General features: G+C 41.6%; 2 protein-coding genes and 1 non-coding gene across 21 annotated transcripts; 2 read left to right on the forward strand and 1 right to left on the reverse strand.

Moving 5' to 3' along the window:
- The first annotated feature begins 631 nt into the window (after window positions 1–631).
- On the forward strand, window positions 632–19,778 carry NQO1 (NAD(P)H quinone dehydrogenase 1). Its single transcript, XM_003917109.4, has 6 exons — window positions 632–1,151; window positions 10,650–10,814; window positions 10,928–11,058; window positions 14,051–14,164; window positions 16,014–16,115; window positions 17,914–19,778. Exons 1-6 carry the CDS (start codon window positions 1,145–1,147, stop codon window positions 18,217–18,219), a joined length of 825 nt encoding a protein of 274 aa, XP_003917158.1. The 5' UTR covers window positions 632–1,144; the 3' UTR covers window positions 18,220–19,778.
- A 738-nt stretch (window positions 19,779–20,516) lies between these two features.
- LOC116271383 lies at window positions 20,517–20,623 on the forward strand. Its single transcript, XR_004179941.1, has one exon. It is a non-coding gene; the product is annotated as a small nucleolar RNA U13 (small nucleolar RNA).
- Window positions 20,624–29,026: 8,403 nt separating this feature from the next.
- NFAT5 (nuclear factor of activated T cells 5) lies at window positions 29,027–165,465 on the reverse strand. 19 transcript variants are annotated; one of them, XM_031658135.1, is made up of 16 exons: window positions 165,050–165,465; window positions 162,954–163,007; window positions 101,880–102,005; window positions 83,604–83,663; window positions 80,865–81,423; window positions 74,634–74,826; window positions 72,284–72,474; window positions 68,493–68,665; window positions 60,082–60,216; window positions 59,905–59,957; window positions 52,181–52,313; window positions 44,564–44,644; window positions 38,722–38,870; window positions 35,241–37,728; window positions 33,874–34,117; window positions 29,027–33,053 (listed from the first exon to the last, which is right to left on the reverse strand). In XM_031658135.1, the coding sequence occupies exons 1-15, from the start codon at window positions 165,120–165,122 to the stop codon at window positions 33,882–33,884; spliced, it is 4,704 nt and encodes a 1,567-aa protein (XP_031513995.1). In that variant the 5' UTR covers window positions 165,123–165,465; the 3' UTR covers window positions 29,027–33,053; window positions 33,874–33,881. The 19 variants fall into 19 exon arrangements, with proteins under 19 accessions (XP_031513995.1, XP_031513994.1, XP_009195028.1 ...); XM_031658134.1 differs by having other exon boundaries at window positions 44,564–44,647; XM_009196764.3 differs by lacking the exon at window positions 83,604–83,663 and adding an exon at window positions 81,873–81,934 and having other exon boundaries at window positions 44,564–44,647; window positions 165,050–165,349.
- Between the last annotated feature and the right edge of the window lie 98,519 nt (window positions 165,466–263,984).

Genomic DNA, 263,984 nt, shown 5'->3' on the forward strand with positions numbered 1-263,984 from the left:
ATAGAGATTTTTTTTTTTGGAGACGGAGTCTCGCTTTGTCACCCAGGTGGGAGTGCAGTGGCTCAATCTCGATCCACTGCAACCTCCGCCTCCTGGGTTCAAGCGATTCTCCCGCCTCTGCCTCCGGAGTAGCTGGGACTACAGGCACCCGCCATCATGCCCGGATAATTTTTGTATTTTTAGTACAGACAGGGTTTCCCCAGGTTGGCCAGGCTGGTCTCGAACTCCTGACCTCAGGTGATCCGCCCACCTCAGCCTCCCAAAGTGCTGGGATTACAGGCATGAGCCACCGCGCCTGGCCCCGTTTTGGCTATTCTTTAATATGCCTCCCTATAACTGCTATCTCCACACCAGCCTTGCTTTAGCTCATGGGAAACAAAACCAATTAGTTCCCCCGTTACCTGCCTTGAGGAGCAGGGGTGGTACCGCGGCATGCACCCAGGGAAGTGTGTTGTATGGGCCCCCAAGTGCAGAATCTGAATCTTGCAAAGGAAGAAACAAATTCATCTCCACGGAGCATGTCTCCCCAGTGCTCTCAGCCTTCCAAATCCACAGTCACAGTGACTCAGCAGAATCTGAGCCTGGGGCACCACAGTAATCTGCATCCGGCTTTTTTTCTGCTCCACTTCGTGCCAAGGCTCAAAGGGCAGGCCCACTCGATCCCTGGACTCTCTTGGGAACAACTTCCACCCTGCATCCCCTTGCACCTCAGGGCACAGTGCACAGATGGGCTTACCTTAGCCCCTCCAGCCAGATTTCTGAGGCCTCTGTCACACACCCCCACGAACCCCTCCTCCAGCCCCCAGAGACTTTTCTTGACTTCCACCAGTTGCTCAGGCGGGGCGGGTGGGAGTGGAGGGGCCCCTCCTTCACCCCCCAGGCTCCCTCCCTTCCTGGAGCTGCAGCCTTGGCATCCTCTAGCCCAGCACCCCAGGATCCAGGCGTTGGGTCCCGCCCTTGTTGACGTCCAACTCAAATGAGCCGCGCAGGATATATGAGAGAGACTGCACCGCGCACCACACACACGACTCCTGCAAGGTTGCCGCTGGAGTCGCCCAGCCCAGTGAGAGCCTAGTCCCGGCCAGGGTCGCCCCGGCAAGCACAGACAGTCCAGCCAATCAGCGCCCTGGACTGCACCAGCGCCATGGTCGGTGAGTGCTGGAAAGGGCGAGGCGCTTGGTCTCCGGAGTCCTGGTGCCTGTGGAGGAGGTTGTATGGGTTTGGCCCTGAGTTTTGTTCCTTGAGTCAAAACCCACAAAGGGAAGAGATTAGGGTCCTGGGATGAGCCTTGATCGGACTCCGGGAGAGGGAGAGCTTCTGTTTGTATCCGGAGTCGTGGATCCTTCCTCACTCCACCCCCACGAACTCCAGTGGGCATTTAGGAGAAACTTGACCTTGGACGCAGAAATTCCCTCCAAAACTGGGGTCAGAAACTGGCCGTTGAAGGCCAAATCAGGCTTACGGTCACAGCCCATACCTCTTTTGGGCTATAGTATTTAAACCAATTTGAATTAAGTTGCAATCATTAAAATGGGTGATTTCACTTAAAAATGTGGATTCCGAGCTTCTGAAGAAAATGAGAGTATCTGGTGATTGGTGGACAGGAGTGGAGGAAACTGATACCTTTTGTTTGAGAGAGACCAGAACCGGCTCCAAGCTGCCAGGCTCAGGTTTTGTTGTTTTGTTTTGTATTGTTTTGTTTTGTTTGAGACTGAGTTTTGCTCTTGTCGCCCAGGCTGGAGTGCAATGGTGCTATCTCAGCTCACCACAACTTCCGCCTCCCGGGTTCAAGCGATTCTCCCATCTCAGCCTCCCGAGTAGCTGGGATTACAGGAGTGCGCCACCATGCATAGCTAATTTTAATATTTTTAGTAGAGACGGGGTTTCGCCATGTTGGCCAGCGTGGTCTCAAACTCCCGACCTCAGGTGATCCGCCCACCTCGTCCTCCCCAAGTGCTGGGATTACTGACGTGAGCAGCCGTGCCTGGCCTTGGGAGGTATTTTCCATTGAGGCCCTTGGATTAGGCAAACCTGATCAGGTCGTACTGGATCCGTTTCTAGTATTGGGTCCATTTCAGTGATAGAGCCTCCCCACTCGGCCATCAACCCTAGGGGAACTTAGAGGTCACCCCAGCTCCACCCAAGGCATAAATAACCAGCTGAGACAACTGCAGGGACTGAGAGCTGTTTCCCAAATAATCTCACTCTGAGACTGGACAGCGCTAAGATTTAGAAAGCTGTTGCCTCATCTGGGGCACAGTCCTGCGTTTTGTAATTTCTTTCCCTGTGAACCTGGTCCTGCCTCTAAAAATGCACCTGCACACACAGAAGCCCATCTTGGTCAAAGTGAGTGGAGGAAGAGATTGCCCTTGCAATTGACCAACTGAAATTATCAGAATCTCTGAGAAAGGGACTAAGCAGGGAATTGGTAGCCCAGAATGAGTTGCTGGCAGAGACAGCAGGGAATAGATTCTTACAGCTGAGAGGCTTGCCGCATACACGGTGGTTGCTATTTCCTTTGTATTTCTTTCTTAAGCTCCCCGAGGCACAGGCACCCTCTCCTCCAATACTAGGGCAGGAACTGTTTCCTGACTTTCCAGTCTTACAGAATGTTCTGTATTTATGCGTAAACACAAAAAAGAGAGCTGGTAATGAGGGAAAAAAGGAAGACTTGGATCTTGTATAATTAGTTTTAGCTGTACCCGGCTAACCAAATCTTGAGGTTCACTAAAGCATCCAGGTTTTTTGTTTGCAACTAATAGATGTGTCTGATTCGCACTCATGTTCCCTGGAGCACTCAAGTGAAAAGAGAAGGCAGAAGGAGAATGCATGAAACTGATACAAAGTCTTACCTTTAACATACTTCTTTTTTTCTTTTTGAGACAGGGTCTTGCTCTGCTGCCCAGGCTGGAGTGCAGTGGCATAATCAGGGCTCCCTTCAGCCTTTACCTCCTGGGCTCAAGTGATAGTCCCATCTTTGCCCCCTGAGTAGCTGGGACTACAGGTGTGTGCCACCACACTCAGCTAATTTTTTTGGTCAAAGCAGAACTCGAAACCTGGCTGAAAAATATTTTTTTTGGCTGGGTGTGGTGGCTCATACCTGTAACCCCAGCACTTTTGGGAGGCTGAGGCAGGAGGACTGCTTGAGGCCAGGAGTTCAAGACCAAGATTCAGCTCAAATGGCAAGCTCCTCTGAGGGCCTTTCCTAACGGGCCAGCCCCGAAGTCTTGAAGTTTTCCTCTGTGGAAGTTTTTTTTGAGACAGAGTCTCACTCTGTTGTCCAGACTGTAGTGCAGTGGTGTGCACTTCCCAGGTTCAAGCGATTCTTGTGCTGCAGCCTCCCCAGTAGCTAGGATTACAGGTGCACGCCACCACGCCCAGCTAATTTTTGTATATTTAGTAGAGACGGGGGTTTCACCATGTTGGCCAGGCTGGTCTCTAGCTCCTGACCTCAAGTGATCCACTCGCCTCGGCCTCCCAAAGTGCTGCGGTTACAGGCATGAGCCACCGCGCCCAGCCCTCTGTTGAACTTTGTCCCTTACCTCTCCTAACACACTAATGCCACTCTACCCTGAAGAGGTTATCTGTGTGTGCATCTTGTGGCCTCTCCCAGGGGAAACTCTAGTAGTGTAACTCCTCCCAGGTCATGTTGCTCAGCTAGTTAAGTGGCAGGAAGGGAAAATGAACCCTCCAGGCCCAGAAAACTTCTTTTCTGTTAATTGCCTATTCACAACCATCTGTCTATTTGTTTGTTTGAGACAGAGGCTTGCTCTGCTGTCCAGGCTGGAGTGCAGTGGTGAAATCTCAGCTCATTGCAACCTTCGCCTCTTGGGTTCAAGCGATTCTCCTGCCTCAGCCTCCCCAGTAGCTGGGATTACAGGCGCCCGTCACCATGCCTGGCTAATTTTTTTTTTTTGCATTTTTAGTAGAAGACAGGGTTTCACCATGTTGACCAGGCTGGTCTTGAACTCCTGACATGAGGTGATCTGCCCGCCTTGGCCTCCCAAAGTGCTGAGATTATAGGTGTGAACCACCGTGCCCCACCCACAACCTTCTTTTGACCATTTTTCTTTTGAGTTGTTTTGGGGATCTACGTATTCCAGGTACTGCACTTTGGTGGTTATATTTATTACAAATATATTATTCCTGTTTGTGTGTTGCCTTACATGAAAAATTGTAAAGTCACAGGCATGCTTATAGCTATTAGAGTCTGAGCTCCTTGAAAGATCAAGAGATGGATATTCTGACTTGTTCATTTTCCGAGAAGTACCTTGACTGTCTTACTACTTAGAAAATGCTTGTTCACGTTGATGAGAAGTCAATAAAATAAAAACTGTCAGAGCGGTGTTCAGTAAACACTGATAAGACTAACGGCGAGGTAAATTACAAAGAAAATGCCTGTTAGAGCTTGATATGCTCACCTGCCTCCCAGTCGTGTTAAATCCATGGGTTAAGAGGTAGGAATTTGTTGAGGTAGCCTCAGAGCTGCCTTTCCCTTTTCCCAGGCTATCCAAAGCAAGTCAGTCATTTCCAGCGCATGTAAATCACCATCAAACACCTACTGCACTGAATCTTAGTTTCAAGAGTCCAAAACCTCAGGACCAAGTTTGGAAATCCCCTGGTTTGGCATACTGGGCCCTGAAAGTTACACTTGGCTGAATTTAGCCCAAGAGGCACCTCCCTTGCTAGGTGTGGTCAATAATAAAAGCAGGAAGAGAGCTTAAGGCTTAAATGCGCCTTTCTAGTTATTTTAGTCATTTCTAGTTATTCATTCATGGTGCAAAAACGTTGCAGATGCCAGCTGGGCGCAGTGGCTCACGCCTGTAATCCCAGCACTTTGGGAGGCCAAGGCAGGTGGATCATGAGGTTAGGAGATTGAGACTATCCTGGCTAACATGATGAAACCCTGTCTCTACTAAAAAAAAAAAAAAAAAAAAAAAAAAAAAAAATTAGCTGGGCATGGTGGCACACGCCTGTAGTCCCAGCTAGTTCGGAGGCTGAGAAAGGAGAATTGCTTGAACCCGGGAGTCAGAAGTTGATGTGAACCGTGATCGTGCCACTGCACTCCAGCCTAGGCCACAGAGCAAGACTCCATCCCCCCTCCGCCCCCACAAAAAGTTGCAGGCATTTTCTTCTCCCAGCTGCACCCACTGTTCATGGTAGGGTGTGAAGTAGCAGAGCACGCTATCAGGAGCAACTGTGGGAGTAAGCGTCCTTTCTCTGGCACTTCGCTCTATGCCCTTGCACGCTGTTGTTTGTAAGTCTCACTGTTGCCCAGGCTGGAGTACAGTGGTGTGATCTTGGCCCATTGCAACCTCCACCTCCCTGGCTCAAGCGATCTTCCCACTTCAGCCTCCTGAGTAGCTGGAACTACAGGTGCACACCACCATGCCCACCTAATTTTTTTTTTTTTTTGGTAGAAACGGGGTTTCTCCATGTTGGCCAGGCTGGTCTCAAACTCCCAGGCTCAAGCAAGCTGCATGCCTCGACCTCCCAAAGTGCTGGGATTGCAGGTGTGAGCCACTATGCCCAGCCACTCTCTACATTTTTAAATTATTCCAGTTTCACCACTTAATGACTACACACTTGGGTAACTTGCTTCTCTCCTGTGCCTCAGTTTTCTCATCTATAATATGGGGCTACTCATGGTATTGACCTCATAGGGTGTGTCTCAGTCTATTTTGTGCCTCCCTACATAATACTTGGGACTAGGTAGTTAATAAAAAAGAGAAATTGATTTCTCACCGTTCTGGAAGCTGGGAAGTCCGAGATCAAGATGCTGGCAGGTTTGGTTGTCTGGTGAGAGCTGCATTTGGAGGAATGCTGCGTCCTTACACGGATGGTGGGAAGTAGAAGGTGGAAGGGCAGGTGAGCCCCGTGCTGGGCAAAGTCTCTTTTATGAGGGCCTTGATCCCGCTCACGAGGAAGGAGACCCCCTCACCTAATCACCTCTCACAGGTCCCATCTGTTAATACTCTCACATTGGCAGCACCTGAATTTTGGAGGCGACGTATTTAAAACATATCAGGTTGCCCTGACAAAGGAAGAAAGTGCAGGCCAGGCGTGGTGGCTCACACCTAAAATCCCAACATTGTGGGAGGCTGAGGCAGGCAAAATTGCTCGAGTCCAGGAGTTTGAGACCAGCCTGGGCAACGTGGCAAAACCCTGTCTCTACAAAACAAAAATTAGGTGTGGTGGCACACACCTGTAGTCCCAGCTACTCAGGAGGCTGAGGTGGGAGGATCACTTGAGCCTGAGAGGTCAAGGCTGCAATGACCTGAGATCATGCCACTGCATTCCAGCCTGGGCAACAGATCGAGACCCTGTCTCAGAAAAAGAAAAAAAGGAATGCAAAGCACTGAGGGCAGTGCCGAGCACATCATAAGGATCCACTAAATACTGTGCTTGCAGATTGAAGCATGCTGCCTCTGACAACCTTGTTAATATAAAAGAGGCCCATTTCCCTTCTACCTGTACCCTTTGCCATTTCTTACTTATAAAGGAAGCTGAGCTGTTAATAGTTTAATGTGATCTGCTGGGCGCGGTGGCTCATACCTGTAATCCCAGCTACTGGGGATGCTGAGGCAGGAGAATCGCTTGAACCCAAGAGGCGGAGGTTGCACTGAGCTGAGATCATGCCACTGCACTCCAGCCTGGGCAACAGAGTGAGACTGTGTCTCAAAAAAAAAGAAAAAAGTTTAATGTGATTGTTCCACATTTCTCCCCCTCATACCAACGTGCTGCAAATCTACATACAAATATGTGTCATTTCTTTTTTCTTTTTCTTTTTTTTTGTATTTTCTTTTTCTTCCTTCCCTTCCCTCTCTCTCTCCCTTCCTCTCACTTCTTTCGTTTTAAATAAAAATGGATTCATATTCACTTGCCTTTTTATCAGTTAATAATATATCATGGATATCTTTTTGAGTCACTACATATAGTAAATTCATTTTAATTTTTTTAATTTTTAAAATTTGTTTATTCGAGACAGGGTCTCCCTCTGTCGCCCAGGCTGGAGTACAGTGCGGCGATCACAGATCACTGCAGCCTCGACCTCCTGGGTTCCAGTGATCCTCCCATCTCTCAGCCTCCTGAGTAGTTGGGACTACAGGCATGCGCTGCCATGCCTGGCTAATTTTTGTACTTTTTGTAGAGAAGGGGTTTCGCTTTTGTCATGTTGCCCAGGCTGGTCTTGAACTCCTGGGCTCAAGCAATCTTCTCACCTTGGCCTCCTGAGCAACCGTACCTGGTTAACAGTCTCTAAAAAAATTTTTTTTAGTGACAAGGTGTCACTATGCTGCCCAGTCTAGTCTCCAACTCCTGGCCTCAAGGGATCTGCCCACCTTGGCCTTCCAAGTAGCTGGGATTACAGGCATGTGCCACCACGCCCAGCCAGTTTAACTCATTCTTTTTAAAGTATTTTTTTACTTGTATTTATTTATTTTTCTGAGACAGGGTCTTACTCTGTTGCCCAGGCTGGAGTGCAGGGGCACGATCTCGGCTCACTGCAACCTCTGCTTCCCAAATTCAAGCGATTCTCCTGCCTCAGCCTCCCAAATAGCTGGGATTACAGGTGCCCACTACCACGTCCAGCTAATTTTTGTAGTTTTGTAGAGACAGGGTTTCACCATGTTGGCCAGGATGGTCTGGATCTCTTGACCGTATGACCTGCCCACCTCAGCCTCCCAAAGTGCTGGGATTACAGGCTCAAGCAACCGTGCCTGGCCAACTCATTCTTGTTAACAGCAAAATATCCTGTAGTGTGGATGTGCCCATAATTTATTAAAGTGTTCCCCATAGACAATCAGGTTATAGCTAATTTTTGCCAATGAAAAGCATGATGTAATACACATCCTTGGCTCTTTTTTTTTTTTTTTTTTTTTTTGAGACGGAGTCTCGCTCTGTCACCCAGGCTGGAGTGCAGTGGCGCGATCTCAGCTCACTGCAAGCTCCGCCTCCCAGGTTTACGCCATTCTCCTGCCTCAGCCTCCCGAGTAGCTGGGACTACAGGCGCCCACTACCTCGCCCGGCTAGTTTTTTGTATTTTTTAGTAGAGACGGGGTTTCACCGTATTAGCCAGGATGGTCTCGATCTCCTGACCTCATGATCCGCCCGTCTCGGCCTCCCAAAGTGCTGGGATTACAGGCTTGAGCCACCGCGCCCGGCCAATCCTTGGCTCTTATAGCCTGATGCTTTCACTCTGTAGAACAGATTCCTCCAAATTGGAGAGCGAGATAAAAGATTTATGTGTCTTTAAAGTTTTAAGAGATTCTGCCTGATTGCTCTCCCTAAAGGTTGAGGCGATTCATATTCCCACCAGTAACGCGCCAGTTTTTCTGTTGGTACAATCTTAACCCTGGGTGTTATTTGTAACATTTTGTGGGTAAATGTAAACTCATGGTAAATGTAAACATGGTACCCATGTCAACTCATGGGTAAATGTCTTGTTTTCATTTTGATTTTCCTGACAGGCCACGCAGAGCATCTTTCCATTTGTTTGTTGCCATTTGCCTTTCCTGCTCTGTGAACAGTGTGTTCGGATCCTTGACCCACTTTTCCATTGCACTGTCTTTTCTAATCATTTGTGGGCACTCCTTGGGAGTTTAACTCTGTGATGAGAAGTGCGAATTTCTTCTCCCAGTGGGTATCTTTTGACTTTGTTTATGGCTCTTTTTGCTAAACTTTTTTTTTTTTTTTTGAGACAAAGTCTCACTCTTGTTGCCCAGGCTGGAGTGCAATGGTGTAATCTTGGCTCACTGCAACCTCTACCTCCCGGGTTCAAGTGATTCTCCTGCCTCAGCCTCCCAAGTAGCTGGGATTACAGGTGGCCACCACCACGCCCGGCTAATTTTTGTAGTTTTAGTAGATACGGGGTTTCACCATGTTGGCCAGGCTGGTGTCGAACTCCTGACCTCAGGTGATCCACCTGCCTCGACCTCCCAAAGTGCTGGGATTACAAGCGTGAGCCACTGCGCCACACCCAGAATTTTTTTTTTTTAAATAAAGGATTCTCTACCCTGAGGTTATACAAATTCTACCATTCTTCCTTTAGTATTTAAATAGTTTCATTTAAAAATTTTGGATCTTTAATCTACTAGAAATTATGGTTGTATGTGATATATTAGTGGGGTAATTAAAGCCAAAAATTTTTTTGGTGACTACAATAGACACATTAAAAAATGCACCAGTTCATTTTTTAGAGACAGGGTCTCACTCTGGCATTCAGTGGTTCAATCATAGTTCACTGCAGCCTCGAACTCCCAGGCTTAAGCAATCCTCCCACCTCAGCCTCCCAAATAGCTAGGATTACAGATGTGAGTCACCATGCCCAGCTAGTTTTTTATTTTATTATTTTTTTGAGATGTCGTCTCACTCTGTTGCCCAGGCTGGAGTGTAGTGGTGCGATCTTGGCTCACTGCAACCTCTCCCTCCCGGGTTCAAGCAGTTCTCTGCCTTAGTCTCCCGAGTAGTTGGGATTACAGGTGGCGCCACCATGCCTGGCTACTTTTTGTATTTTTTAGTAGAGATGAGGTTTCACCATTTTGGCCAGGTTGGTCTTGAACTCCTGACCTGAATCCCAAAGTGCTGAGCCACCATGCCTGGCCCTAGTTTTTTGTATTATGCATTTTTTGTAGAGACAGGGTTTCGCCATGTTGCCCAGGCTGGTCACGAACTCCTGGGCTCAAGCAGTCCTCCTACCTTGGCCTCCCAAAGCTCTGGGACTACAGGCATAAGTCACCGCACCCAGCCCTCACAAGTTCTAAGTGGATTTTCACAAACTGAAAAATTATGTATTCAGCACCCCAACGTCCCTTTTGTGTCCTTTGAGCCACTACCCTCAGACAAGGGAAACCACTTAACTGAGTTGTAACACCTATGCAGGTTGAGTATCTCTTATCTGAAATACGTGGGACCAGAAATGTTTTGAATTTCGGATTTTTTTGGATTTTGGAATATTTGTATTATATTTACTGGTTGAGGATCCCAAATTCAAAATCCTCCAATGAGCATTTCCTTTGTTATGTCAGCACTCAAAAATGTTGGATTTTCCCATTTGGGATGGTCAACTTGTAATAGTTTTCTAGGGGAATCATCTTATTTTCATGCAGATAACTCATTAGATTTGCCAACACTTTTTTTTTTTTTTTTTTTGAGACGGAGTCTTGCTTTGTCACCCAGACTGTAGTGCACTGGTACAATCTTGGCTCACTGCAACCTCCACCTCCCAGGTTCAAGCGATTCTCCTGCCTCAGCCTCCCGAGTAGCTGGGATTACAGGTGCCCGCCACCACACCCAGCTAGTTTTTGTGTTTTTAGTAGAGACAGGGTTTCAACATGTTGGCCAGGCTGGTCTCGAACTCCTGACCTCAGGTGATCCGCCCGCCTCGGCCTCCCAAAGTGCTGGGATTACAGGCGTGAGTCACAGAGCCCGGCTGTCAACACTATTTATTAAATCAGCCACTGATTTAAATCCTTCCTTTAATCTTCAGTACTTTTAAGGGGAAAATACATTTCTGGCTGCAGGGGATGGAATGGAATAACCTAATGTCTAACAAAGCCGCCCCCTCCTTTACAGACTGCAACTCCCCTGTAGCTGAAGGCTTGCTGGTTGGTAATGGGTTTTCCCCGGGTGCTTTGTGTGTGTCTCTGTAGGCAAAAGAGCACTGATCGTACTGGCTCACTCAGAAAGGACATCCTTCAACTATGCCATGAAGGAGGCTGCTGTAGCAGCTTTGAAGAAGAAAGGGTGGGAGGTGGCGGAGTCGGACCTCTATGCCATGAACTTCAATCCCATCATTTCCAGAAAGGACATCACAGGTAGGAGTTCCTCCTCCCCTTTTTAATTAGTTCTTTGCGGATCTCCTTGCCTGTGGGTCCTCTGGCCCGGCTTTGGCTCCTCCGGCCCCAGCCTCTCTTTTTCTTCTCTGCAGGTAAACTGAAGGACCCTGCGAACTTTCAGTATGCTGACGAATCTATTCTGGCTTATAAAGAGGGCCGTCTGAGCCCAGATATTGTGGCTGAACAAAAGAAGCTGGAAGCTGCAGACCTTGTGATATTCCAGGTATGGGGGGACATTGGAAGTGGTGTCAGGGGCATTTGCATGCTTATTGTCCTAGACATGTCACCTAATTAGGTATGGGATCTTAAACAGTCACCCACTTTACTGCATTCTCTGCAAATAAGGGTGATTACTTTAAAGGTGCAGTATTACATGGATCTCACAGATATTGGGAATCTGGCTGTATTACTGTTGCATATGTAAATGCAACTGCAAGGCCAGGCATGGTGGCTCACGCCTATAATCCCAGCACTTTAGGAGGCTGAGGCCGGCGGATCACTTGAAGTCAGGAGTTCGAGACTATCCTGGCCAACATGGTAAAACCTGGTCTCTACTAAAACTACAAAAATTAGCTGGGCATGGTGGCATGTGCCTGTAGTCCCAGTTACTCTGGAGGCTGAGGCAGGAGAATTGCTTGAACCTGGCAGGTGGAGGTTGAAGTGAGCCAAGATTGTGCCACTGTACCCCATCCTGGCAACATGGCGACAGAGCGAGACTCCGTCTCAAAAAAAAAAAAAAAAAGAGAGAGAGAAAGAAATGCAACTGCATAGATGATGTACAACCCTTGAGCTTGCTTTCTTCTATGTACTTAGTCTCCCCTTCAGTTAGCGATTCCTTCAGTTAGCGATTCCTGTTGGACTCTCAAAATTTGCAGTTCTCCTCCTTTCTCCATAAAAATCCCAAATACTTTGTAGAATAATCCATGACACATTGACTTCTTTGCCATTGTAGCCTGCCAGCTGAAGGGGGCTTTGAAACCCTGCTGAATGTGTTCCTGCAGCAAACCACAGCCTTTCTTCTTCGGGAAGCGGCCTTACCATTTAGCAGACAATACTGGGATTGTGCGTGAATCTCGTCAGTGATCTTTCCTATAAATGTGACTGTACTCAATGACTTTGCTTTTACCAATTCCAGCCAGTCTTTTGATATTGAACATAGAATGTATATGATCCTGGAAACCATGAACAGGGTGGTATAGGCTGTGGCTTTTTTTTTTTTTTTTTTTTTTTTAGTTATTCAATCAGCTACAAAACATCCAATCCTTGAAGTCCTTTATTTTACCCACAGGCTTGTTGCTAGGAATCAAAGCCACATGCCACTAGCCAGTACCCCAAAGGATGCCTTTAAAAAAAAAATTAAATTGGAGACAAGGTCTCACGGTCGCCCAGGATGGAGGGCAGTGGCATGATCTCCGCTCACTGCTGCCTCAACCTCCTCGGCTCAAGTGATCCTCCCACCTCAGTCTCCTGAATAGCTGGGACTATCGGTGCATGCCACCATGCCATGCTAATTTTTAAATTTTTTTTGTACGGATAGGGTCTCACCACGTTGTCCAGGCTGGTCTCAAACTCTTGGGCTCAAGTGATCTGCCTGCCTCGGCCTCCCAAAGGGCTGGGATTATAGGCGTGCACCTGTCATATCTTTAAATCATGAATCAAGGATGAGAAAACCTCCTGGTATAGTCCGTACTCTGCTTTTATTAGGATAAGAGGTCAGACAAGACTTTCTCATGGGAAGTCCCTGATGAACCTTAGTTACACTAATTATTATTTATTATTTTTATTTTTTAACATTTTATTCATTTATTTATTTATTTGTTTGTTTTTGAGATGGAGTCTTGCTCTGTTGCCCAGGCTAGAGTGCAATGGCGTGATCTCGGCTCACTGCAACCTCCGCCTCCCGGGTTCAAGCCAGTCTCCCAAGTAGCTGGGACTATAGGCATGTGCCACCATGCTCGACTAATTTTTGTATTTTTAGTAGAGACAGGGTTTCACTACGTTGGCCAGGCTGGTCTCAAACTCCTGACCTCAAGTGATCCACCCACCTTGGCCTCCAAAAGTGCTTGAATTAAAGGCGTGAGCAACCGCGCCTAGCCACATTGATGACGATGATTATTATTATTTAGAGGTGGAGTCTTGCTCTGTCACCCAGGCTGGGATACAGTGGTGATCACAGCTCCCTGTAGCCTCCAACTCCTGGGCTCAAGCAATCATCCTGCCTCAGCCTCTCACATAGCTAGGACTAGAGATGTGCACCACCACAACAGGCTAATTTTTAAATTTTTTTGTAGAGACAGAGTCTCACTTTGTTGCCCAGGCTGGTCTCAAACTCTTGGGCTCAAGTGGTCCTCCCACCTTGGCCTCCCAAAATACTGGGATTATAGGCATGAGCAACTGCACTCGGCCATCACACTGATTATTAGTTTGCATTTTTGAGTGATTGTGTTTATTCTAAGTGATACGATTTTTCATCCATGATAACAAGGGACAGTCATAAAAGGAGGAAGACCTATCTTCATTTTTTTCCACGATGGGGTCTCACTCTGTCACCCAGGCTGGAGTGCAGTGGCACAATCTCGGCTCACTGTAACCTCCACCTCCCAGGTTCAAGTGATTCTCCTGCCTCAACAGCCTGAGTAGCTGGGACTACAGGCATCCACCACCACACCCGGTTGATTTTGGTATTTTTAGTAGAGATGGGGTTTCACCATGTTGGCCAGGCTGATCTCAAACTCCTGCCCTCAAGTGATCCACCTGCCTCAGCCTCCCAAAGGGCTGGGATTATAGGCGTGTGCCACTGCGCCTGGCCAACAGTCATATTGTTGATACCACACCTACTAAAGCAAACTCTTGGGAAAATACTGATTGAGGCGACACCCTGAAGCAAACCTTGTTTGCAATCCTTGCTATTTAGACTTTGCTGACAAATGTGATTTCATACAAACAAGTTTCATATCAATAAGTCTTCTGTGTATGTAGCTTTCTTGGACCCACTCAATATTTGCATTTTCAGGGAAAAAGAAGACTGTCCAATTGGCTGACCAAGGACAATAATGATCTCTTTCCTTAAAGTGCTAACTCCCCAGGAGGAATGGGAAAGGCGTGAAGAGGGGCTCCCCCACAGAGCCATAATGGGGAGCAGCTCAGCACCCCGAGTCGCCTTCTGGGCTTGGGGAGCCTCTGGTCTGAACTTGATGATGTCTTCTGTCCTGCAGTTCCCCCTGCAGTGGTTTGGAGTCCCTGCCATTCTGAAAGGCTGGTTTGAGCGAGTGTTTGTAGGAGAGTTTGCTTACAGGCTCGCTGCCATGTATGACAAAGGACCCTTCCAGGTAGGTAGACGGTTCTGAATGCTCTGACAGCCGGCTTCTGGGTGGTCTGTCCTGATGCAGGTTTTGTTTGTTTGTTTGTTGTTTGTTGTTTTTTGTTTTTGAGATGGAGTTTCCCTCTTGTCGCCCAGGCTGGAGTGCAATGGTGCATTCTCGGCTCACTGTAACCTCTGCCTCCTGGGTTCAAGCAATTCTCTTGCCTCAGCCTCCTGAATAGCTGGGATTACAGGCATGGGCCACCACACCTGGCTAATTTTGTATTTTTAGTAGAGACAGGGTTTCTCCACATTGGTTAGGCTGGTCTTGAACTCCTGACCTCAGGTGATCCAGCCCCCTCAGCCTCCCAATGTGCTGGGATTACAGGTGTGAGCCGCCGCACCCGGCTCTGATGCAGGGTTTTGAGCACAATTAGATCCTAAGCCTAGGCTCCGGGTCCTTTGGGAGAGATGCATGATCAAGTTTTTACAGATGGAATGACATGATATTTGGGATTTGTTTTAAAATGCTCCAGAGGCTGAGCATGGCGGCTCACACCTGTAATTTCAGCACTTTGGGAGGCCGAGACAGGCAGATCACCTGAGGTCAGGAGTTTCAGACCAGTCTGGCCAACATGGCAAAACCCCATCTCTACTAAAAATACAAAAATTAGCTGGGTGTGGTGGTGGGCCCCTATAATCCCAGCTACTTGGGAGGCTGAGGCAGGAGAATTGCTTGAAACCCAGGAGGTGGAGGTTACAGTGAGCCAAGATCGCACCACTGCACTCCAGCCTGGGCAACAAAGCAAGACTCCGTCTTAAAAAAATAAAATAAAAGGCCAGGCGTGGTGGCTCACACCTGTAATCCCAGCACTTTGGGAGGCCAAGGTGGGCAGATCATGAGTTCAGGAGATCGAAACCATCCGGTGAAACCTCGTCTCTACTAAAAATACAAAAAATTAGCCAGGCGTGGTGGGCACCTGTAGTCCCAGCTACTTGGGAGGCTGAGGCAAGATAATTGCTTGAACCAGGAAGGCAGAGGTTGCAGTGAGCCGAGATCGCACCACTGCACTCCAGCCTGAGTGAGAGAGCGAGACTCCATATCAAAAACAAAAACAAAAACAAAAACAAAAATTAGCCAGATGTGGTGGTGAGCGCCTGTAATCCCAACTACTTGGGAGGCTAAGGCTGGAGAATCACTTGAACCCGGGAGACAGTTTGCAGTTAGTCGAGAGGGTGCCACTGCACCCCAGCCTGGGTGACAGAGCCAGACTCTGTCTCAGAGAAAAAAAAAGAATGAAAAAATAAAATAAAATAAAATGCTCCAGAGAAAAAGGGGGTCATGGGTCGAGCTAAAACTAGAATGGCAAAATACTGAGAGATGAAGATGAGTGATAGATGCAGTACTATTTTCTCATTTACGTGTGTTAAAAATTTCCATAATAAAAACAAAAGAAGGCCTGTCTTCATTTTTTGGAGGCCCAAATCCTGCACAGGGAACCCTTCAAGACCTTCCAGATGAAAGAGCTTGTCCTACGCCATGCCTAGCCTGTGGGAGGATGGATGAGAACGCCCAGTAACTCCACCTAGGCAGCCAGCAGCCAGCACTGATTTTGGATGTGGTGACAGCCTCGCCCTGAGCCACACGTGGGGGTTTGGAATCCTTGGTTTGCCCCAGGCCGCTGGTCTGTAGACCGTCTAGGCTGGCACTCCTGCAGAGTCATACTGTGTAGCTCAGGGGAGCCAAAGTATGAAGTAACATAAACAGCAAATAGGACAGACTTGTGTGTTCTTGTCCCTGGAGCTGTTTCATTAACTTCTTGTCACAAGGGGATGTGGAGGGGAATGAAGTTTGTTATTGTTTTTTTCTTTTGCAGAGTAAGAAGGCAGTGCTTTCTATCACCACTGGTGGCAGCGGCTCCATGTACTCTCTGCAAGGGATCCATGGGGACATGAATGTCATTCTCTGGCCAATTCAGGTACCTCATTTTCTTTTCTTTTCTTTTTTTTTTCTTTGAGACGGAGTCTCGCTCTGTCACCTAGGCTGGACAGCAGTGGCACCATCTCGGCTTACTGCAACCTCTACCCACTGGGTTCAAGCGATTCTCCTGCTTCAGCCTACTGAGTAGCTGGGATTACAGGCGCCCGCCACCACACTCAGCTAATTTTTGTATTTTTAGTAGAGACGGGGTCTTGCCATGTTAGCCAGGCTGGTTTCAAACTCTTGACCTCAAATGATCCTCCTGCCTCAGCCTCCCAAAGTACTGGGATTACAGGCATGAGCCACTGCACCCGGCCAGGTACCTCATTTTCAACGAACCTTCAGGGGAATTCATTAATTGAGCCTTCTATGGGGTTCAAAACCTCAAGATAGCATCTGAAAATAGATCTTGAGTTGTGAAGATGAAAGCGTGGTCATGATTCAGAATGACGGGAGCTTCCTTTAGGAACTTGCCTGCCTTCCTGGGTGCCTGTGTGTGTGAAACACACCTGCACGTGCGTGTGTTCAAACAGCATTCTCTCCCAGCCAAGGACTAGTGTGAATCACTACCCTTGATTTGTTTAGCCGTGGGCCCTGGTCTCACCAGATGACTGACATCTCTCTCCAGCCTTCCTGTCCTTCTCCAGGTTGCTGATACAGTCTCACAGACTATTAGAGCCCAAGACAATTTAAGAAATGATTTACTGAGAGGCTGAGGCAGAAGGATCGCTTGAGCCCAGGACTTTGAGACCAGCCTGGGCAACATAGTGAGAACTCATCTCTACAAAAAAAAAAAAAAAAAAAATTAGCATACACCTGTGGTCCCAGCTATTTGGGAGTCTAAGGCGACAGACCCAGGAGTTCGAGGCTGCAGTATGATCAGCCTCGAACTATGATCGCACCACTGCATGCCAGCCTGGGATACAGGGCAAGACCCTGTTTCAAACAAAAAAGAAATAATTTGTCTAGCCAGTTTATACATGGATAAAACTGGATAAAACTGAAGCCTGGGGTGGGCTTATTGGTGTTATCAGACCCTCAGGATAATTTCTATAAAGAGGGAGGTTGGAGAGAAGAGCCAATGAGAGGCCACTTATGAAAATCATTTATCAAGACTCATCTGGGCCTGTAATCCCAGCACTTTGGGAGACCAGCACTTTGGTGGATCACTTGAGGTCAGGAGTTCGAGACCAGCCTGGTAAACATGGTTAAACCCTGTCTCTACTAAAGATACAAAAATTAGCTGAGCATGATGGTACATGCCTATAGTCACAGCTACTCAGGAGGCTGAGGCAGGAGGAGAATTGCTTGAACCCAGGAGGCAGAGGTTGCAGCAAGCCGAGATTGCGCCACTGCATTCCAGCCTGGGCGACTGGGCGAGACTCTGCCTCAAAAAAAAAAAAAAAAAAAAAGAAAAAGAAAGGAAAAAAAAAAAAGACCCATCTGGTTATATGGAGAGGTGGAGAAATGCACCCACCGCAGGTCTTGGTGAGTCACCTGCCAAGAAACTGAGACTCCCTAAAGTAAGAAAACTTCTAGCCTTCTTGGCAAAGGATTCAGGTTGTCACAGTTTCAAGGGTTTATGCATTTAAAGAAGAGCACACCTGAGAAGGCTAAAATTGGTAACAGCTAGGTATAGGGTAGGAGAGAGACGCCAGCTCTGAACTGATTCTCTAGGGTGCCTGAGGCCTCCTCATCAGAGTGTCTTACTGGGAAGCCCAGACCAACTTCTGTTGTTTCTAGTACAACTGCACGGAATTGGTTGACTTACCTCTCTGTGCTTTTTGTATCCTCAGAGTGGCATTCTGCATTTCTGTGGCTTCCAAGTCTTAGAACCTCAACTGACATATAGCATTGGGCACACTCCAGCAGACGCCCGAATTCAGATCCTGGAAGGATGGAAGAAACGCCTGGAGAATATTTGGGATGAGACACCACTGTATTTTGCTCCAAGCAGCCTCTTTGACCTAAACTTCCAGGCAGGATTCTTAATGAAAAAAGAGGTACAGGATGAGGAGAAAAACAAGAAATTTGGCCTTTCTGTGGGCCATCACTTGGGCAAGTCCATCCCAACTGACAACCAGATCAAAGCCAGAAAATGAGATTCCTAAGACTGGATTTCCTTCTAACATGTTATCAAATCTGGGTGTCTTTCCAGGCTTCCCTGATTTACTTTAGTTTTTAAGATTTGGGTTTTTCTTTTTCCACAAGGAATAAATAGGAGAGGGAATCGACTGTATTCATGCATTTTGGGATCATTTTATTATTCAATGTAACTGATTCTTATGATTACTATCATGGCATATAACCAAAATCCAACTGGGCTCAAGAGGCCACTTAGGGAAGATGTAGAAAGATGCTAGAAAATGTTCTTTAAAGGCATCTACACAATTTAATTCCTCTTTTTAGGGCTAAAGTTTTAGGGTGAAGTCTAGCTAGGTATCATTCAATTCTCCGATGTTCTATTAATCACCTCTCTGTAGTTTATGGCAGAAAGGAATTGCTCTGAGAAAGACTGAATCTACCTGCCCTAAGGGACTTAACTTGTTAGTAATCTAACACTTGCTTATGATATTTCTTGCTTTCAATTACAATGCGGTGACTAATATGCCTAGCACGAGTATCACTGTTCTTCAACTTTCATTGTTTCTATACAGTACACAGATACCTTGAAAGGAAGAGCTAATGAACCTCTTCTTTACTGCAGTCATCTACTTTATTTTTAATTAAAAAAAAAATTTTTTTTTGAAACAGTCTTGCTGTGTTGCCTAGGCTGGAGTGCAGTGGCATGATCTCAGCTCACTGCAACCTCTGCCTCCCGGGTTCCAGCGATTCTCCTGCCTCAGCCTCCCTAGTAGCTGGGATGACAGGCGCCTGCCATCATGACTGGCTAATTTTTGTATTTTTGGTAGAGACGGGGTTTCACCATGTTGGCCAGGCTGGTGTCGAACTCCTGACCTCAGGTGATCCGCCTGCCTCGGCCTCCCAAAGTGCTGGGATTACAGGCGTGAGCCACCGCACCTGGCCCTTGCAATCTTCTACTTTAAGGTTTGCAGAGATAAACCAGTAAATTCACACCGCACATCTGCAATGTGAATTCAAGAAAGAAAATAGTACCTTCAATACTTAAAAACAGCCTTCCACAAAAAATACTTTGTTTCTGATCTAAGGTTATCTTCTTTATCATTGCTAAACTGATGACTTACCACGAGATGGGGTCCAGTCCCATGACTTTGGGGTACAATTGTAAACTTAAGAGTTTTATCAACTTTGGTGAACAGTTTTGGCATAATAGTCAATTTCTACTTCTGGAAGTCATCTCGTCCCACTGTTGGTATTATATAATTCAAGGAGAATATGATAAAACACTGCCCTCTTGTGGTGCATTGAAAGAAGAGCTGAGAAATAATGAAAAGGTTGCCTGAAAAATGGGAGACAGCCTCTTACTTGCCAAGAAAAACGAAGGGATTGGACCGAGCTGGAGAACCTCCTTTACCAGATGCTGATTGGCACTGGTGGTTTTTGCTCTCGACAGTATCCACAATAGCTGATGGCTGGGTGTTTCAGTTTGAGAATATTTTCTGTTGCCTTCAACTTCACTGCAGTTTTGTGTAAATTTCTGAAAGATCCGAATAAATAAAATTCATTTCTACAAAACAGACCCACACTCATTGGTAACAGTGAAGCTAACGATAGTGGAATCTAGTGGGAGACAGATCAGAGGATTCAATCGTAAACTGCAGCTGGAAGCCCCCTGGTGACGTGGCTTGACAACTCACCCAGCAGGGCTGCTTCCTACTAAATGGTAACAGAACAACCTATTCAGTCCTCTCAGGGAATTTAAAAGAGAGCCAGGAAAGATAGTGGTATAGAAATGAAGAAAAACAGGCCGGGTGCAATGGTTCAGGCCTGTAATCCCAGCACTTTGGGAGGCTGAGGCGGGTGGATCACCAGACGTCAGGAAACCCCATCTCTACTAAAAATTTAAAAAATTAGCTGGGTGTGGTGGCTCGTTGTCTGTAATCCCAGCTACTCAGGAGGCTGAGGCAGGAGAACTGCTTGAACCTGGGAGGTGGAGGTTTCAGTGAGCTGAGATCGTGCCACTGCACTCCAGCCTAGGTGATAAGAGTGAGACTCTGTCTCCAAAAAATAAGAGACGTCTATTAAGACAGCCAGGTGAGGCTGACAAGTAGGCAGTTGGATAGGAGGAACCTGGAGTTAAGGCAGAAGTTATGGCTGGAGATGCACATTTGGGAATCTTCAACATATAGATGGTGTTGAAAGCAATGAGATTGGCTGGGATCAATCTCATTGAGTTTTGAGAGAAGAGATTTGATGATTTACCTCTGGGGCTCGACAATGTTAGGAGGTGAAGATGAGAGTGAAAAGCAGTGGTCAGATCCTTTTGTAGTTCCTAAGTGTGAGATGTTTTGGTGTTCACGTGCATGTGTGAGATGTGCCACCCTTGAACCTTGTTATGATGTCAGTACATTTTCCCATCTGACATGAAAAAAACAAACAAACAAAAAACCAGTGCTCAGGGATGCAGGAGAGCTGAGTGTGGTGTCCTGAAAGCCAAGCGAAGAAAGTGTTTGAAGATGCCAGGGGCAGTGGCTCACGCCTGTAATCCCAGCATTTTGGGAGGCTGAGGAGGGTGGATCACCTGAGGTCTGGAGTTCGAGACCAGCCTGGCTAACATGGTGAAACCCCATTTCTACTAAAAATAGAAAAAATTAGCCGGACGTGGTGGTGTGTGCCTGTAATCCCAGCCACTAGGGAGGCTGAAGCAAGAGGATCGCTTGAACCAGGAGGTGGAGGTTGCAGTGAGCTGAGATCACGCCATTGCACTCCAGCTTGGGCAACAAGAGTGAAACTCCATCTCCAAGAAAAAAAAAAAAAAAAAGAAAGTGTTTGAAAGAGAGAATGATCAGGTCTGTCAAATACTGCTGACAAGTCAAGCAAGACAAGGCCTGGGAAGTGACCACTGGACTTGGCCGTGTGGAACCCATTCATTGATGACATTGACAAAGCACCATTTCAGTAGAGTGGCGTGATGAAAGCCTGATTTGAATGGGTTTAAGAGAGAATGGAAGGAGAGGAATAGAAATAGTGTGGAGGAGGCTGTGTGATCAAAGAACAAATTTTTAAAAAGAGATCAGAGACATTACAACAAATTTATATGTCAATAGAAATGACTCAGAGAGAGGAAAAGTTTTGATGCTGACGACAAAGGGATATCTTTGAAAAAGTCAAAATGCTATGTTTGTATATTTATCCCTCCAAAACTCAAGTTGAAATTTAATCCCCAGTGTGGCAGAATTGAGAGGTGGGGCCTTTTAAGAGGTGACTGAGGGCCAGCATGGTGGCTCACACCTGTAATCCTACCTAGCACTTTGGGAGGTAAGGCAGACAGATCACTGGAGCCCTGGACTTTAAGACCAGCCTGGGCAACATGGTGAAACTCTATCTCTACAAAAAACGCATAACTTAGCCAGGTGTAGTGGGGTATACCTGTAGTCCCAGCTACTCGGGGTAGGGACTGAGGTGGGAGGATTGCTTGAGTCCGGAAGAGGCTGCAGTGAGCCGTGATTGTGCCACTGCCCTCCAACCTGGGTAACAGAGTGAAACCGTTTCAAAAAAAAAAAAAAAAAAATCATGAGGGAGGGCTCTGTCCTCATGAATAGATTAACCCGCTACTCATGGATTAATGAGTTATCATAAGTGGGCAACTGGTGACTTTAAAATAGGAAGAGAGACCTGAGTCCTTTGCATGCTCAGCCGGTTGCCCACTTATGATAACTCATTAATCCATGAGTAGTGGGTTAATCTATTCATGAGGACAGAGCCCTCTTCATGATTTTTTTTTTTGAGATGGTTTCACTGTTACCCAGGTTGGAGTGCGTGCTCAGCCCTCTAGCCATGAGAGCTTACAACACCTTGGGATTCTTGGGCGTCCTCACCAGCAAGAAGGCTCTCACTAGATGCAGCCCCACCACCTGGACTTCTTGGCCTCCATAGCTGTAAGAAATTCTTTTTCTTTATAATTTGCCCAGCTTCAGGTATTCTGTTAAAAACAACAGAAAACAGACTAATACACAGAAGGATGTGAGAAGTAGTGCACAAGAGCTAGAAGAGCATAGTAGTATCAAGACTAGTAATACTAATACAAGGAAACACTTAGGAGGCACTAACTGTGCCAGGAACTAGGTAATTTTACATGGACTAACTTGCTTAACCCTTTCAACAACTCTACAAGGAAGGTTCTGTTACTGTTTTCACTTTATAGCAAAGGAAATTGAGGAATGGAGGTTATATTGTGGGCAAACTCAAGAGCCTATGCTTTTAAACACTGTTATATTGCTTCAGTAGAAGCAGAGATGGCACCATGAAATAGAGCATGAGAGTCGCAACCAACACCTCTTTTTCTGAGAATAAGACCATTAGTGTTGCTGTTGAGAAACTATAGCTATCTTTTGATTTCTAGAGTCCCTACCCTGTTCTCAGCAAGGATAAATGATATTTTGGTTCTCTTCTAGGCTTAGATGGCTGCAGAGAATTTGTTTCTTGTAAGTTAATAGAGTAAGGCTCTTACCAGCTTGGAGTAGTGGAGGACAATTCCTTTCTTATTCTGGACACTGTACTTAAATTATGTAACTGAGATTGCATCAGATTTTCTGGCAGCCCCATACTATTGTAGTCCCATCTTCAGACCAGTATTTTGCCCACATAAGCTGTTTTTTTGAACCAAAATATATAATTTGATATTTATACTTATTACATTTCATTTGGTTATTGCTCATTTCCAGTGCTGTTGAAGTCAATAAACACCAAAAGACAATTTTTATTATTTTTTTCCTTTTCTTTTTTTTCAGACGGGGTCTCTGTTATCCAGGCTGGAGTGCAGTGGCATGATGACAGCTCACTGCAGCCTCAAACTCCTGGACTTAAGTGATCCTCTCACCTTAGCCTCCTGAGCAGCTGGCACTATGGGTGCGTGCCACCATGCCTGGCTAATCATTTTATGTTTTGTATATACGAAGTCTCATTTTGTTGCCCAGGCTGGTCTTGAACTCCCAGGCTGGCTCAAGTAGTCCTCCTGCCTCGACCTCCCAAAATGTTGGGATTACAAGCATGAGCCACCATGCTTGGCAAAGAATACTGTATTTAGAACAGCAGCATTGTTAAAAAACAAAACAAAACAAAACATATATATAATCATAACAACTCATTTAGATATATATATATTTAAATGTATTAAAAATTGTCACTCCTTCATAGAATCAACAGATACTATCTATATTTGATAAGAACGTATAAGTATACTGTCTAAAGCAATGTCTTTTAAGATTCAGTTAGACACAATTTTCATGATACCCATGTATCTGTATTAGCATTTATTATTTTTCTTTTTAAGTATTTTTCTTCCTTTTTCCTTTCATTTAAACATTAAAAAAAAAAAAATAGGCCGGGCGCGGTGGCTCAAGCCTGTAATCCCAGCACTTTGGGAGGCCGAGACGGGCGGATCACGAGGTCAGGAGATCAAGACCATCCTGGCTAACACGGTGAAACCCCGTCTCTACTAAAAAATACAAAAAACTAGCCGGGCGAGGTGGCTGGTGCCTGTAGTCCCAGCTACTCGGGAGGCTGAGGCAGGAGAATGGCGGGAACCTGGGAGGCAGAGCTTGCAGTGAGCCGAGATCCGGCCACTGTACTCCAACCTTGGCGACAGAGCGAGACTCCGTCTCAAAAAAAAAAAAAAAAAAAAATAGAGACAGGATCTTGCTATGTTGCTCAGATTGGTCTCCAACTCCTGACCTCAAGTGATCCTCCTGCCTTAGCCTCCTGAGTAGCTGGGATTACAGAGGTATGAGCCACCGAGCCCAGTGATTTAATATTTTTCTTTAATTTGACTCACTTTTTCCTTCACTCTGGTAGGTAGACACATTATTATTTTTTATTTTTTAGATGGAGTCTCGCCCTGTTGCCCAGTGTGGAGTGCAATGGTGCGATCTCCGCTCACTGCAACCTCCACCTCCTGGGTTCAAACGATTCTCCTACCTCAGTCTCCCAAGTAGCTGGGATTACAGGCACACGCCACTGTGCCCAGCTATTTTTTGTATTTTTAGTAGAAATGGGGTTTCACCATGTTGGCCAGGCTGGTCTCGAACTCCTGACCTCAGGTGATCTGCCTGCCTCGGCCTCTCAAAGTGCTGGGATTACAGGCGTGAGCAACTGCGCCCAGCCTACATTCTTTTCTATTACACATCAAAACACTTATACATGTAAGTTTAAAAATAGTGTTTATCCATGTACTGCAGTTAGTTGTGTACCACACTCTGATATGCACTAATTTAGAGATGTAGAAATACCACCAAAAGAATAAACAGAGATTGTCTCTGGGCATGAGACTGAGGGATGGGGAGACTTGGTTTTCATCAAAAGCACCTCCATGTACATGTATTGCTTTACTAAACATGAAACATTTAAATTAAGTAAAACAAAAATTCTGTCACACTGAGTCACTTATACTCTGCCTGACAAAATGGTAGGCACAAAATAACTACTTAGAAATATGTCGATATTTCACACCTCCTCCCTAATGATTTTATAATTTCAGCCACATACTCATACTGCTCAAAACTGTCATTCATGCACACAATTCCATTCACAAAGTTTGAGGAAAAAAAGACAGCTATCCACTGCAAAATGAAAACTTTCAGTGTTTTATTTTTGACTGCAGCTGTTTACAGAAATATAGTTGCGAGTATACAAATGTTCCAATAGAAGCAAAATATCTTTTTAATATTTAACAAGTTATCACAGATAGCTAAAAACATAGATGCAAATGAAATTCCCCCAGAGAACAAACTGAAAATATCTGGTATCAGTGCTCTGAAATCCCAACTATGAAAGCCATATACACAAAAATGTAACCCTTATATCATTGCAGGACAATGGAAGAAGGCAGTTCAGTGGTTGATCAGTGTGCTCAAGCAAATAAAATTAAATAAAAAATAAAAATGGCAGAATGGTAGCTAAACCGCTTGAGAACAGGTTAATGAAATTATTGATAGTATATTTAAAACACTAAGTAAAAGAAGTGAATGAAACTCAGTTAAAGTTGTCAAAAAATTAGCAACTACTTGGAGCTTATCAATTAAAAGGAAACAATGTGAGTAGATACATTCATTAGATCAAAAGAAATTAGATCAAGTTCACTGGAATCAGTCTGTAACTACTTAAGTCACAATGACTTCTGTGCAGGAAAGGTTTTTACTGGACACAGAAATCTGATTCCAAGCCCACTCTTCAAACAGCTTTTGTGTGTGTGTATGTATGTGTGTAAGTGTGTGTATATGTTGTCCTGAGGTTCATCAGCTAAAATAATAATAATAAGCAATCCCTGCAAAATATTTCAAACCAGGCAGATGACTTCTGGAAGAGAGAGAAAGGAAGGGCAGAGGGAGGGAGAATATGAGTAAGCAAGCAGGGTCATATGGTTAAACACAGAATTTTTTAAAGGAGGTATCACAAGTGGGAGTCAAACAGAACTGTGGTAGAATGTTTTGGGTACAGGAATATATTATGTAATAAAGTGGGGAAGAGAAAAAGGGAATAAGAAGGGAGGAATGTAGCTAGAGCAGCTCCCAACAGTTTGCCTATGTATTTGCCAGCACCAGAATTTGTAGAGTAAGCCACTTACATTTCCACTGCTAGTATTAAGGAAAGACAGCAGTGATTTTTATAAAGTGAGTATACATTTATTTTTATTCTGAAATGTGAATTTTTCTTTCATGAGTTAACTAACTGGTAATTTGTAAACAGTGGGAAGAAGATTAGAACAATTATGGAGGTACTGAATTACACAAGGAGATTAAAATGAAATGAATCAATCTACCTATCTTGTGGTTAGTTTATATTGATGCATACACTTGAGAAAGGAGAAATGCCCAAATTGTATAATGCATTATCTTGTTTATTATTTATTTTAGTAAATAATTCTTGTCTGAAACATAAGCTCCAAGGATAGCTAAATCTCTACTGATAGCTTAGTTCTTATACAAAGCAAGTTACTTTTGAAGAAGTTTTACCTATTAAAAAAATAAGGTGCCATGTTGACCTGGTCAGCCATCTCGTTTACTATCTCAGATACAAATATAAATACAAGGAATGATGATTTTGTTCTGAGGGTTGGTCTAGCCAGAGCAAAACTGTGGTCTGCTGGTAAAGTACTAGGCAATGAAAAGAAAGCTTGTATTACACTGCCCATAATGTACTCATTTTATGGATAAACAGGAGACTTTAGCACCGGTCAATTATATTAGCTACTTAAATGTCATAACAATTAAACATAGAACACTGCACCTATATATTTAAATCAGTCATTTAATGTAAACTTTTTAGTAAGTGGTAGGAAAATGCCAAACTAAATTAACTGAATTATCAAGAATTAGACTAATTGTGTATGTACATAAAATACACTATCTCTCTATAGGCAGTACTGAGAATAAATTATCTTTGCCAATAAAAGATTATAGATAACCAGGTTAAGCTGAATTTACATAAAGAACAATGTATAACTGTATCAGTCTCAGTGGAAGAAAAACTCTCTACATCTCAATAGAGTCTTAGACCAGTGGTTCCTAAACTTTAAAGTGTGCATCAGAATCACCTGGAGGGCTTGTGAAAACAGATTGCTGGGCCCTATTCCAGAGTTTCTGACTCAGTAGGTCTGGGATGGGGCCCAAGAATTTACATTTCTAACTAGTTCCCAGGTGATACTGATACTAGCTGGTGGGCTGAGAACCATACTCTGAGAACCACTGGTTTGCACGTACTACATATGTAGAAAAAGATATATTGTAATGTTCTTATACACATGGCACAAAATATATAGAAAGACAACTGGTTTTAATGAATTCCCAAACATGTAGGTTAGCAAGCTGAATGTTTCTAAAATAATCTGCTAAAGCGTAATCATTTCCCCTTATAGTAAATTACATTTCAAAGTCTTAAGTCCTACACAGTCATTTTAGAAAAATCCATATAACATTTATACCAAGTTGGCTATCCAAAAGAAAAGGGACATAATATTCTAAAGAGTTAAGATGAATTTGTTAGGAAGGAATCATTACTATACAGCATTCTTGGCTTCTTTGGAATGATTAAAGTGCATAATATCAATAGGGTATTAAGAATATTGCATAAAAGTTTGCAGTCCTCAGTGCCACTAACAGTCACAGAAATACTAGCATGGGGAAAGCAGCCCTATCTCAAAGGTACAACTATCCTGACCTGTTGCTGATGGCTCTTTCTTCAAGCACCACCACCATGGTAAGGAGCTGGAATACAGGCAAAATTAACAAAAACCAAGGCACTCCATCCAACTTTATCTGATCAAAAGGAATTATCTTAGGTCTGGAGGGACTCAAATATAACTTTTTTCTCATTTCCTTTGACACTTTTTTTTCTAGGTAAATTAACTGAGGACAGACGAGAAGTACACTGACATAAACAACTTTGCCCAGTCTAGTTAAAAAAAAAAGGTGACATAAGCAAGCTTTACCTAAACTATGTTTTAATGATTTATTTCCATCTAATTAACATCAGAGAAAATGCTTTAAACACTTTCTTCCTGAAATTTACACACATCTATGTGCATGGAGTTTCACAGATGCTAAAATTCTCATCAGTATTCAGATAAGACCTACCATTAGCTGGTTGAGATGAAGACAAACTTAATTTATATAAAGCTTGAACACTCTAATTCTGTACTCTTTTACCCTCTCCCCCCAAAGAAACAATTCTAGTAATGTACCTTTTCTTCCATTCTTAAGCCAAAGGAAAGAAATGGAGAAAAGAAGGGTTAAATGGAAAAAGTGAAAGCTGGGACCTATTGAAACTATTTGTTTATGTGTTTTTGGAAATAGTGAAGAATAAAATTATAAATGATAAAAAGGCACTTTTCCATAGCATTTGATCTAGATATAAAATACTCATTTAAAAAATTTCCTGAAAGAGAAAGTAAAAACATAATTTTATTAATAAATGAGGCTAGAATGGCATAAAAATAAATGGGGATTGAAGAAGTAATTAGGCCAGATGTGGTGGCTCATGCCTGTAATCCTAGCACTTTAGGAGGCCGAGGCAGGTGGATCACTGTGTTAGGAGTTCGAAACCCGCGTGGCCAACATGGCAAAATCCCGTCTCTACTAAAAAAATACAAAAAAATTAGCTGGGCCTAGTGGAGGGTGCCTGTAATCCTGGCTACTCGGGAGGCTGAGGCAGGTGAATCGCTTGAACCCGGGAGGCAGAGGTTGCAGTGAGCAGAGATGGCACACTGCACTCTAGCCTGAGAGACACAGCAAGGCTCCGTCTCCAAAAAAAAAAAAAAAAAAAAAGAAGTAAAGTAACTAGAGCACTGGGACCATCCACAAATGATACTGTAGATATTATTCTGATATTTATTATATCATGAGCATTATCTCTACAATTTTGCTCTAGTGACACTAACAAGCAGAGAAGAAAACCTCTTTTTAATACATGTTATGAGATTCATAGGCAGTTATTTTTCTAACCTATGGTCTTTCTTCATGGAGTCCCTCCACACAGTCTAAGGCATGCAGATATAAGACAGCTGTCTTGGTTAGGGATAAAACCTATGGTCATAAAGCAGAAGAAAGCTAATTAATTTTAAAAATCAATTAGGAAACATATTGGAAGAGAAATCTTCATCAGAAAAATGAAAAATTATAAGATTACTATGTATGGTGAAAATGTATAACCATGGTGACTTTGAGTCTTTAATTATTAAATCATTTTATCCTGGTCATTATTTGTTGATGCATCTAACAGATTCACTTTCCTAAAACAAGCATTTATAAAGGCTTAAATGGTCAAAAAGAATTATCTTAGTTCTAGAGGGACTCAGATACAACTTCCTCATTTCCTTTGATACTATTTTTCCTCGGTAGATTAGCTGAGGTTCTGATGGGCAAGAAATGCACTAGAATAAACTTCCAAACTACAGCACATGTGATATTACAAAAAATGAAAATAAAAGGCAAGGAAGGATGGATGGAAGGAAGGAAGGGAGAAAGGAGGGAGGGAGGAATAAGGGAAGGAGAAACGAAGAAGGCAGGGAGGAAGGGAAGAAAGAAGGAAGGAAGGGAGGCAGGGAGGGGAGGAAAGGGAGGGAGGAAGGAAAGTCCTTCATTAATACTTCTTCTATAATAAAGCCCTTAAAAACTTGTTCTTTTTTTAAAACAATTTGTTTTAAAACAGATTTGCACTGGCTAAATAACACGATACTTTAATCATAAAGTTAACATGATCAAGCTTAGAGGCAAAATATGACTTCGAATGATCTTCACCCATGTTGGTGTTGGTGTGGATATATAATGGAATGACAATAAGGAATCACACACATACACACACACACACACAGAGAGAGAGAGAAAGAGAGAGAGAGAGAGAAGCTCCAAGCGTTAATGTGAGTTGCTGAAAGCTAGAACAATTAAATGTAACAATATAAAGAAGAAAAGGTGGCTCACAGTTTATTTAGGTCCTTCTGCCATAAATACGTTTAATAAATTGTTGTTTCTATGGCCTTTGCTGGCTCACTGAGTCTCTCCCATATGTAGCTATAACTTGTAACAGTAATCAGGAAATTGCATTATTAGCACAAATATCAACCACTGAGCTTCAAAGAAGATGAATACTCTTTGTAGCCAAATTGTATTTTCAGAACGTTGTACTTAACATTGACCTTTAGGGGTAAGGAACATTTAACAATGTAAAAAAAACCAACAACAAACCTATTATTATTGAACAAGAATATGGTAGCATAGCACAGCCCTTGTATAAATAACCACAAAATTTATGAGAATAAAAATCGGGTTTTCTGCCTCCATCCAATCAAACCACTACAGTTCAGGTATATATTCTGTTCTAAACTTAGATATTATAAAACAGAAAATTGGTCCCAGTGACTTGGCATTGCCAATCAGCATTTGATAACAATAAACCCCTTGCTAAACCACAGAAGTCAGCACACAAGCCAGTTGCCACTTCATCCACAGTTCTGTATTAACAATCATCCTAATTAGAACTTGGTGAACAGATAGATTTCTTTAGTCTCCTATGTAATCTCTTAGAAAAAAGTTCAGAAAATTCAAAAATAACTTACAGATTTTTATTTCTACTACTTCTTTTTATACCTGCTGGGTTTGCTTTGTCTGAAATTTCAATCAACCCTACTTTAGGGTTAGAGTTTTACATTTTCAAACTGAAGCACTGGATTGTGTGGCTGATCCTCCTCATAACCTGAACTATACTGGGTAATTTTTCCCAATAGGGGCTGGGGGAGAAGAGATACACTGAGGAAAATACTTTTGGTTCAGAGAATTTATAAAGTAGCTCTGGATATTACAAGATGGGAAAAATGTTATTAAAATTACAAACATGGGTTTTCTTAGTGTCTTTATAAATAAAAGGCATAGAATACAGAAAGCCAATTAATAATAACAATAACAACAATAATAAAATATTAAATATATAGTGAGCAAAGACTGAATGGCTCATTCTTGTGAAACACCATTTGACGCAATTGCCTCAATGGGTTTCCTGACTCTTAACACTTGGCTGAGTGAAAGCTCCAGCAAACACACAGTAAGCTGCCTTTAGCCCACTACTAACATCAAGGAACTGCCTGATGGAATGGCCACAGATGAACAGGTCATTTGTTTCAAAAGATACTTAAATACTCAATAAAGACATAACAAACCCCACCCCCCCTCACTGTTATCAGACGCCACGTTGTGGTAGAACATCAGACAAACTCACAAATTTACCACAAAAATGTGTGGCAAAAAAGAATAGTTTATATATATGTATATATATAAATTTCTATATTTATGCCAATGTACTCACTCAGTACAAATAGCAAAATAGTATACCATTTCCTAAATACAAAATATAGCTTTCCAAAAAAATGAAACACACATTAGATATAAACCATCCAAAACTTGAACGATTGAAAACTGTATTCAAAATTAAATGACCCAGAGTAGGTCTCTTTCTGAAAAGTTCCCTTCATATCGGCAAGAAGCCTGTACTACTGAAAACGTAATTCAATGCCTCTCAATCAGAGAGAGAAAGAAAGAAAGGGGCAGAGGTGGAGGGAAGAAAACGTGAGAAAAAAGAGAAAAAGACAAAAGAGCACATTCAACAAAGGAAGATCATCACCAAAAAAAAAAAAAAAAGAAGGAAAAATCTGGCTGTATAAACAAAACCAACACCACAATTCCACACAGTTCAACTAAATGTACAGGATAGAAAAAAAAAAAAAAAGAACAGAAAGTTAGCCTTCAACAATTAACAGGTTATTTTTTGTACACTTAAAAAATAAATGAAACGGACAAGGATACCAAAACATTATATCAACACATAGAAGCCACACACACGTTGGCCTTACACTGCATTGACAGCTTTCCACATGCCAAAAGGAAAATGAGACATAAGCATGTGTCCAGACACAGGTGGTAGTGAGAAGCAGGCATCCCACGGGTGGCAACAACGCCCAAAACTGTATAACTAATGCTACAACTGCCAAGTTCTGGAGTGTGTTATTTTGCTCTTTATAGATGTAACACAAGTTAATTCTTCATTTTAAGTCAATGATATGACCCTGTAAAGCCTAAGGCTTGTGGGAACCATCAGGTAAGTGACCACTTCAAACTGTAAAGCACTGAGGTGACAAGTGAATTTATACTCACTGCAGATCAGGGAGAAGTGATGTTTCAAGAAATTTTAGTTTGCCTTTTTTTTAAATTAAAATTTATACTGTTTCCTATTAGAGGGAAAAATTTGAAGACTTCAGAACAGCACCGTTCATGGGGAAAAATGTGTTGTTTCTCAGGAATTAACTCCCAATAATTCCTAAGACAGTACTTTCTGCCCTGTGCTGCAGGACTGCTAGGTCACCCTAGATTAAAGTGGCCAAAGATGCTACAGGGTCATAAAGCCAGTAGTATATCAATAGTTCTCTAAAGTAAAGTGAAAAAGAGGTGAAAAGTAATATAGATGTATATAAAAAGGGAACACCAGCCTAAGACTGGGTTAAGAATAAAACACTCAAATTTTTCTGTCAATTTAAACTACTGTAGGAGGATATCAGAACATAATTTATCATATATTATCCCCTTCATTTTTTACAGATAAAGATAATTATTTTTCTATGCACAGTTATGGCTAAACCCCTTAGTAGAACCCCAGACAACTAACAACTCTCTGAAAAAATAAAATCAATGGCATTCCAGCTGTTCCCAGTTTTCTAAGTGTATCATCTGCCTTTGTGTTAAATCAAGAGTTCTTTTATCTGCATATACAGTTTACTTGTTAGAATGTTACCCCTTCAGTTTCTCCAATAAAACTGAAAAAAGATTCCTTCACTTTGGCCAACAGCTGTGCCTTTTATATTGAAAAAAATCACCGCCTTAGTTACTATTGAACTTTACTTTTTCAAAAGCCATTACTTGACTAAAACAATGTAGGAAAGAAAATAATGAAGAACGAAAGTAAACATGATATATTATTTTCTAATAGCAATAATAACTGAGTGGTCCAGCCTTTAATTTAAACTGTACGTTTAAGGAAATTGCGCCTAGGAAAATAATAACAATTAATTCTGCCAGCTGGAAACTCCAATAGATTCTCAGTCATCACTGTTATTAGGAATATAAAATATGAAGATGTTAACATTTGTGGTTAGTCACTGCAACAAGCAGCATAGGTGTGCTCTTTTGCAGTCAGAATAAAATCTATCAATTTACTCAAATACAGTTTTTCATATTTTGTTTTGTTTTTAAAATAATAATTCTCATGGAACCACAAGATCTCAGGACATCTTGGAATCAGGATTTTCTTCATGGAATTTCTAAAAAAGAGAAAAAGTTTAATGTAACTTACGAGGGAGGGAAGTATTTATAAAGTGTCTGACACCCTGAATGATCCTAAAGTATATTATGGTACTATAAGTAAAACTTTTTCATATTTGATCTTCCACAGACTTTTCTGACTCAATATTTATTTCTGGAGGAAGGGATGATTATATCCAATATATAGTACAGAGGAAACACACTGTGCATACTCATCAGATGTTTTGTTATTCCAAGGCAAAGAAGCTCAGAAGCAGAAGGAATTTCCAATATAGGTTGCATATCCCTTATCTAAAATGCTTGGGATCAGAAGTATTTCTGATTTCTTTTTTGGATTTTGGAATATGTACATACACACAATGAGATATCTTGGGAATAAGACACAAGTCCAAACATGTAATTCACTTCTGTTTCATATACACCTAAAAAGATCTATCACAGCTGAAGGGAGCTGGGAAAATCTTTTTTTCCCTCAGGGACACCAAATCAACTGCATGTTGTGAGCCTGCATTTTGACTATGACCCTATCATATGAGGTCAGGTGTGGAATTTTCCACTTGAGATGTCATGTCAGCACTCAAAAAGATTCGGATTTCAGAGCATTTTGGATTTTGGATTTTTGGACTAGGGATGTTTGGTCTGTATTAACTATATGACCATAAGCTATCATTCAGAATAATTTTATTCAGAGTAAAAAAGTATCATCTTGTGAGGAAGTCACATTTTAAAAGTTTAGAACTAAACTACTATTACTTAACCTAAATCTGTTAAGAATAAAATTTGATGCTTTCCAATAAGAAGCCAAAATGCAATACTTACATATCCAGTTAAAAGGAGCCAGTCAAGCTGTTCCCTTGGTTTTGCAACGAAACAAGCAAATCAATCTTTTCGATGTTCTGGTTGGTGTTTATAGAGGATGCCAGTGGAGAATTCTCTGGCATTTGCTGAGAAAGAAGTGTTGTCACAGGTGGCTGGCCCTCATTTTGTGGTTGGCCTGGCTGACTTATGGCCATCAACTGATCAGGCAATGTAGCTGGTCCAGAGGTTAAAAGCTGACTACAGTCTGCAGAGACATTGAAAATAGAAGGTATCTGGTTAGTGAAGATTCATGAAAAGATATTAGTTGTTGGGGCAAATTCATTACTGCATTCTCTTTGTACATTACTAAAAGTTAGGCACCTGACAGTCTAAGAAAAAAGTTTTCACAGATTGGCACTGGAATTCATCTTAGGTTTCCTTTAAGCAGTCTAAAAATACAACTTTGCTTAAATATCAAAAGTCCTATATAAATTCCTTGGTATATTAACATTAAAGATGGGTTTCTTTTTTTTTTGAGACGGAGTCTTGCTCTGTTGCCCAGGCTGGAGTGCAGTGGCCGGATCTCAGCTCACTGCAAGCTCCGCCTCCCGGGTTTACGCCATTCTCCTGCCTCAGCCTCCCGAGTAGCTGGGAATACAGGTACCTGCCACCTCGCCCAGCTAGGTTTTTTTTTGTATTTTTTAGTAGAGATGGGGTTTCACCGTGTTAGCCAGGATGGTCTTGATCTCCTGACCTCATGATCCGCTGGTCTCGGCCTCCCAAAGTGCTGGGATTACAGGCTTGAGCCACTGCGCCCGGCCTAAAGATGGGTTTCTACCTCCTTAGAAACTACTGACTTCAATTGGCTAAGATATTGTCTGTCATTCTTACTTCGTTTTCCTTTTAAGTTTATAGCTTAAAATGGCAAACACACATTTTTATACATAGGCGCCCGGCCTATTATCACCATTTTAAATGAGAGAATTGAGACCTATAAAAGCCAAATAACTTGTACAAGATCTTATAGTCTATAGGTGATAGAGTTCTAACTACAATCTACACTCTTAAAACAACTGTACAGGACAGGTGCGGTGGCTCACGCCTGTAATCCCAGCACTTTGGGAGGCCGAGGCCAGCAGATCACTTGAGGTCAAAAATTCGACACCAGCCTGGTCAACATGGTGAAACCCCGTCTCTAACAAAAATACAAAAATTAGCTGGGTGTGTTGTGCAAACCTGTAATCCCAGCTGCTCAGGAGGCTGAGGCAGGAGAATCACCTGAACCTGGGAGGCAGAGGGTGCAATCAGTCAAGATTGCACCACTGCACTCTGCTTCCTTCTAATAATAATGATGACCAATTAAGTAATGAAAAATTAGAGTTTCTTACTATTTTGAATGCCAAATAAGAACATTCCTGATGTCTGCTGAGATGAGCCAGGAGAATTCTGTAGTTGGTTCATTGTGCCTCCTGCTGTGTTGTGAAATAAAGTAGCCTGTGGTTGAGGCGAAGATGAGGCTCCTTGAATTCCAGGCATGTTGTTCTGAGGGGAATAAAGAGGAGACTGTTGCATATCTTGTTGATTTATACTGGTCTGCAAGGCAGACATGGATGCTGGAGATAAGAAGAGTGTTACTTGCTGCTCTTGAGAACTAGGTGACCCTTGTACCAACTGAATCTGAGGAGAGCTATGGAACAAGGGGGTCTGTGATGATTCCGACTGGGTAGGACCTGGGTTCTGAAGTGAGGAAACTGTGGACTGACTCTGAAATTGCATGGGCTGTTGCTCTTGATTCATTGGGGCCATATTACTTTGTTGGTGAAAAATTGACTGGTTCTGTTGCTCCTGATTAGCCATTGGATTTTGATTTGGATTGAATATCATGTTTGGTGGTGGTTGCTTTGGAGACGCCATTGTAGCCATGGTATTCTGATTACTGAATAAAATGCCCTGTTGTTGTTGCTGCTGCTGTTGCTGCTGCTGTTGCTGCTGTTGCTGCTGCTCCTGGGATGGAGAGTTACTCTGCATGGCAACTATTGAGTGCTGTGACTGGAACATGGTTCCTTGTTGGCTTTGAGGCATTGGATTAGGTGGAAGGGAGCCCAGGGACACCTGAGGCTGAAATAAACCCTGCTGGGGGGGTTGTGCCTGTTCTTGAGAAAGCATAGGGGTCTGGATGTGTGATATTGGAGCTTGCTGTTGGAAAGCAGCTTGTTGTTCAGTGTTTGATGTTGACTGAAGTGGAGAAATTGAGTTCGGTGCTGCAAAAAATGCTTCTTGGGCTACTGTGTTAGTCTGAAGATTATTCATGGGACTCTGGGAAAGAAATATGTTGGTTGACTGCTGGTCTTGAGGAACTGAAGAGCCCTGTAACACAGCAATGGTACTTTGGGAGTGAAACATTGGAGGCTGCATTTGTTCAGAGGAGGTTGTAGAAGTCTGACTGTGGACAATAGGATTTGGACTATGAAAGAGAGAACCTTGAGTTTCCTGGGAAAGATTCTGAGCATCGGCAATAGGATTCTGAGGATGAAAAAGTTGGGCCTGTGAATGAGAAGACTGCTGCAAAAAATTTCCAGATTGAAGTGACATCATCTCATTCCCTTGCTGGAATAAACCATTACCTTGTTGCTGGGTACCACTATTCTGAACACTCATCATACTTTTTGTGGATGAAAAAAGGTTAACTTGAGGTTGATTGTCCCCACTATGTTGCATTTGGACCATGGTCTGAAAGACACTGTTCTGAATCTGTTTTGCTTGTGTTCCAGTTTCTTCTCCATCTCCTGAACTTGATGTCTGAAACATGGTAGTGCCAGGGGTTGCAACCTGCTGTGTGGTGGTTGTAGAAGTTTCATTTCCAGAAACTGCAGGAGGAGAAGAAAACAATTCACACTGCATTTGCATATCCTCATTGGTAGACAATGCACTCATCATGTGAGAAGTCTGCTGGTAAACTGGCGATTGCTGAAGGTTTCCATTTGCTGAAGCAGTTGAAGGGAATAATTCTGACTGAATCTGGGCAGCTGCCTGGCAGATACTCTGTTGCATCTCCATCACCATTGCGGCTGAAGATTCCATCACTTGCTGTTGTTGCTGCTGCTGCTGTTGATTAGATAACGTGTTTTCAGACTGTGGATGAACACTTTCAGCTCTTCCAGGTAATAAATTATCTGGTCTGGTATGGACTGTTGGCTCTGTTGAAGAAAACATTCCAGGGCTTACACCACTCTGAATTTGACTGACTTGTTGAAAAATATCTGCACTAAGCTGCTCTTGAACATTCTCATTACCATCTGGAGCAGAAAATAAAACTGAAGATAACTGTTGCTGTGCCTCTAAAACTTGCTGGACCAAGTCAACACTTCCACTGCTGCCACTAGCAGTACTGCCTGTAAAACTCCCTGCTTGCAGCTGCTGAATAGTATTCTGAAGCTGACTCACACTATTTGGTGATGGAAAAATATTTGATGAAATCTGCTGCTGTAAAGTCTGTGCTTGTTCTTGTAGTGGTGACTGCTGCTGTTGTTGTGACGCCTCAGTCAGTTGTGACAAATTAACCACTGTGCCATCTGACTGTAATACCTCTCTGGACTGAGTTTCTCTTGTCTGAAACTGTGTAGCCTGTTGCAATAATGCATCACTGTTGGGCAGCTGACTAGAAGCAGAAACTGCTGGAAAAGTACCAGGCTGTGAGATGTCCTGGGTTTGAATAGTTGTCAGGGTCTCTGGGTTGTATGCCTTGGGCTGAATCTGCTGCTGTTTTTCATTTTCAGAAGGTAGGTGGGAAGATGATGGTGATGAAAAAGAGCCATTTCCTGCTATGTTTGAGATGTTTTCTAATGCTTGCTGAGTTGATCCGACTGTCTTTGTAGTCTAAAACATAAAAATCCCCAAATAATATGAATATATAAACATTAAATAAGTTTGTAACATACATCAAAAATCACTATTATTTGGCCATGCGCGGTGGCTCAAGCCTGTAATCCCAGCACTTTGGGAGGCCAAGGCGGGCAGATCACGAGGTCAGAAGATCGAGACCATCCTGGCTAACAACGTCAAAACCCGTCTCTACTTTTGAAAAGACAAAAAATTAGCTGGGCGAGGTGGTGGGTGCCTGTAGTCCCAGTCACTCGGGAGGCTAAGGCAGGAAAATGGCGTGAACCTGGTAGGCGGAGCTTGCAGTGAGCTGAGATCATGCCACTGCACTCCAGCCTGGGCGACAGAGAGAGACTCCATTCGTCTCAAGGGGGGAAAAAAAATCACTATTGTTCTAAAAATATATGCAGGACCAGTTTTCCACTCTATATTATTATCATTTAGAAAACAGGTATGGGACTACAATTCTCCATTACATGATGCCTCATTTTCCTTGGGATATATTTTTAAAAAGTACTATAAGCAAAGATAGTCAAACAAAGAAGTAGAATAATCAGCTATTGATATACTTAGGTGAATTAAGGGTAATCAGAACACATTAATTTTATGGTTCATGAAGAGCAGGTATCAAAATATCTCAATTTTGCGGCTCCTCAGTAACATTACAGGGGAGAAGACAAGTAAAAAAAAAGAAATAGAAAGTTATGGGAAAAGACTGGGAAAAAAATAAAAACACCTCTTAATTCTGAAAATGCTAAAATTAGTACTTTCATTAATATTTCATATAACATATTAATTCCTCCCTTGTCAAAATGTATATTGGAAGTCACTTTGTGGGCAATTTTGCTGAAGTATAAAGCATTCCCTCTTTACAGCAAAATTCATTAAGTACATCCAAAGTAAAAGCAATGTGAAAAAAATAGGAAAAGTAAAAGACAGCAATTTTTGTATAGGAGGTTAGAAGTTGGAGCAGTAGTCAATATAGCTTACCTTAAAAATAGTGGAAGATCTTTTTTCTGCTGTTACTTCCATTGGAGTAACATCTTCACTCTTAATCATACTGCTTGGTATGAGTGGAGTGATCAGGGCGTTAGGAATAATATTTACCTTATCTAAATTACATCCAGTAGTTTTCATTGCTGCATACACACACAAAAAAAGAAAAGTTTAAAATCACAAAAATTACCAACTATTTTATTCTAAAATTTATTATTAGCAATGATTTAAATGTCTATTTTTTGATGCTATAATGGTAGCATGAGATACAAAACTGGTATATTAAGATGTATCTTCCCTTTTATGAATTGCATTGGCTGGGGGACCTCTGGAATGGGCCTGGAACTATAGCTTAAATATTAATAATAAGCTTAAGCAGTTCGATTACCAGGCTATATTCCCCAAGACCGTTCCAAGTGCCTTGAATCATACTACCCAACCTGACCAGAGTATATTATAGGATACAGCTTAAAAATCTCCAGGAGGATAAAGCTACTCAATTACAACCACTGCACTCTTCTCTTAGGATTTAGCTGTCTGACAATATAAAGTCTCAGAACTTCTTAAGGGCTATGAGATTGTCAGAGCACTTCTTTCTTAAACTAAGTTCAAGCTTCTCATTAGAAAATACCACCCAGTGATCAATAAATTTTGCTTTTCTAAATTAAAAGAAAACTAATTAGAAAATTTGAATATGACAAGTTGGCACATGGACACAATTCTCTTTTAGACTGGACTTTAAACATCTTTTTTTTCCCCCCAGAAATAAGGGCTATTTTAGGTTTACAAACCAAATTTCCCAAGCAAAATGAAAAATTATTTCCCACCTCCTACCACCTCCATTTTGAGTAGTTAGTTCTAGATTTGTACCTAGAGGCAACATATAGCAAGATTCTACCACTCCACTATATCTACTTTTCCCCCTTGATTGCTTTTCTTTCTTCTTTTTTGTCTACCTGAGTCTGCACTGGCACTCAGTGGTAGCTACTGCTACTGCTAATGACAATCTTCTGAGTTGAGCACATAGCCAAATCCTGATTTAAAAGTTTACTACCACTTGGAGGCTCTATGGAAAGAGTCTTCAGAAAGCATAGCTGTTAAATTTCTTAATTTGATACCGAGAAGAAATCCTGGCTATAAAGCTTTTAAAAAGGCACATGGTATATAAGTTGGATAGCTCCCTTCATAAATTTTTTTTGTTGTTATTGTTAGTCAATATGCTGCTGAAAGGCCAAGTGTGGTGGCTCATGCCTGTAATCTCAGCACTTTGGAAGGTTCAGGCGGGCGGATTACTTGAGGCCAGGAGTTCGAGACCAGCCAGGCCGACATGGTGAAACTCTGTCTCTACTAAAAATACAAAAATTAGCAAGGCATGGTGGCACATGCCTGTAAATCCTAGCTACTTGGGAGGCTGAGGCACAAGAATCGCTTGAATCCGGGAGAAGGAGGTTGCAGTGAGCTGAGATTGCTCTACCGTACTGCAGGCTAGGCAACAGAGCAAGACTCTGTCTCAAAAAAAAAAAACAAACTGAAAGTAAATATTTTCATCTAAAAATATATTTGCAATTTTCTTGTCTTCAACTTGCCTCACAGCCATTTGGCTAAAAACCTAATTCCTATGAAAACTGATTATTTTGATAGAGGGGAAAGTGCTCATTTAACTTTTGACATTCCATGTTTTATTATTCTACCTGTTTGAGAAATGAATCATTTACTCATGAGTTCTTTGGACCTATTTCCACCTAAATTCTAATACCAATACAATTCCCCTAACCACCAGATTTTTATTTTATTTTATTTTATTTTATTTATTTTATTTGAGACAGGGTCTCTCTCTGTTGGTGGGTGTGCAGTGGTACAATCAGGCCTCACTGCAACCTCCACCTCCTGGGCTCAGGCAATCCTCCCACCTCAGCCCCACAAGTAGCTGGGACTACAGGCACACACCACCATGCCTGACTAATTTTTAAAATTCTTTTGTAGAGACAAGAGTCTCATTATGTTGCCTAGGCTGGTCTTGAACTCCTGAGCTCAAGCGATCCTCCCTGCTAGGCCTCCCAAAGTGCTGGGATTATAGGCATGAGCCACCACACTCAGCCTACAACCTAATTTTGACTGAGACAAAACTTCAGATCATGTACAGGGCAGGCATTTAAAAGTAATCTAAGAATATCCCATAGAACATTTTTAAAACCATTGGTGTTATCTTAAGTTGATCCTGTAATAGTCAACTACTATTCTTGCTTTTGAATTTCATTAGATCATGAGCTCCATGAAGGCAGATGTTATCGCCTGTTGCACAGTAGGTAATCAACAAATGTTTGCTGAGTGAATGAAGAAAAGAATTAATCTTACTTTAGCTTTATCACTGTCAATTTAGTTTGTTGTGGATTATTTGGTTAATCCTACAAAAATAAAAATATGGGCCAGGTGCAGTGACTCATACCTGTAATCCCAGTAATATGGGAGGCGGAGGCAGGTGGACCACGAGGTCAGGAGTTCGAGACCAGCCTGACCAACATGGTGAAACCCTGTCTCTACTAAAAATACAAAAAATAAAATTAAATTAAAAAAAAAATAGCCAAGCGTGGTACAGGGCACCTGTAAATCTCAGCTACTGGAGAGACTGAGCCAGGAGAATCACTTGAACCCAGGAGGCAGAGGTTGGAGGTTGCAGTAAGCTGAGACCATGCCACTGCACTCCAGCCTGGGCAACAAAGCAAGATTCCATCTCAAGTAATAATAATAATAAATAAAAATAAAAATATACAGTCTGTATTTTTCTTTTTAAAAATATTCATTCATTCATTCATTCACTCACTCATTTATTCAATTAGAGGCAGGGTCTCATTCTGTTACCCAGGCTGGAGTGTAGTACCTGCAGCCTCAAACTACGGGATTCAAGTGATCCTCCCACCTCAATCCCTTGAATAGTTGGGATTATAGGCACTAGCCACTGTTCCTGGCTTATATTTTTATTAACATTATTTTTGGTCTAAAAATTTCCATGTTTACAGACAAGATTATATTATAATTCAATTAGAAATTACATATAAATAAATATATCACCTATACAGTTACTGCTTAACAGATCTACAATTTTTCTTAAAATGTATTTAGATAGTAATGCTTATTATCTTCTCCCCCTTTCTGGAAAGTGAGACTAGGTAGAGTAAGTTGAGCAAGACTCTTTTATCTATCCTCAGCTGACCACTGACAAGTATGTCTACTGGTAAGACAAACAGTAAAAGGACATTTTAGTCTAATGCTCATGCAAAGATATAAGTCTTTCTACTGTCATATGCACAAAGGTCACAGAGGTTAATTTTATTTATGTTCCAATCCTTTTTTTTTTTTTTTCCAGAGTCTCACTCTGTTGCCCAAGCTGGAGTGCAGTGGCTCAATCTGGGCTCACTACAACCTTCGCCTCCTGGATTCAAGCGATTCTCCTGTCTCAGCCTCCCAACTAGCTGGGATTACAGGCACATGCCACCATGCCCGGCTAATTTTTTATTTTTAGTAGAGACAGGGTTTTGCCATGTTGGCCAGGCAGGTCTCAAACTCCTGACCTCAGCCACCAGCTTGGCCTCCCAAAGTGCTGGGATTACAGGCGTGAGCCACAGCATCTGGCCTTGTTCCAATTTCTAAGTCTAGTCCCACCAAAAACAGTCCAAAATGTCTCCAGGCCAGACATTAAGTTTGTCAGATATGTTCCATCTTGTTAATTTAATAATAATCTTCTAGTCAACTTCAATTTAGTAGTACATTATAAATGAAAATATCAGATTAATTTTTTTCTCCTCCTCATTAAGAATTAATTTGCTCTAAGAACATCAAGCTGGCGTCAATGCATTACAATCCAACACTTGCATTTTTTCTCAAGTAATCTCTATTTACCAAACTATTTCTCATATGTGATTTATATATATTTTTTGAGGTAGAGTTTTACTCTGTCGCCCAGGCTGGAGTGCAGTGGCATGATCGCGGCTCACTGCAATCCCTGCCTCCCGGGTTCGAGAAATTCTTCTGCCCAATCTCCCGAGCAGCTGGGATTACCGGCACGCACCACCACGCCCAGCTAAATTTTTTATTTTTAGTAGAGATGAGGTTTCACCATGTTGGCCAGGCTGGTCTCAGATTCCTGACCTCAGGTGATCCACCCACCTCAGCCCCTCAAAGTGCTGGGATTATAGGTGTGAGCCACCATGCCCAACCTGATTTAAATTTTTTATCAAAAAGGTACATAAACAAAACAAATTTCTGCTTTGTTTTGTTTTTGAGAGTCTTGTTCCTTTGCCCATGCTGGAGTGCAGTGGTATGATCACAGCTCAATCCAGCTTCAACCTCTTCAGGTTAAGCAATCCTCCTACCTCAGTATCATGAATAACTAGGATGATAGGTGCATGCCACCATGCCCGGTTAATGTTTATAATTTTTTTTTTTTTTTTTTTGAGACCGAGTCCTGCTCTGTTGCCCAGGCTGGAGAGAGCAGTGGTACAATCTCGGCTCACTGCAACCTCCACTTCCAGGGTTCAAGCGATTCTCTTGCCTCAGCCTCCAGAGTGGCTGGGATTACAGGCACATATCACCATGCCAGGCTAATACTTTTTGTATTTTTAGTAGAGATGGGGTTTCGCCATGTTGACCAGACTGGTCTTGAACTCCTGACCTCAGGTGATCTGCAAAGCTCAGCCTCCCAAAAGTATTGAGATTAAAGGCATGAGCCACCGCACCTGGCCTATTTTTTTTTTTTTTTTTTTTTTTTGAGATAGGAGTTTCGCTCTTGTTGCCCAGATTGAAGTGCAGTGGCACGATCTCGGCTCACTGCAATCTCTGCTTCCTGGATTCAAGCAATTCTCCTGTCTCAGCTTCTCGAGTAGCTGGGATAACAGGCATGTACCACCATGCCTGGCTAATTTTGTATTTTTAGTAGAGAATGGGTTTTTCCATGTTGGTCAGGCTGGTCTTGAATGCCTGACCTCAGGTGATCAGCCCGCCTCGGCCTCCCAAAGTGCTGGCATTATAGGCGTGAGCCACTGTGCCTGGCCTGTTTTAATTTTTTTTTGGTAGAGACAAGAAATCTTCTCACTGTGCTGCCCATATCTGTTCAGCAATAACTATAGATGATGCATTTAATTATTAGCCAATGGATATCTATCATCTCAAATTTCTGGACTCAAGTAATCTTCCTACCTTCATCTCCCAAAGTGCCGGGACTATAGGTGTGGCCCACTGTGCCTGGCCTAACTTTCCTTTTTTTTTTTTTTTGAGACAGGGTCTCGCTCTGTGACCCAGGCTGGAGTACAGTGGCATGATCTTGGCTCACTGCAACCTCTGCCTCCCAGATTAAAGAGATTCTCCTGACTCAGCCTCCCGAGCAGCTGGGACTACAGGCACCTGCCACCACCCCTGGCTAATTTTTGTATTTTTAGTAGAGACAGGGTTTCACCATGTTGGCCAGGAAGGTCTTGAACTCCTGACCTCAAATGATCTACCTGCCTCGGCCTCCCAAAAAGCTGGGATTACAGGCATGAACCACTGTGCCCGGCCTCATATACTTTTAATATTGGGGAATTAAAAAAACAAAAAACAAAAAAACAAAACTCCTCCATTCCAATGTACTTTAAAATATATATAAACATATTCAACAAGAAAAATATCAAATTGGAAAACAAGTCTCTACATTTAGTAAAGTTAAACACGTATTTATTTCACAATATGAAAGATACCCTGCAAAGTATTGTAAGTACTTAAGAGAAAATAAAACAATAAGGTGTGCTACAGAAAACATACAGGAGCACCTAATTACGATTTTTGAGAATAATCTACTTGGTACCTTTCATGGCCTCTTCAAAGGAGCAAGGTCTTGCTGGACTAGATATTTCCTTCTTCACATTTACATTCAAAGCACCAGCTGCTGCTATTAAAAAAAAAAGATTAATGTATTTATCTACATTTACTCATCCTAAAAACCTTGTATCTTAAATTCTTTAATTAGAATATCTTGTCACACAGTATCATTTAATTATTTGTTTAGCAGAAATTCTAGTTGAGGTAAATTTCTATCCTCTAAATTCTCCAATCTCCAAGTGGGCAGAGCATGCGATCACTTAGCAAAACAAAACCAGGCGGGGTGCAGTGGCTCACATCTGTAATCCCAGCACTTTGGGAAGCCAAGGTGGGTGATCACTTGCGGTCAGGAGTTCAAGACCAGCCTGACCAACATGGTGAAACCCCATCTTTTTTTTTGAGACAGAGTCTTGCTCTGTTGCTCAGGCTGCAATACAGTGGCGCGATCTCGGATCACTGCAACCTCTGCCTCCTGGGTTCAAGCAATTCTCTGCCTCAGCCTCCAGAGTAGCTGGGATTACAGGTGCCTGCCACCACTCCCGGCTAAATTTTTTTGTATTTTTAGTAGAGAAAGGGTTTCACTATCTTGGCCAGGCTGGTCTTGAACTCCTGACCTTGTGATCCACCCGCCTTGGCCTCCCAAAGTGCTGGGATTACAGGTGTGAGCCACCATGCCCAGCCTAATTATCTATTTATTTATTTATTTATTTTTGAGACAGAGTCTCGCTAGGTCACCCGGGAGTGCAGTGGTATGATCGTGGCTCACTGCAACATCCACCTCCCAGGTTCAAGCCATTCTCCTGCCTTAGCCTCTTGAGTAGCTGGGATTTCAAGTGCACGCCACCATGCTAGGCTAATTATTTATTTATTTTTTGAGATGGAGTTTCACTCTTGTTACCCAGGCTGGAGTGCAATGGTGCAGTCAAGGCTCACTGCAACCTCCACCTCCTGGGTTCAAGGGATTCTCCTGCCTCAGCCTCCCGAGTAGCTGGGACTACAGGCGCACACCACCACACCTGGCTAATTTTTGTATTTTCAGTACAGACAGGGTTTCACCATGTTGACCAGGCTGGTCTCAAACTCCTGACCTCATGTGATCTGCCCATCTTAGCTTCCCAAACTGCTGGGATTACAGGCGTGAGCCACCGCACTGGCTGCCAGGCTAATTTTTGTATTTTTAGTAGAGATGGGGTTTCACCGTGTTGGCCAAGCTGGTCTCAAACTTCTGATTTCAAGTGATCTGCCCACCTTGGCCTCCCAAAGTACTGGGATTACAGGCTTGAGCACCCAGCCTACTATAACAAATTTAAACTATAAATTTAATGGGCCTAAGAATATAAATCAGTTCTAAAAACTAAAGTTTAATAAATTACAAATAAATTGGTTCTTGCTTCAAATGATTACATATTTTATTTGAATACATTTTATTTTTTTTTCCTTTGAAACAGGGTCTGGGGCTCTGTCACCGAGGCTAGAGTGCAGTGGCATGATATTGGCTCACTGCAACTTCCACCTCCCAGGCTCAAGCCATCTACCCACCTCAGTCTCCCGAGTAGCTGGAACTACAGGCGCACGCCGCCACGACAGGCTAATTTTTATATTTTTGGTAGAGATGGTGTTTTGCCATGTTGCCCAGGTTGGTCTCAAACTGCTGAGCTCAAGCAATCTGCCCACCTCAGACTCCCAAATTGCTGGGATTACAGGCATGAACCACCATGCTTGGCCTTAATTTCTACTTTTCTTTTTTCTTTTTCTTTTCTTTTTTTTTTTTTTGAGACAGAGTTTCGTTCTTGTTGCCCAGGCTGGAGTGCAATGGCGTGATCTTGGCTCACTGCAACCTCCGCCTCCCGGGTTCAAGCAATTCTCCTGCCTTAGCCTCCTGAGCAGCTGTGATTACAGGCATGCCCCACCACACCCAGTTAATTTTGTATTTTTAGTAGAGACGGGGTTTCTCCATGTTGGTCAGGCTGGTCTCTAACTCCCGACCTCAGGTGATCTACCCGCCTTGGTCTCTGAAAGTGCTGGGATTCCATGTGTGAGCCACCACGCTCGGCCAATTTCTATTTTTCAATATATTTATTTTATATTTTCTAATATGTCAAATGATATAACGAAAATAAAGAGAGGAATTTGTACACATCTCCTGTGGATGAAGTTAAATAATTTATCTTAGTATGTTTCATAGTAGGTCCAACAAATGATTTATAGGCAATTGAATGGAAAAAAAAACACATAAAATATTTATGCATGACATTAATTCTAGTAACAATAGATTTAAAAACATAAACTAATCCTTGAAAAAAATTTAAATTTATATTTTAAAATCATGTTATTAGTAATTTTAAAATTCTTCTTATTCTTTTTTTGAGATAGGGTCTTGCTCTGTTGTCCAGGCTGGAGTACACTGGCCTGATCACAGCTTACCGCAGCCTCAACCTCTCAGGCTCAAGCGATCCTCTCACCTCAGCCTCCTGAGTAGCTGGGAATACAGGCACATGCCACCATGCCTAGCTTAGTATTATTTTTTCTTTGTAGGGATGGGGGGGTGTCACTATATCGCCCAGGCTGGTCTCGAACTCCTGGGCTCAAGTGATCCTCTTGCCTCGGCCTCCTGAAGTGTCAGGACTACAGATGTGAGCCACCTCACCCAACCGTAATTTCTTTTTAGAAAAAAAAGATGTTAAATATTACATCCCCATTTATTATAGAAATCACCACTGTGGAGTTACAGCAAATAATGTCTAGTGTGATTTCTGTGTCTGAATAGGCTGAAGTAAAAAAAAATTTAAGATGTTTTAATGGCTAAGCAAAGCTTCAGAGACTATCAATAAAACAAAGGTTTTATGACTCTGGAAAGTATCTAAGTGCCTGAGAGCACACACATTTTGATTTGGGGCAGTATGGCCCCATTGGGTGTTAGAAGGTCTGTACCTGGAAGAATGTGTGGAACTAGGATACGTTCACTTGAGCCTTTGCCTTGACCCTACCTTTAGACCATGTAACAGGCACCCAGGATCCCTAGATTTTCTTTTTTTTATTTTTTTTTGAGATGGAGTCTCACTCTGTCACCCAGGCTGGAGTACAGTGGCGCAATCTCGGCTCACCGCAAGCTCCGCCTCCTGGGTTCATGCCATTCTCCTGCCTTAGCCTCCCGAGTAGCTGGGACTACAGGTGCCCACCACCACGTCCGGCTAATTTTTTGTATTTTTTAGTAGAGACGGGTTTCACTGTGTTAGCCAGGATGGTCTCGATCTCCTGACCTCATGATCCACCCGCCTCGGCCTCCCAAAGTGCTGGGATTATAGGCATGAGCCACTGTGCCCGGCTGATCTCTAGATTTTCTGTACAACTATCCTAGATATTGTGCGCACTCTTAGGCATATTAGATGGAAGCACTGATTAAGGTATCAAAAGGCTTCCAAGTATAGGATGGAGCCAAAAAATGTCAAAAGAAGGGTGGCAGGTAGGGATGCTCTCTCCTCATGCTACCACAGCCCAGCTTAGAATTCAAAGCAGTTTGAAAATTCTAAATTCAAATTTAGCCTTTCAAGTTGTTATGAGGGTATTTTGGTCAAAATAGTATAGGAGGTATATTTCACTTAATGATTTGTTAGTTTTATTTATAACTTTTAAGTATTTCAATAAATAGTATTAACAGTCACCACTTCTACTCCAACCCATAAATATTAGGATGGACCTTGTTGTGGCTGCTATAATTATACACTAATGAGTAATCAAATATTTAACAATAGTCCCTAAATGAACCACAATAGCTATTAGTTTGCCATACTGAGATAGGCCAAATTTTCTGTGCCCAAGTTTTCCTGAAATCATATTCTCTCTCATGGACACTTGAAAAGACTATCCTATTTCATAAAATACAAAAAAGTAAAATTGTGGCTCATGCCTGTAATCCCAACGTTTTGAGAGGCTGAGGCGGGCAGATCACTTGAGGTCAGGAGTTAGAGACCAGCCTGGCCAACATGGTGAAACCCTGTGTCTACTAAAAATACAAAAATTAGCCAGGTGTGATGGTGGGCACCTGTAGTCCCAGCCACTTGGGAGGCTGTGGCAGGAGAATCGCCTGAATCTGGGAGGTGGAGGTTGCAGTGAGTCGAGATCACGCCATTGCACTCTAGCCTGGGTGACAGAGCAAAATTCCATCTCAAAAGAAAAAAAAAAAGGAAAACTGCGGGAAGGCTAATTAGCTGTATCACAGAGGCAGAAGCTAAGGCATTAGATTGTATTAGAAAGTTTGCATACCTTGTATTTCTTCAAACAAGGTTTTCTAAGAGTGATTGCTATCTGTAACATACAAAATATGTGGGGAAAAACTTGAAAGAGCAAACATATGGTAATGATTGCCTAAGAATGGCCAAAATTAGGCAATTAGTATAGCCTTTGAAGTAGAATAGTTAAAAGCTGTTTATTCAGCAATTTATCAAAGGGCAATTTTTAATAATTAGCATTTATCACTAAGAAATGAGGATTCTTAATGTTGATGCTAAGTACTTCAAAGTCCTGAAGTCTCTATAATTAATCAATAAAAACAAAGAAACAAGTGAAGACAAGAAAATCTCAGTGTTTTCAGGATAGCAAAACCTTTAAGGCTATTCCCTGACATAAACACCTTTCCCTTCCAACACAACTGATGCAGAAGCTCATCAGGAAAAAAATCCTATGTATTAATTATACCATCTCTCTTCTCATGTTTGTGCAAGCTCCTGCAAAACATTAAATGTCAATATTTAGTAACTAACAGTTACTAAAATGCTTTAACTATCATTAATTTTCTTTCCCCCCTTTTTCTTTTTGAGACAGAGTCTCACTCTGTCGCCCAGGCTGGAGTACAGTGGCGCGATCTCAGCTCACTGCAAACTCTGCCTCCCAGGTTCACACCATTCTCCTGCCTCAGCCTCCCGAGTAGTTGGGACTACAGGTGCCCACCACCAGGCCCGGCTAATTTTTTTGTATTGTTAGTAGAGACGGGGTTTCACCGTGTTAGCCAGGATGGTCTCAATTTCCTGACCTCGTGGTCCGCCTGCCTTGGCCTCCCAAAGTGCTGGGATTACAGGCGTGAGCCACTGTGCCCGGCCAACTATTAATTTTACATCAAATTTCCTTAGATGTTTGAAGCCTTCCTAGAAAGGAAACAATAAAATATTTGGTCTTTGAGAATAAGCCAATCTTCTTTCTCCTATTTTTGTTGAAGCCAGGATATTATTTCTAAACTTTGCCTTTTTGGTCCAAAGTTTTTACACATGATCTTTAATTCTGAGACAAATATCAAGGTTTTTTCATTTGTTTGTTCTGTTTTTTGACAAAATCTCACTCTGTTGCCCACGCTAGACTACAGTGGCGTGATCTTGGCTCACTGCAACCTCCACCTCCTGGGTTCAAGAGATTCTCCTATCTCAGCCTCCCACGTAGCTGGGTCAATAGGTGCCCACCATCATGCCTGGCTAATTTTTGTATTTTTAGTAGAAAGAGGGTTTCACCATTTTGGCCAGGCTGGTTTTGAATTCCTGGCCTTAAGTGATTCGCCTGCCTTGGCCTCCCAAAGTGCTAGAATTATAGGCGTGAGCCACCACTCCAGGCCTTCAAGAGGTATTTTAACAGTGCTGTACTGTGGCATACCTTTTGCAGCAAATTAGTAGAAAATAATGCTGCAAAATTCAGATATGATTAAAAATAAAATAGGCTGGGAGTGCTGGCTCATGCCTGTAATCCCAGCACTTTGAGAGGCTGAGGCGGGCAGATCACCTGAGGTCAAGAGTTTGAGACCAGCCTGGCCAACATGGCAAAACCCTGTCTCTACTAACAAAAATTAGCCATGCATGGTGGTGCATGCCTGTAGTGCCAGCTACTCATGAGAGGCTGAGGTAGGACAATCGCTTGAACCTGGGATGCGGAGGTTGCAGTGACCTGGGATCACGCCAATGCACTCCATCCTGGGCAACACAAGACTCCATCTCAAAAAGGAAAGAAAATAGGAAATAGAAAAATTAAGTGATAGAAAGCAATTAACTTAAACTAGTTGTAATTCTGTCCTAGCTACTGTTTTCTTCACTTTTTGATGCCAGGGCTTTCTTTCTCTGTCACCTTTCTTTACTTTCTACCTCACTGGATCTTGAACTATATGGAAATAACATACTAATAAACTACAGATAGAGAAGAACTGCTAATTCTGAAGTATGCCTGAGACTGGATTGAACTGAACCAATGGTAAACATGGCAGAAGCCAAGCCTAGGTCAATGGAGCATGCAAAGAGTTTCCATTTCCAAAATGTTCTCCCCATTTCTGCCAAAAGGAGGCTTTTTTCTTTTTTCAGGCATCTAAATGAATGCAGGCAAACTTGTGAGACACTTCATAAACAGATATCTTCTAAACTTTTAACATTTTAGGGTCGGACGTGGTGGCTCACGCCTGTAATCCCAACACTTTGGGAGGCCAAGGCAGGCAGATCACAAGGTTAGGAATTTGAAAGCAGCCTGGCTAACACGGTGAAACAAGGAGAAACCCGTCTCTACTGAAAAAACAAAAATTAGCTGGGCATGGTAGTACATGCCTGTAGTCCCAGCTACTCGGAGGCTGAGGCAGGAGAATAGCTTGAACCCAGGAGGCGGAGGTTGCAGTGAGCCAAGATCGTGCCACTGCACTCCAGCCTGGACGACAGAGCGAGACTCCGTCTCCTCCCCACCAAAAAAAAAAAAAAAAAAAATTAGCTCCTCTAATTTCTAAAATATCAGGTTTTTGTTTCGTTTTGTTTTCTGTTTTTGAGACAGTCTTGCTCTATCGCCCAGGCTGGAGTGCAATGGCACAATCTCAGCTCACTGCAACCTGTACCTCCCGGGTTCAAGCAATTCTCCTTCCTCAGCCTCCCCAGTAGCTGGGATTACAGGCGCCCGTCACCATACCCAGCTAATTTTTTTGTGTGTATTTTTAGTAGAGACAGGGTTTTACCACGTTGGCAGCCTCGTCTCAAACCCCTGACCTCAAGTGATCCACCGGCCTCGGCCTCCCAAAGTGCTGAGATTATAGGCGTGAGTCACCACACCCAGCCTAAAATACCATTTTAACACAACCACTTAAAGTTATATTTAAAATATTTATCAGGTATTATGGGGCAATATAGAAAGAAAAAAATATTTATTCACCATCAGTCTTTGATGAGATTTTTTATTTTATCACTTGTCACTCTAGTTTATCTCCTGTCTCAAAATGTACCCTATAAACCAGCCAAACTAAACTGTTAGCAATTTCCCAAAGTTGTCACTTTCATGTTTCTGCACATAAGTAGTAGTCAATGCATGGAAATTCTTACGGAGGAGTAACCTGTAAGATAGTTTCAGAGAATCTGACTTCAGAGCATTACTGGCTTTTATTATTATAATGTAAGGTAGAAATTATTCCTTAACATAAGAGTAAAAGCAGTATTTGGTGGCTGTCTTCTTAGAAAATAATGCCATTTCCAAAATAAACTAACATTAATTCATCTTAGTGAGCAACTTTCTTTTTGAGATGGCTAGTCTTCTTCATATTCTTTCAAAAAACTGGAAATTAACTATTCGTTTTAGTTCTGAATTTTTCATTTTGACATACCTGGGTCTGGAGTGTAAGTGAATGGTTGAACATCATGAGATCTTCCAGCGTTTGTCACTACATATATTCCCACTGACACAGGCAAAGTTATATGTTGGTCATGATAGGGGGGAACCTTCACAATAAGATGATTCTAATGTAAAGAAAAGTACAGAGTTGGAAAAGAAGCAACATTTACATTTAAAATTTTTTAATTAAGTATATTTCCTGTTAGCTGTAAAGTTTAAAAAGTGATTAAAATAAAATAATCTGTTTTAAAGCTCAGGTGCACAGGCATCAGGATATTAATCTTAACACTGCTTTAAAGGTAAAATCCAAGTGTTTTACAATGGCTTACAAGGTCAAGATCCCTGCCCTGTCAACTTCATCTCATTCCTCCTCTTCTAGTTCACTATACTGTAGCCACACTGACCTCAGTCCCTTCTTTTAACATGCTAAACTCAGTTTTACCTCAGATTCTCTATACTTGCTATTCTCTTCAACTGCAATATTCTTTCTTCACCTCCTCAAATGGTGAGTTCCTAACCCATTATCAGGTCAGATACAAATGTCACCTCAGAGAAGCCTTCCCTGATCATCCTATTTAAAGCAAAACCCTTCCCCAACCTTATAATATAATATTGTTTATCTCCATAACAGCACTTATCATCACCCCTGAAATTACCCTATTTGCTTGTTTTTTGGTCTCTCTCCAAACACAAGAATGTAAGCTCCATGAGGATCTAGGTTGTTTTGTTCTTCACTCTGTCTCACTTGTAAAGAATAGTATCTTACATAAGGTACATACTGAATAAAAGAATGAATACATTATTAGAAAAAAATATGCCCACCAAGGGCAAAGTCAGTTACCATATGTTCTGTATAACCTCAATGTGAGATGTATTTCACAATGCAGTTCGCTACTCCTAACAACATAATTCTCATTTTAAGTCAAACTGGATTCAGTTTATCCACATCTCAGTAAACCAAAGATGTTTTTAGTTGCAATAGTGGCGGAAGCATTCTTATAAGAGAAAGGTAGAGTTCTTAATGTTTCACCAGTACTTAACTCAAGGGGACTATATCTTCTTAGAGGGTAATATGAGCCATATTTGACTTTTTTTCTTCTTCCCTAGTACATTATTATAATGGTAGGGGATATCATAGGGCAGTGATTATGCTTTTTTACTAATGATCTGATTTGTAGGAGGCCGAAGCTGACAGCTGAGGGTGATGTGAGTTTGATGACATTTAAAATTTAGTTAGACTATATAGTTTGTTGACTCAGTTGAATAGAAAACATGGGACAAATTAGATCAAGGTCAAGGTTTCCATTTCTGAGAATTTAATTTGTTTCTGAGCCATCTTAAAACACTCTCTGAAATACAGTCACATTACAAATAAAGAACTAGGCCGGGCGCAGTGGCTCACGCCTGTAATCCCAATACTTTGGGAGGCCGAGGTGGGCAGATCACCTGAGGTCAGGAGTTCGAGACCAGCCTGGCCAACATGGCGAAACTCCATCTCTACTAAAAATACAAAAAATAAGCCAGCTGTGGTAGCACACACCTGTAATCCCAGCTACTCGGGAGGCTGAGGCAGAAGAATCGCTTGAACCCGGAGGGTGGAGGTTGCAGTGAGCCGAGATCGCACCATTGCACTCCAGCTTAGGCAACAAGAGCGAAACTCTGTCTCAAAATAAATAAATAATAAACAGAACTAGCTGGGAGGCTGAGGTGGGCGGACCACCTGAGGTCAGGAGTTTGAGACCAGCCTGACCAACATGGGGAAACCCCATCTCTACTAAAAATACAAAATTAGCCCGGCGTGGTGGCACAGGCCTGTAATCCCAGCTACTCGGGAGACTGAGGCAGGAGGTAGAGGTTGCGGTGAGACAAGAGCGCGTCATTGCACTCCAGCCTGGGCAACAAGAGCATAACTCTGTCTCTAAAAAAAAAAAAAAAAGAACTAGCTTCTAATTTACAGCATTAACAGAATGCCTCCTAAGTTAGCCATCTCAAAAAAACCACATTTTTTTCAACGAGGTGGAAAAACATGTACAAATATGCATACATCCACAGTTATGAAGCAGGAGCTAAATCTGAATACATACAAGGTCATAAAAAAATGCACTGGTATTGATCCAACTTCTAAGAAACAGAGTTACTGAATCTTGTCTACCCTCATTTTTACTCTGTTGTTTAAACACTACAACTATGTCACAGAAACAGTCTACCTAGAGTTAAGGAGATGGGTGAAGGAAGAGCCTGTGAGAGCTTCCACTCTTAAAATTATTTGGCAAACTCCATAATTCAAATTATTCTTTTGAATAAAAACTTGTTTCTTGGCAATTAGTAACAGAATTAGTGTCTACAAATCAGATGCATATTTTATCAAAATACTTTTACTCTACTTGCTTTGGAGAGCACATTTAAGTAAAACTAATTTTGAAAGCTTTAAAAAACCAAATGAACCTATTTTGCTGCTAATTCTTCAAACTTCCTCAATCTGAATCTAGAAATTCTACAACTGATCTCAATTAAAAATTCAGTAAACTGTGACTAGTGATCAAAAGTTATTTTTAATACCCTCTCATAAATTAGAATCAATTAAATATCACTGAGCTAGGAATACAATACATACAAAACATACAAAAGGTTGGGAGGCCTTGGGAGCAGGTATAATGCTCTTCGGGATAAAAAGAGGAAAATAATTGAATTTTAATTTCTTAGAAAAATCTGCTTAGATTCAAAATAGCTTTTTCCCTAGCAGATAATCTTTTTCAGAGTGTACCAGCAATGGTGCTAGATATCTTTGATTCTTCTATGAGATACTTTTTCTTTTGTCACATTAATTTTACAGTTGGGAATATATATAATTAGACTATCTACAATTAGACTTAACCAAAGACCCATTACAAAATTACTCTTAGAACCAATTTGAAAAACATAACCTCCAAGCTTTCACATCTTTGTTTAGTTGTTCCCACAGATTCTTCTGAGGATCTTTTTTTTGTACTTCTTTCAAGAATTTTCTTTCCACATTTATACCATCTTCCCTTGAGCTATCCTTTTATGTATATTTGTATATATAGATTGAATATCCCTTTATATACATATTTTAATAGGTAATCAATGTTATATATAACTCATCTAAAAAGGGAATAGATATAATGAACGACCATGTACCCATCACATTTGGTATACATGAGCACGAGGTATACTATGGACCACAAATATTGAACAAAGAATTGTTTTCGGCCGGGCACGGTGGCTCAAGCCTGTAATCCCAGCACTTTGGGAGGCCGAGACGGGCGGATCACAAGGTCAGGAGATCGAGACCATTCTGGCTAACACGGTGAAACCCCATCTCTACTAAAAAAATACAAAAAACTAGCCGGGTGTGGTGGCGGCGCCTGTAGTCCCAGCTACTCGGGAGGCTGAGGCAGGAGACTGGCGTGAACCCGGGAGGCAGAGCTTGCAGTGAGCTGAGATCCGGCCACTGCACTCCAGCCTGGGCGACAGAGCGAGACTCCGTCTCAAAAAAAAAAAAAAAAAGAATTGTTTTCCCAGATTTCATTAGTCTCAATATTTATAATATTTTATATATATATATTTTTTGAGATGGAGTTTCACTCCTGTAGCCCAGGCTGTAGTGCAATGGCGTGATCTCAGCTCACTGCAGCCTCCGCCTCCTGGGTTCAAGTGATTCTTTTGCCTCAGCCTCCTAAGTAGCTGAGATTACAGGCATATGCCACTACACCCAGCAAATTTTTGTATTTTTAGTAGAGACGGGGTTTCACCACATTGTCTAGGCTGGTCGCGAACTCCTGACCTCAGGTGATCCACCTGGCTCGGCCTCCCAAACTGCCGGGATTACAGGCATGAGCCATGTGCCTGGCAATATTTATAATATTTTTTTTTTTTTTTTTTTTTTTTTTTTTTTGAGGCGGAGTCTTGCTCTGTCGCCCAGGCTGGAGTGCAGTGGCGCGATCTCGGCTCACTGCAAGCTCCGCCTCCCGGGTTCCCGCCATTCTCCTGCCTCAGCCTCCCGAGTAGCTGGGACATATTATAACAGAAAAAGTGTAATACCTGACGAATTGATTTTGGGTTTGCAACTGAATGGCTATTACAATCTTTCATAATTGCAATTTGTGAAATTATCTTTCAAAGGTCTTTTCTACTATACCATCTGCTGGGTATTTTTAAATATTGTAGAGATTCCCTTTCAACCTTTTTTGTGTAGGTCTAATATTTCTTTACTGATCACATCCGAAGTGTCTTTTCTTTTTTCTGTTTGAGACAGGGTCTCACTGTCACCTAGGTGGAAGTGCAGTGGTGGAATCAGGGCTCACTGCAGCCTCAACTTCCTGGGCTCGAGTGATTCTCCGACCTCAAGTGATTCTCCGACCTCAGCCTCCCAAGTAGCTGGAACTATAGGCATGTGCCACCATGCCTGCTATGTTTTAAATTTTTTGTAGAGATGGGATCTCACTATGTTGCCCAGGCTGGTCTTAAACTCCCAGCTTCAAGCAATCCTCCTGCCTCTACCTCCCAAAGTGCTGGGATTATAGGTATGAGTCACCACGCCCAGCCTCAACACATTTTCTTCCCCCTAATGTTTACTTTGTGGGTTTTCTTCCTTTAATATAATCTCTAGAATCAATTCTCTAGGATCTCAGCTCTGATTCTACTCAAAGAAAAGGCTTCCAAGAAAACTCCTTTAGAAAAAAAAAAAACCCCTCTCTCTGAAAAAGATAAAAATGAACAAAACCACAGAATTAATGACAGATTATATTATGATTTAGTTTGTTTACATACTTGCTTGCAAAAACCCCAGGACCTCTAGATATAGTCACCAAATAAGGATATAATTCCTTTCCATTCCACCACATGTCTTATTTATTATTATTACTAGTCTTTAATCTACTGTAGCTGGCATAACTGCCCTGAAAAAAAGTGTTTTAAAAATATAACTACCCCATGCCTCAAAGGGAAAGAGAGAGAGAGAAAGCAAAACAGAGGTAGGGAGGGAGGATAACTTATGAATATAAAGTTCTATACAAAATAGCAAGTTAATACTATAATTTGTTGGGGCTATTTCATTGATATTTTGTATAATTTATAAGGCAAGTCTCTCAATCTCCAGAAATAGCCTCCTTATCTATAAATCTTTATCATAAGAATGACAATCATAATAGAGCATTACGAGCAAGGGAGTCTACATTAATCTAACCAATTTGTCAAGAAACAAAACATGTCCATAGCATACAAAAGTACTGCATGAATAAATTAAGTTTCAGTTAGGATTAAAACTCTAGATATTTAAAGACCTGGCTGAAATTAGGGTTTGAAGTATCGTCAGAAAGAACAAATGAACCTTACTTAGACCACACAGTCACCCATCTTTTTCTTCAAGGTGAATAAAATGAACTAACAAGTTTTTCTTGTGTATCTATTAAGTGTTTGGTATTACAAGGAACACAGAAGAATTATAATACATTGCCTCTAACCTCCAGGAGTACTCCAGAGGAAGCTATTGTTGGTTCATGGGAGTGGAGATGGTCTGATCAAATAATATAAGAAATAATAAAATGTTAGAGTCAGAGGAGTCTCAAATAATCTAATGAAAGCACTTATCTTACAGATCAGAAAACTGGGGCACAAAAGTGATTTGTCTTACTTAGGTAACACAGATTGCTAATGACAAAGCAGGTATTAGAACTTCAATTAAGACTAGTCTGACAGTAAACCCTAGGAGATATTGCCCAATGGTCTGTGTGACAAAGGAATGTTTGTTAAGTCCCACTATCTCTTTTCCACAACATGTAGTAACATAAGGCCAGAGGAAAACTTGCCACATAGCATTTGTCTAGGTATATAGGAATCTCCACACTATACGATATTGTGTAGGAAATAATTAACTTTACCCAGAGAGAGTTCTGGTCTTTACCTTTGGCTGCTAGGAGGTAATCTCTAGGTTCCTGCAATGTCTTGTGTGACAGTGGTATTTACTTGAGAGCTTTGGTCACTGGACAGTCTAACAATGTAATTTATAACAGGCTTTGGAACACACCATATCAATTCCAACCTCGTAGTGAAGACCAAAGGTCAGCTGCATGGGCAGTATATAATCAGGTGTGAAATAATAACTCGGGACACCAAAGGCTCGGGTGAGCTTCCTTGGCTGGTAATTCTCTAAGTATTGTTATTATCACACATTGCTATGCCAATACGGTAATGCCTTTCTGAGGATGACAGAAGGTTGGTGCCTGGGACACTCCTAGACCTTGTGTTATGCATCTTTCCCTTTAGCTGATTCTGATTTCTACCCTTTTGTTGTAAAACTATAGGCACTAGGCTGGGCGCAGTGGTTCATGCCTGTAATCCCAGCACTTTGGAGAGGCCGAGGCAGGCGGATCACAAGGTCAGGAGATGGAGACCATCCTGGCCAATATGGTGAAACCCCGTCTCTTCTAAAAATAAAATAATTAGCTGGACATGGTGGCACGTGCCTGTAGTCCCAGCTACTCAGGAGGCTGAGACAGGAGAATCGCTTGAACCAGGGAGTCGGAGGTTGCAATGAGCCGAAATCGTGCCACTGTACGCCAGCCTGGCGACACAGCAAGACTCTGTCTCAAAATAAAACAAACAAACAAACAAACAAAAAAAAACGATAGGCACTAAGTATAGCACTTTCCAGAGTTCTGTGAATTGTTCTAGGAAGTTATCAAATCCAAGGGGACGGTGGGAAAACCACTGTTTGAGCCACTTGTTCAAAAAAAGAGGGTGGCCTGGGGACCTTTGAACTTGTGTCTGGTATATGAAGTGGGAGCAGTCTTGGCTGTGCCCGGAGCCTTGAGTCTAGCAATATATTGGATATATGTTTTAAATTTTATTAGGTTTTTAAAAATACACAAAGGAATAAAAAGTAAATTTTAAAATGACAAGGAAATTATAAACTTTCTGGATAAAGTGGCTATAGATTGTCCAAGTTTTGCCTCTTCTATTTTTCTACCTTCCTTCATGTGTTCTTTTCTTTCCCCATCAGCTTCTTACACTAAATTTTAGGCTTTGGGTAATTGACACATTAGCTTGTTCCTGTTTCTCTCTTCTCTGTCTGTCTTCGGTCTATACCTGTACATACTACTACCTCTTCTGCATGTGCTCTTCTAACTTGCTTATAAATTTGGCCTTCTGTTAGTCTCAGTCTCAGTTTCTATGGGTTTGTTCCTGTCTACTCTAAATACTAATTCCTAAGTCAGGTCTTGATCCTTGTTTTCAAGTTTTCATTGTTATCTGGAAAACAATACATGGTAAGGTCCTACAAATACAGACTCTTTAATATTAGTGTGATGAGTGTTTCTAAACCCAAGAAGGTTTAACAATCATAAAGCACCTGAAACATAACAGATTCTCAAAATACTGGTTTCCCTTTTATTTAACTATATAGTAGATTAAGATTACGCAAATCCTCAGAGAAAATAAATATCAGGAAATAAATATTTTGTTTATTAACAACGGAAACATTTGCTAATGCTCAACTTTTTAAAATAGAGGTGGTCATTTTTAGCATTAGGAAAAAAATTCTAATTCAGTTAAAGAAACTCAAGAAAGAAACTTTAAATGATTCACATCAATCCCACAAGAAGAAGAAATTTAATCTACTGATTCAGGAAAATTTCAGAACAAAACTGAATTGCTCAGAGAGTGAACAACCAAATTATAAAAAAGCTTAAATTATACCTGATGAAATAATTCCATGTCAATTTCAGCTTCTGACTTCCAAGAGTTTTCATCTGATTGAAATAAAAATAGTGATTTATTAAATTTTTGAACTTTTTTTTACTCTGTAGCTATGACTATATCCATATAACAAAGTGAAAACATGCAAATATCTGTACCACAAATATGCATACTTACCAGAAACATTTTCTTGGAAAATAACTTTAGTTCCTTTCAGAAAGTTCTTGCCGATTAAAAACACTTCTTCTTCTCCTTTCACTGAACAGCTATGCAAGCTTTTCTTCAAGATTTCTGGCACTCCTGCTGGCTGAGCTGTGGAGATACATATGCATTCTATAACAAGAACCACCACAAGTTATTTCTTACTTAAAATCAACCTGCAGTCATCCAGTTCTATGAGTTGTCTTTTTTGAAAGAGGGGTAGTAAATATTTTTACAGTAACACAATTATCTGGAAAGGCTATAATTCTAGCTCCACTGACATCAGGCTTGGCCACGTGACTGGTTTGGATAATCAAATATGAACTGAAGTAATGTGCCAAGTCCAGGTAAAAGCTTTGAGAGCCATCACATGGTTTTACCAACTCGGTTATTGTAAGCCACACTGAGTTTTGTTCTGTTGTCTTTTTTTAAATTGTGTGTTATTGCAGTATCATTTAGCCCTCAGCTATTGATACAAACAAGTATCCCATCTTTGTTAAACACAAACTGAGCATCCCTAATCCAAAAATCTAAATTTTTTTTTTTTTTTTTTTTTTTTGAGACACCCAGGCTAGAGTGCAGAGGCATGCTCTCGACTCACTGCAACCTCCACCTCCTGGGCTCAAGCAATTCTCCTGCCTCAGCCTCCTGAGTAGCTAGGATTACAGGCGCACACCACCATGCCCGGCTAATTTTTGTATTTTTAGTAGAGACGGGATTTCACCATGTTGGTCAGGCTGGTCTCGAATTTTTAACCTTGTGATCCACCCACCTCGGCCTCCCGAAGTGCTGGGATTCAGGCATAAGCCACCATGCCCAGCCAAAAATCTAAAATCTTAAATGCTCTAAAATCCAAAACTTTTTGAGTGTCAGTACAATGCTCAAAAATTTATACACCTGGGCCAGGTGCAGTGGTTCATACCTGTAATCCCAGCACTTTGGGAGGCTAAGGATGGAGGATCACTTGAGCCCAGAAGTCCGAGACCAGCCTGGGCAATAGTGAGACCTTGTCTCTACAAAAAAAAAAAATCAAAAAAATTAGCTGGGCATGGTAGCATGCACATGTAATTCCCAGCTACTTAGGAGGCTGAAGTGGGAGGATCACTTAAACCCCGGAGGTCAAGGCTGCAGAGAGTCATGATTGCACCACTGTTAAGTACTTATGTGTGAAGAGGTATAAGAAAAGGATTGCTTATTGGTAGCATATAAATTCAGAGTCAGGTGAAACCCCGTTTCTACTAAAAATACAAAAAATTAGCTGGGTGTGACGGTAGGCACCTGTAATTCCAGCTACTTGGGAGGCTGAGGCAGGAGAATCTCTTGAACCCGGGAGGTGGAGGTTGCTGTGAACCAAGATCGTGCCACTGCACTCTTGGTGACAGAGCAAGACTCCATCTCAAAAAATATAAAAGCAAACAAATAAAAACAAATTCAGAGTCAGGAATGATGGTGATGCCAAACAGGTTATTTACAAAGATTGTTTACAAAGGTGGCTGGAACACTGTCACCTTTGCTTTTTGAAACTTTGATGCACAAAATTATTTAAAATATTATATAAAATTACTTTCAAGCTATGTGTATAGGTGCATATGAAACATAAATGAATTATGTGTTTACACTTGGGTCCCATTCCCATGAAACCTCATTATGTATATGCAAAGAAATTCAAAGTCCAAAGAAATTCAAAACCTGAAACACTTCGGGTCCTAAGCATTTCAGATAAGAGATACTTAACCTGTTTGTATATGCTAAATGACATTTTCAACAATGCTGGGGAGTTTAAAAGAAATTGTGAATGTATAAACAAATACACTGGCTGGGTGAGTTGGCTCACACCTGTAATCCCAATACTTTGGGAGGCCAAGCGGGGGCGGATCACCTGAGGTCAGGAGGTCGAGACCAGCCTGGCCAACATGGTGAAACCCCATGTCTACTAAAAATACAAAAAATTAGCTGGGTGTGCTGGCGCATGCTTGTAATACCAGCTACTCGGGAGGCCGAGGCAGGAGAATCGGTTGAACCCAAGAGGCAGAGGTTGCAGTGACCCGAGATTGCACCACTGCACCCCAGCCTGGGCAACAAAAGTGAAACCCTGTCTAAAAAAAGAAATAAACAAAAAATAAAAAAACAAAAAACAAGTATTTTCTAGAACCTACAAGGTTAATGTGTGAACAGAATGGAAAGGGTCATTGGTCATACACTGACAATTATATACCCTAATAAATGAAGAATTAACTAAATTAGTTTATTTAACGTAACTTTTTGGAGTAACAGGAAATAGATACTTGGTTTTTAAAAACATTCCAGAAACATATGGTATATATTGTTCTGATAAGAAAATAAAAGGTACAAAATTACATTAATATGTTGTATTACCACAATGAAATGTAAAGCGTATAACCTTTCCCTCCATTTTCAAATACTGTGTGGAAATTCCACTTCACTTATTACTGGTAAAACTTTTTCCCGTATCTCATTTTTTTCATTTATGTGTTAAAGGCATAAGATGGCCAAATGAGGCCCCAAAGGTTTAGAATATATTTGTCTTCTACATATTTGTATTTACATTACAGAAAGAACTAGTCTGTTACTTTCAAGATAATTTAGCTTTTGGCCTTTTAAAAGGTCCTTTCTTTAAAGTTTACGAGATGGGTCCCCGACAGATGCCATACTAAATTGAACTGAAGTCAAGATTATTTAAGCACTAACTTTTATTTTTAAGTTATTTACTTATTTATTTATTTATTTATTTGAGATGGAGTTTTGCTCTTGTTGCCCAGGCTGGAGTGCAATGGTGCAGTCTTGGCTCACCAGAACCTCCATCTCCCGGGTTCAAGCAATTCTCCTGCCTCATCCTCCCGAGTAGCTGGGATTACAGGCATGCACCACCACGCCCGGCGAACTGTATTTTTAGTAGAGATGGGTTTTCTCCATGTTGGTCAGGCTGGTCTCAATCTCCAGATCTCAGGTGATCTGCCCACCTCAGCCTCCCAAAGTGCTGGGATTACAGGCGTGAGCCACTGCGCCCTGTCAAGTTATTTATAAGCTGACTCTTGAAAGGGATAATGCTTAAAAATTAGAACACATAAAAAAGCAACCACCTTTTTGGTATTATAAAAACTGTGTACTTTTAGATGCTTTTCAACCAGCAGTCTTAAAAATAAAGTTGAGGCCGAACGCGGTGGCTCACTCCTGTAATCCCAGCACCCTGAGAGGCCGAGGCAGATGGATCATGAGGTCAGGAGATCGAGACCATCCTGGCTAACACGGTGGAACCCCGTCTCTATTAAAAATACAAAAAATTAGCCGGGCGTGGTGGTGCCTGTAGTCCCAGCTACTAGGGAGGCTGAGGCAGGAGAATGGTGTGAACCGGGAGGCAGAGGTTGCAGTAAGCCGGGACTGCCACTGCACTCCATCCAGCCTGGGCGACAGAACGAGACTCTGTCTCAAAATAAATAAATAATAAATAAATAAAGTTGAAAAAAATAACGAATATCTAAATACTGAAAAATAAGTAAGCAAATATTTCAACCCATCAAGAGAATAAATAAAGCTTTGTAATAATGTTTAGTAGAAGGACATATTTAATAGAAAATTTTAGAGTACAAAGCCTACATCTGTTTATGTATATTACTAATCCTGTCCAAAATTTTAAGAGAGGGATAGTTTACTTAACAACACCATCCTTTCCCCATAGCTGTGGGATAGGTAGAAATAGGGGAAGTAGAAAATTCTTAAATTCCGAGTCATATTTAATTTAGTAAGCATAAGATAAAATCTAATATATATTACATGTAAGAAAGCCATGATTAATTTTGTCCTATTAAAAACTACTATAGAAGGGTAGATATGAAAATTTTTTCTTTTTTCTTTTGTAGAGACAGGATCAACAAGACCTCACTCTGTTGCCCAGGCTGGAGTGCAGTGGTGCCACCATAGCTCACCGTATCCTTGAACTCTTGGGCTCAAATAATCCTCCCATCATAGCCTCTCAAGTAGCTGGGTCTACAGGCGCATGCCACCATGCCCAGCAAATTTAAAACATTTGTTTTTTGTGGAGATGGGCTCTTGCTATGTTGCCCTTGCTGGTTTCAAACTCCTGGCTTCAAGCAATCCTCCTACCTTGCCCTCCCAAAGTGCTGGGATTATAGGCGTGTACAACGGCACCTGGCCTTTTTTTTTTCTTTTTTTTTTTTTTTTAAAGACATGGGTTTGCCGGGCGCGGTGGCTCACGCCTGTAATCCCAGCACTTTGGGAGGCCGAGGCGGGCGGATCACGAGGTCAGGAGATCGAGACCATCCTGGCTAACACGGTGAAACCCTGTCTCTACTAAAAATACAAAAAATTAGCCGGGCGTGGTGGTGCGTGCCTATAGTCCCAGCTACTCGGAGGCTGAGGCAGGAGAATGGCGTGAACACAGGAGGCGGAGCTTGCAGTGAGCCGAGATGGTGCCACTGCACTCCAGCCTGGGCGACAAAGCGAGACTCCGTCTCAAAAAAAAAAAAAAAGACATGGGTTTGAATCCCAGGCTGGATTTAAACTCCTGGGCTCGAGTGATTCTCCTTCCTCAGCCTCCCAAGTAGCTGGGACTACAGCTGTGTGCCACTGCACCCGGCTGAAAATTGATATTCTTAATTTGATATAACATAACAAAATAATATAAACATACATACCAAAACAAAAAACATATACACCTATATTTTCTGGAGAACATGAAAGATGTTAAGAATGTAAAAAGGGATGATCTATCCCCTTAAAAACAAACAAAAAGACAAAGGATCCAATGGCCACTGTTAAAGCAATAATTAGAAGTAATTTTTTTAAAGCCACAAGGCACTGCATGAATCCTGATATTACAAATTCTTTCCACTGAGTGTCTACAGAAGGAAGATCAAGTATCTGTTTCCTTTTCTCCCTTCCAACTGTGTCACCTTTTGGCCCCTTTCCTTTTCTACCTCTGTCTCTTCCTGTTTCCTTCTATCTCCCATTCCAATCCCAACTCTTCGCACTAACCAATTTCCTTTTTACCTCTCATTTTACTGCAACTGCTTAAACCTGCCAAAAAGTTTATATTCATGGAAATAAACACAAGCCAGAAACTTATAATGGAACAAACATTTTAATTTTTTTAGATAAAAATATTTTTGGGGTTCTGTGTTTTACTGTGTATCATTTTTATGTTTATTCTTCTTTTCCTCCCATATCCAGCTCTCAAAGTCTAAGTTCAAGCATCAAGCTTCCTAAGTGGTCAGGATAAAATTCAAATTATTTTGCTGAACACACAAGTCACTTTATGAAAGAGGTGTTGCCTACCTCTGTAACCTCAAATCTTACCACTTCATCATGTATATCTTTTTGTTCCAATCACATCAAACTCTTTTTATTTCCCCCAAAAGGATCATACCCTTTCAGGGAGCATATTTATATACGAATCCTTCTGCCCAGAATGACTATAGAAGGGCAGATATGAAAATTTTTCAAGTAAATCCCATTTTACTTGTTTTACTTCTAATTGTGTTTTAAGACAAGACAGAACAAGTTCTACCATCTCTGAGCAGTCTGAATTAGATGCTCTTACTATATTTCCACTGTACTTTAGTCACACAGCTACTGTGCAGTATAGCATCTTTATATAACTATATAATATAATTGGAAGCTTATATAATTTTTATATACAATTAAAAAAAAAGAGAGACAGGGTCTTGCTTTGTTCCCCAAGCTAATCTCAAACTCCTGGGCTCAAGCGACCCTCCTGCCTTGGCCTCCCAAAGTGCTCTCATTACAGGTGTGAGCTACCATGCCTGGACTATATACAATTTTATATACACATATATGGAAGTTAATATAATTTTATAGTAAAATTAGGCATTTACTTGCCTGTTTTTTCCCCTAGCCTGCTAAACTGTAAGCTCCTCAAACTATCATCTTTAATTTCAGAGTTAAGCACACTGTAATTATCCATTGAATTAACTATGAAGCTTTCCAAAAACAAACCATCAATTGGCAAGTCTTTTTGTTTGTTGTAATGCACTACAGGTGACTCTAACCTACACCCAGGGCTGAGAACCACTGCATTTAATTTATGTTGACTAAATGAGTGACTGAATGAGCAATGAGGCATATTTTGTTATCAGAACACATTACCGTTTCCCTGAACTAAACTGTAGCCTCCAGTAATTATAACTGTTAAAAAAAAAAGTAGGCTAGAAACAATAAATTAAAAAATTTTTTAAAAAGCGCTCATCTGAACAATTTCCCTTTTTTGTTTTTTAGAGACAGGGTCTCTTGTACAGGCTGGAGTGCAGTGGTGTGATGACAGCTCACTGCTATCTCAAAACCCCTGGGCTCAATGATCTTTCTGCCTCAGCCTCTTGAGTAGCTGGCACTACAGGCACATGCTACCATGCCTGGCTTTTTTTTTTTTTTTAATTTTTGTAGAGACAGGGTCTCTCATTATGTTGTTCAGTACACTTTCATTATAAGTTTCTGGCTTGTGTTAGTTTCCATAAATATAAACTTTTTGGCAGGTTTAAACAGCTGGAGTAAAATGAGAGGTGAAAACAAAGTTGGTTAGTAAGAAGAGCTGGGATTGGAATGGGAGACAGAAGGAAACAGGAAGAGAGATCAGCCCGGGCTGGTCTCAAACTCCTGGCCTCAAGCGATCCTCCTGCCTTGGCCTCTCAAAGTGCTGATATTACAGGCATGAGCCACCACACTCAGCCTTATTCTTAAAAAAAAAAAAAAAAAAAAAAAAGGGGGGTTGGGGGAATGCTAGAGAACGATGGGTGGATCATTTGAGGTCAGGAGTTCAAGACCAGCCTGGCCAACAGGGTGAAAACCCATCTCTACTAAAAATACAAAAAAAATTTAGCTGGGCAAGGTGGCACACGCCTGTAATCCCAGCTACTCAGTAGGCTGTGGTAAGAGGACTGCTTGAACCTAGGAGGCGGAGGCTAGGTCTCACTATGTTGCCCAGCCTAGTTTCAAATTCGTGGCCACAAGCAATCCTTCCACTTCGGCTTCCCAAAGTGCTGGGATTACAGGGGTAAGCCACTGTGCCTGGCCTTGAACAACTTCACTGCCTGCCAAATTTGCTGACTGATCTTATTAATATAAACATTTTTAGTAATATATCATATATTGTTTTTAAAAATAAGTCAAATAGGCCAAGCGCAGTGGCTCACGCCTGTAATCTCAGCACTTTGGGAGGCCGAGGTGGATCATTTGAGGTCAGGAGTTCAAGACCAGCCTGGCCAACATGGTGAAACCCCATCTCTACTAAAAATACAAAAATTAGCCAGGTGGTAGTGGCACACACCTGTAATCCCAGTTACTCGGGAGGTTGAGGCAGGAGAATTGCTTGAGCCTGGGAGGTGGAGGTTGCGGTGAGCCAAGATCGCACCATTGCACTCCAGCCTGGGCAACAAGCGAAACTCGGTCTCAAAAAAGAAAAAAAAAAAAAAGAGAGAGAGAGAGAAATGTGAAAAGGAAAAATTTTCCTATTTATTACTTGTAACAATAATCATTAGAGAGAAACTACAATTATGGTGAGACATATATAACAACATAATTGAATTTACACACACAAACACACACACATCATTTTCTGTCCATGCCAAGGTTAGTGATAAGAATTGAATTTCCCACTCCCAACATTGTACTTTACTATTATAATTAGTAATCAAAACTTCTGCCATGTTGTTATTCGCAAAGTCCTCCTTACCTTACTCATGTTCTAACACAGAACAGTTAGAACCACAGCAATTTACCACACAGTGAAGATGTTTAGAAAACGCTTTCGTTTTGTAATTTACTTCTGATAACCAGCTCAAATTACTTTTTTTTTTGAGACAGTCACAGTCTGCCGCCCAGGTTGGAATGCAAAGGCATGCTCAAGGCTCACTGCAGCCTTGACCTCCTGGGTCTCAAGTGATCCTCTTGCCTCATCTTCCCGAGTAGCTGAAACTACAGGCACAAGTCATCACACCCAACTTACTATATATGTTTTTTTATTTTGTAGAGACAGGGTTTTCACTACATTACCCAGGCTGGTCTTAAACTCTTGGGCTGAAGTGATCCTCCCACCTTTGCCTCCCAAAGTGCTGGGATTACAGGTGTGAGCCACCATACCTGGCCCAAATTACTTTTTAAATCAGCATATTATGATAATAGGAAACTACAAAATGCTCCACATCTTTTGAATTGTATCCCAATTATTCATCTCTAGTTTGGTCTAGAAAATCTGACTACTGCTTTTAAACTATTTCAAATTTTGCATGATCACAAGCCGGAGTATGTGAAATATCTAAAATTTAGAGATGTCTAAAAGATTAACAGAAAATGAAAGAAACTCCATATGTTTAGTATCTCCACATCTTCTTACTTACTACACAAAATTGGAGAAGAGGGTGTTTGCAGTGTCAAAGTGGAGCCATCTTTCCTCGTGATATTAACTCGAAAAACCAATCTGGCACGAGTGCTTTTTTTCTTGGAACCAGCAATTCCTATTCTGGCTTCAACATCAGCATTCCTCAATTTCAATATCCCTACGCAGTCCACCCTAATACAGAAAAAAATATATAAAGGGACATTTTGTTGTATAAATAGTGTAAAGCTCTTAATCAACAAGTTTGTTTTTTAAAATTTTGCTTATCTATTAATTCTGTGAATATGTAATAAAGTTACAAAGTTCCAAGTTCAAAACTACAAAAGGGTAAATTCTAAACATTCACTGTTCCTAATCCTGTCAATCTTTTGTTTATAATAATAAAGAAAAAGTAAAAAAAAAAAATCACTATTTTAAAATCTGAACATAAGTAATGGCTTATAAGAGATCTTTTTTTTTTTTTTGAGATGGAGTCTCACTGTCACCCAGGCTGGAGAGATTGGAGTGCAGTCGTATGATCTCAGCTTACTGCAACCTCTGTCTCCTGGGTTCCAGGGATTCTCCTGCCTCAGCCTCCTGAGTAGCTGGGATTACAGGTGGCCGCCACCATGCCCAGCTATTTTTTGTATTTTTAGTAAAGATGGGGTTACACCATGTTGGCCAGGTTGGTCTTGAACTCCTGTCCTCAAGTGATCTGCCCACCTTGGCCTCCCAAAGTGCTGGGATTACAGGCATGAGCTACCGCACCTGGCCAGAGACCATTAAAAAAAAAAAAATTTAGCCTCTTTCTTTACAGAGCTAATTCTGAAAACAGAGAAAATGGATTTTACTTTTAAAAACTTAGTAGCTGCCTCCAGAAGGATGGAATATTAAGACAGCCACTAAGAAGTATGTTACCACATTGAATGATATGTGAAAAATGCTCATGATATGTTAAGTAAAAAGCAGATTACAAAACAATGGGTACACTATTTTTTCAATTTTGCCCAAAAAAGACTGGGAAGACACACATTAAAATAGTGGTTATTGCCAGGAAGTTGGTTTTTATTTATTTATATTTATTTTATTTTTTTGAGACAGAGTCTCGCTGTGTCACCCAGGTCTGAGTGCAATGGCGCTACCTCAGCTCACTATAACCTCTGCCTCCTCAGTTCAGGTAATTCTCATGCCTCAGCCTCCTGAGTAGCTGGGATTACAGGCATGCACCATTACCCCAGCTCACTTTTGTACTTTTAGTAGAGCCAGAGTCTTACTATGTTGCCCAGGTTGGTCTCAAACTCCTGGCTCAAGAGATCCATCCACCTCAGCCTCCCAAAGTGTTGGGATTATAAGCATGAGCCACTGTGCCAGGCCGGAAGTTGGTTTTTAAAGGGCATGTTTTTAGCTTTTTATTACCCTGTGTTTTCAACTTTTTTTTTTTTTTTTTTTTAGACAGACTTTCGCTCTTGTTGCCCAGGCTGGAGTGCAATGGTGCAATCTCAGCTCACTGCAGCCTCTGCCTCCAGGGTTCCAGCGATTCTCCTGCCTCAGCCTCTCACGTAGCTGGGACTACAGGCATGCACCACCACTCCTGGCTAATTTCTATATTTTTAGTAGAGATGGGGTTTCACCATGTTGGCCAAGGTTGGTCTCAAACTCCTGGCCTCAGATGATCTGCATGCCTCAGCTTCCCAAAGTATTGGGATTACAGGCATGAGTCACCATGCCTGGCCCCTTTTTCAACTTTCTTATATTGACTAAGTACTATTTTTATAATCAGTAAATTCTTTCCTTTCTTCCTCTACTATACATATTTACTTTTATAACTGTCTTTTTTTTTTTTTTTTTTGGACGGAGTCTTGCTCTGTCACCCAGGCTGGAGTGCAGTGGTGTGATCTCAGCTCACTACAAACTCCGCCTCCCGGATTCAAGCAATTCTCTGCTTCAGCCTCCCAAGTAGCTTGGATTACAGGTGCCTGCCACCACACCCAGATAATTTTTTGTATTTTTAATAGAGACAGGGTTTCACCATCTTGGCCAGGCTGGTCTTGAACTCCTGACCTCATGATCCACCCACCTTGGCCTCCCAAAGTGCTCGGATTACAGGCGTGAGCCACTGTGTCCAGCCCCCTTTTTTTAAAAAAATAATTTTCAAAAGTTACAAGTTAAAAAATATTAATGAGGCCAGGCGCGGTGGCTCACGCCTGTAATCCCAGCACTTTGGGAGCCTGAGGTGGGTGGATGATTTGAGGTCAGGAGTTCGAGACCAGCTTGACCTACATAGTGAAACCCCATCTCTACTAAAATACAAAAATTAGCCAGGTATGGTGGTGGGCGCCTGTAATCCCAGCTACTCGGGAGGCTGAGGGAGGAGAATCGCTTGAACCCAGGAGGTGGAGGTTGCAGTGAGCTGAGATCGTGCCACTACATTGCTTGGGCAACAAAGCACAACTCCCTCTCCAAAAAAAAAAATTTACAAAATATTTCTCAAAATGTCTTTTTTCCAACTAACCTTTTACCAGTCTATTTAAAATGGCTTTCAAAAAGAAACTGAAAACCAAGTAAAGTCTTTAGCAACTATCCAATACACAAATAATTACAACATAGGTCTACCCCATACAAATATATTCCCTGCTGTTATGGTTCAGTTTTACAACTGAAGGTCCTTTACGCAAGGCTTAAGGAAAAATAATTTTTAAAACTTAAATGTACAAGATGAAAAACACATAATCTAAATCTAAAGATATATATTTTTTAAATACAGGAAAATAACAACCTATGGTGAATTTAAACCAGCAATACGCGTTTCACATCAAGATGGAATAAGGCACTTCATAGCCTCTGCTGAACAGTTTCTTGGCCGGGTGCAGTGGCTCACGCCTGTAATCCCAGCACTTTGGGAGGTCAAGGTGGGTGGATTACCTGAGGTCAGGAGTTGGAGACCAGCCTGGCCAAGATGGTGAAACCCTGACTCTACTAAAAATACAAAAATTATCCGGCGGGGCGGTGGCAGGTGCCTGTAATCCCAGCTACTTGAGAGGCTGAGGTAGGGAGAATCACTTGAACCTGGGAGGCAAAGGTTGCAGTGAACCGAGATAGCACCACTGCACTCCAGCCAGGGCGATAGATGGAGACTCTGTCTCAAAAAAAAAAAAAAAAAAAAAAGTTTCTAAAGCAAACATTAAGAAGGTAGAATTCAGGAAAACAAATCAAATCGTAGTTTTTATTTTCAATGTTACTATTATAAACCCAAAAAAGTAAGTCTTTGGCCAGCTTTCAACTTGGCTTTGATATCCCTGCCTTTACTGTGGGAATTCTTTTTTTTTTTTTTGAGACGAAGTTTCACTTTGTTGCCTAGCTTGGAGGGCAGTGGCACAATTTTGGCTCACTGCAAACTCCACCTCCTGGGTTCAAGTGATTCTCCTGCCTCAGCCTCCCAAGTAGCTGGGATTACAGGCATGTGTCACTACGCCCAGCTAATTTTTGTACTTTCAGTAGAGACAGGGTTTCGCCATGTTGGCCAGGCTGGTCTCTAACTCCTGACCTCAGGTGATCCACCAGCGTCACACTCCAAAAGTGCTGGGATTACAGGCATGAGCCACTGCACCTGGTCCAACCATAGGAATTCTTTAGCAAAGGGTAAAAGAGTTAATTTTAACCCACAACCATTCTGAAGTAGTGTCTTTTTTTATTCATAATATTTAAAACATTTTAATAAAATACTCAAAATCTTCTGTACGTTAGAAACTGAACAATTCTCCTGCCTAACACAAGAGTGTAATATATAATGAAAAATTCTTACTAAGTACTTACGCCAGTGTCATGTTGTTGCTAGGATCAAGGCCGACTTCTATAACAGTAGTGCCTTCAATGTCCACTTCTTTGCAAGGAGTTGTATTTCGTCCAGTTACCCTGCAGGCCTGATAAAATCCATGTGGTTTCACTCGTCCAGAGTCGTTGCCCACAAACACTTGCAACACTACAGGTTCATTATGGCCTTCCAGCTGAAACAAGAAAACATGCAACAGAAACACTAATTAGCATTTCAAATAATCTAATTATAAAATCAAATATTTAAGACCAAATCCTATACTTGTAACTGAATTACATTTAAAAATATTTAAATCTTTAAGAAAAACAGAGGTAAAACATTTTCATAAAAGAGTTGGCTAAATTCCTGAAATAAGTCATAGTTTTAATTCTGTAATAACCATACTTAAATTATAAATGTAGATGTTAGATGATAAATTACCATTTATAATTTATTTGTACAAGCAGATGAGAATGAATACACAGTACTTTAGGTAGCATTTGGGTTGCTCAGGACCTACCACCATAACAATGGAAAAACTCACGAAACTGTTAGTGGCATCATCATCATCATCATCAAATGAGAGTACATATACCATATTTTTATTCTACTAAAGCTACTTGAGTAGAAAAGTATGAGTGCAGCTATATGAATAACAAGGAAATGAAGCTGATTTTCATGGACTAGATACATACATATAACATCATTAAATCCTGGGATAAAACATTATGGTCTGAGAGATTGCTAGTTCAAACAGGGATCTATGGCTCATTACAGGTCTCTAGCAAGCCTTCATAAATTAAATTATAATTTGTATGCTGAAAAATAAATAAATACTTAAAATAGCATTTGGGAACAAATGTTTCCAATCCTGATTCTTGATAAGGCTTATAGTTAAACATTGAAGCCGCTAATATAGAATGCAGAAAATCACAAAGTAAATTGTACAATGCATGCCAAACAAAGTGCTTAAAAAATTCACACATGCCTTACAGCTGTATCTCTACAAAATGGTATCATAATGAGGAAAATAAGCAAACCCCAGTCAAATTGCTGGTCAGCAGAACCTAGAACAGTGCCTGGCACATGGAAGAGTGCAGTATTTGTTGAATGAATGACTAAACAAATTTTTAAGGTCAATTCATTCCCTATCATAGTTAAGCAATTAATCTAACAATACTTCTAACTAGACAAAACATAAAGTCAGGGCAATTAGGTTAAACGTAATGACCAAACTACCAAAATATCTGGCTAGACAAATATTTACACAAAGCATAACATAAATTTCTCACTTGCCTGTTACCTGTCCTGGGTTTGAAGGATTGGGTGTGGGTTAAGGCAGTAAGTAGTGAAGAAGGGTAGGCTTGATACTGTACACATGACTATTAACCAACCTTATAAAGGGTGGCAGACACGTTTCCTGATTGATCCAGAGAGTTTCAATCATAATTTCATTCAAGTATAAAATGAAAGGCAGTCCACCTCTACTCCTAACTTAAAATACTGTTTAAGTAATATATTTATACAAATTGTATTTAATAAGAATCTACCATGTGACTAGCCAAAATTCCTCCCTATTTAGTCTTTTGCAAGGGGTAGGGACACTTGTTAAGTCTTCTCCCCATTCTCCCATTTTTTTGAGGTTTGTCTTCAAAGACAAATATTCTTTATAACAAGATATCCTAGGTGTTAAGTCCCTTTTAACTTTTAGTCTCAACTTTAAAAAAAATTAAGACTCAATTGATATCCCATTTCTTTTTTTTCCCTCATTTCCTTCTTTCCCCCTGTACTTGAGTGGATGCAAATAATATCCCATTTCTTAAACCAAAGCCTTAAGTATTAATCAATTCTTTTCTCAGTCCAATAGTCTTGATTACTTAACCATCTCAAAAACCTTATTTTCAAAGTTCTCAGTAATTTCTACTATATTTCTTTGAATTCACTTTAATATTTCTTCCTCCAAGGTGGGAGGATCACTTGAGATCAGGAGTTCGAGACCAGTCTCACCAACATGGTGAAACCCAGACTCTACTAAAAATACAAAAATTAGCTGGGCCTGGTGGCACACACCTGTGGGTCCCAGCTACTCAGGTGGCTGAGGCATGATTACTTGCACCGGGGGACAGAGGCTGCAGTGAGCTGAGATTGCACCACTGCACTCCAGCCTGGGTGACAGAGTGAGACTGTCTCAAAACAACAACAAAAATTCTTTCTAAATATAAAGTTTGAGATGAATCTAATTCAAATATCAAATATGAGGGAAGAAAATTCAAGATTTGAAAATATTTTACTTTTCAGGACATATTCCCCTTTACATTTTAACTAAAATTCAAATGAAAATAAAGTAAATACCTTTACTGTAGGAAAGCCTTGCTGTGTTCTATCTTTTACTGAGCCGCGGCTGCCCTCAGTCAGGTACCGAGCTCGATGCTGTGTCTCAGGTTGCACAACTATCTTCAGCTCCTTTCCCTCACTTTTAACAGGATATTGTCCACACAACATAGGGCTCTTCTTTACTCCAGTTCCTTTTTGGTTTTCCAATGTTCTGAGAAATCAGAGCACAACATGGAGAAAGTATCAAAAAGAGTTTTTTGATTAAAAAAAAAAAAAAAGCAGCCATCTAAGACAAAGGAAGAAACAGAACTGGCAATAATAGTAAAAACAACTATTTAGCTTGCTGGCAAAATAAAATATGGCCTAAGGGAAGATACATGAGCAAAGTATCTTTAAAAAGATTTTGTAAAAAAGTTTACTATATGATGCAAAAATAAAAGAAAGTACGTTTGACAGAAAAGAAAATGAACGTATATGAGTGGTAGGAGGAAGGGAGGAAGATTGACTGCAATAAACTGAAACTAATACAAAAGAATAGTTAATGTCACTATAACCTTTCACACTGTACTTCAGTCAAAATAAGATTTAAAAATTCCATGTATGCATTCCATATATAAATTCTAAATTTTATATAAAGCTATAAGATTAACTACTGTTATTTTTTAATTGCAAAGTAAAAGAAAAAAGTGAGGGTAGCAAAAGCAAAAATCAAACCCCCAAAAACCCTACATACCCCCATACAAAATGGCCTACAAACCAAATGAAGGTATATGTAGCTTATTCTTTTGGATTTCCTTCTCAGTAAATCAAACTGAAGAAATTATATAAAAAATTAGTGATTCAATTTTTATGGGGAAATTAGCTTTACTCTAAACAATCTTTTCTAGAAGTGTGATTTTTCAGATTATTTTTATTTGTGATTAGTTAAGTAATTAAAGCTCTCAATAAAAATTTTACAATCTGGGCTTGACAGCACCAGCATTCTACCTTTTTTTTTATTTTTTGAGACGGAGTTTTACTCTGTCACCCAGGCTGGAGTACAGTGGCACAATCTCAGCTCACTGTAACCTCTGCTTCCTGGGTTCAAGTGATTCTCCTGCCTCAGCCTCCCAAGTAGCTGGGATTACAGGCGTGTGCCACCACACCTGTTTTTATATTTTTATTAGAGATAAGGTTTTACCATGTTGTCCAGGCTGGTCTTGAACTCCTGACCTCAGGTGATCTGCCCACCTTGGCCTCCCAAAGTACTGGGATTACAAGTGTGAGCCACTGCGCCTGGCCCTTATTGTTTTTAGTTATGCTTTTAACATTTATTTATAATGCATTTGCTATGTGGAATATACGTTCAAAGGAAAACAGTATCCCAAATGGTGGTTATGACTTCAGGCGAACACATTTAATCTGTAAAATAGTTGAAGCACTGCAAATACATAATAAAAATAAGTAAAAACAATATTGCTAGTTATCTTTCCTTCTGAGCAACGGAGTGGTGGCTCACACCTGTAATTCCAGCACTTTGGGAGGCCAAGGCAGGTAGATCACCTGAGGTCAGGAGTTCGAGACCACCCTGGCCAACATGGTGAAACCCCATCTCTACTAAAACTACAAAAAATTAGCCAGTGGCAGATGCCTGTAATCCCATCTACTCTGGAGGTTGAGGCAGGAGAATCACTTGAACCCAGGAGGTGCAGGTTGCAGGGAGCCCAGATTGTGCCATTGTACTCCAGCCTGGTCAACAAGAGCAAAACTCCATCTCAAAAAACAAAAAAACAACAAAAAAACAAAATTCACCTATGTTTGTAAATAAAGTCAGGGTCATAGCTTTCTCTGTGACCCTCCTAGTCCTAAGTTTTGACTCACATCAAAGATCCAGGAGCCAGATGACTGTGAAGAAAAATCTCCTCTAAAAGCAACCAGATCCCAGTAGGAATATTATGACTTCAAACACAGAGGAGCTAAGCAGGCTTAAACCTGGCTCTAATGTTTACCCCTCTAGCTGTAACCAAGTTGTTGCCTCAATCATCAAGAACAAAGTGAGAAAGGCACTATCTTCAGTGGAAATGGGGACTAGGTTGAATTGTTGGCTAAGAAAGGGGCAAAAGAATGGAACAAAGAAGGACTGAAACTAGCACAGGAATTCAGTAAGACTGATAGATAAGAGGAATAGTTCTCAAGGCGCAATACTATGCTTAATCATCTTCATATTCCCTGAACCTGATACAGTTCCTGAAACATAACAGGTGCTGAAGAAATCTTTGTTGATGAAGGCAAATAATAAGAAGAAAGGGACAAAGAAAGGAAAGCAGAGAGATAAAGGAGCTTCTGTAATATTAAGATGAGAAAGACCTAAGATGAGAAAGGTCCTAAATGGACAAGGAATGCCCTTCGTGCAAGTTTGACTTAAGTAGGTCAAAGATTACTTGTGCAAGTCATTTAAAAGGCCCTGGAAGAATAAATTCTATGAACATAAGTATCAAGTTGAAGCTGGAACAATGGGCAATAAACCCTGTTGTTCTTTTCATCATTCTGGGTACAGATTCAAACATTTGGTCTAACTAGTGTGCAGTTCCTCACACATGAAAGTCTATGATATTTTGTTTTATACTAATCTTAAAGTAAAAATATTCATTTATTGAAACGATGTAGAAATATCCCCCAGATACACATACAAAGAGATGAAAAAAAATACTGCAAAACGATAATAGCAGGTTTACTGAGTGACTAGATTATGGGGTTTTCTTGTATTTTTCAAATACTTGTAATTCATATCTATTAATTTTATAATAGAAAAGGGAAAATTTTAGTTTGAAATATAAGGAAAATTCATACAGCATATTAACTTGGCAAGACATGTTTTTATACTCACGCTAGTCAAGCTAATATTTATAAGGGCAAATAAATGAAAATGAGTTTTACTCGTCTAGCAAAACAAATGATCTTACTTGGGATGAAGACTATTGAGTAAGTATACACATTATGGCTTAAAAAAGAATATCATATGTAATTAAGCAATTTCTAAAATGGTACTTTAGAATTCCTTAAAACTATCTTTATTTTCTAAAATGTAAAAATGGAATACATACATATTGAGATGTATAGACATGTAAAATCATGAAAACATCCACTAACACTTAGAAACGTAGTCAAGTTACTAATTTTTAAGGCATGATGGCTTAAGAAAAAATAAAGTAGCAGTCAGTTACATGGGATTTTACCATGTAAAATCCAAAAAGGAAAATCCACCATCATGGCATATTCTATTCACAAGTCTTAAAATGACATTCTAATTTATGTGTGCTGCATAATCCTTCTGGTGGCCTATGTCAAAAAAAATAATTTTCACTACAAAAAGCCTAAAATAGGTTTCACATCCAGATGACATCATATCTTAACTTATAGAAATATCTAGAAGAGACATGGGGCAACTGATTCTCAGGACATTTAGTTGAAAAATTTAAGAATGATATGGCTAGGAATATTCAAATACTAAGCTTTTTTGTAAAAAAAAAAAAAAATGGTTTTATTCTTTTTTTTTTTTTTTTTTTTTTTTTTATGGAGTTTCGCTCTTGTTGCCCAGGTTGGAGTGCAATGGCGTGATCTCGGCTCACCATAACCTCTGCCTCCCGGGTTCAAGTGATTCTCCTGCCTCAGCCTCCCGAGTAGCTGGGATTACAGGCATGCACCACCATGCCCGGCTAATTTTGTATTTTTAGTAGAGACGGAGTTTCTACATATTGGTCAGGTGGGTCTCGAACTCCCAACCTCAGGTGATCCGCCTGCCTAAGCCTCCCAAAGTGCTGGGATTACAGGCGTGAGCCATTGCGCCCAGCCAAGTTTTATTCTCTTATTAGACTCTAACATTTTAGTCATATAAAAATGCTATTTTCATCTACAAGCTATCAGATTTCTATGTGGTATCTTGAAGATCAATAAACTGCTGTATATATTTTAAAGTACATTTTCTAAATACTTAGTATGATATAAATTGTAATTTTATGGCACATTAGATCTAAGGCTATATTCTTATCTCTCAAAACATTTTAAGATTTTTTTCACTGTTGAAGAATACAGGCTTTTAGCTTGACATGCTCTGAAAAATTATTTTTAAGGCCTATTTTTCTATATATTCAGGTATGATTTCATCCTTTCCTCAATATAGTTGTTATAAATTCCAATTTTAAACTTCTTCCATCATTTCCATATACTAATTTTAAATTTTTTTTAATTACCTAAGAAGCTGGACACTTCTTCTGCTTGATGGAGTTTCTGCTCCATGAATTATTTCATGAAAGAGACTGTCTTGACCAATTATACTTTCCCTGGGTAACCTCTAATCATTTCTAAGATACAGCTATCATACAAACGTAGAAGCAGAAAAGATGAAGGTCAAGATATTTAATTAGCAACTGCAAATCACTGTGTTTATTAGTCATAAGTAAAAATTCTATTTGCTCTAAATTTGAACCTTCAACATTCATTTTGATATAAAAATGAAAATTTATCTTCCACAACTTTACATTAAAGACTTTCTCCACTAAAGCATAAATAAACACACATACATAATTAAATGATATTCATGAGCCTTTTAGATCTGTGCTACTATCACAGTTACTTTTAAGTATTTACCTCCTGTATTCATTACATTTCAGAGCCTTATTTTATAAGTAATAGTTCTACAAATATTATGTTCTGAAATTCTTGACTTTATTAAATGGCAACATTTTAGGAAAGAGTATATCTTGTTTTCTTTTAGGTAATTTACTAATCTGGACTTTCTAAAACTGAAAAGCATTTAAATATTCATTTTCATTTAACTACATCACCCCAAAGGAGGTAAAGAAGCAGTGTAGAGTAATTATTGCTTAAAGGGTAGATATTACTTTTTAAAACGTACTGAGGGAGTGCTTAAGGGCAAGTTTAATATACATTAAGAATATTCTCTATAATATTCAACTGGATTTTTAACTGAAAAAAGATTAGTGATGTCATCAAGTAGTAAACCAATCTAAAGCTTCCTGACCACTTTTTGTGTAAAACTGAAATTGTAGGAGATCCTGGGTCCTAGCGAGTTAAATTTTAACAAATTATTTTGAATGTACTATAGAAAAATCTAATTTAAAAGTCTAGCAATTAAATATTACAATAAAATTACTAAAGGAATTAAAAATAAGTCATACTAGTCTGCATTATAGCAGTGAATATTCTGTAACATAGCTATTGAACTATATTAGTGGGTAGTGTGACTGACAGAGATGAAAGAAAACTCGAACATGTACCATGATCCTGTTTCATCACCCTCTAAAGAAGTAACCCAGAATCACAGAAAAAAAATGAGTGATTTAAAAAAAATATTGAATCTGCACAATCAGTGTATTAGTATCAAAGGAAAAAAGCTTATGATACATGAATCTAAATGATGAGAATCAAACTATCAATTTAGTTTTTTCTTGTTTTCATCAATTAAAGAGAAAAAAATTTAAGTCTAAAATCTTCTAAAAAATGTAAACCATATGAGGACACAATGTGAAAGAGAACACAGCTCTTAGTGACTGAGTTGTTTTTGATAGAGTCGTTACATTGCTAGTTATTTCTATGAGGAAATATATAGAGAGAGACATACATTTTTTTTTTTTCCTTTTTTTTTGAGATGGAGTTTCGCTCTTGTCGCCCAGGCTGGAGTGCAGTGGCATGATCTCGGCTCACTGCAGCCTCCACCTCCCAGGTTCAAGCGATTCTTCTGCCTCAGCCTCCCGAGTAGCTAGGGTTACAGGCATGTGCCACAATGCCCAGCTAATTTTTTTTGTATTTTTAGTAGAGATGGGGTTTCACCATGTTGGTCAGGCTGGTCTCGAACTCTTGACCTCAGGTGATCCGCCTGCCTGGGCCTCCCAAAGTGCTGGGATTACAGGCGTGAGCCACCACGCCTGGCTGAGTAAAAATATTTTCAAGTCCTTTTAAAATATAAATTCATTTGAAATTTAAGTTATTTCAAAACAGATTATTTTCATTTTCTACTACCTAACTATACTGGTAATAAGATGTCTATTGCTAGAATCTATGATTATTTTATTTTCTAGCTAGTAAAAGTTGGTAATTTTAAGTTAAAATTTTCAGGTATTTCAATGATAAAATTAGCACTGTTGCTTTATATGCAAACTTGAGCTGAGCAATTAGGAAAAATTGGGAATGTTTTTTTGTTTGTTTGTTTTGCATAATGGTGATAGAATTTTAAAAAATGTGAATACCAACCCATTTCCCGCTTTTGAGTTGCCTTTGTTGTCCGTGGTAAGCTGAGAAAGCACATAGTGAGGTGCTTTGGCACTGTCGGCATCAAATATATCCATATTAGATTCTTCACAATCTCGTCGTTTGACCCCCGGCCTCTGCTTTGGATTTCGTTTTCGTGATTTACGAGGTACCTCAGTGTTATCATTGTAGGAACTGGTGCTCATGTTACTGAAGTTGGAGGGGGAATCCTCCATCCACATACTGCAGCTCTGCTCAGATTCCAATCCACACCCCTCATCCTGGCAGGACATCCGACTGTTATCCAGCAAGTCCTCAGGTGGTGGTGAGATGTACAAGACTGTGTGCCTCTTCGGTGTTGATGGATGCTGCTGAACTGTGTTACTGGTTAACTGCTTTTCACTTACCCCTCTGTTACTTACCCCCACGGCTGAGGAGCAGCTCTCCACTTGCATAGCCTTGCTGTCGGTGACTGAGGTAGAATAAATGGTAGGGCTGGAAGAGGTGGTAAAGGAGCTGCAAGCACCGCCCATGGAGGAAGAGGAGGGAGCTGAAGAAGCATCTGCAGTGTACAATTCAAGAGTAAATACACTATACATGTTTTCACCTATGCTGGCTAGCAGTCCCATTGAAAATGTGATTTGTGAACTGATTGTTTTTCCCCAAAATGAATAGTCAGAATTTGGTTACGTTTTAGAATACAAATGCTTCAAGCAATATAAGGCCTAAGAAATGCAATTTTAAAAAATGCCCAAATAGCATTATTTTACTTGTGTTACAATCAATAGATTTTTAAAATCTCATTTAATGTTTTAAGCTGTAAAGCAAAAATAAAGCTTTTATTGCCTCAGCTGGACATTCTATTGAATTTTAATCATTTAAAGTAATAAAGAAAACCCCAATATGAAATATATGCTTGTGGTCCACATTCAATGCCAATTAAATAATTCATTATAGAATTTGAAAAGTGGGACTGTGCTTAGCCACAAAATATTAAAATAAGTTTCTAACCTATGAAGCAGAGAACTACAGGTCATTTTTAATGCAGACACTCCCTGCTTCAGAGGCAAATCCTGGAATAAAAATATGAGAAAATAAATGAGAAAAGAGCTGCTGATTATTCCAGATATCAATTATAAAATGAGAAATAAATAGAAAAAATATATAATCAACTGAATTGGAGGCAAAATGGAACTGGTATTGTCACTATGATTTGTTGTAAAATCTAGGAGAATCAAGATGAAAAAGGTTTGATTTGGAACATTCTGGGTTGTAGAAGATAGACAAGTTAATCATTGGGTCTCCAGAAACTGGAAGTGGTAGTTCAAAACCATAAGCTCTAAAATAAATCCATCCTTTATGACATAATGAAAAGCAAAGGAAGAACTGATTAATGGATGGATTTCTCTTATAAAGTACTTGATTATATGCTTGACAATTGGTTAGAGCTGTTTATTTTCTCTCTTTTTAAAGGGCCTGGTTGTTGTGACTAATAAGGGAATTTTCCAATATAAGAACAATGGTAAATTTTACTGGCTTAAGTCTAACAGAAAATAGTTAAGCATAAAAATCTCTGGAGAGCATCAGAATTAATTTTTTTATAAAACTATTCATCTATTATGCTTGGCAAGAAATATTTAAGTAGATCTTTTCAGCATGTGTGGCAACTGGCAGAAGAGCTCACTGAAAATACTACTACTTTAGCCCTTAACAGCATAACCTCAGAGGTGCATTGATTGCTAAGGTTGGAAGTTGTCATGACTAACATTTTAGATATCATTTTATCTTGTTCACAATATGGCAAGGTTTGTCATCATATACACACACAAAAATAAAAATAGGTAACGTGACAGACAAAGATATGTTTCAATCTAAAATTAATTTGTATCTATGATCAAGTATGCCACTGTTTTAAAGTGTATAATAAAACTGTGATGTGCAGTTATTGGAACTGCAACATACACATGAATTGTAATATAAAGAGCAAAATGTAAGAATGTCAATCTTTACATAATTAAAAGCCAAGTGCCAAAGATCTGTTTTTTTAATTGAAAACATGTATTTAAAATACACCTAAATTATTTGAATGAACTATATCCACCCAGAATTCTTCATTGCTGTCAAGGCTAAAGAGCACAGTAATTAATATTAGTCATCAAGAATATGATCTACATAATGCCACATGGAAAGATTTTTCCCAACTACTGTAAGGGAAGGAGCCTAAAGAAATTAGATGATACCAGTTCCATTTTCCAGTATGTATCCTTGTCAAATGCAGTAGCTGAAATTGGAAAATTCAGTCACTTTAAACTGCATTCCAATTTAAAGGAAAACTTATCAATTTTGTATCATGCATTAATGCAGTGTTTTCTTAGTAAATAAATATTTTAAAAGGTTTGTAAAAACTACAAAATCTATACGCTAATGTCAGTGACAGTTTAGGAGCTGATTTGTAGCCACTTTGAGTTTAAATATAATTTTTTTCCCTGTCTTTTGAAAAATACTACAGAATTCATTTTAGAAAAAATAGAAAAGGTATTACATCTAACATTCCTCTGTCTGTTCCAACTATTGGCAAAAACAAAACTAATTTTTTGTGTACTTATGAGCCTACGTTCTTCATTTTCAGAGAAATACAAGTATGCAGCATACAAGTATGCAGCATGCAATATTTGCAGTGGAACACACAAAACATGAATGCTGTGAACTTATATTTCTATAAAGCAGCTTTCTCCCACTCACCCTTTTTAAATCTAAGGATCATGCACATGAGAATGTAGAGTATGAACATCTCAGGGATCCCTGTTCATGACAGATGGAAAGTACAGGTGAAAAGCAATCATGAACCCAAAAGCAAGTTATATGGTATTATGAATTTAATATGCACGATATAACCTTGTCTTGTTCTCTGAGGTAAAAAAAAAATTTATATTGCAAATCTTATCAAATATCAAAACCGTAATGATTATAAAACCCAACTGATTTAACAGTCATACATAAGTGTGTGTTCTGGGATAAGTATGCCAAACTGTGATACCATATCCTACATAAATTTAAATATTCTACATATTTTCCATGGACAGCTAACACACGATTATGTGTGCACAACTGCCAGATTGATCCTGGGTATACTTATTAAAGAAAAAGCACAAAATTATGACACTGAAAATATTAACTCTGTCAGAAGAGAACGGTAAGCATCTTTTAACTGAAAATTACTTTTTAAAGTGTACCTCAATTGCAAAGATTCCACTCTTTTCAAGACAAATGAAATAATTTTTTTTAAAACTACAAAACCTTTTTGTTAAAGGCAGGGTCTCGCTCTGTTGCCCAGGTTACAGTGCAGTGGCATGATCATGGCTCACTGCAGCCTTGACCTCCTGAGCTCAAGCAATCCTCCTGCCTCAGCTTCCAAAGTAACTGAGACTACAGGCACACAACACCATGCATGGCTACTTTTTAAAATATTTGTAGAGACAAGGTTTTGTCATGCTGCCCAGGCTGGTCTCAAATTCTTGGGCTCAAGCAATCCTCCAGCTTTGGCCTCCCAAAGTATTGGGATTACAAGCATGAGCCACCACACCCAGCCTAAAATTCTTTACAATGGTACTACTGATACTCTGATGATGATAATGATGTATAAAATCTTTCATATCAAAACATTACATTCTGGTTAGCAAGAGATCTGAGTGCATTAATTAATAATGCCAGGTGAGGTAGTAAAGTGGAGGGTAAGAACTGTGAGCACCTTGAAAGCACTGACAATATGTTTCTCATCTTAGATCCTCCCAACACCTATTCACAGTGCCCACATTGTAATAAAATTCAAATTTATTAAATTGATTTATGGGAAGCCAAAAATTTGGTATGTATTTTGAGTTACATTAAATTTAAGCTGGCAAATAAATGTAGGTTGAAGAATAAAAGAATTTACTACTCAAAGTACTTAGATATATATTACTACGATAGCATTATTTGATACAGGGAAAATACTAAGAGTCTAGGGGTAACCATTTGATATCTCTACCAAGAGTACTCTAGTAATTTTATTTCTTTAAATTATAAATAAGCCAAATTACCTACTTCTATATCCATAAATTTAACATGAAAAAATCCTTAATATCCTATGAAAATATAAATACATAAAATAACGATATCTGAACATTTTAAATTTCTAATGCTAATTAGTCATTTCCAAGCATTCTCAGAAAAGTGCTAACAAATCCTCCTGGGAATATTGTAAATGTACTTAATACATCTATAAAGACCTTTCAGTCACTGCATTACTAAATAAAATATCAAAAAAACAGCTTGATATTCTATAGAACTAAAGTGTGAGTGCAATTCTGACCTGTCTATGTATTCTTTTTTTTTTTTGAGAGGGACTCTTGCTCTGTTGCCCAGGTTGGAGTGCAGTGGCACGATCTCGGCTCACTAGAACTTCCGCCTCCCAGGTTTCAAGTGATTCTCCCACCTTAGCCTCCAGAGTAGCTGGGATTACAAGTGCCCACCACCACGCCCAGCTAATTTTTATATTTTAGTAGAGATGGGGTTTCATCATGTTGGCCAGGGTGGTCTCGAACTCCTGACCTCAAGTCATCTGCCCACCTCGGCCTCCTGAAGTGCTGAGATTACAGGTTTGAGCCATGGTGCATGGCCATATGAATAAATTTTATTGATTTTTTTTCTTTTATGAAGGAATTATCTTTGAACCTATAGTCTAACTTATATAGAATACTTTTCTTTTTTCTTCTTTTTTTTTTTTTGAGACACAGTCTTGCTCTGTTGAGGCTGGAGTGCAATGGCACTATCTTGGCTCACCGCAACCTCCGCCTCCCGGGTTCAAACAATTCTCCTGCCTCAGTCTCCTGAGTAGCTGGGACTACAGGCGCCCGCCACCACGCCCAGCTAATTTTTGTATTTTTAGTAGAGACAGGGTTTCACCATATTGGCTAGGCTGGTCTTGAACTCCTGACCTTGTGTTCCGCCCGCCTCAGCCTCCCAAAGTGCTGGGATCACAGGTGTGAGCCACCGCACCTGGGTTAGAATAATTTTACTTTTTCTAAAGCATTTTCTGTGACCACAGAAAACACAACAAACTAAAGGAAAAATTAATAGACCATTCTATAATTTACTCATATAAATTTATAATGTCAGATTATTTAAAATAGAATAATTTCATAATTTGAAAGAGGAAGGTAAGTGTCATATGTAAAGTATCCTGTATTTAAGTCTATATGCCACTATTAGCAGTAGCCAATTATCAGACCAAATGCCAGTAATGATGGTGAACTTGAATTGTGTATATGGCTTCTTTTAAGAATTGATGGAAACTATAAATACTCAAAAATAGTTGAGATTTAAAGACTGGCAGATATTAAATAATATCTACATGGAATATGGATATCACAGAATCTGTAATTTAATAACAGATGAAAAAGGATTTTCTTTATTTTGTTTTCTTTTTTTTTTCTTTGTTGAGACAGTCTTGCTCTGTTGCCCAGGCTGGAGTGCAGGGGCACAATCACAACTCACTGCAGCCTCAACCTCCTGGGCTCAAGCGATCATTCCACCTCAGCCTACTGAAGAGCTAGGACTGCAGGTGTGCGCCACCATACCTGGCTAATTTTTGTATTTTTTGTAGAGATGGGGTTTCACCACATTGCCCAGGCTGGTTTTGAACTCCTAGGCTCAAGCAATCCTCCCACCTCAGCCTCCCAAAGTCCTGGGATTACAGGAGTGAGGCACCATGCCCAGCCTGAAAAAAGATTTTAAACGGTACCATTTATAGAAACCCATGTATACTTTATATACTCCTTGCTTAAACTGTATTTTAAACTTAAGAACTATCAGTTCTAGATTTGTCAACCAGAAATTATTTTAACTACCATAATATGTTACTGCTTAAAATATCATAAAAAAGATATAATACTTTATATGGAACTAACAAAACTTTTAATAGAAAGCTTTGAAATTAGAAATATTTGCTGAAGTTCTCAAAAGAAATACCTTTCATTGATTTAAAATATATGACAGAAATGATATTTAACTTCCAAGCTTCTAAGATTAAAATTTGATCCCTAACATTTGAATATGTACATATTTTATAATTTTTCAACATCTGTACAAAATCAATTGAGTTTTCTAAAAAAGCCAGTTAAAAAAAGGCCATAAAATTTTGCAAGTGTGCTAAGTGAACAAATAGTGGAACAAAGAAGGAATTATTGACTATTCAGAAAATAATCATTTTAAAAAAATCGAGTATTTGGAAACAATTTCCTCTTTTTTTGAGATGGAGTCTTGTTCTGCTGCCCAGGCTGGAATGCAGTGGCGCAATCTCAGCTCACTGCAACCTCTGCCTCACAGGTACAAGCGATTCTCCTGCCTCAGCCTCCTGAGTAGCTAGGACTACAGGGGCCCGCCACCACGCCTGGCTAATTTTTGCATTTTTAGCAGAGACGGGTTTCACCATGTTGGCCAGGCTGGTCTCAAACTCCTGACCTTGTGTTCTGCCCGCCTTGGCCACCCAAAGTGCTGGGATTACAGGCATGAGCCATTGAGCCCAGTCTTTTTTTTTTTTTTAAGACGGAGTTTCGTTCTTGTTGCCCTGGCTGGAATGCAATGGCACGATTTTGGCTCACTGCAACCTCTCTACCTCCTGGATTCAAGCGATTCTCCTGCCTCAGCCACCGAGTAGTTGGGATTATAGGCATGCACCACCACGCCCAGCTAATTCTGTATTTTTAGTAGAGACAGGGTTTCCCCATGTTGGTCAGGCTGGTCTTGAATTCCTAACCTCAGCTGATCCGCCCGCCTCAGCCTCCCATAGTGCTGGGATTACAGGCGTGAACCACTGTGCCTGGCCAGAAACTATTTCTGATCTAAAACACAAATTGTTCAACCTTAGTTATTTATTCTTAAGCATTATATTTTTCTTACTGGTAACAATGACCAATTCTGAATTTCTTATCTGATAAAAGTCACCACATACAAGGACATATTTTCAGATTAAAGAAGAAAGATATTCAGAAAAAAAAATTGTAAGCCCAACACTCATGTTGCCAAGAGATTGAAATATCTAGAACACACAAAGTGGCTGCAAACCTGCTTTGTCAACACCTTACATGCCAACCTTCATTTTCTACTTTTCTTCTTCTTCTAATATTAATGTAAAGTTTAAAACTTTACAAAAAGTTTTAGTTTCAATCAGTATCAATCCAGTATTTAGAAACAAACAAACAAACAAAAAAAAAAGTAAGAAAGGAAGAAAGAAAGGAAGAGAGAAAGAGAGAAGGAAAGACTTATGAAGAAGTCTGAAAACGAGACCGACCTATACCCTGGGTGAGATTGGATGGGTTAAGTGTCTCTGGTACTATTTGTCTTCACTATTGATAGACACTGTCACACAACCCACCACACGATGCCTGTCTCTGAATGGCGAAGCTAGAATGCAAGTTAAGTGTATTAATAGAAAAAACAACTAGCATCCCAGCATATAAAATAAGCATTCCAGATTATTAAAAAAAACAAAAATTGTAGGGTTGATCATTTAATTTACATGATTAAAACAGTTTCAATCTCCCATTTGTACTTTTCCCACCCAACATATGTTTACATGTTAAAATAAGCAATGTTTTAAAATAAACTTCAAAAAATTTAATCATTAAGCTCTGAAAGCATGTGGGGAAATTTCTTAGACAAAATTTTTGTTAACTCTTATTCACCAATTTGTTCTGTTTATAGATGCTCTCTAATCCATAAGCCAGAATTATCTCTTTCAGGTGTTTTTCAGGCTGTTCCCTTACCCAAACTCTTTTGAAGCGTGGAAGAAGATATGTTCTGAGCAATGCACTTACTCTGCAAAAAAATCTATATTTTAGCAGCAAAATAACCTTTTCATTTTTCAGATCACGTTGACTCCTACATACTTCTTTACACTCCCCTTAAAAAATATACCAATTTATACTTTTAATGATATATGCTACTTTCTATAATATGTTTGATCATAGAGGCTCTATTTCTTAAAATAACGAGCACTACTGCTGAAGCTGAAGGGTTTGTTACTGACTTATTGCAGACATCTTTTTCTTCTCCAGTCCATCAAATTGCCACTCAGGGTTCTAATATTATAAAACAATTACTCTCCAGTTTTTAATCTGAATTCTCCTTAAATAATTATTTCTACCTTATCAGAGTACCATTAATATACTCATATAACATTTACTAAAGAGTGCTCCCTGAAAAATAAAATGCTTATCCTGAAACTTAGAGCAATGTTTTAAATGTGTTTTTTGTTCTATTCAAACAAAAATTTTTTCTATTCAAACAAAAATTCAACCCAAAGGATCTAAGCACAGTGCATAAAACATGTACTAGATATGCACATTAAATAATTTGATTTTTAAGTTTATTTAAAATTTTTTCCTAATGGAAGAAAAAGATGTTTTCCATCATCCAATGATTTAAGTACTACTGGATAGCATCACTTGTCAATACTGAATGAAGAGACTAAAACATAGATATAATCTTCTATCTCAAATAATTTAAACACAAAAGGGAATAATTATGCTAGCTGACAGCTACATTTATTACAGTGCCAAATATACCAGAAAGTACAGGCTAAAAAGAGAGAGAGGGACAGGGACAAATACTGTACTACTGAAAGAAAATGTCACTTTAAGATAAAAACAGAGTATCACTAAACTTCAAAATGAGAGAAAAAAACAGTTCCAAGGGATGTTGTCTGAAGGACACTTCAATACTCTACAATACATTTTAAATAGTTTAGATTAAAAAACAAAGGCATTTCTGCCAATTCTACTCCAATGCTTTTGCTTTTTTTTTTTTTTTTTTTGAGACCGAGTCTTTCTCTGTTGCCCAGACTGGAGTGTAGTGGTGTGATCTCGGCTCACTGCAACCTCTGCCTCCCGGGTTCCAGCAATTCTCCTGCCTCAGCCTCCTGAGTCACTGGGATTACAGGCGCTCACCACCACATCTGGCTAATTTTTTTGTAATTTTTAGTAGAGACGGGGTTTCGCCCTGTTGGCCAGGCTGGTCTTGAACTCCTCACCTCAGGTGATCCACCCGCCTCGGCCTTCCAAAGTGCTGGGATTACAGGTGTGAGCCACCGCGCCCAACCCTACATTTTTTTTTTAATATGACTAAAACAATAATAAAAAATAGTTTACAGCATCATTAAAAACTTCTGATTTAATCAGCTTTTAGACCTGGGTCTGGAGTAAAGTGTACATTAGATCCAATTGCAGACAAAATAAATTGCCTAGACAAAAAAACCAGAAGTCATAAATTGCTCTACCAGAAGTTTTTTTGTTTTTTGTTTTGTTGTTTGTTTCTTTGTTTTTGAGACAGAGTCTCACTCTGTCGCCCAGGCTGGAGTGCAATGGCATGATCTCAGCTCGCTGCAACCTCTACCTCCCAAATTCAAATGATTCTCCTGCCTCAGCCTCCCAGGTAGCTGGGATTATAGGTGCCCACCACCACACCCAGCTAATTTTTGTATTAGTAGAGCCGGGGTTTCACCATGTTGGCCAGGCTGGTCTTGAACTCCTGACCTCATGATCCATCCACCTCAGCCTCCCAAAGTGCTGGGATTACAAGTGTGAGCCACCATGCCCAGCCTCTACCAGAAGTTTTGATCATTAACCATGCAACTTAAATAATTTCATTAAAAAAATTCTATGAAGAACTCTTAAACAGCAGACTTTACGAAATTATCAGTCCTTCAGAAACTGTCTGTCCTTCCTATGATTTCATCATCCTCTATCAATGTTCCTTTTATACACAAAGATTCTGATATGGTTTAGCTGTGTCCCCACCCAAATATCAATTTGAATTTTATCTCCCAGAATTCCCATGTGTCGCAGGAGGGACCCAGGAGGTGGTATTTGAGTCATGGCTGCTGGTCTTTCCCATGCTATTCTTCTGATAGTTAATAAGCCTCACAAGATCTGATGAGTTTATCGGGGGTTTCCACTTTTGCTTCTTCCTCATTTTCTCTTGCTGCCACCATGTAAGAAGTGCCTTTTGCCTCCCATTACAATTCTGAGGCCTCCCCAGCCATGTGGAACTGTAAGTACAACTAAACCTTTTTTCTTCCCAGTCTGGGGTATGTCTTTATCAGCAGCATGAAAATGGACTAACACAGTAAATTGGTACCAGGAGTGGGGTGTTGCTGAAAAAATACCTGAAAATGTAGAAGTGACTTTGGAACTGGGTAACACGCAGTTACCCAGTTACTGGAACAGTTTGGAGGGCTCCGAAAAAGATAGGAAAATGTGGGAAAGTGTAGAATTTCCTAGAGACTTGTTGAGTGGCTTTGCCCACACTGCTGATGGCGATATGGACAGTAAGGTCCAGGCTGAGGTGGTCTCTGATGGAGATAAAGAACTTGGTGGAAACTGGAGTAAAGGTGACTCTTGTTATGTTTTAGCAAAGAGACTGGTGGCATTTTGCCCCTGCCCTAGAGATCTATGGAACTTTGAACTTGAGGGAGATGAATTAGGGTATCTGGTGGAAGATATTTCTTCTAAGCAGCGAAGTATTCATTAGGGGACCTGGATTCTGTTAAAGGCCTTCAGTTTTATAAGGGAAGCAGAGCATACAAGTTTGGAAAATTTGCAGCCTGACTATGTGATAGAAAAGAAAAACCCATTTTCTGGGGAGAAATTCAAGCTGGCTGCAGAAATCTGCATAAGTAGCAAGAAACCTAATGTTAATAATCCCCAAGACCATGAGGAAAATGTCTCCACGCCATGTCAGAGACCTTTATGGGAGCCCCTCCCATCATAGGCCCAGAGGCCCAGGAGGAAAAAGTGGGTTTGTGGGCTGGGCTCAGGTTCTCCCTGCTGTATGTGGCCTAGAAACTTGGTGCCCTGTGTCCCAGACGCTCCAGCCATGGCTGAAAGGGGCCAATGTACATAGCTCGGGCTGTGGCATCAGAGGGTGGAAGCCCCAAACCTTGGCACCTTCCATGTGGTGTTGAGCCTGCGGGTGCACAGAAGTCAAGAATTGAGATTTGGGAACCTCCGCCTAGATTTCAGAGGATGTATGGAAACCCATGGATTCCCTGGAAAAAGTTTCCTGCAGGGGTGGGGCCCTCATGGAGAACCTCTGCTAGGGCAGTGCAAAAGGGAAATGTGGGGTTGGAGACTCCACACAGAGTCCCTACTGGGGCACTACCTAATGGAGCTGTGAGGAGAGGGCCACTGTCTTCCAGATCCCAGAATGGCAGATCCACTGAAAGCTTACACCATGCACCTAGAAAAGCCACAGTCACCAAACGCCAGCCCATGAAAGCACCTGGAAGGGAGGCTGTACCCTGCAAAGCCACAGGGGCAGAGTATCAGCGTGACCTGGATGTGAGACCTGGAGTCAAAGGAGATCATTTTGGAGCTTTAAAATTTGACTGTCCCACTGGATTTCGGACGTGCATGGGCCCTGTAACCCCTTTGTTTTGGCCAATTTCTCCCATTTGGAACAGCTGTATTTACCCAATACCTGTACTCTCATTGCATCTAAGAAGTAACCAGCTTGCTTTTTATTTTACAGGCTCATAGGCAAAAGGAGCTTGCCTTGTCTTAGATGAGACTTTAGACTGTAGACTTTTAGGTTAATGCTGAAATGAGTTAAGACTTTGGGGGGCTGTTGGGAAGGCATGATTGGGTTTGAAATGTGAGAACATGAGATTTGGAGGGGTCGGGGCAGAATGATGTGGTTTGGCTGTGTCCCCACCCAAATCTCAACTTGAATTGTATCTCCCAGAATTCCCGTGTGTTGTGAATCATGGGGGCTGGTCTTTCCTGTGCTATTTTTGTGATAGTCAATATGTCTCACAAGGTCTGACGGGTTTATCAGGGGTTTCTGCTTTTGCTTCTTCCTCATTTTTTCTTGCTGCTGCCATGTAAGAAGTGCCTTTTGCCTCCCACCATGATTCTGAGGCCTCCCTAGCCATGTGGAACTGTTAAGTCCAATTAAACCTTTTTTTCTTTTCAGTCTCAGGTATGTCTTTATCAGCAGTGTGAAAATAGACTAATGCAGGTTCCCACTGACAGAGTGTCAACATGACAGAATAACAGAGTCAGAAAGTATATCCTATGGCCCACGTATATAAACATCCTGACTGGTGTGTGAACTTCAAAATAAGGCCAAAAATAGACTGGGTGAGAACGGAAAGAAAAAAAGTCAAAATAAAGTTCAAAACTAATTTTTATAAAGAGAATCTATTTTTTTAAAACCTTACTAATGGCCGGGCATGGTGGCTCACACCTGTAATAACAGCACTTTGGAAGGCTGAGGTGGGTGGATCACCTGAGGTCCGGAGTTCAAGACCAGCCTGGCCAACGTGGTGAAACCTCATCTCTACTGAAAATACAAAAATTAGCCAGGCATGGTGGCAGGTGCCTGTAATCCCAGCTGCTTGGGAGGCTGCGGCAGGAGAATCGCTTGAACCCAGGAGGTGGAGGTTTCAGTGAGCTGAGATTGCACCACTGCACTCCAGCCTGGATGACAAGAGTGAGACCCTGTCTTTAAAAAAAAAAAAAAAAAAAAAAAAAAAACTTTACTAACAAAGGAAGTTAGAAACACATGGGGAAGGAGGTCAATGTTTATTCAATGATTACTACTTGTCAGAAAATGTTCGGTTATTTTACATATTTATCTTCATAAGAACCTTAAGAAGCAGCTGGTATTATTGTCTAATTATAAGGGTAATATTATTAGAAATATATTTAATTTCCCAAGAGTTCATCTCTATAGGAGATATGATATGATAGCTATCAGATTCAAATTCAGTCTTTATGACTCCAAAGCCCGTGTTAATCTCATCTGTGACAAAAATAAATAAAACTATGTATATGTTGTGTGTGTGTTTGTATGTGTCTGATCTAGAGAATGGTTGTATAGACCTAGTACTTTGAGGTGCTTTCTCATTCATTTTCTGATTTAATTTAGTTGATGATAATACCCTGTAATTATACGGGAAGAATAAATTTTACCTGAGTAGGCTAAATAAATACTGCCAGTACACATATACTTGATACACATATGCAATGATGGATGAAAAGTGAATATAACTTTACTTATGCCAAAAATAAATCCATCAAGTATCTAATATATCCCAATACCTTTGTTAATTTTTAAGAGTACAGTTTATTGGACACTTTTATTCATTAATCATTTGTACCCAGTGATTTTAAAATTATGAAATATTTAAAACACCCATGTACCTTCTACTCACATTCAACAAATGCTACCATTTTACTACATATGGTTTTTTTTTTTTTTTTCTGAGTCGGAATCTCACTGTCGCCCAGGCTGGAGCGCGGTGGCATGATCTTGACTCACTGTAACCTATGCCTCCCAGATTCAAGCAATTCTCCTGCCTCAGCCTCCTGAGGAGCTGGGATTACAGGCACCCACCACCACACCCGGCTAATTTTTGTATTTTTAGTAGAGACGGGGTTTTACCATGTTGGTCAGGCGGGTCTCAGACTCCTGACCTCAAGTGATCTGCCCACCTTGGCCTCCCAAAGGGCTGAGATTACAGACATGAGCCACCATGCCTGGCCCATGTATGATTTTTCTCATTTTATTTTTTTAATTAACAAATAATCATAAATATTCATGGGGTAGATAATGTTCTGATACATACAGTGTACAGTAATCAAATTAGGGTAATTAACACATTCATTATCTCAATATTTATCATTTCTTTGTATTAGGAATGTTCAATATCTTCCTTCCAGCTATTTGAAACTACATAGTATTGTTAACTACAGTCAGCCTACAGTGGTATAGAACACTAGAACTTATTTCTTCTATCTAGCTGAAATTTTGTATCCTTCAACGAATTTCTCCCCATCCTTTCCTTCCCCCTACCCCTCCCAGCCTCTACTATCTATCCTCTGTCTTACTTTTTACTTCTATGAGATCAACATTTTTTAGCTTTCACATATGAGTGAGAACATGAGGTGTTTAACTTTCTGTTCCTGGCTTATTTCACTTAATGTCCTCCAGTTCCATCCACATTGCCATAAATGCCAAAATTACATTCTTTTTTATGGCTGAATTCCAGAGGAAAAAATATCACAGAAACAGTGAAGTTCCTTTCTTATAAAACAATTAGCTATAAACACTTTTTTGCTTATATTGTCAATCTTGTTGGTGATATAAAAAAGTCCACTTCTATGCATTAATTTCTTAGGCAAAATTGTACAAAATGCATAAAACAGTAACTGTATCTATTTTCTATAAGTATTTAGCTTATGAATGTTTGCGAATCTGTGAGCAGTTTCAAAATGCTGTTCTGTCGACTCAAGTAATATAAAAATATGCTTGTTTATTAGAAACTGAATAAATCATAATATTCATAAAAGTGTTATTAAGAGGACAATAAAAAGAGAACTATTAAAGGAACAAAGCAATAATAGGCCAAGTTTGCTTTCTGGCAATGTCAGTTTGTAACTGTCAAACAATTAGCAGTTGTTTCTGAATTAATGGCTATAGGCCCAAGTTTGCTCTCTAATAATGCAGACTTCAGCATAAATCCATCCATACACACCATCTATATGTATAAGTGTATGTATTTAGATTTACTATGTAATTTCAGTACAATAAGATAGAAGGAAGAGTAGAGATTTTTAAATCTGCTTGCAACATGTTTGTAACTGGGATCTGACTTACTTCTAGAAATGGTCCAGTTTTCTTGGAAAAAAGGTAATGGCCATAAAGAATAACCAAGATCAACTCACAGCATTTTAGCTCACAACATCTAGAGGTGAATCACCTTTCTTGTTAGTGGGTTTCAGGTTTAATTTCATGAATAGTATACTACATTAGGTGGCAAAAATTCTGAAATATGTTAACCCAGGAAAGCAATCAAAGGCAAATTTCTTCCTCAAATTTAGTCAACTCAAGAAAATCCTCATTATGTAACTGTAAATACTTTCTAACGTAAGTAAATAAGTAATAATAAATTCAATGGGATAAAAAATTCAGTTGCTAGAAATCACTTTTATTAAAAATTCTTCTTCTTCTAGAAATCAAATTCCCATTTGAAGATCCTGACACTTGTAAAGGAGAAGTATGGCTTTTCAACTCAATATTCTATACACTGCCTAGTTAACGATCTTGTGTTTCCCTAATTGAAGTGATAGCACACAATGCCAAATTCCCTCAAGCACAATGGCAAAGAGGAATAAAGCAAAAAAGAGAGGTACTTTATGGCTAGAAGGATTGTGATATAACATGCAAATTATCTATCACAATTCTTGTCACATAGCAGGAACTTAAAAATGATAATATATTTTCATTTTTTAAAAGCTGTCTCCTACAGGAAGGAGTAACATATTTTCTTCACCTCAGTTTTTGTACAGTATATTGTTATAGATGGTTTAGAAATTTCTATGATTTTAATTCAGGTGATTAGGAGATATGAAATGAATTAAAATATAGCTTTTGTTTGATTACAGGACATTAATTTGGATCTCTAGTGCCCTCTCCTATAGTATAAATAGCACTCAAGGAAATTTTGTAGAAAATACTTGTTACATACTTGAGATTTATTAAGTGACATGGCATAGAAGTCAAAGCACTATATGTCAAAGCTCTTCCAAAAGAAAAATATATTATATGGATCACTTCACATCAAGTTATGAAGTTAAAAACCGACAGTGGTCCAATAAGTGGAGATATTCAACCAAGATTTCCACTGTACACACTTTATGACTGTGTATTATCTATACATGTTAAAAACTGCTATGAAGCTAGCCAGGTGTGGTGGTGTGTGCCTGTAGTCCCAGCTACTCAGGAGGCTGAGGCAGGAGAATCGCTGGAACTCGGGAGGCGGAGGTTGCAGCGAGCCAAGATCACACCTCTGCACTCCAGCCTGGCAAAAGAGCAAGACTCCATCTCAAAAAACAAAAACACAACTGCTATGAAGTATTAGTGTACTGTTACTTCTAAAAAGAGTACTAATATATAATTACTGAAACCAAAATATCAACTTTATGAAACTATGCAAAAAAGAATTATTAATATGTTATTAAGATTCTCTGGCTGAATTATAAAATCTATAGTTTAATTCATTATTTTTCTGTTTTGTTTCTTTGAGATAGAGTCTCACTCTATTGCCTAGGCTGGAGTGCAGTGGTGTGATCTCGGCTCACTGCAATCTCTGCCACATGAGTTCAAGCAATTCTCCTGCTTCAGCCTCCCAAGTAGCTGGGATTACAGGTGCCTGTCACCACGTCCAGCTAATTTTTGTATGTTTAGTAGAGACAGGGTTTCACCATCTTGGCAGGCTGGTCTTGAACTCCTGACCTCGTGTTCCACCCACCTCAGCCTCCCAAAGTACTGGGATTACAGGCTTGAGCCATGGCGCTCAGCCTAGTTTAATTCATTGTTTAGTTCAAGAATTTGAATTAAAAATTTTAAAGAAACTTGAAACAGTCCACTTGGCAAAATATATTTTGAAATAAACTAATATCACATAACGTTATATTCCCAAATGAAGCCAAACAAATAGAGTCTATGATAGAACAAGAAAATAACTTGATTTCTTAAAATAAAGACTAAAGTTTATTGTTTACTTCCATGAAAGACTTTCTATTTTAAATAAATTAATGATTAAAATTGTAAGCACATAAACAGATTAAAAATCGTATTTGGATATACAGCATGTGAATTATGTCTCAATAAAGCTGTTGTTTAAAAAAGCCAAACCTGCCATATGTCTTTTCAAAAGCCCCAAATTCTGATATAACTCATTTAGTTCTCCTAAATAATACCTATGTTTTAATTCTGTATAAACTATACTATAGGATTATCCAACACACAAACAAAAGAATCTTTTCATCATTTGTACTTCTTCTTAACAAACTCCTTATTTTGCCAAAAAGTGTCATCAATTCATTTGGACAACTTTTATGTTTTAGGAACATGGCCTCTCTTTTAACTACTGAGAACTTACCAAATGGTTCAGAAAGTTTATATTTTTAAAGCTTTTATTCATTGCTATATTGAACATCTAAGGCTTAACTACATTTCCACTGGGACAAAAACAGAATTCTTAAAAATGAGGAGGAGGGCCCAGTGTGGTGGCTCACATTCCAGTGCTTTGGGAGGCCAAAGTAGGAGAACAGCTTGAGGCCAGGGGTTCGAGACCAGCCTGCGTAATACAGCAAGACATCTCTATAAAAAATTTTAAAAAAATACAGGGCCGAGCATAGTGGTTCACACCTGTAATCCCAGCGCTGTGGGAGGCCAAGCATGGAGGATCACCTAAGCCCAGGAGTTCGTTTGAGACCATCCTGGAGAAGCAGCATAGTAAGACCCTGTCTCTACAAAAAAACACAAAAATCAGCCAGGTCCATCACCTGGGGTCAGGAGTTTGAGATCAGCCTGGCCAACATGGTGAAACCCCGCCTCTACTAAAAATATAAAAATTTGCTGGGTGTGGTGGCATGCACCTGTAATCCCAGCTACTCGGGAGGCTGAGCCAGGAGAATTGCTTGAACCTGGGAGGTGGAGGTTGCAGTGAGCTGAGATCACACTGCTGTACTCCAGCCTTCGTGACAGAGTGAGACTCTGTCTAAAAAAAAAAAAATTAGCCAGGTCCATGTGGTGGCGTATGCCTGTGGTTCCCAGCTACTCATGAGACTGAAATGGGAGGATCACTTGAGCCCAGGGGGTTGAGGCTGCAGTGAGTCAAGGTCACACCAGCGCATCCAGCCTGGGTGACAGACCCTGTCTCTAAAAATAAAAAATAATAATAATAATTTTAAAAATCGCCCCGTGTGGTGGTTTGCACTTATTTCCCAGCTGAGGTGGGAGGATCACTTGAGTCCAGTAGTTGAAGGTTGTAGTGAGGTGAGCTATGATCGCACCTTGCACTCCAGCCTGGGTGACAGAGCTAGAACATGTCTCTTTACAAAAAAAAAAAAGGGGGACGACAACAAAATTGGTGACTCTGAACTCCATCTCACAGATTCTGACACTTGGCCCCATGAAGAGGGGAGAAACTGTGTCTAAATAAGCCCCTTTCCCCCACACACCATGACCCTGGGATTAGAGGATTAAAATGTATTATTGATGTGAGTGTGTAAAAGTGTGAATTGTGTAGAAGCAGATAAAGGCTTGAAAGACACTTTTAACCAATATTCTGGATTGTGGATTAGCAGCATCATATTTACTTATTCCCTTAGTAACACGAAGAGGAAAAAAAATCTAGATTGGTGAATCTGAGAAACACATTTTAAAAAATTAAACAACAAAAAATGCCCATGAACACTCATATGCCCAGTCTTTAAATTTTAAAATTTAAATTAATTTAAAACTTGTCAAACACAAACCTTTATGGCAGAACTAGAAGTCTGTTCCCACCAGGCCCTCATACCTGAGAGCAGCCAATCCGGCTCCTTCAAAACTCTGAAGAATTAACTTTATCAAGAGTCAATGTTTTCATGCATTTCATATTTTTTCTTTTTAAGATGGAGTTTCGATCTTGTTGACCAGGCTGGAGTGCAATGGCACGATCTCGGCTCACTGCAGCCTCTGCCTCTCAGGTTCAAGCAATTCTCCTGCCTTAGCCTCCGAAGTAGCTGGGATTACAGGTGCCCGCCACCACACTTGGCTAATTTTTTATATTTTTAGTAGAGATGCAGTTTCACCATGTTGGTCAGGCTGGTTTTGAACTCCTGACCTCAGGTGATCTGCCCACCTGAGCCTCTCAAAGTGCTGGGATTACAGGTGTGAGCCACCACACCTGGCCTGTATTTTTTATAAAATGCTAAAGATTTTTTAAAAACCCATACAAGTCTAAATTAATGTGCCTTCCCCTAGACATCTGTCTAGCCTTTTGGCTAGAAAAACATTGAGTAACTTGGTAATATACTCCAAGTATCTCTGACAGTTACATCGCCAAGAATATTAATATGTCAAATAAAAATATAATTCTAATGATATATACTGATTTTCCTACAATAATTATTCTGTGATTTAAACTCTCTTGTCTATAACGGTAAGGTATAAAGTACTCTTTCTAAGCTATCAGAATCCTAGAATAATCTACATTGGTTGCTAAATTTATATTTTAAAAAAGATTATAAATGACTTGTTAATGATCATATAAACTTTCTGTGTGTGACTATAACAAAACTAGAAAGGTTACCTTCTTACTCTCTTTGCCATCTTTACAACGTCAGTAACTTCACGGTAAGAATGTATTACTTCAAAATACTTCCTTTGATTAAATTTCTTATTTTCATGATTTTTCAACTCACAGCTTTCAATGTAATTTATCTTGAGAGATTTTTCTCAAATATACTGGGATGGGGGGAAGGTTAATATTTCATTAGTGACCCAAATTCAAGAACTTTTAATATATATATATGTTTATATATATATATGAATTTCTAAAATTCAATTTGGTATTATTTAAAAGGAAGAATAGTTCTTTTTCTAAACCTAACATTTTTTCCAGCTTTTAAAAGGAACTGGATCTACCGTCAACAGATGTTAAAAAGCACAGAAGAAACAGACTTTTAGTTCTATATAGATTCAACGTATCTTTAAAAAACAATCTCAAAAGATACAAAAGAAATCAGTTAGTCAATTTCTACTTGTGGATTTAAAGTGAAGTATCTCATAAAAAATATTTTATCTTTGTCATATTTTATTATCGGATGCAATTTTAAAACCAGATTTAAAACTTAAAATTCCAGAAAAAAATCATGAGAACCACTTTAGAACCCAGTGGATATAAAGCAAACCAGGTCATCTTATCAATTTGATTACTAAAAAGTTCACTAATTCACAATTAAATCCACAGAAACTGTTAGAAAGTGTCTGGCAACACATGAACAGTGAGCAGGGCTGATCAGTTTCTTTGCCATATTTAAAGTTTTCCTGCCTTCAACCAGGAAGGCTTCAATAATGTACTATGCAGCTTGAGAAAGATTGGTACATAAGGTTAATGGTACATAGGTTAATGCATATGAGAAATATATCGGAAGTTATACTATGGTACCAATATCCTCTTTTAAACCACAACTTTACACTTTACTGTTCTCATTTTGAAACTAAAATAATTTACTGAAAACAATGCTCTGATAAACTTTAAATATCATTTTTAAAGACAAGAAGTGTCATATTAGGCAAGAAACCTCTAATTAGGACAGATAAAACTTCTATATATATACACGTTTCCTTTTTTTAAAGCAAACACACTTAGCAGTCTATAAACCCAATATTAGGTGGGCAAACTAATATTAAGAAAGCACTGATACTAATTTATCACTGATAAGACTTTCTTTCTATTAGCTTGTTTGTCAATTTTTTATTCTTATGTAAAATAAAAATTTGAGCCAATTGTATATCATTAAGTGTATGATTTGAGAGCTGAGTAAAAACAAGTCTAATAAATTTCAAACATTACTTTCTATACTTTTTCACTGATATAAGAAAATGTCTTTATGTAAATATTATATTGACATCCTCCATTACTTTCAATAAATTGAAAACAACTACGAAGTCACATATATTTTCAAATATAATAAAAAGGTTTCAGTAACATGTTATGAATATAAAAGACACTTGAGTGCTTCAGTCATTTTTCAGATTATATAAAATATTTTCCCTTGGAGCAAGTCTTTAAAATTAACTATTAAATAGAAACTCAAATATAATTTTCTATTCACAGCTTGGTATTTAACCTTTTTAAGCGCAGTCAACAAAACAACTTTAAGTTGGTTCCCATATTTGAAGACAAGGTCCATTTTAGGAAATGGCATTTATAGATGTGACAAGGTAAAATTTTAAATAAGAATTACATCAAGAAAATAATATTGAAAAAGTTTAAGGTTAAAAGTACATATTTTAATGTCTCTTTTTAAAACCCTCAAATCACACTCTTTTTAATATGAATTTTGCCAGCACTGTTCATGTTGGCCAGATTTCATGTTGGCCCTAGTTTTCTTTAATAAAGTAAAATGAAATGCATACCAGCAGCAACAACAGCTGGAGGAGGCGAGCCTGCCTCACCACCGCTTGTCTGACTCATTGATGCTACAGATGTTTCTCTAGATGGAGGTAATTGTAACTCCTTTGGGAGAAGATCATAGACAGATTCTGTGGGGAGGGGAACGAGAGGAGAAAACAATTTTTAAAAGAGATTCAGTCAACAATCTAATATTATATGTACAAAATGAGTATGTCTTTTCTCTCATGAGGAAAACTGTATTATTCACAAACAATCCCACAAAATTAATGTAAAAAGTTATTAGCAGCTAAGCACAGTGGCTCACACCTGTAATCCATGATTTTGGGAAGCCAAGGTGAGAGGATTGCTTGAGGCCGGGAATTCAAGACCAGTCTGGGCGACACAGTGACTCCATCTCTACAAAAGTTTTTTTTTTGTTTTTTTTTTTGTTTGTTTGTTTGTTTGTTTTTAATCAGCCAGGCATGGTGGTACACACCTGTAGTCCCAACTATCTGGGAGGCTCAGGTGGGAAAATTGCTTGAGGTCAAGGCTACAGTAAGCCATGATCATGCCAGTGCACTCCAGCCTGGGTGAGACCCTGTCTCAAAAAAAAAGGAAAAAATTTTTTTAATTTTTTCTTTTATTATATAACCTTATTGAACTGAAAAATGAATTTCCCATTAGTTCTGTCCCTGTTTTCTTCTTGGTTTTACTTCTTATGTTCAAGACAGTCTCCAGAAAAAGTTATTAACATTGAAAATTGGATAAAACTAGACAGAATGGAAGAAATGCCAAATAATCCAAGATGGTCCAGTATCTTCCTTTGTAATAGTACAAGTAAAACTTATCCTTCACATATGAGATGGCATATACTACACTACTGTGGATCAGCTTTAAATTGGCTTCTCCAGTCAATTAGTATAGTACTGCTCTTTTACCCAACACCCTTGAGAAAATATTTTAATTCAACACTATCATAATTTATTTTCCCAATTATTAAAATAAATCAATCTAATCAAAGAAAAACTTTGTGGATTGAAGTGTTAAAAAAAAAAAAAAAAAGGAATGTTATAGCTCAAGCAAATACTTCTTACTCTCTGAGGCATCCCCAACCCTGGAAAGGTAAAGGCAAAGGAAACTCTTAAATCAGACTGCATAACCTATTAGGTTACGATTACTTTTGTATTCCAGATTAAAGAATCCTGTATCTTTTAAAAATATTTTGTAATACTATAATTGCCCATAAAATCATATCTATTAAAAATATATTTTAACTTTTTAAAAAATCCCTTATTGTATAGGTTTTTAACAGAAGTACTCCCAAAATATCCTCTAAAGGTAGTAGAATCAATATTAGAAGGAACTTCAAAAGACCGATTAGAGTCAGGCACGATGGTCATGCCTATGGCCTCCCAAAGTGCTGGGATTACAGGTGTGAGCCACCACACCCGGCCTCAAGTCTTTTTTTTTGCCCAAACAAAAAAGAAATTTGAAAGAACAAATTCGATAAAAAGAGAAAAAGATCTACCCAAATGCATTTATGATTTATGTGATGGAAAAAAATTTATACTAGTAATAGCCCAATCACTAACAGCATGTTACCAGTCAGGATTCTATCTCCATTTCTCCAATTATTAAAATAAATTAATCAAATCAAAGCAAAACTTTGTGGATTGAAACACTAACTTTCCCAAAGAAGGGTATAAAGTTGAGTCCCTGTTAGAAGTATAATAGTAATGTCACTAAAAAGTACATGGAAAGAAATTAAATGCAGAATTTGTTATACTCCACCCCTCTCCAAAGTCTGCCCCTCAAAACAAACAAGTAAAATGCAAAGTCAAGTGGAAGGTATAGGAAGCATGGATTCCTTCACCAAAGATGTTTTCTGATTAACTGACTCAAGTGTTTGGAAATAAAAGAAGTCAGCCTGCGAGAAGTTTATCATATCTATCCAAGGGAAGCTGTAGTTCATATAGTCATTACCAGCACAGGATTTTATTTCAGACATAACTGGGTTGGTTCTGCTACTTTAAAATAACTTCTCTAAGACTTAAATCATCATTTAAACTCTTCTTTTACCCCAGTACCCCAAAGATATTCCCTCTAAACTATAACCATACAATCCAAACACAGACACTGGCCTTTCTCTTAAATCTGCTTCCCATGGGATACCTAAAGATTAAAGTAATATAAATTATGCTATTAATACTGTTATTCAACCCTAAATTCAATCTAAATTAAATGCTTTTACAGTCTCCACTGTAGAATTTTCATTCTAGCCAATGAAAGAAATCCTGAATAAGAGCACATGTACTTTACTTTATTTTATTTAATTTGAGTCAGGGTCTCACTCTGTCATCCAGGTAGGAGTACAGAGACACAATCAAAGCACACTGCAGCCTCCAACTCCTGAGCTCAAGAGATCCTCCCGCCGCAGCCTTCCAAGTAGCTGGGACCACAAATGTACAACACCACACCTGGCTAATTTTTTTTTTTTTTAAACTTTTTGTAGAGACAGAGTCCCCCTCTGTTGCCCAGGCTGGTCTCAAACTCTTGGACTCAAGTGATCCTCCTGTCTCAGCCTCCCAAAGTGCCTGGATTACAGACGTGAGTTACTGCATTTGGCCCATATGTACTTTCAATCTATGAAAATGACAGTCCTAAATAAGTGCCAGCTACTTCATGTTATGCCACAGTATCTATTTTTCTTATGTTATCTTTTAAATCAGTTCAGATATATAAGGCAATAATGAAATTCCAAGATATGAAGAAACAGAATGGGAAATCCCTAATGGAAACGCAGCTTCTGAGGAAAGACTCCCTTAGAAAACAAAAGCAAAATCACTTTTAGATGAGAGAGAAAAGAGAGTGAGAGAGAGGGAGAGAGAGAGGGGGGATATGGGTATAAAATAAGGTTTCTTTTTGGAGTGATAAAAATGGCAGTGGTTACACAACTCTGTATATATATATATATAAATAACCACTGAATTGTACCCTCTAAATGTGTAACCTTTATAGTATGTAAATTATATATCAATAAAGCTGCCTTTTTTTTTTTTTTTTAAAGGAAGACAGTAATAGAAGAAGCACAAGTAAGAATTAGACAAGAGCAAGTAGGGTATCTAACAGTGCTCTGATAAACTTCATGGACAAAATCATCTCTCTTCACATAGTTTCTATATATGAAGAAGGCCAAGCTGCAAACTAATTTGTCTTTTAAGGCTCTTCTACTAGAGGATCAGGAAAATGCTGCAGGCATAGTTATCCAAAATTCAGTAAAATATGTGATAAAAAATGTTTGTAAGTTATTGTAAACAAGATGAAGAAATATAGACTTAATAAAATAGATGACTTCCAAACAAAAGTACCCAAAAAATGTATAGGTTCAATCTGGAAGAAGATGGTTATTATACCACAACTTGAACAAAGATATGAATTTTCAAATGACATAGGCTTAAAAGGGATTAAATCTTATGTCATAATTCATCACAGATCATGAAAGACTGGAGTATCTGCCCAAAGGAGTAAGATGAAACTTAACAAGGATTAATGTAACAGCTGGTAAAATCTGCTCTTGTGAAATAAACTTACATGTACTCACTATTTCTCTTTCTCTCTTTTTTAATCTAGAAGTGATTTTACTTTTGTGTTCTAAGGAACTCTTTCTTCAGTCTGCCAAGACTAGGGTGATTATTTTCTTTTTATTTATTTATTTTTTTCAGACAGGGTTGTGCTGTGTCACCCAGGCTGGAATGCAGTGGTGTGATCATGGCTCACTGCAGTTTTGACCTTCTTGCTCAAGCGATTCTCCCACTTCTGTCTCCTGAGTAGCTGGGACTACAGGTGCATACCACCATGCCCAGTTACCTTTTCAATTTTTTTGTAGAGACAGGGTCTTGCTATGTTGGCCAGGCTGGTCCTGCACTCCTGGGCTCAAGCAAGCCTCCTGCCTTGGCCTTCCAAAGTGCTAGAATTACAGGCGTGAGCCACCATGTCTGACCTATTTTCTTATATACTTTTCTATTAATGCTGCTAATAATTTGTGCGATAACGTGTAATCAACTCACCTAATATTTCATCATAAATTTTAGTTGACCAAAATGCCAGGGTAAGTGCACTGCTTAAGTATCCATGTAGTAGAACTAGGACAAGTGCACTATAATAACTCCATTAACATAAATTACTAATATGTGTAAAAGAAAAGTAGACAGAAAGGGAAGCAAGTTCAGAAGATCAAGAATCTGTCTCATGCTGGTGCATTCTCATAGAGCCCAGGGCAACTGGAAAAAGGAAATAGAGGAATGAAATCAACATTTTCAGATATTGAAAATAAATTAATGCTTCCCAATATTGGGTGGAAAGGAAAACAATGTAAAAATGCACTGACTGGTTGGCTTGTTTAATCATTCTGTAAACTCTAATAGATCCATTAAAGTCACTGATCATTTCTGGGTTAATTCAATCCTTTATTATTCAACACTGTCTATAAGAGGGTGGAAGAATTTCACTACAGTGGGTCAAATTTAAAGTAGGCAGAAATCCTATTCTGAGGCACAAGACAGTGAGAGAGAAGAAAAAACTGGTAATTTAATAGGGCAACTTAATTTGTTGGTTGTTTGTTTCTTCTCAGTTGGGCACTCTATGTCCAAATGGCTGATCACCCAAATCCCCTTCTCTACTGCTTTACTGTTACTGGTCATTCCAGGAAGAGATGAAAAGACCTCAAAAGAGTGCAGGGAGATAAGCCACAGGAAACAGCTGGGAAAAGACACGCTTTTCATGCTGTACTCACTCAGCAAAATAACAACACTAATAACGAAATTACAGCTACTATTTTTTGAGCACTTTGCCAGGCCAGGCTCAGTATACATATATTCTCATTTAACCTCAAAACAATCTTATGAGGTAGGTTTTATCAATAAAGAATGCGATATCTGTGTAACAGTAAAAAAAAAAAGAAAAACACGTGATAAAAGAAAGATGATAAAGTTTAGGACAGTGGCTTCCTTTGATGGGAGACAAGGAGGAGCAGAAATAAGCTGACCTGTACAATGGGTTCACAGGTGTTTTTACTAAAGTATATAATCAAATAAAATACATACAACAAAATTAGGGCTATACATGGATAGAGCACAGCCTCACAGAGATGCTACAAAGTTTAAATAAGTTGATCTCTTGAAAAGGAGTCTAAGTTCTTATTCTTTCTTAGAATTTTCATCCCTGCCTCACCTTTGTTGACCTAAGAGGTGGCATTTGGTGTTCAACTGCTTTGGGGTCAGAGAGTAAAAATCGAAATAGTCAGAGAGCCCGTCTACTTTATGACTTTTCTCAAAACTGTCTTACTTTCAAGTAGTAAAATAAAGTTGTACAACTAATACTATTGACTTGCATCTATACACAGATGAATCATAAAAAAAGGAAAAAAGCTCCATAAATAAGATGTTTCTGTTCAGTCGTCAAGTAAGCAGCTAAAGAGAAATATCTGTGGTAAAAAAGAATGTTCCTTTGTGTTGGGAATGCTTTAAAAATCTAACAAGAAGTAAACTAATGCTCAGAACAGATAATTAGTTACTCAAACAATGAATGCTCTCTGATATGAAATGTAAACATTATAATCCTGAAAAATCCATTTCTAAACATTTTAATCTTGTTTTAAATATTAGATTTTACTTTTTAAAAAACTCTAAATGTGAAACTACTCTAGGAATCTGAAAGAGTTAGAAAAAACCTTCAGAAAATGGTTTGGGAATGAAATGCCTTACTCTTCCACCTCTCCATTAACTATCTCAATCAGCTGAGAAATCCCAAGCCTATAATTTCACATTAAATATTTTAAAACAAAATGCCTGGCATCTCCAATATGCCAACATAGTTCTGCATTGAAGAGAGACAGCATTCATTTTGTTAAAAACACTTCAAGCTTGACAGTCATCATACTTGGCATCTCTACTGGAAAAAAATGTACTGGCTGCAGGTCCACTGGATATTTAGTTTCTAAGAGTATGCAGTCCAAGAATAACTGGTAGGTAATGCTCTGTTTTAACAAATTTTTCTCAACTTCCCAGTTTAAGCCGGTTTACTAGTCTGCTGCCACATATTTACTTATTCATATCACTTCCTCCAGGTTGTAGTTCATTACTGTTTTCCTAAAACAATCTAGTGTTTTAAAGAAATTTTAAATAATATACAGCAGTATAAATTACATCAATTTGGGGAATAAGAAAACTAACTTGAGTTCTACAGACTTTTTTTTTTTTTTTTTGAGACAGAGTTTTGCTCTTGTTGTCCAGGCTGGAGTGCAATGGTGCGATCTCAGTTCACCGCAACCTCCGCCTCCCAGGTTCAAGCAATTCTCTTGCCTCAGGCTCCCAAATAGCTGGGATTACAGGCATGTGCCACCACACCTGGCTGATTTTGTATTTGTAGTAGAGACAGGGTTTCTCCACGTTGGTCAGGGTGGTCTCGAACTCCCAACCTCAGGTGATCCGCCCGCCTTGGCCTCCCAAAGTGCTGGGATTATAGGCATGAGTCACCATGCCCGGCCTTCCACAGACAATTTAATATAGTATACCATACATTTTTTTCTACTAGGTATTATTTTTCACTTAAAAACTTTAAAATTATGTTCAGCCAGGCAAAGTGGCTCATGCCTGTAATCCAGGCATTTGGGAGGCCAAGGTGGGAGGATTACTTGAGCCCAGGAGTTTTGAGACCAGCCTAGGCAACACAGCAAGACCCTGTCTTTACAAAAAATACAAAAATTAGCCAGGTGAGGTGGTGCAAGCCTGTAGTTCCAACTACTCGGGAGGCTGAAGTGGGAGGACTGCTTGAGTCCAGGAGGTCAAGGCTGCAGTGAGCCATGATTGTGCCACTACACTGCAGCCTGGGTGACAGCAAGGCCCTGTCTCAAAAAAAAAAAAAAAGAAAATTGTTTTCTAAATAACCTCTTAGCATGAAAGACAGAATGGAATATACCAGTCACCTAACTCTTCTGATTATCTACATTTTAAATTTCTTTGTTATTTTCTGAAGAAATTACTTGAGTCTATCCTAGAAAGAACAAAACTCTCAAGTTATCAAAGATCCATACATCACTGATTAAAACATTTATGGTTTATTTATAATTTTTAGATATCTTACAAGAGTACCTTTTCAATAGTGTTTTAAGAACTTTGGACTCAGATGGAGTCCAAGAGGAATAAGGAGGGCTCAGAGGAGGGTATCAGAAGCCTAGCAGGGAGGGGGAAGGATACCTATAGAGAAGAGGGGGAGACCTGGGAAGGGATTTCAGAGCTTAAGCAGGGTGAGGAGGACATAAATGAGTGGATGAGAGGGGCAATAGCTATTCCAGATGCAGAGTCTGAGCAACATGAAGAAAGTATCTATATAAGATAGCCTAGTGTGTGGTGTCAGAGCCTAAGCGGGGTGAAGAATATATTAATATCTGTGCAGAGGAGAATGGCTCAAGTTGGAATGTTGGTGCCCAAGGAAATGGGATGAGGACAGCATCCACACAAGAAAGAAGGCTGATGCACAGGGGGTCTGTCTAGGGTGGGAGGTTGGAACCCAAGCAGAACGCAAATCTCCATATGGATGGACAGCCTAGCCCAAGGAGTAAAAGCTTGAGTAGAATGAGAAGGGTCTCTGTGGCGTTAGCAGGGAGAGCCCAGGATAAAATGTCAGAGCCAGAGAAGGGTGAGGAGGGTATCCAAGCAAGGGGCAACCAACAGAGGGTATCAGAACCTAAGTAGTAATGAGGATGTCCACACAGAAGGATTGCCTGAGGTTGGGTATCAGATGTTACCCAGCAGGTATAAACAGTGTGCCCACCGGGCAAGAGAGGGGGAGCCCAGCACGGGGAGTTACAATCCACACAGGGTGAGGAGGGCATGTGAGGCCTTGGAGCCTGAGCCGAATAAGGAGGGCATCTGTGTAGAAGGGTTGCCTAAGGTGGGAAAGTAGAAGACTGACTAAAGAGGGCATTTCCATAGATGGGCAGCCCGGAATGGGGTGTTGGAGTTCAAATGGGGTACGGAAGACATCTACAGGGGTTGAGGGAGCAGGAGCAAAGGGCAGTTTTAGGCAGGATTCAAAATCCTAGCAGGATGAGCAAGATAGGAGGCTATCTACCTAGTAGGGCTGCCCAAAGTGGGGAGTAAGAAACCAAGTAGACTGGAAGGGTTCACAGGTGAGCAGGACAGCCCCAAGTGTCAAGAACATCCATGTAGGAGGCAAGCTATGAGAGGCCAAGTTGGGTAATTAGGGTATTAATGTGCCAGAAAGTGGGAGGCAGTAGCAATGGGAGATTGGTTACAACAGGAGATTGATCAAATAAGTAAACATAATAATATGAAAGGAAATCAAGTTTCTCAATAAGATGAAAGGAAATCATGTTTGTCAAACAATGAGTTACAAACATAGGGAGAAAAGAAGAAGGAACCCTACAGTATTCCATTGCAACCGGAGGTACTGATGTGAACTCCTTAGTCAATACGTATGGATAGAAAAATATAGGCATAAATGTGTGTATATGTGTGTGTGTGTGTGTGTGTACAGACATATAAATATACATATATTCCCTAGCTTCTGTCCTCTGAAAGGTCCTAGGAGAAGCAGCACCCCAAAAGTAACCAGCACTTTTCAGAGAAACAGGTAGTATCAGGGCTAGGACAGGCAAAATAGAAGATGAACCTGGAATGTCTTGTTTTACTAAAGGTAAGAAAGTACTCAAAGAATTATGGCAGCATATCAAAAGGACACAAAAGACAGCATGGGTCGGGTGCGGTGGCTCAGGACTGTAATTCCAGCACTTTGGGAGGCCAAGGTGGGCGGATCACCTGAGGTGGGGAGTTCAAGAGCAACCTGGCCAACACGGTGAAACCCCATCTCTACTAAAATATAAAAATTAGCTGGGTATGGTGGCACATGCCTGTAATCCCAGCTACTCGGGAGGTTGAGGCAGAAGAATCTCTTGAACTCAGGAGGAGGAGGTTGCAGTGAGCCGAGGTCGCGGCACTGCACTCCAGCCTGAGCAACAGTGAGACTCCATCTCAAAAAAAAAAAAAAAAATTAGCTGGGAGTGGTGGGAGGAGGAGGCTGCAGTAAGCCAAGACCGTACCACTGCACTCCAGCCTGGGTAACAGAGCAAGATTCTGTCTCAAAAAAAAAAAAAAGAAAAAAAAAAAAAGAAAAGAAAAGAAAAAGAAAAAGAAAACCATAAAAGCCCAGGAAACACCAAGGAATGATTTCAGACTGAAATAAACTAAAGAGATATGACAACTAAATGGACATACAATTCTAAACTGGATCCTTTTGCTATACAGGAAATTATTGGGCCAATTTGCAAAACCCAAATAGGATCTGAGGAGTAGGTGAAAAAAAAATGTATTGATGTTTATTTTGGTAGCTATATTGTGGTTATGTAAGGGAATATTCTTATTTGTTGGAAACACCAAAGTATTGGGAGGCAATGAGGAACCATGTCAGCAACTTATTCTCAAGTGATTCAGAAAAAAAGAAATAAATTATTTGCACTATATTCACAACTCTTTTGTAAGTTCAAGATGGTTCCAAAAAGTGCATACAGGCATACGGTTCATTAGGAATTTATTAATTACTAAGGATTCAAAAAACTCAGCTATGTAACTGTAGTTACACATTATAAGATCTCAATTTGCAAAGAAATGAATCTATCAGAGTAAACAAACTTATTTCATGTCTTCATTTTTAGATATCTGGCAATCAAAAACCAATCCAGGGCCGAGCCTGGTGGCTTATGCCTATAATCGCAGCACTTTGGGAGGCCGAGCAGAAGGATTGCTTGAGCCCAGGATGTCAAGGCTGTGATGAGCTGTGATTGTGCCACTACATTCTAGGCTGACAGAGCAAGATCTTGTCTCAAAAGAAAAAAAAAAAAAAAAAAAAAGAAAAAAGAAAAAGAAGAAAAGAAAGAAAAGAGAGAAAAGACCAATCTACCTTGTTCTCCCTCTCACTTTTGCTATGCTTTCTGTTAAAAAAAAATTAAAAAAAAATATTTTGGTTGAAAAAGGCAACAGAATCTTGGTTACACCATATACCATGAGTCTTCTCTTGGTCATATAATTACTTGTTTGACACCTTGTTTGACACCTTATTTGCCACACTCACAGGGGCTAAGTACTTTTGTCTATGCCAGCTCCTCTTCACTATCACCTTCAGCCTGACAGAGCAGTAATTAAACATTCATTCAACATTTATTTAGCACCTGCACTCATCTAGGGACACAATACAAAAGAAAATCACCCTTATTAAGCAGTTCACAGTCTAGAGACAATAAAATGAGTCAAGTTTAAAATAATGCCGTATGTGCTTTAATAAAGTATGCAGTGTTACACAACTGGAGAAGGAACCTTTAATGTTATCTGTGGAGGGTCTGAGAAGGCAGCACAGAGGATGTACACCTGAAGTCAATCTTGAATACTGAAATGGCTATTTAGCAGACAGATTTGGGAAAGGAAGGAGAAACTATAAAAGCAAATCTGAACAAAAAGAGTATTTTCATTTCAGTTTTTTAAGTAACTCAGTTACTCAGAACATGGAAGTTACAAGCAGTAACATGAGATGAAACTACTAAAGGCAGGGTGAGGCCAGATTATGACAGGGCTTATGTATCATGCTAAGCAGTAAGGGTTTTATCCCTCAGCACACAGGGAGCCTTTGAGGGTTTTAAGCAAAGAAATGAAACTCAAACATATATTTGAGGAAGATCATCCTACCAGGAATACAGAGAATAGATTAGGTCCTACAGATGGAGATGAGTAAGAATGTTTTTCCAATAGCCCAAGTAAGAAATAATGAAATCCTGAACAAAGGAAGTGGCAGTGAAAATAGTCAATAGGCTATGAATTTAAAGCTATTTAAATGGATGAACTAAATTGGGTGACTGGCTACAGAGGGGAAGGGAGAGGGAAAAAAAGAGAGTTCCAAGTAGCACATAGGAACTCTGGCTTGGGAAAATTGATAAAAGATGGTGCCATTTCCCGTGATAGAGAATATAGGAGTTAAGAGTAAACCTGGAAAGAGGAGAATTCAGTTTTAAATGATGAATTTGGATGCCTATGGGACATCCAAGTGAATACATAAACAGGAGAGAGGTCTAGCAATTGATGTTACTAAACACATATCCTGCTTTAAGCCTGCTTTACTTTTGTTTTTTATACCAAATCTGTCCTAGAACTAGAATTTTTGTTTTGTTTTGTTTTGAGACAGGATTTCGCCCTGTCACCCAAACTGGAGTGTAGTGGCACGATCACAGCTCACGGCAGTCTCAAGCTCCCGGGCCTAAACTGATCCTTCTACCTCAGCTCCCCGAGTAGCTGGGACCACAGGTGTATGCCACTATGCCTAGCTAGTTTTTGTTGTGTGTGTGTGTGTGTGTGTGTGTGTGTGTGTCTGTGTCTGTGTGTATGTGCTTTGTAGAGACAGGGTCTCCTTTTGTTTTCCAGTCTGGTCTCGAATTCTTGGACTCAAGTGGTCCTCCTGCCTCAGTCTCCCAAAGTGCTGGGATTATAGTCATGAACCACTGTTCCTGGCCTAGATTAATTTATTTAGAGTTATTGCTTGCTTTTAAAAATACATGTAAGAAATAAAAATTCAACTTGCCCATGATCTCATCAAAGATAACTATTAAAACAATGGTATACTTATGCTTCCTTTCCACATTTTAATGCAAATTTTTAAAAAGTTGAATAATATACATAAACAATATCAAATTTTCACTTGAATATAACATTAATTTCCTACATGTACCATTTCTTTGACACCCCTCAGGTTGTTACAAATCACTTTATATCTATTTCCTACTTCTCCAAATGGGTTGAAAACCCTTCATGGACCAAAGCTATGTCATGTCTTCTCTAAGGTTCGGCAGTACTCTACTTAGAAGAGATACTCAGTGTTTCTTGATGAGGTTATCAAAATATTAAGGAAAGTTACTGGGTAATAATTCTAAGTTGCAAAGCAAGCTTCAATAAAACTTCTAATTTTAATATTATTTCAGAAATACTGCTAATAAATAAGAGAATAAATGAATATATCAGTGGTGAAGAAACAACATTGTACTTGCTATAAAACGAAGCACAGCTTAGTAAATATTCTCATTCATTTATTCATGTAGTCATTCACTCAATAAATATTTATGGACTGCCTGATGTACATCAGGCACTCTTCCAGGTTCTGGGGATACATCAACAACAAAACAGACAAAAATCTGTCTTCATGGACCTTCTATTCTAAGGGACTTAAATTACAGTGACTGCTGGCTTGTCTGGTGCTACAGTCTAAGTGTTAGTGTCCTGCCAAAATTCATGTTGGAATCTAAAACCCAATGTAATAGTGTTAAGAGATGAGGCCCTTTAGGAAGTAAGTCATGAGGGCTCTGCCCTCCCAAAATGGAATGAGTGCCCTTATAAAAGAGATTGAAGGACGCTGCCTTGGCCCTTTCACCACATGGGTACACAGTGAAGAAGGCATCATCTTCAAAGCCGAGAGCAAACCCTCAGCAGACACAGAATCTGTTGTTGCCTTCATCTTGGACTCTCCAGACTTCAGACTCCAGACTGTCAGCAATGCATTTCTATTGTTTATAAATTATCTTGCCTAAAGCATTTTCTTATGGCTGACAAACAGAGGAAGACATCTGTTAAAGAGAAAAGGAGACTCCAGTTTCCTCCAATTTTTCTACCCTTACTAAACTCACATTTAATTGTTACCAGTAAAACAAGCTCATTTCTGGAATGTAAGCAATAGAAAAATGTCAACATACGTTCATTTTAAAATTTAGAACACATACCTAAAACAGAATTTTGCTGAGTGCTTATAAAACCAATACTGAATAGAGATCTGTTCCATGGCTATTAACAGCTAACCATATTATATAACCATATATTTAATAATCATTCCTCTCTAAACTAATCATGTCCTTGTAAACATACATAATAATCTATCAATAAAAAGAAACAAGCAGAATTACAATTTATATTATTTTACATATATTATTATTTTTGATCTTGAAAAAACAGTCTAATATTAAATTCACAAGGTAATATCAACAGCATCTTCAAAAGTAAGAAAAAACTAATTTTGTCACCATTTGTTCATTTCATGTGCATAGGTACAAACACAGTAAATCACATGTACACAGAAACGCGAGTCTGTTCCCAGAAAGCTTTCAGTCCAGTGAGGTTGACTGAAAGCACATAAATAGCCAATCAAAACTGTATCAAGACACATGAGCTATGAGGGAAAAAAGGTAGTAGGAGAGAAGAAATTATAATACAGAGGGCAATGCAAGAATGGTAAGAATGTAATGAATGTAGTTTTAAGGGTTTAATCTAATCTAAATTAATCTAAAATTCACATTAAAAGCATAGAATTTTAGAGGTAGAAGTGGTGAAAGTATTTGGTGTAACCCTCAGTTTTTACAGAGAAGCAATAATGTTCCAATTAGGTTACGACTTGCTTTGTAGAGCCAAGACTAGTTAAAGCTGGGTCCCAGGCAGGAGAATAGCTGGCTGAAAGATAAATTCTTTCCCCAGCATTCCTGTCTATGCAATTAAAGTAACACTGAGGTTAGGAATGCCATCTATTTTACTTACTATATTATTGTGCCTGGCACATAATTGGCATTTCAATAATGTGCTTAATAAACAAATGAATGAATAAGCAAATCATCTACCTTAAGTGATTCTACTCAAACAATTCTAAAACATAAATTCCTGTTTTTATACCATAATCTTAGAAAGGAAAAACAAAAATATTAGACAAACAAAAACCAAAAAAACCCATCTTGTTTTCCTTTCTGTCATTACCAGAATAGCCTACTACCTGAACTAAAAATGTTACCTATGTTTTTTAATCCAAATACTCTGTCCACTCACATCCTATCTTCCAACTTCTACCCCATTATCATCTAAATCACCAATTTTCTGATTAACAAAAAACACTTTTCATAAATCAGGGTCTTCACTTTCAGTTATTTTTAAAGCCTTAAAAAGTTAGTTTTCTTTTTTTCTATTTATACACACAAATTTTTTCCCTTCTTTGAGCCAAAACTGAAGAAATCAACAAGGCACTTGCTCTGTCTTGTCTGTCTGTCTGTCTGTCTCTCTCTCTCTTCTCGTCTCACTCTGTTGTCCAGATGGAGTGCAGTGGCACAATCATGGCTCATTGCAGCCTCGACCTCTCAGGCTCAAGCGATCCTTACACTTCAATGTCCCAAGTATGCTGGGCCTACAGGCTCATGCCACCATATCCAGCTAATACTTTCTTTTTTTTTTTTTTTTTTAGTAGAGACAGGGTCTCACCATGTTGTCCAGGCTGGTCTTGAATTCCTGGGCTCAAGCGATTCTACCACCTTGGCTTCTCAAGGTGCTGGTATTACAGGTGTGAGCTACTGCACCTGGCCCCACTTTGTCTTTTGTGTTCTACACAAAGATTATCACCCATAAGCAAGTATTCAGACCTCATACTTTGAGATACAAGCTGATGTTTACAGAGATCAAAAATAAGTGTCTACGATGAGTGACAATAAACAAATGACCAAATTCATTACTTCTGCCTCTTAATTTTTTCCATTTTAACTTTGTTTCCCTTACTCTCCATACAACTGCAGAATGCCTCTAACTTAAGACTGGTTTTCAATAGGGAATACCAGAATTTCATGTAGAAATATGTATTTTTTTTTTTAACTTCAATAAAGATGCTTGGGATTTCATCACAGACCGACTACTGAATAAGTGTTTACAGGGAATAAGATCACAGAATGTATAGGTGTATAAAGCTTCACAAGTGATTCTGGCTAACAGCCATTACTCTGAAGCATGAAATTCAGCTGGAATGAAAATGGATTGGCTTGTGTTTACCACCTCTTTAAGCATTGCTGGTTAATTTATTTATTTATTTATTTATTTATTTTTTATTTTTTATTTTTATTTTTTTTTTGAGACGGAGTCTTGCTCTGTCACCTAGGCTGGAGTGCTGTGGCCGGATCTCAGCTCACTGCAAGCTCCGCCTCCCGGGTTCCCGCCATTCTCCTGCCTCAGCCTCCGGAGTAGCTGGGACTACAGGCGCCCGCCACCTCGCCCGGCTAGTTTTTTTGTATTTTTTTAGTAGAGACGGGGTTTCACCGTGTTCGCCAGGATGGTCTCGATCTCCGCCCGTCTCGGCCTCCCAAAGTGCTGGGATTACAGGCTTGAGCCACCGCGCCCGGCCCTTTCCTAGACTCTTAAGAAAAAATAAATTAACCAGCAATTTAAGAGTCTAGGAAAGAACAGCAACCAAAGAGCTGAAACAACTTCTTCTGCAGACTTTTTTTTTTTTTTTTTTTTTTTTTTGAGGCGGAGTCTTGCTCTGTCTCCCAGGCTCAAGTGCAGTGGCGCGATCTTGGCTCACTGCACGGTCTGCCACCTGGGTTGACACCATTGTCCTGCCTCAGCCTCCCGAGTAGCTGGGACTACAGGTGCCCGCCACCACGTCTGGCTAATTTTTTGTATTTTTAGTAGAGACAGGGTTTCACTGTGTTAGCCAGGATGTTCTGGATCTCCTGACCTCGTGATCCGCCCATCTCGGCCTCCCAAAGTGCTGGGATTACAGGCGTGAGTCACCACGTCCAGCCAGATTACCTAAATTTTTAAACCTTGAGGAAAAAAAATTATATTTACATAACAAAAAGGGGAAATAATTGTTATATCTTTTTCCTGACTAAAATGACAACTACTATTTCACATGATGGTAGATAATTTTCAATATACTTAGATTGGATACATGTAGACTTGAATATACCTAAAATAGTGAAACAAATTAGCAGAGCTCCTGTTATTTGAGCCTGAGAGAAATTATCTAGAATTACCCCTTACAGGCAAAGACCAGATTCACAATGAGTAAAACTGATTCACTGATAGTGTATGGTAGCCCTCCAGATCATCCGCCTGGCTATTCTTTAGTACAAATAATATTTATTCTATAAAAGTTTAATACATTGTTTCTTACCAAAAAAGAATACCTTGATTGTGTTATATTAACCAGAGGTCAGTTTACTGATGGAAAAGGCCATTAATTTTTTTTTTTAATTTTTTTTAGAGACAGGGTCTCACTCTGTTGCCCACTGGCATAATCACGGCTCTCTGCAGCCTCAACCTCTTAGACTCAAGCAATCCTCCCAACTCAGCCTCCCAAGTAGCTTGGACTACAGGCACATGCCACCAAGACTAGCTAATTTTTGTATTATTTTGTAGAGACTGGGTTTCACCATGTTGCCCAGGCTGTTCTAAAAGGCCGGGGCTCAAGTGATCCACTGCTTAAGCTCCCAAAGTGATGGGATTACAGGTGTGAGCCACTGTGCCTAGCCACAAGGCAATTTTTTAAAAAATGAATTGTGATAATGATTTTCAATTGTCATTTTACAATAGCAAATGAAAAGGTAGCTTGTGCAGTCCTTTGTGCCACAATATGGTCCATAAATAGAAACAGAGAAACAGCTCTAGAAAATTGAAAATTGTTCTAAAAATAAATAACTGAAGTATCATGACTTAAAGTTTAGAAAGTATTTTATATGCACAATCATAACATTGGTATTTGTGAAAAGTGCTTTGACATAAAGTATACATAAACAAAAATGGATAATTATTAATCTTATAGGTCATAATTTCAGAATTGACTCTTTTTTATTAGTTTTTTTTTTTCTTTTTTAAAAATGACTAAGTCTTGGCTCTGTTGTCCAAGCTGAAGTACAGTGGTGTGATCATGGCTTACCGCAACCTCAGACTCCTGGGCTCAAGTGATCCCCCCGCTTCAGTCTCCCAAAGAGCTGAGATTACAGCTGTGAGCCACTGCACCCAGCCAGTTTTAACTTTTCATTAAAGCATGACATATACGTATAGTACAATTCTTAAGTCTTGAGCTTGCAGAATTTTACAAAGTGAACATACCCATAACATACCCACCACCAAGCTGATTAAGCATCCCTCCACATGCTTCACCTCTTCCAGAAGTGACTGATCTAGCTTTTATCACAGACTACAGTTTTGCCTGTTTTTGAATTTTATATAAAAGAAATTAGACAGGATACGGGTGCAGACCAAAAAAAAAAAAAAAAAAAAAAAGCCACAATCCATTTTTGGATCAGTTTTGATTTATTGAATTTTCTCCTCATTAAGTGTTTCTATGACTGGTGATTTTTTTATTGGATACTTGAGAATTTCACCCTGTTGTGTGCTGAATATTTTAGTACTCCTATAAATATTCTTGAGCTTTGTTTCAGGATATGGTTAAGTTACTTGGAAACAGCTTGATCCTTTTGGTATTTTCTTTTTTTTCTTTTCTTTTTTTGAGACAGTCTCACTCTGTTGCCCAGGCTGGAGTGCAGTGGCGCGATCTCAGCTCACTGCAACCTCCGCCTCCCGGGTTCACGCCATTCTCCTGCCTCAGTCTCCTGAGTAGCTGGGATTAAAGGCGCCCGCCACCGCGCCCAGCTAATTTTTTTGTATTTTTTAATAGAGACAGGGTTTCACCACGTTGGCCAGGCTGGTCTGGTTATCCGCCCGCCTCAGCCTCTCAAAGTGCTGGGATCACAGGCATGAGCCACCGCGCCCGGCCTTGGTTTTTGCTTTTAAGCTTTCATTGTCAAGAACTACAGTGTGTTTAGTCCAGGGCTAATTTTTCCCCACTAATGAGGCAAGACCCTTCAACACTACCCAATGCCCCTGAAAATAAGAGATTTTCTACTCAGGTTGTTGCAAAAAGACATCATATCCAGTCCTTTGTGAGCTCTGGAAACTGTTCCCTCTAATCCTCTCAGGCAGTCCGTCCCCCTCTTGTCCCAGCCCACTCCCCATCCTTGAGTAGTTCCCCACATGCATACAATCATTACCACTCAACTAGATACTCTAAGGAGATCCTCTACAGGTCTCCAGAGTTCTCTCTGAGTGTACCTCTCCTTTCTAGTACTCTGCATTGAGAACCCTGGCCATCTGGGCTTTCCCAGACTCCTATCTCTACCACTTCGACTTAAGAAGACTGCTAGGCTCTGCTTTGGTTCCCCCTTTCTGTACCACGGCCCAGGAACTTTCTCCTGGCAGTAAGCCAGGGAAACTGTAGGCGTCATCTCATTTGTCTTCTCTCTCAGGGACCACCGTTCTTCATCGCCTGATGTTACATATAAAGAAAATCATTGTTTTATATATTTTATCTGGCTTTTTAGTTGTTTTGGGCAAGAGGTAAACCTAGTCTTCTAGTTAATCTACCTTGGCTGGAAGCAGAAGTTATTCTATCATAATTTTAACCCATATCAACATGTTCTTTGCTCAGGGAGGATTAAGAATTAACATTACTATTTCTACTTGACAACCTTCAATAGATTTGAAGAATTTTCAAGTTACTTAATTTAATATTCAATAAATAGTGTATGTGCCTTATGTAACATGCTGGGTTAAGCCCTCTGAGGCTTAAAAAATTAGTCTTAATTTTGTAAAAGCACAAAATACTCTGTACACACACAAGTGTATCCTTTAGGTGCAAAGGGATTTAAAAGAAATTAAAGATGTAGTAGTTCCTGCCCTCAAAGAACTGAAAATCTAGCTGGGATAAGGTTACACACTTACACACACACACATACACACACTTAGAGAATAAAAATAAGTTGTACAATATAGAAAATGGGGATACTTAAAGACAAGAGACAGGAAACCAGGGTCCTGAGTAATTAAAAAGTGCCGTTTGGATCAGATCTAGTAATGTACTAGCACAAGCTTACCAATTGTATAATAAAGTAGTTTTTCTTTTCTTTTCTTTTTGAGATGGAGTCTGGCTCTGTCTCCCAGGCTGGAGTGCAGTGGTTCGATCTTGGCTCACTGCAACCTCCAGCTCCCAGGTTCAAGGGATTCTCCTGCCTCAGCCTCTCTCGAGAAGCTGAGATTACAGGCGTGTGCCACAACACCCGGCTAGTTTTTTATAATTTTTGGTAGAGACAGGGTTTTGCCATGTTGGCCAGCCTGGTCTCGAACCCCTGACCTGAAGTGATCTGCCCGCCTTGGCCTCCCAAAGTGCTGGGATTACAGGCGTGAGCCACCGCGCCCAGCCAATAAAGTAGTTTTTCTAGTACACTCTTATAGGATTATACTACCATAAGGATGTACTTTTCTAATTTCTTTTGAAGCACCAGGGCCCTTATGAAATTATATCAAATGTAGAAGTACCTTTTCAGAAATCATAGTTAAAAGCAGTTTGACTACTGCTGATAGGAGGAAAACAAACACATGAAAGGGAGTAATAAAAAGAGAGAGTGGAAAATAGAAAAAGTATGTCACAGAATCAAGTCAGGAAATTGAAAGTATCTTAGAAAACTGATTGAGAATCTCTTCCACTACATGAGAGAAAAAGAAAATAGAAAATGAGAAGACCAAAACACATTTTTCAGAAATCACAAGTTGAGAAGCTTTAGTGAGATGGATTCAAATGTGCTCTAGAAGAGAATTCAGTTGTTTCCATTTGCCAGTGGCTATGCTCTATAAGCAGATGCTTAAGAGGTGTGTAAGAAATCCTTCTACACCTATTTATCTTTAAAGGGCCAATTACAACATATGGAAGAATTAAGGGGTTAAGACTCAGGGGATAAAGGTTCTAGTATTAAAGGTTGTCAATATCATTGTTAAACAAAAGCATATAAATTTTCATTTGGCTTGATCAGAAAGTCACAATCATGACTATACATAACAGATAATTAGGAGGCATTTCAAGTGTTATTGTAATCTCTCTTTTTTTGCATTAAAGGGGATAAAGTAAAAAGAAGAAAGTTACAAGTTTCCTTGGAAAAGTCTACAATCATTATACAAAGCATCTGATCCTTGTGTCAGTATACCAATATTGTTTATAATAAATAAGAGGTAGGTAGCATGTCATAATGAAAGAACGAAGTTAGTCAGAACTGAGGTTTCATCATAAATGTATCACTTATTTTTTGTGTGACCTTGGACAAGTTACTTAACACAGCAAGCCTTGGCTGTCTCATTTATAATACAGTGGTAATACCTATCTACCTTGTAGAGTTGTAAGCACTAGCAACAATGTGTAGAACACACCTAGAACTATTATTAATATATTAATTGGAGCTACTAATATAGATAAAAGCTATAATTTCTGCCCTCAAAAGGGTTAGCAATGAGGAAGTGTTGGCCGGGCGCGGTGGCTCAAGCCTGTAATCCCAGCACTTTGGGAGGCCGAGGCGGGTGGATCACGAGGTCAGGAGATCGAGACCATCCTGGCTAACATGGTGAAACCCCGTCTCTACTAAAAATACAAAAAAATAGCCGGGCGAGGTGGCGGGCGCCTGTAGTCCCAGCTACTCGGAGGCTGAGGCGGGAGAATGGCGTGAACCCAGGAGGCGGAGCTTGCAGTGAGCCGAGATCGCGCCACTGCACTCCAGCCTGGGCGACACAGCGAGACTCCGTCTCAAACAAAAAAAAAAAAAAAAAAAAGGAAGTGTTACTGAGATATTCCACGGGCATTATTTCTTTTATTCCAAATGCAATCTGATGAATACCTCATGCCCATTTCAAGATGATTCTGATTTCACTTCAAAATATACAGCTTTGGCAGGGCGCGGTGGCTCAAGCCTGTAATCCCAGCACTTTGGGAGGCCGAGACGGGCGGATCACGAGGTCAGGAGATCAAGACCATCCTGGCTAACACGATGAAACCCCATCTCTACTAAAAAAATACAAAAAAAAACTAGCTGGGCGAGGTGGCGGGTGCCTGTAGTGCCAGCTACTCAGGAGGCTGAGGCAGGAGAATGGCGTAAACCTGGGAGGTGGAGCTTGCAGTGAGCTGAGATCCGGCCACTGCACTCCAGCCTGGGCGACAGAGCGAGACTCCATCTCCAAAAAAAAAAAAAAAAAAAAAAAACAACACCACAGCTTTCCTTTCGTTATTGTTGTTGTTCTGAGACAGTCTCCTTCTATCACCCAAGCTGGAGTGCAATGGCGCCATCTCAGCTCACTGCAACCTCTGCCTCCCCAGTTCAAGCAATTCTCACGCCTCAGCCTCCTAAACAACTGGAATTACAGGCGCACCACCACGCCCAGCGAATTTTTTGTATTTTTAGTAGGGATGACGTTTCGTTACGTTGGCCAGGCTGGTTTTGAACTCCTAGCATCAAGCAACCCACCTGCCTCGGCCTCCCAAAGTGCTGGGATTACACCCATGAGCCACCATACCCATCCAGTTTTCCTTTCTACAAGTCTTGTACTTCCTATAGTATATACCTGGACTTCAGAAGTGTTCTGTTTCGCCTGCACAGTTTAAAAAAAAAACATTTAAAATTAATTACCAACATTTAAAAAACAGATTTTACATAAAAATCTCAGACCTTTGGTTTCTCTTGAATCACAGTATCCGGCAATACTAAATTCACAAGAAAAACTGGAACTGCCTCCTTTAGTGTACTCTCTAGTTACCTAAAGTACCGTTCAGCCAATTTCTCTAATGGATATTATGCTGTCTGTGCCCTATAGGCACTTGAGTTTTTCAATCTCTCTACTAGGGTTTGCAAGATATGGAAGGGGAAGATGGGAAGATAAAAAATGAGTCTTTCCTGAAGAAACCTTGTAAGAGGTTAAAGACGAGAACAGTGAGTGGTCCCAACTTTCTTGATCATACAGCCCTTTCCAGAGGCAAATTTAATGAGAAAGAACTGCCTACAACAGCCAAAGGCTGGTAAGTACCTATTTTCCAGAGGGTAAAAGGATATAGCACCAAAACATTTCCTATTAAAAGAAAAAAGGGAATAGACTTTCACAGAACTTACAGGACTCTTAAAGAGTTTAGTCTATTTCTTTATAGATTTAAAAACTGGGGCCCAGAAACTGAGGATTTGTCCAAAACCAGATAGTTAATAGCAAAATCAGAATTAGAAAGAAGTTTCTCAAAAACCAAAAATTCAATTTAACAAACATTTACCAAGCGCCAAGTCATGCTCCCTGCAAGATGCTGTGATACAAATATGTACAGTAGTACTCTTTACTGTATACTACTTTTCTATTTTTTTTTTTTTTTTGAGACAGTCTTGCTCTGTTGCCCTGGCTAGGGTGCAGTGGTGCGATCTCAGCTCACTGCAACGTCTGCCTCCTGGATTCAAGTGATTCTCCTACCTCAGCCTCCCAAGTACCTAGAATTACAAGCGCCCACCACCATGCCTAGCTAATTTTTGTACTTTTAGTAGAGATGGGGTTTCACCATGTTGGCCAAGCAGATCTCAAACTCCTGAACTCAAGTGATCCACCTGTCTTGGCCTCCCAAAGTGTTGGAATTACAGGCATCAGCCACCGCGCTCGGCCTCCATTTTCTTTTTTAATATTTTTATAGAATTTTTAAACATCCAATAAAGGCCATTTTCCTTTAAAAAAAACTTCTTATACTTAAAATAATTAAAAGTTGGTAGTCAAACAAATACATGCACACACACGCTATAGCATATGAACAGCAACACTATTAACAATGGCCAAAAGGTAGAAATAACCCAAATGTCCATCAGTGGATGAATGGGTAACACAAATCGTGGTATCCATAGAATGGAACAGTACTCCCCCACAAGAATAAATGAAGTACATGCTACAAGGTGGATAAATCTCAAAAATATTATACTAAGGGAAGGAAGCCAAACATAAGAGGTCACATATAAATCCAGAATAGGCAAATCCATAGCAACAGAACACAGATTGGTGGATGCCATAAGTTGGGCTCACGGCGGGCAGAGGAGGATGAAGATGGACACAGGATTTTTCTTCTGGGAATGACAAAAATGGCTTTGAACCAGATAGCTAGATAGAGGTAGTGGTTGCACAACAGGATTTTCTTTAAAATGATTGATTTATTGTGCAGTTCATCGCAATAAAAAATTTTTTAAAAAGAACCCCTACTCATGGACACAAAGAGGGGAACAGACACTGGGGCCTACTTGGGGGTAAAGGGTAGGAGGGAGAGGGTCAGGAAAAAATAACTATTGAATACTAGGCTTAGTACCTTGATGATGAAATAATCTATCTGTACAACAAACCCCAGACCCGAGTTTACCTATATAAGAATTCCTTATTTGACCACCAGGTGGAATATGCCACCTAATTCAATGGGATCACTCTACCCATTACAAAAGAAAATTCAATTGAGCATCTACAAGGTACGAAGTGCAGTGCTAGATCCTTTAAATATACATTATTTCAGCAAACTTCACCCAATCAAGAGAAACAAATTTATTATAGTAGGAAGCACGGAGTCTGTGTGTGCACGTGGTCCTGGTACCAAATTGCCTCCATTTAAATCCCAGCTCTGCTGCTTGCTACTATGTGCCCCTGGACAAGTTACTTTTGGTCTGTTTTCCTCTCTGTAAAATAGGAGTAATGAGGCTATCTAGACTTTATATGGTTGTTCTGAGGATTAAATGCAATAATCCAAGAATCCACTGACCTAGGCTATTAGAAAGAATTAAAACAAATATTAGCTACTAAAATTAATTATATAATTAAGTATAATATAGCTAAAAATTAATGTTGTTGGAAAATTTTAACTGTTAGGTCTCTCCACCACCAAAAGCTGCTGCATATGATAATACTGACAAGGAAATTGTTCAAATCTCAAGTTTTTAAATTTAGTATATATACAAAGGAAATGATAATCCTAGAACTATACACACATCACAGAATCAGACCTCAATACAGAAATATGTTCTATGGTGTTTTTTGTTTGTTTGTTTTGAGATAGGGTCAGACTCTGGCACCCAGGCTAGAGTGCAGTGGTGTAATCTCAGCTCACTGCAACTTGCAACCTCTGCCTCTCAGGCTCAAGCCATCCTCCCACCTCAGCCTCCTGAGTAGCTGGGACCATAGGTATACACGATCACGCCGGGCTAATTTTTGTATTTTTTTTTTTTAGAGACAGGGTCTTACTTTATTGCCCAGGCTAGTCTCAAACTCCTGAGTTTAAGTGATCTGCCCACCTCCCAAAGTGCTGAGATTACAGGCATGAAACACCGTGCCTGGCTGATATGTTCTATTTTAACTCCAACAATGCATGATATAAATGAAACACCTGAAGAAGATTTAGAGGGCTGCCATAAATATAAACACTATGAGAAAAAATTAAGAGAATCATAAAAGTTTCAGTTATAATGTTCTACTATCTGAAGACTCCTATTTTAATATTGGCACACTTTATTTAGGTTACAAAAGTGATGGACAAAAAGGATGTATAAAGGATTTAAGGGAGGTATAAAGGGGATATATCATAAACATTCAGAAATTTTTTAAAAGTATAAGAAAGAAAATAAAAAGTCACTTCAAATCTCAATTCCCATAGATCACCATTCTAACATTTTAGTCTATTTTCTATGGGCCTGTTTTTTTAAAAAATAAAACTAGGATTATAATTTTATATGTTTCTTTAAAAAATATAACATACAATCATGAATATTTTCTTCTATCATTAAATATTCTTTGAATACATGTAACATGATTTACAATAATACATATTTATTTAATACATAAACATGATTTATAATAGGAACATAGGATTTCATTTATGAAGGTTTGTTAAACAAAAGTTAACCAAGGCCAGGGGCAATGGTGCATGCCTATAATCCCAGCACTTTGTGAGGCTGAGGTGGGTGGATTGCTTGAGCTCAGGAGTTCAAGACTAACCTGGGCAATGTGGCAAAACCTCATCTCTACTAAAAAAAACAAAAAAACAAAAAAATGAGCTGAGCATGGTGTTGCACGCCTGTAGTCCCAACTACTTGGGAGGCTGAGGTGGGATTGCTTAAGCCCAGTAGGTTGAGGCTGCAGTGAGCCAAGATCGTGCCACTGCACTCCAGCCTGGGCTGGAAAATCTTTTCTCATAGATTTTGAGAGTGAGAGCCTGTCTCTCTCTCTCTCACACACACACACACACACACAAAGTCTGGGCATGGTGGCTCACATCTGTAATCCCAGCACTTTAGGAGGCTGAAGTGGCAGATCACCTGAGGTTGGGAGTTTGAGACCAGCCTGACCAACATGGAGAAACCTCATCTCTACTAAAACACAAAAAATTAGCCAGGCATGGTGGTGCATGCCTGTAATCCCAGCTACTCAGGAGGCTGAGACAGGAGAATCGTTTGAACCCAGGAGGCGGAGGTTGCAATGAGCCGAGATCATGCTGTTGCACTCCAGCCTGGGCAACAAGAGTGAAACTCCATCTCAAAATAAATAAATAAATAAAATAAAAATAATAAAAAATATAATAACCAAGATTTATCTACTTTCCCTTAATCTAGAAAAGGAAAATAACATTAAACTGTACCATGAAGGATTTTAATTAGCTAGAAAAATTTTAAATAATGATTATTTCATCTCAGTTATAGAATTCTCCCAATGAAAAAAAGCCTTATGCTTTCAATGTTCTTTATTTAATAGACTGGAAAACTGAAGTTTAAAGCTATGCAACTAAATGAAGTAGCAGAGCAAAGATTTGAATCCAAATCTGTTCTGACTCCAAAGCCTATGCACCTAACCTCAACACTATAGATTACAAGATGGTTTGGGGGTGGTCTTATCTAATAATATGCAGGTAGTCTTAATCATTTGGATCCATTCTCAAGAGAAAGCTAAAAGAATGCAAGTCTGAAGGATTCACCTTGAAACATGACAGCAGAAGAAATTTAGAAATAAAAGACAAATTTAAGTACTTAGAACAGTACTCATACCAGTACAGGGGGAAATCATTTGTACTATGTTCATTACAATGACTTATAACAGTTAAAAAATAAAATGAAATAATAGTCCATCACCAAAGGATTGGCTAATTAAATTTTGTTATTTAAACCACGTTGGTTGGCATGGTAGCTCACACCTGTAATCCTAGAACTTTGGGAGGCTGAGGCAAGAGGATCACTTGAACCCAGGAGTCTGAGACCGGCCCTGGCAACATAGCAAGATCTGGTCTCTACAAAAATGTTTTTTTTTTTTTTTTTTTTTTTTTTGAGACGGAGGCTTGCTCTGTTGCCCAAGCTGGAGTGCAGTGGTGCGATCTGGACTCACTGCAAGCTCCGCCTCCCAGGTTCACTCCATTCTCCTGCCTCAGCCTCCTGAGTAGCTGGGACTACAGGCATCCGCCACAACACCTGTCTGATTTTTTTTGTATTTTTAGTAGAGACAGGGTTTCACTATGTTAGCCAGGATGGTCTCGATATCCTGACCTCGTGATCTGCCCGCCTCGGCCTCCCAAAGTGCTGGGATTACAGGCGTGAGCCACTGTGCCCGGCCTCTACAAAAATTTTTTTAAAAAATATTAGCCGAGCATGGTGGTGCACACCTATAGTCCCAGGCACTTGAGAGGCCTAGGCTGGAGAATCACTTGAGCCCAGGAGGTCAAGGCTACAGTTAGCCGTGACTGCGCCACTGCACTCCAGCCTGGGCAACAGAGAGAGACTGTCTCAAAAATAAACAAATAAATAAATTACCATGTAATATTTTGCAGCCATCACAAATTATATATATATTTAATAACATCAGTAGGCAAATAAAGCAGATGTATAATCCCACTTATGCAGAAATGTATAAATAAGTAGATATGTATAAATATATACAGATGTCTGAAAGAATAATCACCAACATATTAACAGTGGTCATACCTAGATATGGCAGGACTGCATGTGATTTGTCCTTGTTTTGTGGTTTTCCATATTTAAAAAAAATTTAAGTGCTTAAGAGTGTGTGTGTGTATGTGTATGTGTGTGCGTAAATTCTAATGGACTAAACATAAGGCAGCAATAGCAGAGAAAAGTATAAAATTAAAAGAGAAAAGACCAATGGGGGACACTTCAAGGAAAAGACGAAGCCTGAGATATGTCTTGAAGAATTCCTTTACCCCATCCCTATTATTTTTCTATCATATTCATCCTGTTAATCATACCCAATCCTGAATGACCCTAAGCACTCATCTTCAACATTCCTGAACCACAGCTTCTAAGTTTTCAGAGAAAAATCAAAATTGTGGACCAGTGCCACTACAAATTCAAGATCTTCCTCAGAGTAGCTCAGGAGCCTTTTTTTTTTTTTTCAAAGTATTCCTCATCAGCTTTACTCCCCAATTCCTCATGATGATTGTCTTAAGGCTACTATCCTGTATCTATCATTCTTGGCAAATGACTGTCTATTTCTCCACAGCAAATTTATAGGACATAAATTTCTCATACTTCCTTTCCCAGATAAAAATTATCCTTACCTCTCCGGGCTCAAGAAAAGAAGCAACCATGTGTACTAGATCTCTTTTTCTTCATTGTTCCTCCAAAACTTTCCTCTACTAATAATTCCTGTCCTTTCAACTCCCTCATTCCACAAGATTCTATTCTTATATACACCTTTCTAGTTTCCACTCTCTTCTTCCCCTCCCAACTATTCTTACTTAGTACTATAGTTGTCTTCCTAGCTGCCTCCACTTCCTCTATTCACATTTATTGCTCAGCCAACTACTACTTGGCTTCTGTTCCAACCACTCTCCATTCAAATTGCTCAGTTATCAATAAACTCCTAATTGATTTATTTCCAATTACTGACACAATTGACTACTCCTGCTTTCAGGAATTCCTGTTTATTTTCTTCCTTTGTTGGCTTCTCTTTAGTCTACTCCTCTCTTCATGTACCTGAAATACCTTGTTTTTTTCCCCAGAGAAATGAATCCTGTCTTTTTCTTTCTCACTTTTCTAATCTAGAATTCCGCCACTTCTTAACAACCTCCACTACTACAATCCTGATCTAATCATCTCACCTGAACTACTTCAATTGCCTCCTAACTGATTTCCTTTTTCATTCTTACACTTTATTATCTACACTGTAGCCAGTATTCATTAAAAACGTAACGCAGATGACATCGCTCCTCAGCACCCATCTCAGCATAAAACCCAAAGTCCTTACATGATCTAGCACTTTAATATCTCTCTCCCTATCTCTTCTACAACTCTCCTGCTTTTCCACTCTGCTCCAGGTATACTGCCTTTATTGCTACTTCTTGAACACGCCAAGCACTTTCACAGCCTCGATGTCTTTGTACTCGCCTTTCCTCCACCTGGAAAACTCTTTCCACATATATCTCCATTGCTTACCCTTTCGATTCCTTTAGGTGTCTGTTCAAATTAGACTCAAAAATCACTATGATCATGCTCTACAAAATAGTGCCCCCATCATTTTCTTATCCCTCCGAACCTTGTTTTATTTTTTTCACTCCCAATTTTTAAATTCTTTTTTTTTTTTTTTTTGAAACGGAGTCTCGCTCTGTCGCCCAGGCTGGAGTGCAATGGCACCATCTTGGCTCACTGCAATATTCACCTCCTGGGTTCAAGCAATTCTCCTGCCTCAGCCTCCCAAGCAGCTGGGATTACAGGCACGTGCCACCGGGATTACAGGCACACGCCACCACGCCTGGCTAGTTTTTTGTATTTTTAGTAGAGACAGGGTTTCACCATATTGGCCAGGCTGGTCTCGAACTCCTGACCTCAGGTGATCCTCCCGCCTTGGCCTCCCAAAGTACTGGCACTGCAGGTGTGAGCCACTGCGCCTGGCCAACTCCCAACATTTTTTGAGATATAATTCACATAACATAAAGTTCCACCCTTTTAAAGTACACGATTCAGTGGGTTCTAGTATAGCCCAAAGTTGTGTAGTCATTACTACTACCTAATTCCAGAACATTTTCATCACCTCAAAAAAGAAAAACCATCCCCATTAGCAGTCATTCTCCACCCCCATTCCTTGAATCCCTGGCAACCACTAATTTACTTTCTGTTTCTATGGACTTGCCAATTCCCATACCCTGACTTTTTTTTTTTTTTTTTTTTTTTTTGAGACAGCTTCTCACTCTGTCACCCAGAGCCCAGACTGGAGTACAGTGGCACCATCTTGGCTCACTGCAACCTGTACCTCCCAGGTTCAAGTGATTCTCCTGCCTCAGCCTCCTGAGTAGCTGGGATTACAGGCATACACCATTGCGCGTGGCTAATTTTTGTATTTGTAGTAGAGACGGGGTTTCACCATGTTGGCCAGGCTGGTCTCGAGCTCCTGACCTCAGGTGACCCACCCACCTCGGCCTCCCAAAGTGCTGGGATTACAGGCGTGAGCCATCATGCCCAGCCTACCCTGACATTTTTATAATCATTTGTTTAATGTCTGTTTCTAACCACCAGAATATGAACTGGTGAGGAAAAGGACTTTATTTTCTTTACTTTTTGTAGCCCCAGCATATAGCTTAGTGCTTGTTACATAGCAGGTGTTCAATATCCCATAAGCAGCTCAATTTCAACATATCCCAAACTGAACTGACTAGGAATGACAGCAAAAGAAAATGATAGTCAAAACTGATATCCAGAGTTCACCATGATGAACAGTGCACTGTTAACCTACTTTCAACTTTTAGGATAATGTGCCCTTTACTGTGCAAGAAAATCACTATATATACATATATATACACATATATATAATAACCGTATCAAATATAACTTGTTGGCTAAAATATTTCTAACACATTTATTTAGTCTGTGCTACCTGCAGTACTCTTTTTCTTTTCCCAGTTGTCACTAATTTAGGACCTTATCATATCCAGCTTTTGGTTTACCAAATCTTTCATAGCTACTTCCTTTCCCTCCTTTTCCCTCCCCTTCCCTCTTCTCTAGCTCTAAAATCCAGCCACACTGAATTTCTTTCAGTTCTTCAATACACCAAGCTCTCGTTTACCTCCAAAACTTATAACATGGTATTCTCTCCTCTGCCTGGAACACTCTTCCTCCAACATAGCCCTTTAATCTTTACATGACTAATTTTTATGACTTCAGGACTGATTTTGAAAGCAAGTTCATCTCCTATCAAAAGCCCTTCCTGATCCCCGGGCACACAGGCACTCCTCTATTTCCCACCTCATCAAACTATACTTTCCCTTTCAGAGCACCTAACACATTGTTTTTAATTGATTATTTACTAGTCTGACTCCTGGACTATGAAGTAAGCTCAATTAGAGAAGAAATCACATTTATGTCTTTTACCATTATAGCTGAAAACACTCAGTAAATAAATTATCTTGGCTGCAGTTAGAGGAAAAAAAATGGATTGAAGTCAGAATACTTTTTCTTTTTTCTTTTCTTTTTTTTTTTTTTTTTTTTTTTGAGACAGTCTCACTCTGTCGCCCAGGCTGGAGTACAATGGCACCATCTCGGCTTACTGCAACCTCTGCCTCCCAGGTTCAAGCAATTCTCCTGCCTCAGCCTCCTGAGTAACTGCGATTACAGGCACGTGCCACCACGCCCGGCTAATTTTTGTATTTTTAGTAGAGATGGGGTTTCACTATGTTGGCCAGCATAGTCTTGAACTCCTGACCTCGTGATCCACCCGCCTTGGCCTCCCAAAGTGCTCAGATTACAGGCGTGACTCACTGCACCCAGCCCTTTTTTCTTAAGACTAGCTCTTCTAATGACTAACAGTGTCAAATTGGGCAAGTCTCTTAATCATCTGGAAGTTTGGGTTTTATTATCTATGAGAATATATATCTCTCAGATGTCAAAAAGATTAAATGAAGTAATATACATCAAAGTGCTCTATAAAATTATGAGCAAAGTACAAGATTAGTGTAATATCTACCTGCCCAGTGTCTTATAATCTAAATAATCCTGTTATCATAACATGTTAAGTCAGCCCATTAAAGTTACAAGTAATTTTTCTCAAAATGCAATCAACACATTTGGTAAATACAGTAGTCCTCCATTATCCATGGTTTTGCTTTCCATGGTTTCAGTTACCCATGGTCAACCAAAGTCAGAAAATATTAAATGAAAAATTCCAATTTAAATAACTTATACATTTTAAATACAACACCATTCTAAGTAGCATGATGAAATTTTCTGTTGACCTGCGAGTCTAGCTCCATCCCAACCAGGACAAGAATCATCCCTTTATCCAGTGTATCCATGCTATACACACTATCTATCCTTTAGTCACTTAGTAACCATATGGATTACCAGATTAACTGTCAAAGTATCACAGTGTTTGTATTCAAGTAACCCTTATTTTACTTAACAATGGCCCCAAAGTGGAAGAGTAGTGACATTTGGCAATTTGGATATGCCAAAGTGAAGCTTTAATGTGCTTCATTTAAGTGAAAAGGTGAAACTTCTTAATAAGGAAAGAAAAAAATCGTATGCTGAGGCTGCTAAGATCTATGGGAAGAATGAGTCTTCTATCTGTAAAACTGTGAAAGAATGAAAAAGAAATTATTCATGCTAGTTTTGCTGCCACATCTCAAACGGCAAAACTTACAGCCAGAGCAAGATAAGTGCTTAGTTAAGATTTAAAAGGCATTAAATTTGTAGGTGAAAGACATGAACAGAAAACACGGTTTACCGAATCTTTCATAGCTACCCACTTTCCCTTCACTGACAGCAACATGTTGCACCAGAAACCCATGAGTCTAAAGGAAGATTTCGACAAGGGATCCCCTGAAATGACTGACACAGACTTGGGAATACAGAAGGTCAATAGTAGCCTAATGCTGTGTCACAATGCCTATGTGATTCACCTCACTTAGTATCATCACATCGGCATTCTATCATCTTACATCATTATACGAAGGGAGAATACAGAACAGTAAGCTATTTTGAGAGACCACATTCACATAACTTTTATTATAGTATGTTGCTTTATTGTTCTATTTATTAATAGTTGTGATGGTTAATATTGAGTGTCAACTTGATTGAAGGATGCAAAGTATTGTTCCTAGGTGTGTCTGTGAAGGTGTTGCCAAAGGAGATTAACATTTGAGTCAGTGGACTGGGAAAGGCAGACCTACCCTCAATCTGAGTGGGTACAATCTAATCAGCTGCCAGCACAGCCAGAATAAAAGCGGGCAGAAGAATGTGAAAAGACTAAACTGATTTAGTCTCCCAGTCTACATCTCTCTCCTATGCTTGATGTTTCCTGCCCTCGAACGTCGGACTCTAAGTTCTTCAGCTTTGGGATTCGGACTGACTTCCTTGCTCCTCAGCTTGCAGATGGCCTATTGTGGGACCTCACCTTGTGACTGTGTGAGTCAATACTCCTTAATAAACTCCCCTGTAGATATATACATCTATCCTATTAGTTCTGTCTCTCTAGAGAACCCTGACAATGCAATAGTTATTATTATTAATCTCCTACTGTGCCTTATTTATAAATTAAGCTTTATCATAGGTATGTATGTATAGGAAAAAACATAGTATAGTCATGTGCCACATATGTTTCAGTCAAGGATAGATCACATATATGACAGTGGTCCCATAAGATTATAATACAGAATATACAGAAACCTGCTATATGGCACTTACTAGTGACATTGTGGATCAAGTAGGGAAAATGGATGATACTCAGCAATGGTGCTGGGACATTTGGTTTTCCATATAAAAGGTACATAAAGACTTATAAATTATAATTAATATACAACACTGGTCCCATAAAATTATAAAGATGAAAAATTCCTATCTCCTAGTGATGTCATGCCATGTGTTGCCTCCTCTCTTCAGATACACAAATACTTACTATTGTGTTACAATTGCCTACAGTATTTAGTCCAGTAACATGTCGTACAGATTTGTAGCCTAGGAGCAACAGGCTAAATCATACAGCCTAGGTATGTAGCAGACTATTCCACATAGGTTTGTGTAAGTACACTCTATGATGTATGCATGATGAAACTACCTAATGACTCATTTCTCAGAATATACCCCATCGTTAAGTTACCCATGACTGTATATATAGTGTTTGGTACTATGCTCGGTTTCGGGCATCCACTAGAGGGTCCTAGGACATATTCCCCACAGATAAGGAATAGTTTCAATTCCAGCTCTGAGCAGTTTCAACTAACAAGCAGATTTTCCTGAACCTATTAAAGTAGTCAAGCACTAATAGGTTAATGAACAACCAGGGAGCCTGGAGTAAATTCACCCCATTAATAGCTACAGCTGAAAACAGGATCTGGAAAAAAATGGCTCTAATATGAAAATGGGTTAAAATACAAACTTTAATATTTAAAAATTCTGATAAGCTTATATTTTTATACTGCACAAAATGGCATGTTTTCTTCCAATAATAAACTCCAAAATTCAATTTACCGTATTTCCTCCTTCAATTTAATTTGCTTCCTTTTTCTCTCCCCATTCTACACACCAAACAGTTTTCGGATCACATCCTTTTTACCTGTGTTCTCAAAATTACTTTGTTAAAAATGTAACTAGGCCAGGCACGGTGGCTCCTGCCTGTAATCCCAGCATTTTGGGAAGCTGAGGCAGGAGGATCACTTGAGCCCAGAAGTTCGACACAAGCCTGGGCAATCTAGGGAGACACTGTCTCTAGTTAAAACAAACAAACGAACAAAAAAAAAAATTAGCTGGGCCTGGTGATGCACACCTGTGGTCCCAGCAACTTGGAAGGCTGAGGTGAGAGCATTGCTTGAGCCTAGGAGGTGGAGGCTGCAGCCTGGGTGACAGAGTGAGACCCTGTCTTAAAATTTTAAAAAATTGTTTTTAAAAAAGAAGTAACTGTGCTGCAATACCACAAGTAAAGTTACTCATTCGGCAGACACCACTTCATTTCAGTTTCCCTCCTAAGACATTTCACTGTAACATCTAGAAAGATAAAGACAGAAACTCAGTAAAACTCACAGTTTTAAAAGTTGACCAATCAAAATAAAATTCTGACTAGTATCTGTTGGCTAATTTATGTATTCATAGTAAGAGCATGTATATATATAAAATATTCAAAACACACAGGAAACCTAAAACTAGTTTATTCATTTTTGACACATAATGCAACTAACTAGAAAAAAATAAGTAGTTAAACCTGGGATTTTCATGATTCCTCATAAAAAAAATAAAATTCCCAATAGTTCCAGTTTTAAAAAGGATTAAATTCCTAAAGCACCCAGACAGGAAATAGATGTGAATCCATTCTTATATCCACGCCTCTGTGCTCGACTTCAAACTCCCAAGAATAAACCCTACTATACTCTGAAAGTAGCTTATTCCATTTAATGATCAAATATATTACTTGCATTTAAAGGATATATCTAAATCCCTTAGTTCTACACTAAACAAGTACCAATATATTTTATGATTAATAAGCATTCTTATATTTTTAGTTAGAATGCATTTTTCAGAAGCATGAATTAAGGGGAGTAATCAAAAGATGAGAAAACTATGAATTTCATAAGATTAATGCCCCTTAAAAATTTAAGTTAGAAATATTATGAGGGAAAAAAAAGCTTCACTTTAATCTTAATCCCTGTAAAGCACATGTTTTAGTCAAGATTTGAGATCATAAGAGTTTGAAATAACCACAAGCTTTTATTTATTTATTTTTCTCCTCACAATCTGTTCCCATGTTCACAAGATTTTAGAGACTATAATAATTTCTGACTGAAAAAAAAAAACATGGAAACTAAGTACCATGTATCATCCTCTAAAAAGTAATTACCACTGAGCATGGTGGCTCACACCTGTAATCCCAGCACTCTAGGAGGCCAAGGCAGGTGTATCACTTGAGGTCAGGAGTTTGAGATTAGCCTGGCCAACATCGTGAAACCTGTCTCTATTAAAAATACAAAAATTAGCCAGGCGTGGTGGTGGGCACCTGTAATCCCAGCTACTTGGGAGGCTGAGGCAGGAGAATCGCTTGAACTCAGGAGGCAGAGGTTGCGATGAGCTGAGATCGCGCCACTGCACTCCAGCCTGGGTGACAGAGTGAGACTCCTTCTCAAAAAAAAAAAAAAGAAAGTAATTATCATTTTCCTTTTAAGGATTATTGGTAGGAATTACAATTAAACCTAAAAGAGCCACTAAATATCATGGAAAAAGAGAAACAATACAGCTTAAAGTTTTTATAGCTTTGGAAAAAATTTTTGTGATTTTTTAAAAAATCAAGACAGGGTCTCATTCTGTCATCCAGAATGAAATGCAGTGGCACAATCGCAGCTCACTGCAGCCTCAAACTCCTGGGCTGTGTAGGAAGGGGTCTTGTTATGTTGCCCACTCTGGTCTTGAACTCCTGGCCTTAAGTCATCTGCCTTGCCCCCATAAAGTGCTGAAATTACAGGTGTGAGCTACTGTGCCAAGCCAACTTTCAATTTTTGAAAAATTTTTTGTTAAAAATATCTTGAACACCCAAAAAGATTTGCTTATCCTGAAAAACCAACTTTTTCCTTCAAACAAAGATTCAACTTTTTTCTCAAAATATTCAGAGCAAGTTAGAGATTCATAATCAAACAATGTTTAAAGGCACTAGCATAATGTAAAAAATTGTTCATAGAAGCTTCATGATAACCTTGTTAGATAAAAAGGAAATGAGGATAAAAAGAGGAAAAGAAATAAAACTAGCAAAGTTTAAAACAGATATTTGATTATGTTTCCTGACTAGAAATTCTGTACTTTTCCCCTTACTAAACAGCTTCCTCCAACTTAACTGAATTGCATATTTCATAAAACAGCAAATAATTTTTCCATGGTGGCCAGCCTGAACAACCAATTATCTAAAGCTTTCCCCTTCATCTTCATCCTCAGAGTAAGAAAACTGGGGGGGAGGGGGAGACTCTTCAATAATTTTTTCATATGAACTAGAAGTTAGAGAAAATACAATTTGTGGCCAGGCACAGTGGCTTATGCCTGTAATCCCAGCACTTTGGGAGGCCAAAGCAGGCATATCACCTGAGGTCAGGAGTTTGCGACCAGCCTGGTCAACACGGCAAGACCCCGTCTCTATTAAAAATACAAAAATTAGCTGGGCATGGTGGCATGCATGCACCTGTAGTCTCAGCTACTAGGGAGGCTGAGGCAGGAGAATCGCTTGAACCCAGAAGACGAAGGTTGCAGTGAGCCGAGATTACGCCGCTGCACTCCAGCCTGGGCAACAGAGTGAGACTCAGTCTCAAGAAAAAAGAAAATACAATTTGGGAAATAAAATGATACAGCCTCTCACACATTAAGGTCCAGATCGTGCCTAAATTTCTAGTGATTTGAGTTAGAAGACCTGAAAGATTCCCCTTTGTCTCTAATCCCGCAACACTCTACCCCAGATGGGGCGGGGAATCCCACGACACTGTACCAAAGAAAGGTAGCCATTTAAAAAACATGTTCAGCAAAACTGAAAAATAAGTACATGGGACAAATCTCCCTATCCTGAACAACTAAACTGTTGGGCTGAGGGAGGGGAAAGCCAAAAAAGATATAGAACACAACCTGAAATCTATATAACACTAAATTTAAAACATGATTTGGTTTAAACCACTTCAGAATTAATTTTCTCCTTATAATCATCTCGTCTGAGACAAAGTAGCTACGAATAACAATTTTCCAGTATTTACAAACTGAATTCAACTGAGTCTTATTTTAACAATACAAATACAAAGAACAACTAGAACTGCCTTACACTTTAAATCACCTTTACGCAAAAAATCCTGAACTTTGACTAATACAGTTTTTTAAATAGCATTTTAAACATCCTAACCTGAAATTATTTGGAAACTACTTTGTTCCATACCATAGCAAAATTGTCTAAAACAAGATTTGTCAATTTACCAATCCATTTACAATATTAGAGAGTTTTTAGTCACTTGGTACTCAGGACTCATTAACGTCTGTACTCAGACAACCTACAAGTGCCAAAAAGGAGAGCTTTTTATTTATTTATTTTTATTATTTGAGACAGGGTCTCACTCTGTTGCCCAAGCTGGAGTGCAGTCATGCAATCATAGTTCACTGTAACCTTGAACTCCTGGGGTCATGCAATTCTCCTTTATCAGTCGCCTAAGTAGCTAAGTCTACAGGCATGTGCCACCAGACTTGGACTAGTTTTTTTAAAGTTTTTGTAGAGACATTTGGGGAGGGGGAGTTGGTCTTGCTATGTTGCCCAAACTGGTCTCAAACTCCTGGACTCAAGCAATCCTCCCACCTTGGCCTCCCAAAGTGCTGGGATTACCGGTGTCAGCCACTGTGCCCAGCTTAAGGAACTGTTTAGATGCCTGAGGTGTCAATGAGTCATCTATGATGAAAGAAAAAAAGATACAGAGAAGGAATAATGAGAAACAAAATTATAAATAACTTATATTTCAAGAAAAATAACTTCCTGTTGCCTAGCAAAAAAATGAGAATTTCTCTTTTATTAAATTCCTCGGTTGAGAATTCAAGAGTCATCCTGAGGTAGACACCGCAACTTGAAGTTTCTATTCAACCTTAGTCAAATACAAAACTTAAGGCTATTGCTTTCTACTCTATTCTCAGCTGTCTTCACCGCTAAATTTTTTTTTGCCCTCTTATTTTTATCAAATTTTATCCTTTGAGTTTCTGAGTTGAGGTTTCCTTGTCATTTAAAGATTACCTGTCTTATATATAGCACATCCACATTTGGATTGCTAAAACGGTATTTTTCTCATAGGACACACCATCCAATTCTGTTACGAAGAGCTATGTTTACTGAAACCCATGATCTCTGAAATATCCAATTGATAGACAAGTTAGACAAACAACGGGCTACTAAAAAAGAAGTAGGAGGCTGGGCATGGTGGCTCACGCCTGTAATCCCAGCACTTTGGGAGGCCGCAGCGAGTGGGTCACCTGAGGTTGGGAGTTCAAGACCCGCCTGACCAACATGGAGAAACCCTGTCTCTACCAAAAATACAAAATTAGCCAGGCGTGGTGGCGCATGCCTGTAATCCCAGCTACTTGGGAGGCTGAGGCAGGAGAATCACTCGAACCCAGGAGGCAGAGGTTGCGGTGAGCCGAGATTGCGCCATTGCACTCCAGCCTGGGCAATAACAGTGAAACTCCATTTCAAAAAAAAAAAAAAAAAAAGAAGTAGCAAAAGGGGAGGGTCCAACACCAAGAAGGACCCTGCATGTAATGCCCTGGTCTTTCTTTGCTCCAAAACTAGACAGTGGTGAATATTCAAATCATTCTACATGGTCTTTTCTTCATAAACTTCCCTCTAATCTGGCATTTCAACATGGATGGGTTTTCTCTTCTAGGGAATATTATAGGTTCCAACCTAACATGATTTTTCCAAAAGAATCCACCTCTCATAGTCTACTTTTTCTGTTTCATTTCAGTCATACAATAAATGATTGCTAAATTTCACTTCTAAATATATTTGATATGGGAGATTCCAAAACACACTTTGTTTCTTTACTAGTTAGTAGTTGATGATTCTGGTAAGTAGCCTAGCAATTTGAAGAAGTACTTTCTAGTGAGAAAAATAACAGAACAAGACATATCTAAATTTGAGGGGAAATGCACTTTTAAATTTACACACAAGTAAATAAGTGTGGTGAGAACACAATTACTCAGTAGCTATCTTTCTGGCTGTAAGTTACCTTTATATTTTTAGGATTAGCAATCATCTCTCTTTTGAAGCTTGGCATCCCAACAGCCCATTAATTTCACCAAATACAGGCAATCCTGATTACAGACCTTAAGTATTCTCAGGAGTTAGTTGGTTTTTATAATTAGAAAAGATATTAAACTATCTATCAGGAAATTATTACTTGGTGAAAGCACTAATCACGCAACCAGGTACAGTGGCTCACGCCTGGAATTCCAGTACTTTGGGAAGCTGGGGCAGGTGGATCACGAGGTCAGCAGCTGGAAACCAGCCTGGCCAACATGGTGAAACCGGTGTTTACTAAAAACACAAAAATGGGCCAGGTGTAATGGTGTGCACCTGTAATTCCAGCTACTCAGGGGGCTGAGGCAGAAGAATCGCCTGAACCTGGGAGGTAGAGGTTGCAGTAAGCCGGAATCGTGCCACTGCACTCCAGCGTGGGCAATAGAGTGAGACTGTGTCTCAAAAAAAAAAAAAAAAGAAAGCACTGTAAGTTGCCAAAGTGCCTAATTTATACCTAAAATAATTTATTCATAAAATCTATCTGTGCACAGCTAATATGCATTTTACCAGTAAACAAACGTACTGGTTAAGATTAACTTTAATAAACAGTCATATTCCTATTCTCTCATTTATTCTCAAATAAATTGTCAGCTGTGGCAATAATCTAGTGTTATTCTTTCAAATAGAAAATGTTTTAGTAGTTGAGGATCATAAGAAATGAAATTAGGGTGGGCACAGTGGCTCACGCCTGTAATCCCAACACTTTAGGAGCCCGAGGTGGGCAGATCACTTGAGGTCAGGAGTTCAAGACCAGCCTGGCCAACATGGCAAAACCTCATCTCTACTAAAAATACAAGAATTAGCCCAGCATAGTGGCAGCGCCTATAATCCCAGCTACTCAGGAGGTGAGGCAGGAGAACTGATTGAACACAGCGGGGTGGAAGTTACACTGAGCAGAGATCACACCACTGCACTACAGCCTGGGCGACAGAGTAAGACTCCATTTCAAAAAAAAGAAGTGAAATTGAAGAAAAATAGGCCGAGCATGGTGGCTCATGCCTGTAATCCTAGCACTTTGGGAGGCCGATGTGGGCGGATTACCTGAGGGTTGGGAGTTCAAGACCAACCTGGTCAACATGGTGAAACTCCGTCTCTACTAAAAAATACAAAAAATTAGCCAGGTGGTAATTTCAGCTACTCAGGAGGCCGAGGCAGAAGAATCACTTGAACCCGGAGGCAGAGGTTGCAGTGAGCCGAGATCACGCCACTGCACTCTAGCCTGGGCTACAGAGTGAGACTGTGTCTCAAAAAAAAAAAAAAGAAAGAAAGAAAAATAAGCACTTTAATGTTCACACAAAACAAAAACTACACTACCTAACAGTGCCTTTTAACCAGGCCTTTTGATGAATACAATCACACCTAGAGTTAATCTAGCAGTTATCTAGGGTCCTTATGAACCCCTATCAATGTCTAATTAATAATACAAATATGAAGAGAATACCTTTATGAGACTTAGTAGGGTTTACAGTTTCCATAGCTATAGAAGTATGTCTTATTTCACTAATACAGCTTTTCTTCTTCCTGGCTCACTGCCATAATTCTGTGACATTTATTAGAAAACTGCAATCCTATTGCTACTATTAAATACAAACATTTGCTTTCCAGAAATCAACAAAATCAATCAACCAAGCATATTAAAAGTCAAAAAAATTTCCGATCGAGGCCGGGCATGGTGGCTCACGCCTGTAATCTCAGCACTTTGGGAGGCTGAGGCAGGCAGATCATGTGAGGTCAGGAGTTCAAGACCAGCCTGGCCAACATGGCAAAACCTTGTCTCTACTAAAAATACAAAAATTAGCCAGGCGTGGTGGTGGACACCTGTAATCCCAGCTACTCGGGAGGCTGAGGCAGGAGAATTGCTTGAACCTGGGAGGTGGAGGTTACAGTGAACCAAGATCACACCACTGCATTCCAGCCTGGGCAACAGAGTGAGACTCCGTCTAAAAAAAAGAAAAATTCCAGTCTAAACAAGATTAATATGTCTATGCCTCATGAATTTTTCACAAAGTCATCTGTAGTCTACTCTGGCTTATCAAAATCTAGTCTTTGATGATCAAAGATGTAATATAGTCAGCGGTATTTAGGTCATCTCATTTACATCTAAAGCTAAAGATTCTAGGTCCCACGTAGAAAGTAACAGAAACTCACACTCTCTGAAAACAGAAGGAAGAAAACCATAAATGACAGACAACTAAAACACTATATTCTTTTAAATGCAAAAATGAAAATATTCTCCTTTCCACATACCACCACACAATTACGTCTCACTAACTTTACAAAAAAAAAGTAGTGCATCTTACTCTTAAAAATTTCTAGTTTTTTGAACGCCTTTTTTAATTGCAGTAAATTATACATAAAATTTACCATTTTAACTATTTTTAAGTGCACAATTCAGTGGCAATAAATCTATGCATGACACTGTGCAACCATTACCATTATTCATTTCCAGAACTTTTTCATTGCTCCAAACAAACTCTGTACCCATTTAACTATAGCTTCCTATTCCTCCCCTACCCTCAGCTCCTGGTAATCAATATTCTACTTCCTTTCTCTGCCTATTCTAAGTAGTTCATGTATCTAGTTCCCTGATGTAAATGGAATCATACAATATTTGTCCTTTTCTGTCTGGCTTATTTCACTTTGCATGTGTTTTCAAGGGTCATTCACACTGTGGCATGTAACAGAATTTCATTCTCTTTTAAGGGTGAATAACATTCCCTTGTACTTATATACCACATTTTGGAATTTATCCATTCATCTGTTGATACACACCTGGGTTGTTTCCATCTTTTGGCTATTGTAAACAATGCTGCTAGGAACATTAGTGCACAAGTATCTGTTTCAGAGTCCCTGCTTTCAGTTCTTTGCGGTGTATACCTATGAGTGGAATTGCTGGATCATATAATTCTACGTTTAACTTTTTTGGGGGAACCACCTGTTTTTCACAACAGCTGCACCATTTTACATTCCCACCAGCAATGCGTGAAGAAAGCTACTTTTATGAGACAGCCCCACACAATTAAAAAAAAAAAAAAAATTGGGCTGGGCGCGATGGCTCACGCCAGTAATCCCAGCACTTTGGGAGGCCGAAGGCAGGTGGATCATAAGGTCAGGGGATCAAGACTATCCTGGCCAACATAGTGAAACCCCATCTCTACTAAAAATACAAAAAAAAAAAATTAGCTGGGCGTGGTGGCATCTGCCTGTAGTCCCAGTTACTCGGGAGGCTGAGGCAGGAGAATCGCTTGAACCCAGGAGGCAGAAGTTGCAGTGAACTGAGATCACGCCACTGTACTCCAGCCTGGCAACAGAGCGAGACTCCATCTCAAAAAATAAAAAATAAAGGAAAACATAAATTCTATTCTGTTTTGACAACACTTGCCATCTTTTTAAACTCTTCCAGTACATTTATGTGTGTGAATATATATATGTGCACATATATATACATATTTTATGGAAATATAATTCACATATCATACAATTTACCTACTTAAAGCACACAATTCAATGGCTTTCAGCAGAGTCACAGTTGTGCATCCATCACCAAAATAAATTTTATTTTTGAGACAGGGTCTTACTCTGTCACCCAGGCTGGAGTGCAGTGGTACAATCATAGCTCACTCAGCCTAGACATCCTGGCCTCAGGGGATCCTCCCACCTGAGCCTCCTGAGTAGTTGGGACTACAGGCATATGCCACCATGCCCAGCTAATTTTTTTATTTTTTGTAGAGATGGGGTCTCACTATATTGCCCAGACTAGTCTCAAACTCCTGGGCTCAAACAATTATCCTGCGTTGGCCTCCCAAAGTGCTGGGATTACAGGCATGGGCCAAAACATGCCTGATCAATTTTTGTATTTTTAGTAGAGACGACTTTTTGCCGTGTTGGCCAGGCTGGTCTCCAGCTCCTGGCCTCCCATGATCTGTCCACCTCAGCCTCCCAAAGAGCTGGGATTACAGGTGTGAGCCATCCCACCCGGCCTATTTCAAATTCTATAATCACCTCATGTTAACTTGTTACATTCTGTTCTGTGGGGCACAGGCTTTTGAAGACGATTTTTAATTAAGTCCCACCTGCAAAAATAATCCTCCCAAACATAGAGAAGGGGGAGAAAGTCCTGCTGGGAAAAATTATGTTTTCTCATGTAGGATAAAGACACTAGGTGTTTTCTATGTCATAAGACTAAGGTCATATTTCTAGCTTTTGCAATTATTCATGACAGTCCTATTATCTCTTAATTTAACCATTCTAGAGTCTGTTATTTCAATCTGTAACATATCAGAGATATAAAGTTCCCTATGAGAACTTTAGCTCACTATATTACACAGTTACACATTTTGCCCTAAAGCTGCGTCTTTCAAGCTCCAAGAGAACTTTCTGATTCGAGTATTCTGGATGTAGAGAACAAATCCACCTCGATTTTCAAGTGTCGGGTGTGGTGGCTCACATCTGTAATCCCAGCACTTTGGGAGGCCGAGGCAGGCGGATTACTTGAGGTCAGGAATTCGATTCCAGCCTGGCCAACATGGTGAAACGCTGTCTCTACTAAAAATTCAAAAAAGTAGCCAGGTGTGGTGCCATGCGCCTATAGTCCCAGCTGCTCAGGAGCCTGAGGCAGGAGAATCATTTGAACCTGGGAGGCGGAGGCTGCAGTGAGCCGAGATGGCACCACTGCGCCCCACTCACTCCACTACACTCCAGATGACAGAGTGACACTCTGTCAAAAAAAAAAAAAAAAAAAGAGACAGAACAAATATACAATTTTCATTTTTTTTTTTTAAATTTTTTTTTTTTAAAATTAAATAATTCCCATTTTTTTTTTTTTTTTTTTTTTTTTTTTTTTTGGAGACAGTCTTGCTGTGTCTCCCAGGCTAGAGTACAGTGGCACGATCTTGGTTGGCTGCAACCTCCCCCTCCAGAGTTCAACCGATTCTCCTGCCTCAACCTCCCGAATAGCTGGGATTACAGGCATGCACCACCACACCCAGCTAATTTTTTTGTATTTTTAGTAGAGATGGTTTCATCGTGTTGGTCTTATGCTGCTGACCTCAAGTGATCCACCCACCTCAGCCTCCCAAAGTGCTAGGATTACAGGTGTTAGCGACCACCCCAGCCCGAAGTCTTTAAAGGCCTAGTTCCCCATTTGTAGTTATTTTAATGCAATTATTATTATTCCAACTGAAACCTGCTACATGGTTGCATATAACTAGAGCACAGTCCTCAAACTTCCAAAACCCTTCCTTCCTTCTTTTCTGGATGTAGGATTCATTCATTTACTCATTCATTCAACAAATATCAAGAACTTTTCAAATACAAAGCACTTGTGCCAGGTGTTACAAAAATGCAACGTATAGTCAATGCCTCAATGCCCTTAAGAAGCTTACCATCCAGTATAAATATCTAAGTAAAACTGGACTTCACTAGACGTTCTTTATGGTTTACTGCAGCTTTACTCCTATGACTGATTCTAATATTTTACAGATTTTATCATATGCTAGGTTTCTTTCCCTTAACACATGCATAATCTTGTGTTTAAATACAAAAGCTCAGCTAGGCCTGGAGGCTCATGCCTGTATTCCCAGCACTTTGGAAGAATGAGATGAGAGGATCACTTGAGGCCAAGAGTTCAAGATCAGCCTGGGCAACAGAACAGGAACCCGTCCCTACAATGTTTTTTTTTTCTTTTTAAATTAGCTGGGCATGGTGTTATACACCTGTAAACACTGAGTAGTCCCAGCTACTCAGGAGGCTGAGGCAGGAGGATTGCTTTAGCCCATGAGTTCAAGACTGCAGTGATTCATGCTCATGCCACCACACTCCAGCAGCCAGGATGACAGAATGAGACCTCATCCCTTAAAAAAAGAAAATCATAAATACAAAGGCTTTCCTACATTTTGACAAACCTTTCTTCAAATCATTTCCATAATTTTATTAACACTTAAAAAACAATGATTAAAAACAAATAGAATACTTACAAATAAATTTTTTAAAGAATTGTTGAGGCCGGGCGCGGTGGCTCAAGCCTGTAATCCCAGCACTTTGGGAGGCCGAGGCGGGTGGATCACGAGGTCAGGAGATCGAGACCATCCTGGCGAACACGGTGAAACCCCGTCTCTACTAAAAAAATACAAAAAACTAGCCGGGCGAGGCGGCGGGCGCCTGTAGTCCCAGCTACTCGGGAGGCTGAGGCAGGAGAATGGCGGGAACCCGGGAGGCGGAGCTTGCAGTGAGCTGAGATCTGGCCACTGCACTCCAGCCCGGGTGACAGAGCCAGACTCCGTCTCAAAAAAAAAAAAAAAAAAAAAGAATTGTTGAAATAAAGATCTAAAAAAAAATAAAAAGACATCCCATGTTCATGGACAAAAATATTTAATATTAAGACGGTAATACTCCTCAGATTAGCCTACAGATTCAACATAATTCTTATTAAAATCACAGCTGACTTCTTTGCAGAAATTGAGAAGTTGTTCCTAAAATTTATATAAAAATTCAAGGGACATTAAATAGCCAAAACAATTCTATAAAAGAAAAAAAGTTGGAAGGTTCACACTTCCTAATTTCAAAACTTCTACAAAGCTACAGTAATTAAGACAATATGGTATTGACATAGGATAGACATATAGCAAAATGGAATAGAACTGAGAGTCCAGAAGAAAAAAACAAAAACAACCCATACAACTATGCCCAATTAATTTTTGACAAGAGTGCCAAGACCATTCAATGGGGAAACAAGTCTTTTCAACAAATAGTGCTCAGGCAACTAGATATGCACATGCAAAAACAATGAAGCTGTTAGGCTGTTACCTCACACGATATACAAAATTAACTCAAAATGGATCAAAGACCTAAATGTAAGAGTGAAGATTATAAAGTTCTTAGGAAAAAACGTAAGTATACCTCTGTGACCCTGGGCTACACAATAGTTGTTAAAATATGACACCAAAGCATGAGCAACAAAGAAAAATAAATTGGCTTTTATCAAAATTAAAATATTTGTGCATCAAGTAACACTACCAAGAATGTGAAGCCAACACACAGAGTGGGAGAAAATTTTTGCAAATCAAATATCTGATAAAAGACTTATATCCAGGATATATAAAGAACTCTTACAATTCAAGAATAAGATGACAAATAACCCAATTTTATTTTATTTTATTTATTTACTTATTTATTTGAGACAGAGTCTCGCTCTGTCACTCAGGCTGTAGTACAGGTGCATGATCTCAGCTCACTGCGACCTCCCCCTCCTGAGTTCAAACAATTCTCCTGCCTCAGCCTCCTGAGCAGCTGGGATTACAGGCATGCACCACCACACCAGCTAATTTTTATATTTTTAGTAGAGATGGGGGTTTCACCATGTTGCCCAGCCTGGTCTCGAACTCCTGACCTCAAATGATTGGCCCTCCTCAGCTTCGCAAAGTGCTGGGACTACAGGCATGAGCCACTGCGCCCACCCGGCCTAATAACCCAATTTTAAAGCGAGAAAAATTAATAACAATGTATTACATTCTTGAAAATCACTAAGAAAACAGATTTTAAGTGTTCTCACCAAAAAAAGTTAATGCATATATTAATAAGCTCAAATTAGCCAATGTATACATATTTCAAAACAACATGCTGTACATGATATATAATATTTAATTTTTTTATCATAAAAAGTTCACAAAAGCCTTGAATAGGCATTTCTCCAAAGATATATTAATACTACTGTCTAGTAATCACATGAAAGGATGCTCAATATCATTAGTCATCAGAGAAATTAACTCAAAATCACAAGAAATACCAATTCATACCCACTAGGATGGCTTTATTAAAAAGACAGATAGAGGCCAGGCGCGGGGGCTCATGCCTGTAATCCCAGCACTTTGGGAGGCCGAGGCGGGTGGATCACAAGGTCAGGAGATCGAGACCATCCTGGCTAGCATGGTGAAACCCTGTCTCTACTAAAAATACAAAAAATTAGCCAGGTGTGGTGGCAGACGCCTGTAGTCCCAGCTGCTCGGGAGTTTGAGGCAGGAGAACAGCGTGAACCCAGGAGGCGGAGGTTGCAGTGAGCTGAGATCGTGCCACTGCACTCCAGCCTGGGTGACAGAGCTATACTCTGACTCAAAAAAAAAAAAAAAAAAAAAGATAGGTACTGACAAAAAATGTAAAAAAATCAGAACCCTCATACACTGCTGGTAAAAATGAAAAAATGGTACAGCCATCATGGAAAGCAGTTTGGCAGTTTCTTAAAAAGTTAAATATAGTTACCATACGACCCAGTAATTCCACTCCTATGTATAGACAGACCCAAGAGAAATGAAAACATCTATCTATACAAAAACTTGTACATGAATGTTCACAGCAGCATTGTTCATGACAGCCAAAATGTGGAAATGACACAAATATTTACCAACTAATGAATGGATAAACAAAATGTGGTATAGCCATAAAATGGAATACTATTCTGCAATAAAATGGAATACTATTCTGCAATAAAAAGGAATGAATTACTGATGCATACTATAACATGGATGAACTTGAAAATATTATCCTAAGTCAAACAAGCCAGTCACTAAAGACCACATATTGTAGGATTCCTTTTACATGAAATGTCTAGAATCAGGCAAATCCATAGAGACAGAAAGTTAACAAATGGTTGCCAGCACCTGAGGGAAGGGGCAAATAGAGAACGACTACTTAATAGTAGGGGCCTTCTTTGGAGAGATGATAAAAATGTTCTAGAATGTGTAATGATGATGGTTGCACCACATTTGAATATATAAAAACCACTGAATCGCACACTTTAAAATGGTTAAAATGATTAACTTTAGCGGGGCGCGGTAGCTCATGCCTATAATCCAAGCACTTTGGGAGGCTGAGGCAGGCAGATCACTTGAGGCCGGGAGTTCAAGACCACCCTAGCCAACATAACAAAAACCCACCTCTACTAAAAATACAAAAAATTAGCCTGGTGTGGTGGCACACTCCTGTAGTCCCAGCTACTCAGGTGGCGAGGCACGAGAATCACTTGAACCCGGGAGGCGGAGGTTGCAGTGAGCCAAGATCGCACCACTACATTCCAGCCTGGGCAACAGAGTGAGGCCCTGTCTCAAAAACAAAACAAACAAACAAAATGAACTTTGTTAACTGAATTTTTTCTCAATTTTTTAAAGAAATGTAATCAGGGCCGGGCGCGGTGGCTCACGCCTGTAATCCCAGCACTTTGGGAGGCCGAGGCGGGCGGATCACAAGGTCAGGAGATCGAGACCACGGTGAAACCCCGTCTCTACTAAAAATACAAAAAATTAGCCGGGCGCGGTAGTGGGCGCCTGTAGTCCCAGCTACTCAGGAGGCTGAGGCAGGAGAATGGCATGAACCCGGGAGGCGAAGCTCGCAGTGAGCCGAGATCGCGCCACTGTACTCCAGCCTGGGGGACACAGTGAGACTCCGTCTCAAAAAAAAAAAAAGAAAGGTAATCAGGACCCAGGTTTTAAGAATTTGGATTTCAGACGGGCGCGGCAGCTCATGCCTGTAATCCCAGCTCTTTGGGAGGCCCAGGCAGGCGGATCACGAGGTCAGGAAATCGAGACCATCCTGGTCAACACGGTGAAACCCCTTCTCTACTAAAAAAAATACAAAAAATTAGCCGGGCGTGGTGGTGGGCGCCTGTAATCGCAGCTACATGGGAGGGAGAGGCAGAGTTCACGTGAGCCAAGATCACACCACTGCACTCCAGCCTGGGCAACAAGAGCAAGACTCTGTCTCAAAAAAAAAAAAAAAAAAAAAGAATTTGGATTTCATCCTAAAGCCCGTGGATACTAGTAAAGGATTATTTAGGCAAGTGATAAGTTTGGATTTGTATTTTAGGGAGATAAACCCTGCACAATATAGTGCTATAAATGCCTAAACTTTTTTTTTTTTTTAAGTTTTTTAAGTTTCGCTCTTGTCACCCAGGCTGGAGTGCAGTGGCAAGATCTTGGCTTACCCCAACCTCCATCTCCTGGGTTCAAGCATTTCTCCTGCCTCAGCCTCCTGAGTAGCTGGGACTACAGGCACACACCACCACGCCCAGCTAATGTTTTTGTATTTTTTAGTAGAGACGCAGTTTCACCGTATTGCCCAGGCTGGTCTTGAACTCCTGATCTCAGGTGATCCACCCACCATGGCCTCCCAAAGTGCTGGGATTACAGGCAGGAGCCACCTCGCCCAGCCCTAAACTTTTAATATGTAATAAATATTATGTATTTAATTACATTACATATTAAAATACACATTAAATTAAAATACATATTACATTAAAAGACTTATTACATTAAAAGACTTACTACATTAAGTATATGAATGTAATTACATTACATATTAAAATACATATTCCATTAAAATACATATTATACTAATATGTAATGTAATGTAAATGTAGCAACACTTGAGTTGTTCTGAAGCTTATGCTAATAAAATCCTGGTTTCTTGCTACATTCTGAGTATGTTTGCCAAGTAATTTTCCTCTGGATACATACTTTTATTTTGCTTATTTAACAAGAACTCATATAGTACTTACTATGTGTCAAGCACCATTCCAAATGCTTTAGAAATATTAACCCATCTAACCCTCCTTACAGTTCTATAAGTCTACTATCCCTATTTTACAAGAACAAACAGTCACAGAAAGGTTAAGTAACTTACCTAAAAATCACACAGCCAGTTAGTAATGCATGTTTTTGAACTGGGTTTTTATTTACAACCCTGATAAATATGTGGGACTTTTGATCTGCCTATTATCATCTTTACCATTTTTAATTTCTAAAAATAGCATTTCTGTGCGTCTGTTCTCAATTTAGTATGCACTATTATTTTTCTGCGCAGAATCTACGGTGTTAATTCCATCCATCCTTGTGAAGTTTGGTTAAAAAATACTTTCAAGGAAGTGTCTTTTTAGTTTTTATTTACCATAGTTTACACTGTAAGCATGTTATTTGTATTTACTGTAATATAGTGGTAATTTAGTTAACTTAATGACATTCTGTATTTCAACTACTTAATTACCTAATTTTTTTTAAAAAAAAGCAATAATTAGTTTTTTAAAGAATTAAGTAGTCATTTTATCCAAAGCATCTATAATTCAAATATTACATATAAATTCTCATCCCGTACTCAATATTAAAGGCAAAAATTAAGAAAATGAAAGGTTCTTTAAAAATAATTATAAAATTACATCTGTGTTTATTTTCCCATCCATTCACCCTATGTTAGCCCAATATTCTAGAGAATATAATTTAATAATAGACACAAAAAAGAATACAGAAAAATGTCTTGGAGTTCACAATATAATTTTATTAAAACTTATGGCCAGGTACAGTGGCTTGTGCCTGTAATCCAAGTACTCTGGGAGGCTGAGGCAGGCAGATCATGAGGTCAAGAGTTCGAGACCAGTCCGGCCAATATGGTGAAACCTTGTCTCTGCTAAAAATATAAAAAGTTAGCCAGGTGTGGTGGCGCAGGCCTGTAGTCCTAGCTACTTGGGAGGCTGAAGCAGGAGAATCACTTGAGCCTGGGAGGCAGAGGTTGCAGGGAGCTGAGATCATACCACTCCACTCAAGCCTGGGCAACAGAGTGAGACTCTGGCTCAAAAAAAAAAAAAAAAAAACTTATTCAGATTAAACTTTTATAGTGTTTCTAAAGTTCTTACAAATGTCAATTAACAAGGTGTTTAGAAGTTGAATATTGACATTTGGGAACATTAATTTATCATTCATTCCATTTTACCGTATTTTTTTTCAAGTAAAATCTTTGTTTCAGTGTTTCAGAGTAACAATCCAACAACAAGTTGCTACTTATTGGAGAAAAGAAAAACATTAACAAATTCACAACTCCATTGTAAAGGATAGCTATTTGTTGGCTTCAGTCTATGTTTGGCTTATGGTCACTGCCATAGGACACACTTAAACATGTGTTTTATTGACTTAGATGACAGTAATGAAAACTTTAATTCAAACAAATAATTTGAGTTATGTAATCAGTCTTCTACCAACAAATATTTAAGTCTTCTATTGCATTGCTAATAAAAGCATGTTAATGCCTAATGTCTCAAACTAGCTATACAGAATACAGTATATGTATGATTATGGGCACATCTGAATTTTACTCAAAATTAGTGTTTATGATACATAGTTAAACACAAGATAGTACTCACTTGTAAGGGACCAAAAACTCACATTCTGCTTTCACCTTTATGCTTAACTGTAGAAACTATATATCAGAGTATAGTTGTCCCTTGGTATCTGTTGGAGATGGGTTGCAGGACTTCCCACAAAATTTTCGGATGCTCAAGTCCCTAATATAAAATGGTTTTGTATTTGCATATAACCTATGCACATCCTCCTATATACTTTAAAACATCTCTAGATTACTTCTACCTAATACAACATAGGTGCTACATAAATAAATAGCTGTTATACTGCATTATTTAGGGAATAAGAACAAGAAAAAGAAGTCTGTACGTGTTCAGTACAGGTAAAAAAAAAAAAATCTTTTTTTTTTTTGAGACAGGGTCTCACTGTCACCCAGGCTGCAGGGCAGTGGCACGATCTCTGCTCACTGCATCCTCTACCTCCTTGGTTCAAGTGATCCTCCCACCTCCGCTTCCCAAAATAGCAAAATATCACTATTCATATAGCTTACATTAATACTATTTCTTCTGTTGCCCAGGCTGGAGTGCAGTGGCAGAATATATATAACCCATATCCTTTATAGAAGTATCGAAGTGCACCCATTTTAAATGTTCCATGACTTTTTTAAAAAGTATGTATGTTTGTGTAATCACCATGGTCAAGACAGAGAAGATTTCAATCATTTGGTAAAGCTACCTTCTGGTCCGCTGTAGTTAATTCTGCCCACTCCGGCCCCAGGCAACTACTGATCTGCTTTTTCTTACCATAGATTAGGTTTGTCTTTTAAAGAATCTCACATAAATGGGTCTAAACAGTGTGTACTCTTTACCTTTTTGTTGTCGTTCAACGACCACAACCTTCTAAAAGGGAACACGGTATTTTAAAAACTGGGTATAAAGGTAAAAAACTGTTTGTTCCTTTATAGATTCCTGTATTATTCTATAATATAGCCAAGCATATATTTTTCATATATATACGCAAGTATAGGCTACTTAGCCATAATAGTGTTGTTTATTCATTCACTCAAGATGAATTTACACATAGGTTCTGGCCCATGTTGCTTACAGCTTATTAGAAGAGACTAAACTACAGGGGGAGGGTTAACTTGTAAACTACAATTTACAATAGCAAACCTCCTTTATAGAGGCTTGTTTTTCAGAAGAAGGGAAATAGAGAAAGGATACAAGATGCGATAGCAGAACAACAAAATGTATAGACTATCATGAGAAAATGGATACATGGGGTGAAAGGGGCAGATTAAAAAAGACAAAGCGGAAAGAACCAAAGTAAATTAATAAGGGCTCTATGCAAAATACCACTATTCATATAGCTCACATTAGTACTATTTCTTCTGTTGCTCATCTCTTCCTGAATTTACTTTGTCTCTGAAACATACTAGCAGAAATAGGGAACAATGGCATCCATGCTTCCATAAAACTCCTGCCAAAGAAATCAAGAGCCCTATGGCACCTTCATTTCTAAAGTAATTCTCCTTAGGTGGTGGCTTCTGCTTAGCCTTCTCCTACTTTTCACTTCTGAGTCCCATCATCAGCCAGGACAGAGGTGTTTCTCGACCTCCTGGGCTCATGTGATCCTCTCACCTCAGTCTGCCTCCCAAGTAGCTGGGACAACAGGTGCATATCACCATCCTTGGCTAATTGTTGTAGAGAGGGGGTTTCGCTACGTTGCCTAGGCTGATCTTGAACTCGTGAGTTCAAGTGATCCCTCACCTCAGCCTCCCAAAGTGCTAGGATTACAGGCGGGAGCCACTGAGCTAGGCCAACATAGGTGTTTTGATCAGCCACCTGCTTCATCTAAATGTTAAAGACACTCACCAAAGTCAGGCAATGATTTGCTAATTTGGAGTGTCAAAATCTTCCCCAAAAGGGTCATAATCATATTCTTTATGGATTTTTGTATGTGGCTTATAAAATTTGTCTCATTACTTTATGGAAGCTGCTTAGCTAAAGAATCCTACACAAAGCATTCTTTTTATACCATCTGAACAATGGTGTAATCTTATTAAGGCCCAAAGTATAAACGCCAATTTCAAATGTTCTTTTTTTTTTTTTTTTGAGATGGAGTCTCACTCTGTCACCCAGGCTGGAGTGCAGTGGTGCGATCTCGGCTCACTGCAAGCTCCACCTGCCAGGTTCACGCCATTCTCCTACCTCAGCCTCTCAAGTAGCTGGGACTACAGGCGCCCGCCACCATGCCCGGCTAATTTTTTTGTATTTTTTTAGTAGAGAAGGGGTTTCACCGTGTTGGCCAGGATGGTCTCGATCTCCTGACCTCGTGATCCGCCAGCCTCGGCCTCCCAAAGTGCTGGGATTACAGGCGTGAGCCACCGCGCCTAGCCTCAAATGTTCTTACTGAATGTAAGACAGTCAAAATAATCTCGCAACTCTGGAGTAAAACTGGTGAAGTTCAAATTCCAGCCTCATCCACAAGATACGTGCTCTTGGGAAAATTAGTGGATCCCTCCGTACCTCAGTTTGCTCATTTATGAAATAGGGATACTGGTACTACATCGCAGGATTTTTCTAAGAATTAAATATGAAAAATATATGTAAAATGCTGTTAAACATAAACTGCTTGACATATAAATTGCTCAAAAAAGGTTTTCAATTATTACTAACACTGAATTTATTCTTTTGACTAGCATGTCCTACAAAGATTGCTTCAAGTAGACTTTTTAAATTAAAACTAAATTTTTTTCTTCTCTTGCTTTATTTATTTTATTATTATTATTTTTAAGACAGGGTCTTGCTCTGTTGCCCAGGCTGGAGTGCAGTGGCAAGATCCCATGATCCTGCAGGCTCACTGCAGCCTTGACCTCTTGGGCTCAGATGATCCTCCCACCTCAGCCTCCTGTAAAACATAATTTTATAAAGATAAGCATAATCAGCCTGGCGTAGTGGCTCACACCTGTAATCCCAGCACTTTGGGAGGCTGAGGCAGGCGGATCACAAGGTCAGGAGTTCAAGACCAGCCTGACCAATATGGTGAAACTCCATCTCTACTAAAAACACAAAAATTAGCTGGGCATGGTGGCGCATGCCTGTAGTCCAGCTACTCAGGAGGCTGAGGCAGGAGAATTGCTTGAACCCGCAAGGCGGAGGTTGCAGTGAGTCGAGATCGCACCACTATACTCTAGCCTAAGCGACAGAGAGACACCGTCTCAAAATAAATAAATAAATAAGTATAATCAACAACTTAGCTCACTATTAGAAACTTTTCTGTTCTTCTCTCATCTTCAAAACTAAATACCAAATTCAGTAAAAGACTAATCATAATGTTTCCTGGATGAAAAAGTGATAAACATTCATGGGTGGGAAGCAATAATGATGATCACATATATACCACACAAATATTAAAAATAAAAGAGAATGGGCCAGGCACAGTGGCTCATGCCTGTAATCCCAGCACTTTGGGAGGCTGAGGCAGGCAGATCACTCAAGGTCAGGAGTTCGAGACCATCCTGGCCAACAGGGTTAAACCCCAACTCTACTAAAACAATACAAAAAATTAGCTGGCCATGGTGGTGCGCGCCTGTAATCCCAGCTACTTGGGAGGCTCTGGTGGGAGAATTGCTTGAACCCGGAAGGCAGAGGTTGCAGTAAGCCAAGATTGTGCCACTGCACTCCAGCCTGGGCGACAGAGCATGACTCTGTTTCAAAACCCCCTCCAAAAAAAGAGAGAAGTATATATTTTTCGAAAGCTATTAAGAACAAATAAAAGTAACTGAACTCTCATGTAACAAATGTTCAGTTCAAATCCTTAAATATATATATACTTTATTATATCAAGTTTATTTATATCTGAAAGCTAGATCCATTATCTGTAGTTAACTCATAAGGGAAATCTCTACCTTTTCACTCAAGTACATAATTATCACTGGTCTTATACTCTGTTAGTTTATTTAACCTTGACTTTTATTAACACAAAAGCAAACAAGACACAGGAACCTTTTTTGTGTAACTTGAAATAAAATATTAGCCACAGCAAGAAAAGACAATAATATAAATTAATAAGCAATATTTCTATTGAAAAATGTCTTACCTCTCTAAAGTTAACAGGTCTATATTCTATGCCACTGAATAATCAAGCCTAACTGATCTCTCTGATTAATCTGATCTTTGTTTTTTTTGTTTTTTTTTTTGAGACTGAGTCTGGCTCTGTCGCCCAGGCTGGAGTGCAGTGGCCGGATCTCAGCTCACTGCAAGCTCCGCCTCCCGGGTTTACGCCATTCTCCTGCCTCAGCCTCCGGAGTAGCTGGGACCACAGGCGCCCGCCACCTCGCCCGGCTAGTTTTTTGTATTTTTTAGTAGAGACGGGGTTTCACCGTGTTAGCCAGGATGGTCTCGATCTCCTGACCTTGTGATCCGCCCGTCTCAGCCTCCCAAAGTGCTGGGGTTACAGGCTTGAGCCACTGCGCCCGGCTGATCTTTGTTTTTTTCTAGTTACTCTTAATATAAAATATAATCTAAGGAATCAACTTTTTCATATAAAAGTGGCTGTTTTGGCCAGGTGCATTGGCTCACGCCTGTAATCCCAGCACTTTGCGGGGCAGAGGCAGGTGGATCACCTGAGGTTGGGAGTTTGAGACCAGCCTGACCAACATGGAGAAATCCCATCTCTAATAAAAATACAAAATTAGCTGGGTGTGGTGGCGCACGCTTGTAATCCCAGCTACTTGGGAGGCTGAGGCAAGAGAATTGCTTGAACCCACAGGCAGAGGTTGCGGTGAGCTGAGATTGCGCCATGGCACTCCAGCCTAGGCAACAAGAGCGAAACTCTATCTCAAAAAAACAAAACAAACAAAAAAAAAAAACGGCTGTTTTTTATACATAATACTAATCACACTAGGAAATGTTTTTTTGAACTACCACTTTGAAATTTTAGGGGACTCCTGGAATAATTAGAGTCAAGAGTAAATTACAAGCAGGTCAAGAACCACCTGATTAGAATATGAATTTATGGCAGGGTGCAGTGGCTCACGCCTGTAATCCCAGCACTTTGGGAGGCCGAGGCGGGCAGATCACGAGGTCAGGAGATAGAGACCATCCTGGCTAAAATGGTGAAACCCCATCTCTACTAAAATACAAAAAATTAGCCAGGTGTGGTGGCAGGCGCCTGTAGTCCCAGCTACTCGGGAGGCTGAGGCAGGAGAATGGCATGAACCCAGGAGGCAGAGCTTGCAGTGAGCCAAGACCACGTCACTGCACTCCAGTCTGGGCAACAGAGCGAGACTCCGCCTCAGAAAAAAAAAAAAAGATATGAATTTATATCCTTCTATTTTAAATAAGCAATAGAATTCTAGTATTGAGTGAAAATAATGAAAGCAGAGTTCAGGAGGGGACACAAAAACAGATGGTAAGCAATCAGAGAGATGGATCTAAAGACAAGAAGCTGGGATGAACTAGGTATGAGTTTTGACATGTTTGAACTTCATTACTTCCATAATACTTTTAGTTTACTAGACATAGATCCATAGAGATTATTAGATACTAAACAAGAAAAGAATTCAATAGATTATTTTTCATGTTCAAAGTTTTCAAAAAATCCTTTCCAAAAAGGTATCTTCATACATAAAATATTACAGGCATTTATGATCTAACTATGATATAACAAGGGCCCTAGGAAGATATATAAATCAGAAATATTCTATAAAGTCAATAAAACATTGCTACTATGTTTAGGATTTTCCATTTTTGCACTATAAAGTATAATTCTGGATGGTACCATATCAAATAGATTAGCAGTAGTAAACAAAAAATCATTGTTTATTTTCTCCTCATTGTCATATTTCACATTTTCTTTTAAAAATCTTCTGGTCTTAAATGTTTAATTTAAACAAAGATTGTGGCCAGATGCAGTGGCACATGCCTGTAATCCTAGCACTTTGGAAGGCTGTGGAGGGTGGATCATGAGGTCAAGGGATCAAGACCATCCTGGCCAACATGGTGAAACCCTGTCTCTACTAAAAATACAAAAATTAGCTGGGCATAGTGTCGCGCCTCTGTAGTCCCAGCTACTCAGGAGGCTGAGGCAGGAGAATAACTTAAACTCGGGAGTTCAAGGCGGAGGTTGCAGTGAGCCAAGATCCCGCCACTGCACTCCAGCCTGGCAATAAAGTGAGACTGATAAATAAGTAACAAAGATTGTATCAGATCAGCATTTAGGTCTTATTTAACCATTTCTTTCATTTGATACATCATATAATCTCTTAACGCATGCTTTTAAAATCATTAAAATTGTTAAATCTATTGTTTATATTTATCTATTTTTCCAATTTGCTTATATTCTTATTTTTCCTGTTTTATCTATGATTTTTCTATAATCTTATATTTCTCCATTTCTAGAATGATTCATTCAGTTTCATTTCTATCTTAGTTTTTCATTTGTCAAAATGAATAGTTTTCATTATAGAATGTATAACAAATGGCGCCTTTTCTCTGCAGCTGAATTTTTTTCCCAGGCACTTCAAAAAGGAACCCTAGCCTTCGAATTTGAACTTACTAATGGCAAACCATTTTATTTTAAAATATATATATAAACCATGTTCTTTAAAAAAGGAAAATACAAAATAGAATTGAAAATAAAAATCTGTGGTGTATACTTTTGTTCAGGATTTTTGTAATACAAGTTACTTTGAATATAATTGTAACAGCATAATTTTTATTTACTTATTTTATTAAGAGTGTCACATGTTAATTATGAGGTTATCAGAAACATCATTTAATGGCCGTGTATTATAACATTAATTAATTAGCCAGGACCCTTATCCCATTGTCAGGCAATTATCACATTAAATTTAAAAAGTGGTTGCAAGAAAGACTAGCACTGTTTTGATAGGAAGGTTAAATGCAAACTCAGTCGAACAGTAGACATTTTGAATCTACTTCTAAAGTTTAATAATACCCAAGTGCAGGCCGGATGCGGTGGCTCACGCCTGTAATCCCAGCACTCTGGGAGGCCAAGGCGGGTGGATCACGAGGTCGAGAGATCGAGACCATCCTGGCTAATACAGTGAAACCCCGTCTCTACTAAAAAATACAAAAAAAATTAGCCTGGTGTGGTGGCAGTTGCCTGTAGTCCCTGCTACTCGGGAGGCCGAGACAGGAGAATGGTGTGAACCCAGGAGACAGAGCTTGCAGTGAGCCGAGATCATGCCACTGCACTCCAGCCTGGGCAACAGAGCGAAGACTCCGTCTCAAAAAATAATAATAATAATAATAATAATAATAATACCCAAATGCAGGTTTTCCAACCTGTTTCCCCCCAAAAAAATTAAATTTGGAAAAGATATATTCTATAAAAAAAAAAAAATTATATCACACCAATTACTTAAATTCCCCTCACTCTGGGTCGAGTTTTTAAATACTATTAATAGATGAAAATCTAGACTACTGATGTAAAACATGCATACATAAATATTACTACACAGAACTTGATAGCATATACCATTGGTAGTTAGTATAGCATAGTAGTTAAGAGCCTAGGCTAAAGTGAGACTATGTGGATTGGAATCCTGGTTCTACAATTTACTAGCTTGTGACTCTGGGTGAGTTACTGAAGCTCCCTATATCTTCAATTGCTCATCTCTAAAGTGGGATAATAATAACCATCTCAAAAGGTAGTCAGGAGAATTCACTGAGTTCTTTTTTGTTTGTTTGTTTGCTTTTTGTTTTTTGCTTTTTTTGAGACAGAGTCTCACTGTCACCCAGGCTGGAGTTCAGTGGAGTGATCTCGGCTCACCACAACCTCCGCCTCCCAGGTTCAAGGGATTCTCCTGCCACAGCATCCCGTGTAGTTGGTATTACAGGTGTGTGCCACCATGCCTGGCTAATTTTTTTTTTGTATTTTTAGTAGAGATGGGGTTTTACCATGTTAGCCAGGCTGGTCTCAAACTCCTGACCTCAAGTGATCTGCCCACCTTAGGAGTTCTTATTTGTAAAGTTTCTTGGCACACAGTAAGCACTCTATAGCTAGCATTTAGTTGTTTAAAATTTTTTAACTTTAGCTAACATTTACTAAGCACTTACTATGTGCTAAATTAAATGCTTTACATGAATTTGCCTCAAATAATCTTCACAAAAACCTAGGATGAGGCACTGTTATTGCTCCCATTTAAAGATGAGAAAACTGAAGCAAAAAAGATTAAATTATTAGGCCAAGGCCATACAAGTAAATGTCAGAGCAATAATTTGAACTCAAATCTAGCAGCATGGCCTACAATGTTAACATGGGTTATAGAATACACTATATACTAGAAGCAGTAGCCTCCTGCAGTACTCTATTTTGAAAAGAGGGCAGGAGAGTCACAAGAGACTTTGCTGAAATAAACTAGAATATTCCAAGAAATAATTTATAAACTATTTCTTGGAATAAAATAGAGTAATTAAAAATTAATATAAGAAATAACTCACTGTCATACAGAAATATTTATATATGAAGTGATATGATGCTTGATATTTGTTTTAAAATAATCCAGCTTGGGAGAGAAGGAGGGATAAAAGAAACAAGATTAGATTGATAATGGTGAAACTGTGGTGATAGGTATATGGGGGTTCATTATTTTATTCTCTCTACTTTATCTATTCTTTAAAATGTCAATAACAAAAAAGAAATAGCAACAAGGTGGCAGAGATTAGACACTTCATTACAGAAGCAAACAACTTCTTTAAGACTCCCTATCTCAAAAAATTTTAAAGGACATGACATAATTGATACTTATACATGTTATATTTTATATATAATTTCCAAAAGGGTAGCCTTACTTTAAATAATTGAGAATCCTCTTAACTAAAATGAAAAATTAACAAAAGTATTTAGGCATAAACATGTAAATAAACATGCTAAATGGTTGTATTTCCATCAGCTCACTAAAAATATTTGCTTAAATAATTAACACTCATTTTTTTTTCATGTCTTTCTCCTCCCTGATCATCTCTATGATTATGACACTCTATGGTTTGTTGCCCAGGAAATGGGATGGGTTTGTACAAATATGTCTCTACAACATGGTCACAAATTGAATACGAATAAAAATCAGAAATCTGCTTCACTAAGAAACACTGCTAAAAATTTCTCACTTCAAATTGTAGTTTTAAAAATATTTGATTTTCATACTAATTTGTATCTATGGGATGCTTATATGTACAAAACAAATATAACCAATTATTAATTTGAGAACATTTTATATGCTCTAAATTATACTGTTAAAAAAATTTAGCTGATACTAAAGGACAAAACTAACATTAATTAAGCTAGACGCTATACTAGGCAATTTAATACACATTGGCTCACTAAATTTAAGAGACAGCTACATTTTAACAGGAAGAATATTAAAGTTTAGAGAGGTAAAATCCCTTGCCCAAAGTCATAGAACTAATAAGTAGCTAAGTTGGTATTCAAATTTAAGCTCAACTACAAAACCCACTTTCCCCCCGCTATCCCAGACTACCTCCATGGGAGGCAAAAATCTTCTCAAGTCAAACTTAAATATTTAGGGCCTTTTTAAAGTAGACCATAAAATGTTTGTTACTGGTTACATGTGTATTTCACGATGGTCGCTTGGCTCTGGATAAAGAACACTAACGCGAATGCAGAAAGTATTATTTCTTCTACTGTGAGACTTTTTTTACTTTTTTTTTTTTTTTTTGGTTTCTTAATTTCAGCCTTAGTTTCTCTTCTCTACAATGGGGAAATTAATATCTTTGCTGTCCAATTCCAGAATTATAAAGATTTAAAGATGATATATGTGAAATCACTTCAAAATCTACAAAAACACAGAATATTTTGTCTTAAAATGTTATAACACACACACATACACACACAAAGCCAAAAGTTGTCTAAAGTAAGTGTAAGCTGTTTAAACTAATCTACAAACTCTATTAACATTTCCAGAACTTTCTAAAACCCCTTCTTCTAAGCACAGCTCAATCATAATCACTATTACTTGGCTTTCGTTACCCTTAAGTATAATTCAGTAGTAATGGCATCAATGATTTTGCAATAAATAATTAACATATCATTTTGAAATGCTCAGCATATAAATGTTCTAAATTCTGAATTTTCAAACTAATTATGTGTTTGGTGTCACTCTTTTATATTCATGTTAATGTCTGGGCCTTTTCACATTCTATTTTGTGTATAAAAAGCTAAAATGAAGGTCTGGAATTCTAAAGTAGAACACTCAACACATAATTTAAAATGATTTTTTTTCAATGTTTCTCAAAGCAGATATAATAGCCAACAAGCACATCAAACGCAGCAACAAAATCCATTGAAACATTCAGCTGCTCTAAAAGAAGGATCAGACTCTTAAGGAGAAAACGACATTGTGTGAGTTTGCAAAGTTTCATACTTTCCCATTTAAACTCCATTTCAGAGAAACCTTTGCATACTAACACAATATGCTTTAAAATGGTACTTTGCTGACCTTCCAATAGTCCAGCTCTATGAAAATTCTGTGATGGGTGTAACTTCAGAGAATCTGAAAAACACAAAAAGCATTACGTACTTTTTATGCTGAATGAGGAAAAAAATGCCAAGGATAGCATACATCTCTTATATAACGGCAATGTGTGTATATATATATATTTTGTTGGGGGGGGGTGGGGACGGAGTTTCGTTCTTGTTGCTCAGGCTGGAGTGCAATGGCAGGATCTCAGCTCACCACATCCTCCGTCTCCCAGGTTCAAGCGGTTCTCCTGCCTCAGCCTCCCGAGTAGCTGGGATTACAGGCATGCGCCACCACGCCCAGCTAATTTTGTATTTTTAGTGGTGACGGGGTTTCTCCATGTTGGTCAGGCTGGTCTTGAACTCCCAACCTCAGGTGATCCAACTGCCTCGGCCTCCCAAAGTACTGGGAATAAAGGCACGAGCCACCGCGCCGGGCCAACTGCAATGTATTTTTAAGCGCTAAAGCCCATATTTGTAAATATATTCCCCGCAAAAGAGGCTGAATTGTCTCTATATTGGACTCTAAGCTAAACTTAGATTTTCATAAAGTATGTTTCATGGAAAATTATCTGATGATTACTGCCCAAATGGTGTTAATGTCTTGACTATTTTTAGCATTCAATTCTAACACATTAGCCCTGCTTTAAGAATCATCTCTTGATATGCCTTTTTTTTTTTTTTTTTTTTTGACATTCAAAACTACAATATTTCTAAAGTACTTCAGGTAATGTTGCCCAGAAAACAACCTACAGGATGGTGGCTGCCAACTAAAGTCACTGGAGCAACAGACAGTGGCTACAGTTACTAAGTAGGACTCTGTGTACAAAATCAATGGTCAGTCTGTAAAGTCCAGTACCTTTCAGAGTAAACCATCTCACTCTGACTCACTTAAACAATTTAGATACACTAGTATGAAGGTGAAGTCCCTTTTTTGGAGGGGGTGGAATAAGCAAACGGATGGATACATCAAACCAAAAGCAGAAGAAACACCTACATTTTTTTTCTTCATACGCTGAAATGAATAGTTAACAACCCAGTTACGTCTTTTGCCCCCTCCCGGTGGTTTAAAAAGCGGTGAAGAGCGCGGTGGGAGTATTTTGGTTTTGATGCCCCTTGCACAGGGAACCTGTTCTGACACATTCTTGTGGTGTCCAGTATAGGAATTTCACCTGAGTAGAGATCTGCTCCAGTGCTAATATTTCAGATGCTGGGAATCCCCTGCAGGCCTTAGCCAAAAGAGTTCTTAAATGAAAAATCTCTGTCCTGAGCTCCCTCCTGCAACCAGCCTTTGAACAGAAAAGCAGAGAAAATTCTCAAAGGACAGCGTCTGTGCCTGGGCTGGTCCTCCTGGGAGAGGAGAGGAATAAAACCAATCCAGAGAGGGCACCCCCATCTTTGTAAAGGAGAAGGGAGAAGTAATTAGAATGCCACGGAGGTGGGAAGAGAAAAAAAAAAAAAAGAAAATTCGGGCCCTTTCCAGCAAGAAGATGACGAGGAAAGGAAGAACGCCTGGTCGAGGGGGGCTGTCCCAACATGGGGAGGGAGTGGACTAGGCCGGAGGGAGAGGGGGTGGAACGACGGCGCACAAACAAGCTGGAAGGGGAGGAAAATGGTGACCCTGCACCCAGAACCGGCTCCAGGCCACGCCGCCCGCTTTGGGGCAACTTTGCTGGGGAGGAGGGTGCCGGTAAGAGAAGACGCGGCGACCCGATCGCGGTGGCCCCAAAGCGGGGCCCAGTCTGGGGCCATCCCCGAGCCCGGGAGGCCGGGGCCGGCGGCTCGCGGAGCCTGGCGGGGCCGGACGGGCTGAGAGCGGCTGGGAGCGACCGATGCCGCAGAGCCCCGGGGGCCGACGGAATCTGGGCCCCGAGCGGCCGGCGGCTCCGCGGGGGAGGGGCCGCCACTGCTCCGCCCGCCCCCTCCACCGTCACCCCGTCCCCTTCGGCCTCTGCCCGCTCCGGCCAGAGAAGCCATCGGGATCGCGGCTCAGCGGCCCCGGGCTCCGACGGGGACCCCTCGCCTTCCCCGGCCCTGTCTCCCCGCCCCCACGCCCCACCCCCCAGCCTGACTCACCTCGCGAGTACAGGGACTTGGGCGATTCCAGGTCTAGGTCCGCGCTGAGCAATGAGATGAAGTCCGAGGGCATCGCAGCTCGACCCAGCCCGGCCCGAGGGCAGCGGGAGGGGGGGAGCGGCGGTGGCGGCGGCACCTCCTCTCCGAGACCGCGGGCACCGAACCGGGGGCGACGAGGCGAGGGCGGCTGCAGCTGCCTCCTCCTCGAGGGTAGTGACTTCCACCGGGCCGAGGACCGAGGAAACGATGGCGAGGTGGAGGGTGAACTCCACGGGGACTGATTCTCGGTGGCCAGGAGAGGGTTCAGGGCGGGGAAGGGGAAGGGAGAGAGCCAAAGGGTCCGTTTCGTGCTTCTCCTCAGCGAAAACTGACGGTCGCCGCCACCGCCGCCGCCGCTGACAGGAATCTGAGCCCCGCCCCCCGTGGGGCACGGCGCAGGCGCGGAGGGGGGGCGCCCGGGAGCGCGGAAGAGCCGCGGCGGCCCCCGGAGGGCGGGGAGGCGCGCCAGGGAACAGCAGCAACAAGGGCCTCGCTTCCTGCCGCCGCTGCCCGGGTTGCTGTTCCCGAGCCGGGGAAGGGCCCCGCTGCCAGAGTGGGAGGGAGGTTGGGAGGTGGCCGCGCGCTGGGGCCCCGGGGAGGGAAAAGGTATTTGCAACGACCTGGTGGCGGCGAGCCTGAGGCGGCCAGCCCCGCGCCGAACCGAGCGCAGGAGACAGAGCCGGGGGAAGCGAGGTGTCCGCGCGAGCCGGGGACGGACCCCAGAGGCCGGCTATGGACGGGCCTGGCTGGCCCAGGGTCTCGCAGGGGGCCGGAGTGTCATCGCCCGGACAGCCACCAACCCTTTGGGGTTTTCATAGCAGTGTCTACAAAGGGACTGTCAAACCCATTTCTTAATTAGGAAATGGCAAACGGTATCCCAAAAACCTCGAGTTATTGATTTTTAATTAAAGTACTTTCTCCCCCAACACTCCCCTCCCACCTTTGGAGACTGACATTTTTTTAATAAAACAGTCTCTCTGATTGTGCTGGGGCATCCGGGTTATTCGGAGTGGGACATAGAACACAATTTAAAAATTGGATCATGTGAATCCACCTGGCTGTTTTAGAGGAAAAATAAAAAGTAAAAAGCAAACCTCAGCGCCACTCATCCAAACAGTTTTTCTTTTTTCTTTCTTTTTTTTTTTTAACTTTTGTATTAGGCAAGGATGGAGGAAGAACGCGTTTAATTGAGTTTTTGCTCTTGCTCTTCTGTTCGTGGAGCCAAAAGTTTCCGTTGCAAAAATTTAAAATCCTCACCCACACCGCAGAGCGTTTCCTGATTCTAATAGACTTCTGAGAAATTTTTAATCGAGTTATTGAAATATCAACTGGAGTACAGGGTGTACCTCTTGGAAAGTAATTTTAATGTTGTGTGGAATACTGATGCCAGTAGCCACGTGGGCAAGGTTAAGCTATTCGAATTGGTTTCTTTGTTTTTTGTCTACAAAGATAGTTACAAATCATGAAAATCAGTCTGTTGTAATATGTGTGTGTGTGTGTATATACACACGCACATATACATATATATATAATTATAGAGGCTTTTTCCCATGAGATTGAGCAATTCTCGGGACCTGGAGTGCTAGGGTTGGGGTAAGAAGCTCTCTGCAAAGGAGGGCCCAGTACAGAGGTCGCTGAGGCAGGGCCCTTCACAAAGTTTTACCTGTAGACCTAAAATTTAAACATGTGTCATCAGAGCTCACCTATCTTTCCATCTCAACAGTTGATTCAGGTTGCCCAATTGTCTTCACTGAATTCTGTGTAGTAATCAATCCTGTGAACATTTTTCTTTTGTCAGAGGTTCAGAAAGCTTTTCAAAGCCACCCCAAGATGCCAAAGCAGAACAAGAAACTACCCTCAAATTTCCATCTCCGCTGTATGGTGTTGTGACAAGTCCCAAGGGAAGTCCCTTCATAACTGATAAGAGCCCACTCATTTGAGAGAGGAAGATTGAAACCTCACATTCCCCAACAGGCCAAGGCTTACTGAAATCCTACAGCTTTTGAATTGGAGTAAACACACCTCTTGGAGACCACCACCCCCCAATCCATTAGTCAATACATAGGGTAGCAGAGAAGAAATGCAATTCACCACCCGATACTAAGAAAACTGAGTGAATCACTCTGAGCAGATCCCATTTCCCCAGACCGATGTAATCACTTAACAAACTTAGGGTATAGGAAATCCCCAGTATGGTTCTGACCCTAATTAACTAGTCAAGAACTGGCAAGGCCTCTTCCTTTTTTTCTCTCAATCCTTCTCTGCCCTTTTGTGAACTTTTTTTCCCCCATTGAGGCTTTGTTGTGTATGTTAATCAGATTTCCCCTGATTAGGTAAGAGCAAAGTGAAGACAGGCCTACCAAAGCGTGGCTTGACCTAAACTGAATTCCCTGAGAGGGATTCTGTGGGCTCAGGCCTCACTCACCTCGTTAGGTCCTGCATTAAGCATGGATTATATCTAAATAGGTATTTGAAAAATCAGCGTCCACAACCACCCCCTGCACCTGTCTTCTTACAGAGACATATTCTTTTGTTTGTTTGTTTTAGACAGAGTTTCACTCTTGTTGTCCAGGCTGGAGTGCAGTGGTGCAATCTCGGCTCACTGCAACCCCTGCCTCCCGGGTTCAAGTGAGTCTTCTGCTTCAGCCTCCTGAGTAGCTGGGGTTATAGGCGTCCACCACCATGCCTGGCTAATTTTTTGTATTTTTAGTAGACATGGGGTTTCACATGTTGGTCAGGCTGGTCTCAAACTCCTGACCTCAGGTGATCCACCCGCCTTGGCCTCCCAAAGTGCTGGGATCACAGGCATGAGCCACTGCACCTGGCCTATATTCTTTTTTTTTCTTTTCTTTTCTCTGATTTTTTTTTTTTTTTTTTTTTTCCGAGACAGAGTCTGGCTCTGTTGCCCAGGCTGGAGTGCAGTGGCCGGATCTCAGCTCACAGCAAGCTCCGCCTCCCGGGTTCACGCCATTCTCCTGCCTCAGCCTCCCTAGTAACTGGGACTACAGGCGCCCGCCACCTCGCCCGGCTAGCTTTTTGTATTTTTTTCTTTTTCTTTTTTTTTTTGAGACTGAGTCTTGCTCTGTCGCCCAGGCTGGAGTGCTGTGGCCGGATCTCAGCTCACTGCAAGCTCCGCCTCCCGGGTTCCCGCCATTCTCCTGCCTCAGCCTCCCCTGTAGCTGGGACTACAGGCGCCCGCCACCTCGCCCGGCTTATTTTTTTTATATTTTTAGTAGAGACGGGGTTTCACCGTGTTAGCCAGGATGGTCTCGATCTCCTGACCTCGTGATCCGCCCACCTCGGCCTCCCAAAGTGCTGGGATTACAGGCTTGAGCCACCGCGCCCGGCCTTTTGTATTTTTTAGTAGAGACGGGGTTTCACCATGTTAGCCAGGATGGTCTCGATTTCCTGACCCCGTGATCCACCCGTCTCGGCCTCCCAAAGTGCTGGGATTACAGGTTTGAGCCACCGTGCCTGGCCTTTTTCTCTCATTTTTTTGTTTTGTTTTGTTTTTTGTTTTTTGAGACAGGGTCTTGTTCTGTGGCCCAGGCTGGAGTGTAGTGGCAGCGTCATACCTCAGTGCAGCTGCAGAGCAAAACTCCTCCCGGGCTCAAAGTGATCCTTCCACCTCAGCCTCCCAAGTAGCTGGGACTACAGGCACGTGCCACCACACTAGGCTAATTCTTTTTTTTTTTTTTTTTTTTTTGTAGAGACATGGTTTTACTATATTACCCAGGCTAGTCTTGAACTTCTTTTTTGCAGAGACATGATTTTGCTATATTGCCTAGGCTGGTCTTGGACTTCTGGCTTCAAGCAATCCTCCTTCCTCCGCCTCCCAAAATGCGGAGATTATAGGCATGAGCCTTTGAGCCTGGCCCAAGACACCTTCTTTGAAAAACTGCTTAGATTGCTCGTTTTCTTGGCCATACTTTGCAATAGCACAGAGACCTAGATTTTCATTTTGTCTTTCAAATTTCAGTGACTGAAAACACAAATAAATTCATTAGTAAATAGTGTTTGCTCTGATCTCATCACAAAATAAAATGTGACCTGCATGATATTCAAGGTTATCAGAAATAACACCTGATCACTGTGTCATTAGTAAATTATACGCCATTGTTAGTTCCAATGATATTTCCCTCTGTGGTCATTTATGTCTCAGTTGCATCCCCTTTTCTTTGATATTTGAAATAGTCTAATGATATATTTTTTAAACTACCCCTTCAACTATATGCCTTTATAAAACTTCCTCTGGCCGGGTGCAGTGGCTCACACCTGTAATCCCAGTACTTTGGAAGGCCGAGGCAGGCGGATCACTTGAGGTCCGGAGTTCGAGACCAGCCTGGCCGACATGGTGAAACCCTGTCTCTACTGTAAATACAAAAAAAAAAAAAAAATTAACTGGGCATGTTGTCACGTGCCTGTAGTCCCAGCTACTTGGGAGGCTGAGGCAGGAGAATTGCTGGAACCTGGGAGGCAGAGGTTGCAGTGAGCCAAGATCGCACCACTGACTCCAGCCTGGGTAACAAGGGTGAGACACTGTCTCAAAAACATATATAAATAAAATAAAATAAAACTTCCTCTGTACACAACAAAAAGTAAAACTTTAAGCATGTAAAATTTGGAAATTTCCTCTTATTGAAAATGATAATGGGACCATGGAGCTAAACGTACAGCAGATTTAGTAGTTTGTAGAATTCCTTCATATTACTTCCTGATCATATATTACCTTCCCTAGTCACTTGATTAAAATTTCACGAGAACCCAGATTCAACTACAAGACTGTAGATTATGCAACCGAATGGCGATTTTTCTATTGGTGGTGTGTACTTTAATCTCTCCTGGACTTGTTTAGGCACTTTGTGAATTGTGCAGCTGGACTGACTCTAAATGAAAGAGGTTCAAATATCAGCCACTGAAAAGGAATTAAATAAACTCATACAGAGCAGAGTTTATTTAATCTTGCTGTCACAAGATCTATAAATCTTTGTCATTGTAATACAATTAAGCTGTTAAAATAATTTTAGTCACACATATATTGTAAGGAAGCTGCTAAACAAACACAAAATCTGAAAGGAAAATTTCCAGAGCAATTCAAGTCAAAAACCAAAGAAAAGTTTAGACCATAATTATTTTTGCCCCACCATGGGAGCACTCCTTAATACTAATGGAGAATTGATCGTGGTGGGATAGTAGTGACTCCTTTTGTGCTGGAATTGTAATCAAATTCCTATTTGAATATGTTTAAGTGTCAATTTCCACCCATATAACATGTTCTGGCAAATATTTCCTTTTGTTTTTCTTTGAGACAGAGTCTCACTCTGTTGCCCAGGCTGAAGTACTGTGGTATGAACATGGTTCACTACAGCCTTAACCTCCTAGGCTCAAGTGATCCTCCTGCCTCAGCCTCCTGAGTAGCTGTGACCACAGGTGTGTGCCTCCATGCCCGCCTAATTTTTTTTTTTTTGTAGAGACAGGGTCTCACCATGTTGCCCAGGCTGGTCTCAAACTCCTAGGTTCAAGCAATCCTCCCTCCTCAGCCTCCCAAAATGTTGGAATTGAAGTGTGAGCCACGGCGCCTAGCCTCGCAAATATTTGTGAAAGCAAAATTAGTTTATATACTATTTAGCATCAGGTTTCAAACATTCTCACTCCTGGCATCTTCTAAAGTGCCCAAATATTAGCATCAGGCATCCAATTCACTTTGTTCACTTTGATGGCATACTTCTTTAGTTCATGAGTTGGTCTCAGTCAGAGTTTGCATCTAAAGTCTTAATGAGACCAGTTAAGACTCTCAAGATCTAGAGTAATTGCAAGTCTTGAGAAACAGTGCAATCATTTTGAATCTAGGGGACTCAGTGAGCAGGGAGCAAGGAGATAAATACCAGAGCTTTTTTTTTTTTTTAAGTGGAGACAGGGTTTCGCCATGTTAGTGGCCAGGCTGGTCTCAAACTCCTGACATCAAGTGATCCACCCTCCTCGGCCTCCCAAAGTGCTGGGATTACAGGTGTGAACCACTGCACCCAGCCAATGCCAGAGCAAAATGAAGGATAAATTAGGGAGGAGAAATTTTAATGGGAAAATAGAAATAGTTGATCCCGCTTAACCCAAGAAAAGAAGGAAGATAATGTCTCCAGATCTTCACTAGGCAGGTTACACATGAAAACTGCAAGCAAGTCCTTATTCACACTGGCCTACCACCATTGTGGAGACCACCACATTGCATTTGCTACAATGCTCTTTCCCCCACGTAATCATGGTATCTATTATGCATAGTAACCTCAGCTGTGATATTAGTTTGACCAAGAGTATGAGTTAGTAAAGGTTGTACAATTTCTCCTTACCCTCTCTCTTAATTCAGGGAGTTTTAACCTCAGAGGTCCATGAGTTTGCTTCAAGGCATCTGTAACCTTCCTAAACTTGTATGCAAATTTTGATAAGCATCTCTTTTCTTGGGACAAAGGTTAAAATTTTGGCCTTCTTAAGCTTTCTGAAAGAAAGACTCATCACCCAAAAAAGATGAAAAAACTATTCCTCTACATGAAGCAGAATCGTTCTTCTCTCATTCCACAGTGGGTGCCGGGAGCTGTGCTAGGTGTAAGAGATATAAACATTTTACACGGCCACGTGCGGTGGCTCATGCCTGTAATCCCAGCACTTTGGGAGGCCGAGGTGGGTGGATCACTTGATGTCAGGAATTCAAGACCAGCCTGGCCAATGTGGCAAAACCCTGTCTCTACTAAAAATACAAAAAAAATTAGCCGGGCATGGTGGTGCGCACCTGTCCCAGCTACTTGGGAGGCTGAGGCATGAGAATCACTTGAACCGGAGAGGTGGAGGTTGCAGTGAGCCAAGATGGAGCCACTGCCCTCCGATCTCGGCGACAGAGGGAGACTGTGTCTCAAAATAAATAAATTTGTAAAGGATATAAAGATTCTTAAAAGATGAATATAAGAAGTACACCTAGCATTGTGATAGGTGTTATGCTAGAAATCTGTACAGATATCTAGAAATAAATGATCAGTTTGCTTTCTTGGTGACCTGCGAGAGGGGAAGGAGAGGAAATGTCATCTCACATACCACACTCTTCTCTTCTCCCACTACCAGAGCTGGTATCTCTTCACTTCAACCACTGTTTCCTACAGGGGTCAAAAGAGGTTAGACAGCCCAGCCATGGTGGCTCATGCCTGTAATCCTAGCACTTTGAAAGGCTGAGGCAGGCAGTTCACGAGGTTTTAGGAGTTTGAGACCAGCCTGGCCAACATGGTGAAACCCCATCTCTACTAAAAATACAAAAATTAGCCGGTTGTGGTGGCGGGCGCTGTAATCCCAGCTACTTGGGAGACTGAGGCAGGAGAATCGCTTGAACCCGGGAGGCACAGGGAAGGTTGCGGTAAGCCAAGATCGCACCACTGCACTACAGCCAGGGCAACAGAGCAAGACTCCATCTCAAAATCTAAAAAAAAAAAAAAAAAGAGGCTACACAGTTGCAGGACAAAGTCCTGACATACAAATGTTTACAGTGCAGTGCATCACAGGTATTACTTGTTGATGCAAAGATTCCGTGAAATACCTGGGCTTCGTTGGACTTTGTCAGTGGATGGTCAAAGAAACATTGAGTGTCTTTTTATAGCTTTGTGGAGGATTGGTTCAATACCTAGGTTAAGGATGCAATGATAAAATAATTGAATTGGTCATCCACAACTAAGCCCCAGAATTAAAAGGCTGAGCTGAAGTTACTGGATAAACTAGACTGATTTTAGAAATAACATATTTCACCTGAGAAGTATTTGTTTCAGCTGCATGAGGAAATGTGGACTGCCCCAAACATGGGAAGAGACATACCAGGGATTGATCTGCCTCGAGGTGTTAGAATCTAATTATAAAATACGAACTTACAGAGAATATTTATCTATTCATTCAGTTTCTCCACCTGCAAAATTCTTACTTTAGTTTCAAAGTCCAGCTCAGATATTACTTCCTCTGTGAATTCATTCCAAACCTTTCCAAGCTATATTAGTCATTCTCTCTTCTGTGTTCCTATAGCATTTTGTTCAAATTGCTGGCATAGCGATGATCACACTGAATTACAGTCCCTGGATCCCTCTCTGATATAGTGTGAACGCACTTGGTCATATAGTATCAGAGAAAGTAAAAATAAAACACAATTCTTGCCTTAAATAGCTTATAATTGATTGCCAGCACACAGCTTTAGCACCCAGACAGAATGAAACAAATGTTACAATAGCCATCTGTTGACATGTTAGTAAGAATTTGACATTGGGTACAGAGATGAAGAGAATAGAAGAAGAAGTAAGAAACTCGAAAGGTAAGAAAAGGGCAGAGGTAAAGATCTTAAACATTAGGCCAAGGATTTTGTTCTTTATCCTGAAGGCACTGGGGACCACTGAAGATTTTTTTAAGAAGAAATGACCTGACCGGAGCTCGCATAAACTGGCGGCTGAGAGCCTAGAAAGAGAAACCAGCCAGGAACCAATGAGGCCTGAAAGAGTAGAGCAGGAAACAAAATGTAAAGAAGGAATTGTATTTGTAAAACATACAAGTAGAATCCGAAGAACTCAGAACTGCTCAAATGTTGAGAGTAAGGAAGAGAGAAAAGTCTGAAAAAGGAGATGATGAGTCAAAGGTTTGAAAATTCTACCAACAGGTTCTTCATCATTGGAGTCTGATATGGTTGAATGTTTGTTCCCTCCAAATCTTAGGTTGAAATATAATCCTAAGACCAGGCATGGTGACTCATACCTGTAATCCCAGCACTTTGGGAGACCGAGGCAGGAGGATTGCTTGAAGCCAAGAGTTCAAGACCAGCCTGGGCAACATAGCAAGACCCACCTCTATTAAAAAAAAAATTAAAATATTAGCCAGGTGTGGTGGCCTGTGCCTGTAGTCTCACCTTCTTGGGAGGCTGAGGCGGGAGAATCACTTAAGCCCAGAAGTTCGAAGCTGTAGTGAGGTATGATCCCACCACTGCACTCCAGCCTGGGCAACAGACTGAGACTCTTGTGTCAAAAAAGTAAGAGAAATGGAGTCTCCAAAGTTGGAAGTGAGGCCTGTTGGGAGGTGTTTGGGTCATGGGGGTGGATCCCTCATGAATGGCTAGGCTCCTTCTTTCTGGTAACGAGTCCTCGCTCTGAATTCATGCAAACTCTGGTTGTTTAAAGAGCCTGGCACCTCCTCCTTCTCTCTCTTGCTCCCTCTTGCCATGTGACGTGCCTGCTCCCACTTTACCTTCCTCTATGAGTAAAAGTTCCCCGAGGCCTCACCAGAAGCCGAGCAGATGCTAGTGCCATGCTTCATGTACAGTCTGCAGACTCAGAGTCAATTAAACCTCTTTTCTTTATAAATCACTCGGTTTCAGATACTTCTTTATAGCAATGCAAAACTAGCAGAGTCCGATAGCTTAATCCACCAAAAGAAAATTTAACAGAGAAGCAAACACCACCAAATATAAATCACTCGAGAGACTTTATACTTTGTTTTTTTTGTGTTTTTTTTTTGTTTGTTTGTTTTTTTGTTTTTGAGATGTAGTCTTGCTCTGTCACCTAGGCTGGAGTGCAATGGCCCTATCTCGGTTCACTGCAACCTCTGTCTCCTGGGTTCAAGCACTTCTCCTGCCTCAGCCTCCTGAGTAGCTGGATTATAGGCGCCTGCCACCATGCCCAGCTAATATTTGTATTTTTAGTAGAGACAGGGTTTCACCACTTTGGTCAGGCTGGTCTCAAACTCTGACCTCAGGTGATCCACCTGCCTTGGCCTCCCAAAGTGCTGGGATTACAGGTGTGAGCCACAGTACCCAGCAAGACTTTATACTTTGTTACCTGCAACAGCAAAGACTCTACTCAGAAATGATCCTAGACTTACACTTTGCCAGTAGGAAATTTAAGTGAACATAACTTGCTGGAAGTCAGAGAAAGGGTAAACTGGTAAGAAACAAAAAGAAACAAATCTGCATGACCATGCATTCCCAGTTTTCGCTCCACACATACTTGAGCACTAATTTTTAAGCCTTTATATGCTCACTTTTATAACTAAGTGTGGAGGAAGTTCAAGAATCCTACAGGCCAACAATTCTAAGGAAAGAGAAAACAAGCTTGTAGAAGGAAAAAAAAAAAAAAAAAAACAGCCATATGGCTATGTCTTTAAAGAGGATCGGCCGGGCGCGGTGGCTCACGCCTGTAATCCCAGCACTTTGGGAGGCCGAGGCGGGCGGATCACAAGGTCAGGAGATCGAGACCACGGTGAAACCCCGTCTCTACTAAAAATACAAAAAATTAGCCGGGCGCGGTTGTGGGCGCCTGTAGTCCCAGCTACTCGGGAGGCTGAGGCAGGAGAATGGCGGGAACCCGGGAGGCGGAGCTTGCAGTGAGCTGAGATCGTGCCACTGCACTCCAGCCTGGGCGACAGAGCGAGACTCCGTCTCAAAAAAAAAAAAATAAATAAAAAATAAAGAGGATCAATTTGCAAACCTTCCATTCATGGAAGACTTGGGTAATAATGGACCTGAAGGTTATTCTGTAAGGCCTGGACTAGGCACCAAAATATTTAAAAACTAGATACAGTACAGGCTGAGGGTAATCTGAACTCAGCTCTGACAACCTGACCTGATCAGGAGGAATCAGTAGATCATCTGTGCTTCTGAGCTATTAAATGAATACTTTTTTTTGAGTGCAAACAGAATTTGAAAAAAAAAGAGAAATTCAGAAAGAAATGTTCAATAAGAACGTTCAATAAGAGAAAACGTTCAATAAGAGAAAAAGCCTGTAGACAGTTGCTCCAGCAGGCTTTCCTCCAGAAGCAAAGGAGAAGATGTAATCTGTGTTACTATTCATGAGCAGGTCCGCCCTAAACCCCAGATCAGACTTGAGCTTCACTGTTGGGGACCATCTTAAGGTATGGTGCCCAGTGATTTCTAATTTCTTCTAGATAGACTTGGTATTTTCTCCATGATACTCACATACCTTAATGGTGATAAGCTTCCAAAGGAACATGTGATCATCCATGTGATCGAAGGAAACATCTGATATTTCTCATGGATGCTACATATACCTATTTAGGATACATTTTTCAGAGGCTATTTGACAAAGTAGAAAGTGAACTGACTTGGGGCCAGGCACAGTGGTTCACACCTATTATCCCAGTGCTTTGGGAGGCCAAGGCGAGAGGATCCCTTGAGCCCAGGAGTTTGAGACAGCCTGGGCAACATAGCAAGACCCTGTCACACACACACACACAAAAGCAAAAGTTAGCCAGGTGTGATGGCGCACACCTATAGTCCCAGCTACTCAGGAGGTTGAGGTGGGAGGATCCCTTGAGCCCAGGGGTTCAAGGCTGCAGTGAGCTATGATTGCAACACTGCACACTCCAGCCTGGGTAACACAGTGAGACCCTGTTTCTAAATAAATAATAAAATGAAATTTAAAAAGAAAGTGAAGTGACTTGGAGCACAGAGTCCTAAATTCTAGTTCTATTTTGGCCCCTACTGTGCACAGGAAGTGAGGCATTCCCTGCTTCTCCTGAGTAGTGTGACTTTCCTCCAGGGAGGAGTTTTCGCTTTCTACAGGACTTCATCCTGGGTGAGGTAACGCTGGAGCTGCTGGCACCACCTTGCCACAAAGAGGAAAGAGCCAGAAGCAGACTAATTATGAGGAGCAAGAGCCGAGAGATGGGGATAGAAAAAACAGAACCTGAAAGAAAACAAAACTGGAGTCTCTGGAGGAAGCTATGCCTGACTTCAATTATCTGAATTGATAAATTCCCTTTTTTTGTTTGTTTGTTTGTTTTTTTGCTTAAGAGGTTGTTTGTATTGGGTCTTCTGTCACTTGAAAGTAACACAGAAGTTCTTAGCACAAGATAACCTGTCCAGGTTTATGGGACTTTCTTGGGCCTCCATCCCTTCTCTGTGAAATAAGTAGCTTAGGTTATTTATCAGGGAAGGATTGTGTTTGGCTGCTGGTAACAAACACCAGTAGCTTAGAGGTTTTATTTTTCTCATGCAAGAAGTCTGGATTTAGGCAATTGATATGGTTTGGCTGTGTCCCCACCCAAATCTCATCTTGAATTGTAGCTCCCATAATTCCCACATGTTGTGCAAGGGACCCAGTGGGAGATAATTGAATCATGGAGGTGGTTTCCCCCATTCTGTTCTCCTAGAAGTGGATAAGTCTCACAAGATCTGATGACCCCTTTTGCTTGGTTGTCATTCTCTCTTGTCTGCCACCATGTAAGACGTGCCTTTCACCTTCTTCGCCAGCCATGTAGAACTGTGAGTCAATTAAACTTCTTTTTCTTTCTAAATTACCCAGTCTCAGGTATGTCTTTATCAGCAGCATGAAAATGGACTAATACAGCAATCCAGGGCTAGTCTCACAGCCCCACAATGCCATCAGGCACATAGGCGTCCCTGTTAGCCAGCCTGAGAGGTGGCACTTGTTCTCATACTCAGAGGATGGCTGTCCCCTCTAGGCATCATGTCTGCATGCGAGGCAGGAGGAGGAAGAAGAAAGGGGCCAACACACACAGTGGCTTCGACTTGCATCTCATTGGCCAGGACTGTCACATGGTCACTATCTGAAAGGGAGGCTGGGAAATGTGTAAGTTGGGTACATTGTAAATGTGTTGTAAAAGTTGTAAATGTGTTGATGGGTACATTGATACTCTGAACAAAATTGAGGGTCAGTTTGCAAGGAAGTGGGGGGAGAATAGATGTTGGGTAGACAATGACAGTATCTGCCACAGAATGCATAATACCAAAAGTAACCTCCTTCTCAGAAACTCTGTAATTCTAGTCTTCTTTCCATTTTGTTTTACTTAGTCATTTCCTAATGGGAAAGAGCTAAGTATTTTATGGAAAGCACATTTTTAAAATCCAAAGCATTGGAGAAGTAGAGGTATGTCTCATATATTAAACGACAATACATTTGTGTGAGATATCAGATTACAGTCAAAATTGCTTCACATTTATTATATTTGTCCAGAAACTTTCTTAAACTCTTAAATTCCAAACTTCAGGAAACTTATTCTCACTAATCCCAGCTATTCAGATATCTTCTTTTGTTGAACTAAGTTACCTGAATTGTCCTTCTAATTTTCTAGTCCTGGCCGGGTGCAGTGGCTCACACCTGTAATCTTAACACTTTGGGATGCCAAGGCAGGTGGATCACTTGAGGTCAGGAGTTTGAGACCAGCCTGGCTAACATGATGAAACCCCACCTCTACTAAAAAATTACAAAAATTAGCTGGGAATGGTGGCATGCACCTGTAATCCCAGCTACTCAGGAGGCTGACGCAGGAGAATTGCTTGAACCTGGGAGGTGGAGGTTGCAGTGAGCCGAGATTGTGCCACTGCACTCCAGCCTGGGCAACAAAGGAAGACTCTATCTCAAAAAATAAATAAAATAAATAAGTGAACTAAGTTACCGGGGTTTTCCTCTAATTTTCCAGTCCTTCTCAAATGATTTCATAGCCTTGTGTTTCATCTGTCCAACTAAATTGTAAACTTGTCTAGAGCAGGACCCAACACTTAGCACAGTGCTGGATTCGTAGTGAGTAATGTTTCAGCAATGAAAGAATGAATGAATAATTGAAATCTGAGTTTCTATTTCTTTTCACTCCGCAGAACTCTGCCTTCCATGCATGCTTATGAACTGACCGCCTCTAAGAGTCATTACCAAGGCAATTTGTATCCTAGGCAGCCAGCTTCAGAAAGCCTTTTATTTTCTGCCCTCAAATCCTCTCCACCATTATACATTCAGCTGGCCCCGCAAGTGTGCCCTGACCACTTCCCTTTGCCTAATTGTTTCACCTAGGCCCCTTCCCATTTTATCAGATTAAAGGACTTACCTTCAGGAAATTCTCCTTATGTCTAAATTAAATTCTGTACACAGCTATTTCCTCTTCCTTTGCTCTCTAAGTTGACAGAACGCAGCAGGTAATATGTTTATCAACGCTTTAGAAAGGCCTGAGTGCCTTTTTCTCATAAAAAATAAGGTGTGTGGGGGTTATACATCAAAAACAATAGGTGTTCATTGTAAAAACAAAAAATAATCACTGAAAATATAAGTAAGTAAATAAGTAATAATGATTCAAAACCTCACAAACTATCACACAGAGAATATCATTTAGTACATATCTTTCAGAAATTTTTTCGTGTATATTTTGCATTACATGTTACAAAAATTGGCTATACTATATGCACTATTATCCTGCTTCCTGATTTAACTGTGAACATCAGTCCACATCAGTTAATATTCTTAATAATGTGTGATGGCAGAAGACTATTCCATTGCAGGAAATACCTTATTTACTTAATCTACGTTTGGCATTTAGTTTATTTTCTTTTTCAGAAACCTTTGTAGGCTGGGCATGGTGGCTCACACCTGTAATCCCAACAATTTGGGAGGCCAAGGCGGGTGGATCACTTGAGGTCAGGAGTTTAAGACCAGCCTGGCCAACATGGCGAAACCCCATCTCTACTAAAAATACAAAAATCACCCAGGCATGGTGGCGCACGTCTGTAATCCCAGCTACGCGGGAGGCTGAGGCAGGAGAATCACTTGAACCTGGGAGGCAGAATTTGCAGTGAGGTGAGATTACACCACTGCACTCTAGCCTAGGCGACAGTGTGAGACTCTGTCTCACAAAAAAAGAAAAAAGAAGAAGAAAAAAAGAAACCTTTGTAAATACCACTGAAATGAACATCCTTGTAGCTAAACCTATGCTTGTGGCCTTTTCCTTAATTATTCCCTTTAGATATGCTCCTCAATAAGATTTGTTTTGATGACCAATAAGGAGTAGCAATACACATTTCATATGAAATGTAAGAGAGTGAAGCAAACCCACAGTAGTACTTTACCATTATTTTGGGACCTAAAATGTATTTGGCTTGCAGGCTCCAGGGCTTACTCAGCAAAACCTAATGCAGTGGTTTTAAAATTTATTGTTGTGGCACCACACCTGGAAATCTGAGCTTTCTGCAGAACACTGAAGAAATTCTTATAGGGAAACTTAAACATCATAAAACATATAACATCCTACTAAACCAGATACCATCCTATTGCAGCATCTAATATAGACAAGCATGAGGTATCCATTTAAAGAAAAACACGTTAGAGAAGATCACACCACTGCAATCCAGCCTGGGCAACAGAGCAAAACCGCGTCTCTAAAAAAAAGAAATAGAAAGAAAGTATGGCCCATTCATTAATTATTTTTCTACTTTAAACTAGAAAAAGGCTGGTGCAATCTGATTTGGTGGAGCTCAAAAACCACTAGTGCAGGTGGTAAAAAGCAGAATATTTCATTTTAGTCTCTATTCTGACACTTTTTTTTTTCTTTTTGAGATGGAGTTTCCCTGTTGTTGCCCAGGCTGGAGTGCAGTGGCATAATCTCGGTTCACTACAACCTCCGCCTTCTGGGTTCAAGCAATTCTCCTGCCTCAGCCTCCCGAGTAGCTGGGATTACAGGCATGTGCCATCATGCCCGGCTAACTTTGTATTTTTAGTAGAGACGGGGGTTTCTTCATGTTGGTCAGTCTGGTCTCAAACTCCCAACCACAGGTGATCCGCCCAACTCGGCCTCCCAAAGTGCTAGGATTACAGGCGTGAGCCACCATGCCTGTCCTCTGCCACTTATGAAATACATAAATCTCCTAATCACTCTGAAACCTCAGTCTTCCCCTGTGCAAAAGGATTTAATAACAATATCTGTGTCATAGGGAAAAAACGAGGTGAAGTGTGAGAAAATTCTTTGTAAAATGTAACACTTTGACATAAATGTTAACAGCAGTTGTTATTGTAGTTGATGAGGTATTGAAAACTTTAGGCTTGATTGACTGTAATCCTAGCACTTTGGGAGGATGAGGCAGGCTGACCCCACCCAGGAGTTCGAGACCAGCCTGGGCAACATGGCAAAACCCCATCTCTAGAAAAAATACAAAAATTAGCCTGATGTGGTGGCAGGCACCTATATTCCTAGCTACTCAGGAGGCTGAGGTGGGAGAATCACCTGAGTCTGGTAGATCAAGGCTGTGGTAAGCCATGATTGTGCCACTGTGCTCCAGCCTGGGTGACAGAGTGATATCCTGTCTCAAAAAAGAAAGAAAGAAAGAAAAATTTAGGCTTTATTGGAACTGAGCTTCTAACAAAGATCTGACAACATAAATAAAATCCTAAATATAAGAATGTAATGATTTGGCCAGGTGCTGTGACTCACACCTGTAATCCCAGCACTTTGGGAGGCTAAGGCAGGCAGGTCACTTGAGGTCAGGAGTTCAAGACCAGCCTGGCCAACATGGTGAAACCCCGTCTCTACTAAAAACACAAAAATTAGCAGGGCGTGGTGGTGGGCGACTGCATCCCAACTACTCTGGAGGCCGAGGCAGAAGAATTGCTCAAACCTGGGAGGCAGAGGTTTCAGTGAGCGGAGATCACGCCATTGCACTCCTGCTCAAGCAGGAGTGCACTGTCGTAAAAAAAAAAAAAAAAAAAAGCAGGTTCGGGTTTATTTTTGCCTGCTACCTTTTAGTCCCTGTTCATATAACCCTCCCCGAGCCCGCTTTTTTTTCTTTTTTTTTTTTTTTTTAACAGAGTCTCTCTGTCGCCCAGGCTGGAGTACAATGGCATGGTCTCAGCTCACTGCAACCTCCACCGTCAGGTTGAAGCGATTCTCCTGCCTCGGCCTCCTGAGTAGCTGGGATTACAGGCATGCCCACCATGCCCAACTAATTTTTTTTTTCTTTTTTTTTTTTTTTTTTTTTTTTTCGGTGGGCGGAGTCTCGCTCTGTCGCCCAGGCTGGGGTGCAGTGGCGCGATCTCGGCTCACTGCAAGCTCCACCTCCCGGGTTCACGCCATTCTCCTGCCTCAGCCTCCCAAGTAGCTGGGACTACAGGCGCCGCCACCACGCCCGGCTAATTTTTTTGTATTTTTAGTAGAGACGGGGTTTCATTGTGTTAGCCAGGATGGTCTCGATCTCCTGACCTCGTGATCCGCCCGTCTCGGCCTCCCAAAGTGCTGGGATTACAGGCTTGAGCCACCGCGCCCGGCCTATTTTTTTTTTCTAGTTTTAGTAGAGACAGGGTTTCACCATATTGGCCAGGCTGGTCTTGAACTCCTAACCTCAGGTGATATGCTGCCTCAGCCTCCAAAAGTGCTGAGATTACAGGTGTGAGCCACTGTGCCCGGCCAAAAGTATGTATGTATGTATGTATGTATGTATGTATTTATTTATTTGAGACAGAATTTCACTCTTGTCTCCCAGGCTGGAGTGCAGTGGTGCAATCTCGGTTCACTGCAACTTCTGCCTCCCAGGTTCAAGTGATTCTCCTGCCTCAGCCTCCCAAGTAGCTGGGATTACAGGCGCCTGCCCCGATGCCCGGCTAATTTTTGTATTTGTAGTAGAGACAGGGTTTCACCATGTTGGCCAGGCTGGTCTCAAGCTCCTGACCTCAGGTGATCCTCCCGCCTCAGCCTCCCAAAGTGCTGGGATTCCAGGCGTGAGCCACCATGCCCAGCCAAAAGTAGTTTTATATTCGTAAGTTTTATAGATTGTTTTCCTTTAGAATTTCCATTATGACTCATAATACATCATTTTAAATAAAATTTTAAATGTGTAAAGAACAAATAGTGTCTCTCCTTTGTCTTATTTTTTCCTTCTATTTCTTTAAAGTTTGTAATTACATGTGCAAATCAATTTAAAGAAATTCATCCCAGCTTGAGAGTACTTAGAGTTCTGTGTCCTTTAATCAGCTTATTCCTGCTCAACTTTCAAAAATATTTGTAGTTAGACAGAAAACATATTCTAATCTATGTTCTAGAATTAAGCATTCTATCTTGGTTAGAAACAAACACCAGGGCCAGGCGCGGTGGCTCAAGCCTGTAATCCCAGCACTTTGGGAGGCCGAGACGGTTGGATCACGAGGTCAGCTGATCGAGACCATCCTGGCTAACACGGTGAAACCCCGTCTCTACTAAAAAATGCACAAAAAACTAGCCGGGCGCGGTGGTGAGCGCCTGTAGTCCCAGCTACTCGGGAGGCTGAGGCAGGAGAATGGCGTGAACCCGGGAGGTGGAGCTTGCAGTGAGCTGAGATCCGGCCACTGCACTCCAGCCTGGGCAACAGAGCGAGACTCCGTCTCAAAAAAAAAAAAAAAAAAAAAAGAAACAAACACCAGATAAATAAATGTTATAGGGGCCAGGCACAATGGTTTATGCCTGTAATCCCAGCAGCACCTTAGGGCACCTATGTGGGAGGACCTCTTGAGACCAGCCTGAGCAACATAGCAAGATCCCACCTCTATAAAAAAAATTTTAAATTAAGCTGGGCATAGTGGCACGCACCTGTAGTCCTAGTTACTTGAAAGGGATGCAGAAGGATCGCTTGAGCCCAGGAGTTGGAGGATGCAGTGAGCTATGATCATGCCACTGCGCTCCAGTCTGGGTGACAGGGCAAGACCCTGACTCAGAAACAGACAAAAATATAGAAGACAAAGATGTTTTCCTCTCAGTGCTGCTATTTTATATTGTCCTAGAGGTTCTAGTCAATGCAATATGAAAAGGATTGCAAAGTAAGGAAGAAAAATCTTTGTTATTTACAGTTGAAATGTTTATCTACATAGGAAGTCCAAGAAAAATATTAGAGTAGTTCAGCAACTTGCTGGCAAAGACATTCAAAAATGTAGTTAATTATAAAAAATACAATTTCAAGAGCAACAAAAACTATGAGATGCCCATGAAAATATAACCAAAGATGGGAAATACTTTTTGTTGTTGTTGTTGTTGAGATGTTGCTCTAAACAGGCTGGAGTGCAGTGGCGCAATCCCGGCTCACTGCAACCTACGCCTCCTGGGTTTAAGCGATTCTCCTGCCTCAGCCTCCCAAGTAGCTGGGACTATAGGCGCATGCCACCATGCCTAGCTAATTTTTGTATTTTTAGTAGAGACGGGGTTTCACCACGTTGGCCTGGATGGTCTCAATCTCTTGACCTCGTGATCCTCCCACCTCAGCCTCCCAAAGTGCTGGGATTACAGGCGTGAGCCACCGTGCCCAACCGGGAAATACTTTTAAGGAGAAATTTACAAAATGTTTATTGAAGGACACAAAGGAAAACTTAAAAAAAAAATAGAGCTGATGCTATGTTCCTGAATAGAAGGACTCAATATTACAGAGTTAGTCTATCAAGACATTATAACACCAACCAAAATTCCCAGAGGACTTTTTATGGCGCTTGATAAACTGATCCTAAATTTCATATGAAAGAACAAATAGGACAAAAATAGCCAAGATAATTTTGGGGGAAAAAAACACAGAGGAGGGAACTCGACCTGCCAGATAAGAAACATTTATCATAAAGCTGTATTATTTAAAAAAACAATGCAACATTTGTTTAGGAATAGACAAACAGATTAAAGGAGCAGATAAGCCAGAAACAGCTTAAATACATATAGAAACTTGCGGTAAAATAGAAATGGCTTTATAAACCATTCAGTGGGGAAAAAAAAAAGAAAAGTGCAATGGTGCTAGAACAATTATTTGTACAATCCCCCCCCAAAACTAATTAGTTCCTTATATAGATAAAAATAAATTCTAAATGGATTAAAAATTCAAAAGGTGAAAAGCAACATGTAAAAATGTTTGGAAGAAAATGCAGAATGTCCTTATGGCATCAGAACAGGGAAAGATTTTCTAAAGACTCAAAAGTACAGAACATAAAGAAAAATTTTGTACTACATTAAATTCAAAATATCTGTATACAAAATATATTATAGAAAATATCAAAGGATTGGACTACATTAAATTCAAAATATCTGTATACAAAATATATTATAGAAAATATCAAAGGATAACATATAAACTGAAGTTATTTACAACTCATTTACCCAGCAAAAGATTAATACACAAATATAAGTATATCTTGAAGATATTTCAGGTTCAGTTCCAGACCACAGCAATAAAGTGAGTCATATGAATTTTCTGGTGCATATAGAAGTTATGTTTATACTGCACCATAGCTTATTAAATGTGCAACAGCATCATGTCTAAAAAACTGTACATACTTTAATTAATCAATTATTATTATTTTTTTGAAACGGAGTTTTGCTCTTTTTGCCCAGGCTGGAGTGCAATGGCACGATCTCGGCTCACTGCAACCTCTGCCTCCTGGGTTCAAGTGATTCTGCTGCCTCAGCCTCCTGAGTAGCTGAAATTACATGTGCACACCACCATGCCTGGCTAATTTTGTATTTTCAGTAGAGACGGGGTTTCGCCATGTTGGTCAGGCTGGTCTCAAATTCCTGACCTCAGATGATCCGCCCACCTCGGCCTCCCAAAGTGCTGGGATTACAGGCGTCAGCCACCGCGCCTCTCCCATACTTTAGTTTTAAAATACCTTATTGCTGGCTGGGCACAGTGGCTCACGCCTGTAATCCCAGCACTTTGGGAGGCCGAGATGGGTGGATCACTTGAGGTCAGGAGTTCGAGACCAGCCTGGCCAACATGGTGCAACCCCATCTCTACTAAAAATAAAAATAAAAAAAAAAATCAGCCGGCCGTGGTGGTGGGTGCCTGTAATCCCAGCTACTTGGGAGGCTGAGGCAGGAGAATCACTTGAACTCAGGAGGTGGAGGCTGTAGTGAGCCAAGATCGCACCACTGCACTCCACCCTGGGCAACAGAGCTAGACTCCGTTTAAAAAAATAATAATAATAAATACTTTATTTCTAAAAAATGCTAACAATCATGTAAGCTTTCAGTGGGTGGAAATGTTTTTGCCCATGGAGGGTCTTGCTGAGATGTTGATGGCAGCTGATTAATTAGGGTAGTGGTTGCTGAAGGCTGGGGTGGCTGAGGCAATTTCTTAAGACCACAATGAAGTTTGCCACATCAATCCTTTCTTTCTCTAGAAATCTCCAGATTTCTCTGGAGCATTTGACACTGGATTTTTGTTTTGTTTTTAGAGATGGGAAGTCTCTCTATGTTGCCCAGGCTGGCCTCGAACTCCTGGGCCCAAGCAATTCTTTCTCCTCAGCCTCCTTAGTAGCTGGGATGATAGGTGGACAGCACGGTACCCAGCTTGTGATGCTGTTTGATAGCATTTTACCCACGGTGCAACTTCTTTGAAAATTGGAGTCAATCCTCTCTAATTTTGCTGCTGTTTTATCGCTGAAGTTTTACATAATAGTTTAAATCCTATTGCTGCCGGCCAGGTGCGGTGGCTCACGCCTGTAATCCCAGCACTTTGGGAGGCTGAGGCGGGCGGATCACCTGAGGTAAGGAGTTTGAGACCAGCTTGACCAATACAAAGAAAGCCCGTCACTGCTAAAAATACAAAAATTAGCCAGGCGTGGTGGCGCACGCCTATAATTCCAGCTACTCGGGAGGCTGAGCCAGGAGAATTGCTTGAACCCCGGAGGCGGAGGTTGCAGTGAGCCGAGATTGCACCACTGCACTCCAGCATAGGGAGAGACTTTTCCATTATTTAGAATTCCCTATTGGTCCTGACTGATTCCACCAGAAATTCATCAAATGCCAACTAAATCAACACCCAGTTTCTTTTTATTTTTATTTTTTATTTATTTTATTTATTTTTTGAGACGGAGTCTTGCTCTGCAGCCCGGGGCTGGAGCGTGCAGTGGGTCTGCATCTCTGGCCTCACTGCAAGCCCTACTCCCGGGTTTACCATTCCTTCCCGCCCCAGCTCCCAAGTAGCTGGGACTGGGACTGCCTCCTACCGCCAACCCCTAGCATTTCTTTAGTAGAGACGGGGTTTCACGGTTTTAGCCAGGATGGTCTCGATCTCCTGACCTCGTGATCCGCCCGTCTCGGCCTCCCAAAGTGCTGGGATTACAGAACACCCAGTTTTTTAGAAAAGGAAAAAGGCCACAACTATTAAGCAAAGGCAAAATGCCTAGACTGAAGGCCCCAGAGGCCAATCAAACCACAACCACCAACATTTCTGCTGTTTACAATGCACAAAGTATTCCAGATAAGTCTGTTGATCAAAGCACAAAAGCAACAAATGAAAGAAATGAAATAAAAGTAATCTTAAAATAGAAGAAGATGTTTTATAAAGTAATATCTTACAAACTCTATATTCATATAGATCAGCTCAAGGTGAAGTTTTTTCCTTTTGTTTTATTTAATTTTTTTTTTTTTTTTTAAGACGGAGTCTCACTCTGTCACCCAGGCTGGAGTACAGTGGCACAATCTCGACTTACTGTAACCTCCACCTCCTGGGTTCAAGCGATTCTTGTGCCTCATCCTCCTGAGTAGCTGGGACTACAGGCGTGCGCCACTATGCCTGGCTAATTTTTTGTATTTTTAGTAGAGACAGGGTTTCGCTAGGCTGGTCTCGAACTCCTGACCTCGTGATCAGCCCACCTCAGCCTCCTAAAGTGCTGGGATTACAGGCATGGGCCACCATGCCCGGCCTTTTGTTTTATTTTGAAATAGGAAATATCTCAGCTGGGACCAGTGGATCACACCTGTAATCCCAGTACTTTGGGAGGCAAAAGGATAGCTTCAGGCCAGTGTTCAAGACCAGCTGAGGCAACAGCAAGATCCCATCCCTATCAAAAATAAAAAAAATAAAAATTAGGGCTGGGTGTGGTGGCTGACGCCTGCAATCCCAGCACTTTGGGAGGCTGAGGCAGGTGGATCACTTGAGGTCGGGAGTTCAAGACTAGCCTGGCCAAGATGGTGAAACCCCGTCTCTACTAACAATACAAAAAAGAAAAAAAAAAGTAGCCGGGTATGGCGGCACACGCCTGTAATCCCAGCTACTTTGGAGGCTAAGGCAGAAGAATTGCTCGAACCCGGGAGGCGGAGGTTGCCCGAGATTGTGCCACTGCACTCCAGCCTGGGCTACAGAGTGAGACTCCATCTCAAATAAATAAATAAATAAGAATAAAAAGTAGCTGGGTGTGGTGGTGTGCATCTGTAGTCCCAGCTACTCAGGAGGCTGAGACAGGAGGATCACTTGAGTCTAGGAGTTCAAGGTTACAGTGAGCTATGATGGTCACTGCTCTCCAGTCTGAAAGACAGAGAAAGACCCTGTCTCAAGAATAATAATAATAATAATAATAATAAATAAAAAAGGAAATATTTAAAATATATAGAAAATAGATGCCACATATCCACAATCCAGATTTAACAGATGTCAACGTTCCGTATATTTCTTCATATTGTTTTCACATTTTTTAGAAAGAAAAAAGATATATACATAACATCTAAGTCTCATTCCCTATTCTTTGTTCCTTTCTCCCTCCCCTTAGAAACTACTATGCTAGGCCAGGCGCAGTGGCTCACACCTGTAATCCCAACATTTTGGGAGGCTGAAGTGGGTGCATCACCTGAGGTCAGGAGTTCAAGACCAGCCTGGCCAACATGGTGAAATCCCATCTCTACTAAAAATACAAAAATTAGCAGGCATCTATAGTCCCAGCCTCCTCGGGAGGCTGAGGCATGAGAATTGCTTGAATCTAGAAGGCAGGGGTTGTGGTGAGCTGGCATAGTGCCACTGCACTCCAGCCTGGGCAATAGAGTAAGACTCCATCTAAAAAAAAAAAAAAGGGAACTACTATTTTGAAGTTGGTATGTGTCATCTGGTTGTTTTCATACTTTTACTACATATGTACATATCTCGTTGGAATTTGCATTTTCCTATGACGACTCTGGACATCTTTTCAGATGTTTATTGACCATTAAGTTTCCTCTTCTCTCCTTGTTTCCTTTGCTTATTTTTTCATTTAGGATATTTTTATCTCTTTTTCTTATTGATTTGAGCCTTTTCCTTTTTTTAATTTAATTTTTTTTTTTCTTTTTAAGGATAGGGTCTCACCCTGTCAACCAGACTGGAGTGCAATGGCACTCTCATAGCTCACTACAGCCTCAAACTCCCAGGCTCAAGTGGTCCTTCTGCCTCAGCCTCCCAAGTAGCTGGGATTACAGACATGCACCACCACGCCTAGCTAATGTTTGTATTTTTAGTAGAGACAGGGTTTTGCCATGTTGTCCAGGCTGATCTTGAACTCCTGACCTCAAGTCAGGTGTCTTCTAATTCAATTCAATTCTAACACTGTCTACCTAGAGATAGTGTCAGATCCCATAGATTGAGGGCTCAGTCCCACAAGTCTGCCCCCCACTTTCTGATGCCAAATGCAAGTCCCAGGTTGTTTTTCCCATGCTGCTGACCAACCAGATATAAATAGGGGTTCTCACAACCCCCTCCCGGGTTTGATTAACTTTCTAGAGTAGCTCACAGAACTCGGGGAAACAAATGTTTACATTTACTGGTTTATTGTAAAGGGTATTGCAAAGGATACAGATGAAGAGACGCATTGGGTGAGGTATAGGGTAAAGGGCAGAGTTTCCATGTCCTCTCTGGGGTGCCACCCTCCAGGGACCTCCATGTGTCCAGCTATCCAGAAGCTCTCTGAACCCTGTCTTTTTGGGTTTTTATGGAGGCTTCATTACATAAGCATGATTGAATAAGTCATTGGCCATTGGTGATCAACTTAACCCTCAGCCCCTTACCCCTCCCCAGAAGTTGAAGGGTGGGACTGAAAGTCCCGATCCTCTAATCATGCCTGGGTCTTTCTGGGACCAGCCACATCCTGAAGTTACCTAGAGGCTTCCAACCCACCAGTCAACTTATTAGCACATAAAAACACACATCACTTTGAAGGATTTTAGGAGTTGTATGTCAGCAAATCGGACGAAGACCAAACACATATTTCACAATATCACAGTACTATTATTATCATCTTGCAGATGAGAGGACTGAGGTTTTATTCTCCTATACGGCTCAGGATTCCCATTCTTCAAGAGGGACATTAAGATGCAAAACAACAGGTATACTATCAATATATTATACATCTAAACAACTCTATACAATCACTATATATTGAAACAACAGCTATATAAGCTGAGCATGGTGGTGCTAACCTTAGTCCCAGTTCTCAGGAGGTTGAGGCAGGAGAACTGCTTGAGCCCGGGAGTTTGTGTACAGCCTGAACAGCACAGTGAGACCCCACATCAAAAAACAAACCTATAAATATGGGCAATTTAAAAAAAACACTCAGAAGAATACTACATACTGTTTTATATAAAATATATGTATCTTGTGGCTCATGCCTGTAATCCCAGCACTTTGGGAGGCTGAGGTGGGTGGATCACCTGAGGTCAGGAGTTTGAGACAAGCCTGGCCAACCTGGCGAAACCCTGTCTCTACTAAAAGTACAAAAATTAGCCGGGCGTGGTGACAGGCGCCTGTAATCCCAGTTACTCGGGAGGCTGAGGCAGGAGAATTGCTTGAACCCAGGAGGCAGAGGTTGCAGTGAGCCGAGATTGCGCCACTGCACTCTAGCCTGAGCAACAGAACAAGACTCTGTCTCAAAAAAAAAAATTATGTATATATATACACCTTATATATAATTATATGTTTATGTGAATGTTTATGATTTATGTACATATATATACACTCTATACATACTCTTTTTTTTTTAGAAATGGAAGTAAAAATTTCAACCTCATTGTAGGGGATAGTGGTTAAATCTGTCTTTGGATTTATCTGCAATATTTCAGGGTTTTTTTGTTTTGTTTTTTGTTTTACAAAGGTAGAAACAAAGACTGGTAGCAAATATGACAAAATGTTAATGATTATTTCTAGATGGTGAGAATATGGGTGTGATTTTTTTTAAAAGTCTTTGTGCTTTTCTGTATTTTAAAAATTTCTCAAGGCTGGGTGCAGTGGCTCACACCTGTAATCCCAGCACTTTGGGAGGCCGAGGCGGGTGGATAACCTGAGGTCAGGAGTTCGAGACCAGCTTGGCCAACGTAGTGAAACCCTGTCTCTACCAAACATACAAAAATTAGCTGGGTATGGTGGCGCATGCCTGTAATCCCAGCTACCTGGGAGGCTGAGGCAGGAGAATCACTTGAACCCAGGAGGTAGAGGTTGCAGTGAGCTGAGATCGCGTCATTGCACTCCAGCCTGGGTGGCAAGAGTGAAACTCCATCTCAAAAAAAAATTCTCAAAATATAAAAGACTTTCTAAAGAAAAAATGGGTGTGAGTATGGTGGCTCATACCTGGAATCCCAGCATTCTGGGAGTCTGAAGCAGGAGGATCACTTAAGCCCAGGAGTTCAAGACCAGCCTGGACAACATAGGGAGACCCTGTCTCTACAAAAATTTTAAAAAAAATTATTTTCATGCTGAGCATGGTGACACACTCCTGTAGTTCCAGCTACTCAGGAGGCTGAGGTGGGAGGATCACTTGAGCCCAGGAGGTGGAGGCTGCAATGAACAGTGATTACTCCAGCATGAACAACAGAGCAAAACTGTCTCAAAAAAAAAAAAAAAAAAAAAAAAAAAAAGAAGAAGAAGAAGAAGGAGAAGGAGAAGGAGATGGAGATGGAGTTGAAGACAAAGAAGAAAAAATGGGAAGGAACTACACCAAAATAGTAATAGTGATCATCCTTTTATTCTTCCTTCTGCTTTTCTATAATTTCCAAAATTTTCATAATAAGCAAATCTATAATGGGAAGGAAAACACCAGATCATTCAGTTTTGTTCAGAAGTTTTGTTTTTAGCAAACTTAATCCTAATACCTGGAGGTCAGTTAATGTCAGTAGAGAATCAACACCCAGTACCAAGTATCTGCAATTAAATAGGTGATGGAAAAACCCACATTTTTCTTTCTTTTTTTTTTTTTTTTTTGAGACGGAGTCTTGCTCTGTCACCCAGGCTGGAGTGCAGTGGCACGATCTTGACTCACTGCAAGCTCTGCATCCCAGGTTTAAGCAATTCTGTCACCTCAGCCTCCCAGGTAGCTGGGATTACAGGCATGTGCCACCATGCCCGGCTAATTTTTGTATTTTTAGTAGAGACGGGGTTTCGCCATGTTAGCCAGGCTGGTCTCAAACTCCTGGTCTCAAGTGATCTGCCTGCTTTGGCCTCCCAAAGTGCTGGGATTACAGGCATGAGCCACCGTGTCCAGTCAAGCCCACATTTTTCTAACAATATTTCCCCACCCAGATAAGTAGATTAAAGCCCTCTCCTAAGATTGAAATCATATGAACATGAGTAATGGACAAAATGCCAAGGTCTATTGTAGATTTAATTTCTAAAGAATAGAATATATATTTGCCTGCATGTGTATATTCTAAAATACTGAATTGTGGTTACTGCCCAAAGACAATTGACGCATTCAAACTAGTAGAAATGAGGTATTTACTGGAAGTAAAGTTTCTCTTACAATTATTATCATTGCATTGATATTAACAACTGGGTAACAGTAGATGTGAATGGGTAAAATGACTCTAAGTCACAATCACTTGGGGGAAGTTAGAAAAACTGTGTGTAGCATGGAAACCTTTTGACTTTTCTAGCTATCTGGGCAAGCAAAGCTGGGGTTTCCAAGTTTAGTGACAGATTTATTTTAATGTAATTAAATAATTGGAGTTTTCCACTGCCAGAAACTTTTATCCACCTTATTACTTAGAGGATTAAAAGAAAATTTGATCCGATGTTTTATAGAGCTTTCTCTTCCCAGGGACCCAGAGAGGGGACAACCGGGAACATATGACCCTGGATATTATCTGTTTCTGTTGCATCTGACTGAGCACAGCATAGACTAGACCATTGCCAAAAGTTTAAAGTCAGTTTCTCGCCTCTATTTTTCCAGAAGAATTAGGTTTTATGCTGGAGGAAGAAAACTTAGAAATCACTGAATCCTTCTTGTTTGACAAATTATGGCACCCTTCCTGGCAGAATTAATAAAATTACACTTATGCATACACTATGAAGAAATTTCCTTCTTAAGAACTAACCAGGAGGAGCCTAATGCTGTGGTTTGAATGTGTCCCCCAAATTTCAGGTGTTCAAAATTTAATCTCCAAATTTGCATGTTGACTGGGGCTTTAGTGAGGTAGTTAGGATTAGATAAGTACATCTGGGTGGGGTCCCCAGAGTGGGACTTGTCGTTTTATAAGAAGAGGAAGAGAGATCTGAGCACACACACACACTCTTCTCTTCTTGCCAAGTGATGCCCTCTACCATGTTATGAAGAAGCAAGAAGGCATCACCAGAGGCTGGAGCCATGCTCTTGAAGTTCCCAGCCTCCAGAACTGTGAGCTAAATAGTTTTTTTCTTTATAAATTACCCAGACTGTGGTATCCTGTTATAGCCACAGAAAATGGACTAAGACCTCTAAGGAGACAATACAAAGACGTTCATTGCAGCATTGTTTGTAACGGAAAAAACAAACAAACAAACAAAACAGAAACAACCAAAATGTCCATCAGTAGGAGAATGGCTACCACTACATAAAATAGTCATACCATGAAGCACTATGCAGTAGATAAAAGCAATGAGCTAGATCTAACAGGACAGATATCAGAAACAGAATGAGTGAAACAGTCAAGTTACAGAACCTGTGAAACTATATTTGTATAAAAACTCATGCAACAGAACTATTTTACATGGGTATATGTGATATGATCTTGAATGTAAAAATCTTCTAAAAGGGCTAGAACTGTGCTAATACAGTAGCTACTCACCACAAGTGGCTATTTAAATTAAATGAATTTGTCACACTAGCCATATTTTGAGGGTCCATTAGTAACTTGCGGCTAGTGGCTTCTGTTTTGGACTACACAGATATAAAACATTTCCGTAATTGTAGGACGTTCTATTGAACAATGCTGATCTAGACAAATACATGCCAAATTCATAAGATCACTTAGCTGGGTAGTGGTAAAACCAAAGCTGGTGTCAGAAGACTACTATTGATGTATTCTTGGCATGAGGGCCCATTTGAGTCATGGATGAATGGATGGATGGATGAATGGATGGATGGACTCATTCATTCAGTCATTCATTCATTTACAAAGTCTTCATTCATTTGGAATCATTTGTTTACTATATGTTAAGCCCTGGTTTCAGCCCTTGGGAAACAAAATGTAATCTGATGCCATCCCAGGCCCAGAGGACAGAATAGGCAGGTGTCAGTCATCATCTATGCACCAAATACCTTTTCTGCCACAGACTCTGTGTGAGGACTGGGTTCAGTGGCAAACAAAAAGACAAAATCCCTCTCCTTGTGGAATGTACAATCCACAGTAGGGTTTCTCAACACTGTGGACATTTTGGATGGCTCATTCTTTCTTCTGGGGGATGTCTTATACATTCTATTTTTTCTTTTATTTTCTCTTTTTTTTTTTTTTTTTTTGAGATGAAGTTTCTCCTTTGTCGCCCAGGCTGGAGTGCAATGGTGCCATCTTGGCTCACTGCAACCTCTGTCTCCCAGGTTGCGGGAGACAGTTGGCAGAAGAACTGAGGCAGTTATTCTGCCTCGGTCTCCTGAGTAGCTGGAATTACAGGTACATGCCACTATGCCTAGCTGATTTCTGTATTTTTAGTAGAGTCAGGGTTTCACCATGTTGGCAAGGCTGGTCTCGAACTCCTGGCCTCAGGTGATCCACCCACCTCGGCCTCCCAAAGTGCTGGGATTACAGGCCTGAGCCACTGTGCCTGGCCTAGTCTTGTACATCTTAGAATGTTTAGCAGAATCTCTGATCTCTATCCACTAAATGCCAAAAACATCCCTCCACCCTGCCTCCCTCCAGTTGTGACAACCAAAGATATCTTTAGACATTGTAAATGTTCCCCGGGGACAAAATTGTCCCTAATGAGAACCACAAGGAAAGACAGACATTAATCAAATTATAACAAATTATTTAAATGATGACAAGTGTGCTGACCGCTGCGCTAGGGATGTGTGGGATTCTTTGAAAGCTTTAACAAGGGGCCTGACCTGATCTTTAAGGGATAGATGAGAAAAGCTTCCCTGGGGATGTGACAATGTTGCCTCCTCTTTTAGCCAAACATGGACAGAACTTACCTGCCATGGACACGCTTCTGTATAAACAGGTGTATGCCATGATCAGGGAGAAAGGAAGTGAGACATCGGGTTCCTTTAGGAGAGGTAAGGTAGGCTGGCTTTGATGCATAATTATCCATTTCAGATGCTGCTATCTAAAGCTCACTCAGCTGGCACAGCTTGGGCAAGCGGCCATGAACTTAAGACTAAACCAGCTAGTACGAAATGGAGACCAGCTGCAGATCCTGTCTTCTTCACGAGAGATCTGGAAGTCATAAACAATAGAGCAAAATGAGAATCAGGATTTACCACATTTTCTCATTTCTCAAAGGATTTGGATAAAATCTCCCTCTGCCTCACACCAGGCCTTTTACAACACAATAAATCCTAGTAGAGAGAAATGGAATAGACCTGTGAGATGAGCAAATGTCTCCATCCCCAGTAGTCACGGGATTCAGGAGTCCCCAGTTGGAAGATGTGATCAGATCTTTCACTGTTCCTTAATGAGGCCAAAAGGGACTCCTTGGAGCTAGGGCCTCTATTTTAATGTTTTGAGAATTCTGTTTTAAATGACTTTGCATCCTACTGTGACTTCCTCATTTTGTCTCCCCCGAAAATCAGTGGGCTTGGACTGTGAATTGGACTGTGAAAGAGGGAGCTTAGTGATCTCTTGCCCTACCCACTTCTTTTTTTTTTTTTTTTTTTTTTTTTTTGGCGGGGTTCCCCTTTTTTCCCCCGGCCGGGGTGCAGTGGCACAATCTCAGCTCATTGGAACCTCTGCCTCTCAGATTCAAGTAATTCTCCTACCTCAGCCTCCCAAATAGCTGGGACTACTGGTGTGTGCCACTATGCTTGGCTAATTTTTTGTATTTTTAGTGGAGACAGGGTTTCACCATGTTAGCTGGGATGGTCTGGATCTCCTGACCTCGTGATCCACCCGCCTCGACCTCCCAAAGTGCTGGGATTATAGGTATGAGCCACTGCGCCCGCCAGTACCCACTTCTTTCATAGATGAGGAGACTATGGTCCAGAGAGAGGAAGTATCTGGCTCAAAACTGTACAGCTGCCTTGGCATGGTAGCTCATGCCTGTAATTCCAGCATTTTGGGAGGCTGAGGCAGGAGGATCAATTAAGCCCAGGAAGCTGAGGCTGCAGTGAGCTATGATCGCACCACTGCACTCCAGCCTGGCAATAGAGCAAGACTCTGTCTCAAAACAAAAATAAACAAAAACAAAACTGCACAGTTATTTGTGGCAGAGTAATTCTCAAGCATCTTGATCTCCTCTTTCCCCTACATTTGAGAACAACAAAAGACAATATAATATACATATTAATTTATATTTTACATATATATTGATATATGCAATGTGGGGATCCTGAGCAAAAAAAGGATATTAGTGGATAAACCAGTGAAATCCTAATAAAGTCTGGTGTTTAATTAGCAGTAATAAACTAATATGGGCTTCTTAGTTTTGACAAGTGTTCCATGGTTATATAAGATGATCACATTAGTGGGAACTGGGTGAGGAACATACAGAATCTCTGTACTATTTTTGTATCTATTCTGTACATCTAAAATTATTTCAAAATAAAAATATCATTTAAAAAAGAAGTAATAAATGTGCATAAAAACAAGTTCAAACAAAACAGAAGTGTTTAAAGAAACCACCACCAAAAAAAAGAATTAAAGTTCTTTATTTCTGCCTTATGATTCTGCCCCTAAGTTCCAACCACTTTTAATAGCTCAGCGTGTGTGTTTCATGTTTATTCAAATAGAGAGTTTTAAAATATTCTATCTCATTTAAACAATGAGCTACAGTCATATGATACAATCATATGAAATGGGCATGACAATCAAATGAGGAAACTGAGGCTCAGAGAGGTTACATACCTGGCCCAGAGCCACAGCTAGTAAATAATAAATGTCAGGGACTAGATTCAAAGCAGACTCTGACTCTACCTAACTCCAAAGGCCACGCTGTTCGCAGGGTCCACTAGAGCTGTGGAGTGGATGAGTGGGAGCCCATGCTGTGGAGTGGATGCATGGGAGCCCATTTGTGCTCTCCAAGCCACATGCTCCGGCAGGGACTGTGTCTGCTTAAAGGACAGGTGCCACCCTTTACTGAGCATGAAGGCTCCCTACGGACAGCACCAGCCCTCCTCTTTTCCTCTATCCTATGCCAAGAGGAAGGTGATGCTGGCCATGGCCATGATCATTGTAGAAAATAACGAGTGTGGCTGGGCGTGGTGGATCACGCCTGTAATCCCAGCACTTTGGGAGGCCGAGGCGGGCGGATCACGAGGTCAGGAGATCGAGACCATCCTGGCTAACATGGTGAAACCCTGTCTCTACTAAAAGTACAAAAAATTAGCCGGGCGTGGTGGTGGGCGCCTGTAGTCCCAGCTACTCGGGAGGCTGAGGCAGGAGAATGGCGTGAACCCGGGAGGCGGAGCTTGCAGTGGGCTGAGATTGCGCCACTGCACTCCAGCCTGGGTAACAGAGCAAGACTCTGTCTCAAAAAAAAAAAAAAAAAAAAAAAAAAGAAAGAAAAGGAAAAAGAAAATAACGAGTATGATTGAGGATGTTTCAGGTCGTCAGCAGTGAAGGATGCGAAGGGAGGTGTGTTCTGTAAATATCAGGAAACACAGGAGTATGAGATCTCATAATATGTTCTAGCAAACCCACATTCTGCAGGTGATGGGTGTACATTTGGGGTCCTTTGGTGTGAACCAATAGCAGAGGATTCAAAACAAAATACATTCAGCTCTCTTTCTCAAAGCAATGTGCTCCACTTGCTAGGAATGGAATTTTCACACATTTAAGGTTGAAATGAAATTTCTGGGAGGGATCTGTGAATCATCTAGCCAGTCACCACTTGCAGGGGCCTCTGAATAGGAGGAAATCAGGACAATATGCTGAGTTTTTCACCACTGGCCTCTGGGCTGTTCAGGATATTGAGCCTTGTGTGACCTTCCCAACAGAAAAATCACCTTTGGATACAATAGCAGAGTGGTGCTCAGAAAAATTGCCTGGCAAACTAAGTTTTGCACCTTAGAAAGGAAGAAACTACAGTCTGTCTTACTGTCCTTCACTCTGTTCCAAGTCCTGCATTAAGCACTTGTCTGTGCTCTCACTTATTCCTCACATCACTTTGTGAGGAATGTTCAGTACAATTATCATGCCCATTTCACAGATGAGGAAACTGAGTCCAAAGAGGAGAGGTATCTTGCCCATTCACATTCCATAACCAGCTAAGAAACAATTCCATACCACTGGGTGCAGCGGTGCACTACTATAATCCCAATACTTTGGGAGGCCAAGATGGGCAGATCACCTGAGGTTAGGAGTTCGAAAACAGCCTGACCAACATGGTGAAACCCCCTCTCTACTAAATACAAAAAATTAGCTGGGTGTGGTGGCGCATGCCTGTAATCCCAGGTACTCAAGAGGCTGAGGCAGGAGAATTGATTGAACCCGGGATGCCGAGGTTGCAATGAGCCGAGATCACACCATTGCACTCCAACCTGGGCAACAAGAGTGAAACTCTGTCTAAAAAAAAAAATTCCACACCAAATCCTTTGCTTTTTTTTTTTGAGACAGAGGCTTCCTCTATCAGACAGGCTAGAGTGCAGTGGCTCAATCTCACTCATTGCAACTTCTACCTCCTGGGTTCGAGTGATTCTCCTGCCTCAGCTTCCCGAGTGGCTGGGCACTTTTTGTGCCATGCACCACCATGCCCGGCTACTTTTTGTATTTTTAGTAGAGATGGGGTTTCACCATGTTGGCCTTGGCTGGTCTCGAACTCCTGACCTCAAGTTATCTGCCCACCTAGGCCTCCCAAAGTGCTGGGATTACAGGCGTGAGCCACCACACCTGGCTTGTAGTATTATTTACAGTGGAAAAATTGGAAACAATTTAAATGCCCATAATTAGAAAATGATCATGGTATCTTCAAAAGATGGCATATGATACAAATGTTAAAAAATCATCTTTCTTTTGCCTCATAGAAATATTTGTCAATCTAGCATACAGCATATGTGCACAATACAAATGTAATATGACATTCAAGGATGTAATTGCTATTCTTAGCCATATCATTCTCTTTGGTATAAGAAAATCATAGATTGAGTATCAGAATCTGAAAAGCACAGGGCACCAGGAGAAAAGGAGTTCAGGAAAAGATAGAAATGCTCTTTAAAGGGTGTTATCATATAGGATATGTCTTGTGTGCAATTAGCTAGTCTTGAAAAACTTGATGTAAGATTTAAAAAAATCACTAGCGTCCTTAATTGTGTACACATTTGTTGAGTGCTTACTATACGCAGATACTGGAGACTCAGTGATGGAGAGAAAATGTTCCTATCTTTCTGAGCAATGCAGTCTGTATAAGAAAGCATTGTTGGCCAGCACAATGGCTCACGCCTATAATCCCACCACTTTGGGAGGCGGAGGCGGGCTATCACTTGAGGTCAGGAGTTGAAGACCAGCCTGGACAACATGGTGAAACCCCATCTCTACCAAAAACTCAAAAAAATAGCTGGGCATGGTGGCACACGCCTGCAATCCCAGCTACTCGGGGGGCTGAGGCAGGGGAATGACTTGAGCCCAGGAGGCGGAGGTTGCAGTGAGCTGAGGACACGCCACTGCACTCCAGCCTGGGCAACAAAGCAAGACTCTGTCCCAAAAAAAAGAAAAACAAAGAAGTAATTGTTCTATATAGTCTGTGGGTAGCATCAAATGAATGAGTTAGGAAACATTTCCTCCATCTGATAATACTTAGAGGGGTAATTCTCCGAGAGGGGTGATGTTCCCCGCAGGGGACATTTGGTAACGTCTGCAGACATTTTTGAATGTCACAGCTAGCGGGGGGCAGGGGAGGAGTGCTTCGGGCACCTTGTGGAAGAGGTCAGGATAGTAAACATCCGACAATGCACAGAACACCTCCTAAAACAAAGAATTATGTGGCTCAAATATCAATAGTGCTGAGATGGATAAACTCTGACTTAGACTATCAGGATTCTTTCTTGGAAGTTACAGAGTTACCTTTCGTGGTGGGAATGGGGAGGGAGTGTCCCACAAGGAGATGGCAGCCTTGCAGAGACGTGGTTGCAGGAGGGAAAAGGATTTACCTGGGTGATTATGCAGCTTGTTAGGCAAAACTATGGATGGAGACAATCCCAATTTACTGAGAATCCTACTCCAAACGTTAATTTGTAAATTGCTTCTTTGGCATATCTTGGATCCCCTCCCTGCCTCCTTCCAGAAGGAGACCATATGGTAAAAATGAAAGGCTCTGGAGATGAAATCAAAAGACCTGGGTTGAATCTCAACTTCATAATCATGAAAATCATTTTACTTTTCTAAGCCTCAGTTCCCACTTTTGAGAAGCAGGGATGCAAATGCTACCCCTCCCAGCTGAGAAGAGAACAGGTGTTTGAACTGCTTGGCTCTGGATACAGGCTCATGTGTAACTCTGACATTGTATGTTTACAACGTATCATTAAATGAAAAGGGTGGTTATAAAGCAGTATATATTGCATGCATCCAATTTTTGTTCAATGTGACTATCTGCCAAGAAAATAGTCGGGAAGTAATTATATCAAACAGCTAACATGAATTGTTCTTGAGTGGCCAGAAACAAAAACCAAACCAAAACACAAACCAATATATTACCTTTGATATTAGATTATAAATACATATTATTGAAACTCACAAAAGTTTTTTTAAAAGATATTTTTTGATATGAGAAATACTTAGGATGCAATTTAAGCAAACACAAAAGCAAGATAGAAATTGCATGAACTTTCCAGGCAAGGCTCATGCCTATTATCCCAGAGCTGTGGGAAGGAGGATTGCTTGAGGCCAGAGTTTGAGACCAGCCTGGACAATACAGTGAGACCCTACCTCTACAAAAAATGAAAAAGAAATTAGGCAAGTATGGCAGCATACAACTGTAGTCCAGCTACTTGGAAGGCTGAAGCTGGGGGATCACTTGAGCCCAGAAGGTCAAGGCTGCAGTGAGCCACAATCATATCACTGCACTCCATCCTGGGTGACAGAGTAAGACCTTGCCTCAAAAAAAAAAGGAGTTGCACGGGCTTGCACTGTTCAACATGTTAGTCACCAGCCTCATGTGCCTACTGAGCACTTGAATGTGGCTAGCTCTGAATTGAGATGTGCAAGCGTGTAAAATATCTCCTTTTAATTTAATAATCATAAAAATTGCTAAATGTTTATATTGATTATATGATAAAATGATACTTTTGATATATTTGGTTAAATAAAATATATTGCATGGTGGTTCACACCTGTAATCCCAGCACTGTGGGAGACCAAGGCGGGCGGATCACCTGAGGTCAGGAGTTAGAGACCAGCCTGACCAACATGGCAAAACCCCGTCTCTGCTGAAAATACAAAAATTTAGCCGGGCATGGTGGCAGGCACCTGTAATCCCAGTGACTCAGGAGGCTGAGGCAGGAGAATCGCTTGAACCCAGGAGGCAGAGGTTGCAGTGATCCAAGGTTGCAGTGAGCCACGATCACACCACTGCACTCAAGCCTGCACTCCATCTCAGAAAAAAAAAAAAAAATATATATATATATATATATATATGTGTATATATATGTATACACACATACAATTTCACCTGTTTTTATTTTTATTTAATGAGGCTTCTGAAGCACTTTAAATTACATATATGGTTCACATCTGTGGTTTGCCTATTTCTTTTGAATAGTGCTGACAACAGAAACTTGACTGTATAATGAAAAAATACAGAGAAAAAAAATAGAATGGAAAAATACCAAACTCATCACTGTGATACAGTTTAAACGATAGGATTATGGGTGATTTTTTTCTGCTTCTTTGCATTTTTCTGCACTTTCAAACTTTCTATGGGGTCCAGATCTCCCTGTGATAATCTGGAAAAGGGCAAAGGGAGTCTAGAATCTCTCCTGTACTCCTGGGACAAAAACTATTCTTCCTTAAAAAGATTACATCTTACGGGGACTGTTATTGTGTGAATTAAAAAATGGGGTGCTAGCTACTTGACGTCTCCATGGTTCTGGGTATGATGGAGAAGGTCCCACATTCTGATCCCTGCTCTGGGCGGGGAGGGGCATCTTCCTCCTGCCTTCCCCACAGAGAAGGAACCAAGGGTATGAGAGCTATGAGAAGCAGCTCCGTGGATGCTCAGAACATCCCTGGGCAAGGAAGTGAGTCATCTGGTGAGTCAGCCCCGCCGCCCTGCTTTCATTCTTGGGATTGTTCCATGTCACTGCTCCTCTCTGTTACCCTTTCCCCCCTCACCCCCGCATCACATGTGTGGTCTCAAGGCAGCCCAGGCAGATTGCACTAAGAAGGGCTCCTGGGTGCTCAGCACCTAAAGTGGGTCATTCATGGCACTGCCTGCGGTCACCCACAAGCTCGCCTCTTACTGTCATGTCAACTCATCCGGCAAAGGTGTTATTAGCATTCCCATTTCACAGATGAGAAAACAAGACAGAGAGAGGTGAAATACTTGGCCAAGGGCTCACAGCTAGGAACAGACTGGCTCCTGAGATTCAAGTTCAGGCTGATTCCAAAGCATGTGTTTCCTAGAACTTTCATCTAGGTCTGCCACAAACAAGACTGAGAAGTAATTTTTTTTTTTTTTTTGAGACGGAGTCTCACTCTGTCACCCAGTCTGGAGTGCAGTGGTGCAATCTCGGCTCACTGCAAGCTCTGCCTTCCGAGTTCACACCATTCTCCTGCCTCACCCTCCCGAGTAGCTGGGACTACAGGTGCCTGCCACCATGCCCAGCTAATTCTTTTGTATTTTTAGTAGAGACGGGGTTTCACCGTGTTAGTCAGGATGGTCTCCATCTCCTGACCTCGTGATCCGCCCTCCTCGGCCTCCTAAAGTGCTGGGATTCCATGCCTGGCCAAGACTGGGAAGCAATTAACTTGTGTCTTCCAAGCCACCATTGCCCTAGATTTCAGGTGCTTGAGACCCTCATAAGGTCTGGTCACTCTCTTAACAAACAGGTCTCTGGGAAAGAGTCTAAGAATCTGGTATCAGACATTTACAACAAAGTATGAATTTAGGCTCATCATTACTCCTTCAGTGAAAATCTGCAATGCGAAGTCTTATTCCAATTGTGGGGTGAAAGACTAAAAGGAAGGTCTACCACTGGCAGACACACTGGGGAGATGTCCGGGGAAGAAAGGGAGTGTGCTCAGTGCTACTCTCTGTTGAACCGGACCACGAGCCACCCTGGCCATCTGCTCAGGAGCCCGGTCTTGCTTCCAGTTTACTAAGCCAGGTGGGTGGGGCCAAGGCCAAGGAAGAGATGCTCATGTGATGTGGCTGCCACAAGAATCCCACCCACTACAGATTCCTCCAGTGGAGAGTCACGCCTAGGGATGAAGCATTTCCCTTTCTTTTCAACCTTTTGATTTTTTGGTAATTTAATGTTTTTATAGGTAATCTGTTGACATGGTTCAAAAATTATATACATTACATACACGCACACACAATTTTCTTTCTCTTTCTCTTGCCAGGTCCTCCTTCTCCCTAACTCTTATCCCATTCCCATGGTCTCTAATGTTATTAGTTTCTTGTGTATATTTCCAGAGTTTCTTTATGCATATACAATAAACGCACACATGCACACACCACCACAGTTCTTTTTTACAAAAGTCGCAGGCTCTTTTTACAAAAGTGAAAATGCTACAGGGAAGAACACATTGCTATAAACACTTGAATGAAAAGGAATCTGGCTGGGCACAGTGGCTCACACCTGTAATCTCAGCACTTTGGGAGGCCGAGGCGGGCAGATCACCTGAGGTCGGGAGTTCGAGACCAGCCTGACCAACATGGAGAAAGCCCAGCTCTACTAAAAATACAAAATTAGCCAAGCATGGTGGCACATGCCTGTAATCCCAGCTACTCGGGAGGCTGCGGCAGGAGAATTGCTTGAACCTGGGAGGCAGAGGTTGCTGTGAGCCAAGATTGCACCACTGCACTCCAGTGTGGGCAACAAGAGCGAAACTGTGTCTCAAAAAAAAAAAAAAAAAAAGGAATCTATAGGTATTTTATTTCTGGGGCCATTAACTAGGCCCCAGTTTTTTTAGCTTTTGCATTTTTAATGTTAGGTTTAATGAGGCATAATGTACATACAGTAAAATGTATCCTTTTTAGTGGGCAGTTCTGCAAGTTGTCACAAATGCATATGGTCTCACAGCCATTACTATGATCAAGATGCAAAAGGGCCCAGCGTGGTGGCTCATACGCCTGTAATCCCAGCACTTTGGGAGGCAGAGGAGGGTGGATCACTTGAGGCCAGGAGTTTGAGACCAGCCTGACCAACATGGTGAAACCCCATCTCTACTAAAAATACAAAACTTAGCCAGGCGTGGTGGTGCACACCTGTAATCCCAGCTATTTGGGAGGCTGACGTAGGAGAATTGCTTGAACCCGGGAGGTAGAGGTTACAGTCAACCAAGATCACGCCACTGCACTCCAGCCTGGGCAACAGAGTGAGACTCCATCTCAAAAAAAAAAAAAAAAGATAAAAAAGGCTTCTACCACCCCCACCACCAAATTCTTTGATGCCCCTTTGCAGTCCCCTCTAGTGCCACCCCCAGCCCCTAGCAACCATTGGTATGTTCTCTGTGCTTCTAGCTTTATGTTTTCTAGAATGTCTCATAAATGGAATCATACATCATTCCACAAAAAATATGCACTTTTGTGTCTTGCTTTTCTCACTTGGCAGAGTGCATTTGCGATTCATCTCTGTTGTTGTTGCATACATCCTGCATGTTAATAGTCTATTTCTCATTATTGGCGAGTTGTATTCCATTATTTGGATGTGCCACCGTTTGTTTACCTTCATATCCATTGAAGGACATTTGGACATCTGGGTTGCTTGCAGTTTGACGGTATCATTTCCATTACTTCTCTTCTCTTTTTTTTTTTTTTTTTTTTTTTTTGAGATGGTGTCTTGCTCTGTCACCCAGGCTGGAGTGTAGTGGCACGATCTCGGCTCACTGCAACCTTCGCCTCCTGGGTTCAAGTGATTCTCCTGCCTCAACCTCCTGAGTAGCTAGGACAACAGGCACCCACCACCATGCCCAGCTGATTTTTTTGTATTTTTAGTAGAAACGGGGTTTCACCATGTTGGCCAGACTGGTCTCAAACTCCTGACCTCAGGTGATCCACCTGCCTCGGCCTCCCAAAGTGCTTGGATTACAGGCATGAGCCAACCTGCCCGGCCTCTCTCTCTCTCTCTCTCTCTTTCTTCTTTTTGGCGATAGGGTCTTACTCTGTGTCCCAAACTGGAGTGCAGTTGTGCCATAATAGCTCACTGTAGCCTGAAACTCCTGGGTTCAAGCAATCCTCTCACCTCAGCCTCTCAAGTATTAATAGCTGGGATTACAGATACATCACTGCTCCGGCCATCTCATTTTTAATCTTTATAATAGCCCCATGACTTAGACTCATTAGCCTCATCCTAGAGGGGAAATCTGAGAGCAGGAGAGGTTCAGTGGCCTGCCCTCCCACATCATTCAGTGGAGAAGCAGCAGAGATGGGATCTGAATTCAGATTTGACAGGAAAAAACCTCCTGCTGGGAACGGCGATGTGATCCTGTCTTCCCGCCACTATGTTCAAAGCAGCCAAAGACACCTAAGCTGTAAGGGCTAAAGGTATTAATAAAACACAAACTTCTCTTTCTAATTTTGGCTCCCTTGCAAGAATTCAGACTAGTGGTGAGAGGAAATACTAACAGGGGCCCCTCTAGGCTGGCAGCACACTCTACCACCTTAAGCCTACCAGCTTTCCCAAAGGGAATGATTCCTAATGTTTTTGAGTGGGTATGGAATGTGCTCTTAAAAGTTTATAGTTCACTTAATATGCATCATCTCATCAAAGAACAACTTCACAGGGGGTGGACCTGGCTCTCCCTGCAACCCACCCACAGAGCCATAGACGCCTGGTGAGCTTCGTGCACAAGCCTGTGAGTGACCCTTAGCATTTCTCTCAATTCTGAGCCACACACACCTACCCTTGTGCAACGACAACCTGGCAATTCCATACGCCCTTCTGGCACGCCTGGATTGGCAGGGTGGTGGCCTGGAACGCCAGTCCTCCTCTTGGGAGTTTGTAAGGAATTAGGAGGGCCGTATGAGCACCCAGAGTGGGGCCTGGCATCCAGGAGACAGGCAGCAAATATTGTTCCCCTTCGCTTTGCTGAATCCAAGAGTCAGGTACCATGCCAGCAAACGAGACACTGGAGGTTAGACCAATGCACTACGTGCCACAAGCAAGTTACCTCCTACTCCAATGCTTGCAGTTTCCACATACATAACGTGGAGCGGGTCCAAGTTCATTAAATGGCATGTAATTATATACGTAGCCTTTCTTTCAGCTGAAAGAGGAGGGATTAAGGGAAAAAACTCTGTAATCTCCTGGGTACCCAGAGGGCCTTGCCCAACCCAAGCAGAGAAAAAGATTTTACAACCATAGAGAAGCTATCAGACGCAGCTGGAAGAGACCTGAATCTTATTGATCACCAAAGCCAGGCCCACAAGGGGACGTGAAGGAGTGTTTCACTGGGTCATAGAATAAATAGATTCTCTGTGTCACACTCATTGTAGAAGTCTCTATAAAGTGGATTGTGGGGATAGCGACCTAGAGGGCACAGATACTTCACTGGGGTGAAATGAGACCATTGTTTATGAGCCAGCAGTCTCGCGTCAATTCTATTTGGCCCACACGTAGGGTGACCAGCTCATCCTTATTTGCAGTGAAAGTTCCACATCCCAGGCGTGGTAGCTCACACCTGTAATCCCAGCATTTTGGGAGGCTGAGGTGGGCGGATCACCTGAGCTTGGGAGTTCGAGACCAGCCTGACCAACATGGAGAAACCCTGTCCCTACTAAAAACACAAAAAATTAGCCAGGCATGGTGGCACATGCCTGGAATCCCAACTACTTGGGAGGCTGAGGCAGGAGAATCACTTGAGCCTGGGAGGTGGAGGTTGTGGTGAGCTGAGATCACACCATTGCACTCCAGCCTAGGCAACAAGAGTGAAACTCCGTACCAAAAAAAAAAAGAAAGATAAGAAAAAGAAAGAAAGTTCCACATCCCAGGAAACCTCTTATCCTGGACACAACTTAGTCCCGGACAAACTGGGATGGTTAGTCACCCTTCTTACATGATAATTCCTTAAAACCAAATTCATAACCAATATTCACAACTGAGAGGATTTCTCACGAAATATTCCAAATGCCCAGAATCTCTTAAAAACTGGACAACTTGGTAACTCTGCACCCACATTTGCACATGGAAACAATCGGCTGGTATTGAATGGTAGCAGCTTCTCCCAGATGGATCAAGCACTCACCGCGTTGCCACAGTCCCCATCACTCTTTGTCTTACATCCATCCACTTCATTCCAGGTATTACCTGCCTGGCTCCTGTAGCATTAGTGTTTGCAACCCTTGAGGTAAATGTACTCTAGCCTTTGAAAAGCTTACAAATTTAAGAGATGGCCAGGCACAATGGTTCTCACCCGTAATCCCAGCTACTTGAGAGGCCAAGGTGGGAGGATTGCTTGAGGCCAGGAGTTTGAGACCAGCGTGGGCAACATTGGGAGACTCTTGTCTCTATAAAAAATTTTTTCTTAAAATTATCCAGCTGTGGTGGCATGTGCCTATAGGCCCAGCTACTCCAGAAGCCAGCCTGGGCAACAGGGGGAGACCCTCATCTCTAAAAACAAACACAAACTTAAGAGATGAAACTTTTAAAGCTGACCCTGGGTTGCTCCTTTCCAAATGTTCCAAGATAGGAATATTTTAGGGGCTACAAAACACCATCAATTTTCTTTCTTTTTTTTTTTTTTTTGAGACGGATCTCACTCTGTTGCCCAGGCTAGAGTGCAGTGGCACAATCTCAACTCACTGCAACCTCCGCCTCCTGGGTTCAAGCAATTCTCCTGCCTCAGCCTCCCGAGTATCTGGGATTACAGGTGCACATCACCATCTCTGGCTAATTTTTCTATTTTTAGTAGAAACGGGGTTTCGACATGTTGGCCAGGCTGGTCTCGAACTCCTGACCTCAGGTGATGTGCCCACCTCGGTCTCCCAAAGTGCTGGGATTACAGATGTGAGCCACTGCGCCTGGCCAAAACACCATCAATTTTCTTGTGTTCTTACTTCAAAAACAAAATAATGTAAACAGTGAGACTCTACACTGTTTACCATAAAACTTAGTGTTGCTGTTGTTCAATGTAAAAAAAAAAAAAAAAAAAATTTAAACTCCCGCTGTTTTCATCTTGAATTGACCCTCAAGCACAAATTCTAGTTGCAAGTAATAGAAACAGAATCTACAGTAGTTTCAGGAGAGACTGATTTAATGACTTCTGTAATCAAATTACAGACCAGTGGGAGTGGGTATCACGGTCAACTGGATTCAGAAACTCCAGTTCTGCTCAGCCAGAATTCTGTTCCAGGTTCTCTGCAAATCGGCTTCATTCTCTCAGGCCAGCTTCTCCACAGGGAAGGGAAAATGAACAAAGGCAGCTCTGAGCTGACGTCCTTACTATTTGAAACCCAAAAGATGGAAATATTGTAGAGAGAGGGAGTACACTTTTTTCTACCAGTTAGAAAAATCCTAGTAAAGCATTTCCGTTCCTGGGCCTATCCAGGGTCTGTTCTCAGAAGAAAGGAGGGCTGGATTTCAGGTAGGCCCAAATCATATCTACCAACAGGTCATGCTCTGTGGGTTTTAATGATCTTTAGAGTCCTCCAGGTTGGAAGCTCTTCTCTGTAGTCTATAGTTTTTTTGGTAGCAGTGATGGTAACCATAATTGCTTACTATGTGCCAGACACTATTTTAATTGCTTTGCATATTAAATGCATATGCATAAATACACATTATCTCATTTAATCCCCTCAACAACCCCCTAAGGGAGTTCATTCTCCCGGTTTTACAAATTTGGAAACTAAGACACAAAGTAGTTAAGTAGTTGAGACGCTTGCCAAGTGGGCCCGACTTCATCTGTGAACTGAACCCAGGCAGCCTAGCCAGAAATCACAGGACCCAATCATATCACAGCTGCCTGTCTGAGAGAGCTACATACTAGACTATAAAAGATTTGTCACAAACGCCTGTGTGCTGGCAATGCGCAAAGGTGTGACCAATAATGGTGTGGTTTTCCATCTGTGAGCGTGGGTTGGGGACTGGGTGAGAGGTCTCCCAGATTCCTGCCATGCTTGCTACCTGTGCTGGGAAAGCCGGCTTTGATCTGTCCCCTGGAGCCACCGGGCACAGCACTATCTGTTTATCTAGCTCTCCGCCAGGTACCTTGCCTCAGACTCTCCCGCTGCTGCATTTTTACTTCTCATCAAATCTGCATCCAGTGACCCGAGTCCTGCATCAGTAATCAGAAAAATCATGTTTTGATTTTTTGTTTTGTTTTGTTTCGTGTTCCTAGTCTAGACTCTGTTTCTAACAGAATACAAATAGCAACATGTTTGTTGATTGTCTGGGTTTTAGAGGACTTAAACTCAATTTAACAAATGTGTAGTGAGTTTCTACTCTGAGCCTTACTGTGTGGCCAGGGGTTATAGCAACAAATGAGAAGCAGATTCTGCCCTTAACGAAAAAGCTACATTTTTTAAAAAGGACTTATCTCTAAACTCTCTGTTCTGGATTAAGAAAAAGCTTTCTTGATGGTCTGGGTCCCTTCAGTTTCTTGATGATTTCAATACTTTCAAAGAGCTGCAGCCAGTCTAGTGGCTGTAGAATGCTGCTTTCATTGACAGTGGGACGTCTTTCCTCCCACCCTAGGACTAACTCAGAACTTTAAATCAGGCCTTCTCCCTTACCTTGGGGTGACCCAACCCAAGTGATTTGATTTGCTCCCTGCATTATTAACCTGTGGGAATTAAGCTTGTCTATTGTTGTCTCCCGGTCCATACCCCTTCTTTTTAATTGACCTTCATCCAGAGGTCTTGGTAGGCTTAGGCAGCCATATTTTAATCATATGATTTTCTTCTTGGCCACAGCTGATTGGTTCTGAATGATCACCTGACCCAGCTCAAAGGCTGAACTGAGCCAATCAGCTTCTTTGTCCTTGAGAGTCTGACTTAAATAGTTCAGAGAGTGAATGCCGAAGGTTGGCCCTGGAGCAGGAGAGTGTTGTGGCATTCAGGTGTCAAGCTTGCACCAGGTAAAATCCTAATAAGAGAAGGAAGCCAGAGAATGAAGTCTAAAGAACAGAAGTAAAAAGCCATCCATGAGGCATGATCGCAAGAAAGGGAAGGAGAGAGGGAGGAGGGTGGGTGCCCAGTTTTCCAGGTCTCTTGAATCCAAGTCTTAGCCTTGGGTGTCTGGTTCACCTTTCAGTAAACTCCCAATTTATTTGAGCAAGTTTGGTACGGCCTCGGTTTCATGCAACTTAATTAGAACATCAACATATTTTGTCCATACTATGATTATCACAGTTATTACAATAAAAGATAGATATTCTGCCAATCCCCAACAGATGGTCATGTCTTTTTGTTCATCTTTCTTTCTCCACTACTTTCCCTTGCCTGTGTGCCTAGAGCGTGGCCTGTGCTCAGTAAAAGCTTGACGAAAGAATGAAGGAATGTTCATCTCTAAATTTCTCTGCCTGGCTTTCCAGCCTTCCCCCATCTGGCCCCGTATCTAACCTCATTACCCACTCACTACTCCTCACTCCACACCCTCCACTGTGGTTAAACCAGTCTCGCCAAGGCATCCGGCTCATTTCTCTGGGCCTTTCCTCCTGCTGGAATGCCCTCCTCCCTCTTCTTCACCTACTTATCCTTCTTATATCAGCCCTCTCCTCCTTCATTCATTCTTCAGACATCTACTGAATGCCCACTATGTGTCAGACATTATGCTAAGTGCTGAGCCACAGTGGGGAACGAAACAGATGTGCTTTCTGTAGCCATGTTGCTTATTGTAAAAGGGGAAAGATGTATTTGTTTTGAAGAGAAACCAGAGAATATGTTGCTTATTGTCTTACAAACCTTCTCCGTGAAGCTTCCTCCAAGAGCTGCACCACCCTCCACCATCTCACGCTCATCTTCCTCCTCTCTTACCTTATTTAATGCTTAGTAACTCACACCACTGTTAACAATTTCTCTTGAGTTTGTTTTGCCCACCAAGCCTCCTCCTATTAACTGGATTTTATGTGTCTTTGGGGCTGAAGCCTGAGTCTTGTACTTTTTCTATTTATACTTATGTGGCTCAGCAACAGGGACACAGTGGGCACCTAAAAAATAACTCTTCACTGCCTGCCTGCTTGATCAAAAATGTCTCCTGCCCTCCTTGCCTGGTAAATGGAAGGACAGAGAAGTATTTGTCTGTCTTTGCAATCCCAGGAATAAACATCAGCCTGGGTTTCAGCTGATCCCCATAACCCTGGCCATAAAGCACCATCTAAAGCCAGGGTAGAGATGAACAAATAGAGGTTGTATTTGTTCTGTTTAGTCCCGGGTACTCTGCGGAAGGCTTCACAGACCTCCTCGCCACAAACCCATGCTAACAAACAAGAAGCCAGTTCTCTGGCAGTCTCCTGTACAGTGCCCGTTTACCTGGGAGTCAGCTCCCTTGTCTCCAGCCCTTCTGAAAGACACCTTTCAGCTCTGTGTCTTTACTGGGTGGAAGGGAAAGAAAAAATAGGGGCACTAGATTTCATTCTCTCCCCAGACGTAAGCAAAGGCAGTCCATCCCAGACCGAGCTCAGCAAAACCTCACCACAGAGTTTCTCTGCATAAAGAAAGTGCCTTTTTGAAACACAAAGTCAGTCTTTCAACTCAGGAAGGGAAAAAAAATAATCCACCAACCAACCCCAAACCTGCATTTGGCCAAAATCCTGAGGTTGGTGGCAGGATTGAAGTGAATCACTTCTCTTTACTCTGATTGCATCAGCGACAGGCAGCTACTTGGTCCCCAGAAGAGGCCTCATGCCATGTTTGTGCCTAATTCTGATTCCTTTTTTTCTTGTAAGCAAAGCCATCTTAACTAATGCGAGACGGGAATTGGATCCAACCCAGGCAGCCGAGTCCAGAAACTGATAGTTCTGAGACAGAAACTGTTACACCCATTAGGGGCTGATCCTCTTAAGTCTAAACTAGCTCCATCCCTCTGTTCCCTGTTTGAGAGGTTCCATGATACCTTTCACATGAAGTCTTAGCTCATAAATATCCTAAGTTCTACGCAGTGACAACTACAACTTTTTGAGTGAAGCCTTCCTAAGTTCTCTGCCTTTGCCTAGGTACAATATATATTATGTATAAAGTATTTCACTGAATCCTTTAAGAAAACAAACACCCCATGAGGTAGGTGCTCTGATTATATCCATTTTATAGATATGGAAACTGAGGCCCAGAGAAGTTAGGTGGCTTGTGCATAGCTAAGCCGGGACTTGGACCCAGGCTGCTGACTACAAAGCCCATACTCTTTTTTTTTGAGACGGAGTTTCACTCTTGTTACCCAGGCTGGAGTGCAATGGCACAATCTCGGCTCACCGCAACCTCCACCTCCCGGGTTCAAGCGATTCTCCTGCCTCAGCCTCCCAAGTAGCTGGGATTCCAGGCATGCACCACCATGCCCGGCTAATTTTGTATTTTTAGTAGAGACAGGGTTTCTCCATGTTGGTCAGGCTGGTCTCAAACTCCTGACCTCAGGTGATCTGCCCGCCTTGGCTCCCAAAGTGCTGGGATTACAGGTGTGAGCCACCAACTCCAAAAGCCCACACCCTTAATCACTGTGCAAATGGGTCTCCTTTTCTTCTCACCTTTCCAAGGACTCCCCATTCTCTAAAGACTGAAGGAAAGTCCACCCCCTTCCAGATATCTGCAGCCCACTCTGAGCTCTCCCTTAACTGACTGACTTCCTCTAATCTGTTAACAACTTGCAGGGCATTTTGAAATCATCATTCATTTGTGCAATAATTATTGAGCACCTATGTATGCCAGACGCTCTTCTAGGAGACCCAGGTGTGAACAGAACAGACAAAAGTCCTTGCCTCCTGGACTTTACATTCTATGGAAGCAGACAAACACACAAAAATACAAATATACTTTGGGAGGCTGAGGCGGGTAGATCGCTTGAGCCCAGGAGTTAGAGACCAGCCTGGGCAACAGGGTAAAACCCTATCTCTACAAAAAATATAAAAATTAGCCTGGAGTGGTGCTGTGTCTGTGTAGTCCCAGCTACTCTGGAGGCTGAAGCCGGAGAATGGCTTAAGCATCAGGAGTTTGAAGCTGCAGTGAGCTGTAATGATGCCACTGCATTCCAGCCTGGGCAGCAGAGTGAGACCCCATCTCAAAAAAAAAAAAGAATATAAATACATAAAAAATTTATATTAAGGCCAGGCATGTAGCTCACGCTTGTAATCCCGGCATTTTGGGAGGTCAAGGCAGTGGATCACCTGAGGTCAGGAGTTCAAGACCAGCCTGGCCAACATGGTGAAACCCTGTCTCTACTAAAATTACAAAATTAGCTGGGTGTGGTGGCACACACCTGCTGTCCCAGCTACTTGGGAGGCCGAGGCAGGAGAATTGCTTGAACCTGGGAGGAGGAGGTTGTAGTGAGCAGAGATCATGCCACTGCACTCCAGCCTAGGCAACAGAGCGAGACTCCACCGCAAAAAAAAAAAAAAAAAAAAAAAAAAAAAAAAAAAAAAGTGTATTAGATAGCAATAAGTGCTAAACTGGGAAATAAGACAGAGAAAGGAGATAGGGAATGTGTGATAGGGAAGTTAGAATTGTACACAGAGTGGCCAGGGCAGGCCTTCCTGGGAACGTGATACCAGACTTCAAAGCTAAGGAGAAGACTGAGGCATGGAGAGGGAAGGGCATTTGAAATGGAGGGAAGGGAAACTGGAAGGGCATGGAGGCCGAAGAGTGCCTGCTGCGTTCAAGGAACAACAAGGGGACCAGTGTGACAGGAGTAGGACAAGGGAAGACAAGGATAGTTAGGAATGCAGTGAGAGAGGCGAGAAGAGGAGGCCAGCCTCTGTGGAGGCCTGCAGAGCCTGGTGAGGGTGTTGGTGTTTATTCCGAGTGGAATGGGGAGCTCAAAGAGGATTCTGAGTAGACTTGTGTGAATGGGAAAGTGTGATGCCTTTCCTCACCTATTATAAAGGTCACCACCAACACTCCTATAACAAAAGATAGGTCAACAAGAGAAAAATATAACACGTTTATTTATTTATTTATTTGAGACAGAGTTTCGTTCTTGTCCCCCAGGCTGGAGTGCAATGGCGCAATCTCGGCTCACTGTAACCTCTGCCTCCCGGATTCAAGAGATTCTCCTGCCTCAGCCTCCTGAGTGGCTGGGATTACAGGCATGCACCACCACACCCGACTAATTTTTCTTTTTTTAGTAGAGACGGGGTTTCACCAGGTTGGCCAGGCTTGTCTTGAACTTCTGACCTCAAATGATCTGCCCGCCTCAGCCTCCCAAAGTGCAAGGATTACAGGCATGAGCCACCGCACCTGGCCCTTACACATTTAATCAAAGTTTTACGTGACACAGGGAACTTTGGAAATGAAGACCCAAACACCCAGGGAAAACCGTCCATTTTCCTGCTTAGATTCAAGGAAGAATGGGCGGCTGTGTAGAGATGTCAGTGGGGGTATGATCTAGTGGAAATAGACTGAGGCGGAAACCTAGCAAGGCCTGTCTGTACCAATTCTTCTTGGCCTCTCTGTGTAGCATTTCTTCCTCTCGGATGTAGGGCAGGACCTTTCTGGAAAGAGGGCCTTATGACTTACTATCAGATGACGGGGGTCAGAGAATTTCTTAATGGCCAGCTCCTCCACAGAAAGGTGGGTGAAGGTTAGAGTGCGTGATAGTTCTAGGTTTTATGGCTTGCTTTGGGGAGAGGGGTTCTACATTTTTGGGTGTTTTGTTTTTGTTTTTTGAGATAGAGTCTCGCTCTGTTGCCCAGGCTGGAGTGCGGTGGCACAATCTTGGCTCACTGCAACCTCTGCCTCCCAGTTCAAGCCATTCTCCTGCCTCAGCCTCCCGAGTAGCTGGGATTACAGGCATGTGCCACTATGCCCGGCTACTTTTCATATTTTTAGTAGAGACGGGGTTTCACCATATTGGTCAGGCTGGTCTCAAACTCCTGACCTCAGGAGATCCGCCCACCTCGGCCTCCCAAGTGCTGGGATTACAGGCGTGAGCCACCTTGCCCCACCCAGGTTTCTAGTTTTTATGATGTGCCTTGGATAAAGAGGAATTCTGGTTCCTGTGACTCACTTCGATGGAGAAAAAGGGACAGGAGATAGGAGGGCAAGAAAATGGCAGAGAGAGACTTTGCTTCTGAGGCCTTCTAATGTCCTTTAGTTCAAAGTACTAAGCCTGTCAAAGCACCATACTTTGGGGTATCATTTTCTGAGCCCTAACATTTGCATTTTAACAGTACCACTCTGGGCCGGGCATGGTGGCTCACGCCTGTAATCCCAGCACTTTGGGAGGCCGAGGCGGGTGGATCACCTGAGGTCAGGAGTTTGAGACCAGCCTGGCCAACATGGGAAACACTGTCTCTATTAAAAATATGAAAATTAGCCGTGTGTGGTGGCAGGTGCCTGTAATCCCAACTATTTGGGAGGCTAAGGCAGGAGAATCGCTTGAACCCAGGAGGCGGAGGTTGCAGTGAGCTGAGATCGCGCCATTGCACTCCAGCCTGGGCGACAGAGCACGACTCCACCTCAAAACAAAACAAAACAAGCAAAAAACCAGTACGACTCTGGCCATTGTGTGGAGAGCAGGCTGAGGAAGCACAAGGCAGGGATGCTGTGAATAATGGTGCAGGCTGATGGTGGCTTGGATGGAGGGAGTGAAGGTGGCGAGAGTAGTTGGATTCTGCGTTTTGAAGTTAAGTCAACAAAATTTCCTGACAGTTTGGAGGTGGGAGGTGAGAGAAAGGGAGGAGTTAGGAATGACACCCAGGTTTTTGGCCTGAGCGTCAGGAAGAATGGAGTTGCCATTTACTGAGATAACCGTGGGAGGAATGGGTTTGGAGGAGGGATCAGGAGCTCAGCGTTGGACATGATGCATTTGAGATGCCTACTAGGGACCTAGGTGGAGATGAGTAGGTGGTTCAATAAGCAGTTCTGAAGTTTAGGGGAGAGATCTGGCTGGAAACGCCAATGCGGAAGTTATAAGGGTATAGATGGCATTTTTTTTTTAAAGTCACAAGAGTGGGTGAAGTCGTCAAGGAAGTGAAAGTAGCTTAAGAAGAGAGGTCTAAGGATCATGCCCTGGGGCACTCCAACATTTAGTGGTCAAAGAGATGAGGAGGAACCAGCAGGAGCAGACCAAATATATACATATATATACATATTTTTAGTATATATGTATATGTATATATAAAATATACAAATATATACATACCATATATATATATATATATTAAAAAAATAAGGAGGTAAGAAGAAACTTACTTGAAGAACATTTCAAGAAAGCGGGAACGGTTGACTGTGTCAAGTGCTTCTCATTGGTCACGTAACAAGAGGACTGACACTTAACCCATCAGCTGAAAATAAGAAATGCTTAATTAAATAGTTCTCTTGCTTAGTTTAGATGTGGATTCCTCTAGACTTCTTGGCCAATTGCAAGACTGGGCAGGGCAGGGATTTTGTCCTTGAGCTCTGTATCCTACTCTCATCTCACCACCATATTTCTGTTCCTTCCTCCCCTATCCTCTTACCCTCATTCCCCGATACACCTCCATCCAGGCTTTGCTGAGGTCTGAGGATTGGCTTACCAGCCAAGAGACCCTCAAGCCTGAGCTGAAGCACTAGAACAATCTCTTAGGCAAGTCACTGCTTCTGAGATTTGGCAAAGGAAGTGAGCCGCAACCACCACTTTCAAGCAAAGAAGATGGAAGGGATAACTCAGGGTGGTAGAAGGGAAATATGCTGGCATCTCTGTAAAGGGAAGACAAATTTTGCTTTAAAAAAAAAAAAATGCCCATGGCAATGTTTGTGGTTGTAAGGAAGCAAAGGAATTTCTCCTGGGCTGCATGGCCCCATGGTTTAGGTCATTAATAAGTTTTTTCTAGTTGGATTCATCCTGCAGCCTAGACGAGGGTAGAGGTTGAGAACTGAATTCCTCTGCACTGAGTTTTTCCCTGGCAGGTGAAGGAGACAGGCGTGTCAGAGCCTGGGAACCAGGAGAAGGGAGATGGGAGCAAGATGGCTGGCAAAGAATTCCCAGGGGTGGGGCTGGGCTGAGGAACCTGTTTTAGGAGGGGTGAGGGCTAACATTAATTTTTGAAAAACTTTTCACTGGAGCATATAATAGATAATAGGAAGAAGTACGTGCCACTCAATTAATTTTCACAAACTGTGCGGACCCATATAACCAGCACTCAAGTCAAGCAACAGAACCTTACTCAAGGACACCCAGGAGCCCCCCCATGTCCTCTTCTAGCCATGATTCTGCCCAAGGGCAATCACTAGCCTGACTTTGAATGGTATGAACTTGTTTTGCCTGTTTCTACACCTTATATGAATGAGTCTTATATTTTATGTCACTTAACATTTTTCACTTAAGATTATATTTGTGAGATTCATTCATGCTGTTGCATATACTCATAGATCTTTCATTCTGATTATTACATACTCTTCCATTACATGATTATATCACAGTGTATCTCTTCTATTGTTGATGGACATATAAGTGCTTTCCACTTGGGGGCCATTACAAATGGTGCTGCTATAAACGTATTTGGACATGTCTAATACTCAATTTCCCCCCAAGAGTTTACTTTGAAATTTTTCAAACATATAGAAATGTTGAAATAATTGTACAGTCAATAACTATTATGAACCAACCACTCATTCTAAATTAAAATTTTATATTTGCTTTATCACTTATCTATCCTATATCCATTTATCAATTCATATTTTTTTTTTTTTTTTTTTTTTTGAGACAGAGTCTCGCTCTGTCACCCAAGCTAGAGTGCAGTGGCTCCATCTCAGCTCACTGCAACCTCTGCCTCCCAGGTTCAAGCCGGCCTCCCACCTCTACCTCCCAAGTAGCTGGGATTATAGGTGCATGCCACCACATCTGGCTAATTTTTGATGTTTTGTAGAGATGGAGTCTCACTATGTTGCCCACGCTGATCTCAAACCTGTGAGCTCAAGCAATCCAGCCACCTCAGTCTCCCAAAGTGCTAGGTTTACAGGTGTAAGCCACCATGCCTGGCCAATTCATCTTTTTTTTTTTTTTTTTTTTTTTTTTTAAGCATTTTTAAAATGCACGTGTTGGCCGGGCGCAGTGGTTTATGCCTTAATCTTGGCAGTTTGGGAGGCTGAGGTGGGCAGATTACTTGATGTCAGGAGTTTGAGACCAGCCTGGCCAACATGCTAAAACCCCATCTCTACTAAAAATATAAAAAATTAGTTAATATAGTGGCAGGTGCGTGTAATCTCAGCTACTCGGGAGGCTGAGGCAGAAGAATCACTTGGACCCGGGAGGGGGAGGTTTCAGTGAGCCACGATCGTGCCATTGCACTCCAGCCTGGGTGACAGAGCAAGACTCTGTCTCAAAAATAAAAATGCATATGTAGAGTAAACTTCACACAGCAGTCCACTTTACCCTCAAACATTTCAATATCATTCACAAAGGTTTAATATTTATTTACGAGTTTTTCTTTGAGGGAAAATTTATACAAAGTGAAATGCGTGGATGTGAACTGTGCCATTCAATGAGTTTGAGAAATATATGTACCTATGTAACCTATAGCCCTATCAAAACATAAAACATTATCATCCAGAAAGTTCCCTCAGGCACCTACCCAATTTCTCTCACCACCATTGTGTTCTCATTTTTAAACCATAGATTAGCTTTGCCAGATTTAGAACTTCGTATAAATACTATCATACAATATGCACTTGTCAACAGCTTTCACTCAGTGCGGTTTTGAAATTCATTTATGGTGTTGCATGAATAAGTTGTTCCTCTTTAGTGCTGAGTAATATTCTCTTGTATGAATACACCACAATTTCCTTATCCATCCCCCTGTTGACCAACATCTGGTAGGTTTCCAGTTTTTGGGCTTTGTGAAGAAAAATGCTGTGAACATTTTCAATCTAGTCTTTTTGTGGACATATGCTTTCATTACTCTTGGGTAAACATCTGGGACTGAAATCACTAGGTCATAAGTGTATGTTTCGCTCTACATGAAACTTCCAGACCTTTATTTCAAAGTGGGTTGTATGATTTTGCACTTCCACCAATAATATAGCAAAGTACTGCTCAATATCCACACCAACATTTGGTGTTGTCAGGCTTTTTAATTTAAGCTATTGAGTGTGGAGTGATACCTCATTGTGGTTTAATTTGTATTTCCCTGATAACTAACGGTGTTGAGCACCTTTTCAAGTGTTTATTGGCCATTCATATATCTTCATTTGTTTGTTTGTTTGTTTGTTTGTTTGAGAGAATCTCACTCTGTCGCCCAGGCTGGAGTGTAACGGTGTGATCTCGGCTCACTGCAACCTCCACCTCCCAGGTTCAAGCGAGTCTCCTGCCTCAGTCTCCCCAGTAGCTGGGATTACAGGCACGTGCCACTACACCCGGCTAATTTTTTGTGTTTTTTGTAGAGACGGGGTTTCTCCATGTTGGTCTCGAATTCCCAACCTCAGGTGATCTGCCCGCCTCGGCCTCCCAAAATGTTGGGATTATAGGCATGAACCACCGTGCCTGGCCTGTCTAGTTTCTTTATCAGTTACTGAGAAGTAAAATGTCCAACTATGATATGATAGTGGATTTTTGTATTTCTCCCTTTAATTCTGCCATTCTGTCAGTTTTTGCTTCATGTATCTTGAAACTCTATTAGGTATACATATATATGATTATTATACCTTCCAGGTGATATTATTATACAATTTCTCTTTTAATCTCTAATAATAATCTCATCCTGAAGACTACTTTGATTTAATGTAGGCACTTCAACTTTCCTACGCTTATTGTTTGCATAATACATTTTTCCCATCTATTTCCTATCAACCTCTTTTGTATGTCTCTTGTAGACAGAGTATAGTTGGATCATGCTTTTTAAAATCTGTTTGGCTATCTCTACATTTTAATTGAAGTGTTTTAGACCATTAACATTTAATGTAATTATTGTTATGGTTGAAAGCAGGTCTACCATTGTACTGTTCCTCTGTTCATTCCCCCCATCCTTTTCCTGTTCTTCTGTTGCTCCCTTCTTGCCTTCTTCTGAGTTAATTGAATATTTTTTAGAAATCTACTTTCAGCTAGGCACGGTAGCTCACACCTGTAATCCCAGCACTTTGGGAGGCCGAGGCAGGCAGATCACGAGGTCAGGAGTTCAAGACCAGCCTGGCCAGCATGGTGAAACCCCATCTCTACTAAAAATACACACACACACACACACACACAAATTAGCCAGGCATGGTGGCACATGCCTGTAGTCCCAGCTACAGCACTTTGGGAGGCTGAGGTAGGTGGATCACCTGAGATCAGGAGTTCAAGACCAGCCTGGCCAACATGATGAAACCCCATCTCTACTAAAAATACAAAAAATTAGCTGGGCGTGGTGGAGTACAGCATGCCTGTAATCCCAGCTACTCAGGAGGCTGAGGCAGGAGAGTCGCTTGAGCCTGGGAGACAGAGGTTGCAGTGAGCCGAGATTGCATCACTGCACTCCAGCATGGGCAACAAGAGCAAAACTCTGTTTCAAAATAAATAAATAAATAAATAAATACTACTTGCATTTATGTATTAGCTTTTATTAACATACTCTTTGCATTTTTAAGTAGTCACTATAGAAATTATAATATATATCCTAATGCTTCACAATCTACCTAGAATTAATATTGTACCACTTTAAAATGTGTATTATGGGCCAGTGGCTTATGCCTGTAATCCCAGCACTTTGGGAAGCCAAGGCGGGCAGATCACTTGAGATCAGGAGTTTGAGAATAGACGGGCCGGCCGGACGCGGTGGCTCAAGCCTGTAATCACAGCACTTTGGGAGGCCGAGATGGGCGGATCACGAGGTCAGGAGATGGAGACCATCCTGGCTAACAAGGTGAAACCCCATCTCAACTAGAAAATACAAAAAATAACTAGCCGGGCGAGGTGGCGGGCGCCTGTAGTCCCAGCTACTCGGGAGGCTGAGGCAGGAGAATGGCGTAAACCCGGGAGGCGGAGCTTGCAGTGAGCTGAGATCCGGCCACTGCATCCCAGCCTGGGCGACAGAGCGAGACTCCCTCTCAAATAAAAAAAAAAAAAAAAAAAAAAAGAGAGAATAGACTGGCCAACACGGTGAAACACCATCTCTACTAAAACACAAAATCAGCTGGGCATGCTGGCGTATCCCTGTCATCCCAGCTACTCGAGAGACTGAGGCAGGAGAATCACTTGAACCCAGGAGGCAGAGGTTGCAGTGAGCTGAGATTACACTACTGCACTCCATCCTGGGCAACAGAGCGAAACCCTGTCTCAGAAAAAATAAATAAATAAATACAAAATGTGTATTATATATTATATCTACGTAAGTTATAAACCTCACAGTAAGAGGTTACAATTTTTGCTTTAAACAGTCATAGGATTTTTAAAAAGTGAAGAGGAAAAAATACTTTTTTTGAGACAGAGTTTCACTTTGTTGTCCAGGCTGGGGTGCAGTGGCATGATCATGGCTCACTGCAACCTACGCCTCCCAGGTTCAAACCTCAGCCTCCTAAGTAGCTGGGATTACAGGCGCCCGCCACCACGCTCAGCTGATTTTTTGTATTTTAGTAGAGACGGGGTTTCACCATCTTGCCCAGGCTGGCCTTGAACTCCTGAGCTTAGGCAATCCACCGGTCTCAGCCTCCCAAAGTGCTAGGATTACAGGCATGAGACACTGTGCCTGGCTAGAAAAATTTCTTTTTATGTTACTCTTACACTTAGTATTTCTGGTGTTCTTCATTCTGAAGATATCTCATATCATGTCCTTTTACCCTGAAACGTTTTCCTTTAGCATTTTTAAATAATGCTGGTCTGCTGGCAATGAATTATCTTAGTTTTTGATTATCTAAAAACATCATTTTGGCCAGGTGAGGTGGTGGCTCACACTTGTAATCCCAGCACTTTTGGAGGTTGAGGCAGGTAGGATTGAGCCCAGGAGTTTGAGACCAGTCAGAGCAACATGGCAAGACCTCATCTTAACCAAAAAAAATTTTTTAAATAGACAGGCATAGTGGTGGACACTTGTAGTCCCAGCTACTTAGGAGGCTAAGGCAGGAGGATCCCTTGAACCCAGGAGTTTGAGGCTGCAGTGAGCTATGATCACACCACCGCACTCCAGCTTGGCTGACCAATCAATACGCTGTCTCGATTTTTAAAAAATTGACAAGCATTATTAAGTGCTTAATGTGTACTTTTAATTGTTTAGGTTTCCATAGGCCTTTCAGACATCTTACTTTTCAGCCAAGGAACGTGAAGACTTGGCAAGAAGATCCACTCCCCCGGCATTGGGTCTATGGAGTCTGCTTAATCCATGATACCTCCTGGAAAAGTTGCTTACCAGCCAGATGCTGCCACATGTGCCCCATGATGAGGTAAACAAGGCACAACAGAGAGAGGTGAAAAAAGCTTCCTCTCATCATCAGTGATGCCGGGAAAAGACAGCATTTCCTGAGACTCATGTTGCTCAGGTCACCAGAGCTGGGCACGTCTGGGGCAGGTGGTATGGGGGCTGCTTCTAGCTTTGCCTAGGAAGGATTCGTGCAGATCTGTAGACCCAGGACTAGGTAAGGCACATGAAACACTTGCCTCAAGTGCAAAATTTAAGCGGGTGCCCAAAAACTCAGCAATCAAAATAATATTTTAATACCCTGTAAAAAAACAAAGTTAATGCAAAAAAATCTCTGATGAACAAAATATCAAACTTTTAAATAAGACAGACTTTGCATTTGCATGACTCACATCACTCACCACCCCCCTAATCTCAGCCCTGTTGGATCCTGCCTTTACTGAAAACGTTGATGTTTTGCTCATCATGGATTTTTTTGCATTAATTTTGATTTTTAAATATATCGCATAAAAATGGCACTTATCTTGATTAATAGTGGGGTTTGGGACATGCTAAATTTTGCAGTTGCCTCACCCTAGTCCCATTCCAGAACATCATTATGTACCTCTTTACAATCTTCCTTGCTACACCCCCATCCCCACCAAAAGAAATCCCCCCAGCCTACTTTGATGATAGCAAAGCATTTTTTTCATACATAAAAATAAAACATTGACTGGTGACACTAATGACAGCCAAGTGAGGGGTTTGGGTAAGTTCTTGGCATAGTTCACTTAGCAGTTTTATAAATAGGAGTTCTAACAGACTTCTGGATCCCAGAGTGAAAAAAATTCACCAATTAAAATGATCCTAAATTTCCTCATCTCGACATAAGAGACTAAGAGCAAGATTAAGAAATACAAGGAATCTGAGTACTTTTACTGTTTGTTATAATGCACATTAATGTATTTGTTATTAATTTGGGGCTGCAAGTGGATGGAATAATGAAATCTCAGATCTTATATTTTGTGGCAGGAGATGGCCAGCATGGCGCCATTCATAAGATATTTCACCCCTTTTCTTCAATCCTATTGTGTGTCTGCAGAGGCCACATGGAACAGTACTGGGGACCCCAGTTGTGTGTATTACCCATATCAACCTGAGCAAGTTACTCATTATCTATCGGTCTCACTTTCCTCATCTGCAAAATGGGACTACAATTTACCTTAAATAAAGGTTAAAACAAAATTGATAGGCCAGGCATGGTGGTTCACTCCTGGAATCTCATTACTTTGGGAGCCTGAGGCAGTAGAATTGCTTGAGGCCAGGAGCTCAAGAACAGCCTGGGCAACATAGGGAAAACTTGTCTCTACAAAAAATACAAAAATCAGCTGGATATGGTGACACATACTTGTAGTCCCTGCTACTTGGGAGGCTGAGGCAGGAGGATCACCTGAGCCCAGGAGTTAGGGGCTGCAGTGAGCTGATTATCCCTTTGCACTCCAGCCTGGGTGACAGATCAAGACCCTGTGTCTAAAACAAAAACAAGGCCGGGCGCGGTGGCTCAAGCCTGTAATCCCAGCACTTTGGGAGGCCGAGACAGGCGGATCACGAAGTCAGGAGATCGAGACCATCCTGGCTAACACGGTGAAACCCCGTCTCTACTAAAAAATACAAAAAACTAGCCGGGCAAGGTGGCAGGCGCCTGTAGTCTCAGCTACTCGGGAGGCTGAGGCAGGAGAATGGCGTAAACTCGGGAGGCGGAGCTTGCAGTGAGCTGAGATCCGGCCACTGCACTCCAGCCTGGGCGACAGAGCGAGACTCCGTCTCAAAACAAAACAAAACAAAACAAAACAAAAAACAAGTCTTCATGGTTCTCTCCTTTATTTATGCTAAATAGTTACAGGCTATCTCAATTATCCTTGGTCTCTAAAATTATAAAAGTTAATTCTGAAAAATAAAATATTATTATTTAGACATATGATTTCATTCTCACTCTCAGGCTGGAGTACAGTGGCTCAATCGCAGCTCAGCTCACTGCAGCCTTGACTTTCCAGGCTCAAGCAATACTCCCACCTCAGCCTCCTGAGTAGCTGGAACCACAGGCATGCATCACCACACCTGGCTAATTGTTGTACTTTTTTTTTTTTTGAGATGCAGTCTTGCTCTGTTGCCCAGGCTGGCGTACAGTGGCACTATCTCGGCTCACTGCAACCTCCGCTTGAGGTTCAAGCTTGAACCTAGTTTCAAGCGATTCTCCTGCCTCAGTCTCCTGAGTAGCTAGCTAGGACTACAGGCACGCACTACCACGCCCGGCTAATTTTTGTATTTTTAGTAGAGACAGGGTTTCACCATGTTGGCCAGGCTGGTCTCGAACTCCTGACATCAGGTGATCCACCCGCCTCAGCTTCCCAAAGTGCTGGGATTACAGGCGTGAGTCACCACACTCAGCCAATTTTTGTATTTTTTTGTGGAGACGGGGTTTCACCATGTTGCCCAGTCTGGTCTTGAACTCAAGCTCAAGTGATCCGCCCACTTCAGCCTCCCAAAGTGCTGAGATTACAGGCATGAGCCACCGTGCCTGGCCGCCTTTTTTTTCCCCCTGGGCTAGAGTACAGTGGCGTGATCACAGCTCACTGCCACCTCAACCTCCCAGACTCAAGCAATCCTTCTCTTTCAGCCTCCCGCGTAGCTGGGACTACAGGCATATGCCAGCCACCACATCTGACTAATTTTTGTATTTTTTGTAGAGATGGGATCTCACTGTGTTGCTCAGACTGGTCTCCTGGAGTCACTGCACCTGGCCCCGCATCTCCTTTATTCATTCATCAGTTGATGGACATTTGGGTTGTTTTCATTTTTTGGCTATTATGAATAATGGTGCTATGAACATTCAGGTACAAGTTTTGGTGTGGACAATTTCTTTTCTTTTTTTTTTTTTTTTGGAGATGGAGTCTCACTGTCACCCAGGCAGGAGTGCAGTAGCACAATCTTGGCTCAATGCAACCTCTGCCTCCCGGGTTCAAGCGATTCTCCTGCCTCAACTTCCCAAGTAGCTGCGATTACAGGTGCACACCACCACGCCCAGCTAATTTTTGTATTTTAGTAGAGATAGGGTTTCACCATGTTGGTCAGGCTGGTCTGGAACTCCTGACCTCGTGATCCACCTGCCCTTGGCCTCCCAAAGTGCTGGGATTACAGGCGTGAGCCGTTGCACCTGGCTGACATGTTTTCCTTTCTCTTGGGCATATGCCTAGGAGTTAAATTTCTGGGTCATGTGCCTCTTTATACTTTTCTTTTTTTTTTTTCTTTTTCTTTTTGAGACAGAATCTCACTCTGTCTTCCAGGCTGGAGTGCAGTGGCGCGATCTTGGCTCACTGTAACCTCCACCTCCCAGGTTCAAGTGATTCTCCTGTCTCGGCCTCCCGAGTAATTGAGATTACAGGCATGGACCACCACATGTGGCTAATGTTTGTATTTTTAGTAGAGATGGGGTTTCACCATGTTAGCCAGGCTGGCCTCGAACTCCTGACCTCAAGCAATCTGCCTGCCTCAGCCTCCCAAAGTGCTGGGATTATTGACGTGAGTCACCATGCCCGACCTCTCTTTATACTTTTCAAGAGAATCATATTAATTACCTACTGCTGTGTAGAAAATTGCTCCAAAACTTTATGGCTTAAGATAACAAGAATAATAATAATAATAATAATAATAATAATTTTTTGAGATGGAGTTTCACTCTTATTGCCCAGGCTGGAGTGCAGTGGTGCAATCTCGGCTCCCTGCAATCTCTGCCTTCCAGGTTCAAGCAATTCTCCTGCCTCAGCCTCCCGAGTAGCTGGGATTACAGGCGCCTGCCACCACGCCCATCTAATTTTGTATTTTTAGTAGAGATGGGGTTTCTCCATGTTGGTCAGACTGGTCTCAAACTCCTGACCTCAGGTGATCCACCTGCCTTGGTCTCCCAAAGTGCTGGGATTACAGGAGTGAGCCACCATGCCTAGCAGATAACAATAATTATTATCACTCACAGTTTCTGAGGGTCAGTTGTTTGAAGCCCTCCAGGTTGCTCGTGAGGCTGCAGTTAGATGCTGGTCAAGGTGGCAAGGATCCAAAGGCTTGGCCTGGAGCTAGAGGATCCACATCGAAGGTGGTTCACTCACATAGCTGGCACGTTGGTGCCGGCTATTGGCTGGGTGCCTCAGGTCCTGTCCACATAGACACCTGAGTATGCTCAAAGAACGTGGCTTCCTCCAAAACAAGCTGGCCAAGAGACGAGAGTGGAAGTTGCATTATCTTTTATGACTAAGTAGCAGATGTCACACCCAGTCACTGTCACCCTATTGTATTGTTCATGTGTGCCAGCCCTGATTCATAGGAAAGGGACTACAGGAAGAGGTGGATACCAGGGGTGGTAGGGATCAGCAGGGACCATCTTGGTGTCCCATCCAAGTGTTAAACTGGCCCAACCTTGCTTAGCTTCCAAGAAAAGATGAGATCAGGCCAGGCGCAGTGGCTCACACCTGTAATCCCAGCACTTTGGGAGGCTGAGGCAGGCAGATCACGAGGTCAGGAGATTGAGACCTCCTGGTTAACACAGTGAAACCCCATCTCTACTAAAAATACAAAAAATTAGCTGGGTGTGGTGGCAGGCACCTGTTGTCCCAGCTACACTAGGCTGAGGCAGGAGAATCACTCAAATCAGGGAGGTGGAGGTTGCAGTGAGCCGAGATTGCACCACTGCACTCCTGGGTGACAGAGTGAGACTCCGTCTCAAAAAAAAAGAAAGAGAAGAAAAGATGAGATCAGATCAGATGCGTTCAGAGTGCTATGGCCGTAGACAGGGATCATCCTGAAGCCTGGCTGATTTCAAATAGGTTGATTTCAAGGCTCTGTTCTCTTATTCCTGAGGAGATAATCCAATGTATGCACCCCAGACTGGAGATCAAAAAGTATATGTCTGCTGAGCGCCTGTAATCCCAGCTCTTTGGGAGGTCGAGGCAGAAGGATCACTTGAGCCCAGGAGTTCAAGACCAGTCGGGAAACATAGAGACTCCATCTCTATTTTTTTTAAATAAAAATAAAGAATTTTTTTAATCATGTCTCAAAACTGGCCAAGTCCTGACAGCAGGATCTGTCAGGATCTGTGGTTTACTTCCTCTTCTTGGTGAATTGAACAGCATGCAGTGGAAAGTCCTAACTCTCCTGCTGGGGAATTTGAGGAGAAAGAGAACCTTAGTGCGCTACGTAATAGAAATAAGATAACGAAGTCTGAGTCTGCATGTTGCCCTTGGGCTGACATAGCCTGAAAGAGCCAGCCCTTTGTCTCTCTATCTACAGCAGCAAAACCTTCCTGGAATGTCATTTGAGTTATTCCACCCAGTGGTCCAATCCACTTTCTCTCCTGGCACATCAGCAAGTTACTTATTAAGCATCTACTGTGTACCCAAGAGCAAATCCCAGGATCGTTTGAGACTAGTGTAGATGGATAAGCCAGAACTGCCCAGGCATGACCAAAATAGATGTTGTCAAACCCACCTGTCCAGAGGCTTCAAAGGCAAGGAACTGAAAAATATTTCTTTCCTTTTTTTTTTTACACCCCCCCCCCCAGGTTAGCATTTAGAGAAGTCACGGCCACGAGAATGCGTTCAGATTTATTTTCATTTAGAAAACTCCCAAGGACATGAGAGACAAAGAAAGATTGAGCAACACTTGTAGATGAAAGAAGAGTAATAGCACCTGTGACAACAACAACATGTAACGCACATCCTGATTGGAGCCTGGACTGGGAGAAAATAGCTGTGAGATACATGATTGGAAATTGGTGAAATTTGGCATACGAATTGTAGATTAGATAACAGTATTCAGTATTACATAACAGGATCAAGGTTAACTTTCCTACATTTTCTTTTTTCTTTTTTCTTTTTTTTTTTTTTTTGTTGAGATGGAATCTTGCTCTTGTTGCTGAGGCTGGAGTGCAATGGTATAATCTCGGCTCACTGCAACCTCCGCCTCCCGGGTTCAAGTGATTTTCCTGCCTCAGCTTCCTGAGTAGCTGGGATTACAGATGCCCGCCACCATGTGTGGCTAATTTATGTATTTTTAGTCAAGACAGGGTTTCACCATGTTGGCCAGGCTGGTCTCGAACTCCTGACCTTACGATCCACCTGCCTTCAGCCTCCCAAAGTGCTGAGATTACAGGCGTGAGCCACCATGGCCAGCCTAACTTTCCTATATTTTCTAATTATATTTTGGTCATATAATAAAACAGATTTGTTCTTAGGAAATACACACTAAAAGATTAAGGGGTAAATGTGTCCACAACTTAACCATCAAGTTGTTCAGGAAAAAAGTATACACACACACACACACACACACACACACACACAAAAGTTTATAGAGAAAGGAAGAGAAAGAGGTAATCCCAGCACTTTGGGAGGCCAAGGTGGGTGGATTGCTTGAGACCACGAGTTCGAGACCAGCCTGGCCAACTTGGTGAAACCCTGTCTCTATTAAAAATACAAAAATTAGCTAGGCGTGGTGGCGCATGCCTGTAATCCCAGCTACTCAGGAGGCTGAGCCAGGAGAATCGCTCGAACCTAGTAGGTAGAAGTTGTGGTGGGCCGAGATTGCGTCCCTACACTCTAGCCTAGGTGACAAAGTGAAACTCCATCTCAAAAAAAGGAAGAGAGAGAACAAATGCAACAGGATGTTATTAACGCATCTGAGTGAAAGGTATACAGGAATTCCTTATAGTATTCTGTTTGCTGCTTTTGTGTAAATTTGAAATTTTTAAAAATAAAAAGTTTTAAAAAAATGAAAGGCGGCCAGGCGCAGTGGCTCACACCTGTAATCTCAGCACTTTTGGAGGCAGAGGCGAAAGGATCGCTTGAGGCCAGGAATTTGAGACCAGCCTGGGCAATATAGCAAGACTATCTCCATTTAATTTAATTTTAAAAATTAAGAAATAAAAGGGAACTGCTGAGGGTCTTCTGTCAAGGACAGGACAGGAGAGGTCGTGGTGTCATCATTGCTTCATGGAATGTGGAATGGTAAGTAGAGGTTGAGGTCAGATGGTTCCCGGCATGGCCATGCTGCTGTTGTGTCTTGGGAGCTGGAGGTGACCACTGTCTGAGTTGACAGCATCTCCTGGCAGCTGTTAGGAACCCCAGCACTACCAAAACTTTACATTGTCCTTGTGACCCCAGGGTCAGCCCCTCAGTCAGTCTGTACTTGTTTCACCCCTACCTCTGATCTGGGGACATCTCAGTGGCTCCCCGCGATGTCTCAGGCTAGGCCGTCTTGCTCTTTGAGTACATCTTTCTGTGGAGTTGGGCCCTGGGCCAAAAGGCAGAAATCTCTCCTTTTCCCTCCAGATCAGAAGCAGCCTGGCCAGAACACCATGGTACAAAACCCCCAAGTTACCAAGAACATCTCAGAGCTGTGGAATTAACCAAATATCTTTGCGTGAGTTAGAAAACCCCTCCCCATGATGCCACAGCATCAGAGGTTTGGGCACCCACCCTGATTCCTAGTCCAGCGGATGTGGAAGAGGCAGATGAGAGCTCCATGAACGTAAGAAACAGATCCTCCGGCCAAGGCCCAGAGAACACCCAAGAGCAACACACAGGCCCTTTGGCCTTCAGAACTCACAAAATATGAAGTCTATAAAACAGTTTCAATGCCAGCCAAGACTGAGTATCACCATTGTGGGAGCCAACCTGCTGCCTTCCAATTAGCAGTGAGAGGAAGTGGAAAGGGCGCCAGGCCCAGGGGCTTCAAAGACGAGAAGGTCAGGGAGATCCCAGACAAGAGAAGCAATCACAGAGCCCCCAAGGAGATGAGCACAATGGGAGAAGAAGGCCTTTCTAGTTCCCATGAAAGTGGTTACTGGACTCTAATGGCCGCAGGCAAGCTCATAGCCCACACAGCCCCCTCCCGGGGACAAAGCCCTTTCTCTTCCTCTCAGGTGTGTAGGGGTCAGATCAGCTGGACACTATTCACAGATGATATTCTCCACCCTCCTCATTCCCAGCCATCAGGCAAATGAATCTCAGGCCCTAGCCCATAGCAAATTCTTTCTTTTCTCTTGAGACAGAGTTTCGCTCTTGTCACCCAGGCTGGAGTGCAATGGTGCAATCTTGGGTCACTGCAACCTCCATCTCTCGGGTTCAAGCGATTCTCCTGCCTCAGCCTCCCAAGTAGCTGGGACTACAGGCACGTGTCACCACACCCAGCTAATTTTTATATTTTTATCAAAGATGAGGTTTCACCATGTGGGCCAGGCTGGTCTTGAACTCCTGACCTCAGACGATTCACCTGCTTTGGCCTCCCCAAGGCGTGGGATTGCAGGCATGAAACACTGCACTCAGCCCCATAGCAAATTCTTGACAGCAAATATTTTTTTTCTTTTTTTCTTTTTTCTTTTTTTTTTTTTTTTAAGACGGGGTCTCTGTCACTCAGGCTGAAATGCAGTGGCACAATCACAGCTCACTGGAGCCTTGACCTCCCAGACTCAAGCCATCCTCACCCCAGCCTCCTAGAGTAAGTGAGGCTGGGAAGCTATACACACATATGTGCACTACCATGCATTGGCCTAATTTTTGTACTTTTTTTTTTTTTTTTTTTTTTTTGAGACAGAGTCTAAAACCATGTCGCTCAGACTGGAGTGCAGTGGCTGGAACTCAGCTGCAAGCTCCACCTCAGGTTCACCATTCTCCTGCCTCAGCCTCCCAGTGGCTGGGACTACGAAACCGCCACCTGCGCCCAGCTAGCTTTTTTTTTTGTATTTTTTAGTAGAGACGGGGTTTCACCGTGTTAGCCAGGATGGTCTGGATCTCCTCGTGATCCGCCCGTCTCGGCCTCCCAAAGTGCTGGGATTACAGGCTTGAGCCACCGCGCCCGGCCACTTTTTGTACTTTTTTGTAGATACTGGGTGTTGCTATGTTGCCCAGGCTGGTCTCAAACTCTTGGTCTCAAGTGATCTGCCCGCCTCAGCTTCCCAAAGATCTGGGATTACAGGCATGAGCCACCGCACCTGGCCAACATTTTTTTAGTGCTTACCAAACACTGTCCCATGTGCTTTACAGACAGCAACTCATGGAATCCGCCCAATAATCTCCTATGAGCATAGAACTGTTATTATTCCCATTTGACAGATATGGAAATTGAGGCATAGAGGCATGCCCAAAGTCACTCACCTGGTAAAAAAGGAAGCCAGGATTTGAACCCAGGCATCTGGCTTGAGTCTAGGCTCCTAACCACTTCCTTATGTTAGGTCTCCTAGCCCACTCTACCTGCTGCTTCTAAAACCCTATTGATGAAGAAATAAACACTCGTATTTTAAAAATCGTACATAGCCGGGCGCGGTGGCTCAAGACTGTAATCCCAGCACTTTGGGAGGCCGAGACGGGCGGATCACAAGGTCAGGAGATCAAGACCATCCTGGCTAACACGGTGAAACCCCGTCTCTACTAAAAAATACAAAAAACTAGCCGGGCGAGGTGGCGGGCGCCTGTAGTCCCAGCTACACAGGAGGGTGAGGCAGGAGAATGGCGTAAACCCGGGAGGCGGAGCTTGCAGTGGGCTGAGATCCGGCCACTGCACTCCAGCCTGGGCGACAGAGCGAGACTCGGTCTCAAAAAAAAAAAAAAAAAAATCGTATAGACAGAAAGAGATGGATAAGGGGGGTCTGCACAGCACAGACTGATAGATGATGGGGAAAAAGGAGTGGGTCTCATCGTTACCTGGTGCACTTAATCTCATTCATTCACTCATCAATTCATCCTATGTAGAATTCAGGGGCTACTAGGTGTTAGAATGAGAAGATATCAGAAAACAGTTGAGTTGGTGACATGAAACCCGATCACACACACAGTGAAATAATCGGGGAAGGGGAGTGCAGGTCCAGTGCGCAGTGCTGGCAGGAGCCGCAGGGTGGGGTCTGGGAAGGAAGATCTGGCAGGAGGAAGGGAGAGGGCCAAGCTCCAGGGAGCTTTCCCTGGCCACCCCAGCCCCACCGTAGGTTGGAGGCCCTTCCCCTGTCCTGCTTATCTGATCCACACTCCCATCCTTATGTTAGCATTTCCCACACTGAGTTGAAGTTTCCTATTCAATTCTCTGTTATTAACATCTGTATCTCCAGAGATAGGCATGGATTCAGTGTTCGTTGAGTGACCTTCTGGAATGAAGAAGTCTCTGGGGGCGGGTGTGGGGGGAAGCTCAGGTGTGCAACAGGGGAAATGAGCAGACAGGCTCACCTGAGCAGGTGGCGCTGCAGTGGGTGCTTCTCAAACTCTAACATGCATAAGAAACTCATGAGGAGCTTGCAAAGAACTGCAAATCCTGATTCAGGCAATGCGGGGGTGAGGGCCTGACAGTCTTCATTTCCAATGAGCTTGCTGGGGATGCCAACACTCCCGGTCCCCAGACCCCACTTTGAGTAGCGAGACCCTAGATGATCCCGACCTGTCTCCACCCACAAGAGAGGCTCATTCCACACTAGGAATCCCTCCCTCCCTCTGCCTCATCTTCCGGAAGTCACTCACGCAGCCTCAGCCAGCCACTGCTCCCGTTTTTCCTCCTCCTTCCCAGGACCAGGTTTAAAGACAATTGGCCTCATCCCTGCTGTTCCCACAAAGTGTGTCCACTGGTCCTAAGGGAGGTTTGGTGAGGGAGCTCCTGTGGTCAGGGACGTCTCCCAGGACTCACAATCACAGATCACTTTAGCTCCAAGAAGTCTTGAAATGAGAAAGCTTTGTTTAGGAGCTGGGGCTAGTGGGAGGAGGAGGGGAAGAGATGGCTGAAGTGGCGAAGAGACTTAGTGGTCCTACTAATCCTCATCAGTACCCTCCACCCATGCTACTCAAATCTAAGTGACACCCCAGGTTTGCTATGCAGTGGTGGCTTCCCTGTCATCCAGATGCCACCCTCAGATCTTCCCCATAAGGAAATTCCAGAGCCACCACTAGAAACAGGCAAGGTTTGTCTTTGTTTTGGGGGAGGTGGAGGAGGGGAGGCACCTTTTCTCCAGTCAGTGACACTCTGTTCATTGTAACTCTTCAGGACCCTGGTCCCCAATCTCCTTGGCCTCTCTTCCTCACAGGATCTGTATTAGTCTGTTCTCACACTGCTGAGAAAGCCATACCCAAGACTGGGTAATTATAAAGGAAAGAAGTTTAATTGACTCACAGTTCCACATGACTAGGGAGGCCTCCCAATCATGGCGGAACGGGAAGGAAGAGCAAAGGGGCGTCTTACACGGCAGCAGGCAAAAGAGAGAATAACAACCAAGCGAAAGGGGAAACCCTTTATATAACCCTTAGATCCTGTGAGGCTTATTCACCAGAACTGCAGGGCAAAGAACAGCACGAGAAAGACCCACCCCGTGATTCACTTACCTCCCACCAGGTCCCTCCCCATGACAGGTGGGAATTTCGGGAGCTACAATTCAAGATGAGATTCAGGTGGGGACACAGTCAAACCATATCAGATCTGATGTCTTTATCTGAACTGAATTGTAAATGATTGATAAGATGGAATTACATCACCTCTGAAGCCTTGTTATTCTTGGTTTGTTCCCCTCTTCCAACCCCAGATCTATTTTCTGCTCTTCTCTGACCCTGGGAGGCTGACCTTTGGGGACCTCCTCACCCTCTGGCTTCCTGTTGGGTTCAGTCAATAGGGGGCTCTGCCAGGAGATCTGAGGGCAAGAGGAGACCACCACTGAGATATTTCCCACCTGCTTCAGCCTGGATAGGGGGCAATGGGTATGTCTCCACAGCCTCCATCCCCCTCAAGGCGGCTCCTCCATAGCGCAGTTCTCCCGGGCGCCCTTGAACTCTTCTGCCCCTGGGTGCTAACAGCTTCCTGCTGTTGCAAGGCCAGGGATGCCTCACTGTCTCTGCAGATTCCTTTAGTCCCATCCATCTCACTGTAAATAGTTCTTTTACTAATTTTTATTATTTTTTCTTCCCCCCACCCATTTAAACCCGGTTGAGTTTTTGAGTGCGCCTTCTGTTTCCCACTGGAATCTGACCGATATAGGATGTTGCATTTTTATCAGGTACAGGGTCCAGATTTGGCTGAAGCCAAAGAAATGAAGCTCTAATCATAGAATTTGGGGCTAAAGAGAGTCCAGAGAGAGAAGGTATTTTTAAAGGGGAAAGTGTGTGGGTGTTTCTCAGTGCCTCAGAATCCAGCTACAGCAAGGGCTGGAAGTGAGTTTCTCACTAATTTTATTCTCTTCAGCCGCCATGTACTGAGACACTGCTGTGTTCCAGACACCATTCTTGGGATTGTGGGAACTGAGGAAGATCAAGACCAGGCCCCATGTCCCGGAACCTTGTGCTTGGGGACACACACAACCAGGGCAGGATGAATGCCCTGGCAAGGAATTGAATGTGACAGGCAGCCAAGCAGGGCAAAGCTGGCTGAGATAAGGGCCTAATCACAGTTCAGACAGAACAGTGGCTGAGCAGCAGACGGAGGCTATGTTCCAATGCTAGGGACCTGGGAGAACCCTGGGGCCCAGGAGGAGGTCCCACAGGTCTCTGGAGGACTGTGAGGTCGGCCTCTCAGTGCCCTCAGTGCAAAAACCAGGGCAAGCGCCTCTCTGTGACCCCCTCAGGGAAGCCTTCTCAGACACCCAGGCAGGTTTTTGTTTTTGTTGTTGTTTTTTGAGATGAAGTTTCACTCTGTTGCCAGACTGGAGTGCAGTGGCACGATCCTGGCTCACCGTAACCTCCGACTCCCTGGTTCAAGTGATTCTCCTGCCTCAGCCTCCCGAGTAGCAGTCATTACAGGCACGCGCCACCACACCCAGCTAATTTTTATATTTTTAGTACAGACGGGGTTTCACCACGTTGACCAGGATGGTCTCGATCTCCTGACCTCATGATCCGCCCACCTCAGCCTCCCAAAGTGCTGGGATTACAGGCGTGAGCCACCCCGCCCAGCTGCCCAGGCAGTTTTATTTGCTCTTCCTCAATTCTTCCTGCATGTCTCCTTTCCTTGCACATTTCCCACTGATCAAGGGCTTCCCGTGCACACACATCGTGCTGGGGCTTTGCGGCTTGAGCTCATTCAATCCTTCCAACCACCTTTGGGGGAGGCCTCATGCATCCCATTTTATAGATAAGTAAACTGAGGTTCACGCCCAGCAACTTGTCCAAGATTTTATAGTCACTGAAAGAACCACAGTTTGAATCCAGACTGCCTTCCTCCAAAATGCACACTCTCAACCACTCTATTATTGCTTTTATTTCTAACTTGCAGGAATAGCAGCATCTACTACCAGCCAGGAGTGGTGCTGTGCACTTTGCAGTCAATCCTCACAGCGCCCCCATGAGGTAGATCCTAGGATTCTCCTCAGTTTCCAGAGGAAGAAACTGACCATCTGGAGGTGACTTCACTCCTGAAGGGCCCACAACCGGGTAGTGGTGGAGCCGGGGTTTGAACTCAGGAGACTCCCAGTTCATGCCACCAGCCACTACGTTCCTTGAGGGGAAGACCTAAGCTATTCTTTTTAAATAGACCTTCTTTTGTAGGACCTTGTAGATTTACAGAAAAATTGTGAAGGTAATACAGAGTTTCCATGTAACCCATTTCCAATTTCTACTATTATTAACATCATCTACTAATAGGATACATTTGTTATAATTAATGCACCAATATTGATATATCATTATTAACTGAAGTCCCTACTTTATTCACATTGCCTTAGTTTACCTAATGCCCTGTTTGTGTTCCAGGTCCCATCAGGATACTCTAGGACATCGTGTTGTCACATCTCTCTCTTTTTTTTTCCTTTTTTTGAGATGAAGTCTTGCTCTGTCCCCTAGACTGGAGTGCAGTGGAGCAATCTCAGCTCACTGCAACCTCTGCCTCTCAGGTTCAAGTGATTCTCCCGCCTCAGCCTCCTGAGTAGCTGGGATTACACACGCCCACCACCACACCTGGCTGATTTTTGTATTTTTAGTAGAGATGGGATTTTGCCATGTTGGCCAGGCTGGTCTCAAACTCCTGGCCTCAAGTGATCTGCCCACTTCGGCCTCACATTGTCACATATCTTTAGGTTCCTCTTGGCTGTGACAATTTATCACACTTTCCTTGTTTTTGATGACCTTGACAATGTTTTAAATTGTGGTAAAATACATGTAACATGAAAATTAACCACTTTTAAGTGCACAGTTCAGTTGTGTTAAGTATATTTACATCATTGTGAGTCAGATCTCCAGAACTTTTGCATCTTGCAAAATAGAAACTCTATACCCATTAAACAATAAGTTCCCGTGACCCCTCCCCTAAGCTCCTGGTCACCACCATTCTACTTTATGTTTCTATGCATTTGACTAGTTTAGATACCTAGTATAAATGAAATTATATAATATTTGTCTTTTTGTGACCAGGTTATTTCACCTTGCATAACATCTTCAAGTTTCATCCATGTCATGGCGTGTATCAGAATTTCTTTTCTTTTTAAGGCTGAATAACATTTCACTGAATGGATATATACCACATTTTGTTTATCTGTTCATTTGTGAATGGACACCAGGGTGATGTCTACCTTTTGGCCATTGTGAATAGTGCTGCTGTGGACATGGTTGTACCAACATCTCTTTGAGACCCTGATTTCATTTCTTTGGGGTGTATACTCAGAAATGGGATTGCTGGATCATATTGTATTTCTGTTTTTAATTTTTTGAGGAATCATCATACCGTTTTCCATAGTGGCTGCGCCATTGAACATTCCCACGGACAATGCACAAGGGTTCCAATGTCTCCACACTCTCGTCAACACTTGCAGTTTTCTGGGGTTTTTTGATGGTAGCCGTCTTAATGGGTACAACGTGGCATCTTGTGGTTTTGATTTGCATTTTCCCAGTGACTGGGGCGATGAGCGTCTTTATTGGCCATTTGTGTATCTTTCTGTCTTCACTGGGGAAATGTCTACTCAAGTCGTTTGCCTGTTTTTTAATCAGGTTGTTTAATTTTTGTTACTGAGTTGTAGAAGTTCCTTACATTTTCTAGATATGCACCCCTTATCAGACACAGTCTTATGTCACTTAATGATGGGGATATGTTCTGAGAAATGAGTCCTTATGCAATTTTGTCACTGTACAAACATCACAGAGTATACTTACACAAACCTAGATGGCATATATATTTTTATTTACATATATGTATTATGCAAAACCAGGTGTCCCAGCACCAGTACTGAATATCAGTCCTTTCCCTTACTGGACCTGCAATGCCAATATTAAGTACCATATATCAGGTTTCTTTTTTTTCTTGAGATGGAGTTTCGCTCTAGTCGCCCAGGCTGGAGTGCAGTGGTGCAATCTTGGTTCACTGCAACCTCTGCCTCTGGGTTCAGGTGATTCTCCTGCCTCAGCCTCCCAACTAGCTAGGATTACAGGTGCCCACCACCACGCCTGACTAATTTTTTTTTTTTTTTTTTTTTTTTTAGCAGAGACAGGGTTTCACCATGTTGTCCAGGCTGGTCTTGAACTCCAGGCCTCAGGTGATCCACCAACCTCGGCCTCCCAAAGTGCTGTAGCTGGGACTACAGGCATGTGCCACCAGGTCTGGCTTTTTTTTTTTTTTTTTTTTTTTTGTATTTTTAGTAGAGATGGGGTTTCACCATGCTGGCCAGGCTGGTCTTGAACTCCTGACCTCATGATCTGCCTGCCTTGGCCTCTCAAAGTGCTGGGATTACAGGTGTGAGCTACCGTGCCCAGCTGAAAGTATATTTCTAAAAAATATTCAGTTAACTCAGAAGTTATAATCTCAAGGGACCACCATTTTTTATTCAGTCATGAACTGAAACATTTTTGTATTGCCATGACTGTATGATTTGCAAATATTTTCTCACATTCCAAAGGTTGCCTTTTCACATTATTAACTGTGTCCTCTGATGCACAACCACCTTGACAGGTTTGAGGAGTACTTCTCAGGTACGTCGTAGGCCCCTCTATTTGAATTGGTCTGATTGTTTTCTCACCATTAGACCGAGCGTAGGGTTTGGGGGAGGAAGACCACAGAGGTCAATCGCCATTTCATCCCTTCATATCAAGGGTACATACAATCCACATGATCTGTGACCTTGATGTTGACCTTGATCGCCTGGCCGAGGTCGAGTCTGGTTTCCCCACTTTAAAGTTACTCTTTCTACCCGCCCCTCCCCCCACCCTTTTCCATATATGTTTCTCTTTGGAAGGAAGTTGCAGCCTTGGTGGTTTCTCTAGACCAAACACACCCTTATGCACAGTCCCTTTATTAAACTCTTCTCGAATTACCTGCTGGGACCTGGCTATGATATAAACAGATAACACATTTCATGAAAGTCTTTTTGTGGACATATACTTTTCTCTTGGATAAATATCTTAAATTTTTTTTTTTTTTTTTTTTTTTTTTTTTTAGACACAGACTCTCTCTCTGTCACCACGCTGGAGTACAGTGACACAATCATAGCTCACTGCAGCCTCCAACTCCTGGGCTCAAGCAATCCTCCTGCCTCGGCCTTCCAAAGTGCTGGGATTATAGGCACGACCCCTCATACCCAGTAGATATTCTGCCCAGCCTAAATACCAGTGCTTAGCACCTTGTCATCACTCAAAACTTTTTTGAGGGAGCGTATATTCAGGGCACTTGACTCTAAGCCCCCAGGAAAAAATATAAAATAATCAAAACCCAAAATGTTTGATAAGACTAACTGAGTCACAGAACTAAGAGCTGTTAGGTCAATAAGCGTTTCATTGACTAGAGTACAGCAATTTCCAAAGTTAAACACGGGCCAGGGATGGTGGCTCACACCTGTAATCTCAGTGCTTTGGGAGGCCGAGGTGGGAGGATCACTTGAGCCCAGGAGGCTGCAGTGAGTCCTGATTGCAGCACTGCACTCCAGCCTGGGCAACAAAGCAAGACCCTGCCTCAAAAAATACAACTAAAAATAAAATACAAACTTGAGCATGTAAGCCAGTGGTAAATGCCGAAAAAAAAGAAAGGACATCTGAGGTAGACAGTGATTAAGTTGTGAATTTTGCAAAAGGACAGGCTTTGAAGGAGAGCCAGTATGTGGGGACAACCAGTAGTAGGCTTCTTCCTGCAAGAGACAAAGACTTCTGGCCAGGTGCAGTGGCTCACACCTGTAATCCCAGCACTTTGGGAGCTGGATCACCTGAGGTCAGGAGTTCGAGACCATCCTGACCAATATGGTGAAACCCTGTCTCTACTAAAAGTACAAAAAAATTAGCCAGGTGTGGTGGTGCGTGCCTGTAATCCCAACTACTTGGGAGGCTGAGACATGAGAACTGCTTGAACCTGGGAGGTGGAAATTGCAGTGAGCTGAAATTGCGCCACTACACACCAGCCTGGGTGACAGAGTGAAACTCCGTCTCAAAAAAAAAAAAGAGAAAGAGACAGAGACTTCTCTCCCATGCTGGCTGGACAGGGAGAGTCCTGGAGGGTGTCCCTGCTAGTGCCACAGCTGAGAGCCCTGTGGGCAGGGAGTCCCAACTAGCGCAAAGATTATGGCCCTGGGTTTGTTGTAGTAAGATTTTTCATGATGTTTTGTATCTTGTTGAGGAGCATTAATACTGTTTGTTTTTCCCTCTTGAAATCCATTCCTGAGTTGCCACACCAAGAGAGTTTGTCCTGGCCAGGAGACAATCACGCAGTATTTTCTCCTTGGCGCTGGAAGATGTTTGTGTGTTGTCAGAAACTGAGTTTTGGCCTCTCACTAGCCATGTGTGTCTTTGTCTCTAAAGTTCCTTCCAGCTCTGAAATATTACAACACAACAACTATACTTCTTTCTTCCTACATGTTTTTTCTTATTACAAAAGTATATGTGTTCACCATAGAAAGTTAGAAAACATACATAAGGGTGCAGAAGAAAATATAAAATCACTCATAATTTCACCACCCGATGCTAATTCTTTCTTTCTTTTTTTTTTTTTTTTTTTTTTTTTTTTTTTTTTGAGACAGAATCTCGCTCTGTCGCCCAGGCTGGAGTGCAGTGGCGCAATCTTGGCTCACTGCAAGCTCCGCCTCCCGGGTTCAAGCCATTCTCCTGCCTCAGCCTTCCGAGTAGTTGGGACTACAGGCGTGCACCGCCACGCCCAGCTAATTTTTGTATTTTTAGTAGAGACAGGATTTCACCATGTTGGCCAGGATAGTCTCAATCTCTTGACCTCGTGATCCGCCCACCTCGGCCTCCCAAAGTGCTGGTATTACAGGCATGAGCCACCATGCCTGGCCACCCGGTGCTAATTCTTATTAATAGTCACTCAATTATTTAGCTGATATTTAATGAGTGCTTACCACGGACTGAGCAGTTTGAAATAGATCTTTCTAGGCTATTTACATTTTAGTGAAAGCATCCTACTTTGTAACCTTCCTTTCACTTATTTTTTTTATTTTTTATTTTTGAGACAGGGCCTTGCTATGTCCTCCAGGCTGGGATGCTATGGTGCAATCATGGGTTACTGCAATTTCCGCCTCCCCAGGCTCAAGCGATCCTCCCGCCTCAGCCCCCTGGGTAGCTGGGACCACAGGTGCTCACCACCATGCCTGGATTTTATATTTTTGTAGAGACAGGGTCTCATCATGTTGCCTAGGCTCGTCTTGAACTCCTGAGCTCAAGCGATCTTTCTACCTGGGCCTCCCGAAGTGTTGGGATTACAGGTGTGAGCTGGCTGTAAACTGCCTTTCACTTAATAAACAGTATGAACGCATTCCCACGTTGGTAAATATTTTTCTACAAAGTTCCAGTTTTTTTGTGTTAATAAACACTTTCAGAGCTCAATTTTGAGCAAAGTCATAACCATTTCTTTTTTCCTTTAGAGTGGGGGTCTTGCTCTGTCAGTCTGGCTGGAGTGCAGTGGTGCGGTCATAGCTCACGATAGCCTCAAACTCCTGGGCTCAAGCAATCCTCTCACCTCAGCACCCTGAGTAGCTGGGATTACAGGCACACACCACCGTGCCTGGCTGATTTTTGTATTTTTGTAGAGACAGGGTCTATGTTGACCAGGCTAGTCTCAAACTCCTGGCCTCAAGCTATCCTCCCGCCTTGGCCTCCCAGATCACTGGGGTTAAAAATGTGAGCCATTGCACCTGGCTGCATTTCTTTAGGATAATTCCTAAATCTCCTAGGTTAATTAGTAATCACGCCATGAAGCTTTTGGGAGGCAGTGCCAAAATGGTTGTCTCCAGCTTTCTTTACATCCTTCCACTCACACATATACATAGAAAAGGCCTAAACTGGGCCAGGCGCCATGGCTCGCGCCTGTAATCCCAGAACTTTGGGAGCCTGAGGCGGGCAGATCACGAGGTCAGGAGATCGAGATCATCCTGGCTAACACGGTGAAACCCCGTCTCTACTAAAAATACAAAAATTAGCCGGGCGTGGTGGCGGGCACCTGTAGTCCCAGCTACTCGGAAGGCTGAGGCAGGGCAATCGCTTGAACCCAGGAGGTGGAAGTTGCAGTGAGCCGAGATTGCGCCACTGCACTCCAGCCTGGGGGACAAGAGCAAGACTCCATCTCAAAAAAATAAATAAATAAATAATAAAAATAAAAATAAAAATACTGAGGTGGGGGATCACCTGAGGTCAGGAGTTTGAGACCAGCCTGGCTAACATGGCGAAATCCCATCTCTACTAAAAATACAAAAATTAGCCGGGGGTGGTGATGGACGCCTGTAATCCCAGCTCCTTGGGAGGGTGAGACAGGAGAATCACTTGAACCCAGGAAGCGGAGGTTGCAAAGAGCCAAGATCACACCATTGCACTCCAGTCTGGGTGACAAGAGTGAAACTCTGTCTCAAAAAAATAAATACATAAAAATAAATACATAAAATAAAAATAAAAAATTCAGCTCTTCAGTTTCACTAACCACATTGCAAGTGTTCAATAAACATATGTAGCTAGTAGTTACTATAATTGACAGCACAGAAAACATTTCCATCATCACAGAAAGTTCTATCAGACAGCACTTGTCCAGAATAATGTTCAGTTGATGTTAATCATTATTAGTTTGAGTTGGACAGATTTGGAGTGATTTTCTTTATGTTGCATTTCTTGACTCCTTTATAATGAGTATTTATCAATAAATATATATGTGTGTGTGTGTATATATATATAAATAATGTTTAAAAGCCTTCCTCACAAAGGTTGTACTTTATAACCACTAGCCACCTGTAGATATGTTTAATTCTTCAGAACCTTTATGTCTGGTCATTGGGTTTGAATTCTAATTTTCTTCCTAGAGATACAGCACAATAGAGATGTATTAAAACTCTGCCAGGTGCAGTGGCTAACACCTATAATCTCAACATTTTGGGAGGCCAAGGCGGGAGGACCACTTGAGGCCAGGAGTTTGAGATCAACCTGTGCAACAGAACGAGACCCCCTTTCTAAAAAAAATTGAAAATTAGCTGGGTGTGGTGGCTTGTGACTGTAGTTCCAGCAACTTGGGAGGCTGAGACAGGACAGTTGCTTGAGCCTAGGAGGTCAAGGCTGCAGCGAGCTACGATCACACCACTGCACTGGGTAACAGAAAGACCCCCATGTCTAAAAAAAGAAAGAAAGAAAGAAAGAAACTCTACACAAATTTACTTACATTTGCACAAAGAAATTCCAGAAGGATACATCAGTAATTAGTAAATTAGTTACCTCCGGCAGGGGGAAGGAGTGTCTAGGCAAAAGATGACAAGAATGAACGGGAGATTTTGCATGTGAATGTATTGCCTATTTAAAAGGAGATTAAAAACAACACTTGAAATATATCTTTTTTTTTTTGGAGATGGAGTCTCACTCTGTCACCCAGGCTGGAATGCAGTGGCATGATCCCAGCTCACTGCAACCTCTGCCTGCCCGTTTCAAGCGATTCTCTTGTCTCAGCCTCCCAAGCAGCTGGGACTACAGGCGTGCACCACCACACCCAGCTAATTTTTGCATTTTTAGTAGAGATGGGATTTCACCATGTTGGCCAGGCTGTTCTTGAACTCCTGGCCTCATGTGATCCACCCGTCTCAGGTTCCCAAAGTGTTGGGATTACAGGCGTGAGCTGGTGTGCCTGGCCATATCACATATTTTAAATTACATAAATAGTATACAGTTGTTAATTAAATTATTTTAACAGTTGTTTTTAGCAGTTTTTTATTTTTTAATAAAAAAATAAAAACTAAAGGTAGACAGTGACATTCCTTTCCCTAAAGGTTATTATTGACAGGCTTTCGAGAACCCTTCCAGACTTGGTCTGTTACAGACAATCACACGTAATAACTTTATGATGTAAGCGGGTTCGTAGATATCTGTGCTGGGCACTGTGATTTTTGCCAATAGCACCATCTCTTAGATATTTGACCATGTCTGTGTGCATTTGTTCTTTTAGAAATCACCAGAATCCTGCCTCTCTTCCTGTTGATGAAGGCTGGACAAGGAGGGCCTTTTTCTCTCACACTGCAGGCGGTCCTTGACGCCACCTCCACGTCTCTTTTGAAACCCCTGTGTCAGGCTGTTTCCAGGTGACGGCGGAGCTGGCGTCAGTGGGTCTAGTCGATCCACCCATGTTGCCAGCCAGGTGTGGGGGCGGGGTTGCCTCACTGACCTGGCAGGGGCTGTTCCTCCTGGCCCTCCTCCTGCCTCCGGTATCTCCTTGCTTGCATCTTTCCAAGGCGTGGGGGTGACGTGAGAAAGGCGCACACCTACAGGTTGTCAGAAGGAGTCACCTACAGGTTCCTCTCTCCTCCAAGCAGCCAGTAAAAACAAATTATTGTTGTTTTTGTTTTTTCCTTTTTTGTGGAGAATGGGGTCTTGCTATGTTGTTCAAGCTAGTTTCACACTCAATCCTCCCTCCCTGGCCTCCTAAGTGCTGGGATTATAGGCGGGAGCCACGGCATCTGGCATAACAACACTTTTACTTACTCCTCTCCTTTGCCCTCCAAACTCTCTTCCAGCCTGACCTTGCTGGATGCTTTCCTAAACCGTCCTTAACTCCCCTGCATTTCTGTGATGGGTTTGCCACGTCGACCTTGGAGGTCCACTCCCCACTCCTTTGCTAGGTGCATCATTGCTCATGCCTTCCACAGGCAGGGGAGCAGAGTGAGTGAGGTGCACTTGCAGAGCCTGCATGGATCTGGGGTGGGCAGGGGAGGGAGGCAGGGACACAGGTGCTGAGTCAGCTTCAGATGTCTCTGATGCTCTTGAAATTCACCACCCAGCACCTGGATCAAATGGAGACCCTCCAGTTCAGAACTTTGTTCAGGAAGGTAGTGGGCCTGTCCCCTCACGGAGGCCCAGTAACTGGTTGAGCTTCAACATTTGTGCTCCTGGGCCCACTGGAGCAGAATATAGAAATCCTTAGAGACAGAAAGACATCAGTGATCGTCAGGGGCCCGGGTTGGGGAATGAGGAGTGACTGTTAATGGATACAGTACAGAGTTCCTTTTCGAAGTTATGAAAATATCCTGGAATCAGTGGAATTAGATGGTATCTCGGTGAATACACTAAAACCCACTGAATTGTAAACTTTAAAAGGGTGAAATTTATGGAATGTGAATTGTTTCTCAGTAAAAAAATGTAGAGGGCTGTCCACGTATTGAGATCTAATTTATATGCGATAAAATCCACCCACTTAAATGTAGAGTTCGATGGTTTTTAAAACATATACCCAGGCCACCACCACCCCAATCAAAATATGAAACCTCTCTGTTATTCCAAAAAGTTCCCCTATGCCCCTTCAGCCTTTTCTTTTCACTCCCATGGCCTGAAAAAGTCAGTGGACCCCCAAACCAAGGAGTAGCTAAATCCCCCAGAGCCTAGAGATGATTAAGGTCTCCTCAATATGCTGAACTGGTCCCACCAGCCAGGGATGATGTGGAAAGAATCAGACCGATGTGGGTTTGGATCCCAGTTATCACTTGTTAGCTATGTGACCTTGGGCAATTTACTTAACCTCTCTGAACTTCAGTTTCCTCATCTCAAAAAAAGAAAGAAAAAATAAATAAGTGAGGCTAATAATTTGCACTTCGTAGGGTTACTGTGAGATCAGATGAGATTGAGGTATGCAGTTGGCACTTAACACATGTCAGCTCTTCTTTTCTCCTCCTGCCTGCCAAGGAGGTTAACTTTCTGCAGGGACAAGATCAGCCAAGCCACCGTCTCTTAAGGAGGATTTTAATCGTTTTGGTTTTTCTGGAAGGGCAAGACTAGGAGACTGTGACATGAGCAGAGACTCTAACTTTGGTGCTGCTAAAATGCATTAAGCTGCAGTTTCTATGGGGCCTTAACCACTGTGCATTTGCAACATATTATATTACAAAGAAAATTGTCTGCACCAGGTGTGTTCACCTGGAAAACAGACCACTGTCTCTCTATCTGTAGTGCCACCAAAGAGGTTTGAGGCACCATGACCCCACCCACCTGGACCACTAATCAGCCTCTCACAGGTCCCCTGCTTCCATTTTTGCTCCCAAAATTATGCTCCTTTCCACAGACATCAGTTCTAAAAATGCAAATAGGGCCGGGCACAGTGGCTCACACCTGTAATCCCAGCACTTTGGGAGGCCGAGGAGGGTGGATCGCCTGAGATTAGGAGTTCGAGACTAGCCTGGCCAACATGGTGAAATACCATCTCTACTAAAAATAAAATAGCCAGGCATGGTGGCACATGCCTGTAGTCCCAGCTACTCAGGAGGCTGAGGCAGGAGAATCACTTGAACCCAGGAAGCAGAGGTTGCAGTGAGCCAAGACCACACCAGTGCACTCCAGCCTGGGCAACAGAGCAAGACTCTGTCTCAAAAAAAATAAATAGATAAACAAAAATGCAAATAGTTTCCACTCTACATTCTCCATTGTTTCCCCATCACCCTTGCAATAAAATCCCAACACCTTCCTATGGTAAGCAAAGCCCACCGTGACCTCGCTTCGCCTACCTCTCCCCTCTCATGTCTCATCTCCCCCACCTCACTCTACGCCGGCCACACATGTTTCTTCTGTTCCTCAAGCAAACCAGCTTGTTCCAGGCCCAGAACCTTTGCAGCAGCTCTTTACTCTGTCTGCAGCCCTCCTTCTCCAAACGAAGGTTTCAGCTCCAATCCTGCCTTCTTAGGGACATCTCTGATCATGTTCCTGCCACCATCACATCCATCATGTCACCTTATTTTATGTTCATTCTTGCACTTGTTGCTACCTAAAATCCTCTGGAACTGTGTATGTGTTATTCACCAGGTAACCCCGGTTTCTAGAATTCTATCTGGCACATGGCAGGCACACAATATGTGTTTATTTAATCGAGTCCCTTTGACTAGTCATTGATGCCTAAGTCAATGACCTTCAGGATCAAGTCTGTCTTCGTATGAGAGCTTCTAACATGTAAGTGTCTAGACAGTCATTTTATTTTTGGTATTTTTGGCAAAGTGAGTTACTTCTGGAAAACCAGACAACGCCTGTCTCCCTAGAGTCTCATCCAAAGCTGTGCCACCTCTTCTTTAATCTGCCAAGACTCGCACTGCCTGGCCCCTCCATCAGAAAGAGGCATGGATAAGACAAAGATTGTACAAATCTCACTGGAACATTCTACTGAAAAATAGGCATGCTACTGGATCGGACCTTTCAACCAGAGGCAGCCAGAGCTAGTAAGAGCTTGTGCTCCTCAGCGGGCTGGACACATGGGATTAATTCTGGCAGGAGCCAGGCAAGAAATGCTGGCCCCTGCAGAGTGCTAAAGAAGAGGAATTTTAAGATCTAGAGTGAACAGAAAGCTGGTGTGAGGGTGGGGATTAGGGGTGATGAAGAGAGCGGGAAGGACTTACTGCCTTAACCCAAGGGATCTTAATCTGCTAGGGTTGATATTAAATGTTTAATCTGGGGCCAGGCACAGTGGCTCTCACCTATAATCCCAGCACTTTGGGAGGCCGAGATGGGAAGATCACTTAAGACCACGAGTTAGAGACTAGCCTGGTCAACATAGTGAGACACCCATCTCTATTTTTAAAAAACAATTTTTTTTGAGATGGAGTCTTGCTCTGTTGCCCAGGATTGCAATGGCACAATCTTGGCTCACTGCAACTTCTGCTTTCCAGGTTCAAATGATTCTCCTGCCTCAGCCTCCCGAGTAACTGGGATTACAAGCACCTGCCACCGCGCCCAGCTACTTTTTGAATTCTTTAGTAGAGACGGGGTTTCGCCATGTTGGCCAGGCTGGTTTCGAACACCTGACCTCAGGTGATCCACCCGCATCGGCCTCCCAAAGTGCTGGGATTACAGGCGTGAGCCACCATGCCTGGCCTATTTTTTAAAATTTTTTAAAGTTTAAATAAAATGTAACAAATAAAAATTTAACTTGGGGCATTTACATGTGTGAGTGTGTGAGAGTGTGTGTGTGTGTGTGTGTGTGTGTGTGTGTTTTAGAGAACTGGTCTGTAGTTTTTTTATCAGGGTTGCAACAGGATCTGTGTCCCAAAAGGTTAAGAACCACAGTTCGGGAAGGCATGCAATTAGGCTAGCAAATCATCTCCATCCTAAACATGACCTGCACTGAAACAATCACGAGAAAGGAAAAGTGCTTCATGCTCCAAAGAAAACAAAAGCCACTTCCAACAGGAATTGGCTGTCACATTCTCTGCACTTGGAAAAAAAAAATCAACAGAGCATCCGCCCAGCCTGCCCAAGGCCCATCCCTTAAGCCCAGGTCTCCAGGGAAGGCAGTGAGCTTTTGTTTTCCAGTCTGTGGGCAACTGGCTGGGCAAGGAGCCAGTGGGGAGAGATCTCGATGGAAGAAAATACAGCGATGTGCTGAGTCGAGTGGGCTGGAAGCACCCGAAGGTGGGCCCCGGCTAATGCCGGGACAGAGATGCTGCGAAGACCCATTGCGGGAGGAGCCGTGTGCTGGCTGCTGCCTTGTCTCCTGCTCTCTTGACTTTGCTCCAGCCAGGATGTTGGGCCTGCTTTTCTCTCTTGGTGCTCCAGGCACCTCAGTATTAATCATGGGCCTCAGTGTTTTTCTAAGTAGATTTTTGGACCCTTCATGGATGGCAAGTCCATGTTTCTCCCTGGGGCCACCCGTGCTATCAGATCAGAGCACCTGCCTATAGTTAAGGTTGTGTCACATTTGGTTTTCGGCAAACACTCCCTTCGCCTGGCCCTTCTTGCCTTTGTAAGAGAAGGACCTAGGACATGGCAAAGGTCCCAGTAAATGCTGGAAGGAGCCCTGAGAGCAAGCGGGAGGGACCGGAGCCAGCGTGCTGCGCCAGCACTCCGTGTAACCTCCAGGGAGGGCGCAGTCCACACATGTCCTGGCTTCCGAGAGGCAGGCCCTGGGTGTCAGCTCACAGCCATCCGCTCCAGCTCAGCCTCTCCGGGAGCCCCAGGGATTCTCACTCGGCCTGGAGTTGTTGTTTTTCTCTGTTTGCATATATGTCCTATCTTTACAGGAAACCAGGGGATTCCTGGTTTCCTTCCCCAAATCTGTTTCTCCACCAAGCTTTCTCATCTCAATAAACAATGCCTTCATCACCCAGGGGCTCATCGTTCAGGTCCCAGCTGAAGCAGCACCTCCTCCTTGGAAAGATCCTCCCAGGCACCAGATCTGAAGCGACTCCATCACCCACCCACACACCAAGATACCCTGCTTCATGCCAGCCTGTTTATTGATCACATTCTGTAATTATTTCATTTTTCTGTCTGTCTCCTCACTTAAAATGTAGAGTTGGCTGGGCACAGGGGCTCACGCATGTAGTCCCAGCACTTTGGGAGGCCAAGGTAAGAGGGAGGATCGCTTGAGCCCAGGGGTTTGAGACCAGCCTGGCCAATATAGTGAGACCCTGTCTCCACAAAAAAGAAAATTTAAAAATTAGCCTGAAGTGGTGGCATGTGCCCGTAGTCCCAGCTACTCGGGAGGCTGGGGTGGGAGGATTGCTTGAGCCCAGGAGGTCAAGGTTGCAGTGAGCCGTGATCATGCCACTGCACTCCAGCCTAGGTGGCAGAGCAAGACCCTGCTCAAAAAATAAAAATAAAAAATAAAAAAGTAGAGTCCACGAGGATCGGAACAGCTGGATATACTGTGTTTGTTTCTTTCAATTCACTCTTCAGCCCTCTTCCCTCCTGCCTACAGCTCAGGAGGCTGACCAATAGGGACTGTGCCCCAGGCCTCTCTGCAGACTCCTGTGTCAGCCATGCACAGTTCCCATCCACGGAGGATCCCCAAGCTCCCAACTCCAAAGGCTTCTGGTTTGTGTCTCCTAAGGGGAGGTACAAGTAGGAGATGAGAGAGTGGAGGACAATGAGGCCAGGGCAGCTCCCTCCCTGCTGTGGTTCCTGCCCGTTCCCTCTGCTGCAGCCCTTACCAGGCTCTGGTAACCACTTTCTCCCCTTGCCTGTCTGGGCAGTAAGAGCTGCCATGTGTTACCATCCCTGAAATGCTTCCCCATGCCTTCAGCCAGAGTTTCCCTCTGCCCTGCACACATGGCTGCAAACGTTCCTTCATGAAACTCTCCTAATGACCCCTTTTGAATGTGCCATTTGTTACCTGCCAGGACCCTGGGGATGGTTCTGACCAATACTGGGGCCATGTCTGACTCGTATAGTGTTTCCCAGCAATGTGCTGGGGAATGTCTGGCATGTCTTAGGTACTTAATGCATGTATTTTGAATACGTAAATCAATGATAAAGATATTGTGCTTTTATTTACATTTTTATTAAGATAAAATTTATGGGTCAGGTGTGCTGGCTCACGCCTGTAATCCCAGCACTTTGGGAGGCCAAGGCAGGTGGATCACTTGAGGTCAGGAGTTTGAGACCAGCCTGGCCAACATGGGGAAACTCTGTCTCTACTAAAAATACAAAAATTGTCTGGGCATGGTGATGTATGCCTGTAGTCCCAACCACTCAGGAGGCTGAGGTGGGAGCCCAGGAGGTAGAGGTTGCAGTGAGCTGAGATCACATCATTGCACTCCTGTCTGGATGACAGAGCAGGACTCCTTCTCAAGAAAAAAAAAAAAAGAATTTATGCACCACAAAATTCACCCTTTTAAAGTATACAATCCAGTGTTTTTCAGTGTATTCACGAACATATGAGATGAGACCATTACCACTGTCTAATTTCATCCCTTCAAAAAGGTACTCTGTGCCCTTTGGCAGTTACTCCCCACATCTCCCCTCCCCCTGCACCCGGAAACAACTTATCTACCTTCTCTCTCTGTGAACTTATTTTGGACTTTTTGTTCAAATGGAAGGTAGAGTATGTGGTCATTTGTGTCCAGCTTCCTTCACTTAAGCACAGTATTCTTAAGGGTCACCCATGGTGTGGGATGTATCAATACTTGACTCCTTTTTATAGCTGAATAACACTCCAGCATATAGAGACAACACATTTTGTTTACCCATTCATCAGGTGATAGACGTTTGGGTCATTTCCGTGCCTTTGGGCTATTATGAGTAAGGTGCTATGAACAGCGGCATACTTGTTTTTGTGTGAACATGTTTTCAGTACTCTTGGGTACATATCTAAGAGCGGAATTGCTGGGTCACATGGTAACTCTATGTTTAACTTTTTGAGGAAGGATACTGTGTTTTCCATGGGGCTACCCAGTACTTTCTTTATCCTGTGGTCCCAGTTATTGGCATCTGCATGGAAAAGAACCCAAACAGACAAGGATGTGAATCAAAGGAAGTCTCAAACACTGCAGGTCCACTCCAAGGTATACATCCAGGCGACATTCTTGCACATACAAACCAGACTATAAGCGCAGTAATGTTCATAGTAGCAGTGTTGGGGGAAAAAAAAAAGACAATGACCTAATGTCCTTTAACAGTAGACTGAAATGCGCGTGGTGGCATGGCGGCTCACACCCGTAATCCCAGCACTTCGGGAGGCCAAGGCAGATGGGTCACCTGAGGTCAGGAGTTTGAGAACAGCTTGGCCAACATGGCAAAACCCCGTCTCTACTAAAAATAAAAATAAATAAATAAATAATTTAAAAAAAATTAGCCGGGCATGGTGGTGCTCACTTGTTGTCCCAGCTACTTGGGAGGCTGAGGCAGGAGAACCGCTTGAACCCAGGTTGTGGGGGTTGCAGTGAGCTGAGATTGTACCACTGCACTCCAGCCTGGCCGACAGAGTAAGACTCCATCTCAAAAACAAAAAACAAAAAACAAAACAGTAGATTAGATAAATACATTGTGGACAATGCATCAAAAAAAAAAAAATGACAGTACACATAACAGCGTGGGTGAATCTCACAAACATAGCGTTGAAAGAAACACATCATAAGAGAATACCTACATTATGATTTCATTTATACAAAGTTCCAGAACAAGCAAAACTAAATCGCGTGGTTTAAGATTGCATGTGTAGGTAGAAAAACTATTAAAAAAACCATTATAACCAAAAAACCAGGATATTGGTTGTCTCTGGCAGGGAGAAAGGAAGACATGTCAGAGAGGGGCACAAGAAAGTCTTCCAGGCTGTAGCCAGTGTTCTAGTTCTTGTCCTGGGTGACGGATACATGGGGGTTTATCCTGAATGACTCATAATTGTATATAGGTACTTACCTACTTATGCCCTATTCTGAAAGGCTTTTGTTTTTTTTTTTTTGAGACAGACTCTTGCTCTGTCACCCAGACTGGAGTGTAGCGGTGCGATCTCGGCTCAAGTGATCCTCCTGCTTCAGCCAGGCTGGTCTCGAACTCCTGGATCAAGTGATCCTCCTGCCTCAGTGTCCCGAGTAGCTGGGACTACAGGCACACACCACCATGCCCAGTTTATATATATATATATATATATATATATATATTTTTTTTTTTTTAGCGATGGGGTCTGGCTATGTTGCCCAGGCTGGTCTCGAACTCTGGGGCTCAAGTGATCCTCTTACCTCAGCCTCCCAACATACTGGGCTCACAGACGAGTCACCACTCCCAGCAAGACCTCTAGTTCATGGAGGAAGAGATGTAATATATTTTGTTGTTTATGGAAGAATATATGGGCTTTGGGGACCAAAGTATCTGAAGAAAGACCTGGCTCTACTAGAGGAAATCCAACTAAAGAAAATTAGTGGAGCCTGAGGCAGGAGGATCACAGAAGACTGAGGCTACAGGGAGCCATGATCACGCCACTGCACTCCAGTCTGGGTGACAGAGTGAGACCCAGTCTCTATAAATAAATACATACATACATAAAAACTAGAGGTCTAATAACCTAGACAGCATAAAGTTTATAGTTGATTTCTTCTAAGTCCAGTGATTTCTTTGGAGTTTTCCTCCCATAAATAAAATCTCTTTCTCTCAAAATGTTGCTGGACAAAGTTCTCCAAGGACCGATGCCAGTCCATTAATTTTTATTCTGGTTTTTCATATGAATTATGACTGGGTTCTAAAAATGATGAAGTTGTTCACTGGCAAGGCTTTGAGGCCCTTCCATCTAAACCAAAAGGGAAAACATTTTGGCTGAGATAAGCGTGGGTTGCGCCACACACTAGTGAAAGGAAAGCTTTACAATGAGCTTCTGGGAGTTTATGAAAGAAAGCAGAACCTACTGCTTCATTTGACTGCCTGGTAAAATGACCCACAACCTGCCATCCATATCCTTCCAGGCAAGATACAAACAGTTTGTTTGGAGGTCTGGTTACAATACGGTATTTTAAAAATAAACTTTTTAAGTTGACGTAGAACTTACCAAAAAACACACAAATCCTAAGCACACAGCTCAGTGAATTTACCCTAAAGTAAACTCACTCCTATAACCACCACCCAGATCAAGAATTTACTGGCATTCCAGAAGCCCCTCTCAGTCACTGTCCCCACCCTCTCCCTAAAGGTAACCATTATAATTTTAATATTCTGACCTCCATATTTTTATATATCTGATGGCCCAGATAATTATCTCTGGAGGCCAGAGTTAATCAGAAGCTGGGAGGATTGCTTGCCCATGAGTCATTCCTCTTAGGAAGTTTATCAGCGAGGATGCTTCCAGCTGCAAGTAATAGAAACCTCAACTCAAGTGGCTTAAACAACAAGAAAATTTATGATCTCCACATAAATGGAAGCCCTGCTGCAGGGTTAATTGAGTGAGCAGCTTGAGTCAACAGAGACCCATGTTCTTTCCACCTCCTGCCTTGGCCATCCTTGCTGTTTGCTTCCTGCTCTGGCTGGTGGTAGTACAGCCACCGATGCTCTTTCTTGTGGCTCTGTCTTTGGAGAGGAAACTTCTCCCAGAGGTCCCTCTGCAGACAGCCCCTCACAGTCCATTGGTGAGAACAGGGTCACATGTACAACCAGTCAGACCAGGGGCTGGGATTATCCCAATGTCCTAGACTTTATCCCAATGTCCTAGACCTATCATTGGGGTAGGATGGACATGGAGAAGTCCATTCCGAAGCTCCCCAGTGAAAGTCATGTAATTAAATGGAAAGTGTCTGCTTTTCTTTATAAACATGCTTTACATTACTAAATGGTAACAAGAGTTATAAACGGGAGGTATGTGGCTAAACATACTGTTGGAGATTCAGGGTTAGAGGGAAGAAAGTAACTCTTTGATGAAAGAATAAATTGACCGTGGCAAAATAAACACAGCAGCTCTTGCTCTTGCTCCTCTGAACGTCAACGATCCTTCCTGTCTCAATTGCCTCTTTGGGTACTGAGTTATAAACACATGTTTTTTAAATTATTGGGATAGTGTCTGTTACCAGTTATGTTAAGCATGGGACATCATGTTTCAGTCCAATTTAGGACAAGTCTCCCCTCTTTGCAAATCACATGATGACATGCAGTGCACACGGGGCATGTCCCCTAAATGCTGCAAGGTGTGCAAGTCAAAGACTCCAGGTCCCTTCAGTCACCTCAATAATATCCAATAGCCATTCAGTTGCCCTAGATGTTTGAATATCCTTTCACATTAAAAGCCCAATTTTTCAATTAAAAATTGCCACCATTAAAAGCATGGTTGTGGCCAGGCACGGTGGCTCACGTCTGTAATCCCAGCACGTTGGGAGGCTGACACAGGTGGATCAGCTGAGGTCAGGAGTTCAAGACCGGTCTGGCCAACATGGCCAAACCCCATCTCTACTAAAAATACAAAAATTAGCTGGGCGTAGTGGCATGCGCCTGTAGTCCCAGCTACACGGGAGGTTGAGATGGGAGAATCGCTTGAACCTGGGAGGCAGAGGTTGCAGTGAGCCGAGATCATACCATCGCACTCCAGCCTGGGCAACAAGAGCAAAACTTTATCTCAAAAAAAGAAAAAGAAAAAAAGTCACGGTGGCTTATGCTTATAATCTCAGCATTTTTTGGAGGCCAAGGCAGGATTGTTTGAGCCCAGAAATTCGAGACCATTCTAGGCAACATAGCAAGACACTGTCTGTACAAAAAAAAATTTGTTTTAATTAGCAGCTGTGATGGTGCACATCCTTAGTCCCAGCTACTCAGGAGACTGAGCCAGGAGGAGTGCTTGAGCCCGAGTCTGCAGCTGAAGTTAGCTGTGAATGCGCCACTGTACTCTAGCTTGGGTGAGAGTGAGATCCTGTCTCTTAATAAATTAAAATTAAAATGTAAAAGTGCCTCTTTTTCTAAAGAATATTACAAATATGAATCATATATGTGGATACATGTATTAATATTTATATTCTCAAGGTGGCTGAGAATATAACACACTTCCATCTCTTTTTTTTTTTTTTCTTTTTTTTTTTGAGACAAAGTCTTACTCTGTCTCCCAGGCTGGAGTGCAGTAGTACGTTCTTGGCTCACAACAACCTCTGCCTCCTAGGTTCAAGCAATTCTCCTGCCTCAGTCTCCCGAGTAGCTGGGATTACAGGCATCCACCACCACACCTGGCTAATTTTTATATTTTTAGGAGAGACGGGGTTCGCAATGTTGGCCAGGTTGGTCTTGAACTTCTGACCTCAGGTGATCCATCTGCCTCGGCTCCCAAGGTGCTGGGATTACAGGCCTGAGCCACCATGCCTGGCCAAGAGGTCTTTAAATAATCATTCGCAGAGGATGAATACACAAAGTGATATTCTTAGTACCAGCAAGAAAGGATGAATACCAGGGCAATTCCAATTCAAGAGTAAAAAAGTTCAGCATATCCTTCAGAAAAATATTGACCACAAAACTAACATTCCTGAGGAAGGTTTTTTTTTTTTTTAATGTTTCTAAGATTTTAATTGCACTATATTTATAAGACATTGTATCAGTGCAAATATTATAAACATTATAGCTAATAGGCACAGTTTTGAGAAGTTACATCAATGATACTTGATCTTGACAGGCCTAACCCTACCCAAGTTTTAGAATATGTGTTCCTTTTTTTTTTTTTTTTTTTTTTTGAGACGGAGTCTCGCTCTGTCGCCCAGGCTGGAGTGCAGTGGCCAGATCTCAGCTCACTGCAAGCTCCGCCTCCCGGGTTTACGCCATTCTCCTGCCTCAGCCTCCGAGTAGCTGGGATTACAGGCGCCTGCCACCTTGCCTAGCTAGTTTTTTGTATTTTTTAGTAGAGATGGGGTTTCACCGGGTTAGCCAGGATGGTCTCGATCTCCTGACCTTGTGATCCACCCGTCTCGGCCTCCCAAAGTGCTGTCTCGGCCTCCCAAAGTGCTGGGATTACAGGCTTGAGCCACCACGCCTGGCTTGTGTTCCTTTTTACAAAGTAAAAATACAATATTGCACAATCATCAAATATTTTGGTTGTTTTTATGATATCTAACAGCCTTTCAGTATTCCTGGGATGTTTAAATTTTCATTCTTGTTAGAATTCCAAATCCTTTTCAAGAATAACATAGGAGTTATATACATTTTGCTGTTCTTTCTTAGGTCAACCAGAAATGTATCTTTTATTTGTAACTCAATACTATTTCGCTTTGCTTTTCAGTGTAGGTTAGGCCTTCTTGAAAAAAGTTGAGTATTTCATGATGTCAAGATCCAGTGTAGCCAAGGATCCTCCAATGAGGGCCTTCAATGTCACAAAGAAGCCTCTGTTAATTTGTTCTATGAAGGTCAGATGAAGGTTGTAGAGATTTTAAGAGGAATGCTCTTTTCTACCATGCCAGCAGAGTGCACATTTTTCACTTCTGTTTTGCTAAAACTACCCCCACGCAAGCAATCCAATGGATTCTGAGCATCTTCTACGTGTAGGGTGTTGCACTGTGATATGGTTTGGCTCTGTGTCCCCACCCAAATCCCATCTTGAATTGTATTCCCATAATTCCCACGTGTTGAGGGAGGAACACAGTGGGAGATAACTGAATCATGGGGGCGGTTCCCTCCATACTGTTCTTGTGGTATTGAATAAGTTTCAAGAGATCTGATGGTTTTATCAGGGTTTTTGCTTTTGGGTCTTTCTCATTCTCTCTTTGCCTGCTGCCATCCATGTAAGACGGGACTTGCTCCTCCTTGCCTTTGCCATGATTGTGAGGCTTCCCCAGCCATGTGGAACTATAAGTCCAATTAAACTTCTTTCTTTTGTAAATTGCCCAGTCTCAGGTATGTCTTTATCAGCAGTGTGAAAACAGATTAATACACACTGGTATAGTGAAGGAACACAGAGTAAGAATACTGCCCAATCTCTGCCTGCAAGGAGACTCCAGTCCATCTGGGAAGACTAACACAAAAACTATTCAGATGCCAAAAAATGACATGGCACAAGTGTGACAGGGACTCCGGGATGGAGAATTCAGTTGGAGTGAATGAGAGTGATTTGAGGTTTCATGGAGAAACTGCGACTTAGGCTGGTCTTTGAAGCCTGGATATGACTTAGCTAGGCCGACATGGTAAATATGCTGTCTACAGCCACTCTCTTCATGCCAATGTGGTTCCACTTCCTACTGAGCTCAGACCCAACACAGTACTCTAGGCAACCCAAGCCCATCCACTGGAGCCAGACTCATGACAAAATTCATTTGCCAACAGAAATGGGTGGGAGCAGATATTGGATATTGGCTCATGGAAAACAACACTCAGAAGTACAAGGGGTAGGAAAGAACAAGGTGGGAGCAGAAGACGGTGGATGCGGCCAGCTGAAAGTAGGTTCTCTACATAATAAAAGCTGATAGGTAGTACTGGGTCAATTCATAGAAGCTATTGAAAAACAGGTAGTTCTCAAACAATGTTTAATAAATAGCTTGGAGGCCAGGCACATTGGCTCATGCCTGTAATCCCAGCACTTTGGGAGGCCAAGGCGGGTGGATCACCTGAGGTCAGGAGTTCGAGACCAGCCTGGCCAACATGGTGAAACCCTGTCTCCACTAAAAATACAAAAAACTAGCCAGGTGTGGTGGCACGTGCCTGTGGTCCCAGCTACTTGGGAGGCCCAGGCAGACGTTGCTTGCGGTGAGCCGAGATTGTGCCACTGCACTCCAGCCTGGGCAACAGAGCAAGACTACGTCTCAAAAAAAAATTTAAAAAGAGTGAGAATTCATAACTCCTATGAGCAAATGATTTCTTAAGTAAATAGACTGGATTCATTTTAAAAGAATTATGTGACCAAAATGATTTCTACTTTCCAAGTACCTAAGAAAAGGTACACCAGCATTGGATCTGACATGCAAAGTATCCAATTCCACAGTGAAACAGGCATTCTTAGATCTTGCTGGTGGGATGGTAAATTGTGCCACTCTTAGAAAGTAGTTAGAAAGTGATCCACAGACTTAACAATATACATATCTTTAGACTGAATAACCTCAGAGCAATAAATTGATCCAAAAAAAAAAAAAAAGCCAAGAAAAGGCTTTCAGACAAGGATTTCTTTACAATGCTGCTTATAATTTCTAGAAGTCTTATTCTCTGAATGTTCTTTTCTTTTCTTTTTTTTTTTTGAGACAGAATCTTGCTGTCACACTACACTTTGTTGGAGTGCAGTGGCACAATCTCGGCTCACTGCAACCTCTGCCTCCTGGATTCAAGTGATTCTCCTGCCTCAGCCTCTCGAGTAGCTGGGATTAAAAGCAGCTGCCGGGCCGGGCGCGGTGGCTCAAGCCTGTAATCCCAGCACTTTGGGAGGCCGAGACGGGTGGATCACGAGGTCAGAAGATCGAGACCATCCTGGCTAACACGGTGAAACCCCGTCTCTACTAAAAAATACAAAAAACTAGCCGGGCGAGATGGCGGGCGCCTGTAGTCCCAGTTACTTGGGAGGCTGAGGCAGGAGAATGGCGTAAACCCGGGAGGCGGAGCTTGCAGTGAGCTGAGATCCGGCCACTGCACTCCAGCCCGGGCGACAGAGCGAGACTCCGTCTCAAAAAAAAAAAAAAAAAAAAAAAAAAAAGCAGCTGCCACCACGCCTGGCTAATTTTTGTATTTTTAGTAGAGATGGGGTTTCACCATGTTTGCCAGGCTGGTCTCAAACTCCTGACCTCAAGTGATCCACTTGCCTCAGCCTCCCAAAGTGCTGGGATTACAGGCATGAACCGGCTGAATGTTCCTTTTCTAAAATAGCATCCTATTGTATTCATGGAGACAATGTCATCTCTCATCTTTTTGATGTTATCAGCTTGTTGTTTTGTTTCCCCCTTTAGTTTTCTTCTGCATTGTTTTCTTTCTATTTTTTTTTCTTTTTCCTATTTTGTTTTGGTCTCTATCTTTCATGGGAAGGCTTTCCAAAAATAGTCGATGGCCTTTGGCTATCCACGTTTAGGCAAGTTACTAAACACCTTTTGGGGCCAGGCGCGGTGGCTCACACCTGTAATCTCAGCACTCTGGGAGGCCGAGGTGAGCGGATCACAACGTCAAGAGATTGAGACCAGCCCGGTCAACATGGTGCAAGCCTGTCTCTACTAAAAATACAAAAATTATACGGGTGTGATGGCACATGCCTGTAATCTCAGCTACTTGGAAGGCTGAGGCAGGAGAATCACTTGAAACTGGGAGGCAGAGGTTGCAGTGAGCCGAGATCGCACCACTGCACTCCAGCCTGGGCAACAGAGCAAGACTCCATCTCAAAAAAAAAAAAAGCTACATATCAATCCACTATAAAATTCTGTGAAACCTGAGCATGGCGTGGTGTGGTGGTATGTGCCTATAGTCCCAACTACTCAGGAGACTGAGGAGGGAGGATCACTTCGAGGCCAGAAGTTTGAGGCTGCAGTGTGCAGTGATTGATTGTACCTGTGAAGAGTCACTGCACTCTTGCCTGGGCAACCTAGTGAGATGCTGTCTCTAAAAATAAATATGTAAATAAAAAGAAATAAAACAATCTATGAAACCAATCTCCTATCCAGAAAGATTCTAAATAATGTATGTAGACACTCTGCTCTCAGGGAGATGGAGCATAACTCCCCACTCCTTAGGTGTGGGCTGTGCAGTGACTTCCTGCCACAGTGTGGAACAATATGGAAAGTCCCTCCTGAAGAGTGACTAGAGGGTAGAGAAACCTGATAAACAGTCCCGCAGCCGGGTGATCAAGGTCAACATCAACCATCACAGATCATGTTGACAGTGTGTCCTCTGGAGATGATATAATGAAAATGGCAATTTATCCCTGTGGTCCTCCTCTCCCCATTTCATAACCTCTGTCTAATCATGAGGAAAACATCTGACAAATTTTAACAGAGGGCATCCCACAATGTACCTGACCAGTACTCCTTAAAACTCTCAAGGTCAGCCGGGCACGGTGGCTCACGCCTGTAATCCCAGCACTTTGGGAGGCCAAGGCGGGCGGATCACAAGGTCAGGAGTTCAAGACCAGCCTGGCCAGCATGGTGAAACCCTGTCTCTACTAAAAATACAAAAAATCAGCCAGGCGTGGTAGCAGGCGCATGTATTCCTAGCTACTCGGGAGGCTGAGGCAGAATTGCTTGAACCCAGAGGGGGAGGTTGCAGTGTGCCAAGATTGAGCTGAGACTCCATCTCAAAAAAAGAAAAAAGACATCAGGCAAAAACTAAGGAACTAGCATAAGAACTTCAATAATAACGTACCAATATTGGTTCATTAATTGTAACAACTGTCGCATATAAACATGTGATGTTAATAATAGGGGAAACTGGTTATGGGAACTCTACTTTTTTTTTTTTTTTTGAGACGGAGTCCCACTGTCGCCTAGGCTGGAGTGCAGCGGCACCATCTCAGCTCACTGCAACCTCCACCTCCCAGATTCAAGCAATTCTCTTGCCTCAGCCTCCCGAGTAGCTGGGATTACAGATGCGTGCCACAACACCCGGCTAATTTTTTTGTGTATTTTTAGTAGAGATGGGGTTTTCCCATGTTGGCCAGACGGGTCTCAAACTCCTGACCTCAGGTGATGCGCCTGCCTTGGCCTCCCAAAGTGCTGGGATTACAGGCATGAGCCACCGCGCCTGGACTATACTATCTTCATTACAGCATGGCTATAGTTGTAGCCATGCAGGCACAGCACGGTAAGCCATACTGAATCCACTTTGCCCTCCCTATGGCCCAGCCCAATGCAGGGCACCCTGAGAAATGCAGAAGTGCCTTCCTTCAGAGGGCGTTTAGTTAATTAATGAAGACATTTAAATATACACAAAGTATGCAATTATAGCATCTCCCTTGGGAAACTGCTTTCCCTATGATCCCCTTCCCATTCAAGGCTGGGGGATGGGTTCCCATTCCCTTGATGGGACCAAAAGTAGACACTCATATTACCCAGTCAACCACATTTTCACTTCTAATTATTAATTTCCTTTAGAAGTTTGGACAGGAAACTAAAGTAACCACTTTGGTTCCTATGGGTTTCTGGTTCCTGTTCCTAGATCCTCAGGAGGGCCAGCTGATTCCTACCCTTGTGTTCCATCGGATACTCATTTGTTACTGATTCACAGCAAGTCATTTCTCTGTTACCTATGTGAGCTTAAGCGGGTTTCTATATCTTACTCTATGACAATAATAATCTGTAGGTGTTTTAAAGTGAAGAATGTTTCTTCTTTCCAGAGATACTGAGACTTGGCATGGAATAAAAAATGAGTTTCTGGGCACAGTAGCTCACACCTGTTATCCCAGCGCTTTGGGAGGCCAAGGCCAGCTTGGGCAACACAGCAAGACTCTGTCTCTAAAACAAATTTAAATTAGCTGGCCACAGTGGCAGGCACTTGCAGTCCCAGCAACTCGGGAGACTGAGGTAAGAGGATTGCTTGACCCTGGGAGGTGAAGGCTACAGTGAGCCATGATGATACTCCAGCACTCCAGCCTGGGTGACATTGTGAGACCCTTATCTCAAAAAATTAACAACCAAAAAAGTGACTTTCTGTCTTATGGGAACTTAGGTATACTTGGAAAGGAAGAACTACTTTTTTTTTCCTGAGATGGAGTTTCACTCTTGTCCCCCAGGCTGGAGTGCAGTGGCACGATCTCAGTTCACTGCAACCCCCATCTCCCAGGTTCAAGAGAGTCTCCTGCCTCAGCCTCCCGAGTAGCTGGGATTACAGGCATGCACTACCACGTCCAGATAACTTTTGTATTTTTAATAGAGACAGGGTTTCACCATGTTGGCCAGGCTGGTCTCAAAACTCCTGACCTCAAGTGATCCACCCGCCTCGGCCTCCCAAAGTGCTGGGATTACAGGCGTGAGCCACCGCATCCGGCCAGAAAGGAAGAACTCTTACAAGGACATTACCCAGGCAAGTGTTTTACGGTCAGATAAGTTGCAGAGACCATAGTTGTCAAGATATGTGGGTTTCAGAAGCCCAATTTTAAGTAACTGAAAAGGCAAATTTGATTCACACGAAAGGCCCAGAGCTAGAATGTAGCTTTAAACAAAGGTGAATAGAGATGTTCAAACAGAACTGCATTCTTTCTGGATGGTCCAGTTTATAAACAAATTATTTCTTCCCATTGTTTTTAGGACAGAGCGTCAAGTACATTTTTGTACCACAACACAAAAATGAAGATGTAGCCAGTGCAGTGGCGCATGCCTGTAGCCCCAGCTACTGGGGAGGCTGAGGTGGGAGGATGGCTTGAGCCCAGGAGTTCTAGTCCAGACTGGGCAACATAACAAGACCCCAGCTCCAAAACAAAAGAAAAAGAAAAGAGGAGCATAGCTGAGGTGTTGTCCTTTATAAAATAAAACACGAGGCAAAGCAAGAGGGCAAGATGAGGTAGGATGAGAGGTAGGAAAAAAAAAGTTACAAAAGAGAAAAAGGGGGTCAGACTGGGAGTCTTGGAAGCTCATTTTCCTGTGCTGTTCATGACTTAGCCTCTCCTGATTCTATCTCTATTTGTCTCTGATTAGATTTCTTAGGTTATTAAAATCAGAGTGAGTAGGTCTGTCAGAAGATTCTTATTATGAACATCATTGTATTGTCTGGGAAGACAATCCCACCTCAATTTCTGAAAAACAGGGAAGGAAAAAAAAAAAAAAAGGAAAATGGGGCCAGGCACAGTGGCTCATGCCTGTAATCCCACACTTTGGGAGGCTGAGGTAGGAGGACTGGCTTGAGGCCATGAGTTTGAGACCAGACTCGGCAACATAGTGAGACTCTACTACTACCAAAAAAAAAATTTTTTTTTACGTTGCTGGGCATGGTGGCACACACCTGTAGTCCCAGCTAGTTGGGAGGCTGAGACTTGAGCGGAGGAGTTTGAGGCTACAGTGAGCTATGATCATGCCACTGCTCTCCAACCTGGTCGACAGAGCAAAACCTTCTTTTAAAAAAAAACCAAAAACTATGTATTTACATACATGGTTCCATGTTAAATTTTATCCAGGATCCTAGACTGATGAAATGCAAGGACTTCTCATATGTGCTGATTAAGGATTTCATCAGTCGTCCTCAATTCTCAATCCTTTGCCTCTTATGAAAAGTTGTTTTCAGCAACATAGTTCAGATCTAAATTCTCATTAACTGGCTTCAAGAAACTAAGCCATTTGCATGGGATTCAAGGGTCATTTCAAACTAGTCTACTGAGGCAGGTTTAAACCCTGGCTCTCAGGCCAGGGGAGGTGGCTCACGCCTGTAATCTCAGCACTTTGGGAGGCCAAGGCGGGTGGATCACTTCAGACCAGGAGTTCAAGACCAGCCTGGCCAGCATGGTGAAACCTCGTCTCTACAAAAAAATACAAAAATTAGAAGTGCCAGCTACTTGGGAGGGTGAGTGAGGCGATTGCTTGAGCCCAGGAGGTGGAGGTTGCAGTGAACCCAGATCATACCACTGTGCTCCAGCCTGGGGGATAGAGACTCTGCCTCAAAACGAAACAAAACAGAAAAACCCTGGCTCTCCTCTTAGCTCTGTGGTCAAGTCAGGTGGCTCTCTGAGTTGCCATAAAAGTGTCCTTACAAGGTAGACAGGGACAGATCAGCAAGGTTTGTAAACCACATTGCATGGCACATAGTAGGTGTCAGAGAAATGACAGCATTACAAGTGTATTCTCATGTTTCACCTGGAAAGCCACTCTAGTCTCTCACTGCTTCATCAAATAATTTTGTTTTTAAAATGCTGGCATATATGTGATTAGGCTGACTGGGCTTTGCACATACATAGCAATCTAGTTCACTAATTAACG

Source organism: Papio anubis, chromosome 18 (genome assembly GCF_008728515.1).
Source record: "Papio anubis isolate 15944 chromosome 18, Panubis1.0, whole genome shotgun sequence".
NCBI lineage: Eukaryota > Metazoa > Chordata > Mammalia > Primates > Cercopithecidae > Papio > Papio anubis.

Coding starts and splice junctions, on each gene's coding strand:
- NQO1 (XM_003917109.4), top strand. Junction 14,165..16,013: donor ATGACAAAGGACCCTTCCAG/GTAGGTAGACGG, acceptor TTTCTTTTGCAG/AGTAAGAAGGCAGTGCTTTC. Junction 16,116..17,913: donor TCATTCTCTGGCCAATTCAG/GTACCTCATTTT, acceptor TTGTATCCTCAG/AGTGGCATTCTGCATTTCTG.
- NFAT5 (XM_031658134.1), bottom strand. CDS start 165,122: ATGCCCTCGGACTTCATCTCATTGCTCAGCGCGGACCTAGACCTGGAA. Junction 163,008..165,049: donor CAAGTCCCTGTACTCGCGAG/GTGAGTCAGGCT, acceptor TGTGTTTTTCAG/ATTCTCTGAAGTTACACCCA. Junction 81,424..83,603: donor GATCCTTAGATTTAAAAAGG/GTGAGTGGGAGA, acceptor TGTACACTGCAG/ATGCTTCTTCAGCTCCCTCC.